At 48.6% G+C, this 284,730-nt stretch overlaps 5 protein-coding genes and 2 long non-coding RNA genes across 17 annotated transcripts; 2 read left to right on the top strand and 5 right to left on the bottom strand.

Annotated features, from left to right (window-relative positions):
* Positions 1-34,418: 34,418 nt before the first annotated feature.
* On the bottom strand, positions 34,419-53,828 carry LOC118986170 (uncharacterized). The gene is made up of 3 exons (XR_005066318.1): positions 53,638-53,828; positions 43,255-43,374; positions 34,419-40,964 (listed from the first exon to the last, which is right to left on the bottom strand). It is a non-coding gene; the product is annotated as an uncharacterized LOC118986170 (long non-coding RNA).
* Positions 53,829-54,241: 413 nt separating this feature from the next.
* Positions 54,242-71,355, top strand: LOC118986171 (uncharacterized). 2 transcript variants are annotated; one of them, XR_005066319.1, is made up of 5 exons: positions 54,242-54,380; positions 55,722-55,948; positions 63,348-63,386; positions 67,833-67,938; positions 70,681-71,355. It is a non-coding gene; the product is annotated as an uncharacterized LOC118986171 (long non-coding RNA). The 2 variants fall into 2 exon arrangements; XR_005066320.1 differs by having other exon boundaries at positions 70,686-71,355.
* Positions 71,356-72,821: 1,466 nt separating this feature from the next.
* On the top strand, positions 72,822-76,982 carry IL17B (interleukin 17B). Its single transcript, XM_037045002.1, has 3 exons — positions 72,822-72,842; positions 75,002-75,291; positions 76,699-76,982. Exons 1-3 carry the CDS (start codon positions 72,822-72,824, stop codon positions 76,928-76,930), a joined length of 543 nt encoding a protein of 180 aa, XP_036900897.1. The 3' UTR covers positions 76,931-76,982.
* Positions 76,983-81,307: 4,325 nt separating this feature from the next.
* Positions 81,308-91,504, bottom strand: PCYOX1L (prenylcysteine oxidase 1 like). The gene is made up of 6 exons (XM_037044950.1): positions 91,360-91,504; positions 87,295-87,501; positions 85,728-85,902; positions 84,984-85,195; positions 82,673-82,813; positions 81,308-82,227 (listed from the first exon to the last, which is right to left on the bottom strand). Exons 1-6 carry the CDS (start codon positions 91,442-91,444, stop codon positions 81,569-81,571), a joined length of 1,479 nt encoding a protein of 492 aa, XP_036900845.1. The 5' UTR covers positions 91,445-91,504; the 3' UTR covers positions 81,308-81,568.
* A 2,372-nt stretch (positions 91,505-93,876) lies between these two features.
* On the bottom strand, positions 93,877-103,719 carry GRPEL2 (GrpE like 2, mitochondrial). Of its 2 annotated transcripts, XM_037044951.1 has the most exons (5): positions 103,622-103,719; positions 102,123-102,179; positions 101,168-101,321; positions 100,261-100,342; positions 93,877-96,764 (listed from the first exon to the last, which is right to left on the bottom strand). In XM_037044951.1, exons 1-5 carry the CDS (start codon positions 103,696-103,698, stop codon positions 96,400-96,402), a joined length of 735 nt encoding a protein of 244 aa, XP_036900846.1. In that variant the 5' UTR covers positions 103,699-103,719; the 3' UTR covers positions 93,877-96,399. The 2 variants fall into 2 exon arrangements, with proteins under 2 accessions (XP_036900846.1, XP_036900848.1); XM_037044953.1 differs by lacking the exon at positions 102,123-102,179.
* Positions 103,720-106,616: 2,897 nt separating this feature from the next.
* Positions 106,617-163,785, bottom strand: AFAP1L1 (actin filament associated protein 1 like 1). 2 transcript variants are annotated; one of them, XM_037044954.1, is made up of 19 exons: positions 163,650-163,785; positions 138,360-138,488; positions 137,246-137,329; positions 136,432-136,529; positions 135,209-135,317; positions 131,463-131,561; positions 130,585-130,796; positions 128,256-128,435; positions 126,092-126,184; positions 124,401-124,494; positions 124,004-124,162; positions 122,693-122,904; positions 121,761-121,906; positions 121,052-121,124; positions 119,018-119,129; positions 113,639-113,803; positions 111,988-112,166; positions 109,848-109,976; positions 106,617-107,889 (listed from the first exon to the last, which is right to left on the bottom strand). In XM_037044954.1, exons 1-19 carry the CDS (start codon positions 163,663-163,665, stop codon positions 107,866-107,868), a joined length of 2,313 nt encoding a protein of 770 aa, XP_036900849.1. In that variant the 5' UTR covers positions 163,666-163,785; the 3' UTR covers positions 106,617-107,865. The 2 variants fall into 2 exon arrangements, with proteins under 2 accessions (XP_036900849.1, XP_036900850.1); XM_037044955.1 differs by lacking the exon at positions 163,650-163,785 and adding an exon at positions 138,817-138,903.
* A 10,345-nt stretch (positions 163,786-174,130) lies between these two features.
* Positions 174,131-277,258, bottom strand: ABLIM3 (actin binding LIM protein family member 3). 8 transcript variants are annotated; one of them, XM_037044957.1, is made up of 24 exons: positions 277,090-277,258; positions 276,597-276,696; positions 237,502-237,639; positions 229,334-229,517; positions 227,435-227,547; positions 221,581-221,707; positions 217,641-217,734; positions 210,879-210,966; positions 199,288-199,346; positions 197,034-197,105; positions 193,209-193,364; positions 191,700-191,729; positions 191,075-191,204; positions 190,274-190,372; positions 188,864-188,911; positions 186,845-186,979; positions 185,187-185,251; positions 183,773-183,920; positions 182,620-182,649; positions 181,969-182,027; positions 180,192-180,252; positions 179,477-179,484; positions 178,862-178,942; positions 174,131-176,243 (listed from the first exon to the last, which is right to left on the bottom strand). In XM_037044957.1, exons 2-24 carry the CDS (start codon positions 276,607-276,609, stop codon positions 176,130-176,132), a joined length of 2,052 nt encoding a protein of 683 aa, XP_036900852.1. In that variant the 5' UTR covers positions 276,610-276,696; positions 277,090-277,258; the 3' UTR covers positions 174,131-176,129. The 8 variants fall into 8 exon arrangements, with proteins under 8 accessions (XP_036900852.1, XP_036900851.1, XP_036900853.1 ...); XM_037044956.1 differs by lacking the exon at positions 277,090-277,258 and having other exon boundaries at positions 276,597-277,083; XM_037044958.1 differs by lacking the exons at positions 191,700-191,729; positions 277,090-277,258 and having other exon boundaries at positions 276,597-277,083.
* Positions 277,259-284,730: the final 7,472 nt, after the last annotated feature.

Consider the following 284,730-nt stretch of genomic DNA (forward strand, 5'->3'; position numbering starts at 1 on the left):
GGTTCTGTGTGGCACTCTTTAATTTGTCTTTCATGACTTCAACATTGTGTGTAGAATGTTTTGTTTCCCAGTTGTATTCACCGAGGGCCTGTATTAACTGCAACAGCACTGAGTACACCCAGTACCCTGATCTTGATTTCTAAATCATGAAAAGAACGAGAACCATGAAAACCATGGTCTTTGGAGACGTGTGGCTTTAGGGCTGGGGCACAGAAAAAAGTTAAACCTGGAACATTTTGTTGTGCCAGGAAGAAAGGAAACCTCAAAAAAATGGGTATATGTCAGAGGGGCATGGGAAGCATTTGAAGGATTCTAACTAGCCAAATCTGTCAAACATCTTATCAAAACGGTAGCAGCATAACTCCCTGAGAGTCCCCAAGTGAAGAATGGGAGGAGGGGAGAGCTCTTAGAATGTCAGCCAATGGAGAGAAAGGTAATACTGCATTAGAAAGCCATTTTGCTGAAAATGGCAAGTGCAACTTTGATGCATAGGATATTTACATTGTCTTAAAAGTATACTTACTGCTGGACTTGCTTGAAAATACTTGGCCTGCACACTTGGAAGGTTTTATTTTTAGAGAAGGGAAAGGAGGGAGGGAAAAGGAAACATTGATCAGTTGTCTAGTAGGCGCTCTGTTGGGGGACTACCCCCCATGACCATGTGCCCTGATGGAGTGGAACCAGCAACCTTTTACTTTGTGGGATGGTGCCCAGCCAACTGAGCCGCAGCTGTCAGGTCAAATACTAACATTTTTTTATTCTCAGTTGGAAAGGTGGTGTGGGTCATACCCATTTTAAAGATTGCAGTAGTGACTTTCATGAAGTATCTTGGAGAATTAAGGACATCGCATTTAACCCACATTACAAGAAACAGTTGGCTGTTCTTCCCATTGGGCAAGTGGGGGCTCCCGGGCTGGTAAACTTCAGAGCCAGAACCTAAACCTAATTTCCTTTAGTTTTCATACAGTTAAAAAGCAATGTCCCTTTTTTATCCTTACCACCATTTTAAATTCAAAGGTTGGTGATACTTCTCACTTTGTGACTGCTGTTTGCCAGGTGCTTATTCACGGTGCTGTATAATTTGCCTAATCAGCTTCTATGAGGTAATCCGATTCCATTTTACATTTTAGGATACCAAAGCACAGGGCCAGAGGAGGTACTGAAGTTCTCTTGGTTTCTTAACTGAAAACAACTTTTGCCTTTTTAAAATAGATTGCATATCAAATGGATATCAAATAGATAATGCGATGGAGGGTTCTTATAAATAAGTCATTCCTTTAACTGATAGGCCGTTAGGGTCTACATTTAGGACCAAGTGGGAAAGCTTGTTTTCTTGGGCCTTTTGGACATGAACTGGTGCAAGTGAAGCCTGAAAAGATGTACAAGTGTCTAAAGGTTCCCATGACCAGCACTGCTGCCTGGGCCAAATAATCTTCACATTTTTAAAAACGTTCTCAGTGGCACCATTAAGCCCGAGCAGTTCTTTTATATATTGCACTTGTCAGCCAACCTTTATACCTAGTTAGCAACAAGTACTACTTATGTATTGATACACCAAAAAAACAAAACAAAAAAAAAAAACCAAAACCAGTTTTGCCACTAAGAAGTTAATAAAAACAAATTAGGGTTTTAAAAAAAATAGCGTAAAACTTGATGGAAACCGTTAGTATTGGCCCTGGCTGGTGTGGCTCAGTGGATTGAGTGCAGCCTGTGTTGGGGGTTTGCCAGTTGGATTCCTAGTCAGAGCACATGCCTGGGCCAGGTCCTCATAAAATCTTTTAAAAAAATTGTTAGTATTGGATGAATGTAAGACATTGTCTTTCAGTATCCTGCATCCTGCTAGGTTGTATGATTAAGTTATTTTTGCTTGTGGTTGTAAATATTTAATTTCCACCTTTGGAGCATTTCTATGTAACCAAGATTTATATAGATTATTCTGATATACTTGTATATTTACCAAAGGGGTTTCTCTTCCCCAGTACTAAAGTACTGTTTTGGCCTGATAATGTTATGGAGTGGAATGTCTAAGTAGAAAAATGTAGCCTTCCTTAACATTACCATATTAAGTCGGCAACGTTACTGATTCAGAGAAGTAAAATAGTTTGAATAACCATTGGAAACAATTTCTGGGATGTCAAGCAGCCAGCCTTTGGTCCTCTGCCAGTGGGCAGTGGCACGAATCTTGGTGGTGATACAGTGCTGTACTAGACGTTTAGAGTTGGGAAAGTGGGGGGAGGTGCATATTTTTAGAAAGGGCCCACAACAGTTGCTAAGTAAATATTTTTAATTGCCAAACTGGTTTTCACTGTGCTAACTGCCACTCGAGTAATATTTTAGTCTGGATTTAGACAAAAACTAATAAATTAGTTTCTCGATTGTATGTCCACTAAAAAAAAAAACACGAAAGTAAGTACTTTGGACAATTTTAACATCCTTTATTCCCCTGCCCCTGCTGAATGATGAAGAATGTGTAAGTTACTGCATCTTCATCTTGAATGTTGTGTGGTAGCATGCACTTTTTCAACCTCTGTACAAAAGTGCAAGTTCTGCACAAACAGTAACAGGAATTAATTTACTCACAAATAGATGAGTAACTAAGGAGCGTTTATTGAATCTTAAATGCCAGGAACTGTGCTTACTCCCTGGGAAGTGAAGAGGTGACAGTTCATGTGAGATTATATGCAATATGGGATGTTACCAGAATGGAGGCAATCCTAGTAGAGCAGATGGACACTAGAAAAGATCATCTCGGAATTGCATCTTGAAGGATGAGTAAGATGTTACCAGGCAAAGAAGACCCACCTTGAAGATAATCTTGGAGGGATGGCACAGCAAGACACCCACATGACTAATCCAGCCGAGTTACCCACTCCTTTCACATGGAGCCAAGATGAATGATGCAGGCGATGAGCACTAGAGGTTCACGTCCATCAGATTGTGAGTTCACCCTGAGTAATATGCGAATGAAACACATTCAGAGAAAGAGGAAAGTCTCATCCAGCCATGTCTCTATTGTAAGACACTTCTCTGTCTACAAGCAGGGAGTTATGAATGATAACGAGGTCAATGGCAGGGGCAGAGGAGGAGGATATGGTGTGCGAAGATCCAAACAAGCATAAGCCCAACGTTTGGGGAATGTGTCAGGAAGGGGGATGGCTTTCAGAGCGCACAGCTGTCCCAGCAATACTGTGTCTTCCTCATCCCCTTGCACCAAGTCCCGCACCCCACAATGTCCTGTGTGCAATACTAACAGTAGCTTTAATGCAACCTCATAAGTTGGTGAGGGTTCCTTGGGCTCAATCACATGTTGAGGCGGATGTCCTGGTTAGATTTTAAGGCTGATTATATCCCCCTACTCACTAAGTATATTCAAGTGTCTTTTTTTAAAGGACACTTGTCTTCATTTCTATCTTTAGAGGAAAGTGTGCTATATTTGTAATGACACCAGGAAGGAAAATTCCAGGCATTAATTTTACTCGTGTGCATTGTCACCAGGAGAAGAGCCTTGATAAAGGGACTTTGCTGCTTGAAAAATCTGGAGATAACCCAATTCTGTTGTGTGTGTGTGTGTCTCCCAGTACTATATATGGAGCTCTAAAACAGGCTAACGTGGACAAGCCAGGAAGTAGCAATGCATGGAAAGCAAACAGATGACTGAGTCTTCAAACTCTGATCTGCCTTTGAAACATCCTGTTCAAGGCCACAGCTGATGAGTGACGGGGCTAGGACAGAACCCAGCTGGCACCTTTTTGTCACTGAACTACTCTAGGCACAGGGCAGGGATTCTCCTAAGGATAGTTCCAGGACCAGCAGCAGCTGAGGAGTTTTTGGGTTTTTTTTTTGCTAGAAGTGCAAATTTCCACACGCAGCTCCAAATCTACAGAATCACCTCTGGGGATGGAGCCCACCAAGCTGTTCTAAGGAGACCCCTCAAGTGATTCCCATGCACACTGAAGTGTGAGAAACCTTGGCAAAAGTCAGTTGGGAAGGGATGATTTCAGTTCCCTCATCTATAAAAGGGGACTAATCACTAGGCTGTCACCCTGCTGATGGTGAGCCTGGAATGGTAAGAAACACCATGTGGTAAAAGGTTAGCCCCAGGTGATGGAAGGCCAAAGCATCCTCTTGGCTCAAAAAAACTGCAGTGGCTCTTCCCAGCCCCACATCTGTGACAGCCATCTAAGACCAGGCCTTCCCTGCCACCCCCAGCACCCCGCTGGCTGGATGATAAAAGCTCATCAAGTTTTTTTGTCCTGGTTTCTAACTCTCAGAACTTGTTTTCAGATAACATTTATTTTTATTTTTTATTTTTTCCTTTTAAAAAATATTATTGATTATACCATTGATTATACAGTTGTTCTATTCCCCCCTTCATTCCCCTCCACCCACACACTCCCTCCCCCACCATTCTCCCCCCCCTTAGTTTATAACCACGTGTCTCAAGTTCTTTAGATTCTATATTTCCCCCACTATTCTTGCCCTCCCCCTTATCTATTTTCTACCTACTGTCTATGCTATTTTCTGTACCTTCTCCCCCCTTCTCCTCCTCCCACTCCCCTGTTGCTAACCCTCCATGTGTTCTTCATTTCTGTGGTTCCACTCCTGATCTAGCTGTCCTCTTGGTTTGCTTTTGTTTTAGGTGTGGTTGTTAAATAACTGTGAGTTTGCTGTCCTTTCACTGTTCATATTTTTCATCTTTTTCTTTAGCATTTCATATAATAAGGGCTTGGTGCTGATGAACCCCTTCAACTTGACTTTATCTGAGAAGCACTTTATCTGTCCTTCCATTCTAAATGAAAGCTTTGCTGGATAAAGCAATCTTGGCTGTAGGTCTTAAGATTTCATGACTTGGAATACTTCTTTCCAGCCCCTTCTTGCCTGTAAGGTCTCTTTTGAGAAATCCGCTGACAGTCTGATGGGTACTCCTTTGTAGGTGACTGTCCCCTTATCTCTTGCTGCTTCTAGGATTCTCTCCTTCATTTTAGTATTGGCTAATGTAATTATGATGTGCCTTGGTGTGTTCCTTCTTGGGTCCAACTTCTTTGGGACTCTGTGAGCTTCCTGGATTTCCTGGAAGTCTATTTCCTTTGCCAGACTGGGGAAGTTCTCCTTTTAAGTTTTCCACACGTGGCTGTTTCTTTCCCCCTTCTGGTACCCCTATAATCCGGATGCTGGAACGTTAAAAGATGTCCTGGAGGTTCCTAAGCCTCTCATTTTTTTGAATTCTCATTTCTCCATTCCTTTCTGGTTGGATGTTTCGTTCTTCCTTCTGGTCCATTCCATTGATTTGAGTCCCAGTTTCCTTTCCATCTCTATTGGTTTCCTGGACATCTCCCTTCATTTCAATTAGTTTAGCCTTCATATGTTCCTCTAATTTGTGACTATAATCAACCAGTTCTGTGAGCATCCTGATAAATAGTGTCTTGAATTGTGCTTCTGAGAGGCTGGCAATTTCTCGGTCGCTGAGAGTTATTGGCTCTGGGACTTTGAGTTCTTCTTGCGCCATCTTTTGGGCTGTTCGTGCCTGTTACGTAGCAGGATCAGAGCCCTAGGTCTTCACCAGAGCAGGGCAACTCAGTCGTTGGGTTGTGACGCTGTATGTGGGGGCGGGGTCAAAGAGGGACTATGGCGTCCCGTCTGCCGTCTCCTGCCGCGGCCCCCACAGGTGCGGCAGCTGCCACCATCACCGGGCTCACGCTTTTCGTCCCACTGCATGTGAGTGTGCCACCGCCTTCAGCCCTCACCCCCTGGGGCCTGCGTGGTCCGTCTCACTGTGCGAGAATGTGTGACCGGGTCAGTCTGCCCCACACCCTGACTGGGTCTGGGCCACTTGTGCGCCTAGGTCGGGGCATCTGTCCTGCCCGACCCTACTCGCTGCTGGCTCCCCCCCTTACCATCCCCGTTGAATGGTTAGTTGTAGTCAGACTTCCGTATAATTCAATTTTCTGTCCTTTGGCTGTGTCTTTGTTCTCCAAACCTTTGTTGTATTCAGACTTGGTTGTGGGAGAAAGCACAGTGTTTCCACCTATGCCTCCATCTTGGTGGAAGTCCTCAGATAACTTTTTAAATGATTAAAAATGATTTAGAATCCCTTTAAGTTACAAACTTTTTTCTTAATTTAGGAGGAAGGTCTGATTTATACATCTTAACAAAATTTCCTTTTCTATCAGATGCAGTTATCCAGGAATTCTGTGACACCTCCTATTTTGAATAGCTTCAGGGCATGGGGTCAGAAGTGCCCTGGGGAAGAGAGGTGAAGATTAGGGCATTGTCACTTGAAGGGCGACAGTTGAAACCCTAGAACTAAGTCTTTCCAGTTTTGGTCCAGATGGGAAGAGGAGTGAACAGAACTCCGAGGCATACAAGGGTAAAGAACGGTGAACTACCGAAGAGCAGGGAGTGGTCACAAAGGAGTACCATGCCATGGAGCAGTCGAGGAGGAAGCTGGACTAGCCAAGGTTCTTCAAGCTCATTGCTGAAATGGACAAACTCCAGAATAGTGACTTTATGCAAATGAATTTCTCCTTACAAAGATATTGGAGGCACACAAGCAATGAACTGCTTCGGCAGGATTGACGTGTGCCCCCCCTTTTTTTCATAGACCATTCACCAGACCTAGCTGGGCCTAAAATCTATCCACAAAGAAGGCTTACCAATGTAGGGGAAAGGATAAGTACTTAGGGAGTTCTAATTCTCTTGGTCACATATTGCTTGCAAAAGTGCTACTGTGGAGAAATCTGGGTGTGTCGGGCACCAGTGGCTGAAACTTGCAGGTGTGCAGACTAGATCCTCCATGAGGTGGGACCTGCAGTCCCTAAACACTGATGGCTCTGCAGCACAGCCTCCGTCAGGGCTTGTCACACAGGAAAACAAGTCGTGCATTCCCGTTGCTAGGAAATGTATAAACACAGCAAGAAATAATTTGCCTATCTGCTGCGGGTCTGGCCTTGCAAGTTTTCCACAAATGACCAGCAGTTGTTTGACCTTGCGGGGGCTGGAGCTCCACATGGGCATAGGAATGAGAAATAAAAGACTATGCATTTCCCCTGCTGGAAGAGAAGTTTCTTTTAGGGCCATTGCTCTTTCTTTTTTTTTTTTTTTTTTTTGCTTGTGTTCATAGAGTCTGGTAGAAAAAGGTGACCAGGAAAACCACTGTTGAATATTAATGCAGACTAAGATAGCATTAGCTTTCTGCCTGCACCACTATGCTGTGGAGTCATTGGGTTTGTGGGCACTTAAGATACTGCATGAACAACAATTTTTTAAAAAAGATACTGCATTATTGCTTTTTCAAGATCTGTTGCCAGGCCATATCTATCTTGGACCTGTGCAAAAAAAAAATCCTACATGCTGATTTATTTATTTTTAGACAGAGGAGTAGGGAGGGAGAGAGGGAGAGAATCATCGATGTGAGAGAGTAATTTGAGTACTACCCCCAAAAAGAGATCAGCAAAAGTTCTCCAGATTCAGCTCTTGAAAACAGAATGTAATCCTCTCCCCCCCGTAAAGGAAATTTTATCAACTTGTGATCCTGGGTGTGTATGTGGTGTTTGAGTACATTTTCAAAAGGTCAGTGTGTTGCAGGCCTAATCTGACAAACTTTCATTCTTTCTCTTTCTCCAAACCATGCTGAACTTTTAAGCTGACATTAAAGTTGGAGTGCTTTTTTATGCTTGCCTGTTGCCAAAGAACCTGCCAGCCCTTCTGCTTTCCAAAAGACCTTAGAAGATGACTTGGAAACTTACTCGTCTATATGTTTAATAGCTGGCTCCAGAGCCCATGCTTAATGTGCACACTTACTTTGGTCCCAATGGCTGCCCCAGTGACAGGCCACCTGTACTGTGTGACAAACTCCGGGTTTTGTGCAACCGTAGCACCAAGCCCCGTGCATTGCAATGGCTAGCTGAGTATCAGGGTTGACTCACCATAACTACAAACCAACGTGCTATTTTGCTTCCCTAACCCTGTTCCCCTCCTATAATTTTCTCTCAATGAATGGGAACTCCCAAGCAGAACACCTGGAAGCCACCCTTGACTCTGCTGTCAGGTCTATGTCCTCACCATCCTCTGGTTTTGCTTCAATTTGGCCTTAATTACCTCCTCTGAACTCTTCCAATGTCCTCATGGAGCCTCAAGTTCACTCTCCACCTCATTCTTCCTGAATGTGTCACCCTCTCCCCTCGCCCCTTGCTTCCAGATAATGGCCACATTCCCTGCTGACCGACCTATCCAGCCTCATCTTTTGGCCTCTGTCCTGAGCCCTGATCTCCATCCCAACACCCTGCACTGCAGATACAGGAGCAGTTCCAAGGACTCACTACCGCCATGCCTCCACAGACTTTTCAGGGTTAGAAATGCCTTCCACTTCCTCCTCCGATCTGCCCACTTGTTCAACTCAAACATCTCTAGGAAGCCTTGCCAACCCCACCAGAAGTGGTGCTCCCTCCTCTGTGCCCTTACTTTCTTAACTTGGTTTGCAATTGTATTTCTGCAATTACTCAGATGTGTGTTTCTCCCTCAAGACTGAAAAACCTCCTCAAGGACTGGAACTCTTATTTCTGTCTGTTCTTTTAATGCTACAGGAATGGCACACAGCAAGGAGGGAGGTGCCAGGTCTTTCTTTACTGATGGGTTCATGGACCACACCAGCTCCGTGAGAGCTAAGGTGATCTGGTGGGAGGGGGAGGGACTTCTAACCAGAAAGGAACTCTTAAACCTATAGGACACACGGTCTCCAGCTGAGCACGTGTTTCATTCTAACATGTGCTCATTCCTCTCCAGCAGGAGCATAGTTAGTAGAGGCAAAAAAAAAAAATACATTTAAGTATTGAAAGATAGCAGAGTCTAAAAATGTTACTGACCAAAGGGACATTCAAGATTGTAAAATTTTAGGACAAGATTATGACTTTTAGCCCTGGCTGCTATAGCTCAGTGGAATGAGCATGGGCTGCGATCCAAAGGGTTGCTGGTTCGATCCCCAGTCACACATGCCTGGGTTGTGGGCCAGGTCCCCAGTGGGGGCCATGTGAGAGGCAACCACACATTGATGTTTTTCTCCCTCTCCCTCCCTCCCTTCCCCTCTCTCTAAAAGTAAGCAAATAAAATCTTTAAAAAAGAAGATTATGACTTTTAAGTGTATGTCTTAAAATATGATTTGATATTCTCTTCAGTTAAGGAAAGTGAGGCCCAGAAAGGAAAGTGACCACCTGGAGGCCACAGAACAAGTTGGTGGTACAGTGGCTTCTTCATTGTTAAACCCAGTCTCTTTTCACACTATTGTTCTCATGTGAATTGGGTTTTGACCAGAAAGTAGGTAAGAAAATGGTTTTCTCACATCTTGCAAGACAAGGGGCTGGAAATTAGGTAAGAATTTCTTGAGAAAAGTGAAGTGCAGACGGTCACCTTGTCTGTGGTCACCACTGGTTTAGGTTTCTGTTTTCACACTCTCTCACGCACATTTCCTACAAGACCTTTGAAAAAGAGTGTATCCCTTTGCACACTTCTATCTAATTTTTAAAAGTCAAAACTTGAAGAAGGTTGCAAAGGATGGGCCTGGGGTGTTTTTACAGGAAGCTGCACACTGATGCCAGTTTTCTGGGCACAGTTGGAATTCAGTATTGAAATTTCTGTCTTCAATTATATCCCTAAGTGGGTGGCAGGGGCAGGTGGCAGCCACAGTGTGGCTGCCTCTTAAGCACGAGTGTCTTGGACTGGTGGCACTTTTTCATGGACTGGAGCCCACACCTTTGGAGGGCAGCTTGTTCACCATCATCCTTTGAAAATGACACATGACACATTCTGGTCAGAAATTTTACATCATTCCTTTTGTTTCCATGAACTTCTATTTCCATTTTACCTCCCCCACAGGGTTTAATCGTACGTGTAATTCATTTGTGCACCTTGCTCTGTCAGTGGCTGCCCTATTGTATTTCTCTGAAACAAAAAATATGCACTTAAATTCCCATTATAATTTTTAAGTTCTTGAGACCACAAACCTTGAAGTGTTATTTCTTCTGGCTAGAGTTGTCATTGCAGGTATTAGACCTAACTGATCAAAGCCACATTAGAGCATTACAAATTTTAGTAGCAATTTAAATACACAGATTTGACACAAGATTTTTATTTTATTTATGGAGATGGATTTTTAAAGTGGCATGTCCACGTATGCATTGATAAATGTATAAATAGCATATCCTAAATATAAATACACATAAATAAATATATAATAAACATCCCAGATCGAGACAGGAATCACTGCCCATACCATCCCTATTTTTTCATTTTAACCCACGACTGTGTGGGTCCAGAAGCCGTGTTCGCACGATGATGTGGAACTTGAAGGTGTTTTTGTCGCTGTAGTGTCCCTCAATTCTTTGAATTTTCCCCAAGATACAGGCAAATCTTGTTTGATGGCACTTGGCTTTATTGCACTTCACATGTTACTTTTTTTTTTAATTGAAGGCAATATCATCCACCAACAAAAAGGTTATGACTCGCTTCACTGCAATACTGCGTTATTGCCATGGCCTGGGACTGATCCTACTGTATCTCCCTGGTGTGTCTGTATGTGCCAAAAATCACTTCCAGCTCTTTGATTGAAAATTAGTGAGCCCTGGCCGGGTAGCTTAATTTTAGAGCATTGTCCCGGTACACCAAGGTTGCAGGTTTGATCCCCAGTCAGGGCGCATATATGATTCAACCAGTGCATCAATATATAAGGAAATCAAGAAATAGATGGTTCCTCTTTCCATTCCTCTCTCTAAAACCAACAAATAGCAAGTAAATAAAAGAAAATCAGTAAACAATTCCATTAGAGTTTTGTTCAATGTTGTACCATGGTGACCTCTTTTCCCCAAAGGAGCTTCTAGAACAGGGTGGAGCAGTTTCACAACATGTGCACTGGTCAGAGGCCCATAGGAGTAGAAGCTTCCAGGGCAGAGCTGCCCACAGGCCTCAGGGCCCCCTGGAGCTCATTCCTTTCCCTCTGCAGGTTTGAATCTCTGGATCTGGTACCCGAAACTCCCTTGAGCTGAAAATCAGGCTGTTTTCTGCCTCCCACTCTAACCGCCTCTCTCTCTGGGCTGACTGTCTCTGCAGGTCAAAGACTCGCCCTGAATAACTAGCCAATCAAATCAGCGATGGAAGATGATGGGGCAGCTCTTAAAAGCAGCATCCTTAAAGAGATGGCCTCTCATCATTCACCTACCACATTCACCTTCTGCATTCAAAGTGATGTGCTTTTAAAAGACAAGCTTGCTGAAAGCTTTCTGTGTCAGCTTTCTGAGCCATTTACAACCAGCTGACACAATGCAGGGAACTAGCAGCTTCTACCCAATTCACCAGAGTACTCTGGAAAATCAGGTGGCGCTCGGCTCCGTTTGCATGCTCGTTCAGGGCATTAACTTTGCTTTTGTATCTGAACCTGCTTGGATTCCTGCCTCTTTCTGACCACATCACTTATCTCAGGTTTCAGCAGGACTCTCTCTCCTTGGCTGGCTCCCATTTCTAATGAAGATGAAGACACAACATCAAAGCTGCTTATATGTAGTAACTTCCTCTTGCATTAACCTTTGATCTGAAACAAAAGCAGACTCCACTGTGCTTCTGGAAGGCAGCTTGACTGACGCCTTGGAAATGGCTCTGAAGCTGGTGGAGACAGGAGGCTAAAGTTATTAGACTCTGTTCTGACAGTGACCCAGATTAGCTGCCTCTCCATTCTGACACTCAGTTCCTGCATCTAAACAGTTGGATACACATCTTTGCTTTGTCTTTTCCTTCTACCTAGATTCAAGGGAAATGCAAAAGGTTTGCTATGTTGAGAACAGTGCCAAGCCTACAGGTAGCTGTTGACCAATAGTAGCAGCCTGTATTAATATCCAAGAGGCAGATGCTGTCCACAAACTGGGGCCTGGTTCCCTAGGAAATCTCTCTCATGACCGCAGGGAACATGGATTTTGATGGAGGAAGGGAGGGTTAAAGTGTTACCATCTTAAGTCTGTTGCACCAGCAGGAACAGCGAAGGCCACACTGCTGAGGTCTGGGCCGGCAGGGGGAGTGGGCAGCTGGGCTGCGCTGACAGCTCGGACCCACCCAACTGGTTTCCGCAGCTCCTCTCAGGGCGGGTGGGGCAGTGCCCCTCCTGTGGGTGAGTCATGGAAGCTGCAGGTCTGGGCAGCAATTACCTTCCCTGCCTAGTGGGGGAAAGGCTGGGGCCACCCCAGGGAGTGGTGGCTCTCCCTCCCAGCCCTGAGGTGCACCGAGGGAGATGCTCCCTGTGGAGCGAGGGGAAGGGCATGTGCTCGACACCCATGGCCCACACCTGGAGGTTGAGAAGGCCCTAGCCCTCGGACAACTCAGGTCCATTGGAGTAGAGAGACCCAAAAGCAGACGGTAGCTGGGAAAAGCCTGTGAGTGGCCCACATCTCAGCCCTGGGGTCGCCAGAGGTCCGGGTGTGGCTCCCAGGCCCACCGCATGCCAGCTGACCAGGCAAATTGCTCAACTCTCAGCTCTAAAGGAGGGGGTGACACTTGTGCCATAGGGTTTTTATGAGAACTCAGTAATGTTTTGTAAAACACAAGTCAGCATAAAGGGTTCTGCAAATGTCTGCAAATGAGCCAGGTCAAGGGCCGAGGCTGGAAAGCGGTGTTCTCGGAGGGTCGAGGAGGCTGGACAGAGGTCTGAAGGGCTGAGTGCAGGTGGGAAAGGGGAAAGAGGGGGACGGTGCCTCCACTGTGGTGCCACAAACACCAGATTATAGAGACAGGCCTTTACATCTTAGGCCACAGGGAGCCTGTCAGTGTGTCTGTGGGGGGGGACTTCAGGGCGCTGGAAGGCAAGGCTATATATACTGTGTCTTCAAATCAAGGCCTGGCGTGTTTCCTTAGGGAGTTGACATGAATTGAGAGGACAAAGCAAAACCTCAGTTTAACTGGGACACACCTGCAAGCAGGTAACTTCCTCCTTACACGTCACCTTCCCAGGAGGAAAGACGCTACTGAGTGACCCAAAGCTTAGCTCTAGGAGGCACCTGGACTGAGCTCCATAAGGCCCAGACCCCAGGGTAGAGCCCAGTGAACAGGGGCTCTCTGGATAGGGCTGCAGAATGAAGGGGAAAGCAGAATCGTCTGGCCTGGACCCATGTTTTGCAGGAGGGAGAACAGCCCAGAATGGGATCTCGGTTACTGGACTGAAGGGGTCTGTTCCCCTTTCAAGGGGTCTTAAAACCTGGCTGCCTCAAAGCCCAACCAGACTTGAACAGGAGTTTGCAGCAATGAAAGGAGTTCATTGGCTGAGGAAATGGTGCCAAGCCTGGAGTCCCAGGTGCTGGGAGACCTGGTCCCTGACAGCTTTTGGGGTGGGTCATACAGTGGAAAGATCACTGGTCGCCATGAACGCGGGACGGGGGGTTGTGGGCGTGCACTGATTGGCTGGGCCAGGTTCGGGAGAAGTGGATCTATAGTTGGGGTCCTGATGCCAGCCAGGGTGCTGTGCATTCTGGTTCTGAGGGTATGGTCCACAGGGTCCTCCCACTTGCCAAGGCCTAGGGCGGAAACACAACTGAAGTCAAGATGCTATTTTCAGCCTGATGGAAACCCTGTCCACTGACTTGAGGCTTGGTTCTTAAGATAGTTTGATGCTGACCAGGATCTGATGTCCTGAGGGCTTAATGATTACAAGGAAGGGAGTGGACAGATGGAAAGGAGAAAAGGTCGTGGTAAAGAAATGGAGTTTTGCCCTGGCCAGGTGGCTTGGCTGGTTGGAGCATCATCCTATGCACCAAAGAGGCTGTGGGTTGGATTCCCGGTCAGGGCCCGTATTTAGGTTCCTGGCTCGACCCCTGTTCGAGGTACACATGGGGGGCAGACAGTTGACATTTCTCTCTGTCTCTCTTCCTTCCTCTCTCTCTAAAATCAGTAAACGTCTCCCTGGGTGAAGGTTTTTTTAAAAAATTTTTAAAGAAAAGAAATGCAGTTTCTGCCCAGTTACAGCCTCATGTCCACAGCCTGCCCAGCAGGCAGTGGGAGAGCCAGGCCTACACAGGCAGGGTCCTCCCTTTGGTACAGATTTCCCCTGTGGGGGAAACAGACACGCAAAGAAAACAAAAACAGACTCCCCCTATAAAAGAGCGCCACCCCACTGGCCCCTTCACTAGCCCCCTCTCCTGCCACTTGGCCCTGTTGTAAGGAGGGACCCCTTTGTCCTGCCCCCACAGGGCTGTCTGTACCTCTCCCACCTTTGAGAGGAGAGGTGAGGTCAGCAGCCCTGCCTGAGATGATCTCACGGTCTCCACCTCATCGAGCAGCTCAGGCTACAGCTAGAGAGACCTTGCCAGGCAAACTTTGCCTCCTTGGAAAGCCTCCAGGCAAGTCACAAGCAAACAGTCCACGCCTGCAGTTTGCATTCTCCACAGGCCTCTGCATGCCCTATCCAGAGGGGCTTGGGGCTGCTCCTTACCCGCTTCCAGCCTGTTCTGGTGGCCTCTCTAGGGGACAGAGCAAGGCCCTTTGCTCTCCTCTCACTGCCCTGGAGGTCAAGGTCCACCTGGAGAACCACAGGTGAGGGAGCCCAGGACTTACAGGACCTCCCCAGGGCAGCAGCCAGCAGTGGGGCCTCCCTTATAAACAGTCAGCCAGATCATGTCAGCCACCCGTTCAAAACCCCACCTCAGACCAGTGGAGCCCAAGTCTGAATGCCCAGTTCTCTCTCTCCCTCCATCACTTCCCATACGCAATCTATGGCTGCCCCTCAATGTCCCTCCAGCCCCCCTGACCCTTCAATGCTTCCCACTTGCCAGGTGCGTGCCCTACTCTCTCAGGCAGTTGTACCTGCGGCCGACCTGCACCACATCCCCTGGGCCTCCCCTGGTCTTTGCTGGGCCGGCTCCATCTCTGCAAACAAACTGCGTACTCCATCCAACAAACATACTGTGTACTTTACTTACTATTTCAAAGTAACAATAATCTCCTAAATCTCTGTGTGGGCTAGGCGAGATGTTTTTGTCGGGTCTATTTTCAGCTGGCGCCCCAGGACAAAGCAGCGCAGCCCCTGGCACCGAGTGAGCCCTCCCCGATGCTGCCGATCGCTGGAAGGATAAGTGAGGAAATGCACAAATGAATGAAGAAGAGACTGAAAAGCAGCTACTTTGCCCTCCTGGGCAGGCAAAGTGCGTTCTCCATATGGAAATCCTGAAAAATGCCAGACGCAAACTTTTATAAAAGGGAAAGGATCAAACTGTGGGTTAAGATCTTGGCTATTGTCCTACATGGGTAGCTCAATTGATTAGAGCATTGTACAGACACACCAAAGTTGTAGGTTCAATCCCCGGTCAGGGCACGTCCAAGAATCAAGCAATGGGTGCGTAAATAAGTGGCACGACAAATTGATGTGGTCTTTTTTCTCTCTCTTTCCCTTCCTTTCTCTCTCTAAAATCAATAAATAAAATAAAAATTAAAAGAAAAAGACACTGGCCATTAAAACCATCAGGTACAACTACCACCTCTACTCTTCCAGACATACTTTTATTATTGAAAGAGAGATTAGCACATCCCTTGGTCCCAGTCATCGCGCTGTACGGAATCTTCTCTGGTTTCTTCACATCTTCTTTTACTTAATTGAGGTACCAGCCAGATGCAGCAGAAGGCACGCATCTGAAGCACGCAGCTTGATGGCCCTTCCATGTATGTCCACCCGATTAGTGACCTCCCAGTTCAAGGTGTGACAAATTTCCATCACAGCAGGAGGCTTCCTGAAGAGTAACCATGCTCCTGATGCTGCCACCACGGGATTGGCTTGTCCCCTATAGAACATTACTTGAATGGAGTCCCACAGGAGGCGTGCTTATGTGTCAGGCCTCTTCTGCCCAGCATTGTGTCTGCGAAATCTCCCTGCATTGTCCTGTGTCACAGGAGTTGGCTCTTTATATTGCCATATACACATATATTCCTCCCCACATCTTCAGGGCTGATAAGGACACGGGGCCCCCTCACTCACTCAGCCAGCCCTCTGGGCTCTGGCTTTTTGTCCAGGCGCAGGCTAGAGGGAGGCTTGGTTGCCTGGATCCAGCCTCAAGGACCTCGTCACAGCCCCGTGTCGAAGGTGCACCAGCACTGTGGAATCAGGCCTGGGCTCAGATGGCTCATCTGCCACTTCTTGGCAGGGTGACTTTGGGCAAGCTGCTAACCCTTCATTTGTTGTCTTCATCCGAAAATGCAGCTGTAATTATACTATGACTATGTGGCATTGCTGTGAAGATTAAAGAAAATGATGCGTGAGGATGGTATCCAGGGATGGTAGATGCTTTATAAATGCTAGTTATTTCTATTATGGCTTAGAGCACCAGACACTTCTGCATAATTGTCTTTACTGGGATCTTTGCCCAACAGGCCAATCCACAGCTATTTCCTGGCTGAGCTGGCCTCCATTTCCCCAACTTTTAAAACATTTTTATAGATGGGCACAGGGAGCAACTGGAATCCAGAAGAAATACAAGGAAGCACACACATATAGGGCCTTTTACAAACAGCATAATGAAACCTTTGTATCCTCCTTTGAGAAGATTCGTTATCAGATCTTCCATTCAGGACTTTGAACTTGAGCTTCACAAAGTGCTGGGTAAAGAAGTAGCTTAACAGCAGAAGGCAGACGCCAATTTCAGACTCGATGTGCGGCCACAGACGGAGAAGGCTGAGCCTACTCACAGTGGTCTGGTGCCTCCCGGCTAGAAAGCTGCTGTTCCCACCGGTGATGCCACGCTTGAAGCAGAGCCCCACTGAGGGAGCCTGGGCACATCCTGAGAATCCCAATGTCCTCCCGTGACTTACCAGCCTGACCACAGTGACATGGCACATGCAATGGCTATGTCAAGGGCAGTGCTTCCTCACCCTACTCACCACACGTGACGACCCTCACCTCCCCTTCGAACCATCACAGGCATTGTAACAACAGCAACAATGCATTTGATGCAGGTGGACAGTTGACACTTTCCGAGTCATACATTAAGGGGGACTCGGGGAGCGTGCTAACTCCCCTCCTCCCCCAAGTTCAGCCTCTCAGTGAAATTCAGGAGCCACCACCACCACGTTCCAGGGATACAGCACACCGTCTCTGTGGCAGTCACCTCACCCTGCAGGACACGCTGGCAGCCGCTCTGCAGTGAAATAACAACATCACGTTAAAGAACATTTGTTGATAACTGTGTGGCAGGCACTTCACCCATGAGCTCCTTTAATCCATTCCATGGTTCTGGGAGGTGACATTATGGGATGAATTGTGCCTCCACCCCCCAAATTTAAAGCCCTAACCCCCAGTACCTGTGACTGTGACCATCTTTGGAAATAGGGTCTTCGTCCACGGTCAAAATTAAGATAAGATTATTAAGGTGGGCACTAATCCAACATGACTGTTGTCCTTATAATAAAAAATAATTTGCACACTGAGACACTCACACTGGGAGAAGGACACGTGACGATGAAGACAGGTATTGGGGTGATTACTCTAAAAACAACAATCACCACAGATTGCCAGCAAAGCCCCCAAATCTAGTAGAAAAGCCTGGGACAGGTTGTCGCTGACAGCCCTCAGAAGGAATCACTGTGACTTTAAATGTCTAGCCTCCAGAACTAGGAGTAGAATTTCTATTGTTCAAGGCTCCCATGCCCCAGTTTGTGGTCCTTTATTAAAATAGCCCTGGCAAGTTATTCTAGGTGGGGACCTTTATTCTCCACATGTTATAGTTGAAGAAACTGAGGCTTGACTCTGCCTCTGCCAGGGCCATAGGCAAGGAGGGATGGGATGATGGAGGAGCTAAGGCGGGAGCAGGAGAGCTTCGGAGGGGCCGTGTGGTCCCCAGGCCGGCATCTTCTCTCTGCTCCCTGTGCTCCCTAGCGGCCTCAGGAGGGGGTCTCGGTCAGTGGTCGGGGAGGAGCTGCAAACCGACCCAGGCCAGAGCCCTCTGTATTGGATGACTCAAGATGGATTACCTGGTCTAATACCTAGGAGTGGTATGTGGGTGAGACCCTGAGGTTGGAGTGCAATGTGGGGGGGCTTCCAGGGCTCGGAGCTCATCTGAGGCTACGTATCAGGCTTCCCTGTGTTTCTCCTGGGTGTTCACGTGTATTCTCCATGTTAGTACCTTTCTGTTCTTAACATCACATACATCTCCTCGAGTCTCTTCTTTGTCTATTCCCTTTCCTCCAGGTGTTCTTCACGGAACTCAAATCCTTAATTTTGTTATAATAAAATGCCTGTTGAGTTCAGTTTAAGGAGTTGTTTCCTGCCTCAGGGTCACAAAGACGTTCCCCTCATTTCATTCTTCTAACCCTGTAGCTCGGCCTCTTCCATGGAGACTAACCCCTCTAAGTCTGCCTTTGTGTGGGGTTGGGTCGGGGCCTGAGGTGGCAGGCGAGTTGTCCACGCTCCTGAAAGCTCTGGTTTCTAACAGGCAGAGAGCCCTGAGCTCCTCCTTCAAGGTCCTTCCAACCTTGGCCATTTCCTTACTCCTGGCCCCCTTCCCGAGAGTCTGTTATCTGCCTCCTTCCACAGGTGGGTGAACTTTTAAAAACTTCTGTGTAGTCCCGCCTGTCAAAACAAATCCAATAATTCAGGGGATCCCTGCCCATTCTGCCCTGCTTGTGCAGCACGGATCACAGGCCTGCGCTCAGGCGCCGAGGAGTCCTGCAGTCTCTCGAAGCACAATGGCCCCCACTGCACACTGTGGGTGCCCTGCAGGCACCCCGGTCCCTGTGCCTTTGGGGCAACCCCCAACAGGGTGATGTTTTGCTACCTTCTCAAAGCCCATGACAGGTCGCAGTGAGCTCACCAGGGAGCCGCTGTGTGGTGTGGGGAGGGCTGCCTGTGTGACTCACGGGAGAGACAGACAAAATGAGATCAGGTGATGAACTTCAAACCCAGAACGTGAGTCAGCGTCTCACCCTCAGCGTCGCTCTTCGCCTGGGCAAACCCTCAACAGCCTGGCCCCTGCCAAGACCCTAAGGGTTATGAACCTGTAGAACCTTCCCTGGGATCACTGACCCCTCCTGGGCTGCGTGCTGTGCTGACACAGAAGTGCTGACTGAGACTCAGGCCACACCAGGGCCTTTGGGCAGCTCTGAGATAGTCCCATCCGGTCTAGTTCTTCCATGTCATCAGGAATCTGGTGTCGACAGCTTCCCCCAGAGCACACAGTTGATTCTAAGTCTGTCTCTTTCTCTGCTCAGCTCAGTGAACTGGGCGAAGTGCTGGGATTGATTTGTAATGCCTGCCACAGTTACAGAGCAAGAAGTGGTGGGTTTGCGCCAAACTGACATCCTGGCTCTAGTATATGGGGCAGTTCAGAGACCCTTCTTGGGGTTTCGGGGAGCCCAGGAGAGGGATCTGAGCTCTACAGTTTATAAGGAGAGTTAAGACACGAAGGAGACAGTTGATGGCATGAGCTTTGGGATGCACCTTGTCCAAGCCGGTCTCAGCCTGCCTGCCACTCCTACATTCTCCTCACAGGCAGTCATGTTGGCGCCATGTGACCCCACCCCCCTGGTGGCAGCCGATTGGACTGCAGGTGGGGACTCAATTCACCAGCCTTTGAGGTGGCCTGGTGGGAAAATTAATTGCACCAAGTAGATCCTTTTGGGGAATGTGAATTCAAGACCAAAAGTAGAACAGTCAATCACAAAAACAGAAGCTATATTACAGAGAAAGAGATGTGGAAAGAGAAAGAGGAGAGAAGCTGAGTGGGTTAATGATACAGCCAGCAGTGGCAACCCCTCAATTCCCGCAGCTGACACACCAGCCCCCTGGGGAGTCCTCTTGGGCAGGGTGTGGGAGGGCAAAACCCACGTCTGCTCTCCTGATTAGGTCTCCCAAACCCACTGAACCTGGCTCTGGCTGAAGGGATTTTTACTGCACCAAGGGCTGAGGGGTGAGGGCCACCCAGCAGGCCTGCTCGGGGGGAGACACCCGGCCTCCAGCTGTGGGTGTCACTGTGGCTCCCACTGTGGGCAGGTAGGTCAGTGAGATCGAGGAGGGAGTGGCGCTGATTGAAGGAACAGCCAACTCCAGTTAGAAGTTGTGCGGTTCTCCGGGCACAGAGGGGAGAGTGTGGCCTCCTCCCTGTGACGCCTGCCCTCAGGTGGGGGTCTGGAGACAGATCTCAGCTGGGGGTGGGGACTAGACCTTAAGACAACAAACGTGCATTTGTTGTGAGCTGCAGTCTGGTTTTAGCCTTTCATTACTCAATAAATATCGAGAGTAAACAGATAAAAGCCAGGGCTCCCGGCCGGACTGCCTGGATTTGAATCCTGGCTCCGCCATTTAACAATAGTGAGCCTTCGGGCAAGTCATGTAGGCTGTCTGCACCTCAGTTATTCAGCTGCAAAATGGGATGACGACGAGGGCACCTCACAAAATTGTTGTGAGGGATAAATACAGGCACTTAGAATGAGGCCCGGCAGTAACTGCTACTAAATGCCAGGCTCCTGCCCGGTGCTGAAGGTGCCAGGCGGATTTGGCCCCTGCCCTTGTGGAACTTACAGTTGTTAAAAGAAACGACAGACCTGAAATGGAGTCACTTCTGCTCAGCACCAGCAGTGGTGTCAGCCTCTGGTGGGGTCAGCCTCCGGCAGGGGTGGGATTCTAAACCAACTCGTCTGGAATGTCCTATCAGCACCGGTGGGGGTGCCTTTCTGTGGGACCTCCCGCCTGCCCCTACCGGGAGCTGACCTTGCCTGAAATAATCCCTCTTTTCCCTGTCTCGTCCCACCCTCTTTCTGCCAGTAAAACCTTTCCAGGTTGTACGACCCCGAAGTGCCCTTCTGCTTGTTACGTAGTAAGCTGCCGGATTCACAAATCGCTTAATAAAGCCAACTAGACTTTCGCATTCACCCAGTTGAACTTTGCCCTGTAACAGAGTCTGGATAGAATTCCGCGGCGGCTGAGGGCCCTGCCCCCTCTGTGTTTCACCCTGTGGGAAACCGGTCTTCACTGGGCCTGAGCTCAGCCAGCCTGGGTGAGACTGACGTCCATCCTCACATGTCTGGCGTCACCCTTCCTGCCCGCCTGGATTGCTCCCTGCCCGCTATCTGGGGAGGCTCCCACAGAACCTGTGCCCATGGGGAGGGAGGCACCCTGGGCTGTGAGTCAGGAAGACCACTGCTGGGGGGTGGGGCAAGGGGGTTGGAGGAGAGAGGCAGGCTAGAAATGAGCACACCAGGGCCAGTTGTGGGGGCGCCCTCTACTGAGGGGCTACTGTGCGCTGAGGCATGCGTGTGGACACCATTGTAGTCTGGGTGCTTAACACAACAGCCACTTAGCCTTGCGCAGCTTTTAAGGCCTAAAGTCCAAAATCAAGGTGCCAGCAGGGCCACGCTCCTTCTGAAGACTGTAGGGGAGAGAACTTCCTTGGCTTTTCCCGTCTCTGGCAGCTTCTGGCATTCCCTGGTCTGTGGCGGTACGACTCGAACCTCTGCCTCTGCCTTCACATGGCGTTCTCTCTGTGGGTGTCTGTTTGTGTCTCTGGGTCCAAATTTCCCATGAAGACATCAGTCACAGCACCTACCTAATCCAGTATGACTTCATCTTAGCTTGAGTACATGTGCCCAGACCTTATTCCCAAGTAAGGTCACCTTCGTAGGTTCTTGGTGAACACGAATTTTGGGGGGACTCTAGTCAGCCCAGTACAATCCCTTAACCTGTCAGGATGAATTTGGTGCTCTTTCCCCATTTCACAGATGGTGCTGGAGGGGGAACCGGAGCCACACTCAGAGGAGAGAAGGGAGTAGCAATAGGAAATCCTTCTCAGGGCAATGGCCAGGGCTGCTTATCATTAGCCCACGGTCTGGACATCAGCCTGCCAGCCCTCCTCTCCTCCCTCTCCCTGACCCCTCTCAGCCCTTCCCAGAAGCAGGCAGGAAGCTGCTTAGCCTAAAGCCCTGCTGAGGTCTGTTCTGTGCTGACCTGGCAGCAATAAGCCAGCAGCAGCAGCAGCAGGCACTCAGGAGGAGAAGCAGAGGCTGGAACAAGCTGGAGAGAATGTTTATCTGGGGCCAACAGACAGGGAAGGGATGATTGCGAAGGGCCCTTATCTCCTGTGAGTGGCTGGTGTGTGCATGCACGCGTGTGTGTGCGAGTGTGGTTGCCAGAGGCTTGGAGGGGTGGGACAGCCTGGTCGCCTGTCCTCAGACCCTGCCCAAGCTCACGGAGCTACTGATTCAGATCATAGGACCCGCAGGGCCTTGAGAGACATCTCAGCCCAGGGCTATTAAATCAATGGTGGGTCTACCTCCAGACTCCCTTCCTCGGAATCCTCCTTAACACAGCGCCCCAGGCAGCCAATCAACTGCACGTGTCCATCAACTGCAGCTGACACACGACTTACAGTCCACCCTGTGGTTCTAACTCCAGACTCCAGAGTCTGAGCCTCCACGATGTCCCCCTGAGGGGCGGACAACTCCCTTCATCCCTGCTCAGGGCCAAGTCTGCAGGTCCAGATCCTAAGCGCTTTTTCATGATCCTCAAACTTTTTACACAGGGCAATAGCCCAGCCCTCCTGCCCCTCCACTCCGAGTGAGTCACTCCTGGCTATGGCCAAGAAGCAGGTTTCGCAGTTGCTGCACCTGCAGCCTGGCTGGCCTCTGGGGACAGAGGACTGCTGCTCCTTGGGACCCACCCCGCTCCCAGGCTGCCTGGTTTCTGTGCGGGGCAAGCTCAGAGAGATGTACACATAAGATGTACACATATGAAGTACACATAAGAGTTTGCCGGGTCAGGCAAGTTCAAGGGGGGAATCGTGGGCAGAAGACTGAGCATGTGCTGAAGGCCAGCAGAGGGGTGAGGTGAGGGTTGAAGGGGCTGGGAGGCAGCCAGGACACAGGAAACCATCGTCTACAAGACCGGGGCTCTGGCCTTGGCTTAGTCACAATCATGCCGTGGCACCTGGGACAAGTCTGCGCCCTTCTGGGGCTTGGTTAGTCCATCTGTACCGCAGGAGGCTGTTCCTGCCTTGTCTGGGTGGGGTGCTCACTGCCTTTTCCCTCTCTGTCCTGGCAAGTGGAGGTGATCAGGTGCTGATCCTCGGAGAGACCCAGGCTGGCTGAGATGTAGCCCAGCTGTCCCTGGGCCTCTGCACAGGTCTCGTGGGGAGAGAGACACTCTGCTCTTAGGGGGCAACCTGGCACAGGGTCCCAGCCACCATACACCACTCTGACCCCGAGTGAATCATGCACCCTCTCTGGGCCCTCCCCTCTGTAGCTCAACAGCTGGTGGGGCTTCCGAGCTGGGGGATTCCTGCACAGCCGCCCAAGGAATGTGTTTACTTCCCCTGTGCAGGGAGGAAACCCAGCAAGGCCCCTGCGGGATGCCCTCCCCGCCTGGCAGGCCTCTCTACCCCCTCCGCTACCTCCTCCTCCCCAGGACGGACCCATTGTTCTAGGCAGCCCCTCCTCCCAGCTGCATGAGGGCTGTCCTGCCTCACTTTGTCTCTCCACAGATGGAGACCTCACCCAGCTGGGGCTGCCCTTGGCCCGGAACCCGGAGCCCGGACCCGCTCTCCCGCAGCTCTGTGTCTAACCCCTGTGGGACCCTGGCAAGTCCCTTGTTCTCTCTGACCTCAGTCACCCCTGTCTGTTAGGCAGGGATGGGATGAAGGGAGCCCGAGGGACCCTTCAGTCCCAGGAGTCAAGCCATTGTGAGCTCTCCCAGGACAGCATGGTACTCCAATGGCTATGAACATCGGCTGCCACTCATTTGCCAAAGCGTCAGCCCCTGAATGTGCCGGGCTCTTTCCGAGGTGCCCATTCAGCCGCAAACGAGGCAGATGCAGCCCCTGGCCTCAGGGAGGGAGGCAGGCATTGAGCCGAGGCCTCATCCTAGACTGTGGGGGGCGCTAAGGAGGAGACCCTACAAACCATCAGAGAGGGAAGAGAAGAGGGGCAGGGAAGGGCACACCCAGGAGGTGACATTTAAACTGGGACGTGGTAGAGAAAATGGTGACAGTGTCTTTGGGAAAGGGGCAGGGAATGGCAACCCCAGCTACGGGGCCAGCCTGCCTGAGGGCTGAGCAGGGGCAGGTGGTCAAGGAGCTGACTGTACCATTAGAGCTGGTGGGAGCGTAGTAAGGGTCCTTATTTCCTGAAGGCTCATTGCCATCATTTGCGGTTGGAGATAATATCTAACTTGCAGGGTACTCATGAAGATTTAATTACATAGCTACCCTTGCTGATTTTGGGGGCCTTGTGGAAAACCAGCATTTGAGAAATGGCAGCAAGGTATCTCGTCACGCTCTGTGCATCTATGATGTGTTTTCATCTGCTGGTCTGACTATGTTTTATGATCCACTTGGCTTTGTTTTTCTTTATTCTTCTGCTCCTGTTTTTAATTTGCACTACCGTGTTGCGCGTCATGTGTTCCTTTACATTTCTGTAAAGGGGCCATTATTTTTTTTGTCATTACTATTATGAAAGTGAAGAATGTGGAGAAAGCTTTCCAGTGTCTAAGTTGCTATGCAAGTGTGAGGAAGTCTTACTGCATATATACCAGGTGTCTCAAGCAGCATCAAGGTGTGATGTATCGCATCACAGAACCAAAAGCTCCTTGCAAACCTGAAGCCCCTGCATGTGCAGGGTAGCTGTGGACACTGGGCTGCCCTAACACCCCAGGTGGAGCGGAACAGGCTGGCAGGGAATAAGGCCTTCTACAGTCCCCTCGGGACAAATCCTGGGGAGAGAGAGGTCCCTGCGGGCCAGAGGACAGTGGGATGGCCAGGAGGTGACGTTGCTGGGCCTGGGGCTCCAACCTCACAGACCGCTGGGTCCTTATGGGTTTTGAAGGCCTGGCCCTGGAGAAACAAGGGTTGTGCTTTTACTGTTTCTACCACCCAGTTTTTCTTTTTTGTTATCCTGTTTTTTACTTGAAATTTACCAGGGGTGTCCAGACTGAGGCCCATGGGCCACAGGCAGCCCAGGGGGGCTGTGAATGTGGCCCCAAATTGTAAATTTACTTAAAACATTCTGAGATGTTTTTCTAATTACGTGTCACAATGCACTTAATGTGTGGTCCAAGACAACTATTCTTCTTCCAGTGTGGCCCAGAGATGCCAAAACGTTGGACATCCCTGTAGACTAAACCATTGTGTCCAATCCTTGTGGGAAGTGGGGGAGGCAGTGAGTCATAGGTACTGAGAGCTGGGTTATCTCCGGAACCCCAGCATGAGGGACCAGAGAGGACAACCTCACCTGGCTCCGGCTGCTCATCTCCAGGGAGGTCCCCTGCGTGTGAGTGTGCGAGTGTGTGAGTGTGCGAGTGTGCGAGTGTGCGAGTATGTGGGTACTCAGCCCTGTGAGTGACCAAACAGATGTAAATGTTTTCTGTGTGAGTACTTATGAGAGCTGTGTGGGAAAATGGGTGTGCATCAGTATGTTTGAGAGTATGGATGTGTATGAGTTGTGTGTGTGCAAGTGTGAGTGTGAGAGTGCTGTGAGTGTGTGGTGTGAAAATGGGTGTGCATTCATGGGTATGGGTATGTTTGTATGAAAGCATGTAAAAATACACTCATGAAATGTGTGTGTGTTAGGACATGACTGTGCTGGTGCATGTGTCTCTGAGTGTGTGGGTACAGCGAGGTTTGTGTGAGAGTGTGTGTTCAAGTGTCTGAGTCTGTACCTGAGTCCAGCCTTCCCACAGCAGCAGTGTGGTCTGTAGAAAACACGCCGGGGCCATGTCAAGACCTGGGCAATGGCTCTGCAGGGGACCAACACCTCTGACTTGGTGACCCCGCCCCGACAGATGGTCCAGGCTGGTCACAGTTGGTTGCTCTCCCCTCACTGTTGGACTGCCCACTGCAGCTTTATGGCTGCCCTGGGAGGGCTCCCCGTGAGACTGGAGAGTGTGTGCGTACTGGCTGGCTGCCAGGGTCCCAGGTGAGAGAATGCTGAGGTACCAGAGGCACTTGTGAAACTTCCTTCTCGTGGCAGTCAGGCCAAAGATCTCCAGGCCTCTGGGGCTCCCTGGACTGCCAAGGTCACAGGCTCCCTGTCCTGCATTCTGCCCTCTGCCGCCCTCTTCTGGGGATCTTCCAGGGTGGATGCAGAGGAAAGCCAAACCCTGCACCCTGGCCATGCCAAGCAGTTTCTCCTCCAGCTTTCCTGCCACAGCGAGTTGCAGGCTCCCCGTGCCAAGCCCCCTCCCCTGACCTGCCGGCTGGACTCTCCCCAAGGCCTGGGAGGGCATTCACTGTGTCCATGATGCTTACTGCCGTTCTGATACTCAGTAGAAGGGACAATGAATCCGTGGATTGGCTCAGTAGGCAAAGGAGAAACTGAAGCCCGGAGAAGCAGTCTCAGAGCTCACCCAGAGCCTCCTTTCAAGAGCCCAGGCTTGCTCTGCCATGGCCTCCCTGGGGAGCAAGTCCTGGCCTTTTCCTGCTTAGCAAGAGACTTGCTCATTTGACTGGGCTGCCTTGGGGGAAATAAGCTGTCCACAAATTGGGGCCACTGGGTGGGCTGGGGAGGCAGGCAGCAGTCAGAACCCAGCCTTTCCTTGCCAGGCGCCCCAGCTGGTCCTGCCTGATTGTGCTGAGTTGGCCCACACCTGGGAGGAAGGTGGGGGACACAGACACGCCTGGGAGCTGGAGGGTAGGGGGTGGAGGGCCAGACACCTCCACTCCACCCACTGCCTCTGCCACAGCATCATTATCCCCTGGACAGATGAGGACACCTCCGTTCCAAGGGGCCAGATTTGCCCAAGGCCAAGGCTCCCCGTGTCTGACCAAGCCTGTTACCCAGGAGTCCAACTCCCACCTATCCGGGAGCTGTTCCTGGGCCCTCAGATAAGGCAGGGCCACCTGATTCCCTTCCCAGAACTTCCGAACAATGACAGCTTGGCCGCCTCTTCTCGTTACCCTGTAAAAGAAAGGAAAACAAAGAAAAGCCAAAAGAAAGCGCAATCACTCCTGCGATCAGCCCCAGTCCCCAAATAGCCCCAGTTAACCCTGCCTGCTACTTTCTCTGGAACTGAACCCCTTCCTGTCTGCTCTGTGGGCCTCACTCAGGCCCCCTACTACCCTCACTGTGGCTGAGACTGTCCCACCCCTGGGGTAGGCATCTGTGTCCTGCCCTCCTGTGCTGCCCCCTCCCTGGCTGTGCCTGCCCCAGTGATGGCTCAGGGGGCCCTCAGACTGCAGGGCTCGAGACTCTATTTTTCTTTCTTTCTTTCTTTCTTTCTTTCTTTCTTTCTTTCTTTCTTTCTTTCTTTCTTTCTTTCTTTCTTTCTTTCTTTCTCTCTTTCTCTCTTTCTCTCTTTCTTTCGCTCTCTCTCTCTCTCTTTCAATTTTGTTTATTTTTAGAGAGAGGAGAGGGAAGGCAGAAAGAGAGGAAGAGAAACATTGATGTGTGAGAGAAATGTCAGTCAGTTACCTCTCACATGCCCCTAACTGGGGACCTGGCCCACAACCCAGGCCTGTGCCTTGGCAGGGAATCAAACAGGTGCCCTCTCACCAGCCCTCCATCCACTGAGCCACACCCGACAGGGCCCGAGATTCTATTTCTATGTGAGATGACTGGGCCAGACATTCCCTGCTCTGAGACCTCCTGTGGTTCCCAGACAGACTAGAAAAGACCCAGACCGCTTAGTGCGGCATTGAAGATCCCACACCGTGTGGCTCAGCGCATCCCGATCATTATTCCTCCACACTGCAGGCCTGCAGGAATGAATGGTCATCTTCCTTCTGGGCTGGCCTTCCCCGATGGCTTGCCAGCCAAGTGAGGGCAGGAGCTGGGTCCACTTTATCTCTGTATCCCCTTGGCTTGTCCCAGGGCCTGGCACAAAGTGGGTCCTTGGCAAATGTTCACCAGAAGGAAAGGAACTGGCTTGAGCAAATCGATTCACTCCTGGCAAGTCCAGGATTGTGCCCCAGCCCACGCCCTGCCCACCACCCAGACTTCAGGGTTTGCCTGCTCCGGCCCTGCGATCGCGATCGCGATGGCTGTCTGCCCCCTTTCCCGTCTTTCCCCCACTCTCCTCAGCCGGGCCCAAAGGCCCTTCTGTTCTGTTCTCTCTCCAGGCTCAGCCCCAGGGCCTGGGCTGTGTGGGGCGAGGCTCCCAGAGTCTCGGGCACCTGGCTGAGCTGAGCGTGCTAGGGCGGTGCAGGGCTGGGTCCTTCAGAGAACAGGAACACAGCTGCTCCTTCATGGGGCTAAACGAGCTTCAACAGGTCAGTTTGAGTTCCTGATGCAGCTTGAACTGACACAGGGGTGGAGAGGCCTGGCCTGGGAATTCGGGCTGGGGCACGGGCACAGTCACAGGCCACAGGCCACGTGAACTTGGGAAAGGAGCTTAGCTTGTCTGAGCCTCAGCTTTGCCGTCGGTACAATGGGCACGAGAGTATCCAGCTCACAGAGTTGCTGGGAGGATTACGGGTGAGCTGGCATGGGAAGGTGTCGGCAAACTACAAAGCTGATGGGGGGAGGGGACACTGTGGTCCTGTGGGGTCTGAGTTGGCAGTGGCCTGGTCTGGGGGCAGGATGGAGGCTGCCTCAGGCCGGGCACAGGTTTTTCTGGTTAGGATGCGTGCAAGGCCAGGCGGGTGGAGGAGGAGCAGGGGGGAAGTCTGGGCAGGACTTCTGTAGGGAGCTGCTGGGAATCCCAGAAGAGTTGCTGAGTCACCCTCCTCCTTCTAGCCTTCTTTTCTTTCTTCTTTTTTTAAAGTCTTAATTACTTTTTCCTGCTTACAAAAGCAGGATGTGCTCACCGTATAAAGCTCGAACAACGCTGAGTTACCCAGTGCACATAGGGTGTAAGGCAGGCAGTCTCCTGTGTTCCCAGGTGTGAGTGTTGTTGACATTTTGGTGGATGTTCTTCCAGAGTTTTCTTTTGATGAATAGAAGCCCAAATTTTAAATTAAAGAAGCATGTTCCTTGCAGACAATTCAAAACAATGCAGATCCGTATAGCCTGTGTATCCCCTGCTCCGGGCAAATCACTGTAACAGCTTTGTGGGCACCTTCTTGAAACTGTTACATGTGGCTACATCCACAAGTGGGCACAAAGGGGGAGGGGAGAGTAGTGCTTATAGACCCAAAGCCAAGAATGCCGGGGTACAAATGCCAGTCCCAACAATTACCAGCTGGGTGACTGTGGACAAGTTACTCAACCTCTCTGAGCTTCATTTTCTTCCTCTGTAAAATGAGAACAATGGTAGCAACTACTTCAAAGTGTGGTTGAGAGGATTAAATGAAATAAAGTATGCATGCTCAGCAGAATGCCTCAGTGAGGATTAGAACTGTTTCATTTATTTTTAAGAGATATTATTTATTTATCTGAGATGGAGGGAAAGGGAGGGAGAAAGAAGGAGAAAAACATCAATGTGTGGTTGCCTCTTGCGAACCCCCTACTAGGGGCCTGACCTGCAATCCAGGCATGTGCCCTGACTAGAAAGTGAACCAGCAACCCTTTGGTTCACAGGACAGTGCTCAATCCACTGAGCCACACCAGCCAGGGCCATTTTTATATGCACGTATGTGCACACACAGACACACACACACACACAGAGGGTCTGGTAGAAGTAACACCTGCTTGAGTGTGGTTGGTAGGGTAATAATATGAGTGTGATAATTTATAGTTTTAATTCGAACATTTCACCTAAAATGTCATATGGTGTGCTTGAGTGTGATATTATGTTACAGAATTACATGCTTATGATTTTGTAATAAAAGATTTTGTAATAAAAAAGGGACGTTATTTGTGGCAGACCCTGCATACTCGTAAGGAGTCATTTTCTCCCCCACAAAAAGAGGATCGCAGGAGGTGTTCCATCCTGTTTCATTTGGAGGCAGAATTAGTCAGGAAGGTTAGTCACAGGGCTCCTGAAATTTACATAGGAGACGGGAAGTCTCTCACGTAAAGTGGAAGAACTGGTTTCGTGAGTGTAGGCCCGGAGAAACCTACATTTCCCAAGCTGAGTCATAGCCACCTCTGCGACTCCACTGCAGCCTGGGCTTGGTCAGCACATGCTGAGCTTTCGAAACGTGGGAGGTGATGGAGTTTCTGTAACTTGGGTCTGTTGGCCACCTGAGACTTCCATTTCCCAAAGGCCTTTGCAGCTCCCACTGCGCATATATCCAACTACCTCCATGGTACTGTCTACCTTGAAACGTCTAAAATCCCCCCCTGCCAGGCCTCCCTTCTTGCCTCCCTCTGGCCCCCTGATCCCTCAGTCTCCCCAGCCTCAGCCATAGCATCAGAGTCTGCCCACGGTTCAAGCTGGGCCCAGGGAGGCTCGTGGTGTGGGGACACTGCTTTCCGATTTTCCCTTCCTTCTCTATCAGATCCCTCTGCAAATCCTGTGGGCCTTTGTTTCCACACACACAACCCTGTTGCCCCCTCCTCTCCTGCTGCCTCTGCCCTGGCACCTCTCATCCTTCTGCACCCCAGATTTTTAAGTTCACTTTGATCTTTCTGAATAGGTATTGTGATGGGCTGAATGGCACTCCAAATCTATGTCTTCATCCTGTTTCCCAGAAACTGGCCCTCTGTAGAAAAAACGGACTTGCTACATGCGACTAAGTATCTTGCAATGAACAGATGCTCCTGGACTGTCTAGGTGGGCCCCAAATCAGTGATAACTGGCTGTACAATAGACACATGGGGGTGTCTGATAGACAGGAGCAGGGAGGCGATGGGGCAGAGATTGGAGGGGCGCAGCTTCCAGCCAGGGAACCCCGGGAGCCACCAGAAGAGGAAGAGGCGGGAACAGGAGCTCCCCAGAGGGAGCATGGCTCAGCCGACACCTTGATTTGGGGCTTCTGGCCTCTGGTCCCTTGAGGGATAAACCTCTCCTGTCCCAGGCCACCCAGTTTGTGGTGATTTGTTACAGCATCCACAAGAAACCAGCACATATACATGTGGTTCAAATGGCAAAACAACACAAAATGTGAATATCGAGGAATATAGCTTTTTTAGGTAACTGCCTTTACTGGTTTCTTTTCCACTCATCCAGGGTTTCTGTACAGAGATAGAAGAAAATAGGATTTCTCCTTGCTGTTTAAGAGTAGTCTTAAAACGTCTGACTGTATCACGCTCGTTTTGCATAGATGCAGTCACTTGGCCGGCGGAGCCCTGACCCACACCCCCCAGTTCTCCAGGCTGCAGCCCCCCGGCTGCTTGCAGGAAGATCCCACACCTCTTCTGCCTCAGGGTCCTGACACCCACCCTTGCTCCTGCCTGACCCTCAGGCCCTTTTCTGTTCCCACCGCCTTCCTGCTGTCAGTTCTCACTCAAATGTCACTCCTCCTGACCCCCAGCAGCCCTCCCTGACCTCCCTAGTTAAAATAACACTTCTGACCCTGTTACTGTAGCTCATGGGTTCATTATCTTTCTTGAATTTGCCACCATCTGACATTATTTTGACCATGTGTTGGTTTCCTGATGCGTGCAGCGTCTGTCTCCCTCCCGACTGCACATTTGAGGAGCTGGGATTTGGTTTGTTCACACCTCCATCCTGGACCCGAAAGAGTGCCTGGCACATAGTAGGCCCTCCATACACATTTGTTGAATACAGAGATTAAACCTAAAGGCCGCCACTTTCCAGAAACTGTGGCACACTAAGGAAAGGTCTGTGGAGCTTCGGGACCCTCTAAAGGAGAGCGCTGCGTGCTGTGTGGTGTGCAGCTCTCTTCATGGAGATGGCCGACAGCTTTTGTCAGCTTTTCAGAGGGGTCCTGGCCCCAAGACGTGAAGGGTCTCAAAATCAGGGTGTGTTTGTGCAGAAAGGAGGTCCGCTGGGAGCTGGGGCATGTGTAGCCTGGAGGAAGGAACCCACAGAAGCCAGGACCACTGTTTGTAAGGCTCATGGGTGGTGAATGAATGGGGGAAATGACAGGGCTTTCACTTCAGCAGGGGAAGAACCTCCAAGCTAAGAACCTGCAGAGGGCTGGTGAGGTTGTGAGGTCCTTGTCACTGGAGGTGTAAGCGCACATACATGCCTCTGTCAGAAATTGTTCTGGGATGAGCAGGCCAAGGAAACACACAGCTCTGGGATGCAGGAGTGCTACACGGTCTGGGGCGGAGGTGGCAGTCTCTCAGTTAATGTAGCTGAGGGTCCTACCGGCCTGCCACAGGCTACAGTACAATTGAGGTGCCTGTCCCTGGAGTGAGTTCGTTTGAGAGCCATTCCCATGTTTCACATAAAAGGGGCAAGTCTGGACTGACCCCCTCCCTCCCTGCTAGGCTGGTTTCCACTTTGCCTGCTCCCACGACTCTGAGAGGGGCAGTCTGGGTCTGAAATGCAAGGATAGACCTGATCCCTTTCTGAGGCCACTGGCCTTTTGCAGCAATGACCTTGGCTTGCACAGGCTGCCAGCCAGGCCCTCAGGACTGCTGAAGCTGTGTGATCTCCCATAGGCTGGACTGTCCTCCTCTGGCTTCCCTTGGGCTTCCTCGCAGTCAGCAGCCTTCTTTCAGGCCTGTTTTTCTGGGACTAGAACATTCCATTTCACAGCCTTTATCTGGATCATCAGACCACATCTGACAACAATTTCAGGGCGCCCTTCCTGCTGTCCCCTCTGAGATAGACAGATCTCCAGGAGCCTAGAAGCCTTTCTCTTTGAAGCAGGAAAAAAATCTCTGGAGGGGCAAGAGATGGCCCCTTCAGAGGGGCTGTTGGCTCTGAGGCTCTGAATGGACGCCACTGGCTCCAAGCTCGTGTGGGAGATGGCTGGCCTGGCTGCAGGCTGTGCTTGCTGCCTGATGCAGCTACTTAGAGAGTTGGGGGACCCCAGGCACATGTCTAAGGCTCTGAACCGTTCTCCATCCGTTTCATGCCACCATGAACCTCACAAATCAGGTCATATGTATAAAACAAATTCAAAGCGCCAGGCACAGAGTAAGGGCCCAATAAATCATAGGTGCTATTATCGCTGCTATTGTTTTAGTAAGTATTGCTTAAACTGTCTGGGCCTCTGAAAACATATGGTGACAATATGAACCTCATCGCAAGAATTAAATGAAGGCATGGGATAGAAAGTGCATTTTGAGATGCACAATCCTATGCAAATGTGTTAGATAATGATTACTGATAACATTAATAATAATAATGGAAAGTCCTTGTAAGCAAGGAAGCATGTTTTTCCAGGATTGGCCACAAGAGGGCACTCTCTCCCCTGCTCAAGCCTTGTACCTGTTGCCACTGTCTCCAGCGGCCACTCTCTCAGGAGGGGTCTGGTGCATGCTTCCCTCACTGCCTGAAGAACCTGGGCGTAGTCCTGCGGATCTGTCACTGGACTTGTCACGAGAGTGGGGGGAGGGTGTCAGTTTTTTCTCCCCACAAGATGAAGCATGTAAGGATGTGTTTGAAACTGTTATTACTTTAGGGCTGTGTTGAGAGATGGTCTCCACACTGAAATTCTGCAAGGGCAGCACAGATGCGCACCCTTGTGCCTATGAAGGAGTCTGTCCTCACAGCGCTACCCTCGTGGGACCTCGGGCTCCTCAGCTGTGACGTGCAGGCTCACAGGCCTTCCTCTGAGTTTGTTCTGGGGTGCAAAGGAGAGATGTGGGGAGCCCCTGTGACCCTGATTATCATTGTATAAGAGGTTGTTGGATTATTGTTTTTTTTTTCTTGAAACTTAGATGGTCATGCCTAAGGTGGGGTACTTGTGTTTCAAATGTCCCTGCGTGTTGGCCATTATGCCTATGGTCCAGCTAAAGTCCAGAGCTCACTCTGAACCCTAATACCTATGTGGGGTGTGATTTAAGATGCTTTCCTATTTAACCTGGTCGGTCACACCTTGGGGATGGAAGGCAAGTGGCTGTGTGGCCAGGCCCCGAGTGCTTCTCAGCTCCTGTCTTGGTCCCACCCTTGTGAGCCTTATCTCCTCCTCTAACCTCCCTTCCCCCACCACAGTGGGACATCCCCAGCCCTGTTGCCACAGCTTCCTGGGGCTTCCGAACGACTTCCCCAGAGTGGGTCCTCATTGCTTCTGTGCTGGCCTCTGGAAGCGTGGGGGCACGTGGAGTCACCTGTGGGTCACCTTGGGGGGGGCTGTGTTACGGGCTGAGCAGTGACTGTGTTTGGAGATGGGGTCTTTAAGGAGATAACTAAGGTGGAATGAGGTTATTAGTGTGGGGCCTAATCCAGTGTGACTGGTGTCCTCACGAAAAGGGGTCAGGACGCAGGCAGACAGGTATAGAGCAAAGACCCAGGGAGAAGACAGCCCCTCTACTAGGCAAAGAGAGTGACCTCAGGAGAATTCAACCCCGAGACACCATCATCGTCCCTTCCAGCCTCCAGGACTATGAGAAAGGAACGCTCGCCTGCCGGAGTGGCCCAGGCTGTGCTCCTTGGTGATCAGCCTAACAGACTGCACGGAGGCCATCAGGTTCTTTCCCTGCTTCCTCCGCACCCTGCGCTGTGTTCCCAGGAAGAAACAGGACACAAGTCAAGGGTCCGGCATTTTATTGTAGTCACAGAACACAGGAGACACCGCATACTTGACCCTTTCCCCCAGAGGAAGTCATGGAGAGGCAGCCCTGCCCACCAGGCCAGTGGGAGGGAGGGGGCAAGGGTGGCTGAAAAGTATAAACACAGACTTGATTTGATTCCAGCTTCATGAGTTAGTTTAGCACACTGTCTGGGAAAATGTAGGTGGTCAGTGAGTGGAAGCTATTATTATTATTGTCATTATTATAAGAACCAAGTCACATTTCTTCATGGTCAGGCTAGCTCTAGGCTCTGTGTGTGAGGTCTGTTAAGAAGACAGCCTGAGACACTTGTGGGAGACACCTGGGAATATGGGGATTGTGCCCTGAAGTGAGTATCCTGGGGCCCCAGCACCGACTGTCTCCATCAACCCCATGACAAAACCAGGGAGAGTTCGTGGAAAGTTCTGGTTCGGGACCTGGACCGCTCTCAGTCTTCCGCACTCGGTCATTAGCCCTGGGTCTGTTCAGAAAGAGTCTTCTTTTTCCGTCTTGTAGCTTTTGCTTTTGGCGAAGGCATTGCCACAGGCTACTGCACTTGGTATGAATCCTAGCTCTCCCTGTTGCTATTGGGGTGACCTTGGGCCAGTCACTCCACCTCTCTGAGTCTCATCAATGACCCTGACCTTCAAGGACCTTTGAAGAGAAGCCAGGGCGTGGAAGTAAAGAGAACTATAAGTGGAGGTGCCCCGCTGGTAATGAGATGATGGACAGTATTAAAGCTTCCACTGGCTCAAAGGTGGTTGGGGCAGAGGGAGTCTCAGTTTGCATGTGTGCGTGTGCACGTGTACGTGTGTGCGTGTGCGCACCCATGCAGGGCTGGGGGTGTAGAGAGCCCATGTCCCTGGAGTGGGTACAGGCAGGCATCCCCTCAAGGGGGTGCTCATCTACTCTACCTTGAGTAGAGCTTCATCTACTCTACCTTGAAACAAATTTTCATTTTCCTGTGCCTGCATTCCAAACTGGAGTAAGAGTTAGAGTTTTTAGTTTACCTACCTGATTTCATAAACTATAATAAATTTGTGTGCATTTGTGAGTTTATCAATCACGTAGATAGGATGCTGTGGCCCCTACCATATGGCATGCTGGGAAGCATGGCGAGAGTTGGTGGAGACTGGAAGAACCGGGTGCTTCCCAGTGTCTTGGTCCAGCCCTGGCTCAGCCGAGTGTCGGGACTAATTTCCCAAGAGGGCAACCGTGGTGAAATTCCCACATCCAGCTTCCCAGGGATGTTACGAAATGGACAAAATGGAAAGAAAAGCAACTTAAAGGTCAGCTCAGTCCCCAAGCCCTCTTACCTCCAGCGCACAGTGGTCCACTTGACCCGAGTACGTGCTGGTGCCGAGCCCCACGGGACAGCTCTGGGGCTGGGAGGAGGCGGATCCAGCTGTGAAGCCATGACCTCAAGAACAGTATTTCCAGGAATCCCCGTCTTAGCATCTAAGGGATTCCTGGGAAAACTGGACCGTGAGGACAAGGTGAGTGTGAGGCCTTCAGCACCAGGGCCCCGGCATGTCCCTGCGGGCCAGCTGGAATTTTCTTCTGCTTGCAGCCCGTCTGCAGAAGCCAGCGTGGGCAAGCCGCAGGTCGCAGGATGTGGCTCCAGGGGGCGTAGTGACTGGAACTTCAAGTGCCCTGGAGGGGACTTTCCTGGTGGTCAAAGGCTACCTCGCTGAGGCGCAACCAGCCGCGACCCAGCCCACCTCCCCAGACAGCCAGGGTTGTGCGCATTCTTGAGTCTCCAGCCACAGGGAGGGTTCACTCTACACCAATGGAGCCCATCCGGGGCCTGCTCTCTGTTGCGCAGCTTCCTTGCAGGTGACCTGCAGCAGCAAGGCATTTAGCCTCAGCTTTCTTCAGTTGTGAAATGGGATAGAGCAGGAGCTACTGGACAGGGTGAGATACATAGAATTGGGGGAGGGGAGGGAGGAAGAAGGCAGTCAGTAGGACGGAGGGAAAGTCTCTGGGTCTGCCTTTGCCAAAAGTGACGCAATGTGTAAGGGCAAGAGCAGAGCAGGACTTATTATGTTCACCAGCTGGTCCCCTGTCCCTAGTTGTGGGCAAGGATACAGATCTGAAAGCAGGGAGATTAGGCTACAACCTTGACTCAACACAATGTGTGTGACCTTGGGTGAGTTCCTTAACTGAGCCTCAGTTTTCTCATTGGTAAATGGGTCAATAACATTGCCACCTCCCAAGCTTACTGGGAGGTCACATAAAACTGTGCTTAGCCCAGTGATCATCCTCGGCCGTTCCCTGCTTGTCTGAAGCCCCTAAGAGACATCAGAGACAACTGGACTGGGTTAGGCCATAGCCTGGAGCCAGGTAGGAGCTCTAGGCGTGAAGAGCCTGACCCAAAGCCCAGGACTTTTATTGAGGATTGAAAGATTTGGTGCAATCCACAAATGGGGAATGGGTTTCAGTGCTGAGTCACTCATAGGACTTAGTGCTGAGGAGGATTCTGAAGCTGTGTCTAAGCGCTTCGCTTCAAGGATGGACTCCTTAGCAGATGAGCAGTGTCTGCCGGAGGTGGAGGCAGGGTGCCTGCCAGGCCCCACTGAAGGCTCCAACACCTTGTCTTACAGGTGGACAAGCCGAAGTGCATGGAAGACTTGGGACTTGCCCAGAAGCGTGAAGCAGATGGTGGCATGGGTAGGACTTGAGTCCAGAGACTTCCTCAGCACAAGCTGCTGACCCTATGGAGAGCCGAATGTCCCGTCCTTCCTGGTGCCCCCAGCACCACCTCTTACCGCTTCCAGGAGTGAGATGGCAGAACAACTTCTCCCTTCCCGAGCTACAGTGCTTCATCTCAGACTCCCAACTGACCAGAGATGCAGCACTGCACCTCAGGCTGGGGGACAGGGCGGCGGCCGCAGCAGGGAGTCGGCCTTGGGGGAGAGGGGAGGGGGAGGGGCATGGGCCCCACACCTACCCTGCCTGTGTGCCCCGTCCTCAGCCAGGCCTGAGAGCTCTCTGGGACCAAGCCTCAACTTCCCTTCTATTTTATTTTTCAAAGAGCTTTATAGCAAGAAGGTCCCCTCACCCCTTTGAAGTGCACAATGAAATGAGGTTTTAATACATTCACAAAGTTGAGCAACCGTCGCTATTGCCGATTTTAAAATATTTCCTCCCTCCAAAAAGAAACCTCTTACTATTTCGCCCTTCCCATCCCCATCAGCCCCAGCCCCGGAATGGCCACATTCCGTCTCTCTAGAGCTGCCTGTTCTAGACATTTCAGTAAATTGAGTCTTCCAGTAGGTTGACCCCACACCCCTCCTTCATGCTCTGTGTATCCCAGCCAAACAGCACAGTCATGGAATCTGACATTTTATACAACTGAACATCTGCTGTGGCCTCCTACCCAGTCTCCCTGCCTCTACTACCCTGAACCCCCAGACTTCCCACCCATCCTTCCCTGACACCCTCCCGGAGTGATTTCTCAACATGCAAATAGGGTCCTCTTGTTCCCCTCCTTGATTCCCGAAGCGCCCCTGCTGCCCGCGGGCTTGATTCTGCAGCCCTCAGCGAAGGTGGGGTGCCCGCCCCATCTGGCCACAGCCACCCTCTCCCTCTTGGACTCTCCTCCAGGGAGGCCGCACCCACCACCTCTGGCTCCCAGGGGCCACGCTGCTCCCCTGCCCCTCTCCTCTTTGTGGGTTTAGTGTCTGCTCAACGGCCACTTCCTCTGGGATGCTTCCTGACCTTCTGGGGCGTCAGGATACCCCGGTCATGTCCTCAAACATCCTGTGCCCTTTTTCTAATTCTTTACCACAGTCGCTTTGTTCAATCTCACTTCCACTCATGGGCCACATGGCCCACCCCTGAGGGAAGGGGCCTTGTCAACAGCACTCCCACCGAAAGCAGGTCCAGGTAGCGCAGACCCCCCCAAAGCATTGTTGGATGGCTGGATGGTCTTCCCCTCTCTCGCTAGTGCCCAGGCTGTTTGCACGTGGCTCTGACTGGGCTGCACCTCCAGTTCCCTGAGGACAGCACCCACATCTTGTTAATTTGGGGGTGTCCCTGGGCCTTGCTGAGGCCTCTGTACATGCTGATGGGCCCAGGGAATGAATGCCATTTGGTGAATAATTGATGTCCCTGTAGGCGATCCCCTCTCCTCTTCAGATCTGGCTTGGGTGAGAGCATCCCGCTGGGCTAGCAGAGCCTGTCTGTGCTCCTCCTGCCCAGCCCCTCACCGTCACAGGGCACACCCCAAGAGCACCCTCCTGCTTTTCTGGTTGCCCACTGTGGTGGCATTGATGTCAGATGACATGCATTTTCAGGGACATCTAAAGGGGGAAAGTGGGTGGACAACCCTTCCTCAGGGCTGGGAGGGAGCAAGAAAAACATAAAGTGTGCCTGATGCTTCTAGCAGGAATTTGAGTCAGGCCCAACCCGAAGAGTGTTTCCCCTTCTTTACCACTAGGGGTAGATCAGTCCCATTGGCCCCCTGAGGCAGCTGCCCCTTCTGAGGCCAAGTTCTGCCTGCCTCTAATACTGGACTCTTCTTGTGGGAACTCCTTCCAGACTGGGTTTGGCTGGGGAGGGATTCCAACATCAGGACGAGCCTTGGGAGGCCTGGGCAGCCCATAGCCCGTGTACACCTCTCTCAGACACCCCCACCAGCCCTGCAGGAGAAAACACCTGCCTGACCCACGTGGAGGTTTCAGTGAGGAGTCAGGAAGGGTTGTTCCCAAACAGTGATCATCTGTTCGCAGGAACCAGGCTGATAAGGTCAGCCCCTGCCTTCTGTGGTGCTCAATTTTCCCCAAAGCCCTTTCATCAGAACCACCTTCGACTTTCCGGGTGCATTGCAGGGAGTGGGCAGTTTGGCGGAGCGTCTGTGGCCTCGGCACTACCTAACTTTGGCAGACAGTGACTCAGGTCTGTCCATTCGCTCGTGGTCCTGTCTCCCAGGGCGGACAAAGCCTCAGCTGGGTGCTTGCTGGTCTCTGACACTTTTCTGGCTCCTGCTCATCAGCCGCCGCCCCAGGGCAAGTGAAGTAACTCTGTTTCCTACCACTGCCTGAGTTCTTCCTTCTCTCCTGAGTAGGGTCTGTTTTCCAGTTTCCCTCTACATAACTCTCTATAGTGAGGTATAAACAATATTCATCTTAAATTTTAAAGTATGATTGTATGCAGATCTGGCAAAAAAATTTTAAAAGGGCATGTGAGCGACAGCAGCCTGGGGAGCCCTGCCCGGCCTGTGCCATCTGCCCACGTGGCAGGCTGGCAAGGTGAGCTCCTTGCCTCTGCGAGGAGAACCAGGAAGGGGAGGAGGCAGCCCAATGGGAACGGAGGGAGGGGGGAGTGCAGAGGGCTATTTCCAGCACGTCCCACGGTCCCACTGGACTCAGAATATTGCAGCCGGAGTAGCGGCTCTCCTGGGTGTAGGAGCAGGAAGTAGACGGGTAGTCCCACGGTCCTGCGGAGTCACTCTGACGCAGGGACAGGGCTTGAGGCACAGCCTCTGATCAGGGGAGGAGTTCACCTCTATTTCCTCTGTGGCTACAGGCTGCCTGTTCTGTTCCTTTGTATCTAGGAAAACCATTCTGGTGCTGCCGCACTAAGAACAGTCATTTATTGAGCATTTTAATTGTGCTGATCCCTGTACATCCCCAAGGCTCTGTGGGAAGGGAATGTTCTGAGGGCAGGGAGCTGGGAGCAGAGCTGGGAGTCCTAACTCAGGACAACCAGCCCCAGGGCCCTCGTTTTTAACTCTAAGCTCAACATCTTCTCCCCTGACCAGTTTACAATCCTTTGCGTTTGGGGTCTAACCCTTGCACCTGTTCATTCTGCAAACTGAGTTTGTCGTCTACGTGCCAAGGAGAAGATGAGAATAAACTCGATGGGACTCCTTGCCCTGGAGGAGTGCATTCAGCCTGAAGTGGAAGGACAATGCCCCCAGCAAGGCAAACAGGGGGCAGACCTGGGTGGCATGAGAGAGCCTGAGAAAGGACTGCCAAGGGCTTAGAGGACAGAGAGGTTCTCACCCCTAGGGAAAACTGGGAGGGCTTCCTGGAGGAGGAGGAGGTATGGTGGGCTAGGAGGACCTAGCTCTCTAGTCCCCGGAACTCTTCCCTAAGGCTTGTATACACCTACCTGGCAGGCAGACAGCACTGGCCCTGACCCCTGTCTCCTTCAAATGAGACCTCGCTGAGAAGGAGCTTGGTAGCTCTCCTATTTTGCTTACCCCGCAAGAGGCTCCTTCTCACTCTGGGTCCCTAGTCAGGAGGCAGGGGCCACGAGGGAAACTCAGGTTCTATCACTAACTGGCTCGGTCATTTATCACAGGTGCATCTCCTCCCTGCAGTTCTGTTTCCCCTTCTATCAAAGGAGGCAGCTGAATAGGTGACCTCAGCATCTTACCTGGTGTCAGCTGTGGGCAGGTTGGGGGGTTGCTCCCAGAGGATGAGCCCTTTTTTTCTGCTCTCTGCTCCCCACAGTCTTCAGAAAATGTAGCCCAGCCTGGGGGAACCTCTGTCTTCTGTCGGGAAGCTCTGGGGAGGCTGGGAAGGAGAAAATAAACAGTGGCCGTCTGGGTTTTCTCGCCTGCTGGAGCCAGGAGGCCTCCCTGGCTCCTTCCCTTATATGGCCAGGCCGCTCTGGGCTGGGAGCCTGTGCTGGCTCCCCCACCCTCCCGCCAGCGAGGACTGGGGGCCACTGCTGGTCACCTGGGGGCTCTGGGGCTGCAGGGGCCAGGGCCCGGCTGAGGGTGGAGGGCGGAGCCCAGGATGTGTCCCCACAGTTACTTATATGACCTGGCTCCTTGTGGCCTCTGGGCTGCTTGCAGTGGCCCAGGTGGGGAGAGTTTTATTGGGACAAGGGGTGGAGAGGAAGGAACCCACCTGGTTCTGGCTTCACCTCCAGCTCACGGTGTGACCCTGGCCAAGCCTTTCCTGCTCCTGTCTCTGTTCCTTTCTGCCAGACAAGGGTGGAGAAGACCCTCACTAACCCTCCCAGTCAGCCCCTTTGGGAGGCAGCGGTGGTGTCCCTCTTTCACTGAAGGGAAAACCGGCTTGGAGAGGCTGCGTGGACCACAGCTATTTAGCAAAAAGGGAGCAAGGCTGATTTGAACTTGGGGCTGTCTGACTCTGGGGTCTGTGCCCTGAATGGGAGGGTTGCTAAGGCTCCTCTGGGTGGCAATATGTAACTACTTGTGTGCACCACATGGAGAAGGGATCCTCCTGTAGCGACGCCCCAGAAGACCAGGGAGGCCCCAGTGCCCAGTGCCCAATTCCCAGCCCAAAGGACACTGTTCCTGGGGTCCCTAACCACCCCCAAGCCAGGGCTTGGTGCAAAGTCAGGGCTCAGGAAGAGAGAACTGTGGAACCACTGACTAAATGACCCTCAGGGGCCCCATCTGTGCTGTGGGCACAGCCACGTAACTGCCAGGAATACTCTAAGGAGTAAATAAAACAAGGGTGAGAAAGCACTGAGATGCCACCTTTATAATGGCATTTTCTTTCTGTGTACAAGTTCCTTGTTCCCTCTGTGTCTCATCCCCCAGGCCATTGCCTCCTGAGCTGGCCAGTCCCTGCTCAGCTCAGCTGTGGGACCAAGATGAGGGTGGTTCTGGTCAGGGCCTGGGCTCCAGCTTCAGAGACCGTGGGAGAAGCGAGAGGGGAGGGCAGGAGGGGAGGTGGGGGTGGGTTGCTGGGAACAGCTCAGAAATGAGCCTCACACAAGCACTAACATCCTGTGTGCTCTTAAGCCAGCCCTGGAGCCTCCCTCAGCCCATCCATCATCGTGGCATCCTTTCGGACCCTGGCCGTCTTCCGGGGGCCTGGGGGTGGGTGGGTGGGGGCTGTGGGCTGGCTGTCAGCTTGGCCGAGACGCTGCAGCTGGCAGCTCTGCAGGCCTGCTCAGTGTCTGAGCCGGAGAAGTCGAGGGAGCAGGCGCCTGTGGCCCTCCTAATCCAATTTGTTTAGATGCAGTCTCAGAGGCTTGCTAGTTAGGGCCGGGTGCATGTGCCGTGCTGGGCTGCACGTTTGCACACACGTGTGGGGTGTCTAGAGGTGAACAGGTGTGCTGCGTTATGTAAGCCAGGCCTGCGCCTGTCACCCGTCCCCAGAGTGTCAGCTTCTGGCCTCCTCTGCTAGCCTCCAAGTCTTTCTCCACTTTTTCCGTTGGCATGACATTTGGTGCCAGAACGCCCATCTGCAACGGACTGTCTGTGCCATTCTGAGTTAGCTCCTTTGTCTCCCTGGGCCTCAGTTTGTCCACCTGTCTTATGGAGCTGGTATACCACCCTGCCTGCTCCTTGCTCAGGGAGCTGAAAACTGGCAAGCATGGGAAGAACAGGATGGGTGGTAAAAACGATTGCTATGGTTTTGCGATGGTCACCGGGACACACACCTGACCTCACAGGCCCTGTCAGAGCCCCGTGCACTGGTTCTGTCATCACCAGGCTCCCCGGCCCATGTCTACATGTTTCCAAAGTCTGGCCCTGTTTATGCCTTTCCTGGGAAGACAGGCATCACCCCCCTCCCCACTAGTCCTGCCTCCTCTGCAGCACCAGGCTTCACCCTGCTTGTTCGGAGGCAGAGTGGATATTTGGCCCCTGGCTGGTTTTTCCTCCGTTGGTCTCATTTGTTTTCTCCTACAACCCAGACCCAACAGCCCCAAACTGCCTACCCTTTACCAATCAGTAGGGGCCTTTCGCCAGCTGTGCCCATCCTGAGGTTTCTTGGTCATTCTGAGGGCTGGGGTTGGGGGAGTACCCGCGGGACCGGAGTTACCACGGGGGCACTGTCAGAGTGGGGTGAGGTGTGGGGCAGGGGGGCAGGAAGCACTCACAGCTGCACTTCCAGGCCCTGCCGCCTGCCCTCCTCTGATCCCCAGGAGCCCCTTCCTTGGGGTGCTTGTTGCTTCACCATCAGGGCGGTAGGGACGGCTCCTGCCTGACCGTGTCCTTTCCTGAAAGGGACAAAGGTACAAACTGTCAGCAGATGCTGGGGTGCCCCGTGCCTTTGGGGGTTCTGACCAGCTGCCAGGCCCCAAGGGGTTGAGGGTGGATCTGGGCCCTTGGAAATGTCCAGCTGAACCTGCTGAGAGTTTCCAGGCCTCCAAGAGCCTGCGTCTCAGGCCCCAGGCAGCTGTTGTTCTGGCTTTGCCTGCCTGGCTTTCAAAAGGGGTCTCCTGAGCAGCTCCAACTCCAGGAGATGGAGCCCCCCCCGCCAACCACTCCAAGCACAGCCAGATCCCATCAGTGAAAGAATGGGGCTGATGGAAATTTCCCAGAGGCCCTTCAGACCCCACCTCTGGCCTCACACATTGGAAAGGAGCCATTTAGGGGTAGATCAAAACTTGGGGTTAACACTGTGGCCAAGACTGAAGGGACAGCCCTGGGCCACCTGTGACAGCTTCCAGCTGCACACAGTTTGCAGCCTGCATAAAACTCCTTCCCATGACTCCAGGACACTCACAACCACCACTGGAGGTAGAAATAACTTCCCTGCTTACTGATCTTCAAAGAACCTCCACCACGTGCCCAGGGCCATCTGCTGGCAAGCACCAGAGGCCAGCCTGAACCCAAAGCTATTCACGCTCAATCCAGCTGTCTCCTGAACTCGGGCAGCGGCCGGCTCAATGGACACCAAACAAAATTCACGTCTCCATGGTCATTGCAGAGGCCCTAATGCCCTTTTCTGGCCTTGGTTATTTCGAAGAAACATGAGGGGCTGGGGCTGGGCCACATCTGTGAGCCAGATGGCATTGCTGTGGGAGAGCTGAGGCTGGGGCTCTGGGCAAATGCATGGACCCACGTGCTCTTTCCCGAGGGGCTTCCTTGCCCACAGTGACCTTCCTTGGCTCCCTGATGCAAATGCACGTACCGGGGGTGATGCGCTTCCTGGGCTCCAGGGCCCTAGGGTTTCCACTGTGTTTGGAAAGAAAAGATTCAGGCCCTGGAGCTAGGCTGACCTGCAGTGGAGCCTTACCCTAACACTCACTAGCTGCTTGATCTTAGAGCTAATGGGGTCACCTCTCTGAGCCTTGGCTTCCAACCTCACAGCTGTGAAAGTAGAATGTCAAGCGCAAGCACAGTTGCTGGTGCATAGTAAGCTCATAATAAATGGCTGCCACCTCCACTGTGTGCACAGGGACAGGGAGAGGAGAGAAGGATGGGGCAAAGGCCCAAAGTGGCACCCAGAGGAGACATGGAAGCTTTTGTGGGAGTCACTGTGTAGGGCCCTTTCCCTGTCCGCTCTGTGCATAGTTCTCTGGGCTTTCTGTTCCCAGAGTGCCCGCCCATCCCCTTGACACCCCAGCTGGGTTCACTAGCCTCACACGCTCCCCATTTCCTCCCCAGGGAAGGTTGCTGCCTGGGGACTTCTGAGCAAGCTCTGGGAATGCAGTTTGAGGTGGAAACAAGAGTGATGAGGGAAAAGGGGAAGAGGAGAAGAGAGGGGCTGACCTGCCTGAACCCTTCAGGTGGGGCCCCGTTTGAAGTAGCCGGGCCTCTGGGAGAGTGAGAATGAGAGTAGGAACCAGTATCCCTATGACCCTGACCTTCAGTGAGAACAAAAACTGGGAAAACGGTGACAGTGATGATAGCTACCACCCATCAGGCTTACCCTGCGTGATCAAGCAACAGCTAACATGCTGGGTGTTACAGTTAACCCCCTGGACGCTCTTATATTCGCCTCGCTCTTTATTCTGTGTCGGTCTTCTCACCTGCTCCTTGCAGTCACCTGTGAGTTAGGTGCCACTCTTATTCCCGGTTACAGATGAGGACACTGAGGCTCCCGGGAGTTACAGCACTCCTTTAAGCTCTCACAGCACGTAAGTGTCAGGGTCAGGAGTGGCCCCAGGTGGCCCACTGTGCATTTTCACAGCTCCCTTGTAAGACCAGACAGTTCATGCGTCATTTTGACAGAGTGACAACCTGAGTCGGTATCTCATGGCACTTTGTCAGGTGTGTGTGAGTCTGTATGCAGAGGGGGTTGTGAGCAGAGAAAATGGAGGCCACTTGAGCCCTGGCAAGGGCTGCATGTGTCCAGGAGTGAGGGGATGTCTCATTTTCATCATTGTTAATGCCTCTTTCCCACAGAATTTCTCCCTTGCATGTTGTCTCTTTGCTTAAAAAACAAAACAAAACCCCACCATAAAGGGGTTAGTTCTCCTTTCTGTCCTGTCCACTTTGCAAAGATCTGGGGACGCCTGGGTCCCCACTGGCTGGGCCTGAGTGATGCCTCTGAATAACACAGATGTTGGTTTCTCCGGGAACATGTTGGATGGGGAGAGCAGCGGCTTTGGACCAGGCCCCCTGCAGCTGTGCTGTGTAATTGTAGACAAGAGTCTTCCCCTCTCTGGGCCTCATCCTTATGGTGGGAGCGGATGGGACTCCAGGTGTCCAGAGTTCTCCCTAGGTCAAATATGGGGGGATGGTTGACCCTACCCCATTCCCCTGCCATGAATGGTCCCCATAGATCTGCTTGGTAAGAGAGAGAGGGAGAGACAGACAGACACGGGGCAGTAGGTGTTGAGGCTGGAGCTCTCCTAGCTGCCTCTCACTTTCTTTGCCCCCATCCCACCCCTACTGCTCAGTGCAAAGCAGCCCGAGTGACCTGGACCAGCAGGACTTGATGTCTCTGAGCATTAGTGCTGACTTCATGCCATTGTTCGGAAGAGGAGACTGAGGCATGGAGAGAAGAAGCAAGGAGCTCAAGGCGATGCTGTCTGTTGGAGGCCCAGCTGGGACTGGCCCCTTCTACTCATTGAGGGATCCTAATGGTTCAGATCTTAGCAAAGGGGCCCCGCAGGAAGGAGGGAGAGAGGAGAGTCTTTAAGTTCCTTTGGCTTTGAACATGGAATAATCATGACTTCCTTTTCCAAATATCTTTTGGCCCTTCCCAGAACCAGATGGCGGATGTTTGGAATTTATGTTGTAAATAGTGTTTAAAAAGAGAGTGGGGGTGCAGATATGTTTCTTTCACCAACCACCAAAAACAAGGTCCAAGGGAGGGAATGGAGGAGGGGAGGGGACTCTGAGAAGATTTGGGCAGAAGGAAGAAGCAGGGGGGAAAGAAGAGAGAGGAGAGAGACAGGACAAAGGAAGAGAGACTGATGGAGTGATGGAGCAAGACAGAGAGGCAGATAGAGGAAGATAAAGGGAAGGAAGAGGGGACTACAGGTGAAAAGGGAAGAAGAGAGAAGGTGGGCAAGGGCAGTGGGGTGGGGGCCTGCCTGGTGCAGGCTCCATCTTGAGTTCTGGAGCAAACCCTTGAGTTTTCTATAAATAGCTCAGCCTTTCCCCCAGTAAGGCTGGCAGCAGGGAAGGAGAGAGGCACACTTGCCCTTTTATGGTACGAAAATTCCAGATCTTCAAGGGGGAGCTGGGCCTGAGCCTGTAGTTCTGGATAAAACCCAGCCCTGGGGTCTGGGGTGGGACAGGGCTGGGTGAGGGTTGTGACTTGGTAGGACTTCCTGGCCTGGGTGGCCTCACCCTTTGTGAAGAAAGGGCTGAGGTAGTGGCACTAGGGGCCCAGTGTTGGGGTGGAAGGGCTCCTAGAGACATCTGGTCTACCCCATTTTTCTGTTTGAGAGGACAAGAAACCTAGTCCCAGAGAGCAGTAAAGACTGTAGGCTCCCCATGTAGAGGCTTGAGGTGTCAGGGTAAATCAGTGCCCAGGTCCACTATTCTGGAGGGCAGGGTGGGCAGTGGAGAGAGCCCTGGTCTGGCCTTCAGGAGACCCACGGCCCACCCCCAGTTGGTGCATGGTTTGCTGTGTGACCTTGAGCAATCTGCCAAACCTCACGGGTCTGAGTCCCTCGCCTGGGTGATCTTAAGGGCCTTCCCAGCTTTTTGCCTTTCTGGGAATTTCAGGGCTGGAGAGCGAAGCTTGGACATAGAGGGTGCTGCTTCCAGGCAGGGAGGCATCTGCAGCCGGTTTTTTTTTTTCTTGCCGTGCCTGGCCTCCTCCTTGTGCAGAGGCAAAAGCTAAGATGGACCAAAACAGAGAGAGAGGAGGTCCAACTGGAGACTGGGATAGATCGTGGATGGAATCCCTGTCCAAGCTGTTTGGGTCCAGGGCCTCACTGGACACCCAGAAGCCAGAGAGGACCTGGCCTCTCTGTTCAAGGTCATATGGAGAGTTGGGGCAGAGCCAGGAGTAGAGCCGAAGCTTTTCCCTCCCAGCCTCCGGCTCCTTCCTCCACAGGAAGCAGCTCGCAACTTTGGGGACCATCTCTGGCCAGGAAAGGGCCTTCCGAGACACAGCGGCCAGAACTCAAGATAGGTCTTCATCTTCTGACTCCCTCTTAAAGACAGTTACATTCTGGCAGGTCACCCATCTCTTCTCTGTCCCCCTCCTGTGGCTGCCAGGACAATACCCTGGTCTCATCTGACTAGAAGCGGGGAAAGGCGAAGAAGGACCCACAGGTCTGGCAGCCCCCTGGCAGGGTGACGGTGTTGGTCATGGGTTCTGCCTCTACAACACAAGGTGTGGCCTTGAAGGTGCTCTTGACAGGACTTCCCTCTCTACCAGGACTGTGGCACTCTGAGTTTAGGACTCAACACCAGGGTGAATGAGAGGGATCGAGTCCTACATGCTGCTTCACAGTCGGCTGAGTGCCCGGGGTCCCTGGGAGCCCCAGTCCTAAGGCCCTCTGTCAATTCTGGGAACCTGGGCTGACTCTCGCACTCCAGTTTGAACCCAGAGCTCAGGAAGCTCTGGTGTTGAGTGTCCAAGAATGACTGTTGGCCAGATCCACGTTCGTGCCCACTGCCCAGGGCCCTGCCCAGGCCTGCCCTGGCTATCCCCTTGACTTTGCCCTTCCCTCCACCCTGTCCCACATAGCTGCCCACCTCCCCAGTCCCTGGGGGGTCTCCTTCCCCATATGCTCTGCACCCCCTCTCTCCACACTTGGTCTTTTTTGTGACTCAGTCCAAAGAGGAAGATTGAGGGACAGGAAAGAAAAGGGACAAAAATAAAGCATCTTGTTCTAAGCTTCCCTGTGACCCTCCTGGAATTTCCATGTAAACTCTCTGGAGCGTGTGAACAGGGCTCTCAGGGACCTTGGTCCCCTCTGCCTCATTCCTGCTGGGTGGAAGGCCATCAGCTGAATGTTCCCCAGGGACCCAGCCTTACAACCAGGCTCCAGATCTCCCTGGTGTTTCCTGGGAAGGGCAGGAGGCAGCAGTGAAGTGAAAGGAAGTTGGAGGGAGTGGGGTCCCTAGAGGCCCCCTGTGTACAGCCAGGGCAGATGCCTCACTGGGAATCTGACATCCAGGCAACAGTGTAGCTCAGCCCCGTACGATTGTCCCAAGGCAGCTAGGGCTGTGATGTGAAGTCCCTGTCTGGTGGTGGAAAAGACCTGAAGCCCAACCTCCTCTAGTGCTTGACTTCTCTCTATAGTCTCTACAGTGTCTGCTGAGCTCGCATACCTCTTGTAATGGGGAGCTCACTGTGTCCCAATCAGCTACCTCTCTTTGGATAGACTCCTGGAGATTCTTTTCTAACATCCCGCTGACGCCTGCCTGCCTCTCCAGGGCTGTACGCCCTGTCCTTTAGGGGTACAAAGAACAAGTTCCTGTTCCCTCGAAAGCTCTTCAGGTGGTAATGCAGCCCATGGGCTCCCTACCCCTCCTGATCCCACCCTAAGGCCTCCTGTTCTACTATGTGACATCTCAGAGTCGCCAATACCTAGGTCTCTGCCCCGCAATGCAGCTCTTGGCCTGATGGTGCTTTGGGGAAGGGGACAATCAGGCTAAACAAAGGGACTCTCTCCCAGAGACAGATGCCACCCCCCCCCAAACAAACCTGTCCCACCCTCTGATTTTTGGATATCCAAGCCACTTCACGTCCAGGCCGGTCCCACCTTGCCCTCCTTGGACCTCATGGAGTTTCTAGACCTGCCCCTTGTTCCAACCGAATGGGCTCTTCTCCTGAAAATGTCTTTCCAGTCCTGCCTCCTCATCTGTGAAAACAGAGCTCTCCACCTGGAATGCCTTCTCCCTTCTTCTCTGATGATCCAAATTATGCCCCTGGACAGGGTGGGCCAGTTGGTTGGGCATCATCCCACAACCCAAAAGGTCACTGGTTCGATTCCTGGTCAGGGCACACGCCTGACTTGCAGGTTTGGTCCCCTGGAGCATGTACGAAAAGTAACCAGTCGATGTTTCTCTCTCACATTGATGTTTTTGATCTTCCCTTTCTCCCTTCCTTCCCCTCTTTCTAAAATTAAAAATAAAATAAATATTTAAAAAAAATACCAGTCCTAGCTGGTGTGGCTCAGTCGGTGGAGTGCCAGCCTGTGAACCAAAGAGTGGCTGGTTCGATTCCCAGTCAGGGCACATGCCTGGGTTGTGGGCCAGGTCCTCAGTTGGGGGCACACAAGAGGCAACCACACATTGACGTTTCTCTCCCTCTCATTCTCCCTTCCTTCCCCTCTCTAAAATACATACATACATACATACATATACACATACATGAAATTCTTAAAATAAATAAAATTTCCTAAAGAACAAAACAAAACTCCAGTGTGCCCCCTGCTACTCCAACCTCTACTAAAACCTCTCTGAGCCTCTAGGTTTCCAGAGGGATAATGATTCTTACCTCCAAGGGTGGGCAAAGGGACCAGACATGTGGGCAGAGTTGATACGTGCTACTTTTTAAAAAAAGATTTTATTTATAGAGAGAAGGAAGGGAGGGAGAGAAGCACCAATGTGTGGTTGCCTCTCCTGCACCCTCTACTAGAGACCTGGCCCACAATCCAGACATGTGCCCTGACTGGGAATCGAACCAGTGACCCTTTGGTTCACAGACCCACACTCAGTCTACTGAGCTACACTAGCCAGGGCCCAGCTGCTATTTTCGAAGGAGCAGTTTATCTCCTCCCCAGGTGGAAAGAAGAATCAGAGCTCAGTATGGCTCACTCCCCACCCCACCAAGAAGCTGCCTTTAATATTCACATTTGTGCAACTACTTATTGAGAACTTACTATGTGTCAGTCACTGTTCTGAGGGCTGGATGAGGTTTTACTCATTTCATCAGACAGCTCAATAACCTAACAAGACAGGTGTGCTTATCCCATCCAAGGTCACACAGTTGCTGAGGCGGATCTGTAACTCAAACCCAAGCAGCCTGACTTCCCTCTGACACCCACAGCCAGCCTCCTGGCGCACCTTAGCCCCGTCCTAGGGGCGCTCTGCTCCCTGCCTGCTCACCCCTCACCTGGGCACGGGGGTTCACCCTGTGTCTGAAGACCCCCGGCTCTGGAGTCTGCCTCCATTTCCTCACCCGAACAAAAATGGGCCTGAGTGAAGTGGTCTCCATAGGCCACGAGAATGGGTGGTTCCTGCTGTCTATTTGGGCATGTTTTGAATTGGAGAAAAGGTTTCTGGTGGTGAAGCATTGCCACCAACAAGCCTCTTTTGCAAGAGGGAAAGGGGCTGGCCCTGGAGATGTGTGGTGAAGCCCCGTGGGGCCTGTCTAGACAGGCCTGTAGGAGGTGGCAGCCACTGTGGGCTCTTTCACCTGAATTCCTGCACATCGTCTTACCAGTGACCACTGACTAGACCGTGGCCACTGCATGCCACTGGGTTAGGAGTGGGGCCCCTGGGCAGTGCCCACTGCCACCTCAGTGCCTGCAGGGCACTCACTTTGCAGCCTGGTCCACACATAGGTCACTTTCTAGAGAGCCAGGTGGATAGGGGTGTGGCAGCATTTTTGTTTCTTCCTTACATTCTTTACACACAGATTTAATGGGTACAAAATGAAGTACTTTACCCACATACTTAAAGAAATTTGACCATTTCAAGTGTTGTCAAGGGGGGGGCTGCCCCCACACTGCTGGAGGCCGTGCAATTTGGCTCAGCCACTTTGGGAAACCAACACACGCTCCTCTGTAACGTTGCCAGGTGTGCACCCCAGAACCTGGTCATCCCTCTCTAGGTATAAACCCCGAGAAGCTGTGGCTCATGTGCACTAGGAGATGCGAATGAAAGTGACCGTAATGGCACTAATCAGAAAGAGGCTTTATCACAGTTCTTTGCATAACTCCACAGCCCTGAGCCCTGGGGGACAGTTTAGCTGGAAATTTGTGATAGAGGCAGGCCCGAGCACAGTCCACAGGTGAGGACTCAGGGACCGTCTCCCCAGGCCCCTCCAGGCTCACACAGTCTGTGGTGCCACTCGGCCTGGAACTTTCTATTCCTTAGGGCTATGTGTGTCAGCTCTTCCCCAGAACTGGCCAGGCAGGGAAAGGGCTGGCTTTGCTCACAGAGCTGCCTGTGGCTCTTAGGGACCAGTGACAAGCAGTCTCTCTCCGGTCCTGGGGAAGTGGCAGTGCAGAAGGCTGGGCTGTCCCCTTGGAACTAGAAGACCTGGGTTTAAGCTTTGCCTCTGGGGGGTGGCATTCCTCCTCACGGCTCTCAGCCGGGCCTTGGGGGGCAGGCTGAGAGTGAGTGTTTCGAGGTTGCAGACTGGGTCCGAATTCATTCTGCCACTTTCTAGCTGTGCCACCTGGGGTAAGCCCCAGGGTTTTCTGCCGTATACGCTGGGGATGATGGAACGATGCTGACTCCTGCCTCCTAGTTGTCCTGGGAGGATTAAACGACAATGCAAGAGATTCAGCCCAGCACCAGGAAAATCTGCCAGACATTCATTGGTGCGTTGAGGTTACCAGGAAGCCTCAGGGGGAGGGGGCCAAGGGGCAGGGCAGGAGGGGGAGACCCATGTGCAGAGAGCGTCTGGGTCAGCCGGAACACATACAGTGTCCAGGCGTAAGAATTCATGAGCTACGTGATCTTAGACAAGCTACTTGACCTGTGTCTCCGTTTCCTCATCTGTACAGTGGACATGAGGATAATAATTGCACCTCCCTCACAGTGCTGTTGTGAGAATTAGACAAGTTAATTCATGTGCAGGCCTTGGGTAGTGCTGGGCCGTCATCATCGCATCTTGTTTTCCTGTCCCTACCACCTCAGGGAGGCCTGGGCTGAGCAGGGAGACTGGCTCCACTCCAGCTCTGCCGCCAGCTCTCTGGGTGATGTAGACCAGGGCTCTCTTTCTGTGCATTCAGTTGCTTTGGCTTTGTTTTTGAGGGTCCCTAGTTGCTTGATGGCATAGTATTCTCAAAACTCCACGTGCATGGGAATTACTCAGGGAGCTTACAGTGCAGATGCTTGGGCCCCATCCCGGATTTCCTGTCAGTAGGTGAATGTGCAGTGGTTTACACACCACACTTTGGGACATATGGCCCAAGCAACGCCCTACTGACGTTCCGAGATGGCAAGTGACTTGCCCAGGGTCACTTGTCTAGGAAGTAAACAAGCCACACTGGACTCAGGCAAATGGATTCCAGAGTCTCCTTTTGGCCATGATGGCCTTGGGCCTTGTGTGACCAGAAGGAGGGAGGTGAGGATGCTGGGCAGGCTGATGCTGGAAGACTAGGTCTATTCTGGGCCCCCGCTGTGGCCAGAGCTTGTTCCCGACACTGGCTGTGATTTAGGCTCAGATGGGGCTCAAACGCCACACTCTGTGTGGATATTTGGTCATCCAGCAGCTTCAAGGTACCAGGAAAAGCTGTAGGTCAGAGAGGATAGGGCACCTGCCCAGGGCCACAGGGCCAGGCAATGAGAGGCAGAGCTGGGGGTGTAGCCCAAGCCCCATCCCTCAGCCATCACGCCTGCCCCATGGCTGCGGCCAGCCAGTCCCTTGGCCTTCCCGCCTGTCTGCCGGTCTGCCAGAGCCGGAGCTGATAAGGGTTTCTCTTCCAGCTTTGCTTCTTGAAGCCATTATTGGAAAACAGTTTTCCTTGCCAGGAGCCCCCAGCTCTTGGAGCTGTGAAATCAACCCTCAAAGAACACGGAAGGAGCACTGTCTACAGAGAAGCCAGGGACATGGGCCCAGCCTTGGCCACAGCAGAGCAGCTCAGACTGGCAAGATGCTAACACTGCCCACTTGCTCTGTTCCCACCCCCACTCAGTCTCAGCCACAAGAAGTCCTCGGAGCCAACGGGACCCCGGATTCTGCCCATCTTGTCAGGGCAGGAAGGGAACTCAGAGATCATCAAGTCCAGCCCCTGTGCAGATGGGGGAACTGAGGCTCAAAGAGGCAGAAGGCACAGAGTGGGTTAGCAAGAGAACAAGGACCAGACCTCCGACACAGTGTCCTCCTGGAAGCCAGAAGCCCTCACCCCCATCTCATACACCCCACATCTACCACTGGTTCTTACCTCTCCTGTGTCTGGTCCAGGTGTGGCTCCTTGTGGCCTGAGATGGGGGCCAGCCCAACTGGGGGATTTGGGGGGGATGTCACTGCTTCCCAACTAACTAGACTGGGACTCTGGTACCCCTCACTGCCACCAGGGCATTTTTAAATGGCTGGCACTGGACCCCCCCCTCGTCTTTGCCCCTTGCTCGCCGCTCTCTGGCCACAGAGGCCCCTCCGCCTTTTACTTTATATGAGCTGAAGAAGCAAGCCTGGTGTTGGGGTGAGGCGGGTGCTGAGTTCTCCCGGGGGCCCCCCATTGGCCCAGGCGCCTGCCACGTGACCGCCTCGCCTTGACCTGCCCCCGGTGCTGAATGTTGCTTTTACCCCCTAAGGAAGGAGTGGTTGACAATTTTCATATTTCTTCTAAATTTGGAGATTTCAGACAATGCTGGGAGGCTTGGCTCCAGCTGCCAGAGGCCCATGTGGAAGTCATTAAGCCCAAGAAGGGGGGCTGGGGGAGAGGGAGGCAGGGAGAGGAGGAGGAGGAGGAGGAGGAAGGGATGGGGGATGGAGTTCTGAGGGTTGCCAGTTGTCAGCCTGGGAACATGAGCAAATCCCTGGGAGCAAGCTGTGTGTGAGAATTTCCTTCCTCTTCTCGGGCCCCTGTGTCCCGGGTCTGGAGCAGAAGCTCTGAGATTTTTCTGGGAACCTCTAGTCAGGAAGACACCAGTCCTGGCTCCTGGGGTCTGGGGGCTGGCTGTGATGGTAAGCAACAGGGGGCCATGAGGAAGCAAATCCTCTCTCCAGAAAGCGAGGACCCTGGAAGGCCAGCCCCATCATTGGGCAAAGGAGACTGAGGAGGGACAAGCTTGTCCGCGTCTCAGGACAGGAGCTCAAACCCGGGGTGCCTGCTGGCACTGTGTGCAACCCCTTACACACCCCTCCTTTCTCGTGCCTCAGCACCACTGGCCTCGAAGGGCACTCAGCATTTCCATGCCTCAGGGCCTTTGCATTCGAGGTTCTCTCTACCAAAAGGGCCCTTTCCCCAGAGCTTTCCAGTGCTGGCTCCTCCTGCTTCTGGTCTCAGCTCAACAGTCACCTCTGGGTGAGGCTGGGTCTGGCTGCTCTGTAATTCCCGGCCACTGCCCTTGTTTGTTGCCCCCTGTGACTGCCCCACATGTACTCATTTTACATGTCTGCTGGTTTCCTTGCTCACTGTCTAGCTCTTCCAGGGAAGTGCGACTCCCCACTCAGGGTCTGTGTCCCCAGACCTCCCACAGTGCCAGTGCAGAGTGGCCAGAAAGACAGGGTTGGCTGAAGGGCAGCCACCAGTGTTGGAACTCAGAGGCTGGAGAAGGGCTCCTCCCAGTGGCCAGCAGTGTCCTGGGTGCAGAGCTGCTGCCCCATTTGGTTCACTGTCCCTCGACTCCTGGCTGCCCCTCCTGCTCCTCCCTTGGGGCCAGGGTTCCTCCAGCACCCGGCTTGTGCCATCCTGTGTGGGGCTGGTGGCTGACCCCAAGGGGTGCAGCATGCTCCACTTGACACAGACCCCACCCTTACAAGAATCCCAATTCACCTCCTCTTCTTTCGCTTGGAGGAAATAATTCTCTGGCTATGGGAGGCCTGTGTGCTTGTTACAGCTCTGCTGCTTGCTGGCTCTGAGGTCTGGCACAGTCACTTCCCTGCTGCTCTGAGCTTCACCTTCCTCCCCTGTGAAATGGGATAATAAGGCCCGCCTTGCAGCGTTGCCTGAGGCACAGGTGGGGCACCTCTTCCTGCCCGTGGCCCCGCCCAGCCCTGGGGATGGGTTAGGCTGGGGCTCTGCTACTGCCAGCAGGGTCGGGTGGGGGGAGCGTGGGGGTAGGGGGCCTTGGGAAAGTTACTTCATGTCTGTGAACCTCACTGTCTTCTGTACAATGGAGTGAGAAATAGCATCCACCTGTAGGATTGCTGTGGAGATGAAGTGAGACCGTGCTTAGGAAGGGGTTAGCCTGGGGTCTGCTCCAGAGTCAGTGCTCCGAGAGCATGAGATACTATTGTGTTCTGACGCTGGAGCTGACACACGACAGGCTGGCCATTCGTGTCATGCCCTTTGTTCCTGAACAGAGAAGACGAATTCCATTCACAACGCCACCTGGGCTATAAGATGAGGGGCAGGAAAGGCCTGTGAACCGACTCCCCGCCCACACGCGGAGGTCCAGCTGAACACTCCCAGCATCGCCATGAGATTCCGGGGCAAAGAGGAAGCTAGCCTGGGGAACCATCAACCTCACAGAAAGAGCGCTCTGGGGACTGTGCAACTCAATTTGTGCTTCTGGTTGCTCTGCTACTGTGTAAGTATCAGGGATTTTCATTGAGATGGAAAAGAAAACCAGAAAACTATCAGTTTAAGTTGTGTTGGGAGCCATTTCAGTACCCAAATTCTGTGCCTGGCTAAGCACCAAGGGGCTCAGTTATCAGAAAGTTCATTATCAGAGGTCAGGGCAAGGAACTGAGGTGACCCAGAGACAGGTCCCTAGGACATGCTAGGAGAGGAGGTATCCTGGCACTAAAATGTCCCAAAAGGCTAACTGAGGGCAGCCATCTGTGACTCAGTCTCCATAAATCTGTCTCAGAAATCTTGAAGCCATTTCTATTTCCTCCCATAGTCCCTACTGGGAGTTATGGTTTATTAATCACTGTGTGAAGTGGCTTTTGCTTCCAGACTGTGGTAAGGAGCCTTGAAATCCCTCCACGCCCAGAGGAAACAGGTCATTGATACTCTTAGCGTTTGCGGGCAAAAGACCTCTTGGGAGGTGAAGGGAGGGCTCTCATTCCGAGCTGGGTGTGAGAGGATATTTGGTGAGTTCTGTGTCTTCAGAGCGTGTGTGCAGTCAAGGGCAAGGGAAACCCCAGCCAAGAGGGTGAGGGGGCTGAGGAACAGGGCACAAGTGGGGCCGGGAGGGATGCCTCGTTGTACAGGTGATCAAGGAGGAGGCTGAGTTGGAACAGTTGGAACCTTTAAGAAGATGGAGTTTGGAGTCGCGTAAGGAGGGCTTCGAGGGTGGCGAGCACACAGAACAATATACACACGTTGTGTCACAGGACTGTGCACTTGGAAGTTACATAATGTTGTTAACCAGTTGCCCCAATTAAATCAAATGAAATTGTAACTCTTAAAAATAATGAAAGCCCTGGCCAGTGTGGCTCAGTTGCTTGGAGTGTCATCCCGTAGCTGAAGGGCTGAGGGTTCAATTCCTGGTCAGGGCACATAGCTGGATTGCAGGTTTGATGCCCCATCTGGGTGCAGGTGCATGTGATCCTCGGCCTGGACATGCACAGTCCCCAGTCCGGGCACTGATCTCCCGTGTGGGCACATATGGGAGGCAACCAGTAGGTGCTTCTCTCTCTCTCATTAATGTTTCTTTCTCTCCCTTCCTCTCTCCTTTCTGTTCTTTCTAAAAGCAATGAAAAAATGTTCTTGGGCAAGGATAAAATAATAATATAATAATTAGCACTACTACTAATAAAAGGACTTTGTAATTACAGTCAATGGAGCTACTGAAGGAGGAAATGGGCTAAAGAGCTTGATGAGGTTGTGAGCCCTCTGTTCCTGGAGGAATGCAAGCAGAGGCCGAAGGACAATTTGCAAGTCCCTTCTAGTTCTGGGATCCTACGAACTTTATCTCACATCTCCTGTTCCCACCCCCAATCTGTCCCTACCCCCAACCTGAACTTCTCGAAGCTCAGAGGTGACCGGTGGGTGGGAGACAACTGTGCATTGGAAAGGGCCATCGGACCCGAGTTAGAAATTAAGCTCCCTGTGTTTTCTTTGATAAGCATAAGACTTTTGTTTCACTGATTTAACTTGATTCTGAGAAGTAATAGTCAAGTAGCAAAAAAAAAGCTTATAATTGTAATCAAAGCAATTTCTCAAAAACATCATTCTGCAGAAAGCTGTCTACAACATATTAATGAGTTTAAAATCATGGTACAGAAGAATATATATGGTATAACCCCATTTAAGTAGAATGATGTGTCTGCAAAATTTCAGTGAGAAGCCACTTCAAACCCATTAGGATGGCAATAATAATAATAAAAGAAGAAGAACCTCCTAGACACTTAAGTACTGTACAATTCCACTTATATGAGGTATCTAGAATAACAAAATCGTAAAGGCAGAAAGGAGAATGGCAGTTGCCAGGAGCTAGGGAGAGGGACATGGGGAGTCACTGTCTAACGGGAGTAAAGTTCCTTTTTGGGGACGGTGAAAAAGTCCTGGGAATGGACAGTGATGATGGTTGCACAACACTGCCATGTACTCAATGCCACTTAAGTGTACGCTTAAAATGATTAAAATAGTCAATTTTATGCCATGTGCCTTCTGCCGTAATTAAAAGAAAAGATGTATCTGCGTGAGGATATAGGGGTGGATGCAGCCAGGTGCCCCGCTGGAGGCTGAGTTTGTCAGACCCTCGTCTACAGACAGGCCAGGACAGACGGCCACTGTGGAGTGCCCGAAGCAAGTATTTCTGGGAAACACGGGGTCGCTGGGGAGAATGGCGGTCTGGGAGGGCACAACAGTGTGCACAGTCCCAATCTCTGTGACTCCCTGGCATTCGAATACTGATGAGGACGGGACAGCTTGTATTAAGGGGCCCTGGGTGGGTGGCTTGGAGCTCTGCGCTGGTCGAGAGAGAATTTTAGCTTCTGCCTCTGTGGCTGCTTTGGGGGTTGTGGACTTAACCCACAACCTGGGGTGTGACTCTCCCAAACCAGCTTCTGCTCAGACATTCATGCCTACCATGGTCAGCGCATCAATGCAGCACTTGGGCACCAGATGGGACTGGACACTACCCCTGCCCCCCACCAAGAGCCCTGAGTGCGTAAGAGGAAGGCGGTCAGAGCCCTGGGGAGGGTGGCTGCACGGCAGGCCTGACCTCCTGCTGCCACCAGCACGGGGCCCTTGAGCAGGTAAACTCTTGGGGCCAGTGGGGCCTCACTAATGGCACTCTGAACATGCAGAGGAACACCCCAGGGACACGTGTGTGTGCCTGTGATTGCACACGTGTGTGGAAATGCAGTTACATATTTGAAAGAGTGTGGGCATTTGGGTAGTTCTAGCTTATGCCATTATTGTTTTCTGTATTTGATTTTTTCCTAACTCATATTGAGCATTTGTTTTTTTCACTGTCAGAAAAAAAAGGTGATTATCACATTGAAAAGGGCATATAACAGTCCTGGACAGCTTACTTTGTGTTAGAATTTATGTATGCCAACTGTATAGAACCGAAAATTTAACGCAGTGCTAAATGTTTGACAAGGTTCAGTGTAGGAAAGCACTCCTGTTATTTTAAGCAGATAGGGATTTACGACAGGGAGTAGGTGCTGACACAATCATTGGAAAGGCTGGAAAGGCCCCCAGCAGGGCCCTGGGTGGGACTAGGCCGACCACCCCACTGAGCTGCCACACTAGGGCGGCTGCTGCCTCTGCTGCTGTTGGAAGGGCTGGAGTCAGAAAGGGCCACTGGGCTGTTGACTTAGAGAACACGTGTCATGCGGCGTGCAAGGGGTCAGGAAGCCACTCACGTCTGCCACAACTGCCCTCTGACGCCCACCAGGCCAGCAGTGGCTATTTTAGCTTCCTAGGGCTGCCGCTCCAAGGTGCCACAGCTCCACGACTTAAACACCAGCCCTGTACTGTTTGCCAGTTCTGGAAGCTATGAGTCCAAGGTCAAGGTGTGGCAGGGCTGGTTCCTTCTGAGGGCTATGAGGGGAATCTGTTCCAGGCCTCACTAGTAGCTCCTGGTGGTTTGCTGGCAGTCTTCGGTGTTCCTTGGCTTGTAGATGCAGCAGCTTGCTGTCTGGCTTTATGTTCACATGGTGTTCTCCCTGTGTGTGTCTGTCTCCAAATTCCCCCCTTTTATAAGAACATCAGTCATATTGGATGAAGGGCCACCCTACTTCAATATGACCTCATGTTAACTAATCATGTCTGCAATAGCCATATTTCCAAATAAGGTCAAATTCTAATGTGTTGGAGGTTAGAACTTTAACATATGAATCTGGGGGAAAGACAGTTCAGCCCATACATGAGTAATGGAACACTGCTCTGGAAAAACCCACATGCTGGTGCTTGATGTCAGCTACAATGAAGAAGCAGGGATCCGACCTCTATTGGGAACCCTGGGAGGCCTGGGAAATGTTTTCAACTTATTAGACTCTGTAGCCACGAAGGCATTCTAGGAGTAGGTCAGAAGGACGCTCTGCCAAGCCACCAAACCACCCTCCTGAAGCCGAAACCGTCTACCCATCACCCTACTCCAGGTCATTTTGCAGCTGGCAACAATTCACAGCTCTGAGCAGATGAACTTGGGGGAGTAGAAACAGCCCTGTCTCAGAAACCAGGGGCTGGGAGCCAGAGGCCTGGCCTTCCCTCAACAGACAGGGCAACAACCACAGCTCACCAAAACCCACTGGCAGGAAGCCCCGCCATCCGGTGCTCACCGTCATTGCCTCGCTCTAGGCCCGAGTGCTGCATGCTAGGAGCTAACAGCATGCATTTTCTCCACCGGCTCACCCACCCAAATTTGTTTCTTTATGTTTTCTTGATACATTGAGATTTTTTAAAAAGATGATTGTCTTCTCTGAACCATGACCAATCGCCAGCCACTACTTACTTGGAGACAGTGGATAGTGGGGTACCCCAGTCCGGGCCCCAGCTTTTTCATTTGTACCAAAGTGGGGTCGGACAACTTGTTACTAAGGACAGGATGGAGACAACAGTCACGCATGCTGGATGCGGCTGCTCCTGCCTCGATGGGGTGAGAGACCTGACTCACTTCTAGGTGACTCTGCTGACTCACGAAGTTAAGGGCTCCTGTGCCCCCCCCCAGAGAAGAGGGAGAGGGAGGGATGAAATGCTCCTCATCATACAGTGACAGGTATTTTTTTAAATTTAAAAATAGTATTTATTATTAGACTAGATAACACTTGCCTATTGTTCCCATCAAAAAGGTATGTAACTGGTGTCCTATGAACAGTAAGTTTCTTCCCTAGCCCACCCCCCCTAGCTACCCACCTCCCCTCCCAGAGGAAATCTTTTTTTAGTATATTTTTGTCATTTTTAAAAATTATTATTTTATTTTTAAATTAAATATATTGAGGCAATAGTGGTTAATAAGATTACACAGTTTCAAATGTACATTTCTTTTTTCCTCCATTTTTTAAAAATTTAATTATTGTTCAAGTACAGTTTTCTGTCTTTTACTCCTATCCCAGCTCACCCCTCCAGTGCTCCCCACCCCTCCCATTTCCACCTCTGTTAGTTTTTGTCCATATGTCCTTTATACTTATTCCTTAAACCCTTCCCCTTTTCCCCTGAAATTCCCTCCCTTCTCCCTTCTGGTCCCTGTCAGCCTGTTCTCTATTTCAGTGTCTTTGGTTATATTTTGCTTGCTTGTTTGTTTTGTTGTTTAGCTTCCTGTTAAAGGTGAGATCATATGGTATTTGTCTTTCAATGCTTATTTCACTCAGCATAATGCTTTCCAGTTCCATCCATGATGTTGCAAAGGGTAGGAGCTCCTTCTTTCTTTCTGCTGCATAGAATTCCATCATGTAAATGTACCATAGTGTTTTGATCCATTCATTTACTGATGGGCACCTAGGTTGCTTCCAGCTCTTGGCTATTGTAAATTGTGCTGCTATGAACATTGGGGTGCATAGGTTCTTTTGGATTTGTGTTTTAGGGTTCTTACAACATAATCCTAGCAGTGGAATTGCCGGGTTAAAAGGCATATTCATTTTTAGCTTTCTTAGAAAATTCCATACTGTTTTCCATAGTGGTTGTACCAGTCTGCAATCCCACCAACAGTGAACTAGGGTCCCCTTTTCCTCACACCCTCTCCAACATTTGTTGTTTGTTGCTTTGTTTATGATGACTATTCTGACTGGTGTGAAGTGGTATCTCACTGTGGTTTTAATTTCCTCTTTCCAGAGGAAATCTTGTTACCAATTTTTGTGTCTATTTCCCGAGGAAGCCGAGGCTCGTGCTAGCACGTCCTCCCACACACAGGCACGAATACACTCCCTGCAACTTTTTTACATATAGAAGCCTATTGTTCACACCTTTCTGAACTTCATTTCCTCCATGACGCCTCTCAGATACCGCAGCCTGTCTTCATAGAGAGGGCCGTGTCCCAGTGGGTGGATGCCACCTGTCCTGTGTGACCGTATGGATGAGCCTGTGCAGGATTTCTAATCCCGTCCTGTCATGAACGATGCTGCAGAGCCGGTCCCAGTGCCTGTGTCCTCTCTACAGGGGGACGCCTTTTTTGGATGAAGGCCTAGAAGAGCAGTCATTGGACCACAGGTCATGTGCATTTGTGATCCTGAGATGCATTGTCCCCTGTCCCCCTACAGAGGTCGTAACCAAAGTGGCCTCTCCCAGCAGTGGAGGAGAGACCTCTTAGCCTCCTTGGGCAGCCCTGGGGGAGGAAGAACAGGGGGGCGAGAGCCTGGGAGTAGCACAGGGTAGGGCAGAGGCAATATATAGATAAAAAAAATAGAAATCAGAAAAGGTAGAAGTAAAAACAGAAGTCCCCAATATTTTTCCTGAGCCTGGAGAGATACCCCGTTTTGGAAACCAGAGGCCTGGCTTCAGGAAAGCATAGAGCCGGCTTGCCCGAGGGACATAGAGGGCTGTGCGTGCGTGTGTGTGTGTGTGTGTGCGCGTGCAAGAGCTCACGTTCTGACTCAGCAATGAATGTGCTGGGACACTGGGGAGACATGGGACCTGGGGAGGTTTTCTTGAGAGGGAGGGAATGGCCTGGGCTGAGCCTGCATTGGAGCCCAACGTGCGGAGTGGGCTGTGGCTGCGTGGTAGGTGGGCTGGACCTTCAGGGTCTTGGCTTGGGGGCAGGTTGGCAAGATCCCTGGAACCCAACTTGGGCTGCATGAGTAGGGGAGCCTTTCAGCTTCATCATGATCGCCTTCCCCACCCCAGAGTCCCCTTAGATAAGTCCCTTGCATCCTTAGATAATGAGCTTAACTATGGGGACTTCAGCGATATATTATAATTACATGTAACATTAGGGACTCCTATTTTTTCCTGTCTTTTCTAATTTCTAATTTTTGTGTTAAGGGAATATAACATATCAGTGTAATAGTACTTTACAGACTTTATAAGGAATTATTTTAAAAAGTAAGTTACTTAAATTTGTTTAAGTAATCATGGAGATGGAGGCAGCCCCCAGCCCCTTTCCCCCGGGGGGGGAGGGGTTGTGCTAATGCAGGGGCCTCCGAGTCATGACAGGAAGCCCAAGGGTAACGTGATCGCTGCTTCACCTGCTTACCATGGAACAGGCTCGTGCTCACTGCCTATGTATGAGAGGGTGGGGGTAACAGAGGGGAGTCCTCGGAGACAATCTCCAGCTATGAGCAACCTGTTTGGTGGGATTAGGGAAAGTTACTTTAAAGTCCCCTTGAGGCCTTGGCTTAAGTTTTGCTTGTCCATCACTCCCTGCTGCTGCTGAGACCCCCTCCCTGCCACCCTGTCCCCACCCGACCACGTCTTCCCATCTGACACTCCTCAGCCAGCCCTCAGGATGGCAGGCTGACTTCAGGCCTTTATAAACCACCCAGGACTGTTAAACAAATTCTATAATTAGAAGCCAGGTTTTCTAAATGAAATGAAAAATGTAACACTACCCTCTGTTTGTTCACTGGGTGCTCAGTGCATGTCCCATGACCCAGAGGATCTGCAACTTCGGGTGTCCAAGAAGCCTTAATAAGGTAATGTTTATAAAGTTCTTAACTTTACATCTCTGCTGGAATACAACCCTGTGAAACAAAGACAAGCCGTAATTCCAAGGAGATACCTCCTACCCCTGTCCCCACCCCACCCTGTCCCAATGGTGAATAATGTTGTCCCCTTGTGGGGTGTGTAGAAAGCCCCAAGACTGGGATTAAAAGAAGTGAGCTCTGACTCCAAAGCTGACCCCAAACTGCTATGTGACATCATCTCTTTCCCTCTCTGGACTAGATTTTTAAAAATAAATCCTTATAAATTCTGTAAGGTACTGAGCCAGTCTCCCCATCTAGAAAAGAGAAGAGATGATGAGACTTGCTTGTCCTAAAAGTCCCTTCAAACTCGGACAGTTTGCAGTTTGATTCTGTGTCTTTCTGCCATTGAATCTGTCTCAGGCAAGGATTCTTCTCCAAATGTGACCTCCCTCCTCCAGACTCCACAGAAGAACTTGAGGTTGGCAAGACACATAGATGTACCTTTGCCTCCCCTGGCTCTGAACCCCTAAAGGCTTCTCTCATGAGATAAAATACATGAAAAACAATGTGCAAATGACTTGCAGGGAAAAATAACGCTTTAAATCTTCGGAGGAATTCAAACTGGTCAACATGAGGAACAGGGCCAAGAACCAGAGTTGTGCCGTCTGGAAATGGCAGCCACTGCCAAGTTAAGTCCACTTTTTAATGTTGTGTTAATGTCATCATAGCTGACATTTATTGAGTTCTTTCTACAAACCAGACTCTGCTGAGGGCTCACACCCATCCTCTCAGTTAACCTTGTAGCAAATCTGCAAGGTAGGTACTTTCTCATCATCCTCATTGTACAGATAAGAAACTGACAGTTAAAAAGATGAAAGAACTTGTCCAAAGGAAATTAGTTGGAACAGAGGTTCCAGAACCTATTCTTGACCTCGGTTGCCTATATGCCTCTGATCCTTTGTGGAAGCTAACATTGTGATAAAGCTTCCATTGTGATTGTGATTCTGTGCCCCCGAGTGATTCTGATGAACAGAGCATATACTTGTAAAAAAGACACCTTCCCTGGGCAAAGTCACTGAAAACTGGGGGCTGTTTGTTACTGCAGCAAAACCTGGCTCCTCTCAACAGATACTCCTGTCATAAGACAGGGAGCAGCTTATTCTGGGTATTTTTAAAGAGCAAATTAGTCATCAGCAGGTGGAAGACGCAAGGAGGTGGACATTTAAAACGAGTAGAGACTGAGAGACTTGGGAGCACTGAATAGGAGTATTATTGAGAATCCAGCAGAGTGACCAGGAAGGTCTCATTGAGCCTGAGACTAATAAATGGTCTAAAAAAATGAGAAGATTTGGAAGTGAATCTGGAATGAGGAAGTCAGAGCTAGCTTGGTGGTTGGGATAATGGGACAGAATGCAAGGGAATCCCAACGTGGAGACAAAAATGACAGACATAGCTATGTGATCACTAGACGGAAGGGCCAAACTGCCCCAGCATTTCCAGGAACACAGCACTGGAGAGAGGAAGATTGGGGTCATCCCAACCCTTGAATTTTCTCTGGAACGGACTGAGAAAACACATCCCCCTGGCACCAAGCCCTCTCACCAGACACTTCTCCCTCTGATGTAGGTTTGTCCATAGAACACAGCTAGGCCGTGTGAGCAACCATTTGGATGGCCTTGGGCACTCTGCGTACACCGCTTAATGACAGGCAGGGGCTCCCCAGCAACGGCTGCCTAGCTCCAAGGCTCATTCCTAAGCTGGGGCAAAGGTTACGGAGGGTGCTGGTCAGAAGTGGCCTCAGGATCCTAAGCTCTGCCCCTTTCCCCATGCTATCTGAAGACAGGCAGGTTATTTCCCATCCCTGGGCCTCGATTTCCTCTTTCGTAAAAATCTTTATATTTTCATGGGGTTGATACAAGGCGTAAGTAAGGGCACAGATATAAAAGTGCTTTGTAAACTGTAGAGTGCTGTACACCTACCAAGGGTATCACTCCTACCTCAGGGGCAATGATCGGCCACATCTGCCTGGGTCCCTGGCTGGACCATCTCTGTCTCCCAGGGCCAGAAACCTTGAAAATGTCTTCTAACATTAGAACAACTACAGATGCTTCTTTCCTGGGAACCAGCCTTTGGAAACGGCCAGATTCCAGAGGAGCCATTTCTTTCTCTTTCCTCACAAATACAATATTTATGAGAACTGACTTTCCAGTGGAAATTTGGCAAGATTTCACCTTCTGGAAACATTGTGCCGTCCTCCACGTGGCCCAGCGGCTGAGGTCAGGGCTTTGCAGGAGATCTGGCAGTTCCCAAGGATGCAGCAGGTCAGGAGGACTGCGAGGAGGGTGCCCAGTAAGAGTCTCTCTACCGTGGCTGGTCCTAAAATATCAATATCGTAATGCCTGCCATCCTCTCTAAGAGCATCGGCTCAGAAACTTTTTAGCCGTTCACTGCTGTGTGCCCATAGTAGATGCTCAATATGCATTTGTCCAATGAAGTGAATGAACCCTCCTCAAGAACTCTCAAGGGTCCTCATTGCCCATATCTTGCAACTTCCAGAATTCCCTAGGCAACGTACTTAAACCCCAACCTGGGCAGGTTCTCAAGATCACCTCTCAACAGTTTCAGGCCACAGAGAGCAGCCTCTGTGTGGAGCCAGGGCTGGGAGGCACTGGAGGCCCAAGAACCTGCACATTTTTGAGGCTGTTTTCTGTGTGGGAGGCAGGTTAGGGGTGGAGACCTTGGCAATGGCCATCAAGGCTCCTTGCTGAAGTGAGACATGATGTGTCTCGGAGTTACTGCCTGTCCTCTGGGTGGTGGGTAGTGAGTAGCTCTCAGGGTTTCTTTGCCTCTTCAGCGAGAACTGCCATGGTCACAGGTCCCCAGAGCAGGCTCTGAGAGGGGTATGTGTCAATAGGTCATGCTGACTGCCTGCGAGAAGCTTCAGTCTGACTCTTCAAAACAAACAAAAAAATTGAGAAAACACACCAAGACACCATCCACAAATTCTCACTCACACAGATATATACCAAAACGAGTGCAATAAAACCAGCACTGCCTGAGGCAGTAACAGAAGCCAATATGTAAGGCAGACTTTGGTGAGTACCATCCATTTTTAGCTTTGTTCTGGGGAGCAGGACTTCCAAGCTGCAAAGGAAGTCCCCTCTCCCCGTGCCGGTCTCCTTGCCTACGACAACCAGAAGACACCAACCCCCTTCTTCTCCCATCCTCCACAGCCCAGGCTTCCTCTTCCACCAGGGTCTACATTCTGGGGGTCTGAAGAGACCATTTCTCATGCCGTACCCACTTCTTGCTTCTGAAGATGGCGCTTCCCACCTGAAATAGATACAGATCCACCCTGCAAAAGGAGGGGCCGACAGCTCCGGGGGAAAAGCCAGAACTCTGGATCTTGTAAGTCCAGACGTCCTGTAAACTCCGACCTGAGTATAAACATCCCCTGGGAATGAGGGGAGGATATGCCGGGGGAGCGAGGGGCCCCGGCGCCTCCGTCTGCCCTGGGGACAGGCTGTTTATTCCATGTCCCTCACAGGCCTTCTTGGGCTCCTTCCTGCCCCAGGTCTGGGCAAGTCAAAGCAGGCAGGACAGCCCCTTCATGGGAGTGGATAGGGGTTGGAGGCCTTGGACATAACACTTACACCTCTCTGAGCTGCAAGGGAACTATTTATTAAAGCTCAACAAGCCCAACCCCTTTCTTGACTCTCCCTCACAACACTCCCAGCTGGTCTTCTGGCTTCTGCTGGAACACCTTGGCTGATGGGGAGTTTGTCCTTCCCGGGGGCGATCCGTTCTATTATTGGAATTGGGAAGTTAGAAAGGTCTAGAACAGAGATAACTAGAATTGTTTTGTGTGACCCGATTGGGCAGGGCTAAAAACAACATGCACAGGTCAACAATAGCCAGGCCATCCATTGGGCACCACTCTGTGACAGGCACTTGTCTGGTGACATCCCCCTTCCTTCTGAGTGGGACATGTGGGCTCAGAGAGGTCAGGCCATTCACCCAAGGCCACCCACCTGTTGCATTCAAAGTTTGTGCTTTAAATCTGCGCCTATACTGTGTCTTTCCAATCAAAAACAAAAATAGCAAATAAACCCACAAAACCCCATACAATAAACAGGGACACACAAAATCAACCAAATGACAATAAAAACAGCCCCTACTTGCCAACCATGAAGCACTAGTTGTGTGTCAGGTAAATCACAATTGTCATGACACATTCATTTTAACAACCCTGTGGGGAAACTGTGGCTCACTGAGGTTAGAATGAGTGGGCATGGTTACGTAAGAAGGGGCAAGCATACAGTCACCCTTTCTGAAGTTTGCAATCTCCCACCACCCCATGGGGTCTCCCAGTGCAGCATGGAGCAGGGGTGGGGGGAAGTGAACTTTAGCATAATGAGAGGAGACGTTTATAATGACAATGATCGTCTTCAACAGCTACAGCTTTAAAACGTGGGATGTGCGTTCTCAGAGAGAAATGGCCTGCCGAGGCTGGAGGCGCCCAGCAGAGGCACTTTGGAAGTGGTCCCTACTCCTCCTACCGGTAGGAGCTATACAAGACAATGCCCAGCTCTGAGGTTCTGTGGGTGGCAAGTGCTAACAAGAAATGAGGTGCAATGCAATGTCAGTATGAAGCCCAGAAACAAACCCAGTGTTTTCAAGGCTGGATGCTGGGCTGAAGGGAGGCCTTGGCCACCCAGTCCCAGAGCACAAGCCCACTTCTTGGCCACCTACCCCGACACACACTTCCTTGTCTGTCCCCTGTGAGGGAGGAGGCACTGGCACTTGGCCTGGGCAGAGGGTCTTGCGGATGTGGCAGCCCCTCTGTATATCTCAGGGGCTGCCTATTCCCTGCGGCTTTTCCCTTTTTTGAGAAGTGGGAGCTTGTTGGGTCTGATCCCACCAACAGCATTCCGTCCAGGGAGCTTAAAATAGTGCCTCTTGGCTCGGGCTCTGGAGTGAGCAGTGAGGCAGGCATTTGTGCAAATATGGGCCTGGGAGAAGGAGCCTTACCAGGAGGGTGGAGGGTGGGGTGGGCAGCATGGCAGGAGAGCCAAGACCTCCTGCGGAGGATGTGCCCTCCTGGCCACAGCCCCTGTCCATCTGGCAGCAAAGGCGCCAGCCAGTCTCCTCCAGCCTCCCCAGCCCCTTACTGGGTCCACTTGGACTGGTCTTTAGACTGAATCCTGTGGTCCTCCTGGCCCGGCCGGTGTTCCAGGGCAGACCCACTGGGCACAAGGGCCTCTGCATTCTTCTGCTGGTTCTGTCCTGGTCCCTACCTGACAATGCCCTTCCTACCTAGGAACACTCCAGAAATATCCTTGAAGGTCCAAGTTAAACCTGTTTTAACAATGACAGCGATCACTAAAGCCGCCGTTCACGAAGTGCTCACTTTTGTCAGGCACTCTGCTAAGTGCTTTACACATAGTATTTTATTCCATCCTTACAACAATCTATTGAGAGCCAAATTATTTTTATCTCCACTGTGCTGTAGCAACTAAGGTTCAGAGAAGTCAAGTAACTTTCCCGAGGTCACACAGATGTGACCTGGTAGAAGCAGGATTAAAACTCCAGTCTGTCACCCTCTGGGGTCTGGACCAGCCCGTGGGCTGCACCTGCTCATCTGGGGCCCAGCTGCTCTGGCCCCCCACATTCCACCCCAGGAGTATCACCCTGCAGGACAGACTGCTGGTTTGATTCAACGTGTGAAATACCAAGGGCCTCCTCTGTGTCAGGGACGTTACTGGGTGCCATGCCCACACCCTGGAGTTCTCAGATCCTCCGGAGGACTTGTTCAGGCATACGCTCAGGGCCTTCCCCAACGTGCAGGGTCTAGATGGTCTGTGGATGTCAGGGTCAGGCTGAAGCAAGCATTGGCACCCCAAGTGACCACATGACCGGCTGGACATCCCCCTCCTGTCCTGGTTGCATTGCTCCTCTGTGCACGAACCAGACAGCTTGCTTTGAAGCCTCTATGACATTGGCTCCCTGAGCCTCAGTTACCCCATTCTACATTCAGGATAATTAAGACCTAACTAGGACCTGATTTTACTACTAGTATAGAAAAATTAGAACATAAAATGTGGCTGGGAGGGTTTAATGAAACAATGCACACAAAGATTTAGCACAAAGTGTGCCAGTCAGTGAGTAGATACTATTATTACTAGCTGTTCTTTTTGGAAATTAAGGTGTCCAGGGGTCACGTGCATAGGGCCCAGCACATTGGAGGTGCTCCAGGTGAAGGGACTCACCCACCAGCAGAGAGAGCCCCCACACTATCCCTCACCCTGCTGCCCCGACTCCTGAGGGCATTCAGCTGTGCCATTCCTGCCCTGAGGAGGAGGGTGTCCTGGGCACTGGTCCTCATTGACAGTAGGGTCACTGGGATAGCTGCCCCAGTGGGGTAGCCACGGGCCGGCACAGGACCGGAACCCGCTCTCCCAGGGTCCTGGTTTGCAGCCCTCAGCCCATTCCAGAGAATAGGTGGCTGGTGCAGAGGGGCCATCAGGGTTTGCAGGGTTCCTCTGGGATGGCTGGTGGTGCCACCTGGCGGTGAGTGCAGCACTGCTCCTGCAGCGGGGACTCCGCTGGCTCGGAGTGCCACGCCTTCTGCCCCTTACTCTCCATCCAGCCCGTCTGACCTTTCCCTCATTCACATGTACTGACCACCTTCCATGTGTAAAGACTTAAGGACCCCGACTCTGCTGTGGGGCAGAAGCCGCTGAAGTCCAAGTCACTATGCCTCCCTCTTCGGCCTGGCTCTGACCTGCGGGGGTGGGTCCCTCTGGGGTCTGCCAGAATTCACTCAGGATATGCCCGAAGGCAGGTGACCCTCCAGTAGTTTCTAGAAACCAAGGATGGAGGAAGGGGCTTCTTTCCTGGCCTTGAGCTGGCCAGGAATGGGAAACCCCATGATGGTCACTCCCTTCGGTGACTGCCTGAGTACCCCGCAGACCTCCCTCTCCACTGGGAGGGCTCTGGGATCCCCAGAGGGACTGACCCTGCTTCTACGCCCCCTCTAGACCAGCACAGAGGCCCAGCCAGGCCCAGAGCTGTGTGTATGAAGTTTCAGGAGGAGCAGTAAGGGTTAGGAGGCTGTGCTGTGCTCTATCCAACCTCACTCACCCCTGGTACTAATGTGCTGTAGGCATGGGGGGAGGGCTTGCCCTGCCCTGGGCCTTGGTTGCCTTGAGGTAAAATGGGGGTGGGGTGGAGGAGTGAGTAGGAGGGCGGTGACAGTCCCTGCGGCTAGCAGACTGCTAGCCGACTTGCTGTTATCCTGAAGTGCAGCTCGCAGGATGGCTACGTCAGAACTCCGGGCCGGGACTGTGGCACCTGCATTCACACACGCCGAGGCTGGAAGCTGAGGATGCTGATCATCACCCCTGCCTGGGAGACAGAAATGACGAGGACAGTGTGGTGGCTTCGGGGGTCCTGAGTAGCAGAGGCACACCCTGCACCCCCATCTCCTTCTTGAATTTTCCTGCCTTTCTGCAGAGGTCTGGAGGGGTCGCCCTGCTGCCAGCCTGTCAGACCCCACTGCCCTCGGCAGCAGAGGGGATGCACGGGACACGGCCAGGCGGCCTTCATCCTTTGCTCAGTCTCTCTGGCTGTTGCACTGGTTCAGAGGACAGTGGCGGTGGGGCTGGGCCAGCCGGGGGTGGGAGTGGGGGCCCTTGCTGCCTGAGGAGGTATTTTCAGAGTCCCCCTCCCTCTGGAGTTTCCAGCGATAGAATGGAGCCCTGTCTAGTATTTGACCAAATATGGTGGTATCTCTCGATGAGCTCAAGCCCCAGCCAGCTTCTCGGCTATGCTGTGGAAACCTGCCCTGGACAGATTAATCTTGTGACACTCAGGAGGGCCTCGTACCCCATGTTCTTCCCTTCGGCTGATTCCTGTAAACGGCTAAGAGTGGCCCCTCAACAAGATGCTGCAGTCCTGGCTGTATGTTCACAGTGTCCCTCCCCTGCCCTCTTCACACTGCCTTCCATCCCCTCCTCCGCCTCCCTGGGTAGACTCACTTGCTCACCATTGGTTGTGCTGTTCACTCGAGTGAGAGACCTCGACCAGTGTCCCGCTGGCCTGGTCAGTTCAGCATGTGATCGCAGGACATGTAGACCTCGGGATCACCTGAGCTCATGAAACTGTCCCCAGAGTCTGTGAAACCCAGAGCTCTCTCAGCCAGGAGGGTGGCCCGACGGGGTAGAAGTTCCCTTAGCAGAGTGGTGGGAACCGTGCTAGTACCAAGGCTAATCAGACAGCTGATGTTTATAAAAAACAATTGTAAAATTATGTTATAATAATCTTCCATAATACACTGTTAAGTGTTTATTGAGCAGTTACTACATGCCAGGCACTGTGCCAGCTGTTTAACATGGGTTATCTCTTTGAGTCATTATAACAGCCCCAAATGGTAAGTGCCTTGATGATTCCCATTCTAGAGACATGGAAACTTAGCCTCGGACGATTTCAGTGGCTAGGCCACTGTTGATTCCTGGGCACAAAACCCATTTTACAGAGAGGGAAACTGAGGCTGAGAGAGAATCAAAGTCACAGACAGTCCCTGGAGTAGAGACCTTCTCTGTACAAGGGGGAATGTGACAGCAGGAAGGCCAGAACAACCGGCCACGCCATCCTCAGGTGTCTGAGACTTGGCCGTGTGAGAGCACAGATTCAGAAACGCATTCCCAGCAGCCCAGAACTGCACAGAAAATATCCCAAGAAAAACAATGTGGGCTGGTGGATAGAGCCCTGCACAGCATCTGTGTAAGGGAGGGAGGGACCCCAGCTCTGGCATCTGTAACTCACTGTGTAATCCAGGACAAGTCCCTTTCTGCTTCGGCTAGCCTCAGTTTCCCCACTTGTGAACTAAGGAAGTGGCACTCTGGTCAAGGGCTGTGGAGCTCACCTGAGACCGGCTGAGGCCAGAGCGCCCGAGTCTGCTGCTTTGGGAGCAGGGGCCTGTGTCCTGCTCCTGGCCAGCATGCTCTGAGCACATTTGCTCTCCTGACCAGTGGACAGCCCATCCCTCCTCTGCCCTCACCCCCTTGCCATCCCCAAAGCAAACGAAGCTGATTGTCTTAGCCGGCCCTGCGGGTGCTGGCCGGTCGGCCGGCCGCAGGCCACAGGCAGAGGTGCCACCCGCCAGAGCCCCACCAGACACACAGGGCATTGTCCCTCAGTCAACAGCCCCTGGGCACCTCTGCGGGTTCCTGGCCTGCCCCCACGCCCCTCACCGCCTGCCACTGCGCCAGGCCCAACCAGCTGGGGGCCTGAGGCTCCCAGCGAGGACAAGCCCACCCACCCCCAGCAGCCCCCTGATGAGCTATAATTGCTTCGCTCATCCTGTCGCTGCCATTCTCTTGGTGGAGGAATCTGGGGTTCCAGGCAGGCGGCAGCTGCAGGCTGACCGCCTGGCTCGTCAGGATGGACTGGCTGTACAACCTGGTACGTGGCGCTTCTCCCCCCACCCCCCCCCTCTCTTCAGGGCCTGAGTGTTTCAGTACTTCTTTCCTATTGATTAATGTCTGCCTCTGTTTGGCTTGGAACCTGCAGAGTTCTCCCCTTGTCCTCTCCCGCAGGACTAGAGAGAAACAGACTGGTCTCACAGACTGCAGCCATGGCCAGTAGCTCAGGCCTCTGAATGGGGCTCGGCCTGTCCACACTGAAGCCCTTTCAGGCCAAAGGCATCTGGGGAGATCCTGGCAAACTCAGTTATCGGGGTTTTTCCAAAGAGTCCGTGGGTCCTGAGAGCCAGGCTGTGTGACCTTGGGCAAGTCCTTCAGTGCCTCTGGTTCCCATCTGCAACATGAGGGAAGGGGGACTTCGATTCCATTCTGGGTTTCTCTGAATGGAGAACTGGAGTGTAAGAACGTCAGGTGAGAAACTCAGATGAGATGAGAAAGTCTATTGTTAGGGAGACAGTTTTCTGCACCAGAATCTAGGACCAAAAAGGAAGACTTTTAGAGTCTTGAATCTCTGTCATGGATTTTGCTCCAGGAAATGGCTCTGCCAAGAAGGACTTCGCTGGAACTTGTTACCAAGGGTCAAGACTTGCTGGGTGGCCTGGATAAGGCAGGCACGGGCCATGCAAACCATGGGGTGAGGGACACAGGGCAGGTAGGAGCATGGCTAGACTCTGGGAAGAGATGAAATCGCCCCCAGAGGTCCCTCCCATCTGGCCAGCCCTGGCCCCACCCGAGTCCAGGCCCTTCTCCCCCTGGTTCCTGAGAAGTCTGGGTCCTCTCTGGAGTGAGCCAGAGGCCTTTCTGACACTCCCGGCTCTGGGGGCAGAAGTGGATAGCACCAGGTGGGGGGTGGACACAAGTGGGTGAGGGGAAGATGAGGGGTGGGCAGGCAGAGGTTTAGGGGCTGCAGGAGGAGAGCACAGGTGTCAGGGAGTCCAACAGAGATTTTTGGCTCTACCTGCCCATCTCCCCAGCTTCATCTCATGCCCCTCCCCCTGCATACTCTACTTCAGCCTCACTGTTTCCTTTCAGCAAAGCTCTTACCCAACTCAAATCTCTCACACTCTTTCCCATCTGCCTCCTTCTCATCCTCTAAACTTCGCCTGACATGCCCGCACCTCAGAAAGGCTTTGCAGGGCCCCTACGCTGCCACCTGGTTACGTGGGTGGCCTTGTTCTTCTCTAACCTGCAATGCATAGTCCCACCATCACTCTCGTCTCTAGTGAGATTTAGGTGTTTGTTTTCATGTTCAGCATCTGTTCTTTCTCCCAGACTCTAAGCTACAGAAGGCAGGGTTGGTGACAGCCAGGCATCCACTTGGACATGAAGGATAAGACGATGTAGAAGCTGACCCCATGCCTGCTCTCATGGAGTCTGTGCTTAGCAGGGGACAGACATAAAGAGAGTCACATATACAGATGTAAGACGGTAGTCTTATGAGGAAAGGCATGAGGCCTTAAGGGTGCAAGAAGGCCCTCCAAGGGACCCCTTAGCAAGTGATCCTGGAGGGCTGAGAGGCACTTAGAAAGTGAGGAGAGGCAGGACTCTGCAGGTCGTGGCCTCTTCCAAGTCCTTGTGGCAGGCAGGAGCACGGTGAGAGGAAGGAACTGAGAAAAGACCAGAGGCTGAAGCACAGGTGTGAGAGGAAGCATGGGCCCAGGAAGGTGACTTGAGTAGATTGGCATTTCAAACAGCTGCTCTTAGCCCTGGTGTGGAGAACGGCTTGGAAGGAGACAGGGGGGTTTGGGGAGACCAGGTAGGAGGCTGCTGAGCTATTCAAGGAAGTGAGGATAGTGGTGCTGATAGAGAAGTGATGGGTGGGGAGATTTTTATTTCAGGGGTGGAAAAAAGACTTTCTTTACAAATAATAGCACTTAGAAAAGATCCATCCTTGGCCCTTAAAAACTTTTTCATCAATTCAAATGGGTGGGGAGAGTGTTCAAAGGTGTACCAGACAGGACTGAACAACGAGTGTGGTGCATGAAAGTGCTGGTACGTGTGTGCAGCGGGCTGGTGGGACCAGGGCAGGGCACTCTCCCATAAGGCCTTTCTTCTTCCCTCTCCCCTCTCTGGGTGCTGAGTCTTGGCCTACAAGGGGTCCTGGCTTTCTCACCTTTGACCTGTCACCTTCCTCCTCAGCTGTTTCTTCTCACCATTTCCATCTTTCTGGGGCTGGGTCAGCCCAGGAACCCCAAAAGCAAGAGGAAGGGTCAAGGGCGGCCTGGGCCCATGGCCCCTGGGCCTCATCAGGTGCCACTGGACCTGGTATCACGGGTGAAGCCATACGCCCGTATGGAGGAGTACGAGAGAAACCTTGGGGAGATGGTGGCCCAGCTGAGGAACAGCTCCGAGCCAGTGAGGAGGAAGTGTGAGGTCAACCTGCAGCTGTGGCTGTCCAACAAGAGAAGCCTGTCACCATGGGGCTATAGGTAGGCCAGCCTGAGCAAGCTGGGTTGCATGTGGAGGGCTGCGGGGGGAGGGGGAAACACCTTGTACAGGGGCCCTGTCATTATTAAGAGTTAAGACCTTGGAGGCAGAGGCCTGAGTGCTTGGGGTGGAATTCTGGCTCTGCTTCTTGCTTGCTGTGTGGATTTGGGCAAGTTGCTTAGTCTCTCTGCAAAGAGACATCCATGCAGAGCACTGCTGTTATTGTTCTCCATTTCCCCCTGAAGTGATATAAGGCCTTGCTCGAATGTTGCATTCTCCAGCTTGGAGTGTCTTGTATGCACATCTCAGTCACTGCACTTCCAGGTGGTCTTGAGTTGACTGTGTCTGTATCAAACTCATGCTGGACCTGGACCTGGACTTTCCGAGTGCCTGCACTGAGTTATCTACGGATCCTCATCTAGTTAAAACCTCCAGGGCTGAGGCCCAGAAAGTGGGACTTTATACATAACCCCATGATTAGGAGGCACAGCTGGGTTTGGGAATCATGACCTGCTGCCTCTAGATGACAGGGAAGGGTCTTACCTTGGTTTGCATGCAGCCCCACATCCCAGCCCAGCACCTGGCACATGGAAGGGGCCACCTGTGTATGTGTTGAATGAATAATGAAGACACAGGCTAACCCTGAAGGATCCTCACTCACAAACCCAGGCTACGCAACTGATGTCCTGAGACTCCAGAATAACATGTTCAGTAGAACTTTCTGTGATGGTGTAAAGTCCAACAGGCATTTCTAACAAGTTCCCAGGTGATCCTGACACTGCAGGTCCACAGGTCAAGTTCATTGCCCACATTTAGCAGCTGAGGAAACTGAGGCACAGTGAAGACAAGGTCACAAATCAAGTCCCTATACTCCCATCTGTAGGAGGGAACTCCTCTGTGTTGACCACCAGTGAACACCCAATGTCAAGGACAGACTCACTCACATGATGGGTGTGTGAAAAATATTTGTTGCATGAATAGAAACTAAGTCAGAATAGACCCCAGGCCTCCTGACTCCTTTGGCAGTGGGAATTAGGCATAAATGTCCTATGTTACTTCCTGTGGATTAAATTTCTCAAGACTACAAACAAGGGGGAGGGGAGAGGGAGATAAGAGGGGCCTTAGCTTCCTTGTGACCCCATAGCACCATGTAGTATTAGGATAGGGATCTTGCTGAATGAAAGAAGAAAACTGGGTGACTGACTGGTGCCCTTGAACCTGGATAACCTTGGGAGACCTGACTTGCCTTCCAAGATTCTTTTTCTCACCTGGAACACGGACTTGCTTTCTGCCCTCCCTATGGCATAGCACGGTCTTGCTGTGGGAAGGAAAACCTGGGTTAGGAAAAGCAGGGGCATGGTGTGTGGGCTCCAATCTGCTCCCTGAGTCCTGTTCTCTCCTTCCTGCAGCATCAACCACGACCCCAGCCGCATCCCCGCCGACCTGCCAGAGGCTCGGTGCCTGTGTCTGGGCTGCGTGAACCCCTTCACCATGCAGGAGGACCGCAGCATGGTGAGCGTGCCGGTGTTCAGCCAGGTGCCTGTGCGCCGCCGCCTCTGCCCGCTGCCACCGCGCACTGGGCCCTGCCGCCAGCGCGCGGTCATGGAGACCATTGCTGTGGGCTGCACCTGCATCTTCTGAACCGCCCAGGCCCAGAGTCTGCAGGCAGCTGGAGACTGTCTGCCGTGCACCCTTATACTCCCCAAGGCCAATGAAAAGTAAACGCTGTCTTTCTAAAGCAAGACCTTGGGTTTGCTCCTTGTGGCTCCGCAGCCCAAACCAGGGTGGGGGTAGGAGGTTCTAGGGAGGTAGATTTCAGATCAATATAAAGGAGGATTTTCCATCACTCAGAGTTCTCCAACACTGAAATAGGGTATTAAAAATTACTGTACTTAATTTCTGCCATTTAGGACGGTCACACACTTCCTTTAAAGCACTTTATGAAGTGCTTTATTTGGGTTTATAAGCCTTACCTCGGCCATGCTGTTGGAGCTTGGTCGGCATTGGCCCATGTAGGAGTGACTGTTAACTCTCCCCTGGTTAAGGTCAGGACTGTTGCTAACAGTCTCTTCAGAAGCAGCGAACTCCCCATCTCTGGGAGGGTCCAGCTAAGGCTGAGCCACAAGAATATTGTGGAGCAGATTCCTGCTCTGGGTGGAATAAGGTCTCTTTCAACTCAGCTTCTCTGCAGGTCAGCCTCACACCAGAGAAGAGCCTCCAGGTTGCCAAAGGGCAGGGGCTTCTACCTGGGCCAGCGAGCCCCTGAAATTTTCACATGGGAATGAATTTTGGGGGGGCTGGGGAATCTCTGGTTTTGCACAAACACTGGAGTTGAGAAGCATCAACACAAATCATTCTTTCATCCAGCCTTACCCACAAGGGGATCTGGTTAGGTGGTTTGCTGATATCAGTGGTTCTCAAACTTCAGATAGCACCAGCATCACCCTGAGGCCTTGTTACAACCCAGATTGCTGGGCCCTCACAGAATGATTCAGAGTCAGTAGGTTCGAGTTGGGGGCTGAGGCTCGCACTTCTACTGCAGTGTTTCCTGCAGCTGGTCTGGAGAACCGCTGGCTTATATCAAGACACTTGGCTCATCAAAAAGGCAGTGCTGATGAATTGGCTCTGAAGCTTCTCGTGGCTCTTTGCCCCCTAGATACTAATTCCCACCCACCCATCAGCCCCTTGCAATTCAATCCTTCCCCTGCCCTCCTAGCCCCTGCAACAAATCCTAAATCAGCTGCTCTTAGATCTAAAAATACTTGCCCTCCCCAAGGACAGCTGAGGGGCTCCGGCTATTTTCCGAGGGTAAGAATAGCTGGCGTGTTAGAGTTAATTTCAATAAGAGGGCCAACAGCCAGTATAGAAATACTTGGCTGGTCTAACTTCAATGCTTAAAGCAGCTTTAGCTGTGAATGTATTAAGGCTCCATAATTCATGAAAGGGCACTGGTTAGGTATGTGTCTGTCTGGGGTGGTAAGTAACTTACCTTTTTTGGTATTGTTCTAGAGTGGATACTGGTTAAAATTACCCCAGGAAGCTTCGGCCTGGCCCCAGACACATGGAAAATAGATTTCTTGTGCCAGCCCAAGCTGATGCCTTCAGCAGCCATGTCTCCTCCTTGGGGGTTGCTTGTCTCTGGGGCCCCCACAACCTGCTCTTCGGGCCTTAAGACTTGAGCCGCACATGAAGGACCCATGGCCCCCAAGGCCCGTTGGTAGAGCGAGGGAAGAGTTAAGTGGCAGAAGTGTGCTCCAGTTTTGGGAGGAGACCCCGGGTGCCCTGGGGCATGGGGATTGGGTGGGGAAACTCCTCACCTGGTGGGGCTCCTGCCAGACCATCAGATGCAGAGAGATTGTCAATAAGCACCAGTGAGCTTATTAGTTTCATATGGAGATTGTCTTTTCCTCTTTCCGGTCCCCAGTTTTCTTATCTATCAAATGAACAAATGGGATTTAGGTGTCTCTCCAGAGTCTTTTTCAGTTTTATCATTCTGTGACTCTGCAGCTTGATCTCGGGAGCCTGGGCTGGCAGCAGGCCCTTCCCAGCACCCTGGTTTGCAGGCAGCAGTAGGGAGCTCAGCACCTATGGAGAATGGGTCTGCACTGTGCCCCTAAACTCCTTTGGTCTGAGTTCAAATGTGTTTCATGCTCTCCCCTCTCTGGTGAGAATCCCCCACTCCATAAGAACAGGCGCCTCATCTGCCAGCTTCAGTGTTGTATCCCCAGCACCTAGCACACTGCCATATGCAAAACAGGGGTGCAGCGCTTTGTGAATGAATGAATGCATGCATTCGCACATAGAGGCCTCAGGGGGAGCCCATGATCTGTCCCTAGCTCCCTCTGTTGCTCCTTCAAATGTGGGTCAGGAGCAAGGCATTCCTCCCTCCCCACTTTTCCTCACCCACCCCCAACTCTACTGTCCACATTCCTCCTCCCCTGAAAGAGTTGAAATCTTGCTTAAGTTACCTGCTTTAGGGGCAAAGTTCCTTCGAGGAGTTCGGACATGTACTACATTGCCCCCAGGACTGCTGAGAATGTGTGGCCTCTTTCCTGTTTTGTTTGGCAGACTGTAGGGCTCACTCTGTCTTTGCAAATGCTCTCTCTCTTCTTCCAGAGAACTGTGGATCCTTGGGGGTTCTGTCTTGGCCTGAAGGGGAGGGTGGGCCTGGGGACAGAGGCTTCCTGCTGGTTCTCATACTCCCGCTGCCTTCAGGAATCTTTGCCCTCTTCTTGCAGGTGGGAAGGTGGTGAGATCCAGCTCTCAGGTTTGGGCTCAGGGAAGCTGCAGCGTAGGCGTTTCGCCCGGTTTGGTTCTGAGTTGTTCAGGCCTGCCTAACCAGACAACGGAAGCTCCTGGAGAAGCAGCCAGCTCCACAGAAGTCAGGCTGGAGCAGGGAGCCCAAGTGGCAGCTTTGGGGATCACATATAAAATGCCCTGTTTTTTTCCCTCTCCGCACATCCTCGGGGATGCAAGGGGTGGTTATCAGAAGCAGTTTGGTATTGGTCTCAGTTGCCCTGTCCAATACCAATGATCATCAGTTACACTGTGATAGCCTGGGGCACCTTCACTTTAGGTACAAACCATGAAAATATGCCATTACACATAGATTTCACCAGACCTGAGAGGAATGAGAGGGCACAGCTCCATTTTACCTGTGGTTGACGTGGTGCTTCTCTTTCCTACCCCTCCGACCTTAGAGTTTGGATGGCCTCTGCTCCTGGGGTGGGTTCTGACTAGTCTAAGCCAATCAGCTTAATCTCATCCCAACTGAGTCCTAAGCCAATCAGCATTTGGCATTCACTTGGCCACAGTAACTGGTTCCACAGGGCCCCACTGGCCCAAAGCCCAGACTGTGGTTCAGAGGTCGTGGGAGAAGACCCTCTCACCCTGGGAGCTGTTGGCAGCCATCCTTGACCATGAGAGAAGAAATGACACTGGAATTGCACAGCGCCCTGAGCCTGGACTGTTGTGATAACGGGTAACACCCTTTTATTGATTAGGCCAGTGTGAGTTTGGCATTTTACCTATGTGCCAGCTTCACAATCCCTGTAATAACCAAGGGCACGCTTCTTGCACTTCAAAGGCCCCTTCTCTTCCACAACCACTACTAATGCCTTGGCATGGAATTCGTGTAATTTTAAGGAGAAGTTGTAGATTTAAGCTCTGTTCTATGAATTCACCAAGAGACCTTGGGCAAGTTATGTAGCCACTTTGGGCTTTTATCTCTATCTTTTTAACAAAAGGGAAGTTAGCCGGATGGCTTCTGGGCTTGTTCCTGTTGGGAAAGCCCCAATACCAGGGTGTTTGGCAGTGTCTATCCTCCGGGCCCGACCCCAGAGCTGGATTTAGCAGGTCTGGGCGGGACTTGGGTGTTGAAACAGGTTAACGCTGAACTCCATCCCAACACCTTTTCTTCCCTTACTCTGCTGGGGTTAATGTTTGGGGGTCAGGTAAGACCCCCAAAGATGCCTTCCACCATCTGGGGCCTTGTCTCCTTGCAAGGCAATGTTACACTCCACTTCCCTGCATAAAAGACAGAGTGGCCAATCCCTCCAAGTGCTAAGGGAGTTTTCCTCTTCCTATGGCCTGGGCCTGGCATGTTTCCCATTTCCCACTGGTTGCCCAGAAGCTTGGAGCTATGCTGATAGCCCTGCTGGGGCGACCACCTCTTCCTTGGGTCCTGCCAGTCCCCTCCCCCTAGTAGGTGGTGTTGCTGAGAGGCTTGGATGGTGTCTAATAATTTAATGAGGCACCTCACATCTAGTAAGTCCTCTGTAAATTGGAGCTAGTATCACATCTTGTTTTCTGATTTCCCCTTCTACTTTACTTGTAACCATCTGGTTACATGTGTTGTTGTTGGTGTTGCCACAGGTATGTTTTGGGAGTAGGCAGTGAAACCCAATAAAGAACTGGATTCCGAGTTCTGTCTTATATTCCCTCCCGCTGTTATCCCTGTTTCCTAGTTAGAAAACCAAGTTAGAAGCAGCTGGAGAAGATGGATTTTTATTTCTTCTTTTAAAAAAATAAATAAAGTGAATACACTGGTTTGAATTTCCTTCCCTTCTTACTCTCTCCCTGGGAACAACCACTCTGAGAATCCTTAAGATAGAGAGGCAGAGAGCAGGCCGCCTGGAGCCATGCTGGAGAGAGGACACTCGACACAGGAGGGGCCAGAAGGAGGCTTGGCGGGCGAGTGTGGCTTGCCCAGCTTTGGCTACCAAGGGGGTGATCCATCTGCAGTGCGGGATGGATGTTACCAGGCGTGCTCCAGAGACCTCACAGTTCAGTCTTCACCTTGTGCATCAGATCCTTTTGGTCAATTTTGTCCAGGTCCTGGTACCAGCGGTTGTAAGCCAGCAGGGCCACATTCTTGGCGGCCACAGCCATGACCTCCACAGAGCTGGCTGCCCACTCCAGGGCATTGAGGTGGAAGAGCTGGTCATGGAGCGCAAACCGAGGGAGGGTGGTGCGGGAGCCGTGGACAGGGTGGGCCTGCCACTCAGCTGTCTGCACTGAATAATAGGAGCGGAAGAGGGTCTTCAGCTGGGACCGAAGGAGGGGTTTGGGGGACTGGACTCGCCAAACGGCTGCCTCCTGAGGCTGCTTCCGCCGGAAGCTAGTCGAGATGTTGACAGGACAGATATTGTCCAGGGCCCAGAAGAAGGTGGGGAAATCTGTGGTAAGGATGTTGGCGAAGGGGAAAAGCTTAGGGTCAGGGAAACCGAAGTAAGAAGAGTTGAGGTAGCCATGGACCAAGGAGACAACGGTGGGCTGGAAAAAGTCCTGGGTGGCGTCAAGGGGCGGGTCGAAGCCTTCGAAGGTGATGGTGCTGCTGTTGTCCAGGTGTAGGGGGGTGGCGATGACCACTATGTCGTAGAAGTCGAAGCCAATGCCCACCTCGTTCTCATACTCTACCAGGTACAAGGGTTTCCCTTCTGGAAGAGAGCACAAAAGTCAACTTATTTCTTGGCTTCTACCTTCTGATTTCCCACCTGGGGCCCAGCACAGAGGGCATGAGACCCTGGGGACAGCTGGGCTGTCCCGATGGTGGGTCCTCGTCTGTCTATGCTGGTGTGGCTGCAGGGCGAGCACTGGACTGGGCGTCAGGAGACTCAAGCTCTGGCTCTGCTTTTGCCCCTGACTGTGGCTCAGAATCCTCCGTGGTCAAACAAACAGAGCCAGATTGAGACAAACCTCAGTGCTCCAGCTCTGACATCTGCATTGGGACAACAGTGCCCTCTGGTGTCACTTGGCAGTGATGGGGCTTCCCAATGGTTTTCTGGAGTCCTCCCAGGCACAGACTGGGGTTTAGGGACTGAAGGGGTGTAACTGTTCACTGTCTAGGAAAGGAGTGGCACACCCCCTGCTCCATCCACTCACCTGTATGCTGCAGGGTCACAGAGGTCACTGTGGCATGGATCACGTTGGCCTTGGACAGCTTGAGCAGACCGGAACAAACCAGCTTGTTGCCTCCCTCCACAGACCACAGGGTACCTTGGGCCCCGGCTAGTGCCATGGCTCCTGGGCAACAGGGGGAGGGGGTTGGTGGGTTCTCAGAACCACTAGGCAGTGGGGCTGAAAAATCCACCACCATACTGCCTGGGTCTCCCTCCCAGGCCAAGACTCCTCCCAACCACAGGCATGGAGAGGCAACACACATGCAGATAAATACAACACGTTTCCAACGCTATGAAGTGAAAACTCTACGTTCAATGCGAGAGCCAGCTACAGAAGAGCACAGGTTGTAGGATGCTATCTATACCGACTACTAGAGCAGGCAGGACCACAGAGACGCAGCAGATGCGTGGTTGCCCAGGGCTGGAGAGCCGGGGTTACTGGAGAGGTGGTGGCTAGAGCTAAAGATATGAGGTTACTTTGGGGGGCGATGGAAATGTGGAGGACACACAACTGTGAATATCCTCAAAACTCAAATGTACACTAAATGGGTAAGTGGTGTGTTATGTAAATTATACCTTGAAGGACACACACAAAATACTAAGGAGTGACAGGGAAGCCCCATGAAGGGACACTTGGTGGGATCTGAAGGCTGGGAAGGAGCCAGAGGAACTGTATCCTGGGCACATGGGAGGTGCCTGTTAATCCCAAATCTTTCCATTCATTCATTCAACACAAATGGGCTGAGTGCCTACAAATGGTCTGTCCAGGGGAGACACAGATTCCTGCCCTCAAGAAGCATCAATTCTAGTGGGAGATAAAATAACTAAATTTAACAGTCCACTGGAAGATGGTACCTGCAGGATAGAGGGACCGGGACTACTGGGGGTGGGGGGTGGGGGTTGAGGTGTAACTTAAAACTGGGAGGTAGGGTGGCTTCAATGAAAAGGTACCATGACTGTGACTCAGGGAAGGATGTTCCAGGTAGAGGGCGGGCCACATGAAAGCACTCAGTGGGGGATGAGGCCGGGGTGGCTGGACTGGGGTGAGTGAATATGGGTGAGGTGGTGGAGCCTAGGCCATGCAGGGCCTTGCAGGCCACTGAAAGGACTTCAGGTTTCTCTCGAAGAAAAGAGGGAGCCGGTATGGAGTTTCACATGCAGGCCCACCATGGTGTCTTTAGTTTTAACAGGATCATCCAGCAGACGTGTTGAGAATAGCCTGTGGGGGATGGTGGGTAAGTGGGTGGACCTGGTGGGAGACCTGCAGTAGTAATCCAGGTGAGGGATGCTGGTGGTTTAGACCAGGGAGGAAGCAGTGGTGGGAAACTCTTGGATTCTGGTATGTGTGGAAGTAAAGCAGATGAGATTTGTTGACATACCAGGTGAAGAATATGACAGAAGGAAATGAATCAAGGTTTCGGCCAGACCAACAGAAAGGAGTAATTACCAACCAAGTTGAGAGGGGCAGGCCTGCAGGGAAGGGTCAAGAGCTCGGGTCTGGACATGTTGAGTTTGAGACGCCCACTAAACCTCCCAGTGGAGACAAAGGGGTGGCGGCTGACACCTGAGACTGCAGTTCTGGAGAGAGGTTGGGGCCGGAGGTCATGTTTGGGAGGCAGGTGGATGACACCCAGTGCCTTGAGACTAGCTGAGCTTGCCGAGGTAGCATGAGAACAGGACCAAGGATTGAGCCTGGGCCTTTCCCTGTTACGAAGCTAATAGAAGAGATGGGCCCAGCCAAGCAGTCTGAGAGGTGAGGCCAGCGAGTGCCGGGGCAATTTCTTGGCCTTAAATGCCCTAGCCCCCCATCCTCCCACTGCCCCAGCAAAAGCCTACATCTTCCAAGGCCCAGCATGGTCACCATGCCTTGGGGGAGATAGGCCCCCCTGACCCTCCAAGGTAGATTTAGTTGTGATCCCTCTGGTGGCCTGTGCTGGAGGACAGGGTTGTGCACATGCCCACTGGCCCCAGTCCTGAGTGGGAAGACGAGGTGGGCTAAGAGAGGAATACCTAGGGCCCAGAGACCCCCACGGGATAGTTCCTGAAACTAACCTAATCAGGAGTAGTAGAAAACCATTAGACCTGAGATCTGAGCCTTGCTTTCACCATCTGTGAAATGGGGTAAATACCATTTCCTGCCAGCTCAGAGGACTGATGCCAGGATCAAGTGGGGTTAGGACAACAGAGTGCTTAGGCAACTGTACTGAGCTGGGTAGATGTGAGGTTATTATAGGGATCCCAGCCATGCTGGGCCAGGGAAGGGCAGGTGGGCAGGCCGAGGGCTGCAGGCTTACCAGCAAAGGCAGGCATCGCTGCTGACTGGCCGTAGCTGGCCCGCAGGACGGCAGAGACGATGTCATCAATAAAGCGCTGAGTGACGCCCACCTGGAGCAGGGACTCAGCCACAGAGCGCTGGGTCATGTTGATGAAGCTGGACTCCCCCAGCGAATAGAGCAGCTCCTCCACGCCCGAGAAGGCGTAACCGTGGGCCTGGTACTTATAGATCCTGGGAGACACGCGGAGCTGGAGCCTTTGTCAGAAAGGTCTTTGGGCTGATCACCCACTACTGGGTCACTACATCTGGGAGGCCCAGCAGGGACCTGCCCTCCTCTCCGTAGAGGTCAGAGAGAGATTGGTCACTTTCCCCTTGGCCTGTTCACTGGCTATGGTGGACCTGTCCCATCTAGATGGACAGTGCAGAGGGAAGGACAAATACCATGGAATCCCACTAGGCCTGGCTTTACATTGGGGCTCTATTGAGTGACAGGTATAAAAGTCACCTGTCCACCCTCCTCTCCTACCCAGCTGCTGCATATCCCAGGCTGGCTCTCCCTGGCACCTGAGTTCACAACCCATGCTTAGTTTAGCAGAGGGAAAGAGACTGCTGTGGCAACAATACCAGAGACCATGCCGGTACCAACTTAGTACGTTTCTCATGCTGGGGGCTTGCTTGGGACCAGGACGGAACGGTACTGGGTTCCTTCTCCATCTCTTTTTTTCTCTCCCTCTGGAAGCCCCCCAGCTCTGCCCAGCCCTACCTCATGAACTTCTCCATGACCTCCTCCACCCACATCTGCAGCCGCAGGAAACTGATGCCATAGTGCCACCAGAGGCGGAAGAGGTTCAGCAGGTACCAGTCAGTCTCCTCCAGCACAAAGTTCTCCCCGCCGAAGATGGCGCTCCTGCCCACTACCTCACGCCGGTGTTTCAGCCCTGCAGAGACAAGGGGGAGCCCCTCAGGTCCCCTTCAGAGGGCCCCCAGGAGAACTAGCGGGGCCTGAAGCCGAAATTCCGGGCCTCCCTGAAGGACGCGGATGCACTGGCTCCACTGACGGGAATATGAACGCTACGGTTTGTTCACTTGTGTGGTTTGCTCACAACAGGAAGCAAATACACTGGGGAAGTGTTGGGCCTGGCTAGTCAATAAAGAGATGCAAATGAAAATAATGTACTGTTTTACATTTTCCCCCCAAAAGGAATCCTCCCAGCTACAAGTGAAATTCAGATAACATTCCGGAATGTCAGGGGTGGGCAGTGCTGGGCACCAAGACCATGTGGGACAAACCACAGCTCCTTGTAACCATCCACCCTCTACAGCTTACAGAGCACAGGAGTACCTCCCTCCTTCCTCTCATGGCCTGCAAAGAGGCAGGGTGGGTGTCAAGTGTGGAAACTGAGGCTTAGAGGTCATAGTGCCTGCCCCACATCACAGGTGTCTGTCTTTCCCCCTCTCATCCCTGTCTCTGAGTCACCAGTAAGTACCTTCCTTTAGCCTCCTTCCAGAGAGATTTTGTGCAAATACCATACATGGTGTATCTCTGTGAGTTATCCCACCCCACCACATTGTATACACTGTTCTGCACCTTACTGACATGCTGTGTCTTGGAGATTGTCTTATACCTAGCCGTAAAGGGCATCCTCATCTGGCTGACCAGTCTGTGTACTTGAAGAATAATTTAATTTCACATCCCAGTGGGTGGGTAGGCAGGGTATTTTCAACCCTTTGCTGTTTTAAACACTGCTGTGATGACTAAGCCTGTGTGTGTGCCTCTTTGTGCGTGTTCAAGTGTCACGGCTTTGCAAAGTGGAATGTCGGTGTCAGACAGTGTATGTATTTGTGGTTTTAAAAGATGCTACTGGGATCAAACCCCAGCTCTCTCACTTTTTAGCTACATGGCCTTAGCCGAGGTGTATACATTTTCTGAGCCTCAATTTCCTCAGGAGGAGATATAACCCACCTCTTGTAGGCTGGTAGGGAGGGTTAGAGGTGATGTCTACATATCACCTGCAAGGATGCCAGGTACCTGGCAAGCACATAGCATGTGCAAGCCATTTCGATTATGATTATTAAGAGGCAGCAAATTAAAAGGGAAAGAAACTGGCCTTCGAGTCAAACCTGAGCTGTAATCCAGGCTCTGCAACTAACTCACTGTGTAACCTCAGGCAAGTTCCTTCCCCTCTCTGGTTTCAGTTGCTCCATCTGTAAAATGAGGAGATTGGGCTACGTGACCTTCTGGCCTTGACCACTGGGGCAATCTGGGAGGGGCCTGATGGCTGCCGCCAGCCCTGGAGGCTGCACGAGGGAGCCCCAGATGGCACACTCACCCAGGTGCTTGACGAAGTCCTGCATGTGCAGGCTCAGTGAGTGGAAGGAGGCGGCTCCGCTCTCATAGTGCTGCTTGTTGACCGAGATGGTGGCTAAGCGGCCACCCACTGTTCCCTTCTCAAACACGTCAATTTGCACCTGGGCGCCAAAATGCTGCTGGAGGAAATGGGTCACTGCAGAGCCCCCAATTCCAGATCCAACCACGGCTGTCAGCAGGCCCGGGAGGCAGGCAGGGAAAGAGACAGAGAATGGGCATGAGACTGCGGGCCACACCTTCTCAGCATCCTGGGCCAGCGATTCCCAGGCACTTGCATAGGATTGTAACGTCTCAAAAAAGGCAATCTGCAGACTAGTTTTTAGTAAAGCTATTAGTAAAGAACAAAAGACAATCTGAAAACTGCCATCTACTGTAACCCTCACTTTGTAAAGAAAATGACACATTAGCAGCAAAAAAGCAGGAACCTCAAAATTCAGGATGATCATCTAAAGAGAATAAATTTTGTTTGATACAAAACTCATTGCATTGTGCCTATTTTTATTTCATTATGAAAACCTAGTCACTGACAGGTACTGTTAGGCAGATCAGTGTTTGGAAACCACTTCTTAATCCAAGGGTTGGCTATAGCTCACAGGCCAAACCTATGCAGATGCTTGTTTTTGCAAACAAAGTTTTACTGGAATGCAGCCAAATACTTTCTTTAGCTTATTGTCTCTGGCTGTGCACATGTGAGGCAGAGCTGAGTAGTTCCAACAGAGACTGTACGGCCTGCAAAAGCTAAAATAGTTACTCTTTGACCCTTTACTGAAGAAGTCAGCCAACCCCTGGTCTAGTCCAACCTTTTACCTGACACATCATTTCTGTATCTGTGTTGGCCAGGATTGGAATGCACCTTGCGACAGGTTACTCATTGCCTTATAGTGCACTTTATTACAGTGTGGATACCTGTTACAAAGTTTTAGCTCTTTGAAGTCTTTGTGGGTCTTATCATCCATTGTCATTTCCACACCTCTTGCTTTCCTGTTATTTGCAAACTTTGTTCATATACCATCCTATTCTTACTCAAGTCACTGGTAAAAAACGTTTGACTGCATAGGCCTGTGAGGTGCTATGGGAAACCACTGGCCAGACAGACACTAATACTAAATAGGACTGAGAGCAGACAGTAAAGCAGCTATGGAGCTACTGAACTGGCCTGACACGCTACCCACTATCTTTGCCCTCCATGGATCTGATCCTCTCATATGACAGTCTAGGAATCCTATCCAAAAAGAAAGTAAGATAGATTTGGTGTGATTTGTTCTTGCCAGACCTATATTGGACGCTAAGACCACAAGTGCCTGCCAAGAAGGCAAAAAACCAACCCTCTACCCCCAGCCAAAAAACAAACAGAGTTCTTGATCATCTGGCCTCCATTTACTTAGTCCATTCCCTGCCTGGCCCTTGCAATATTCCACCTTCTCATCTGTCTGGACTTCTTTTACTGTGGAGCACGTGACTGCTCTCTCTTGCCTGTGCCTTTTTCTGTGTTGCTCACTTTTCCAGGAATGCGCTGTCATTCTCTGCCTTGCTGACTTCTATGGCCCTCACGTTATCACTTGCCTTGGCTGCCAGCCAAGGCAAGTCAGGTGTCCCTCCAGCATATTTCTGCATAACACTCTTCTTACCCATGGCCTGGTCCTTGGCTCATTCTGCTCAAACGGTCTGTTTAAGATTTAAGAGCAGGTACCTGTGCCCCTAGATCCTGGCAGGTGCTAGAGTTCATTAAGTATTTATTGTACCTTGAAAAAACAAACCACTTCCTCTTTCTCGCTGTTTACAAAGACACTTCCAAGAACGCCATTAACCTTTTTAAACCAGTATGTTCACCTCCCCTCCATTTGCAAGAGTCCCAAATTACCCATTTTTCCAGAGAACCTGCTATCACAGGGCCTGGAAGCTGTCCAAGGGTCATAGGGTGGCAAAGACCTTGCTCACTCAATACCCATGAACTGACTTACACCTGCTCTCCGGTCTACGGTAAGATGTGCTGGGGCACAAGTAGAATCAGACAGGGCCTCTGCCCTCCTGAGCCCAGGCTGGAGTGGGCAGACAGACTCATGCACAATCAGCTATGACAACATGTGATTAAGCGAGACAACAGGGTTCCAGGGAATTCTGAGGAGGAAGCAATGAGTTCTGCCCAAGGATGGATGGACAAAAAAGGAAGAAGCATTTGGTTGGGACCTCGGAGGACACTGGCTTTGTCCGTGAGTGGAAACACGTTCTTCACAGGGAGAGGAGCGTGAGGAGGGCAGTGTGGAACTATGGGATTTCAAGGGTCCAATGCCACACTGAGGTGTTCAGATTTGAACATGCAGCAGTCTGAGGGTTAAGGAAGCTCCTCATTCTCAATGGGGCAGAGTCCAGAACACCAAAGGAGGACAGAGGCTCCTGTCAGAGGGCTGAGGACAATTAGGAGACTACAGGGCAGGCTGGCACTGCCAAGTGTCCTGCTCTCGATGCCCCTGGAGCAAGGTAGACAGGGCCGGCAGGAATGAGGCAGGTTGCAAGCTTTGCATTGCCAGAAACAACAGTGCTGGAAGGAGGCCCTGAGCCTTCTGCAGTGGTCTGTGGAGATTGTCCTTCTCTGCTGTCCATTCCCAAGAGATGATGGAGTGCCCAGCACCTCCACACAACACTGCCTGCCTAACTTCCCCATCCTTCAAAGCCTGGCTCAAAATCTACTTTCTCCACGTCGTTGACCACTCTAGCTGTCAAGATTCTCTTTCCTCTGAAAACCATGAACTGTCAGTCTCAAACAGATTTCTGGTAGGGTTCAGTCTGTCTTAACACTCTGCAGCCCTAGCTGTGGTTTCGTAACCTACGAAGCTTTAGCACTGCACTGAGAATAAGTTTGTGGTGTGCCCCTCCCTGCCAAGTGGGGTGCACAGAGGGCAGATAAGTGGAGTAGGGACCCCTACCCCCCCGGCCAGAAGCCCAACATCTCTGCCTACTATGGACATTTTATATGTAAGGGACATGACAATCTTTGAGTCATGTTGAGTTAAATGACAATTGTTAACAGGAAAAAACTATAAATAAATATGGAATGCTAGTGAATGATAAGCACAATGAAGTACTTAGTAAAGTGTCCTGATGCTTGCAATTTATTTTGAAATCCATTAAAACTAAGATGGATCAACGGATGTGTGATGGGTATGTGATAAGACAAGTACAGTAGCAGTGTGTTAATGGCAGAAACCAGGCAGTGCGTATACGGATGATTACTGCATAATTCTTTCAACTTTGGTGTATGTTTGAGATTTTTTGAAATGAAATATTGAGGAAAAAAGCAAAAAACAAACAAAAAAGCAAAAACAAAAAACCCAACCAAACCCCACAAATAAAATGATTGCTGTCAAAAAGTTCCCCACTCTATCACTCAGCAAATCTATTTCTAGCAGACCTACCATGGGTTCTATCTCCCCTAAAGCCTTCTCCTACTCTCACAAGGTTCTGGCTTAGATGTTGCCTCCAGGAAGCCCTCCAGCCCCCCCCCCCCTCAGCCATCGAAGGCTGAGGTGAAGTGCTCTTCCTCTACATCAGGGCACTTACAGCTTTGTATGTACGTACTTTCACGCATTATGTAGTCTTCTCTTGCAGAACTATGGGCACCGTGCGTACCACCCAGGCCTTCAATAAACCTTTGTGTATGACAACCTTCCAGAGTCTGTCCTCTCTGTCATCTAGGCACCTGGCAAAAAGCCAGGTCCATGGCAGATGCTTACTGTTTCTGAATCTTTTGGTGAGATCAGTGGCCAGTCCTGCCCCAAGCCTATTTCCCGCCACAGACAGCCAGGGACAAATGTCCACACCACGCTCCGCATTAGCACCTTCCCTACGGTAGGCAGTTCCCTTCCTTGTCCCGCCGCAGTCCCTTACCTCTTCTCCACCCAGTTCCTCTCCTGAGGACCCTTCCGTCACCCATCTATCTTCCCCACCCCCCACTCAGCTGCTGCCGGCCGAAAACGCTTTTCCCGCGCAGCCCTCCCCACCACAGCACCCCATCGCGTCTTTCCCCCACCGATTTTACTGGGCCGGGAGTCTCCGCCTACGGCGGCGGCGAGGAGTGTGGCCAGCGCAGCGAAGAGACGGGCAGTGCGGGCCATGGCGGCGGCGACAGGGGCAGCACGCGGGGGCTGGGGTGCTAGCGTGTTGGTGCTGTGCTCGCCGCCCCGCCCCGGAGCGCCACTGGCCTTCCAGACTCTCAATTTACAGCCTTTCATTGGACAAGTAGCCATCCCTCTCCAACACAAGGCCCTCATTAGCTGCCTCTCTCTCAGGGAAGGCTCTGTCATTGGCAGCTTCCCCATCCCGCCTCCCAACTGTGGGCTCCTCATTGGCTGGTTCTCCGTGCTCCAAGGCAGGTGTGCATTCTTCGGAGGCTCAGCATCAGGACCAGGATCCTGCTGTGGGGAGATTGGTGGGAGAGAAGGAATTGAAGCGTTGACCTCCTGGGTTCCCAACCCCTGACAGTTACAGACTGTAACGAGCCTTTTCTGTGTCTCATTCAGTTTCGCTGTTCTACCTTTCTCAGTGCTTGAGACAATCACGTGAGGTAAGGAAGGTGAAAACAGTTGGCAGTGTCTGCTAGCGCTGGAAATTGCTGACCAGGCTGAAATAAGGCCAGATGCTTTTGAGGCTGCTGTTAGTTTTTTTGTTGTTGTTTTTTCAGTTTCTACATACAGCTAATATCTCTGCCTTCTACCCAAAACAAAACCAAACAACCCAAAACAAAGCACAAGGCCTTCATCCACTCTCAACTCACAGGGGAGGAAGGGATAAACTCCCATTTTCACCCTGTAACAAAATAAGACCAGTCAGCGTGGCTAGTTTACTACACTGAAAGACAGATTTCTTCTAGTAGAAAATAAAGTTGGGGGTGAGTTTCAGAATAAGTGAACTCCATGTTCATTCAGTTAGATTATGGCTGAGAGAAGAAACTGTCCAGGGGTTCAGAGAATAGTAAAAGTGCATATGGCTGGGGTCCTAAGTCAGCTTTGAGTCTTGATTTAACAGGGCCAAACTGGATTACTAGTAAAATGGTACATGAACATGCATTCCTCATAATCTTGAAAGAAAAATAAAAAACTCTTGACAATATTTGTGTCAGAATGCAAAACCTTTTCACTCCCAAAGCATCGGAAGTATTCCTTAATTTTTTTTAAAACAAAGCATTAACTGATAACTTTGTGTGAAGTTTTTATGTGCTGACTTAATCTAATTGTGTAGGGTCTTTTGGGGGAGGATAGGGTAAATCATATTAAAGTAACTTCTTCACTTTGCTTTTAATTTTAGGGTCCTTTGGGTTGGGTGTGTTATCTGTTGCTGCATAACAAGCTACCCCAAACCTTAGTGGCTAAAAGAAACAATTATTTTTAAAAAGATTTTAGTTTTAGAGAGAAGGGAGAGAGGGAAATGTCAATGTGTGTTACCTCTTCCACCCTGCACTGGGGACCTTGGTCTACAACTCAGGCATGTGCCCTGACTGGGAATTGAACCAGCAACCCTTTGGGCTGCAGGCCAGCGCCCAATCCACTGAGCTACATTAGCCAGGGCTAAAAGCAACAATTATTTATTTGCCTCAAATTCTCTACTTTGAGCAGGTATTTGAGATCAGGTCATCTCTGTTCCACGTGGTGGCAGGTGGCTCCACATTCAAGATGGCTCCCCGAGATGACTGGCAAGGTGGTTCTGGCTGTCAGCTGAAAGCTTAGCTAGGGCCCTCAGTTTCAGCCCACAGGCTGCTTTGATTTGCTCTTGGTTTGATGGCTAGGTTCCAAGTAAGCATCCAGAGATAGGAAGGCTTGTGTCTAGAAACTGGCAGTGCCACTTCTACTATATTCTATTGGTCAATCACAAAGTTCCAGAAATTTGGAGGCATGTTTTAAAATCTCCACAGTGAAATTAAGAATGTGGGTGAACTCTGAGTGCACAGGAACAAGAAGTTACTTACCAATTAAGACTGAGAATATAGGAGACGATAGATTACAGAACCAGGGTGTGCAGACAAGACTGGAAGAATGAAAATGCGAGGCCACACTTCAGGGAAGGCTGGCCCCAAAGAGGGCCACCAAGGAGGCTGGGTATGTAGAAGCCAGCTGAATAGAGGTAAAGACAAGGCCAGGCAGAGGTTGGGAAGGACACGGCAGAACAAGGTCACGTGTTAGTAATCTGGTGTATAGGATGGTCGGAGGTCCAGCAGTTCCAGTGAAGTGGTTAAAGCAGGTGAGACAATTATAACCAAGAAGCAAGCACAAGAAAATAAGGCAATTTCAGAAAGGATGGCAGAAACAGGAGTCCAGATCTAAGTAACACATAGGAATCAGAAAGAAGCAAGTCACGAGGTACAAAACCAGACAGGACTTCAACAACGGGGGAGGGTGTGCAATGTCTACACTGCATCCATTTGGCTGGATTGCCGCAGAATCTCAAGGTGCCTCAACTGAGCATCAAACAAGGTGGGTCAGCAGTCACTATCATGACCAGGGCATGTCAACACACAACATGAATTATGCAAACAAAGGCACTACGCGAGGACTGCAGTTATTTCAAGTCAGGTTTTATTAAAGTTATTTATTTCTGAATGTTTTATATCATCCTTAGTTTCCCCTATTTCATTTTGCTTTAGTGTTTAAGAACCTTGCTTCACTTATCCTTTGCCATGAAAGCACCAAAGAAGTTCCATGGGTATCAAACCAACTGTCCCCTTCATGGCGGTGAGGGAGACCTGTAAGATTTGTAGGATCCAAGCACTAAAGCACCGAGACCCCCTTCCAGTGAGCTGGAGCCTCCTTCCTTGCCCTCCGTGAGCCAACGTCTTTTCACGTTAGCATCAAAATCAAAACAATTCAAAGCACTGAAACAATTTTCTTGCTCCTTCAGCCTAAAAACATGAATTTGTGTTATGGTAAAACAAAACAAAAAAAACCCAACCAAAACAACCAGAAGCTGGAAGGAAAATAAGCCACTCTGATTAGCTTATTAAGTTTCAATAGTTAAACAGTTTTTAACCAGGATCCCCTTTTCCTAGACTTCAAGGCAGGTATAAAAACGTTGGAAAAACAATGCGTACAATAAAAAGCAATTAAAATAAATATCTGAGGGCCTACTACAATAGGCAATTTACACATTTCATTTAATCCTCACAATATTGTGAGAAAATTATAACCATTTTCCTGATAAGAAAGCAGGCTCAGAACAGTAAATGAGTGGGGCCCAAGGTCACACTATGACTGAACCGGGACTTGGCTGAAGTCCATGCACACAAGCTATGCTCAAGCACGTTACCCCAGCTCCCAAAAGCCCTTCCACTTTTTGAGATTCTTACTGCTATGGCTCCATTTTCTAAATTTACACTTTTAGGTCTGCAAAACTACTGAATAAGAATCCAAAATTATTCTCAATCCACTAGCTAAAACAAGAAGTTAGAAGGAATATCAGAAGATTCTTCAAGTAATCAGAACATTCCATACCTAAAATTACGGTTATTTTAATTCAATGGTAATAACAGCTATTAATCCAAGAACGCATGAGTAATTATAATGGGCTCCTTTTCTCACTGTCACCATCTGTCAGTTTCAAAGGAATGCAGGCAAGTAAAGACAAATTCCCATTGTGACCTCTAACTGCTCATTAAATCTACACCATGCACTCAGTGGAATGCCAAGAGGTTCTGGTTTAAAAGTCTTACTGCCAGTGTTCTGTTTGCATTTTTAAAGCATGTATTTTTTTTTAAGTATCTAAATCTTGTGGAGATTGTAGGGCCCGCTGGGGGATGGCTTATTTATACAAGTCTGTGTAGTGTCCTAGAATTATATATGGTGTTTAATTTTTACCACTCCACTGAAATGGGTCACAGAGTTCCAGTAGAAGTGGATTTATTTTGTGGGTAACTAACTTAAACCTAACCCTGTACAATTAAAACATATTAAAGAAAAGAAATAAACAACCCCCAACCCTATGCAGTCTGGACAGCTGACACTTAACTGTCTGCTGGGGACGCCTTCGCTTGCTCATTCAAGACCTACTGCATCCTCGACTGAAGTGGGTACCTAGTTGTTCCTCATTCAAATTCTCACTGAAATGTAGTCCACTAGTTTTAGAGATTTATTTTTTTGAGTCCAATTCTAAAAACACTGTTTTCATACTTCAGAAGACGGGGGAAGGGTGAAATCAGATCATCATTAAAGCCTCTTCTAGCATTAAAATAGCCGTAGGTAACCTCCTTTCTGAAGTCTGATATATCACCCTTCTCTAACTCATATGTCGAACAAACCTGTTACAAAACACCAGGCATAAGAAGCAGGACTGAAAAATCAAAAACAAACACAGGCTCACTGCTCTAGGTCACACACGAAAGGGGAGTGCTATGCCTGCACTCTCTGTGACAGACAGGGAACTGGGTTGTCTTCTTGGTGTTCCCTGCCTTCCAAGTCTTGCCTGGGTCTTCAGCCCTTGTAAATGGGAATCGGAAAAGACAATGAGTGTGAAGATAGAATCTACCTGGCAGGTGCTATAAGGTCAAAAAAAAAAAAATGGCTAAAAGGAAAATAAAATAAGAATAGGTAAACTCCTGAAAATCCATATGTATAAAAACCAACCCAAATGATCTAAATTCATACAACTATAAAGCTTTACCACCTAAATACCCAAATGTTGCGCTATTCCTTTTCCCTACAAACACCAGGTTCTATACAATTCCTGTTACAGACTATTAGAAGGGAATAATCAGTTGAAAACACATAAACATACATATATTCATTTCCACCTTTTGAAAAGATTTTGGATTGAAAGTCATCAGAGCACTAATTTAAATTATCTTAAACGTATTTTGATAAAGGCCACAGGAACACTTGTCACATTGTTCAAATGCCCAATGGCAAGACTTCTGATGAGACCAAAGAGGTCACCGTAAATCGATACGGTATCTTAGAAATAAAGCCAATATGACTAAATCCAAAATAGACCACATGAAGTAGCTCATGTACAACAAACCTAGTTTAATAAATAAAGGAACACGGGCGGCTGCACTCTGAAGAACATCCAGCTCCTCACCGCCCACTCACAGTCTTCTCTGGGACTCCACCGCCACCTCCACCTGGGCAAGTCTAATGGTGCGGCCGTGAAGCTTGTAGCCATCTTGCCTGACTAATGCCACCGTGCCGGGCTGCACCCCCACACCAGCCGGCACGTGACAGATGAGTTCGTGCTCATGAGGGTCGTATTTGTCACCAATGGGGGTCATTTTCTCCAGGCCGTGCTTGGCAAACACACTTTTCAGCTTTGCTTCTAAAAGTGACAAGCCTCGGAAGATCTTCTCCAGAGTGAGCTTCTGGTCTCCAAGCTCTGTTTCTTCAGAAATGCACTCTGTAGTCTTCTCCAAAATGTCTGCCACCTCCACCAGGTCCTTGCAGAAACTCTGAATTCCTACGGAGGAACCAGGAACTATTATTGTTTGAGAGGAAACCACTCTGCCTTTGGGGGCGAGGTCTGAGGAAGGCCCTGGGAGGGCTAGTGTACTGGGCATACCAGAAGTGGGACGACTGAGTGCCCCACAGGACTCAGGGATCACCATCAGCCCAACCAACAAGCCAGTTCCCCTTGGCGGGCATTGGACTAGGAGGCCTCCTAGGAAACGGGGACAAGGGTAGAACCCGAGAACTGACTGTTTACAATAGGCTCAGGGACCGATCCTTTAAACCATCTTTATGCTTCTTGTCTTTTGGTTGCTATTCACTTTTTTAGCATTGAGTTATGTATGTTTTGAAATTCCTGTCTGTCTCAGACATGTTGAGGCAATAGAGATGTTAGCATTTCATGAGAGGCCATAATAAAAAATTAGCTGACAAGACCAGACTAAGGGGAGTCAAAAGGGTGGTTTATTTTGAGGACTAGCTAAGTAGAAACAGGAAAGTAAGACACATAATGAGTCTCCAACTGCTTGCTATAAAGTTCTACATACTTGCTAGAGACAAGCCCAAACTATTTTACCTTTTTAGAGTCACACGAACTGTTATAAAAGCAAACTCAGTTGTTGAGAAATCTCTTTACTCCCATTACTGCATCTTAATTTTTCCCACAAGAAGGATAAGCAAAGTCACCACAACAGCTGTCCATAGGAACACCAATGCCCTGGTAGGGGATGGTAGAGGCAAAGGACTTTGTTAATCCAGCTGTAATCCAGGTCGAGTTTTAACGCCCTGTGTCCAAACAAGAAGCCACCTCAACTGTATTCAGAGGGAATCAGAATACCACCAAGAGGTAAGCAATAAAAAAGACTACAGAGAGAGGAATGACTGACAGAGACGTAGTAATTTTTCTTTAACTTTGGCAAGATAAGAGATCCATTATAGCTTCTTGAACCAAACAAGTAGATTGGGATTCAAATTAGCCTAATAACAACATACATAATAAACTTTGGGGGGCTGGCAGCATAATAGATGGGCAGGCAAGGAAGATATAAAAAAACTAGGGGAGCCAATTGAAGTAATCTTGCTATGATACAGTCTGAAGGAGAGGAGGCAATGGAGAGGAAATAGTGAAAACAGGAGGGACCCAGGGACCCAGACTTGATGTGATCCAAGCTGTGGAAGACACCTCCCTGACCTCCATCAGGGATAGTAGCCAGAGAATATTAATGGCTCTTCATGAGATCAGCTGTGAAAGACCTTGGCCAAAGGCTTGAAAAGCATGCCCATAAGATTAGTACTTCACCTAAGAGAAAAGAATGTCTTAAAAAGATCAATCAGGAACATGAAAAGTATCCCCTGGTTATTCAAAAGAAGACAGATACTTTCACAGCATTTTGAAAGCTGTAAGCTTCTGGGCTTGACTTGTGTGCTGCTGTGGTACAAAGAGCCCCAGCTTCTCATCAGTAAAGCTGTGTAAATCTGGGTAAACAGAAGAAGCCTAGGTTCTTTTCTACTCTTTGATTCTATTCTAATTACTGTGTTATTTCAAAAGTGGTTGGTTCTGCATCATTTCTTAGTGGAAAAAAAAGACCCTTGGTAAACTGTTAGACAATATGGGTTACTGAGACAAAACCATCCCTGGAAGAACAGACTCGTGCTTGTCCTTTAAAAGCATTCTACTTTTTTCACACTTCCATGCTCACTTCAATTTTCTCAGTATTCCTGGTTACAAGAAATGACCTAAGGAAACAACTTATATAGCATGTTTTGCTGGACACATCTTGCTCTGTAAACAAATTAGATTACTTATTAAATTCTTTTGAGTTTAGTTAACATGTACTTGTTTCTGGGGACCTTGTTAATTCTTGAGGAAACTGATACGAGCTAGTTCCTAACTCAAAACTTGTCTTCTGGTAAGCCAACTCACCCTGCTCCCCTCACACAGGTGGGAAGTCTTTCCCAGTCATCACAAGTGGTTTATTTACTACAAAAACTCTCTGTAGCTCAGCGGTCAGCCAACTTTTTCTGTAAAGGGTCATACAGTAAATACACATGTATTTGTAATCCTCACCTAAAGACATGCTTATTGATTGTAGAGAGAAGGGAAGGAGAGGGAGAGAAACATGAATGTGAGAGAGAAACAACCAGTTGCCTCTTGCACATGCCCTGAGCAGGGACTGAACCTGCAACCTAGGCATGTGCCCTGATCCAGAATTGAACCTGTGACCTTTCAGTTTATGGGATGATGCCCAACCAACTGAGCCACATTGGCCAGGGTTGTATAGTAAATATTTTACGTTTTGTGGGACAAGAGTTAAAATCAAGGATTTTATATAGGTGACTATATAACAAAAAATAAATTTTTATGAGTTTTTAATGATGAAACTCAGGACTTCATGGACTAAGAGGTGGCAGGCTTGGATTGCAGGCTGTAGTCTCGTAGTTGGAAATAAGAGACTAGAATTTGGATGAAATATCAGGAATACAATTTGGGGGTCAGTACTTAGCCGGTAACTGAAGCCTTGAAACATGATGTCCACAGCACAGAAAGAAAAGCGGAAGACAATGCCATAGTACTGGGGCCGGATAGGACGGAAGTGAACCTAGGCACAAGCAGATAAAATCCCGAGGGAAGGAAGCAGTGTGACACAGGGGAAAGAATAATCATTGAGGGGCCAGGACACAACGAGCTCATGTCCACATCTATCACAAAATCACTTTTGTCACCTACCTGTAAAAGAAGACTGGACTAGATAGACCCAAGGGTCCCTTTGAGCACTTTCCTTCTATGTGTAGAGGACGTGTAATGTTACATATTAAATTGTGAGCAAGTCACCACGGATTTGCCCTTTACCCTTGAAGCCCTGTTCCTCAGCTAACACCTTCGGGAACACATTTGGAACAGGATGGGGGGGCATGTGTAGAAAAATTGCCGAAACACTTTGAAATGTGTTCATTTGAATAACCAAAAAGGTTATTCAATGTCATCAATGAAAATTAATGTGATCTGCTTCCATGGGGTCCTTCTGTCTCTGAGTTATTTTTATAGCAGGAAGTAGACGAATACTGAGAATACAAGTAATTCTTGTCCACAGTCATAAAAATTGTCTGGTGGAGATACAATGGATTATTGCGCTATAGATACAGACCAATTTGCTTCTACGAAGCAATTTCAGCAGCCCCGATTGCCAATGTGTCTATTTTCTGAATTCTCCATTGAACACCTTGATTGATGACTCACTTGTTTGTTAATGAGTTAAACACAACTGTTTGTATGAGCACTACAATGGTAAGTGTACATGCTTGAAAAAGAAAATAACCAAGGTTTGGTCAAACTAAAGATAAGCAGTATTTAGTGAATGGTTCACTTGGCCACATTCCCTATGAGCAGCAGAGAAAGCCTATGGGCATAAGGGCAGGGTAGGGGTCAGTTAAGGACTCAGATGCATTTCCACTACATTCAGTTTGCAGAACTGTTAGTAAGGGATCTTGAGTAAGAATCAATCTCTCACCAAATATCTTGGCGTCTTCTACACATCTCTGGGTTCGCCTTCTTATGTTTTCACCATCAGCTACAGCTCTCTGGTATCTCACCTGACCATCAAAAGCAAAGTCAATATAAGAAAACAAATGCTTTTTGGTAGAAAAGAATGGTGTTGCTTATTTCACAAATGGTACCCTCATGACAGGGTTTAAAGGGAGGAAAAAAAAAAAGGAGTTGTAGGAATCCCAGATCAGTTATTCCAAATGCCCAGGTGAAGCAGGAATCTACTCTTTACAGCAGCCCTGAAAGGCGGTCATTTAGCCTGCCAGTTTTCAAGCTCATCTTGAGAAAAAGCCTTCTTTTTCACATTCAGCCAACACTACGACGGTCCAACTTTTGTTCACTGACCTGAACTCTAAAACAACCAAGACTATGTTTTAAAAATGTGGCATCTCTTTGAAGGCAGTTAGTTCAGTCTCTTTAGTCTTTTTCTCTGTCATTCTTACAATCCCTGGTTCCTTTAACTGCTCATAAAACATGCTTTCCAGTTGCTTTACCTTTCCAGTCGGTCTTGTTTGTAATTACTTTAATGTCTATCTTCCTCAAAGTGCGTTTGTCAGCCCAGCACTGGGCACAGAATGCCTAAGGTAGTCTGACCAGCAGAATGTAATGATAAATGACTTCATTCAACAAATGACACTCATTCAACAAATATTGTCAACTACCTGCCATGCACTGTAGTTCCTCTGAAACTACCAAATATCAGATACCTAAGGACTGAAACACAACAGGGAACTGAAAGAGATGACTATCCTTAGTCAGTGATACTTTTTAACTACTATGGATTATTTTGCCCAGTAATCTAGCCAGAGTGGAAGTGGGGGAGTAGAGAGCCAAGGAGGGGAAACAATTTTGATCAGATAAAATCTACTCACTGTTAAATCCTGGACTTCCTTTTCCAGTCTCACAGCTTTTAGCTTTAAGGCTCTTTCTGCAAGAGAGGGCCCCAGCTCATCAGGAGGGTCCTCAGAACCACAGTCCTCCCCAGCAGTGCTCTGGGTGGCAGTGCTGAAAGGATGCGGACTTCCCCTAAAGTGGGAGGGAGGGAGTGTGGAATGAAGAAATGCCGCCATTGACAGCCAAAGTTACAGCCAAGTTCAGAGACCCACAAGTTTCCAGACTGAACTCCAGACAAAATGTTTTTGGTCACAGTAAAAATATGAACAATTATAAAGCGCTTACTAAGCACCAGAGACCGTTTTCAGGATTTTACTTAAACCATCTTTTCATTTCATAACAGTGTGTGGGTAAGTACTATTAGCAGCATCCCTATTTTACAGAGAAAACTGAGGCTCAGAGAAGCTTAAGACTTGTTCAGGATCACATAGCTAGTATTCCATGCAGACAGGATACTGAGCACCAGGAAACAGAAATAGCCAGAAATAGGGACACAAAAATTAGCAAGAAAAAACCAAGTTCTGATACTCAGAACCTGTGGGGCATTTATCAATAGCGGGAATTCAAACCAAAAAGCCATACACCTCTGGTTCAATCCATCATTTTATAGCTGGGGTAAATAAAGCCCTGTAAAGGGACTTTTATCAAACTGAAGTTAGGCCTAGAGTTCTAAACCTTCTCAACTGCAAGCTGTAAGTAAGGCTTTTTTAGAGAGGAGAACCTGTGCTGAATAAGACAAAATTCTGAGATGCTAATTTACCTATATGTAAAATCAACTCAAATTAAATATGCATAAAACACTATGTTATGGACTGAATTATAAACAGATGAATCTTTGTATTCCATTATGCTTATAATCTACAATTTTATACAGCTAAAATGTTTGACATTTCATTTAGTTTACATAGGAGAAAATTTAGAGCAGGGACTAACTTGTAGATCTTGGATTGGAGCAGTTCTGCCCCTCCTTCAATGAAGTTTCCAATATACCTGCTGGATAATTTGATGTTAAGTAAAATCATCAAGAAAAGTGGTCTGTGAGTACAAAAGCTCTTTTAAAAAGTTTATTTATATAAACTAGCATATATTGAAGAGTGCTCACTAAGGTGACACTGAGGGAAGAGAGAACAGCCGGCCTAAGGTGTACCGGTGTACCCAGCACAACTTTTCTTCCCAGACTTTCCAGGCCAGTCCCGTGATCTGGTTGCGACCTGACACCTAATTGTGATCCGGTGTCAGATTACACATATGAGATGCCTTCTTCCTCATAAACTACTAACGAGCCTCATTTATTCAAAGTAATAGAAAATAGGTCACAATATCCTCAGGACCAATTTAAAGGGAAAATGGCCAGAACACAAGTCATGAAAGAGAGTGTAGCTGTGGCAGATCCTATCACAGGTTCTACTACTTCTGGAGTGCGGGTTAATTTTATCAGAAGAAGCCATTTTTCTTCTGGTTAGTTCCCAACCTTACAAACTTAAAGACTTTAAACAATTAATCCCCCCCCCCCCCCCGGAAACTCAACCTCTCACCCAGGTGTTAGGATGGGGTGCCAGCTAGGTTAGATGTGTTAGGCCAAAAAGGTGACATAGTTATGCATATAGTAATTCTCGGAATCCCCCGCGGATTTATTTACATTTCAGACGCCCTACTTTATCCATCCGCTGCCTGCTCAGCCCTATTTTATTCTTTCCGAGAAAGTAGTAGTCAATAGGGAATATTGCCGGAAAATAATCAACATTGTTTACTAATTAAAAGCGCCGACTCTGGAGCCCTGACTGGTTTCCAGCCTGGGTTCCACCATTCCCCAGAGGGGAATAACGCTGAGTAACGTTATCGCGGAAAGTTACTCAATTTTCCAAACCTCAGTTTCCTCCGTTAAACAGGGTCTAATAAAAATAATTACCCATAGTTCTGCAATTGGCATGAGTAATCAATAAAAAGTACTGCAGCCCATTGATTTAAAAAGTTACTGGAACTTCACAGACTCCCAGAGCAAGTGCAAGGGCCTCATGGGGAAAGGCCAAATCCAACGCTCTCCTTTCCCGACACGTTAAGTGATGCCCGGGTAATGAGGAGGGACTGGCATAAGGTCACACAGGAGTCAGGGGAGAATACCCCAATTTACCTGCAGACACCACGGCGGCGAAGAAGGGGCCGGGAGAGATACCTCCCCAATTCAATCTACGCTCAGGGATGAAAAGATTTCCCACCTCCGAGAACGTGACCTTAGATCTTCCCACCGTCTCCTCCGGCCAAAGAAGCGCGGTTGTGGGGTTTAGTCTGCACCTCTGTATAATGCGTCTGTGAGCGCCCGATAGGAGCGGCCGAGAGGCTTGATGGGTCCTCTCGCCCGCAACCGGCCCTCCGGTTCGCTCACCCCATATTGTCCTCACTTCCCTGACCCAGGGCTTGCCTCGCTTGCTTACCTGCCTTCGGACGCGGCACTGCAGGCCAAAAGGTGCTGCACCCGCCGCCGCACCGGCCACAAGGACCGCGCGGCCATATTTCCGCTCTAGGCCAACGGAGGAAGTAACGAGACACTCTCGCTCAAAAAAAACCTCGCTTCCCGGCAGCCCTCGCGGGCGAATCCCTCCCAGGGATGCCGGCCTCTAACATTCATTTCCGGTGCGCGGTGCTGTTTCATTTCCCACCCCCTGCAACACTTCCTGTCTTCAAGTGTGTTTCGCGCGTAGTACTTGTTATTGTCACAACGATGTGAGTTCAGTGCTAGCTGTGGAGTCTGCGGCGAACAAAGGGACCCCAGCTGTGCTCTTTTGAAGCTTATGTGAAATTATAAACAACAAACAAATGCAAATGCCATATAAAGTCAAAATAGGACCAAGGTTTAAAGGTGAGGGGCGTGGTGCTGCGGATCCCTAGGACACAATATGGCCGAACATGCAGAGTTTTCCTAATGGAAATAATATTTGAACTGAAAGCTGAAGAATGAGTAGATGAAGCAGCAGGAAAGCAGTTCAGGTAGAAGTAAGCAGCTTCTGCGAAGACCCAGCAAAGAGGGAAGAGTACTGCGAGTAAGGGACTGAAATATTTGAGGAAAGGGAGAGACAACAAAAGATGTATGGTTGGGCATGGCCATACGGTCACCTCAGGGATTTTAAAAAATAGGAGCCTGATACCCCTTCTTCCTCCATCACTCTTCCCCGCTTTTTCCTCTCCAATTTTCTCATTTCCTCTCACTAGAATGTGAGTTCCATTAGGGTAGAGAATTTTTTTGTGTGTTCATTTTCAACAATCAGTCCGCTGATGTAGATCACCATTTTTTCTGAATGCACTTGAGTCCTATTCTGAATGCAATGGGAGCATGCTACGAAGTCTTTACAGGTTTAAAGTAGCCATTTGCTGTAGGGAGGAGATCACAGGATGTGAGGCTGTGAGAATGTAGGGAAACAGCTGTTAGGAACAGCAAGGGTGCTGGATCACCTCAACAGAGACCTTTATAAACACCTTAACTAAAGCAGCTACTATTTTAGGTGTGTCCAGCACATTTTTGTTTCCATATTAGTAATTTATTTGCTTTGTTTTCTTTTTTGCTTGTTCTCCCAGTTAGAGTGTGAGCTTCATGAGGGTATTTGTCTCATTCACATCTGGTACAGTAAGTAGGTGCTCCGTAAATATTTGTGGAATGAATTAATGAAGATGAGTGCAGATAGGAAGAAATGGTTGTATTTTAGAGAGATTTAGTATGGAAAGCTGCCCAGTTGTGAGGATGAACTAATGATTGGGATTGAGGGCATTTGGAGTTTCCAGACTAGTTACTGGATGGTCCCTAAAGTTAAAAAAAAAAAATGAAGGGATGGGAGTTGTGCTTTTATCATTCTGTGTGCATTTGCCATGACATTTACTTGTATTGTAGCTATTTGGGCCAGATTTTCTCCCTGCTTGTCTGTGAGCTCCATGAGGACAGAGCTGTAGTGTTTTGCATATTTATATTCTATCCAAGGCCCCACTCAGATATGTTGAAGCCAACACCTTATGTTTCCTTTTGGCCTTAGGAAAAGAGCACCATGACTTAAGGAGGGATTATAAGTCCCTTTTACATGTAAGAAAATTACTCTCAGAGAGGTTGGTGAACCTGCTCAAGGTACCTCACAGAGGATTAGTGACACTAGAAATCTGATAGTCCAAATATCTGGTAGTGTAGGGAAGGATAGTTTCAAGTTCACCTCAGATCTGTGAGCCTATACTTTGAAAAACAACCAAACAAAGCATTTTACAATCAGGAGCTGGCATCTATGCTTTAGCCATTTTCTTTAAGATTCTCTTAGTTGTCCAACTTATAATGTATTGCATATATGCATCCATTCATTCATCCATTTATTAAGTGCCAGTGTGCTTCAGTGTGCTTCTGAATGCAAGGGGAGGGGGGAAGCAGATGAAATGGGGCCTTGGAACTGAGAGGAAGGCCTCTAGGGTCAGACCTTGTGTTCACATACTGGCTCCCAGTTACCTAACCTCTGGGTTTCCATTTCCTGTACTGTGAAAACTGGGATAACAGTACCTATCTCACAGGATTTTAGTGAAGACTAAAGGGATAATGCCTAGAAAAGTCACTAGCACCAGGACTGCCTACATAAGTTAAAGGGCAAAAGGAATATGTGGAGCCCCTTGTTCTAAGTGTATTAAGAGTACAGCAGCAGAGCAATCAACCAAGCACAGAGTCCTGGCTAAGTGTGACTGCACAGGCTGCATGCTTGTGAAGCAGGCTCTGGCTGACATAGTGCCTGATGCATGGTGAATGTTCAATAAATGTTAATTATTAATTTCCTGGGGTCCCACTTCTCAAGAAGTCTAAGATCTATTGGTGGAAAAAGATACTTAGCTTCAAAATAACTGCATGGGAGACAATGAGGGCACAACTGGGTTGTCAGGTGACATTCCAGATCCACGTTTTTAAAAAGCATATTGACAATACAGATCATGTGAGTGCCTTTGTCACTGAAGATACTCAGGTGAAATCTGGATGAAAACTCAGTTTTAGATTGCTTGCCTTACAGTTTTTGCTGGTTGTAATTACCATGCAAAAGTCATTTCTTCTTCAGTGGAAAGGACACAGGATTTTGAGCCAGACATTTTTTATCCAGTTAATAGTGAGAACCACTAATGACTGGGCATTTAATATTTCTCAGACACTGTGCAATATGCTTCCCATGTATTATCATCTCATTGAATTCCCCCAACAGTCTTGGGAGGAGAGTACTGTTGTTAACCTGATTTCATAGGTAAGGAAGACAAGACAAGAATCAGAGAGGTCAAGTAACATTCTCAAAGTTACAACTATTAAGTGGTAGAGGCAGGGCTCAAACCCAGCCCTGTCCGGACCTGGGCCCTATAAGCCCTAAGCCTTATGCTCTGCCACTGACCAGATGGGTACTTGGGGCCAGGTTATTTTTCTTGCTCTGGTCTCCAGCAACCTCAGAGGATGGAAAAGTTTAGATGAGGCTCAAGTATGTAAAGCCTTAGGCAGGGTGAAGTATGTGAAGCCTCTAGGAAAGTGTCCAGAAGTTATGGTATTTCCCTTCTCTCTCATTGAGCTAACCTCTGAGTGCACACAGCTAAATATTTTTTTCTTTGTTGGAGGGAAATGTGTTAAAGACTTACAAAGTGCCAACAGTGTTGAGTAAGTGATGAGAGGCACCGCAAGGAGACTGCCCAGGACTTGAAGTCCTTGTTCCTCTATAAAAGTATCAAGTGTTTTAAAAGGCACTCATGTAGCAGAAATGAGCCACTTTCCTCTTGGTTCTCCCTGATAGTTTTTCCTGGGAGCAGATAAGGAGGAGCAGACACTTGGGCCTCTGAGTGAAAGATAAGGATAAACAGGTAAAGAGTCACATTTCTAATCATAACTCCTACAGCCAGAGAGTTATGATGAAATAGATAAAGGATTTAAATGACAGCAAATGACCCCACACTACAAAGTTTGCAACATCTTGTGGACATTAAAAATCCACGCTCCTGTCACGGAGTATCACTTAAGATATGTCAGTTACTGAACCTAGCCTTACCTACTGCCTACTCAGATCTCTGATAAGAAAACAGTTCAAATCTGGAGTTCTGGTAGTTGCACCTGTCTAAAGCAGTTGTAGAATGACTGTAGAATTTGCATGTTTTGTGTAGCTTTTGTTCACCTTTATGCAGACGGGATAGTTCTATTAATTTTTCAGCCTATTGATGTTGCTCATAGGCTGTCAGTAATGACAACACAAATCCAACTGACGCAAGTGTGATTGGATGATCAAGTCTTTTCTCTGTATTGCACCACTGATGCTTCAACACTGCCTTCCTTTGCCCTAAGGACTGGAAATGGGATGCTGAGCATAGGATGGAATGGCTTATTCACGTGTGCTTTCATTTTCAGAAGGGAAGGCAAAGACATTTAACAAAACTTTTACAACTGTGCAGATTCTGTCTTCCTCCACCCCCATTTTCCACCCTCTGTAAAGTTATATAGAGATGCCCTTCATTTCCCTCTTTCCTTCTATTTCTTCCCTCCTATACCCCCTATAATCATGCAGACAATAAAGGCCGGTCTTTTGGGTGCCCTGGGGAGTGGGGGCTACTTTCGATCTTCTGATATCGCCTTGTGAGAAAAGCATTTCCGCCTCAGTTGGGCAAGCTCATATTTCCTTTGGATAACACTCTCATCCTCTTTCTAGGTCTTCTTCATTTCCCATTCCTGAGGTACAGAAAGACAAGACAAAGCAGTTTGTTGAATAGTCTAGCATGACTTGTAGGATAAAAACATTTCATTGCACCTAGTTGTATAAAGATCTCCACTGGCCATATTAGAGAGCCATAGGTCCCAGTCCTACTCTTTCTTTGGCTGTGGGTAAGTCATTTCTCCACACTGGGTCTTATTTCTGAGGGGGGCTCAAATATCACAAAGCATCTTTCGCAGACAAGAAAATAGGCTCAGAATGAAGAGTGGAGTGGGGCCTGCCTCTGGCTCCAGTGCTGTTCCACAGGACCCTGCTGGGGGGTGGGGGTAGGAGGCTGATGGGGGAGGAGCCAAAGCAGGTTATTAAGGAACAGTGAGGGCAGGCCTCTCACAGGGCTCCATTCCTCCTCTAGGGCCTGTCTAGGAGTTCATCTGAGGGGATATTAAAATCATGACTAACAGTGGATGGCTGTTTACCTATGTATGACGCATGGAGTTTCTAGTCAGCCCTGGAGGTGATGGTGTAAGCCAGAGTACAATGTGGTAGTTAGAAAATTGTTGGTGGGAGGATTCTCCAATCCTAACCTACTCCTCTCGCAGTCTTTGCCACCCAAACCGCAGTTGCTCAGGACAGTGACCTAAAAGTCATCCTTGATTCCTTTCTTTTCCACACCCTCCACATCCATATCAGCAAATCCTTTGGCTCTGCCTCCAAAGTCAGCCACTTCATATTAACGCCACTGAACCTTTCTCATCTGTTTCTAACTGGCCTCTCTCATCCCCTCATCCATTCTCAATATAGTAGCCAGAATGGTTTTTTAAAAATGTAATTCATATCCAAAAATTCCTTGCTCAAAATTTGCCAGTGACTTCCCATTACGCTAAAGCGAAATCCAAAGCTCTCCCAGCGGCCTACAAGAATCAAGGATCATGGTTATACAAAAACATTTAGTGAGCCAGGTTTGTATGACCTATAAGCTGAGAATGGTTTTCACATTTCTGAATGTTAAAAATAATCATTTCTAATGATGTGAAAATTATATGAGAGTCAAATCTTTGTGTCCATAAATAAGGTTTATTGGGCCACCGCCACATTCATTTTTCAGTTACACATTATCTGTAGCTGCTTTCCTGCTACAATAGCAGGTGAGTGGTCAGGCGACAGAGACCGTGTGGTCCACAGAGCCTCTGATATCTACTGTCTGGTCTTTCTTCACATCACAAATTTGCTGACGTCTGGTTTAGGTGGTCTGGTTTTTGGCTGGTTACTTTAATGCTCGGGTATTTGTTTTTCAGGTCCTTGCTTTCTTGTCTGCAATTCTGAAATCCAGTAAGACCAGAGATAACAATTTTTCTTAAGTGTTTTGGTACAAACTCATGTGGTGGCAAAACTTGTTTATAATCTCTTGATTCCATATGATTGAATATTCATGTATCTTGTTATAGAATTATTAACATATTTGCTTACAGGGTACCTCCTGAGAACTTGTTGGGATTTTTCATCACATATAGTACATGCACCATATTATCTTTCTAAAATCCAAAAATGTTTTGAAATAAGCTGGCCCCAAGAGTTTCAGAGATAGGACTGTGGACCAGTCTCATGGAGTAAGCCCTGAACTTGGAATTGGAAGAAGTGGATCTGCAAGGCAACTCTCACAATGGTGCTCTGTGTGACCCTTTAGTCCCTGATCCTCAGTTTTCTTACCTATGGAACACTCCTTTCCTGTCTCAAAACACACTGTAGGCTCAGAGACCACAGCTTGTTAGAACTATGTGTTAGGAAAAAGTTAAAAAGGTTCTTAATGAGATTTGAGGGTCTTTTCTTCTGAGCAAAGCTCAGGAATTTTGTTGTATTTGTGTATTGGCAATTCTTTGCCTTTCTCATTAGCTGACTGTTTTTGTTTCTTGGTGAGTTCCCATAGAAAGGAGGCTGGCCGATCCCTGAATTTTGATTAGCTGAGCTATGGCTGTACCTTGGCCTTTTGCAGCACCCGTCCTTGGTTGGAGGCTACAATTGATGGGCTTCTTTTCCTCAGCTCAGAAACACAGTTGACAGGGAGAGGTTGCTCTGGGGCATTATTCTGGGATTTATTTGTAGTTTCCTGTAGATAAGAAATAATCACATAGGTGAAATCTAATGCTGGCTATCTACACCCAGCCTGCCCTCAAAAGAATGCAAATAGAAGGCTCTATCCAAACATACCAGCATCAAACAGGGTGAGGGGAGGAAGACACTGGAGGACCTTGGAATGACAGCTACAATTTCTGAACCCTCACTATGTACTAGGCATTGGGACCTGGGAGGATTAGCTTATTTAGCCTTTTCAAGCCTATGAAGTAGGTACTATTAGTTGTCTTATTTTACAGATAAGAAGAATGGGAAAGTCAAAGCACTGCTCAAGGTCACATGGCTGGTGAGTGGGAGAGCTGGGATTTCTAACTCACTGTCCTATCTCTCATTCTCTTCCCCTTCCCATTTTCTATACCGCCCTGACCCCTTAAAATTTCCAGATGATAGCCCTTAATACCTTACTGTATGTCATTCCTGAAATGAGACATATTCATAGCTTAGCCTGCAGGGAATTTAGAGCGGACTTTTCTTTATGTTCAAAGGCATGGAAAGGATTAAAAGTGGAGGGAAAGTCTTCTAGAATGTGAACATCAGGGCATACAGGTGGAAGGAAGCAGCTGGGATGAATGAACCACTTCTGGCTTGTCCACCAGCCCTCTGTGACTCTGTATAGTTGTTTGGTCCATGGCCCTTAATCTCTTCATGTTTCAATGGGGTTAGAAATGCCCCATGGAGTGGAGTGTAGGATGTAAGAAAGAGCCCTAGCTTCCCAGTTATAAGGTATAGTCTGACCAGGCAGCTGTGACCTTAAACAACAATGAGATTAAATGGCAGTGCACACTTATCAGACAAATTACTTCACTTCTCCGAGCCTTAATTTCCTTGTTTAAAAGTAAGTATAACATTTACTCATTTGACAAACATTTATTACATTTCTACTATTTTTCAAACTATTTAAAGGGCTAGGGCTATAATGATAAAAAATATAGTCCAATTCTTAATAAAAAATACTATCTAGTTGAAGAGACAGACACTGGACAAGTAAGGATAGAAATCTCTCTCTCTCTCTCTCTCTCTCTCTATCTATCTATACACACACTATTTGTGGTTAAGTGCTATGAGGAAGAATAACAGATAAGATGGAAATGTTGGTAATTTAGACCAGTGGTTCCCAAAGAGGGGGCCAATTTTTGCCTTCCCAAGGACATTTGGTTATTTTTGGAGACATTTTTGGTTGTCATAACTGGGAATGTGGCACTGTTGGCATCTAGGGGTTAGTGGCTGGGGATGCTGCTAAACATCCTACAATGTACACTGTAGTCCCCTATAAATAGAATTATCATTCCTAAATGTCAATAGTGCTGTGGATGAGACACTGGGACATGAACTTGGGTCAGCAGAGTTCTCCCTGAGGAAGCCTTATTCAAGGTAAGAGTATCTGCCTTGCAGTGTTGCTGGGAAAGTTAGATAAAGGGTGCAAAGCCCTGAGAACATGGCCTGGTACACTGGGGATCCCAGAGGAGGGCATGTGCAAGGTGGCTTACACAGGCTCTGGAGTCTGACTTCCTGGGTTTGGGATCCTGTCTCCCACTTAGCTGGTGACCTTGAACATTTCACACCTCTGAACCTCAGTTCCCTAGTCTGTCAAATGGGGTGAATGCACATAGTGCTTATTTCATAGGACTGCTGTGAAGACTATGTGAGATCATACTGGCTAAGATACTGTACTGGGCTGTGGTAATTGATCACCATGAGTCTGTTATCTTATTCAACCTATAGTAGTTATCAGTATCAGTGAGGCTGCTTCTGAGACTGCATTCAGGATACAAAGTCAACTGGTGATGTGTCAGTGGAAAGAACATAGGCTAGAGAACTTGCTGCAAGAGTCTTCTTCCTAGGTCTGCCACCAAGAGCATGTCCCTTAGGGTCTGTTTTGTCACCTGTAAGTGAGCATAACTCCTAGCTGCTAAGAACGATCAAGAAGAGTGGCATGTGAGGGCATGAAGGAGCGTCTGCCCTGGTGCAGCAGGGGGTGGACTCACTCCGCTCTTGTTCTTGCTGCTCACGGAGAGTCCCAGGGCTGGCCCGCCTGCCAGAGACTGCTGTAAGCGCTCCTTCACAGCCACCAGCCTCAGTTCCAGGTCGATCCGGTGCTCCTCCTTCGCCCGACACTGAGCTTCCAGGGTGGCCACGGCCTCCTCCAGAACCTTTATCTTTGCTCCTGTGTCCAAAGACATTGATGAAAAATAGCTGAGCCTGGCCTGAAGCATCCAGCAGTTTGGCAGGGCCTTGGCCCCTACTCTGACCACTGTCCCCCACCCCCAGGCCAGAGGGCCTTTCCTATCCTCAGTCCTGATTAAGAGATGGACTTTGGGCCTAGGGTTTTACTTTCTCAATACCCATATTCCCATCTTCTGGATACAGAACCCCGATTTTCCACTGGGAAATTACCTCTCCTCTCTCATTTGTTATAATTTGGATGGGGCTGACCTCACTGCTAGTTCAAGGGGTTGGCGCATAAGTCCTGGGCCATAATCATATCTCATTCTCTGGTCACAGTGATGGGTTTAGGGATCAAAGGCGGTCAGAGTGAATCCTGAAGTGTTTGTGCGGGCCGCAGGAAAGAGAAGTTCTGTCTCCTTCGGCGGCTGCGAGGATTAGGTGAGGGCTGGAGCTGCACAGCCATTTGCACCATGAGGGGCAGAGTATGAAACCAGTGTAGAGGGAGGTAGAAGGAAGAGTTAGAGAAATAGGCTTTCCGGTGATATCATTTAAGTCCCTGGACCTCATTAGACCCGATGGTCCAATTTTTCAGTTGCAGTTTTCTTCTTTTAATTTCTAAACCAGGTTAACTTTGGTTTCTGCTGCTTGTAACCAAGAGTCATAACATTGACCAAGGGTTCCTCTAACTAAACACACCTGTATTAGAACATTTCTTTTGCCAAAGAACTATGTTGGGCCTTACCAGGTTTAAAACTTAACTCCATGGTTTGCTCTGAGACAACCACTAGGGGTGTTTCTGGTAGTGATGGGTTCTTTTCATTCATGTAATTGTCCATTCAGTAAACACTTATTGAGAACTTGCTATGTGCCAGGCACTGTCCACCCTTCCAAGCATCTGGACCAACATCTCACACATTACTGAAAGTGAGCTGAAAAGTAGCTATAGAAAGAATTAAGAGGAAACAGCAGAAATTGGGATTCAGAGGAGCCCAGAGCAGGCAGTGCCTATGGAGATCACAGCCCTGGATTTTGGAAGAAGATCCTGGCAAATTGTCACTGTTCATAGTTCCCAGCACCTGGACCAGTGTTTCATACAGTCAGGTGCTCAGCACCTGTGAATGAATGAGTTAATGTGAGGTTCAAAATGGTCTTTTATTTCTTTGATTCTAGGGCACACTCTGTTTTTCACATTTTAACATTTCTAAAATTAGATTCTACCTCACCACATTAAATGTACACATTTTTGTGGTGTGTTTTCACCCCTTTACCCCAAAGCAGTTATTTAATAGATGGCACTTCTGTTAGTCAGGAGGGGCGACGATGATGATGGTGATGGTGGTGCTAGTGGTGGTGACAACTGAGGAAAGGAAGAAGCTCATCTGTCCTGGGTTAGACCCCAGGTGATCCGTGCTAAGGAAGTGTGGAGGCGGAGCCTCCCAAGAGCCCTCAGGGCCATACCCATGCAGGTACCTGGGCTGTTTCGGAGGGCATCTTTCAGCTCCCTCTTTTCCTGCCGCAGTGCCATCAGCTCTGTCCGGATCATCTCTTTCTCTTTCTCCAGCTTCTCTTTTTCTACCAGGTACCTCCGGGCATCCTCCTCAGCTCGGTTCTTACCGTACTTATATTGATTGGCACCTGAGGAGATGTGAGGAAAAGGCTCTCAGTTCTGACCTCTGATAAGGGTGCTTGGGCAGTGTTAGCTTCTCTCTCAGCCTTAACATCTCCATCTACACAATGGGAATGTTTAGATCTAATCCCTTACATATATTTAGTGTGGCTCCTCTGAGGAAACAAGGAACAAAAGGGAAGTAGTAGAGCACAGTGATGAGGAGAAGGGCTTCAGAATTAGACAGACAGAGGTTGTGTCCTCCTTTGCCCTTTACTAGTCATGTGACACCAGGCAAAAGTGAATGGTGGTGTTTTCGTGTCTTCCCCCTTGGCCCTAGTTTCCTCATTTGTAAATGTGGATATTGATCACATTTACTTCTTAGCGTTGTGGGAGGTTTTAAATGAGATAATTCATGAGAAGTACTTGGTGTAATACCTGGAAAATAGTAAGTGCTTAGTAAAGGTTAGATGATGATGATGATGATGATGATGATAATAATAACGTAAAACAAATTTTGTGATGTGTAACACACCTTGGTTTTAAAAGGGTATGTTTTGAAGTTAACTCTCAGGTATGCACAAGACAGAGAGACAGGAATATATAACTCAAATCTGTAGAGAATTGAGACTTTGGGCTAAAGTCAGGCATTGCCCATTTTTTAAAGGTTTATTTTTGTTTACTGATTTTTGAGGGAGGAGAGAGAAAGAAAGAGAGAGAAAGAAACATCAATTTGTGGTTCTACTTATTTATGTATTCATTGGTTGATTCTTTTCTTTTCTTCTTCTTCTCTTTTTTTTTGTTGGTTGATTCTTACATGTGCCCTGACCAGGGATCGCACCTGCAACTTCGGTGAATCAGGATGATGCTCTAACCAACCGAGACACCTGGCAGGGCCAGGCATCACCTGTTTCATTTCTGGGGAATGAACGGGGGAGAGGGGTTTGGTAGTCTACTGTGGGCTCTACACTATAATGATGGACAAAAACAACAAATAATTATAGCACAAATGTATTGAGTGTTTACTATATGCTAGGCCATTTTATGCATTTCCACTTAATTTTCATAAAATCTTACTATTACTGGCTCTATTGTTGAGGAGACAGGTACTGCTGGTGATGGCAGAGCCTACATTTGAACCTGTGTCCACCTAACTCAAGGGTCTGTGCCGTGCAATACTGCTCTAGCTGGGGCAAGGCCATAGTTCAACCTTTCTGGGAAAGTGTTATGTATTTTGTGGCCATAGACAGCTGCACACAGTCCTTTGTAAGCTGGGTGTGTGTGGAGTGATTCCCATGATTTACTGATAGTTGTGTGGATCTTGTCTCTCCAGTTCTTGTAGAGACGGCAGTGGCTAACCAGTGACCCATGCAAAACTCAGTTCCTACTACAACTACCCTGTGGTTCAAGCCAGATTATAAGTGAAGCATGGAGGGGGAGCAGAGAAGGGGACCCATACATCCTCCAACTTCCCAGGTATACATGGCACATCAGGGGAGTTGGCTCCCAGACTTTTGAATTTTATAAACTGGTAAAATTTTAGAAAATGGGTAGACAAATTAAGGGTTGTTAATATGTCAGATAAGGTCCTTAAAAAGCCCAACTACCATCTAATTTATAAAATAAATAATTTTATTATTTATTTTAATAAATAATTTATAATAATAAATTATTATAAATAATAATTTATAATAATAATTATTATAATAATTATAATAATAATTTCCAATAATTATAAAATAATTATAAAATAATTCCCAATAATTTATAAAATAAATAATATTATAACATCCCCAGAGTTGGAAGGGACACAAATGCAGAATAAAGCGGTCATTTACATTGAATAGGTTTAGCTTTAGGAAAACCTTCATGCACTATGCTTATGTTTATCATCCCAGTGCTGGTAAGTGAAAATGTTCTTAGGGTCTGAACCAGTGAGTGGACACACTCTGGGGAGCCACTGCCTTGGTGTGGCGTAATATGTTAGCACCACGGAGAGCAGCTTATCTCACACTCCCACTGTGACACTTGAGTCACTCAGACAGTGGCGAAGAAGGAAATCAGGCTGCAGTAAGGAGCTATAATTCAGTGGGCCTCATAGTGTTAGTGAGAACTGCTCAAGTACCTGCCAGAAAAATCTGGGCTTCCACAGTGGAGGGGAGAAAAAAGAATGTTTAGCGTCCAAGTTACTAATATAACTGTTGCACTAATGTAGTATATATCGGTATTGTGTTCCTTGTTATTGCTGAATAATATTCCAGGTGATCTTAAGAGGAAAGCCTCGGTTGTTTCTGATAAGTCAGCCAATAATTTTATTGGGGATCCTTTGTAAGTGACAAATCAATGTTTTCTTCTGCTTTCAAGGTTTCCTCCTTGTGTTAGGCTTAGTAGTTTGACCATGACATGACTTTCATAGACCTCTTTGCTTTTATTTTACTTGCACTTCACTGGTATACTAGGTATATAAATAATGCTTTTCAATAAGTTTGGCAAGTTTTCAGCCAATATTTAATACTTTTTTACACTCCTCTCTCTCCTCCCTTCCTGGAACTTCCATTATACATATGCTAGTGTGCTGATGACGCCCCACCTTTCTCTGAGGCTCTGTTTGTTCTCTTTCATTCTTTTTTCCCCTCTTTATAGGTCACTCTTTCGTGTTCCTTTGGATGTTTCATATTTCTTATTTGCAAATTAGACATTTTAGATACTGTCTTGTGGCATCTCTGGATACTGACTTCCCTACCCCCAGGTTGCTTGTTCAGCGACTTACATGGCTTGTTCAGAGAAGCCCATTTCCCCTGTAGTGCCTCTGACGTTGCTTCCCAGAGGTACACTGTTGGGCACATGCACAGCCACCCTGTGAGGACAGGGGTCTTGGTGGGCTCTGATTTTCTTCCTGATCTCGCTGTGAAGCTGTCTGTTTCTGTCAGCATCAAACTGAGCTGTGAGGTCCCTGTAATTGTCAGCAGACGGCTCTGTTGTTTTTGATGATTCCCTGTGGTAGCAGTTGCTCCATGGATTGAACTGATTAAATTCAGCCCCTTTGTGTAGTTTTTGGGGCCAGTCTTTTGAGGTTGGTCTTGTTTTGACCCCAGGAGGGCTCTTCTTAGCTCTCTCCTTCCCTGGTTCTCTCTTTCCCAGGATCCCTCTAGCTTGGTTTAGTTTACTAGCTTGGTTTAGTTTACTGTGCTCGTGGGGCTACTCCCACTGTCCCTACCTTTCTTCCTTTGCTGTGTGCCCTGGCAATTGTCCAGGGCCTTCAGATGTTTGTATTAGTAATTTCCCCCAGTTTTGGCAGTTTTGCTGGAGAGTGGTTCTGTGGAGCTTCCCACACTACCACTTTCTTGGCCATCTACTTGGCCCCCATGATTTTTACTTTCTGGTATTTGTGTCCTTTTGCAGTCTCCTCTCACACTGGATAGGGCTGACCTGTGTAACCATTAGGATGTGGCAGACACGACAGAGCGTGACTTTCAAAGCCAGATTATAGAGACATTGCAGCTTCTTCTCTGTTACTCCCACCTGGGTCCCTTGCTCTGGGGGAGGCCAGCTGTCTTGTCATGAGGACAGGCAGTCCCCACAGCAAGCAACTGAAGCCTCCTTCCAACAGCTGGCACAATGTGCCAGGTACGCGAGCGCGCTGCTACCGTGGGAGCAGACCCTCCAGCATGTCAAGCCTCCAGACGACTTCAGAGGACTGGCTAGCCTCCTGACTACAACCTCATCAGAGACCCCAAGCCAGAACTACCTCACGGAGCTGCTCCAGGATTCCTGACCCACAGAAACTGTGACGTAATACATGCTTCATTTTCGAGCTATTAAAGTTTGAGTAATTTGTTATGTAGCAGCAGTAATTAATACACGATCTTGTGCAAGACTTTCTCTTTTATGTTCTTCAGTTTCTTCACCTCAAAAACACGGTTGGACTAGATCTATGGTTTATGCCTGCCCTGAGATTTCACAGGGTGGCCAGTTGGCCCTGTACGGGGCAGAGGCGAGCCAAGTGGGCCTCTGGCTCCAACCAGAGCAGCTCCATCTTTGTATCTCTTATAACCAGGCTTCATAATAAGATTTGATTGGAGATATGAGTCTGTTTTCATTATCTTTTTTGTTAGGTTTTTTAAAAATACATTTTGTGATTTTTTTAATCATACATACTATTTCAGCTAGTTTTCCATTTTAAAATGGGCATTCCAAAAAATCCTATATTTCCAGTGTCCTTGAGCATAGCGTGTAAGGAATGTTTCACAATAACCCTCTAATTGTTCGGAGGAAAAACTCAAACCCAGAGAGGGGAAGGGATTCTCCAGGGTTACTAGTAATTGAGTGATCAAGTGATACCAGGAGTACGGGTATCCTGACCTCCAGAAGGGATCATCCATGCTAATAAAATGGAGCTACAGTAAAAAAAGGTATTTTAAAAAATAAACCTTCAAAAAGGAAAGAACAAAACTTGACTTTGTTTAGGTGTAGGGGGAAGAAATGTAAAGCAACAAATACAAGACTCTTGGAACACATTGTCCTATAGGAAAGTTGGCTTGCTCATAAAGATAAATCACATAAGAGCAGAGATTAGTGTTGGAAATCAAACAGAATTTATTATATAGTTGTCTGGCATACTTAGTCATTATTGTGTAGTGTGGCCATCAGGCAATTAACTGAGTCCCAATGGGGTGCTAGGCAGAGCTCGGGCTGGGACACAGAGGTGAGTCATACCTTGGGCTGCAGCTGCCTCAAGGGTATTTGGAGGAATTCAGTTCTCCACTTAATTACCCCAGATCAGAAATGATAAATTGTTAGCTTCTGTAACAGACACAGTTGAGGAGGAACTTGTTACAAGTACATAAATATGTATGTGTGTGTGTGTGCATATATGTATGTATGTATATTTGGCATTATTTGATGTTAAAATTTAAAAAATTAGTTGCTAGTAGTGAAAAATAAGTAGATTTCATATAGGGTCTGGATTTCTGATCTCTTTTGAATAATTGGCAGTGTTGCGTGGGGGCCATCGGCTAGAGGTGTGGCCGGTCTCCTGCAGTCTCCCTCACCCCACTCTTTGTTTCTCCTCTGATACCACTCCCTGGCTACCCTCGATCTCTGTCCTTGTGATGTTATTTTCTTTACATCTCACCAAGCTCATTTATTTACCTGCCTGGTCCCTGGTGGAATATGATATTGAGACCCCCTCCACTCATGGACTGCTTCCCTCCCTCCCTCCCTCCCTCCTACACAGAACTCACTGGAGGCGTGGCGTTTGACTTGGACTTGCGGATCCACACGATGGGACTTCTCACTGCAGGAGGAGGCGTGGCGCTTCACCTGGGCCCCAGTGGGCCGTACCAGCTCGTCGTCCTGGGTGGGAGATGGAGGAAGATGATGAAGTGCAGGTAGGCTCAGAGTCATCCACATGGATGTGCTCTGGTCGTGCTCGGTGGGTGAGGGTGGGGGACCTCTGCGATCCTGGCCTTACATGTTTAAACTGGTGCAGCACACAGTAGCTTATAAACCACTTTCACTGGCAGCATACCATTGGGTCCTCACACGAGCCTTTGGAGGTAGGGTGGGGGCAGCCAAAGATATCCCTAAATTGTAACGTCTGCTGAGAGGAAAGTTAAGAAGTCTGAAAAGATTGTGGGCAATCATGTATGATTTCTCTTAGATAGTTTGTCCTCACCTCATTTCAAAGCATCCTTAAAATCTCCTGAATTGTTAAAAAAAAAGGTCGTGGATGGGATCAGCCAACTGTAGAAGTTATACAACAGACTGACAATACATTTGTGCCTGAAGAGTATTAGGAACACTCAAAATTCTGTCAAAGTTCAGGAACCATGAGCAGAATATGATATTTATATAACATAATAATGATATTAATAACAGCAGTATGATTTATTTTTGTGTATAAGACCTTCCTGTCCAGGCACTGTGCTAAGTTCTTTCCTTAAAGCATTTCACTTAGTTCTTGCAATAGTCCAATTAGGTAGATTTTATCATATCCATTTGAAGCCTGAAAGTGAGCACCAGAGACTGAAGCCAAAGGTAACCCAGACTGAGCCATGAGTCCAAAGTCTGCATCCTTAAGCATGAAGCTGTCTTGCTACTAAACTCTGCAGCTGAGAAAGATCTCAAGCTGCCTCTGGTGCATTGGTGTCTGAAGAAAGACCGTGTAAAGGGAGTCCTAGAGGCCTGCGCTCAGAGTATCATCTAGCACTGTCCGAGGCAGGGGTCCTGCCATAGCTGCTTTCCCGGCAGCTTCATTTTCCCCTTCCCTATCTGCCTGTCGGGTCTGATCACCCACCAGCATCTGATCAGCTGCTGGTTAAATCAAAACAATTTCTCTGAGCAAAGGGAAAGAGGAGTTTGGTGATGTGCTGCGTACTGATGCTTCTGTCGGGGCATATACAACAGTGGTCCTGTAAGATTATACTGGAGCTGAAAAGTCCCTGTTGCCTGGTGACATTGTAGCTGTCTTAACATTGCAGTGCGATGCATTGCTCACGTGTTTGTGGTACAGCTGGTGTAAATAAACCTGCTTTGCCGCCAGTCTTAAAAACGTATAGCACATACAGTTATGTCTGCTACATAGTACTGGATAGTTACAAATTACTAGGTTACTGGTTTTGTATTTACTGTACTTTTAATTCTTGTTTTAGGGCATTCTCTTTCTACTTATAAGAAAAAGTGTGCCATAAAGTAGTATACCATGTGACATCTGCAGCATCATACATACATCTCATGTTTGCCTCGTCTCTTGATTACACCATTTTCTCTTGTGCTTCATCTGATTTCCCTTTGTTTTGTACAGTAACATGCTACACAGGCTTGCAGCCTAGGAACAGTAGCCTGCACTGTGTGGCCTTGGCATGTAGTTGCTAGACCACCCAGGTTTGTGTAAGTGTACTGTGTGGTGCTCACACAAGGGACATTGCCCAAAGATACATTTCTTTTTTTTTTTTTTAAGATTTTATTTATTTATCTTTAGAGGGGAAGGGAAGGAGAGAAGGAGAGAAGCATCAATGTGTGGTTGCCTCTCATGAGTCCCTTGACGGGAACTGGCCTGCAACCCAGGCATGTGCCCTGACTAGGAATCAAACCGCGACCGTGTGGTTTGCAGGCCCGCTCTCAATCCACTGAGCTATGCCAGCCAGGGCCCAAAGATACATTTCTCAGAATGTGCCCCTGGCATTAAGTGGCGCATGACTGTAGTGAGGGAAAGAGACAGGGAGAACTAAGAAGTGGGCTTTGCCATGTTCCTGAGCAGCCCCAAGGGATCATACCTGCATCTTTTCATAAGGGACATCATCATAGACACGGGGCTCGGGCCATTGGTCCTGGCAAGATCTTGCATATCTAGAAAATACAAGGTATGATGTTGATGACACCTTGTGGCTTGCAGTGCTTGCCTGTCTATTCTCTCATTTGATTCTGGCAGCTGCTCACAACGGATATTGGAAGGTCAGTCATAGCAACCACTGCCAGTAGCACTGGGCCATTGCAGTGTTAAGGGCTTTATGGGAAGGGATCCATATGATTCTCACAACAACCCAGGAAACAGGTAATGGGCATTCCAAAAGGAATGCCTCCACTATAGAAGTGAGAAACAGAGGATCCAAGCTGGCACGCAACCAGCCAAACTGTTGATTGTGATAGAGATGACTTGGCTCTTCTAGTACCAAACTCTACATACCAGCCCAGTGCCTGCCCACCCAGATGCTCAAGAGTGTGAGAACCTAAGGCTTTGTGGCATCAAAGCAGAGTCCATGTCATCACAAAAAAGGCCTTCTCCACTTTTGCTCATTCCATCCACAGCTTTCCCTGACCCTGGGCTCCCTCCTTTAGCCAGCTCACTCCTGTCAACTTCTCAAGGCAGTAGAGCCCTCTTCAGACTCCCCTCCCATTGCCCCAGGTTGGACTCAGAGCCTCTGAGAGGGAGTCGAGACAGGAAATGTCCCTGGCTGATGTGAGCCTTGGGATGCTGACTCTTACAGGAAGGAGTTGCGCCCTGCACTGACAATGCTGGTCAAGGTCTCCACGTCCACGTAGTCGTAGTGCAGCGCCTCGGGAGTGACTCTGGAGCCTGTCTCCACCAGCAGCAGCCCAAGCCAGCGGCCCATGTCCTCTGAGCAGCTTGCCTGAGGGAGACAGGCACAAGTTGAGTTCACTTTGGCACTGTGGGGGCCTCTGGCTACCTCACTTCAGCCAAACCCATATCTATGTGGTGCCTGTTATGTGCCCAATACTCAGGGATCCAAGGAGAACAAGTTTGCAACACACATCCAGAAGTTCAAGCGGCTCCCACTGTCTCTCTTCGTCTCTGCTCACTATCCTCAGAGCCTTTGACCATTTCGATGTGAAGACAATGTTCGGGTGTTCCCTGAATTGTCTTTAAACACATTTACTTTTTATTAGAGGAGACTACTTCTCACGTAACACAATTGCATTTTTCTTGTATTATAATTGCCAGTTATTTACAGGAAGATCTTCAAGAAATTGCTGGCCAACTAAATGCATATTTATGTTAGTTCTCACTTGAAGTCTGGGTTCAGACTTGGGATTTTAGGATAAGGGAGCAAAAAGAAACCTTGGTTCTAGGGTGGCTAGATTTTGCAAATAAAAAGTAGAACATTAAATCTGAAGTTCAGAGACAGTCAATAATGTTTTAGCTGTTATGTCCCAAATGTTGCATGGCTTATCATATTAAAAACATCTGTTGTTTATCTGAAATTCAGACGTAAGTGGGTGTCCTACACTTTAACTGGCAACGCTGCTTGATCACTTGGCAGCAGTTAGCTTCCTTTCCTTGCTTCCTCAGCCCCCACATGGTCAGTAGCAAGGCCCTCAGGGCAGAAGCCAACACCCAGGCCAGTGATCCCTTCAGCTCCCCACTACCCAGGGCTGCCTGGATTCTCCCCTCTCACCTCCAAGATGGTAACCTCCTGCCGGTTTCGCAGGATCCTGAAGGCAAATGGGTGTCTGGGCCCAAAGCCCGGGACTACCTCACAGCCACGGAGGGCAATGGCATTCACGTGGGTCCGAAGGTCTGTGCGGTCCTTGTGGAAATACAGAGTGTTTTGCTTCAGGCGGCACCAGCGCTCCTTCCAGCCGTGGTTCACCAGCACGTTCAGATACCCTGGGACAGGAGACCAGCAGTGTGACCTCCCCACAGCCCAGCCACGAGGAAGCCCATGGTGGGGCATGCATGGGTGTAGACCCCAGGCACACAGCGCCTGGACGGCCCTTGTTCTCTAGCTAGAAGGCCTCCTAGAGCAGCTTTCTCTCGGCCTGTGATCTCAGGCACCCTCTTCTCTCTCTGAGTTCCAGTTTCTCTCTGTGAAACAGGGCTCATCATTACACTTGTACATTTCCATGCAACCCTGGGGTCGTGCCAAGTTGATGAAAAGGGCAGGGGCTGCTATGTGCAATACACAAAGACACAACTCTCCCTTTCTACAAGTTATCAAAACTATTAGTGAGGACAGAAAATAGTGGGCGATGCTGACACCTGGTGGCAGCATGTGGGAATAAAAACATCTGATCAAGGGAAGAACTGTTTAATGGGGTAGGTACAGTCTGATGACTAATGGGTTTGGAATTCCCTGTTAACATTTTAGATTTAAATTTATTTTTACCATAATATGACCTAATTTTCTGCTTACAAAATATTTCTGTATAGCCTTGTGCCTTTATAATATTCTTTCAGGGTTAGAATGCTACTGTATATCTAAAATATATGATTTTCTATTGAATGCCAGCATATGGGACACTGCATTTAAATGAACAAAATAATATGCTTTCCCTCTCAAACCCCTTTTAACTCAGATTGAATGCATTTATAATAAAAAGTACTTAAATATCTTTATCCAAGAAATTTCCTTATAAGTCTGGGTGGTAACTTACACATCTGGCATGTTCTGTGCTGGGAAATAAGATACTTTCATCAGAGTGGAGGAAACTGAGGCTCAGAAACAGGTAATGATGGGAATTAGGGTCACAGGTAGCACAGAAAATGGGAGTCAGCTGGCTTTTCTTTTTGCTGGGCATCAGGGCCTCTTGGGGAGAGAAGTGGTAGAAGGACATGGATTGTCGATGGGGTGGAGGTTAGCTCTCTGGGGGGAGCATTCTCTCCTCTGTCCTGGGGCAAGGCAGATGAGGGCTGGAGGTGTCCTGGCCTGTGCTTGGTGGCCCGTTTTCCCAGGTGCTGAATTCTCCTTGGCACGCCTGGTACCCACCACAGCAGGGAACCTCCTCTTCCATGGAGGATGCCTGCAGGTCATCGGCCAGTGCCTTCCTCTTGGAGAAGCTGATGATGCGGGTGATCTTGCGACCTGCAGCCCTGCTCATTGAACCCTTCAGCTCTGCCAGGCTGCTCTTCTTCCCTTTGCCTGTGGCTGCAGACATGTGTCAGAGGGGGGAGGGAGCCCTAAGTCCCAGGCCTACCAACCCCTAGCCTTCCCAGAGTCCCTTTCAGCCTGTACACAAGGGCCTGGCCCACAGCTCCAGATGTGGACAGGTCAGGCCACCTCACCCAGGTCTCCAGAGTGGTCAGGACCTGCTCTGCACTGCATGCCTGGGGCAAGACCCCTCCCAGCTCTGGCATCGTCTGCTCAATCGCACACAGGCTCCTACCGTGTTCGCAAGCCTCTCGGCGGCCAAGGGTGGAACAGTTGTCACCCATGCCCAGGCTGTCGCAGTCTGAGGTCTGTTTCTCTTGGGACAACCTCTGGGAAGGAACACAAACAGCCCCACATCAGAGGTCCCCTTTATTAGTTCAGTCTCCCCGCAACCCCTGCATGTGAGGATTAGTTAATAAATATTCGTTAGCAACTATCTTGTACTTCATATCATACCAGGTATGGGGTTGGGGAACAATGATGACTTAAGATGTATCTTGGAGATGTTCACAGTCTATCTGGGGAGCAAGGCAATGAATTATAACATTGAGATAAGTGTCCTAGGTGTTTGGACCAGGTAACAGGGAGCTGGGATGATATTTAAGTGGGATACTAATATAATGCAACTAGATTAGCAAGTTGGTTCCAGTGGCATCATGGGGGATGGACAAGAGTGAGCAAGATTAGAAGCTAAAGAGCTACTTAACAGAGGGTCATGCTGGGCAAGATGAGACTGGGCAACAGGATGAACCAAAATGACAGTGGGGATGGAGAAAAAGAGATGAAGTGGCATTTTAAAAAGTCACGACAGGTCAATTAAGTGCCTGCTAGGTACAGTGGGATGTGGTGCAGAGTAATTAGATGGACCTTGGAGAAAGTGATGTTTCTAGTGCCACCTATTAGCTGTGGGAATGTGGAGACATCCTTTCACCTTCCAAGTCTCAGTTTTCCCACCCGAGTTATACTCTTGACTGGGCTGCTGTGAGGCACCAGGAGCCCCAGTGACACTGTTAGGTCGGCAGACTGCCATTTCTAACACCTGCTTGGTGTGCTGCCATCTCACTTAGGAAACTAAACTGTGCCAACGAGACGCAGGACAGAATGAAAGGACACCCACCCACAAGGTGGGCTTACAGAACTCTGCAGCCCCTCTGCCTTTCCTGCCAAGGACCCTGCAGACCAGGCTCAGGGCTGCTTCCCTGTAAACATAGTACTGGGGTGTTGGGAGGATAGGAGAGGCCATGTGCTCCCCTCAATTTCCAAAGGCTGGAAACCTGGCAACTGCCAAATATGGGGTAGATGGGCAAAGGTATAAAGAACCAGTCCCGTAAACTGAAACAGAAGTTATGGTTCTGTTTGTTCTGTAATAGATGGCAAGGTTTTCATCAAGAGAAAAACACTGTGAGCCCTTTGGAATTGACTTCATGATTTTGGTGGGACTTCAGTCTCATGACTCCATGGAGACACAGACCTACCAGCACCACATCCCCACCCTCACTGTCCTCCAAAAGTGCCACCCTAAACACTTTAGCTGTCCTCTCCTGTACACACAACCATAGGAGAGCTCATCTCTACAAGCTTGCCTCTTTACTCTCTCCATGTACCCCTCTGAACTGCACCACAGTAGTATGTAGCTGCAGGTGCATACACACATGCTTTCTCTCACACCATCAATGGCTAAGGGTAACAGCAAAGGCTAAGTGAGGATGGGATTGCGCTTCTTCTCCAGCACATGGGACACAATCCCCACCCCTCCTATCCTTTGCTTCCGCTTACTGTTTGCCAGCTCTGTGCTGGGCACTCATGGCTTGTACAACACCACTGTGGGTGCCTGGTTCACCACAAGTGCCAGAGGGCCCCCACAGGAGAGCCTGTGCTAAGTCCCCACTGCCTGCCCCAGAGAAGACCTTGTTGAGATAGATGTACCTTGTCCAGGTCCAGTCTGCACGGGAGGACTGGGGATCTGGGCACGTCTGCCCCGTCGGCCCTAGCGATGGGCTTGCTCACCTCTCGGATGACCTGTGAAGAGGACGCACAGCTGTGGTCAGGGGGCAGGGGTGCTGCAGAAGCGGAAGGAAGAAGCATTCTGTGCGGCCGGCCGCTGAGCTGAGGTGTGGGACCACTGGATGGAAGAGGAGGCTGATGGAGCCTGCTGTCACCCATGTGGGACACATCAGGGTTTGCAGAGGCTTTCTCCTCTCTTTGTCCCTTGAATTGAAGAGATGTGGGGCTGGGAACCAAGAGGCTTGGCTTCTAGACCTCGCTCCATTGCTAATTATTTGTGCGGCCTTGAGGAAAGCCACTTGTCCGCTCTGGGCCTCAATTTCCCATCTGTAACGGGTTAAAACCTCATTGGGTTGTCTGGAGACCAGTGAGAAGCAGGGCCGTAGGAACCGGGATGCCCTGCTTCCTATGGCTTCCAAGGTGAGGGATTTGCTCCTGTTGACTGTGTTGGACATTTATAACAGCTCGTGGGGCAGCCAGGGCTACTGCTTCCATTTCAAAGATATGGAAACTGGGACACCAAGGCATGTACTGGATTTTGCTATGTATAGCACATACCCACATTTTGTACACACTGTATTCAGGATTATTAGACCCATTACTATAACCCTGGTATGTAATATTATATACATATATAGTGTACATCCTTATTTTTCCCTAAAAAATTTGGACAAAAAAGTATGCACTATACATGGCAAAATACAGTACGTACTCATCTAAAGCCACACAGAATCAGCACCCAAATCAAGAAATAACGATGGTTACCTTTGTATCCCTACAGCAGCCCTGTGGGGCAGGGACAACTGTGGTCCCTAAGTTACTGATTAGGATGAGGAGGCTCCAAGAGAAGGAGCTGTAGTTGCCTCCCTTAACCTTTGGGCCAGTGGCCTCCCGGAACCAGATGTTAAGACAGCCTTTTAACTGTGTTTCCAGGGCGTCTTCCTCTGACGCGCCCTGCCCCTTGAGGGCAGTCAGGTTCTCTCCGTTCCTTCCCTTGCGGAGACAAAGGCAGTCCCGGGAGACACTCAGCATTCCAGTGGGAGAGCTGGTTATCACAGGAAGGAAGGGAGGGTGGGGAGGGACGGACTTGGTTTCTTGGTCCCAGCAGGAATATCAGAGTTGGAGAGAGGAAGGTGTCACAATGAATGGAGGCAGTGTGTAGGGCTGGAGGGCCAGGGGAAAGGGACTGGGGGTGTGGCCTTCCCCATTATTGCACAGTAATCCCTGACAAGTACTAAGCATTTACTGCCTGGCAGACACTATATTGAATGCTCTCTAGAATTCTTACAAGAACCAGTAGATGGAGGAGGAGACAGAGGTGAAGTCATCTGTAGAAGATTAATTGCATAGCCACTTAGGCCTGCTACTTGAACTCAAGTTTGTGTCACCCAAGACCTCCCTTATCATCACTTACACCTGGCCCACGGGCTTTGGTGTGGATTTCCTGGTAGCTTCTAATCTTGGCCCCAGCCACTTGGTTGAGTGGCCTTTGGCATGTCATGTTAGTTCTCTGTGCCTCAGTTTCCTCATCTGTAAAATGGAAACAATAATAGTCCCACTGGGGACTATTACTGGGGACTGTCACACATAGTCACAATGTGTGACTCAAAGTAAGTGGCCAATGCATGATACCTCTAATAGTCCTGTGTAGCTGCAAGATGCAGAAGCTGGACCACAGGGGATGTTATAAGGATGCACATTTCACATAAGACAAAAGAAGGATTTTTCCTTTTTTTAAAAGAAGAAAGAGGATTAGCTTATCTAATGATAAGATCAGCTTCCTTTATAGATACTAAGCTCCCTATTCCAGGAAATATATAATAAGTGTAGGCTGGAGAACCCCACAGTAGGGATGTTAGGGAGGGGATTCAAATTATAAGAAACACAAGCCTCCACCCTGAGGCCTGTCTTCTGGGGCTGTTCGAGGCCTATTTGCACATGTAAGCCCTGGTTGTGCATAGGCATTGACCCTTCAGTTGAGCAAAGCCTGTTCTTCCAGGGACTGCAGCCCACCCCACTGAAGGCTGTCCCCCAGAAAGAGAGGAAGGAAGAAAGGGCAGGTGGGTGGAGGGCAAAGGCTTCGTACCTTCAGCCACTCCTCGGCCTGCTCCCGGCTCTGCAGCGCAAGCACTAAGACCTCGGTAGCCCCCTGGGAAAAGCGCAGCTCGTGCCTCTTGTGCCGGCTGTCCTTGGGCACATAGATGACATTGCAGGTGTCCAGTGTTAGCCTCAGATGTGGCTGCCGGTCCTTGGAGCTTTTATAGCACTAGACAGGAAGAGAAGAGGTCAGCACTTCCTGTCAGTGCTTCCCTCCCTAGTGGAGGGTGGAGGAGGAAGACATCCTTGCACAAAGGCTCGGAGGAGCTCTGCCCCACAGAGACCTCCCCTACCCAGCCCACCTGTGGGCACTGCATGAAAACAGGGGCCGTGGCTGTTCATCCCAGAGGAGAGGGGGTGTCTTTGGGCAATCTTCAGATTTAGGGGGCTACTGAGGGACCCCAGGGGGCACAGCCACCTGTTAGGAAGTGATATTCTACTCTAGGAAGACCACTTCTGGTCCAAAGAACTTTTCTAAAGAGAACAAATAGGCTGGCTTTCGAGGAAGTCGGCTCCCTGCTACTAATGGGCTACATGGTAGGAGTGTGGGAGGAGAATTCCAGCAGAGACAGAGGGTTGGATTGGGGGAGTCAATAGTTTATCAAAAATGATTCTCACTTCCCAATTCTTATTATGAGGCCAGCATTACCTGGGTACCAGAACCTGACAATGCCTTTACTGTGGGAAATTTATAGGCTAATTTCTCTCATAAACAGTAGCAAAGCCCTAAGCAAAATATTAGCAAATGAAATTCATATACATACAAAAAGCATACTGTATCAAGACCAAGGTTTATTCAGAGGAATGTACAGCTGGTTAACATTAAAAAACCAACCATATCATTCATCATACTAACAGAAAAAAGGAGACAAACTATCTCAATACAAGGAGGAATAGTATTTGATCAAATTCTGCACCTACTTGTAACATAAATTCCTAAACTAAGACTGGAAGGGCACTTCCTTTATGTGATAATAAGAAACATCCACAAACAACCTGCAACAAACACCAGTCTTGGTGGTAAATTACTGAAACTTTCCTTTGAGACCTGGACTGAGACAAGGATGCCCACTCTCACCACTTGTTTTTACATTGTGCTAGAATTCCTAGGCAGTGCAATAAGTCAAGAAAAATAGAGGGTGTACAGAATGGAAAGAGTAAGTCATGACCCTGGACTGATTCTGGACTAGAATTAGCTTTTTACTGCTCCAGGATGAGAAAGGTCAGGTTTCAAAAGAATATATGTGAGTCAAAGCTTGTCAACAGACTTTTGGGTAAAGAACTATTTTTTTTCTGAAGGTATGCCCATTCTACTTTGCAATTAAGGGTATACGTTCTTTTTTTAAAAAAAATTATTTATTTATCTTTAGAGAGAAAGGGAAAGAGATAGGGAGAGAAATATCAATGAATGGTTGCCTCTTGTGCATCCCCTGCTGAGAAATGGCCTGCAACCCAGGCATGTGCCCTGACTGGGAATCGAACCTCGATCCTTTGGTTCGCAGGCCTGTGCTCAATCCACTGAGCTACACCAGCCAGGAAGGATACACTTTCTTTTATGAAATAATAGTGTGAGAGATGGTGAGCTAAAAAGAACTTTTAAGAAAGTAAGGGCTGCTTCAGGCTGTTTTGGGAAAGACTGATGTATGTGAAAATGCGGGTAGAAATATGTTTATTGAAACTTAACAGGCATACCCTCCTTGGGGCATCCCCAGTTGAATTACTTTTTTGGGTGAATTTTCTTTCTCTTAAACTCTTAAGGGCCCCACAAGACTTGTACCCAGGGGAGCTGTCGGCGGTAGCAGCTCGTCCTGGGCTGACCCCCTGAGCCTGTCCCCAAAGCCCCCTTTCCTCTGACTCCAGTGAGCTGACAGCAGCCCTCGACAGCCAGAGCGGGGCCCACCCAGGCTCTCTCCTGATGCTTTTCCATCCTAGGCCCTTTCTTGTTTCACTGTCCGCAGCTTTACTAAACATATTCTCAAAAAAAAAACTTATCAGTGGTTAGCTCTTGGTCAATGGGATTATAAGAGGTGTTTTAAAAAATAATGTCTTCATTTTGTTTTGCTCTATTTTATAAATAAACACTTTACTTGCATAATGAAAAACAATAGCCATTATTTTAAAGTGTAAAAAAAATGTGTCTCTGGCAAAACAAATTCTTGGTAAAGTCCATGGCAGGTCTTCTGAGGTTTTTGGTTTTTAAAAAAAATTCTACTCCAATTTTCAAAGCCCAGAGTAACCGTGGCAGACACACCCACACACACAGATACACACGCGCGCGAGTACACGAGGTGGAGAGGAACACGTCCGCGCCCACTCACCAGGAGCTGGTCATCCCTGATGACGGTCAGCTGCTTGGCCCACTGCCCAAAGCGCTTTTTCCGCAGCAGGAAGGCACATATCCTGCAGTCCCTCACCAGGTGCATGGAGGCCTCCTCGGAGGGCCACTGGTGCGTGGGCTGCAGCCCCTTTCCTTCCTCCTCCTCCTCGTCGTAGGACTCGTAAGAGCTGCTCATTGCGTCAGAGTCATTGTCTGCAGGTGCCATGGGAAAGGACCTGCCACTGTGCCATCAGCTGGGAGGCCCCTTCTGGCCCCTCCACAGGCATCCCTGCTCTAGGGCCCTGGGACTGTGAGGGGTGGATGTGAGCTGTGATCACGATAACGACTAAACCCCACACGGGCACTGGGTTTTGCATTCACCACTAGCTTTGTGACCTTGGTGACTTTACTCCTCAGAGCTGCAGTTTCCTCCTCAGTAAAATGGCCCTCATGAGCAATAGCAGCATAGTATCCACCAGATTGGGCTGTTGTGAGATTCATTGAAGGTGGAGAGTTTAGCTGAGGGCCTAGCACTCAGCAAGTGCTCAGTGACCATCAGCGATGGTCACTACCCTGACATCTCCGCATCCATTGTCTCAGGTCATTCTCGTGGCACTCCAGCAAGTCCCTATTGTAGACATGAGGAGACCAGAGGCTCAAAGAGAACAGGTGGTTTGTCTAAGGACAGTCACCAAGAATCAGGGCAGGGGCCTCTGACTCCTGTGCCAGTGATCTTTCTCCTGAATCTTGAGGTCACCGAGAGCAAGGGCTTTGGGGCCTCCCTGGTGGCCCTAGGGAGGTCCAGGGGTGGTAGGCACATGGACATCAAGGGTCAGGTCAAGGGGACAGAACCTCACTGAAGGCCTGCCTGGAACTTACAGGAGTTTTTCAGCTCTCCGTTCATCCTGGTCGAGGGGTAGCTGCTGTCTGCGTCCTCGTAGTACGCGTCCACGGTGGACTGGGCTGGGCTGCAGCCATCTGTGGGGTTGGCAGAAAGAGCGAAACTTCAGCGAACTGCAGGCAGAGTGCAGGGGCCAGGGCTGGAGCAGACCCTGGATGCCAGTCCCCTCAGGGAAGGGAGAGCGGCGCACCCTGCAGCTCTCCGGGGCGGGCTGTGGGGCCTCCTGAGTGTACCTCGTCTGTTGTTGCCCCCCGCATGTCCTCTGTGCTCCTGTCACAGGCACTGCCCTGGTGGGCCCTGTCACACCTTCCGGCCTTGTTCATAATACTCCCTATGCCCTTTTATTTTCTCCCAGAGAACTCATACTCACCTTTCAAGACCCAGCTCAGAGATTTTTTTCTCTGACCTTTGCTGGCAGAGAGTGGTCAGCTCCTCTTCAAGGACCCCAGAACACTGGTGCGTGTGACTGCGTGTCTTGGTCACAGCTGGGTCCCTGTGCAGAGAGTGGTATCCCAGACCCCTCCCTGTTTTGCCTCTGCCTCCTCCTCTGCCACTGCAGCCCTTCTGCTCACTCCCTAACACACCTGCTTCTTTTGTCACAGCAGTTCTCCTCCTGAGCCCCTGCGACTACAGAGGGGCTGATGGACTGGAGGTAGTAATGAAGCACATAAAGTGAGTGCAGCAGCTGCCTGGGCCAAGTTTCCACGACACAGTCCCACTCAGGGGCTGCAGCACTGTAAAGGGTTGGGCCACCTCAAATGTGTTGTTTCAGAGTTACCAGGCATCTTTTTAAAATGCAGATCCTTGGGCCCTGTCCCTAGAAATGCTGATTCACTGGTGTGGATTCAGCTGAGGAATCTGCATTTAAAGAAATTCTAACTATTTAATAGGACAATCCTATAGATTCTCCTATTCTAACTATTTAATAGGATTCTTCACCTTAAGGTGACATGAACAGTCCCATCTTGGCTTAGTGATACAATGCATGTCGACTCTCAGCACAGGGCATGACACAGTGTGCTCGAAAAAGACCAACTATCATTATTGTTGTCTCCACCAGTTCCCACAACACAGCTCACCCATGCCCATTTTACAGATGCGGAAACTGAGCTATACACTTTTGCTAGTGACAGACCCTGGATGAGAACGGGAGTTGCCAGCCTAAGGGATAGAGGCACTCCCTCCTTCAGGAAGCCTTCCTTCATGCAGTCCACTCGCTCTCACGTCCACTGTTCTTCAGAGCACTGCTCTGGGCTCCCGGACCCTGCTGCCCATCTGTTTCTGGAGGGTGGAAGTGCTCAAATTCTCAGCACCTGGGACATCCAGTTGATCTCCCAAGTGAGGCTCAGGGCCTGCCTTTCCCAGCTGGCACTCTGAGGCTTCAGAGTGACATGCGCTGTGAGGTGGCCTGGGGGAGTCAGGACAGGAGGTGTGAGGGTGGAGGAGGTGTGAAGGTGGGGGAGGAGGAGGCGTGATGGAGAAGAGGGAGGGAACACCCTGGCCAAAGTGCTTGGACACCTGGCAGGGCTGGACACTGTGTGTGAGAGGAAGGATACTCCCTAATGGGCGTGGTGCCTTCTCCTCGGACAAGGTCTCTGGCCCTTCCTGAGGCCCTCCCTTCCCTGCTGCCCCACTATCCCCACTGCTTGCAGAGGCGGCTTCTCTGTCCCAGCGGGAGGGGTGTGAGCTCTCTGGGAGGCAGAGCAGACTCGCCCAGCTTCGGGCTGACCCGGGAGTCAGGGCCCAGCAGCACTTTGCTCCCTTCTTCCTCCCCTATTCTCCAGTGGATAAAATAAAGTCACCTGTTCCACATACAAACAGCTGCTCACAGTGACGAGAGACCCAAGACTATGAAGGCTGAAGAGAGCCACTGGTCAACAGGTCCAACCTCACCATTTTACTCTTTTAACTAGTTTAGTAATTATAAAAATAGTATGCCACAGCAGCCAAAGGCAGAAACAACCCAAATGCCCACCAGTTGATGAATGGACAAACCAAATGTGGAATATTATTTGGCCACGCAAAGGAAAGAGTACTGATACATGCAATGACATGGATGGACCTTGAACACATGCTGAGTGAAATAAGCCACAATCAAAAGGCCACATATTGTATGATTCTCTTATGTGAAATTTCCAGAAAGGCAAAACCATGGAGACAGAAAGCAGATTGGTGATTGGCAGGGACTCAGGGGAGAGGGGAATAGGGAGTGACTGCTTAATGGGTACAGTTACTTTTACAGGGTCTTCTTCTGGGGTGATGGGAACGTTTGGGAGCTAGATAGTGCTAATGGCTGCGCAGCACTGTGAGTGTACCGAATGCCACTGGGCGGACACTTACAGTGGCCGAAATGGTCAATGTTATGTTACCTGTATTTTACTACAAATATATATATACACACACACACACACACATACCCATAAAGTACAATCAGCACAAAAGAATTTGGGAATATATGTTCCCCCATCTAGATTTGTCTTCATTCCACACAGTATAGTATGGTTAAGAGTTTCTTGCGTATCCTAGAAAAATTGTTAAAATGAGTGTATTGCATGTGTCCTGTTAAAAAATAAGTGGAGTCATATGTGGTATTCTGCGTTTGATTCTTTCCGGTGAATGTATCCTGGAATTCACTTCTGATCAGCACGGAGGACCTATTTCTTTCCCTTTCTGTGTTGGGAGGTATTCCAGTGTGCTGATGAATGATAGGACAGCAGCACTCAAACGTCACCACATACAAGTCAGTCACTGGGCTGGGCCACCCTGAACCGACATGTGCATTCTCCGGAACCTTGAGTCCCACACCCACGCCGGTGCCTGATTTGATCCTCCAAGGGACAGCCACCTCTTCCAACACTGGAGGGGACCAACTGAGGGACCAGTCAGAACTAGACACTCTCCTTTGTGGCCGGTTTAAGAGAGTTTTCAGAGATAATTTGTACTAGTGCTCTCTAAATTATTTTACTGTGCTCATCTGTCAGTAAAAATATAATAATGAAATACACTTGTGTTACTTACGTGTGTAAATTACATATGTATATATAATATGTATTTTTGTATTATATATACATGATTATATATAAAGCAATTACAAGCATCATATTATTATTATATTACAAATACTATAAACATTCACACAGAAATTTTAAAAGGATGTGTCACTCTAGATATAAATAGAGCATCTACTACATCTGCCTGCATCATCTCATAAACCCCCTGGGGTGCCCACACTCTACTCTGAAGACTTCTGATTTCGACCACGTGCTTTTTTACCATATGCCTTGACTTGACAATCTGATCCACCTGTGAGATGTAACTCTGCTGAAACATACATTATTTCCCCAGTCTATGGAGGAGGAGTACTTAGGTTAGTACCAGCTTCAGTGCTAGGAACCATGTTCTAGTGGCGATCTGTGTACCTCCATCTTGGTGCATTTATACGTGTGTTATCTAGTCCCTCTTTCCTACTTCAGGGCAGGGGGAAAAGAGGCCCAGGGAGATGAAGGGGCTTGTCCAAGGCGCATGGAACTGGTACTGGAGCCTGAACTCCTGACCTCCAGGGTCGCACACACTGATTCTCCACCCAGGACGTCACTAAAGAGGCCTCATGCTCAGGCAGCCCCTCTTCAGGAGGTGGGCATGGTTGGGTGAGGGCCAGGCTTGGAGCTTCAGGAGAGGAGCCTCCTACTCCTTACCATCGACTCCCAGGGGGACCAGAACTTACCGTGAGAGCTGATGTACTCAGGGCACTTGCCCGGCCCCAGGGGAAGGGCCTCCTCGTAGTAGTCCTCAGGTGGAGGCCTGTTTGGGAGTGGTGGAGGCAGGTCCGCTGCCTGGAGGGCAAAGAGGAGTGTATGTGAGACTAAGGAGGCCAGGAGAGCAGAGGGGAGCAGTGAAGTGACAGGAAGGAGGCTGGGGACAGGGAGGCAATAGCTGCTAGAAGGCAGGATCTGACTGAAGCCATAATGTACAATAGACTTGTAGAAGGGCAGAGCTGGGGAACCTCGAGTTTATTTGGTTGGTCCTGTGTTTCTTATGTAAATTAGTTAAGCCTCAGGGCTCCTCTGTAATGTCTAAAAGTTTTTAGACTGCCACAGAGGGGTAGTTAAGCACTTGAATGAGCACATGCAGAATTATTAAAAGCTACTTCGAGTTCTGCAAAATCCTACAACTGCCTTTGTATACATAGGAGGAATAGCAGGACAAATGTGAGACATGTAATTTAGTGGTATCACCTCGTGGTCAAGAGCTTAGGCTCCCAGACCAGAGAACCCTGGCTTACAACTACACTGTATTTACCTTCCAGTGGCGGGACATTGACATGTCACTCACTCTCTGAGCCTCAGTTTCCTTACCTGTAAAATGAGGATAATGATACTGCCAACCTCAGTTGCTGCAAGCATGGAAAGGACATAACAAGTGGCCAACAGTTGGTACTCTTGGTGCTGATGACAGTGAATTACACAGTTAAGAGACAATGCTTGATGTGATTATGGGTACCTTCCCCCTAATTCTGTGGCCCCAAGGCTGGGAACCCAAGATATGGTCTAAACCTTCATTTTGTAGGTTAAGAAAAACCCAGGCTCAGAGAGAACAGGCGATTTGCCTAAGGCCACATAGCAGTAGGGAAGAGGGCAGAGGCCACCAGACTTCTGGTCCAGAGCTTTCCCTAGGACTCCACCTGTACTACTACAAACACAAGTTTGGGAGGGGATGTCCTTTGGGTGGGGACAGGTCGGTTCACCATTATGCCTGCTCTGCAGGGGCACAATGAGCATGAGTCACTGGAATGTTCCATGGTGCAGTTTCTGCCCTTAATTACCACACAGAAGAGAGAACAGGGTCCCGTCCACATAGGAGCACCCCAGCATCAGGGGGAGAGCTTTCTTCACCCCCTCCAGAGGAACAAAGGGCCTGAAGGGTGGGGGAAGCCCATCCATGACTCACATGTTTCAGAGATGGGCTCTTGGCTGGCTCAGGGCTATTTCCTTTGCTGGGTTCACCATCATCCTCTGGCATGTCCCGAAGGTCACTCAGGTCGCAGTCTATGAAGTGTCAGGCCATTGGCAGAGAAAGCCGAGGATGAGCATGGCAGAGCAGGAAGAGGGCAGGATTGGGGTCAGAAGGCCCCCACCACCCACTCCAGTAGTAGCCCTAATGAGTGAATGGCTTCCTTCCTCTGAGACCAGGTCTTCTCAGCTGTAACCTGGCCTTGTCTATCTTGCAGGGTTATGGAGAGGATCCGATGAAATTACTTTTGGCACAGTGCTCTGGGAATGTGTAAGGGTTATGTCATGAAAGCACAGTGTCTTCCCTAAGTCTGTCAGCCCCTGACAGTCTCTCACCTGACCCACAGCTCTCTCCTTGTGTTGAATAGTGCTGTCTTCCCTGGAGATGGAACTGGCATTGCACACACCCTGCACACAGCCTGGCTCAGCTGTGCCCATGCCTGTGGTGCCACTGAGTGGCTCAACCCAGGTCCCAGGCGGTCACTGCTGGTGAATGTGAAGAGGCAGGCAAGAAAGCACCCTACGTGCCGTACCTTCTTGGGCCTGCATACCTTCCTTTCCTCAAATTTTAGGGATGATTTCCCATAACTGTACAAATTTGACTAGACTTTCAAACCTGGCAGGGCCCAGAGAGGCCCAGGAACTTGCTTAATTGATCACTTTTGTAAGGTTGGAGCCAGGCCCAGGTGCCGGTATTTCCCTGCATAGTCTGGGACCCTTTCACAGCCTGAGGTTGGGAGATGGTCACTCACCAAATTCTTCAAAGAGGGACTCCACGAAGCTGGGCCCGGAGTGGAGGTCGGCTGTGTTCACATACAGGTAGGAGACTTCCTTTGCTGCGAGGAAGGAGAACACTTTTGCCACATCTCTGTGGTGAGAAGGGAGGGGACTGGAGGCTGCTGACTATGAAGAGGGGCCTGGTCTCCCCTGCCTCACTTGGACTTCTGTCCCACACAGGGCACAGCACTCAGTTTGCAAAGCACGTGCATGACCGAAATGATTTCCTAGGTTTTCAAACTTTGTCTTCATTTTTACGTCGTTACTGAGGATCTCCTTCTCCCAGTGAAAGGGTGCCCAGAGCCCAGTGCAGAAAACAGAACCCAGGGGCTACTCTGGAGTTGGCCAGCGGACAGGGGCTCTGGCAAGCTCAGCAAACCACTGTGCCTTTCCTCCTCCCAGTCCTGTGAGGGCAGCCAAGGACATTGACCTGCTTTGTCACTGGGAAGTGAGGCTCAGCGAGTCATCTGGTAGAGACTTCCCACGATGTCACTCAGACCCTCCAATAGTGTGAGACATGGGTGCAGAGACAGGGTGGGGCGGGGGAGGGGGCCTTGCTGCCGGGAGACAGTGAGGCGGAGGAGCTGGGGGAAGTAGAGGGAGGGGAATAGATATGACGTGGGGCCATGGGTGTGTGTGAGAGTGTGTGTCTGTGTATAGGAGTGAGGGATGTGCTCCGCGTTTATGTGCGTTGTGTGTGACAGCATGTGGAGTGTGAGAGATGTGTTGTGTGTCATGAGTTCTGTACATGTGAGTGTGTGCTGTTGGTGAGAGTGTGTGTCCTATGTAGTGCATGTTTGTTATGGGCATGCTATGCATGCGAGGTGTATATGAGAATGTGGTGTGCATGTGGTATATACATATATGTGGCATGTGCTTTGTGTGGGGATTTGTAGTGGGTTGAGGGTGGAGAGGCATCAAGAGCACAGGCAGGGTTCTGTGGAGAAGGGCCGAGTGGATGAGGACATTGGCCAGACCACTCAGAGTACTGAATTCTATGCCCCAAGGCTTGGGCTTCCTCTTGCCAGTAGGCCCTGAGAAGTTACCAAAGGTTCTGGAGGAGGTCTGGGCAGAGTGCTGATGTCTGACCTGGGATAGGTTGCAGGCTCTGCAGGATGGATGCCACGGCCATCTTCTTCTCCATGGTTTTGTCGCTGAGGTACTCATGGTCCAGGAGGCTGAGCAGCCCCGTGAGCTCGGGGAGCAGCTGCTCCAGTGCTGAGGAGGAAGCATGATCACGGCTCTGCGTCTGGGATGCCAGCCCTGCTCCCACCCCTGAGAGGTCAGGGAAGCAGGGGACAGAGGATAGGGCTGGGAGCAACGGGGAGGCCTCAGAGGCTTCACACAGCTGTCCCAGTGCTGGCTTCCCAGCCTTCCTTGGGAGAACCCTGCTCAGTTAACTGTGACATTCCTCTGGGCTCCTCCACTCTGCCTCAGACCTCATATGGCCTTAGCCTGAGGACTAATGTAGCCTGAGAAGAGGCACTCAGGCCTCCCTTTGTCCCAGCATGCCCTCTGCTTTCCAGGCCCAGGGGTCCTTCCTCACCACAGTTCAGGGCTCAGTGCAGGTCCCAGGCTAGAGCCCCTGGCCATCCTGGACACAGGCAGGAAGGGAGCCTTCCTGTCCCATCAGTTCATACACTTCAATCTCTGAAAACTTCTGTTTCCGGTGCCTTGGCAGGCGCCAAACTGCACATTAACCCTTCCCATCCCAGGCCCACAACTGTCATTCCCATTCCTTCTTTCCATGCTAAACCGGTGCTTTTCAAACTTGAGTGTATGTATATGGGAGTTAGCTGGGGGATCTTGTCAAAGTGCAGGCTCTGACTCAGGAGGTCTGGGGTGGAACCTGAAAGTGCATTTCCGACAGGCTCCCAGCTGCTGCGGCTGCTGGTTGAGACCACATGGGGTTGCAGAATCCTAGAGCACAGGACCCTTTAAAGGCTGGCGTGTGCCAAGGCCATGATGTCATTGATGTCTCCCTGTCCTGAACAGTCACAGGAACTTGGTTTGCCTTAGAGCTGAAGAACCAGCCTCATTACAGTAGTAATATTGTCCTGATTTGCAACTTGCCCAACCCTTGTGCAAAATAATAAAAGCTAACCCTAAGCCCTTTCATACTTGTATGAAATCTCATACATATTTAAATCTCATATGAAGCATTTTATTATCTCCATTAGCTGGAGGATGAAACTAAGGCTCAGAGAGCAGTTAAATAACTTCCCCAGGGTCACTCGGCCAGCACAGCCTTGACCTGGTACCTCTCTGTCCCTTTGCCCATAGTGCCATGTTGCCTGGCAGTATTTTATACAGTCCTACCAATGAGTCTTGGGGCAGGCCTCACTTTTCAGATGAAGGAAGCTCAGGGAAGATGAAGTAACCTGCTTGAATCACACAGATGCAAGCAGAAGGGACAGGACTTTCATTCTAGGCTCTTGACTCTCAGCCCCATGGGCTTCTCCCCACCCTGGGCCCTCCTGCCCTCCTGCTTTCCCGAGGAGATGGTGAGACTCTGACTCGCTGCCACAGGGTCCGATGGGTAAGAGGGGCTATAACATCCTGCACAAGAGAACTGGCCTGGGAGCCAGACTACCTAGGTTCAAGTCCAGGCTCCATCATTCATTAGCTGAGGGACCTTGGGCAAGTTACTTAGCCTGTGACTCAGTTTCCTCCTCCGTAAATGGGGGTAATAACAGCACCTGCCTTTTACGGTCAATGTGAAGATGAATTATGCCATGCATGAAAAGTGCCTTGCCCCATACGTAGTAAATGCTCATGCCAACTCAGCCGTTTTTACGGTCAACATAGTGTTTAGTGTGCTGGTCTGTGCTGTGCGGATCTCTGTGAGCGCCTGTCTCCCTCTGCAGCCTACAAGGCTCTAACAAGTGTGGACAGTACGGTGAATCTCAGCTTCCTTAGCATCTAGTCTGGGGCCTGCTTGGTGGGGGTTGCTCTCTATTAGTTTGAGAAAAAAGGGAACAAGCAGGCGACCACAGAAGGACTTTTTTAAAAAATAGAAATCTTAAGTATAGAGAGTGCTGCTTGTTGGAAAAATGTGACGTTGCCTCTCTCTGCCTGTCTGTCATCGCCTCGAATTTGCTGGAAATGAGCTGAAGGCTGACAGCTATCGCCTCATGAGCTCTCTCTGCCTCGGGGCACTGAGGTCAGGACTTCCTGCGCAATGTGTCTCATTTTATCCCCACACTTGTGAGCAGGTCCTTTCAGGAGACCTACATTCTAGAAGACAGAGTAGCTGTGGGATGGTTGCACAGCTTGAAAGAGGAGGAGCCAGGCTGAGTTCAAGTCTGTGTGATTCCTAGAGCTGCTGAGTCACGTAACTGCAAGGGGCACCCGCACCTCAGCTCCTGAGTGAAAGGGGCCTGAGGCCCTGCTGCCTCCAGGGCCTGTGTCCTTTCCATGCCACGGGGTATGGCATGTGACAGAGGCTTCTGGGGTGGGTGGGAGTCTCTCTTTGAAGTAGGAAATGGTTTAAAATCATCTCAGCTTTTGTGAAGGAAATGTTTTCAAATGGAATCACGAACCTCTCCAGCACCCTCAACAGATACACCAAAAGTCAGTTACTGGTTTGTTTTTTGGATTATAAGACAACCCCCCCCCCAAATTTGGAGGAAAATGGGGGTGTGTCTTATAGTCTGAATGTAGCTTACCTGGCTTGCTCTTGGGGGAGGGAGGTGGCAGCCTATGTTATTTATGTTATTCAATATATGACCACATTTTTTTCTTCAAATTTCCCCCTTTATTTTCCTCCTCTAAAATGTAGGTGCATCTTATTGTCTAGTGCATCTTATAGTCTGAAAAATGCGGTGACTGAATTCCAAAATACTTCCTGAGCACTAATTATATGCCCCTTGGAGAATTAGAGATTGAATAAAATATTGTTCCAGTGGGTGTTCTCTGACTTCCTGCGTACACACACATAATCGCTCACAGAGGAGGCACTGCAGGCCACCACAGAGCTCTCTTGGGGCCTGCAGGCAGGGTTCATCTTTGGAAATCCAGGACATGGCTCCGCTGTCATGCAGGAATGTCAGGGCTGTGGGGGCAGCGGCTCTTCATCCTTCTACCAGTGGTTTCCAAACTTCTTAGCCTCAGGAGTCCTTCACACTTTTAAAAATTATCAGGGACCCCAAAGAGCTTTTTTTTTATGTGGATTATATCTATCAACATAACTGTGTTAAGAATTAAGATAGAGAAAATTTTAAAGCACAACAATGCACAGGCACATGGCTCATGAGCCCTCAGAACTACCATGTCATCACGTGGCACAGAGCCTCTGGAAGATGCCATTGGACGCTAGTGAGACCACAAGGGCGGACAGCCACCTAAGGCCTCAGTACTACATGACAGTAGTTTCGACCTATGGACCCTCTGAAAGCATCTTGGAGACCTCCTGGGCATCCCCTACCTCAATCACACCTTCCTGAGAATTACTGTCCTTCAAAGAATGAGCTCAAACTTTTTGGACTTTTAAAAAAATAGTGTCCATACACTGATTCTCATTCTATTTTCAGAGTTGTGAGACCATTGCGACAATCAGCTTTAGAACAATTTCATTACTACTCCCAACTCCCATTTTGTCCCTAGCCCTAACAGCCACTCACCTATCTGTTGAATGTATGAATTTGTCTGTTCTGACCATTTCATGTCAATTAAAGAAGAAAATATGATGTGGCCTTCTGTGACTGGTTTCTGTCAGGTGGCATAAAGTTTTCAAGGTTCACCTATATTGCAGTGTGAAGCAGTACTTTATTCCTTTTAACTGGTGAATAGCATTCATATCAGCCATCCCCTCTGTCCCTCCCTTCTTCTCCTCCCTGCCACCCCCACCTCTGTCTTCCCTCCTTCCCTTTGCTGTGACAGAGGTCCTGGAGAGCTAGCCTCGCTGCTATCAGCAAGGGCCTGTGCGGGGCAGCAGTCCTGCTTCCAGTGTAAGCTTTGTTATAACGGTCTGTAAAGTGGTAACTGTTAGGTTGGGAGTGAGTTCTCTGCATTAAGAAACATGAGCTGTCAGGGCACATACAAGGGTCAACAAATAAGTGGAGCAACAAATTGCTCTCTCTCTCTCAATAAATAAAAACTTAAAAAATACAAACATGAGCTATAGCAGATAAGCTTTGTTACACTTTTTGTTTGTTTGTTTCCTGTTGCTTGACAGGTTTCCTGATGTGGGACGCCGACTCTGAGTGTTTTTTGTTTAACTGAGATGTGGTCATAAAGTCCAGATTGTGTGAAGGAGCATGAGGGAGGCAAGTGGCTCTGGGAGATGCGGAGGACACAAAGGACTGCCCAGGGCTAGCAGTGGTTCCTGCCGCCTGGAAGGAGCTGGTGGCAGCAGGTGGCAGAGGGAGCATGAGCCCTGGGGGAAGGCTCAGCTTGTAGACAGTAACAGGCAAGCACCCTTCCCTAAAACTGGACCATTACTGTATGCTGGGCAGTTAGCACGCATCATCTCATTCAGTCCTCATAAGCCTCACGAGGGTTACGTTTTATTGCTGTCTGTGCCCTACAAGGCAGGAAACAGAGTCTAGGAGAAATGAGGTCACCCAGCCAGTAAATGGTAAGGCCCGGCCTTGAGCCCAGGTCTGTCTGACTTCCAAGCTTGCCCCTGCTCCCGAATCCTCCATCAGAAGACTGGCTCTGAGCAAGCAGAGGTCAGCCTGGGGTGGGGAGCAGGCAGGCAGCCCCTCAAAGCCCTCCTGCTGAGGGCTCTGGTCTATGACTTCACTGGGGCCCCTGACCTGGGGCTGCCCTCAGTGGGTGGGTAAGAGACCCTTGTTGTGGGTCTGAAATTCCTGCTCAGTGGGCCTCTCCCTATTGGCCCCTATGAACATCAGAATCTTAACAATATGAATACCTTCTATGAATATCTCATAGAAGAAGAACAAGCTCAAAGTCATGTAACTCAAAGCATACACCTGACTTAAGAGTGGGATCTCATCCCAGAGAGAACCTTATACTTCATACAGGAAAGCTTCCAGCCAGGGCTGGGTTTCTCAAGGGTAATACAGAACTCCCCCAAAAAGCTCTCAGGTGCAGTGCACGCAGAGGAGCCTTTGATGGCAGCTGTGTCTTTAAGGCCAGATACTTCACAGGGATTTAAACCATCAGAGAATTTAATTTGTAGAAAAATCATATAATGCAGATAGGCATGTACTGGGACTGGGAATTGAACCCACAACGCTTTGGTGCCTGGGATGACAGCGAACCAACCAAGACACACCGACCAGGCATGCAGGTCATTCTGATGCAGGCAGTCCAAGGTTCAATCTGTAAAAATACTCCATCAGCAAAGACATACTACCGGGCATGTCTGTGACCATAAGGAATGTGGGAGGACCTCCTCATTCCTTCAAAACTTATCATTAGATGCCCTTCTGAAATGACTGATCATTGAGGTGAGAATAAGAGTCCCTACAGAAAGTTATAACTAGCCGGAGCATGAAGGTTTACTTAGAAGAGCATGATGTGAATCAGAACTCTGGTGCTGCCATCTCCAAGCCATACAAGTGGGCCTGTTAGAGGACTCCTAGCCCTTGTTTCCTCATCTGTAAAATGCGAATCGTCGCGCCCCGCCTCCAAGGCGGGAGAACTAGGCTAGCTCCTGCTCCTGAAGCGCTTACCGTGGTGTTGTGCTTGGAGGCAGCACTCACTGTGTGAGGGTCATTGTATTGTTGCTGCTGCTATTTTCAATACTCCCCAGGACTATGCAGACTCCAGAATATTGATCAGATAGTAGTGACAGATTTGCTACAGTTGTTGTGACAAGCTCCATGAGGACAGGGACTGTGCCTCAATCTTAGTAGATGCTTAATGAGCATTTATTTAATAAACATGATTTTAACTCTCTCAATCTATTTTTTTGTTTTATTTTTTAAAAGATTTTATTTATCTTTAGAGGGGAAGGGAAGGAGAGAAGGAGAGAAGTATCAATGTATGGTTGCCTCTCATGGGTCCCGTTGGGAACTGGCCTGCAACCCAGGCATGTGCCCTGACTGGGAATCGAACCGCAATTGTCTGGTTTGCAGGCCCACACTCAATCCACTGAGCTACACCAGCCTGGGCTAACTCTCTCAATTTAAAGATGAGGGACATGTGGGTCAAGGAGGTCATCTGACTTAGGGATGGCCACACAACCAGTCGAAACTAAAAGTACCTTGTGTTAAACTCACACAAAGCTTGATGCTTAGAGGAGTCACAGAGGAGCTCGGGCTGTGCCGAGCTTTGCTAGGCTTTCAGTTCTTCACCTGCCAATAGTGTGGGTAGTAACAGTGGCTGCCTCACATGGCCACTGTGAAGACAGGATGAAGTGATGTGTGCAGCGCTCAGTGCACTCGACAGGCACGTTGTTCATTCATACGTGACTCCCAGCAGCTGCCGGTGCAGCCGTCGGCATAAGGGAGGCTGGTATTTGGGGGCAAGGGGACGTCATGGGACTGTGCAGCCCTACCATGTGGACTGGTCATGGCTCTGGGCCTGACACTGAGCTTGGGGTGCTTACAGCAGAGGGAGGCAGTGGGTCCACTTCCCTCAGGGTGCTTCCATTCTGAGGACCCCCTCCATGGCAGGTGAGAGGACAGCATCTTCCAGCTGGAGGGACTGTAATGCAACCCAGAAACCCTGTTCCTGCCATCCCCAGTCAGGAAGGGTCTCTTTCACCAATTACTGACCTGCCCCTCCGGTCTCACTCCTGGTTTAGATCATTTCTGCTTTCTGAGGACAGACGAGGGCACCAAGGACAGACCTGTCTTTTATGCCTCAAGTTTATTTAGAACCACGAATACATTTCATTGATCTTGTTTGGGTTAGTTAAGCCTTAGGGAGGTACAGTGAATTCCAGTGAGGAAAAAACACAGGAAGAAATGGTTTAATCATTGTTTATAAGTCTTCAATCCTTCACTCTGTGGGGCGGGCAGGCACAGAAACCCAAGATGGGCTGCAACTGTTCTCTGGGATGCGAAAAGTTTGCCAAATAAAATTAGAAACCTATTCTAAATATATATCTAAGATTAGACTACAACATGCTTATTGTTGCTGGTGAACACCCAACTAAGATAAAATTTCTCTTTGCTTCTCTACCCTTGCTACAATTGGTTGCTACCAGTTGAAATCAAAAGGTATAGAGCAGAAATTAAGCTCTATGCTTGCTCCCAGGACCTCATCCTGGTCTATAACCCTGATGCATCCTGAGTGAACCTTTCAGGCAAAAGGTGTTTAGCACTGCCAGTCCAGTTCCAGTGCAGGGAAGGCTGGGTTTGCTCAGAAGTGTCAGACACTGAGTCTAATTTCCACGACAAAAGAGAAGTGAGTAAATTAAACTTCAGCAAACCACAGGAATAACTACCTATGTTCTGGCTCTAGCCAGGAAGGCTCAGTGAGTACTCTGACTTCTGACCTCAATCCTGGTCACCTTTTAGACTCTGTAATTTACAAAAATGCTTGGAAACAGCTTACAAATTAGAATTTTAGTGACTGCAAAACAGTAAATGGAATCACATTTCTCCTTTCCCCACCTCACTACTTGACAAGCATCTTTGGGACAAAGACAACTCATGCTTCTTTGTTTCCAAAGTCAGAGGAAACTGACAGCCATGATTTAAAGATGCAAAATAGGATGAGTTGTCAGAACATGGTTTTATAGAGGGCCTACAATTTTTCTTTTGGTTTACTCAGATTTCCTGTCTCATTTCCAAACAGCAAAATAACCCACTTTTCATCTCACAAAGGCTCCTGGCCTAGAGAGAGAACCAGTGCATAATTTTGAAAGTTTTGATCATGATTTTAGAGATGACTCTGCATGTTGGGTTTTAACAAGCTAGTACATCAATGAAGCATGACCCACGGCAGCAGTGGGGAACCAAGTCACCTGGAAAGGAAAGCTGTACATGTAACAGGTGAGACCTCTGTGTTTGGGAGGCAAGGAGGCGGGGTGAATGAAAGGAGGAGGAGCCTTTCTTGTGGCCTTCCACCCCTTCAGGCCCTGCCAAAGAGAGCTCCTCCCTCCAGGCTGCCTCAGGCTCTGTTCCTCAGCCTCCTAACTAGCGCACGTGCACTCGCTATTCCCTTTGCCCAGCAGAGCTCCCTTCTCCTGAGACCAGTCCTGCCCCCTTGCAGCTCTAATTCCCTTGGGACTTCCCAAGGGGAATGTTCTCTGTCCTCTGGACCACAACCTTTCCCCCAGTTAAGCTATCACAGTGCCGTTCTCCCCGTGGTGCTTTTCATGGTGAGATGTTACATTTACTGATATATTTCTTTGATTAATATCCAATTCCCCCACACGAGCCTGAACTCGCTGAGGGCAGGAACAGTGCCTGCTTTTGCCAGTGCCTGACACAGATGAGTGCTTGCATACTTGTGGAATGAATTAATCTGTGAAGCAAATTTTTCTTCAGAGTTAATAAAGTACAGGGGTCTGGCACAAATAATGCCCCTCTTTCATTTAAAAAAATCTTCTATTACAGAGCATGATGTAATTCTGTAACAATGCCACATGAAAGCACATCATATGACATTTTAGGTGAAATGTTCGAATTAAAACTATAAATTATCACACCCATATTATTACCCTACCAACCACACTCAAGCAGGCCTTACTTCTGCTGGACCCTGTATACTGGCTAGTTAATGTGATTTTAAAATAATGTCTGTCCTCATAGTGGCTTAGCATAGTAAAAAGATGCTTAAAAAAAGAAAAAAGAGGACACAAAAAGCCATGGGGACCAAAAGGAACCAGAATTCCATTGGCTCAGCTCTCCAAGCCCCGTTTGGTTGAACTTGTATCCCTGCGTGGATATGGCTGCCCATTATTTAGTGATGCCCATTTTGTAGTTGGTGGATTTTAACCTTGACGCATGTTAGGAAATGAAAACTAACATGTATTGAGCAATCCGAACTACTTGAGTTCTGTCCTGTTTCCCTGTTCCCTACTGCACACCTTTGGGACACTTACACAGCTGCCCCATCCTCATGCACATCATCGGTGACCTCCGAGTACACCCATCTAGCGCATCAGTGGGAATGGGCCCCCATACATGAGGACGTGTCTAGAACAGTGTACTCAGTAAATGTTAGCCGTCTGTATCATTCTTCCATTATTATTATGTAAGAGATTTACATGTATTAGTTACATAATTTCACTCTTACAACGAGGTGGGCTAGCCCAGTTTTGCAGGTGTGGGAACTGAGGATTGCAGAATGGGAAGGACACTGAGGAGCCCCCCTGTGGTGCCTCTCCCAGGGCTCCTTTAGGATGCTACTTTTGTCTATGTGCAGCTCTGGGTTAGCCAGCAGAGAAGTCTCTAGCAATACAGGTGAGGCCAATAGCATTGCCCCTTTACTTCAGGGGTGTAGAGATCTCTTTCTCCTGGGTCTTTTCCAAGTTGCTGCAAATCTGGGGCTATGGGGACGGCCCACTTCCTTTCTTTGAATTTACAAGCACTTCTCTAAATCCAAGCAAAGGCCAACAGTGGCGTTACATCGGAGGGGACCACACTGGTTGGACTGGCATTGCTGATCACTAAAACAAACACTTCCTGTTGTCCCAGGGTGTGCAGGGAAGATGATGGTTCATGCGGGCTGGAAAAAAAGTGAAAAGAGAGGAGCAAAAAAATCCCAGCCGCAAAGTTGATGCTTTAGTGCGGACTGCTTTCCAGGAGTTAAATATAGTGCTGGTGTGAGGGAAAGCAAGGGGAGCGAGGTCACCTTGGAAGACTTTTGTGTGTGTTAATTAAAGCTCTGGCAGGAAACCGAATATTCTTTATGCCAAAGAGAATAGTAGGAGTTTGACCCCATGGGACAGAAACATGGAATCCCGAAGAAGGGAGGAGGTAAAGAAAAGTGGAAGATCTGGGATTTGGCATAAGAGGATCTGGTTTGGGGTCTAACTCCTACTTACTAGTGTAAAACGTGGGGTAAGTCAGTTTTCTGACTCAGACTCCTCTGAGTCTCACTGTTCTCTTCTGTATTCCCACATGTTGGCTGGTGCCAGGGCATAATAGGGAATGGCTGGGAGAGGGTTTGTAAACTGTGGGGATTGTTGTTAGGGATGGAAGAGCAGTACAATTCTCTGATCGACTGTTACTTCAGGAAGACAGGAGGCCACAGGTCAGTAGGGTTGTTTCTGGGTGACTCTCTTCCCAGGAGCCAGGCCAGGGTGACAAGGTCAGGAAAGCCCTTCATCTGAATGGTCTTTCTAGTCCTGCCTGGGACCTGTCCTCCACCAGCCTTGTTCTGGGCACCTTGTTTCTCAGTTGTGGGCACCAGGGAAGCCATGGCTCCCTCTCACCTAGCCATTTCCAGACAGGAGGGCAGGGCGAGCCACCAACTTCTAAGGAAATAACTTTAGGCTGTGGGATGGGGCTCTCCCAGAATTGTTTCTTTGTCTGCGGATACCTCCCTGTTTAGCTCACAAAGGAAATGGTTCCAGGAGGAAGTGGAAAACCGTGACACACACATTTGCGACCCCCACCCCTGTAAGATGGCAGCTGCTTCCATTTTCTGTAGTCTGCACCATCTCCTTCACCCAAAGCTGGGGAAACAGAAGCAGTCCTGGGAGGGGGGCGGGTGCTGGGCTATCCAGTGATAAAGCAGGTAGTATTTTTGAGCTCATAAGTGATGTTCCGGATGTTGTGCTAAGCATTTTGTGTTGATCATCTCGTTTAATCCTCATAATGACCTTGTGAGGTAAATACTGTTTTTGCTCTAAACCAAGCGAGGCTCAGTCACAGAACCAAGATTCAAACGCAGGCCCAGCCCTGGAGCCTAATGGCCTACTGCTGCATTACGGTACCTTCGCTCTCTCTTCTGCCGGGGATGCCCAGCCCCCACAGCTTCCTGGAACCGTCAGTGAGCGTCTCAGGACTGTCCCCCAGCAGTGTCCATTCACAGGATGAGCACTGCCCTGAGGCCTGGCTGGGACTGGGCTTTCTGCTTCTGAGAAGTTTGAATCCCAGGACCTGTCTCACCAATAGCCTAGGGCAGACAGAAGGAACAGCCAGCCGGCTGGGGGTAGGCAGGTAGTACAGATAACAATGACAGGGAATGTTCTCTCAGAGAACATTTATTGAATACTTCCTACAAGCAGGGCACTGTGCTAATACTTTTATTTCTTTTTATAAATAGGACTTCAAATAGAAAAAATTGGGTTAATCCTAATCCTAAATTAGTCCATGCATACTCCATATAGTTTCATATATAGTTACTTATTTATATAGTCATTAGTTTTGCTAATGTGGTCAGTACCCATGAACCTACCATTCAAAGCAAAAGCCGAGATCTGGACAGTACCTTATGTCCCTCTGTGACCCACACGTCTGCCTTCCCCACCTGACCTAGCTGCCGTCTTAAATGCTACATTCTTCACACTCTTGCCCTCCCTTGTAGATGGTGTCATAGCAAGTAGATGTACCTATAAACATTTAAACATGTTTAAGTTGCTTTTAACTTTATTAAATGGGTATTATAATGCTAGAGGTAATCTTTTGTGACTTTTTTCTTTGCTATTATTGTATTACTAAGATTCATCTAATTGTTTCTTGTCACTGTGTTTATTCACTGTTTTGTGTGATACTCCATTGTGGGAACCTTCTCCGTGCCTAATACGCTGTGCCTACTACTCCATTTAATCCGCACAGCAACCCTACAAGGCAGGAGCTCCTTTTATCCCAGCTTTACTGACAAAACACTGAGGCCTAGAGAGGTTCGGGGACTTTCGGGTGGTTGCAGGTGCCATGTGTACATCTTTCCACCCTCCCATGGGACGCTGATTTGGTACAAAGGGGAAAACCAAGGCACTCCAGTCGAAAGCCCAGGCTCCACACTTACTGGCTGTGTGGTCTTGGGCAAATTACTTCACGCCTCTGTGTCTCAATTTTCTGAACCCTGAAATGGGGTGATGAAAACTGCCTCTCAGGCAGGTCTGTGAAAATTGAGAACATGCGACCTTGAAGTTTTGTCAACTGGTAAAGTGTGGCTAATAGTACATGTGCCATCTGCTCCCCCTCTCCCGAAACAACAGAATCTGTGTAGGATTCAGGAGATGAGAATGAACATAATCTCTATTCTGAAGGGCAAAGGTTAGGTTGACAGTCTGTCCATAGAAACCTCAGTGTGATAAAAGAACCAGGGAATCCTCAATAGATGCTTCAAGTTGCACTAATAGGAACATACTGTGAATTCATCATTGTTATGTTCGATGGGTCTTTTAAAAATTATTGTTTTTTATCTATTTTCAATATCTGGGACCCCGCCCACCCCAGTCCTCTTTGCACATGGTATTTTCTCTGCACGGCTTCCCACTGCTACGCACTCCCGGATGTGCGCCTTGGACACGTTACTTCACTTCTTTGTGTCTCATCTGCAGAATGGGGATGATAACAATAATACTTCATAGGGTTGTCATGTTGACCCAGTAAGGTGTTGTAGGGAGTGCTTAGAGCAGTTTCTGATACATGCCAAGTTGACTATTATAGTTACTTAAAATTTCTCCTACTCCCCATGTACTCTTTGAGAGTTGATTATTCAGATACCACTTCCTCCCAAGGGCCCATCCTGCTGTCCTGGACAGGTGAGATCATCTTGTTACACCCTTTGAAGTAGATGACTTGTTCAGTGTTCTCCATTAAACCATGAGTCCAGGAGGGCAGAGATAATGTCTGATTTGGTACCTGCCACTGGCGCCCAGTGCCCAGTGCAGTGATGGGTACATAGCAAGCAACTGGGAATGGAATAAACGGACAACTCAGAATTCAGAGGAAGGACCACAGACTAGGGAGAGGGCTGTCAACCCTGCCTGTGACAACTGTCTCCCAGAGCAGAAGGGCTCATGTTGGGGGGCGGGCACTGGGCCACTGGGGGCACTGGAGGGCAGAAATCTGAACTGAGAAGCAGATGTCCCTTTCAAAAGTTTAACCAGTACAGTGGGTAGTTGAGACACTGGGTTACTGGGGCAAAAAATACCCGGAGTCAAACCCTAGCCCAATGTCCCCAGGCAGGTGACGTCAGCCCAGCTGTCTCATTTGTGAAAAGGGGAACTGTGGCCATGGAGTGCCCCCTGGGAAGGCTGTGGTGAGCAGAGAGGGGATGAGGTGTGCAGTGCTGCGCAGTGTGCTGAGCACACAGGAGTCTGTCAAGCTTGGTTGTTACTACTGATGTCGTTGGCAGTCACAGGGGAGTCAAGCATCTCCTGGGGATTAGCCTCAATGTTTCAGATGGGAGGCAAAGGTCAGGCTCCGAGTGGCTGCCTTGACTGCTGTTCTGGCAGAAAGTCTTTCCTTTCCTTCATTCCCCTCACTTGCTAAAGCCTCCCAGTGCTAACCTTGGATTTGGTTCTGGACCAGGTGCCCAGGAATCCAGCTCCAAGGGAGCCCGCCATCCTGGGGCAGACTTTGGAAGACCCTGGGGTGATTTCTGCCTCTAGGACTAGGGATAGGAATCAAGAAAATGATGGTTAAAGATGCTGGGAATTAATTTCCTGAGAATTGACAAGCCCCAGACAAATGTCTCCTCTGCTATTCCATTAGACCAACAATTCTACAGAATTGATGCACTTGAAAATGGACAGTTTGAAGTTGTATCTCTCCTTGTTCTTAACTGAAACGTGCTAATCTTACACAGTCTGCTGCCCACCAGCAATATTTGCTGTAGCTCCTAACTGGTCACCTCTTTTCAATACTCCTGTTCTGCCCTAATGTGAGCTCACTGCTGGCTTTAGTAAATTCCCTAAATGGCAACACTTAGCACCACTCTCCTGCCCACACCTCCTCGGGAACCCCCCAGGGCAAAACACCAGTTTCCTCTGTGACACAGATGATGAAAGCACTCCACATGCTCCCTGTGGCTGTTGCCCAATTCCTCCGTAATTCCATCCTTTGGATGGGCAGGCGAGAAGAGCAAAGCCCAGGGAAAGTGTTACAGAGAGAACTTGGATTCCATTCTAATTCATTAAGAAAGGCGATCATTTATAAACCTGTATTTTAAGCTTTAGCGTTTTTTAAAAAATTGAGTACTTCCTAGTGCTGAGTGCTTTCCTTGCATGTGTCCAGTGATCCCCTATAGGTAGGCAGGAGATTGTTATCTCCATTTTTAGTGGAAGAAACTCAAAACTGTGGGGGGTTAAGTGGAAGGAGCAGAGCTGTGATTCAAACCCCGCAACTCGACACCATAGGCAGTGCACTCAGCTCCCCCAGTGCCCTGTCTCTATCATTAGTTACAGATCAAGCAACAAAGCCCCTCGGGGACTGGGGCACACTTAGTTAAAAGGCCCTAGAGGATAAGTCCCCTCTCTTAGAAAGGACTCTAGAGGTTCCATTTAACTTCTACCCGCTCCTCTGGGCTGTAGGGATGCTGACCCGATTTGCACCCTCAGCGAGTTTCTGTGCCCTTCTTCCCCTGCTGTTTTCTCCACCTACAGTGTCATCTCCTCAGTGCTTCTGAGGTTTCTGGCTAAAAAGTGTCCTATGAGCCCTCTGGTCTCTTTATATTCTCTTTGAAGGACAATGACCAGGCATGACCTCATGGCATAGGCACTGGTGACCTAGTCTTACTTTCTCTGCCTCACTAGGAGATTGTAGGGTACAGGGACCCTGAGTTTCTTCTCTGTGATCTCTTAGAGCTGCACCTGGTTGCTGGCTAGGGTGAGGAAACGTGACCCATCTCCCTGGCTTCCCAGCACACTCCTGGATCAGTTTTCTTCTTGGTTCAAGTGGAGCTAAAAAAAGATTCCCCCTTGCTTTCATATCAGCTGGATCTGCTCTTAGCAAACCCTCCAACAAGAATGGGCAGGAAGAATAAATATTTATTCTACAAATGAATAAATCTGATTCTATCTTCAAAAGAAAGCTTTGGTATAAATTAGCATAATTTATTCTAAGATGCCGCCGATTTTAAGATGTTTTCAACTATTAAAAACCCAGCTTTATGAAAAAAGTGCAGAAAAAGGACCAGATTAATATATCAGTTATAAGATATGTTCTGATTCATTTTTCAAATTGTAAGAGAAAGTTTATTTAGAAAGTTGTGGAGGTAGTAAGAGTAAATCAGCTCTGCTGTGTAGGCTCAGGCAACAAGTTACAGAAGCAAAAGAAGGTCCCTTGGAGCTTAGGAGAGAGCAAGGCAAAGGTAATGCACCTGGGGCGGGGGGGAGACGAGGGGGAAGGGAAAAGCACAGGTGTGCTGAGAGGGACAGCTCCAAATGTGTTCTGCTTTTTAAAAAGTATGGTCCAATTCCATTTTTATTTTCTTCTTTTGTCTCTGCTGGTCTCAGATCAAAGGCTCCCAAGGCTTGACCAAGTCATTGTGAAGCCTGGACGGGCATCAGCAGTGCGTCCTGGCCAAGTCCTAGCCCTGCATCCCTGTGGGCTCCTGGGTCAGTGAGGGCATGTCATGGCCACCAGCACTGATGGTAGCTCAGAAGCCCCCAAAGCCAGTGGATGGTTTTTCTCCCCAGCAGAGCTGTGTCTGTGCTCTGTTGATACTTTGTGACCACATTATTGGTTCTGTGGAAAGCCACCTGGGAGATGGTCATGTGACCTTAGGCAAGATCAAGATGCCACCCACTGAGCCTCAGTTTCCCCAGTTGTAAAACGAGGGGCCTAGGATTAGATAGGTGGTTTTCAAATGCTGTGCTGATGAAGCTGCGGGATTGGTGTAGCTTCCCTAGGGGCTGCCTTGGGAGTAGAAGGGATGGAGTAGGCTGTACCCAGTGTTTTCATTTCTGCTTTGCCCAAAGCAAGCAGCACTATTGCTTAAGATTTTGTTTGCAAAAAGATTCTGGGGCTAAATGTAGTTCAAAAACCACCGTAAGTGATATTCCTCCAACACTATTCTTGAATACAAACTCGTGTATGGTCCGAGGACAGGGCCTCATTCCTCACTCTGGACATATCCTCATAATCTTACTCACCACAGTTCTGCAGGCAGATGTTCCCAGCCCCCTGCATTCTGACCCAGTGGTTGACAGACTTTGTCTTTAAAGGACCAGATAGTGCATGCTTTAGGCTTTGCCGGCCATGCGTGACCTCTGTCGCAACTGTTCAACTCTGCCATTGCAGTCAGAAGGCAGCCATAGACAACGCATAGTGAATGGGTGTGGCTGGGTTCCAGTAAAACTTTATTTACGAAAAGAGGAGGTGGGCTGGATTTGGTTCATGGGCTGAGGTGTGCAGACCCCTGCACTGTAATACTTCGACCTGACAGGTAAAAAAATTGAAGCCCAAGGAGAGGATTCAAAGAACTAGATTTGGTTGTGATTCCATTTCCCGACGATGAGTACAGTTCACCTCCCTGCACTGCTCACTTAGCAATGACTCTGACCCTGGGACTACAGTTGAGGGAATGGTGCCTGGAATAGACATGTGCCCTACTTCTCCCTCTCAAGAGATCAGTTTTCTCCTCAGTTCTTAGAGGGCTATAAAAAGCCAGGCTTGTCTCCTGCTGTCAGTCAATCCCCCAGAGCTGGAATGACTGCGATGTGTCGCCCCATTCTGCCCCCACTGCAGCCTGACAACTGCATCAGGGAGAAGAATCTTGTCTGGCTGGCTCTGCGCCTCCTCTCTGACCTGGGGTGTGGCCGGGATGCCCACGTGGAGTTTCACATGGAGGACAAGCCCTGTCTGGGTGCTTTTGGGGCAGCCTCTGTTAATTCCAGGAGGATCAGAGCTTCTTGAATTCTAAATACCAGAACTCCTGGGGCCACAGCCGGAGTGTGAAGGGTAAGAAATCAAATCTCCCTGGCAGCTGCCTTGGCCCTATTGTTCACATTCCTTTTTCCTCCTGTTTCTTGGCAGACTCCCTACCCTCTCCTTGAAATCTTTACCTGGTAAGTCCCTGTGGCTTATCTAACAAGTCCTTCATAGAAGTGACCTGGGAGTGACTCTCTAGAATTCATGGAGAAGTGGTAGAAAGCAATGGCAAAGAACTTGGATTTGGAGGTTGGTGGGTTTGGTAAATAAAACTTTCTAACCCTCAGTTTCTTCATCTGTAAAATATGGAAATTTAAATACATGTAATTAAATATATAACTATATATGTAACAAATTTGTAATTACGTAATGAAAATAAATAACAGTAAATAACTTTTGAATGTAACGGGACAAAGTCACGATAAACCTTCCCACTTGATTTCCTTTGGCTGGATGGGACTGTAGTGCTGGAGGAAGATGAATATCACAAATATATTAATATCAAAAACTTCAAATAGTCTGTGCATTCATATACTGCTGCAAACATTCCTCCACCAGGGCTGTCCTTGTTAGCCCACCGCAGAAACAGATTTTGCCAAAAACTACAGAATTTTTAATATAAAAGTATGTCTATACATTTGTAATTCACATGTATGCCATCTGTGATTTTAGAAAATAGAAGCAACACACTGTATAGACACTCTGAACTCATAGCTGCAGGCAATATATTTGGATAGGCTTTCTCCCCCAGTGAAGTCAGTGACATATTCTGTGAACACAAAAGCTAAACTACTTCAACTTCCTGCTTGTGGGGAGGATTAAATGGCTCGGTGCACACACGTGCACTGCCTGTATCATGGCGAGCACTCATGGCTATTGTATTAAACATATGCTACGTGTTAGACACTGGCAATGAGATGAAAAGACAGCCTCAGACCACAGGATGCACACATACATAGACGAAACATTTAAGTTAGTGCAGTGAAATCTCCTAAATGAGGGTGGAGGGGACCTGAAGTCAGGGAGGAGGCTGAAGAGGAATTGTGGCCGGGGAGTTTTCCCAGGGAGCTGATGCTGAGTGGTCTCTCTCAGTGAAGGGGAACAGCAGTCTTTTTTTTTTTTTGAATTTCATTTTTTACATCCTGTCCAATGGGAAGAATATCTCAGCTGTCCACTTCACATGGCTTCTGCCAGAGTTGAGAAAAGCCACATAAGAGAAGTGCAGGGTGGAAGGGTCCCCAGAGAAACGATTTTAGTGGTCAATTCTCAGTCTGAATATTCTTACATTACCTGGGTTCCTTCTAAGACAGTGCTAGAGTGAGCAACAGGGAATCCCAGAATGTGTTTGAGCAGGGTCAAGGGTCATGACAAAAGCAGTGCATTACGACAGTGAGCACATCAGACTCGCTTGGGAGCTCTGCAAAAAATACACATTCAAAAACCTCACTCCAGGCCCACTGATCAGATCCATTGTGGGATATGTTTCCAGTAGGTTCCACAGGAGATGATTCTGAGCCCAGCTGGGTTTGAGAACCACTGCTGTAGACAGATTAGGAGTGGTCCTTAAGGCAGGCTGGACAAGGTGAGAGTACAGGAGCAAGCTCCTGTAGGAGATGACAGGGTATAGGAGAAGAAGCCATCCGAGGTAGATTTTCCAATGAAAGTCCGTACGACGTGGAGTCTTATTGTATAAAGAATGAAGGCAAAAGAAATAATGGATAATCACAAAGTCTCCGTTTCTGTCCCTAAAATGTGAATCATCAGTGGAGAATCCTGGAGCTGAAAGTGTCCACATCCAATTTCCATCCTGTGAATTTTTTCTTTCATTTATTCATCATCTCAACAAATATTTTTGAGCACCTACTATGTGCCAGGTATTAAACTGAGTGCTGGGGAAAGAGCTGTGGGCAGGTGAGAAGGGCCCTGTGCTCACAGAGCTCACATTAACAGCTAATTCAATCCCACAACTAATTATAATTGTGAAAATGGCAACCAATGAGACATACAGGGCGCTACGAGCACTTTAAAAGGGATGGAGCTTAGGAGACTGGGAAAGATTGCCTTGAGGAAGGGATGCTTGAGCAGATTGCTAAGGATGAGTAGGAGCTAAACAGGTGTGTATACAAAGGCCAGTGTGGGGAGAGCCCACAGTAAGAGATGGACAGGGGCCCAAAGTAAGTTTGTGACAGACAGGGCCAGACCTTGAGGGCCACCAGAAAGATTGTAGTCTATTTCTTAAGAACACTGGGAAACTTCTGAAGGGTTTAAGCATGATCAGATCTATAGTTTTAAATAACTGTCAGTTATTTAAGATCAGTGATGCAGGCTGAAGTATACATTCCTAGAAGTCCTGTTCTTTATAATGTGGAAAAGGGCCACGTCTATGGAAACAACGTGAATATCAAGTGACGGTTGTCTTTAACCTATATATTCCTTTGGTCCCCACAGGAGCCATCCTGTGACTTCTCTGATTTGTGGCCACTTAATCTCCACTTCATGATGTCCCCGGGCAACTCCAATACTATCATTGAATGCCTCTTTTTTATTTGTTCTCTTCTCCTAGACTGAGCCCAACTAATCCTCTGTTTAACCTCCTGTCTAGCTTTCTGAAGGCTCTATGACCTCTTCTGCAGGACTAATCCAATGTCCCCCCTTCAAATTCAGTCTCGTTCACAAACAGACCCATTTCCTTCAGTAGTTCCTCACATGGTTGTGTTAACAGGAAAAGAGAAACAGGACGGGTCATCTGATTTGGTGGTGAATTAAATGAGTTCAAAATTGGGTCACTCAGAGGTTGAGTTGACCTCTGAATGGAAATGTACCACAGTCTGGAGGTAATGGAGGAATAACCCACAGCTAAAGATAGACATTGAGAGTCCCCCTCCTAGAAGGGCTTGGTTCTCTACAGGAGTGAGTGTGGAGAGGGGGCTGAGCTGGTGAGGAGATAAGGGAGGAGAGAGAGGGCAAGAGACATCAAAGAAGAAAGAGCAAGTGAGTCAGAGGGAAATACGGAACACAATTAGTTAGCGCTCACTATGGGCCAGGCACTGGGTGCTGGGAAAATATGACCACATGTCAGCCCCTCACTGCTAGGTGTCCTTCTTGCTGCTTTACAGACTGATAGAACAAGGCTTACTTGGGTCACTTGCCATAGGGCAGGAGAAGCAGGGGGTATGAGCAAGTGTAAGTGCGGGGTTGGGGCATGGGAGAGGCAGAAGAGGCTTTCTGAGGGATGGAGTGGTGGTTATTTAACCTAGACTTATTTGACTCCAAAACCCATGCTTTTCCCATCTCTGCAAAGTTGGAGAATGCATTTAGAAAAAAGTAGAAGGTCAACAGAACTACAGAGAAGTCCATGAGATGGGACTTTGAATAGGCCAAGATTAGACAAAACGGAAACCATTTGTAACCTTTAAAAGCGGGCTTTCAGCAGAAGGTGTGACTGGAAGTGAGACTGCAGGCAGTGAAAGAGTGTGTGGGAAGGAACAGGAAGCTGTGAGTGCTGACCATTTATTTGAGAAATTTGGCTGGGAAAGGAAGGAGGAAAGTGCTTAGGGTGGCAGGGGTATGTGTGTGCACAGGGGATTAATTTTTTTGTTCCGTTGCACTTTTTGTTTTAGAGGGTAAGACAGGTATGAGAAGCTGATGATATCCAAAAACAGGATTATTTTCCAAACCAAAGATCAGAATGAAATAACAATAATGCTTTTGGTAGAGGGCGGCGGGGGTGAGAAACTTAATTGGCAGGGTGCTCACCCACATTGAGAAGTGGGGCCTGAAACTGATATTTGAGGAGGAGGCAGAAAAAAACCCCCTGACTATAATGGAGAAGCCACACAAAGGAGGCTGACTGGGTCAAGGAAATGGAAGTGGTGCCCAGTGACCAGCAGAAACCTCTGCAGGGACGAGCGTGAGGTTAAATAGCATGGCCCTGTATGACCACACACGCCCACTGCAGGGCATGGCTAAGATCCAAGTAATTATATTTGATAAATATAACATCTATCACTTATTGAACACTTCCTAAGTGCTAGCTTTTCCATGACACCCAAGACGAAATGGAACTGGAGTTCAGAGAAATTCAGTAATTCACCCAATTCATACAAGATTATACAGCTAGAAAGTCGCAGTCAAACTCAAACCCCAGTTTGTTCATTCTCTGAACTGAACCACTCAGTTCTGCTGAGTTGCCAAGCTGTTGAAGGTGACCTCATGGAACACGTTTGGATGAAAAAGATGAGTATGGATGAGTATTCCTTTTGGAAGGACAGTAACTGATTGAAATGGTGGAGACAGTGAACTCGGATGTCAGGGGAGAGGTATGGGGATTCACAGCAATGGGGCCGGCTTCTCATGGGAGCGGCTACTGGCTGCTTGGTCAGTGCAAGGTATGCATAAGCGAAGATGTGGCTTTAATCATCGTCATCATCATCGTCATCTCAAAGCTGGTCTCATGGAGGGCAAGACACAGAATGGGTTCTTTTATCATCTCTTGAACAATAAAAATTCCATTTAATGAAAAGCAGAGCTTCAAATTATTTCTTGAGTCGCCCAGTAGGCAATATGATTTTCCAAAGAATATAGAATGTAGCAAAAGAAACTCCTGTCTTGGGTTGAATTTGATGTTAGTTGAGAAAGACTAATTGTAAAGTAGAAAGGAAAGGAATCTTGGGGCAATTGATGACTGCATATGAGCCAGGCAGATCAGACATAACCTTGGACATTAAGAAGACATATTAAAAAATTAAAAAATTAAACGAAAGACTTTAAGGTGAAGATGCCTTGAGAAGACTGGAAAGTTTGCAAAAGCAAAATTATGAAGACACAACCATGGTCAGTAGGCACGAATACGTAGAATAAATAAGAGCAAATGGACTCTCAGAAATGTGTCGGATGGCGGTCCAGTTATTGAACTTGTATTTCCAAGAGACAAGCACCATAAAGGAACTCGAGGATGCAGAGAAGACTGGGACATGGGCCCTGCCACTGCCTTGTCTGACAGCTGACCAGCTCATTATTTAAAGTAGGGACTCGAGAGTGTCCTGAGAGTAGATCAGCGTGTGAAGGGACCAAGCAGAGCTCTATAAAGCAATTTTATTATGTTAAACCTGATTTTAAAAGATTGTAATTACTACAATAGCAAGCATTTATTGAGTGGGTTCCATGTACTAGGCATTGTATGAAGTGTTTTCCATGCACTTAATATTTACAACCCTAGGAAATAGGTATTACCAGTATCCATATCTTATCCTCATAAGACAATAGGTTAATTACTTGCCCTGTAAAAGGTGGTGTATTATTAGTTTATAGTGAAGGTGTTGCTTTCACCAATGGCTGATTCTCTTTGTATGATATTCATGAATCAGGAAATTCCACTGGAACAAATTTCATTATAATACGAGGTGCGGCACTACTAATGCCCCTCATTTATGACAAAATCATAAGCATATAATTCTGTGACATAACAATATCACACTCAAGCATGCCATATGACATTTTAGGTGAAATGTTCAAATTAAAATGATAAATCACTACGCCCGTATTGTTACCCTCCCAACCACACTCACGCAGGCCTTAGTTCTGTAAGTGGTTTCAAAGTCCATTACTGCATCCCATGAATCCTGCTCTACTTATGGGAAGACACATATACTGTCAGAAGAGAAATTCTACTTCCCAGGTTTGTTTCCATTCTCCAGTCCGTTGACTTTGATGCTGTAATTGCTACTGAAGATCTGAACAGCGCACCCCTGGCACGATGGAGGCACGGGGTTGGGGGGGGCGGATACTTCTTGCAGGAATATTTGGCGTCCAAGCCCTGGTCTAGGACTTGGGCAGGTCAGCTGCCACCATGGAGGCAGTCAGAAGCAAGCTTACCATGTGGACTTCAGTTCTAACCCAGCTCTCTTTCTGTCATGGTGCCTGACAATGTCAGTGACCTGCCGTTATGGACTGAATTGTCTCCCCTTCCCCCAATTCATATGTTGAAGCCTTAACTCTCAGTGTGTCTGTTTTTGGAGATAGCACCTTTAGGTGCTAGGATTAGGTGCTATTCAGGTGAATTACATGCTTATGATTTTAGGGATATAGTTAAGGTTAAACGAAGTCATAAAGGTGGGGCCCTAATCCTCTAAAACTGGTGTTCTTTTAAGAAGAGACACCCGAGCTCTTTCTCTCTGTTTGTTGCAGAGGAGAGGCCATGTGAGGACACAGTGAGAAGGAGGCTATCTACGAGCTCAGAACAAAGGTTTCACCTTTGTCTTGGACTTCTAGCCTCCTGAACTGTGAGAAAAATAAGTTTTTGCTGTTTAAGCCATCCAGCCGATGGCATTTCGTTAGTCAGCCCTAGCTGTCTGATATACCTGCCACACCCGCTTTCCTGTGACGTGGGCATTACTGATAGCACCTGATCATGGTCCCCATCCCATCGCTTGTTCCAAGAGAAGCCATGTAAAAAGCTGAGCATGGTGCCTGGTGCCTGGTGTATGGAAAGAGTTTGATTTCAGTTGTCATTGTTACTGACTCCAAAGTGTGGTTTCCTCCACAGTTCCCCGGGCATGGCTGTCCCACTCCCCACATGGTAGGCTTGGGGTTGAAACAAGGCCTGCACTTCTGAAACCCTCCTCGCCAACAGAAAGTAGGCACACACACTCACCCGGGGACAGGGGCACAAGAAGTTCTGCTGGAATGATTTTTCAAGTCTCATGTTTCAAACACATAGATTTTTGTATTCTAATTAATACTTAGTCATGTTTGCTTTCATTCATAAAGTGCTTACAGTAATTTATCAGGGCCGACAACTACAACCAAGGATCGACAACCCAGTCCTGTGTGCCTGTCCACTTTGCTCACGTTTTGGGAAAGCCTTGGTGAGTGAGTCACAAAGAACTGTTCTGATGAAAGGACATAGTAACGTTCTTCTTTTTAAAAAATCGGCATTACAGTTACCATGACATGCACTACAAAGTGTGCTTCACATCACTACTACTGAGCCACGGTCAGTGAGTGAGCTCCTTGGTGTGCCGGGCACCCCATCAGCACACTGACCCCAGTGCTCTGGAAGCTGCAGGGGGGCAGCGGAGGGAGACACTCACAGGTAGTCGGATAAGTAACTGTCAGTTAGGGCGCACTGTGAGGAGAGCTGTGAAGGAAGAGAAAGTGGCTCTGGAAAGCCTGCAGTTGGGAGGGGGCCGGGCCCTCTACATTCAGAGTCCTGACAGATTGCAGGGAAGTCCAGCTTCCTAGGAAGAGCCCTCTGGAGGCAGCCTTCTGAAGTGAAGCACCGGTTATTAAATGTGTGAAACTAGGTGAATCATCATCACCCCTGGTGTGCCCCAGGGGGACATAGCCTGCTTTCCATAATTTGGGGCGGGCCAGTTGTGGATTTTTGTGCTGGGGACCAGACAGGGTGGAACCTGACAACTTGTGGGAGTTAACGGGGTGGAGGCTGGTGCTGTGCTTTAGATGAGTGATGTGGGAGGTGGGGACAGAGGACTGAGGGACATGAGTGCCTCTTGTCTCTTTCTCCTCCCTGAGGAGTGTGCAAACTCTTTGCAGACTTGTCTAGGAGTCAGTGAATAGTGAGAACTGCTTTATAAATCCTAAACTGGGAGCCAGGGATCCCCTCCAGCCCTCCGAACTCCAGCTTCATCTGTACTGGGAGTGCAGGGGTGGTCGGTGCCCATGTCCCTGACCCCAGTGCCCTCCTAATTGCTTCCGCAGCCTTGGTCACTCCTTTCCCACCTGGTGGCCTCAGCACAGTGAACAGGCAGATGGAGAAAGTGCGTGAGATTATTGTAGGGATGGGGAAGAATTTTCCATTAATAACAATAACAAGAATAATCATGCTTCTTTTGTTGGCACCACACTCACTAGTGTACCAAGTATATTCACACCTGTAATCTTTGGATTCCAGAGGTGGGCAGTTAGGAGCCTGGTGTCCCAGCCTTAGCGACAGCCCCCATTTCCGGGCAGGCCACTTGTTTCCAGACCATGCTCTTTGAGGTGGCTGGGCCTTTTCTTAAGCACAGCCCCCTAGAAACACAGCCCACTTTTTTCTTGTCACTTCCAATTTCTGCAAGCCCCCACCACTTCTGTGATATTCCCATCAAATACAGTCATCTCCTGAGAGTTCAAGGAGGAAGGGGCCCGGAGAAGATCTACTCCAACATTGTCAGCACCCCAGAGAGCAGAAGGGGCTGGCCTAAGGTCACTGAGCTTGTCAGGAACAGAGCCAGGACACCGGTGCGCCTGCTCTTCCTCCTCCCAGCGCCCTAGGCGGCTGCAGACTTCGCTTTCCTGGGGCTTCTCCCTAGGCGCACACGGGGGTCTTCAGAAGTTGGGTGTTTCTGGACTGTAACATATCAGCCTTTTTGTACCCTTCCTGAGGGGACTGGAGCGAGAAAGCTCGCCCGACTCAGAAATCTTGTGGGGGGATTGTTTTATGAGGTCAGGAGTCTGAGTGTATGAAACTTCGGTTTTACACTCAGAGGGCCACCCGTCCCCAGGACTAACAGACACTGGGCTGCCAGGGGCTGCAGGAGGCATCTGCACACACAGCGCGGGCCTCCACTCCCCCTACCCGGCTCCACCGTCCCTCACTCCCTCCTCTCTGGTCTCTAGATCTCTCGGTTCTCCCTTCCCAGCTCGGCGCAGCAACAAGTGCGGCCGCTGCCGCTCCTCTTACCCCGGCCTCGGTCCATGGCGCCGGCCGATCCTCAGGGCTCGCGGCGCAGGTTGCGGTGGCTCCGGCGGGCCTGCTGGTGGCGGGCGCAGGGAGCTCTCCAGTTGGCCCCGCGGGAGCGCCCTCCGCTCGTCCCCTCCCCCAGACAGGATGCTAGCCCGGCACCCCCGCCCGCCCCTCCACGCCTCTCCCGGAATAGACTCGGAGCTCGCCTCGCCCCCTGGGCCGCTGGCGGCCGGTGTCGCTTGTCCCGCACTCGCCTGTGCCACGCCCTGCCTTCCGCACTCGCTCCACGCCCCTCCCGCTGAGGTCCAAAGGACTCACTTCCCGGTTGCCGCGCTTTGAGTCCCGCGCTGCGCATCCCACTCCAAACCCGAACCAAGGCCGTGTTCAGCTCTGCTTGCTCTCCGCTAGAGATGGGGAGCTCACTATCGAATCTCCCAGCCCACCGGTGTTCAGATTACCAAGACTGCTAGGACCTGCCCTCTCCATTCCCCACCGTGGTATCATAACCTCTATCCCTGCAGCTGCCATCTATTTCCTGGCTTTGGGTTTATGGTCTCCAGCCAACAGGTCCTGAGCACCTGATGGTGAGTGGATGGGGTTCAATGGTGGTGTCAACAACGGTATGAAAGAGGGGCGAAGTAATAATGATTAAGAAACCGAACACCTCATGCAGAGGCAGAGAGACAAGGAAGGTCCTGAAAGGGTACCCTGCTCCTTCCTGGACTGGGGAGTTCTTTCTCCATTGCTTTTATGGGCAGGTCGAAATTAATGCTGGCTTTGCAAATTGCACGGGTAGTGTGCTTGTGTGTGAGCATTTAGAGGAAATGTGGTGTAGGGAAAAAAACCCCGATGGAATTTAAGTCTGAAATGTGTGTGAGCCCTTGCTCTACTCCTTTGTAAATGTGTAATATTTAGCCTGTGAGGCTTGCTTGCTCACTGTGCTGGAGGCGATAACCTTGCACTGACCCCACAAGGCTGTGCTCAGGGCAAGTGAAGTAATGATACAAACCCACTTCATAAACCATAAATAGCTATACAGATGTAAGCCATTATTATTTTCCAAGTTCCTTTTTGTTCCTGCCACTTTTCCAATTTGAAAAGGTCAGTTTGAATTTTGATGTAGACAACCAACAATTCACAGTGAACAAAGTTCCAGAAGTTCACTGTTTGAGTTCTCAGACACTTGGAGTTAAGTCTGAGACTTGGAGTCTCAGACACTGGGCACCTAGTTAGGTTCCCAGCCTAGCCTGTTAATACTTTTAAAAACATAATATCTCATCTAAAATAATCTTAAAAGTAGAGAACATAATTATTGCAAAAACAGAGGATTGGGTAGATTAATTTCCAGAAACTTTCAGGAAAACTGGAGGTTTATCAGAGAATTGGAAGAGTCAAAAGGACCGAGAAGCACTTTATACAAGAGTATGTATCTGTAGGAGAACTTGTGGAGTGGGTTCACCAAGCCGTGGTCTGGAAAGATGCAAAAACGGGAGAGCGCAGTTTGCATACAGTTCTAAGGATTAACAACGCTGGGTGTCCAAACTTTTGGCATCTCTGGGCCACACTGGAAGAAGAAGAGCTGTCTTGAGCCACACATTAAATATACAAACACTAACTAAAACAAAAAACAAATCTCACATTTGAAGTAAATTGACTCCTTTGTGTTGGGTAGCATCTGGTTGGACACCCCTGGGTGTAGTGGTGCTTCTTTAGATAATTACCCATAACGTACACTGGGTGGCACTGTTGACTGAGTTCGCTGCAGCTTGGTTGCCGGGGACACTGAAAGAGATGAAGGAGGCTACTTGTGGGTTTTGGATAAGGAATAATTGTATATATGTTTTTGTACTTTGCCTTGAATGAGGTCTATAGTTACCCTAAAAGATACACTTTTTCATTAGTTCACTTAGGAATATTTACTGTACTCTGTAAGTTCCTACTGGGAGAACTAAGTGGGAGTAATCTCTTCAAGAAATCCACAATGTAGTAGAGGAAATAAATACACACAAAGCAATATAGGTACAAATTATTGTGGGAAGAAAACCAGAGTAGAGATAAAGTACTTTTTGGAGTTCACCAAGACCAAGCAAAAACGTCTCACTGGTCACAGCGACAAACTGGATGACGGACAATTGGTGAGCTAGCTGCAAGGAGGAGATGACATCACAGGTAGAGAAAACAGTGAGAGCAAAGACACAGAGATAGAGAACTGCGGTGTGTCTGCCACACCATTTGGGTTAGCTGGACTGCTGGCCGGGTGGGAAGCACAGGGCAGAGGATGGAGGGGGAGGCTGTGGAGGCCTGGTTTTCTCCTCCCCTTCCAATTTCCCTGTAAGAGTGCAGTTCTCTGGGAAGGACTGTTAGCATCTGCCTCATATCTTCCCTTTCCTTTTTGCTCCATACCAAGGAAAGCCTGGTGCTTGTCTAAAGAATTCTGTGTGAAGAGCTTCAGCCCTGCCCAGAGATACCAGATTCAGTCACAGTGAACAATACCAGGAAGAACGCTTTCAACCCCTCATGCTCCCGGTCTTGTGAAAACAAACGGTACTCTTCAGTCTCATTCTTAGCTTATCAGGTGGAACTTGGAAGCCCTGAGAAAGGAAAATCTGGAGGCCAAAGGTTATTTGTCCCAGTGACAGAAATATACCCTAGCTTTCTAACTTGTCACCTTGCCCCAGGTCTGCTTCTACCCTGGCCACCAGAGTGACCATTCCACAGTCCTGATGAAATGCCCTCTAAAATATGTGATGGCTCCCGCTTGCCCATCCTCATTACTATGGTACTTCGGGTGCCTTCTTTATGGAGCCCCAACCTGCCATTTCTCAGAGGAGACAGGCATTGATCTCAGGAGACCTTGGGAAGAGGAAGAAAAACCACAGACTGGGGGCTCGAATCTGGATGCTTGAGCTGACTCTGTGACTCTGTGACCCTCCGTTCTTCCATTGGGTCACCAGTGTGTAGAATTTCCTACTCACTCCTCTCCTTGCCTCTCCGCGTTCCCCTGGACTGCAAGCACTGTGGAGTGGGTGCTGCGTCTTCCTCACTGCTAGATCCTTAGTGTATTCCTGGTGAGTGCTAATGGCTCGTGGGGTGAGTGCTAATGGCTCGTGGGGTGAGTCAGAGAATAAATGCTCAACTCTCAGGAGGCTTCTATGGATGCATGTGTCATGGGGGCGAGCATTTGGCCTATGGGATTGTGTATTTGCTTATTTACTTGCAAAGGGAAGTGACATCGCAATGAGGTGTTGTGCGAGTGATGCCTCGGTGCATCCACCCCCACTGCCTCATGCTATAGACATGCATCTCAGTTTATGGGGCTTCTCCTCTGCTCTTGGAGGGGCCCCCTCCCGAGCTCCTTTGTGCAGGGCAAGCCTTAGAGCCCCCTGCTCGAATGTCTGCTCAGTGCTGCTCGCTGGATGAAGACCGCTCTTGTTTCCCTCAGCACAATGTTGCCATTATAGCCCCTGTCTAGAAAAGTGGCACATGCCTGCTGATCTGCTCTGGGCCCCGAAAGCAGATAGAGATCTGGGTGGCAGCTGCTGGGAGAGAGAGTTTCACGGGCCTTTTGTAGCACCTTCACTTTCTGTTCCTGGGCAGGGGCTCCTGCCTGCACTCAGGCTGCAGGGTGTGGTGTCAGAGGCCAGCAGAGCCCTGTGCCCTGGTCGTGTCTGGAGGAAAAGGAGCTTTTGTTTTTAAGTTCAACTGCTGCATTGAGCCCACCCTCCTTTTAGGTCCTCCCTCCAGAAAAGAGCACCCTTGGCTCCTTGAATGAGGCTCACAGACTGAAGTGCCTGCGGGGCCAGGCAGGGGGCTGTGTGTGAACTGGCCATGGGAGCAGTGGCAAAGCAGGGCAGCTTGTCCCAGCCGAAAGGCCAGAAGCCAGCAACCTGGGCCAGTGTGGCCAGATGTTCAGACTTTTCAGGAGAATCCATAAATTCAGATTTTAGGTAATACCTCTTTTGATGTAAAAATATTGGTAATACCTGCTGTTTTAAAACACTGTGAGAGCCAACTAAAACACCCCTGTGGGCTTAATCTGGACTCCAGCCTCCCCATGTGGAACCCTGAGGGAAGTCGTGGACCTCTGAAGACTTCTGGCAAGTCTGTCCAGCTGGGGCCCTCCACCCTGAGGGCCCAGGGGAAGCCAAGCCCTTAACAGTGCAGCACGGACCCCCTCTCTTCTGAAAGGCTGGGCTGCACGCCCCATTCTCACCCCTAGGCTTCAGGCTGATGCCAGGCTACAGGGGTCCAAAGTGAATTTCTTAAATCTGAAACTAGGAAAACTTTAGGGCTGAGAGGAGGAGCTTGAGAGATTAGGCAGTATGGTGCCATCATTTGCAGACGAACAAACGGAGGCCATGAGAGGAAGGAGTCTTGCCTGAAATCACACAAGGCCTTAGGGGCAGAACCAGGAGTGGTACCTGGAGCTCCAGACCTGGTGACATCAGGACCACACTCCTTCTGCCCCCACAAGTGTCACACTCTTCAGTCCGTGGGACACAAAGACCATGACTTTGCTATGAAGTAGATCTGAGTCTGATACCCAGTGAAGAGCACGATCTTCAACCTCTCTGAACCCCAGATGCCTCATCTAAAAATTGGGGCTGATAACACCTCCCTCACATGGTGGTTGTGAGGCTCAAATTCAACCCCCTACTAACGCAGAGTGCTGGGCGCCTTGCCTGGCACAGAGGCGCGCTCTCCAACTTCCTCTCTTCAGGGAGGCATTATTGTGCAGCGGCCAAAGTGCGTGGGCTTTGGGGTGAGACATCCCTGAGTTCAAGTTCAGGCTGTGCCACATACAGCTGTGAAACCTTGAGTGAGCTACTTTTCAAAGGCGCAATTCCCTCCCTGTAAAATGAGGATAAAAGTAGTGTCCAGAGGATCGAATGAGGCATGAGGAGCACCACCGTCAGAAGTGTGAGTTATTATTGTGATCACTGCGGGTTTCCTCTGAAGACATCAGATGCGTGTGAAAATGTGAGTGGGGTTCCCCCCAAGCTGGAATTATTTTATAAGAAATTGTGTATTTATTTGTACATGTTTAAGCTTCGGTCACCTTTAAAGTACTCTCCATTTGAGGCAATACACCTATAGAGATGTTTTTCCCACTGCTCAAAACAGTGCTTGAGCTCGTTGATTTTGGTGTCTTTTAGTGCTTCTCTTATTTTTTGTTTCACCTCTTACACATCAAACAACAAAAAAATTGCTCAAGGTGAGATCAGGTGGGGCAGGGGGCCATGTTGTTTCTGGTTGAAACTGCTGAACACTCAGTGTGGTGTGGGCAGGTGCGCTCCTAAATCACCCGTCATGAAATGTGCAAGTGTGTTGAGTCTTCAAAAAAATTCCCTGAAGTTGAACTCAGCCTCTCAAAACAACACAAACTGGTGCACTGATACAGGTGGGTTCCTAGAACACTCACCTAGTGGGGGAAGCCTGTACTGCAAGGGGCCTGCCCTCCAGAAGATAATTCCAGTTTTGTTTTGTTTTTGCATCCCAGCCACATACCCAGGCTACCTGCTGCAGGGCACTTTTTGTAAATCAAACCATTAGCTTCTGCCAGGTTCTGCCTTCTCTGCAGGAACACCTGATATGCTTAGATATGAGGACTAACCAGTTTCCAGCTCCTGTAATCCAGAGCCTGTTAAGGGATGACATTTTGCGTGTGTGTGTGTGTGTGTGTGTGTACACACGTGCATGCTGTTACTGTCAGAAGGACACATTGCTTAGGGCAATTTCTCCTGACAGGTGGGCAAAATGGTGTGAGAGGCAGTCACAGTTCTTCTGTGTGACAATAAATCCTTTACCACAAGAGGGCTTTGGGAATAAAAAGGTCCTTGAGTGCAGGCCCATACCAGCACTTCTCAGTGACTGAGGCAGATCTGGACCCCTCATATGCGTTTGCTTGGCTGCCCTGGGGAGTCTGACCTCGCTCCCCATGATCCTTCGGGGGCACTGTCACCACTCTCCCTCACACGGACTGTAAAGGCATGTGGGTAAAGGCTCCACTGTCAATGTTAATTCACTCTGGAAGCCAGTGTGATTTTCATGACTCCTTTGGTGGCAAGTGACAGAATCACAATTCAAAGCAATGCAAATAAAAATGAAGTTTATTTGCTCCAAAGGTTAACAGGGGAATGGAAGGGGTGAAGTTGGTTTCAAGGCAAGCTCAGATCCCTAGGAATGCAAACTGAGCAGTCGCTACTTTCTCGCAATCTCCTGCCTTTCTCTGTTGAGTCTTCACCTTCACATGGTCTCTTCCTATCCGGCAGAGAAGGCCTTTGCTGCTCCAGGCCTGCACACCTTTGTAGCAGAGATTCCAGATGACAAAGGCAGACTTCTCTTCCTGTGGTTCCTGCGAGCCCAGAGTGGGCACTGACAGCCTGGGTAACTACTCGGTCTAAGAATGAGGAAGATGCTGAGGGGTCAAGTGCATAACGCCTCTGCAGCTGGGTGCTGTCCCTGAGGCATATCATTTCTTCCTTGCCACCCTATGAAATGAGTGCTCTTATTTCCATTTTGTAAGTCTAATTTTGTATAGTGTGTTAATTTGCTAGGGTTGTATAACAGAATGCCACAGTCTAGGTGGCTTAAACAACGGACATTTATTTTCTGACAGTTCTGGAGGTTGGAAGTCCAAGAGCAAGGGGTGAGCAGGGTTGGTTTTCTTCGAGGCCCTTCTCGTTGGCTTGCAGATGGCTGCCCTCTTGCTGCCTCTTCATGTGGTCTTTCCTCTGTGCATGCATTCCTGGTGTCACTCCCTGTATCCTAACCTCCCGCTTTTACAAGGACACCAATCAGATTGGGCTATGGCTCACCTGAGCAGCCACATTTTAACTTAGTCATATCTTTAAAGACCCTACTTCCAAGGACAGCCACATTCTGAAGGAGTGGGGGTTAGGGCTTAAACATAGGGATTTTTGAGGGGTGGCACAATTCAGCCTATAACCTGTGCCTGGTAAAGGGTGAGGCTGAGTCTGGCTGTGGTGCTGTAATGTCCCTGGGAAAGCTCATGGAGGTGCCCACAAAGGCAAAGGCTTTATAACCCAGAGCAGCAAGGGAAAGCATGGTGGCCAGTGCACACCTTAGGAAGGTCCAGGGACTTCCTGTTGCATGGTGCCGGGAACCAACTGGTGGTGCGGGGCAGTACAGGCTCCCTGAGGTGGGTGGGGGTGAACCCGGCCCTGATGGATCATCAGAGTGGCTTGTGTTTTCTCTCTGGGGCATCTTCTGCTACTTTCCTCTTGGGCTCCCCAAAGACCAGTCGTCAGGAGGAAATTGAGGGAATCCATGTCTTCTCCTTCTCCACTTCGGTCAAAGACATTAATGTTTCCCGAAGTGTGGCATTCAGACTACTGGTGAAGATGTGAGCTGCACCGAGATGTTACATAGGCCAAAATATTTAAAGATTTGATGAATTTGTCTGAATTTATATTTAAAACATATAACCAGTCCTTATAAACTTATACTTTTAATGATGTTACTTAAAATAGAAACATTAAGTATAAGTTAATTGAAAGAAAAATATTCTCTAAGTAGCACTGAATGAATAAATGACCTTATGAAAATTGTGAGGGTGGTATTTGAAGTACTGAAATTTGGGAAACACCGGGATAGCTCCCCCCTGAGAAGGAAATACTTTTGGTCGTGGGCATAGATGTCGCTTGACTTTTGTGGCCTGGTCTGTCTGCATACTTGGCCCTAATTTGCCTCGGGGGCCAGTCATGGGGGTGACTGCAGGCCTTTGGTTCCTCCTGCCTGTGTCCCTCCATGTTAGTTGGACCAAACCCAGTGAAGAGGCAGGTGGGCTCTTGGATGGTAAAGAGAGTCTGGCCCTTCTCTTCAAGGGTTCTGTATTTTATTTATTTTAAAAAAGAGTCTCACTCCAGGGCTCTGAATGGCTTGGAAGCAGCTCATCACTGTGTCTATAAAAGCAGTATTTATCACTGCGCAGTCAAAGTTTTTAGCAACTCAGAGTCTGATGTGGAATGGAGCATTTAAAACTTAATTCCACATGGAGGATTAGCAGAGTTGGCATAGTTTTGCCATGTTAATTGCTATGAACTTTAGCAGTGCTTTGTTCTCCTTAAACTGCCCTTCTGCTTCATGCTTGGCTCTGTTCAGTGACTAGCTGCAGCTGCTGACACCTTTCACAGGTGGTCCCCATGTTTTGCACCAGGTGCCTGATAAGGATGAGCATTTCCAGGTGCAGTGGCACTGGCTGCTGTTCGAATGCTCAGTGGGCCTGTTTCCTTGGCTGCAAAATGTGGCTGTTGTATTGACATTATGCTCTAACCTCCTATGATTTCTGTCCACCCCCATGTATTTTGCTTTATTAATGTAAGATTGCCCCCCGGTGTCCAAAGGGGTTATGTGCATGAGGAAAGGTATGTTTCTTTACCCTTCTAGAACTTCAGAAAGCCTGACACAAAATGGTGTTGTGTTTGGCCATGAAAGGATGGTGGTTTGGAGCAGTGCTTCTCAAACTTCACTGGGTGTGTGAATCATTAAAGAATTAATGATTATTATCTTATTAAAATACAGAGGCGAGGCAGACTGAATAGGTTGGGAAGGGGACAAAGCACTTCTGACAAGCGCCCTGGCGACTCCAGTGCTGCGGGCTGGGGAGCACACTTCAGTAGCGAGGCTCGGAGTGCTCCTCTCCGTACGTATCTGTGTCCAGTATGTTACAACCACAGTGCAAGCCCGGCGACCTTCACAAAGTCTGAATGCATAAGAGGTGTCATTCTAGACCCTCTGTACATTCTGGCCCCTGCTCGCCTTCCCACCTCTTCTAATCTCACTCCCCTCTTCACTTGCTTCCCTTGCTTCCCTTGCTTCCCTTGTTCTACTCTGTCCTCACGGGCACTTTCCGATTCCCTAACACACCAAACTCATCCCACCCCGGTGCCATTGCAGATGCTGTTCTCGGTGCCTAGGGTGCTTCTCACCCCACCTTCCCCTCTTCATCCTTCAGTAAATATGCCGAGTGAGGTCCTTTCTGCTCCTCTCTCTAGCACCCTGTCTGTTGTCTCTGGACAGTTACCTTCACGTACTATCTCTTGTTTTGTTTACTTCTATATGGCCTGTGTTCTCCTCTGGACCAGAGCTACATGAGAGCTCACACTGCCTTACATGTTGCGGCATCCTCAGTGCTTCTGCCTGGCAGCTGCAGCCCATAAGTAAACATGTGTTGAGTGCGGGCGTAGGCGGGGAGCGGAGGAACATCCCTGAGCACCTTTCGCACATTTGAGTTGGCTGTCTGGAGGCGCTGGGGTCGGGCGATACTTAGAGCACTCATGGGATGAGAGGTCAGGCAAAGAGCCACTTTTGAGCCACATGTCTTCTTCAGAGATGTCAAAGTATGAAAAGGTGTCTCTCTTAGACGAAATACAGTAAGTCTAACATTTCTTAAGCAGAGTTTTGTCAAAGTAGTATATGAATCACTGAATTAAACAAAGGAATGCAGGACTTTTGTTGGTGTGCATTGTGAGTCTGTAAGGGGAGATGGCTGTGGCAGAGACTCCGTGATGCACTCACCCACAGGCTATTCCTTGTCTGCCCTGTTTCTCTTCTTTGTCAGCAGGATGCCTCCCTCCCACTAGAGAGGCTGGGAATGCCCAATGCTCAGTTTCCCAGCCTTCTCTGCAGCAAGGTCACAGGTCTATGTCCTAGTTCTGGCCAGTGGGAGCTACGGAGAAGTCTACTGAGGATTTCTGGGAAAGTAAAATTTCTTTCCTGTTTTTTTGATGTGGCTCTGTGAGGACATGATGGCTGGAGTACAGCAGCTTTTTGTAAACATGAGGGGTCACACCGGGGGACACAGTGAAGAGATGCAAAAGAAAAGTTGGGCTCCTGATGGAATCACTAAGCTACTTAATCCACTAGCTCTGCACCTTGGGCTTCTGTTTGTGCAAGACAATCTATTTTCTCATTGTTTAAGCCATTTTTGAAGGCATTCTTTACTTGGAGCTGAAGACATCCTGACTGATAAGAGTGGATAAGCTGGTCCCTCCAGCTGGGCAGACTGGTCTTGGTTCCTGGCTTTACCATGGTAGTTATGTATCCTCAGCAAAACTGTTTCCTCACCTGTGAGCTAGAGCGGAGTAATGATTACCTCCTGGGCTGCTACAGAGGCTTAAATGAGATGGTGGGTGTAAATCCCTCCACACAGAGCTTGGCTCACTGTTGGTGCTTAATAATGAGGAACTATTACTATTATTGTTATTGTTTTTTGATTATAGACTCTTATTTGTCATTGGAGCATCCTCTACCATCCCGCAGGACCCCATGTTCTGTAGGAATCAATTTGGGTGATGCTAACCTTGTTGAGTTTTCTTATTCTACAGAAGGAGAAACTAAGGCCAAGGGAGAGCCGCTCTCTGGACTCTCTTATTTTGGAAAAATGTACATGGTTCAGCCTCATCCCTTGTCACTTATTTCCACTCCCACTACAAACAACAGAAGGACACAGGTCTGGGTTGAAATCATGTGCCTTTATGGGAAACAGAAATACCCAACAACAATAACAAAAGCCCTTCAAATCGTGCCAAGTTCTCAACCAGTGATAATGAGGCAGTTTCAGTGATTGCGTCTGGCTGGGGCCGTTTCTAAAGGGTCAAGAGAGTTGAAAGACATTGGCCATAAAGAGAAGTAACGGAGAGGGTTGATATTTTAAATGAGAGCATATTAGACCTCCTTTCTGGCTCGGCATCCTTTCACCCTTTTGTTATGGTCTCCTCCCAGCTTACAAAGACATTTCCTGAACTTTGCTCAAATGCAGTCTCTTCCAGAAAGCTCTCCTCATCTGCACCAAATGCATATGCCTATTTAGTAATGTCACAACCATTTTCTCATGCCATCTTCTATCACTTCCACCTCACATCCATCGTGTTTGAGTACATGCCTTACGATACCCATTGTTGGTAGGCATATCCCCCAGACCAGGGCCCATGTTGACCATCTCAGGGCTTCCACCTCCCTCTCCCACTCAGAGCTCAGTATACAAGTGCTCAGCATCAGCAGATGCGCAGTGAGGGTTTGTTGAAGTCAGTTCTACCTTTGCCATGTTATATCACCAGCCTCTTGAGAGTCCTTATTGCCATTTCCACTTAGTCTTCCTTCCTCCAAGACCTCAAAACTGCCTGACTCGAGGCATCTCCAGGAAGGTACAGACCTCACTGAACATCACCAACTCAGGGCAGAAGGTCTGGAAAGGGGAGGAGAGAAGGCTAAGCATTTACCCTGTTCCAGGAGGCAAAGAGGCAAAAGGAAAAGCAGCCCCTGGGGAAATCCAGGATGATCATAAGTGGTGTTGACCAATGCTTCATTTTGGAATCTCATTAAGCAGTCATTTTTCAGAAAGTTTCTGCAGTGAAACTTGGCCACCTTGCAGTGGGTGTCGGGGACTGGTTGGGTTACCTTGCCAGCCCCAGGACCAGCAGGCACAGACCAGGAACCTCTCTTTGGAACATGACCTATGTTGCCTTGAGAGGGTTGTTAGAGGTTGTCTGTCTAGTTGTTCGGTTAGAGCTATGGGGGGAACGTTAGCCCTGCGGTGTGTTGAGTTGTCAGGCACGTAGATTGTAGTAAGGCTGAAGAATACAGCGGCAGTGTGGACCTGCCCTCCAAAGTGGGAAGGGTTTGGAGGTGCTAGGAGCAGTGAGGGAGAGGAGGGTCCCAAGAGGTCCTGCAGCTCCAGTTCTAACAGGTGCCTGCTCTGTCTTCTGCTCCTGGATCCCACTCCTTCCCTCTGGTTCTCCATGTCAGGGGCAGGCAAAGGGGCCGGTTGGAAGTGGTGGAAGAAAAGGAAGTGACTTTTCTTTTCCTACCGTGAGTCATAGACTTGGACCAGGGAGAGGTTAGGATCAAGGGCAGAAGAAGGATTGAAGAGCTGAGGCCCCGCCCACTTCTGTTTACTGCTGTGAGGAGTTGATGTGAGCCCCATACTTCTAACTCCATCCCCCTCAGAGAGCACTGAGCTCCGAATTGTGCGTGACGAGAAACTTCTACGAGGGCTCTGAAAGGTGCTCACTGTCTTTGGGAGGGGGCTGTGGACCCTCCCATGGGAGGGCCCCTCTGGGGCCAATAAGATGTGAAAACCACAAGGTCAACATCCACCCTGGAGACTGGGGAATAGAGCCAAATAACAGACAGAAGAGACTTCTTCAGGCACCTCCGTTAGGAAAGAGGGTTGGACCTTGGGGGACTCAAGTTGGATGTTAGATGTTTCAGTATAAAAAGGATCCTCAGTAAAAGGATGGGCATCCCCTCAAATCCCTTCCCAAACCCCATTGCATTAGAAAAGAGAAAGTAAGGAGCATAAAAATATCTTGATGATGCGGGCTTGCCTGACAGTCCAGAAAAGCGAGTCTCATGGCAGGCAGTGTGTCCCATACACAGGGGATTATACCGAGCTTCAGTATAGAGATTTTACATATATCTTTATATAAACACATATATATTTATAGAGCCTGTCTAGAACAGCCGGGCTTGCTTCTTCAGTTCATTCCTCTTCCAGAGGGCTAGACGGTCAAACTCAGAGATGGTCATGCCAAAGACTTGGTAGAACTCTTCCTGGGATAGGTGGCGCTAAAATGAAGTGGGAGGGGACAGAGGAAAAAACAGCTTCAGGATGTGAGGTGCAGGCGGGGGGGGGGGGGGCAAGTGAGGCAGGAGGGGTCGTGGTGCTTGGCATAGTGTCTGACCCGCAGCAGGTGTGTGATGAATATTTGTTGAATGGATGAATGCATGAATGAATGTTTCATCAGAGGGACCTCTGGAGCTGGTCTGGCTGCAGAGGCTGCTCCTGCTCAAGATTCAGGTGCGACTTATGCTTCACCTAAGTGCCCTAGCTGCATCCTGGTTGACCTCACTCTTCTGCATCCCTACTCCATGCATTCATTCTGTGTTCAGGAGTGTGTATGGATTAATGCAACACCTTTGTCCTTTGGAAGAAAAAGGAGGTGTAGCCAAGATTTTAGGGTGAATTTCCTCTTATTAATGTTTTTACAAATGATCTGGATGGCTGTTCCTCAGGCTGGTCAATGAAACAACACTACTGTTCATATTTCTCCACCCACTGAAATGGCCTTTCATCTCTTTCATATGTGAAAACAAACAGGCCATAAAACGAAACAATGTTCTGAATTCCAGGCCAGTTCCCCCACCCCCACCTCCTCACTGCTCTGCCTATTCTCTCCCACTTCCCAGCAGTCTAGAAGGTTGGTCTATTGTCAAAAGCTTTGAGATCTAGAAATACATGGCACTTGAAATTTGGCAAAATGTTAACAATTGGTGCATTTAGGTGAAGGGTAGATGGATGTTCATTTTACTATTGCAACTTTTTGGGAGTTCTGAAATTTTTCAAAATAAAATCTAAAATTATGTTTCAGGAGAGAAATAGATGGCATATATCCTGCCTGAAAACTTGCTGGAATTGCTGAGATGACCTGTGGGTAGCAATTATATTAGCTAATTGACTCAGTGCAGTCCACTGGTGCTGGGTCCAGGGCAGTGTCCTTCACCCAGTGGTCTCAGCTCAGGCAACATGCTAGACATTCCTGTGAGCATCTGAAAAACACTGATGCCTGAGCTCCTTCCCCAGGCTGCAGTTTAATTGGTCTAGGGTGGAGCCCTGTATTGGTATTTTTAAAAGCACCAGAATTGGTGATTCTGAAGCTTAGGGAAGTTGTGCTTCCCAGGTCTGAGCTTCTGGATGTCCTGGAGGGTGTAGGAGAACAATTGGTCTTCCAGGATGAACATTTCCATCCCTTAATGCTGCCGCTCCCCTGAGCTGCCACGGGAGCTGTCCCCTTCAGCACTGCCAGACACTGGCTCTCACTGCCAGACCCTGGAAGGAGGCCCCAGTTCCACATGTGGGGTGAATTGTCTGCTTCCTTGCTGTTACCCCAGCACGCTAGAGCAGGAAGGACTCATGCAGCTTCCTGAGCCACTGACATCCCTCTCCTCCTGCCCCAACCCTCCCTCTAGGCTGGCTGAATTCCTCGGCTGTCAGGTTAAGGTGGTGCTTGTCCTGCCCCAAGGAGCTCTGAACCTCCTCTCAGAACTAAGCCTGCATTTGATTTTGCAAACACTTCCTGACACCTCTCCCAGTCCAGGCCATGTGGTAGATGACAGACGATCTTTGGCAGGCAGAGGAAATGGATCTGCACACTAGACGGAAGGCTGGGGGTGGCTGGAAGAAGAGGTGAGTGACACATCCTGGGGAAGGCACGGGGAGGTTTGGGGCACAAGCATCACTAACTAGAAGGCAGCCCTGAGGAGGGAGGAGGCTGGCGAGATGGGAAGGGCATTTTGGGGAGAGGCGGGGAGAGGCCCTGGTGTGGAAAGGACAGAGTGTGCTCCTGAGTCAGAAGTGACCAGGCACTGGAACTACACACCAAATATACTGGGTGGTTCAAAAGCCCAGTGCTCCCACTGTGCCTTTATGTATGCTGTTCCCACTGGCATGTCTCTCCATGCCAACCAAACCTTCCCACCTGCAAGTCCAGCTAAATCCTTTCTCTTGGCAGAAGCTGGTCATCTGGCCCAGCCTTAGTGGTCTTCCCTGAATCAGAGTGATCACACATTGGCAGGGTGTTTACTCCCTAAGACACTGCCTGACTCAATGCCAAGGGCTCTTTGCATATTGTTTCATTATGTTACTAGGCTATTGAGGGAAGCATGACAACCACCCCACTTTGTAGAGGAGAGAACTAAGGTTTAGAGAGGTCGTCACTTGGCCAAGCTGCCCACCTAGAGATGGCAGGATCAGGGTGGGAAGTGAGGGTGTCTGACTCAAGACCTCATATTTTTACCTCTGCACAGTGCTGCCACCCACCCTCCTCATTGCAGCACTGGTTTTCTACACAATGCTGCCTAAAACCAGTGCTGAATTTCTTATCAATCAGACTACAGGCCTCTGAGCAGGGACCAAATCTAGCTCTCTTCCTATGTCTGCAGAAGAGTCCCCTCAGGTGGGACACACTGAACCTGTGTAGCACAGATGCTGACTGAATTGAGGAGGCAGCACAGAGCAGCATGGGGCAGCCCTGGGCTAAGTATACTGGGGTGGAGCCTCTGCTTTTTCAACCAGCTGTGTGACCTTAAAGCCATTCATGTCACTGGCCCCTCCTGAGCTGGGTTAGACCAGGCAAGGGCTGGAGTCCCTTTGGACCCAAAGGCTCCTGATCAGTTTCTCCACTGACCTCCAAACGTGTCCGGTCCACATCTTTGGGTAGTCGGTTTCTTCCTCTCGTGGTCACCAGCAGTAGTTCGTAAGGGTAGATCTAGGGAGAAAGGGAGCGGTGGGGTTTGCCGGTTGGGCGAGGGCGGTGGGCTCATCCCTTTGGCCAAATTTTATGTCTGGCCTCCCTCCTCTACCCAAAAAGGGCCGGTGGTTAAAAACTGGAGGGATGGCTGGGTTTGCCTTCCTTGGGGTTGCCTGGCATCCTCAAGCTGCCTTTTCCCAAAGGGCAAGGCCCTAGAGTCCCTTGATCTGCTAGGGATAAGCTTGGTGGCATTTGGTATGAATGTGAGTACAAGGCCTCCTGAATGCAAGTATCTTAAATCTGGTGATTTGGAAGCCTCCAGAAAGTCTCTGAGGTCTATGGGGAACTGTCTGATTTTAGGAGGCAAGAGTCATAGAGAAGGACTTAGGGGAAGTGGGCCTGGGAACTGGATATGCTGCCTTGAGAGGAACCCTGGGGCTGTGTATCGATGTCCCCATTCCCGAATGGATAGTGCTGTTATTCTCCTGCGGGTCCCCAGTGCGGTGGCTCCTAGTGTCTCAGAGACCTCCTGGGTCTGTGGGTCTCCTTTACCTTGTACTCTGTAAAGAGAAAAGACACACAATGGAAACACATTGGTCTTTGCTTTGCATCACTGTACTGGCCTCTGTCTTAGAGACTCTGTCCTTGCTGAATTTGTCCCAAATCAAGTCTGGTAGGAGTACCATGGGTGGCTGGAGAGAGGGGTTGGGCTGATCTAGAGATATGGTTTTAGGGGAAAAATGACCTTTGAGATATTTAGAGGATAAATACGATGAGTCTAAACCACATGATCAATACCCTCCATCTTCTGGGGGGATCCTCCAAAGTTTTAGATGGGCTGCCCTACCCCCCCAGCCTGCTTGTTGGACCTGGGGAAGGCTGGCAGGAGACTGTCCCTGGCAGACAGCCCAAAGCTCATGGAATGTTTGCTGGGAACAGTGTGCATTTGGCTCTGAGTGTTTCCCCGCACCCAAGGCAGACAGGCAACTCTAGCTCAGCAGTACTGGGACAGCAGTGCTCTGGATGGTTCTCGGAACCCAGATGGGGCAGCTGGCCTGGAGATCACCCAAGGCCAGGGATTTGAAAGGATGAGGGGTGAAGAGTGGAAAAGGGAGGGGCTGGGAACTGAAAGGGAGTGGGAACTTGGGATTTGGACGAAGCCCAGCATAGGGCCTGAATGTGTAGCAGTCATTTGTTGAGGGTCATGCTGCAGCCATGAGCAGGGCACTCGTCCCTATGAGTTCCGGGGGGACCCCCCTGCACTCACCTCGCACACCCCAGTTGACGGCATTCATGCTGTCATAGTGGAAGAGGTCTGCACTGGGCGTCTGCAGGGGAGACAGAGCCAGGGCTGGCCTGAGGCAGGCTTGCCGCTGCCTCCTGGGAATACTCGCCTATCCCCAGAAAACAGACCAGGGCCCTTGGGACGGGGCCCCTCGCAGAAGCCTGTCTCAAGTTGGGGTGATTTACCTCACTGCCAAATCTCTAGTGCCCAGGACCGGCACATAATAAGCACTCAGTAAATGTTCACTTATTGGCAAATTACACCCATGCTTTCTTTCATGAGACCTGCTCCGGCAACCCTGTTTAAAAATGCAGGTTGCCCTCTCCTCAAATTCCCAGTTTCCTTTATCTGGCTCAACATTTTCCTCCTTGTCCCCATAGCACTTATTACTTTCTACATCCCATTGAATTTGACTTGTTTGCTATTTACCACCTGTTTTCTGTTTTCTCTACAAAAGTAGAAGCTCTAAGGGGCAGGGGTTTTTGTCTTGCTTGGTCACCAATGTATTCCAGGCACCTGGAGTGCTGCCTGGGGTGTATAAAATACTGATAGTAAGTAACTGCTGTGTGAATGCGTGTTCAGGCTCAGAGTGTGCAGAGGGCCTGTGTGTCCTTCAGCAGGGCAGGCTTATTAACACCAGCTGCCTTTCTCCAGTGGTGCTCACATCCCTTTTGTGTGCTTGACACTGCCACAGAATAACGGGTCTCCGGCTTCCACTTCTGTCCTTCTGTAGTCTCTAGTCTATACAGCGGTGGACAGACCCATTACACATCTGAGTCAGGTCACACGGCACAGTTACTGGAAACCCTCAGAAGTCCTTATGGGCATGCAGGGCCCCACTGACCCTCTGGTCAGGCTTCATCCCCACACTTACTCCATGCCAGCCATGCGTCCTCCCCATCCAGGGCCCTTGACATTGTCCTACCCTCTATCTGGATGGCTCTTGCTGGTATTCAAGCAGTGAGGTCCCTCTGAGTCCTCAGAACTTGCTTAGATCCACCCCCTGCAGACTGCCTTCTTTCCCTGCCCTGAGGCTTTGAGTTCCATCTCAGCACTTATGATTACCTGACTGCAAATCACACCCTTTCTTGCTGGTTGCCTGTCTCCGCAACTAGAACTGAAGCTCCCTGGGAACAGCAACTTTATTCACTGCAAGACCCCCAGCACCCAGGACAGTGCCTGGCACTTAGTAGGTGCTCAGTTAATAAACATCTACCTCAATGTTTCTGCTTTCTCCCATCATCTGTCCAGTCACGCAGCTCTTCTTCTTGCTAATATTTTTTTATTCTTTTTTGGTCCCGAAACCAGCTCACAGTTTCTGTGAAGGTTTTGTACAGCCGGCCACTGAAGGGCTCAGAGGGCTCCAAGCCATGTCAGGCAAGTGGAGCAGGCAGCCGGGTGTGGCTGTGGGCTTGGGTCCTGGCTCTTTACTTACTGGGTGTGAGACTGAGCAACCCTCCCCCTCCCCACTCCGCTCCAGGCCTCCATAGTAACTGCCTCGCAGGGTAAATGCGTTAGCACTTGTACAGTGCTTAGCACAGTGCTAGGCATCTGCCAGCCCCTCCCATGGGGGCGGGCACCTTAACACTACAGGGAGGACAGCCATCATTGCCTTGGGTTCCTTCAGTTAGTCCACCTCTAGCCCCAAGGCCTTTGCCAGGGTTCCACCCCTTAGTAATCACCGTAATCGCCACAGTAGGGAACTAATGCTGGAATTGCCAACACTGTGGGGGCAATGGCCCTGCATGGCCTCTCTTACCCTGTGAAGCCCATTTCTTCTGTAGGCAGGCAGGGAGGCAGACTTGGAGATGAGGGGATCTGAAGAGAAGGAGCCAAACAGTCACTAGGGGCCCCAGGCCGGGGGACCCTCTCCCTAAGCTCATCTGGCTGCAAATGGCCAATATTGCCCCCTAACTCCAAGGTGAAGTGGCCGTAGTGGGGGGCCTCTAGATCCTTCCACTGCTCTCTAGGTTTATAACTGATCGTCTTAGAGGCACCTCCCCCGGCAGAATTCTAGCCCCACCCCAAGCACCCGTTCACAGGGTCTTCTGCCTTGTCTTGCACATATCTAGCCTTTTATGAGGCACTCCTCTCCTGGCCACAGGGTGGCTCTGGACAAAGGCTCTGGAATTGGACTTGAGCTTGAAACCCAGATGGGCAAGCTCTCACATGGGTGGAAGAGGCGCACACTCTTTCTTTCCTGCTGGGACCTATTGGGCGTGTCAACCCTGGTTCTAGAACCAAAAGTTGAGGCCTACCAACTGACAAACACAATGGGTGGACTGTTTGAGAAGAGGACTGTGCTGGGATATCCACACTATCTGCTTATCATAACTACAGGAGACCTGCGCAGGCTCAGTTTGTCCTTCACAGGACATCCTGGGCTGAAGGTGGGGCAGGCAGAACATACCACTGTCAGCCAGGTAGTGGGACCGAGGGGCTGCAAGAGAGAAGAGCCAGAGATCAGTGTTCATAGGGACAGACAGACATGTGGATAGTTAATGGAGCAAACAGGCATGACTCCCATACCCGGGCCACCCTGGCTGGAGGGGCGGAGGGGCCTCTTTCATTACCTCCTTTCCCACTGGTCAGTTTCCAATCATTGTACTTGCACCTAATCCTCATGCCCCCTCCCAGCTCCTAGCCCAGCAACTGGCGCACAGCAGGAGCTCTGCGGTATCTGCTGCACCGATGCGGCCGGGTGGAGCTGTGTTTTGAGCAGTTCAGGTGGCACACTGCACAGAGCCCAGAGGAGGGGTTGAATACTGTGCCTCACTGTTCAAACAGGGAACTAGGCCCCTCAGTTCATCCTGGCTCTGCTTTAGGTAGTTACCTAACTTCTACAAGTTTCTTAATCATGCTTCCGTTTCCTTATCTGTAAAGTGGGGAGGGAAGATGTCTCCTTTATAAGGTGATTGTGAAGAATATATGACAGTACAGAAAGGTACTAGCACAGTGTCTGGCACATAGGAGACACTGAATAAAACTGGACGTATCATCATTACAGCCCCATCATCTTTAATCTCACCCAGAGTCAAGGTGATTATCCTTGATTAAGTTACTATCCATCAACTATTGGTCTGCATCCATCAAGTATTGACAAGTGTGTCAAGGTGATTTTATTCTTGACCAGGTTATTATCCCCCAAGTATTGACTTGAGACAGGATTTCCTGGCGGGACTGGCTCCCACAGGGGTAGTAAGGACAGGAGGGAGATGGCACATGCATGTGCCCAGGGACAGGGAGGAGATTAGAGTGAGAGACTCTCAGGGCAAAGTGCTTGACCCAATGCCCTGCTTGTGTATCTCCAAGTGATGGGAGGCTCACTACCTCAAGAGGTAGTACCTTATATCCTCAAGCCATTCAAATGATTAGAAGATCATTGGAAGTCACTGCTTCAGATACCCAAGAAGCAGAATCAACTGCTCAGGGCAGAGCATGGTCTTACTTAGTGTTCCACACAGCCCCTTGCCAAGTCTGTATTCTAGAACCAGGTGAGACTGTAGGAGTTCAGATTCATTGACGGAGCAGGGAGGTAAAAGCCCACATCCAGAGGCACTTACAGCCATTGAGGGACATGTCATAGCCAGCCGTGTGCAGGGCCTCCCGGCTGCTGGTGGAGCTCCTGGGCGGGGTCCAGGGATCTGCGTAGGAGCTGGACCGGGCCTTCATCTCCTCTTTCAGAATCAGCCGGCCAATTCCACTCTGCAACTGGGCGATGGAGGAGCAGCAAGATGAAGTTAGAAGGAAGAAGAGAGCACTGAGGTGGAACAGGCTTAGGAAAGGATGAGTGAAGGGACTCTCTCTGGTGACCCTCTGTCTTTTTGCTTCCCAGTGTCCCTCCCTCCTTGCAGCACCCATGTTTCTTTTTGGGAGTTCATCTTTCTTTCACAAGTGGCCCTCTGGCCTGGCTGGGACTCTGACAGTGGCACAAAAAGCAGGTCTGGCCAGCGACAGGACTGCATTGCCTTGGCCACAGTGATTGGTGGAGTGATGGGCAGGCGGCTCCAGCTGGGCTGGGAGCACCTTCCCTGGGACTCTGGTTGGAGTCCCTAGCACCCATCTTTCAAAAGAAGTTTTTTTAGAGAGGTGAAATTCATATAATATAAACTTAACTATTTTAAAATGAACAATCCAGTGGCATTTAGTATAACTATCATCTCTCTAGTTCCAAAACTTTTTTATCACCTGCAAAAAGACCCTGTACCCAGTAAGCAGTCACTTATTTCCCTCTCTTCCTGGTCCCTGGTCATCACCAATTTAAATTCTGTCTTTACAGATTTATCTATTCTGGATATTTCATATGAATGAGATTATACAATATGTAGGCTTTTGTGTCTGGGTTCTTTCACTAAGCATAATGTTTTTGAGGTTTATCCACATTGTGGTACATATCAGGACTTCATTCCTTTTTATGGCTGAATAATATTCCACTATATGGATATACCACACTTAAAATCCATTTGTGAGCTGATGGACATTCAGGTTACTCCCAGCTTTTGGCTGGTGTGAGTAGTGCTGTTATGAACAGGTGTGCACATATGTTGGAGAACCAGTTTTCAGTTCTTCTGGGTATATACCTCTAGGTGAAGTTGCTGGATCACATGGTAACTCTACATTTAACTTTTTGAGGAGCCACCAAGTTTTCCCCAGCAGTGGTACTGCCTTCCACTCCCGCTGGCCATGCACGAGAGCCGCAGGCACCCACTTGCCATGATGTGAAAAGAACCTGCCTGAGCATGAGGCCAGTGCAGAGGCAAACCTGCACAAGTGCAGAGAGAGACAATGTCCCTATGGCAGTTTGAGCAGCTGGATCTAGTTAGACCTGAAGATAATCTGACCATTTGACTTTTCAGTTCTGCCATTTCTTCTTTCCATCAAAGAGTGAGTTTGAATTTGATTTCTGTCACTTGCAAATGACAATGTCCTCAGTAATGAACCCTTTAAGCATCTCATTCAGAGGTATGGCTGGCTCACCTTGTGCATGCTGCGGTCAAAGTCGTCCTCCTCTCCTCCAGATGAGAACCTTCGGGCTCGGGGCACTGCCAAAAGACAGTTAGGTGCCAAAAGACAGTTAGGTGCCAAAAGACACATGCACCTCTGCTGCATGTGTGCCCCTGTCAGGCTGCTCTGGAGGGAGGCCACAAGGGGCAGCAGAGGAGCTGGGACAGGTAGGGGTTTCCTCCATGCACCACCACTTTCTAGCTGAGTGACACTGCACAGGTGTACTTGGTGAGTGACCTGCCACTCCCTAACCACAGGCCTCCCTGAATGGAGGTGCCCAGCACCCCTTTCCATTCTTGGCCCATGAGGTGCACGTGAAGCTGCTGCCCAGAGCTAACCAGCCACCATGCTGGGATTCTGCCTGATGCTGGTGGGAGAGAGAAGTCCTTCTTCTGCCCAGTAGGAAGTAAGCCTGGACCTGATGGAGCTCACTTTGCTGTGATGAGGGCAAAGTCAGCCTGAGAATGGAGCAACCCAATACAGGGAGCAGGACAAGCCCTGAAGATGTCCACTCACCTCTAGATCCTGTTGTGCCACAAAAACTTTGAGTCACATGATCAAGAAAATCCCTAATTTGGCCTCAGTCATTCGGAATTGGTTTTTCTTTCTTTCTTTTGTTTGTATGTTTGTGATTGAAACAGTGTCATCTATGATCGCCCTCTCCCCCCATGCCTGCTGGGTGTGGTCTTTCCTGCCTGTGCAGCCTCTGAACACTTAACACTTATGGACACTTGTCACTGTCCACTTTGCGTTACCGTCAGGCTGGTGTCTCATCTCCTTTCTAAATGGAGACTTCCTTGAGGGTAGGGAAGGGGTAGTGTCATCTCAACTCCTCAGAAGCTTTGCTTAGAAAGCACAGTCTATTAGTAAAGGTATGTATTGAATCAAATGGCACTTGATAAAAATTCCTTGCCATACCGGAAAGAAATAGCTTGGGATGCCTGATTGGTGGGAGTTGCACCTTGAGGACCACTAGAACCTCTTGTCAGGGTTCCCACAAGCACCTCCCATCTGCTACACCCTCCCCTTTCAGTCCTCTAAACCAGTGTCCACCCCACGGCCCAAGCAGCATCTTACAAACACAAGTCTGATCGTGCCATCACTTTGAATGGCTTCTTGCTGTTTAGGGTGAGGACCAAACCCACATTGCCTGGTGGGATCTGGCCCCTCATCACCTTCCCCACCCCACTCTAAGCTCAAAGTTAAGGTGACAGCCTTTTCTTTCCTTGGTGGCACTCACCCTCCCATCCTGGGTCTTTGCAGGTGCGTTTCTACACTCAGTGGGCTTGCCTCCTCCTTACTCTTCCTGTAGCAGCAGAGGCTGCATCTGACCAGGCTTTGTCATCTCTAGGCCGAAGTGCAGGCCCCTGTCATCAGCTCTCCTGCCTCCTGTTTATCTCCTCCTGTATATCTCCTTCCTCTCTAGTTAGGACCCAGTTTTCTCCACAAGGGCAAGGACATGGCCTAGTCTGTTTGTCAGTGCTTACTTAGGGTCCATGGCTGGCCCTCAAAACATGTTTGCTGAATGAATAAATGACTGATCAAGTGAAGGAGTGGGTGACTGTCCTGGCCCCTTGCATCCCTGGTGTAGGTGACAGGGCTCTGGCCTTGTCTCCCGTGAGGCACACTACCTTTTGGGGAGCCATGGTAGGTCCAATACTCAGACTCTGTAGCATAGTAGGGGTCTGGAGAGTAGGCTGGACTATACTTAGAGGCCTGGCTGATGTCTTCACTTGTTTTGCTCTTAGTTGCTGTTGACAAATCACCTGCAAAGGACCAAAAAGAGAGAGTTTCAGGGAGGCAGAGCGTTCTAGATTAGTGTCCTCTACACTCTTTCCCATGTCTCAGCCAGCCTGCAGCCCAGGAGGGTGGGGCCACTTTAAGGCCAGGGTCTGGGGTATGGAGAGCACTGGACTGGGAAAGTACTGAGTCCGAGGCTCGCATTTGCCTCTTGGCTGAACAGCAGAGAGGGGAAGGCACTTGCTCAGGACCACAGAGCAAGTGAGCCCAGAACTGGATCAGGCCCTAGCTTAGGACTCCTACCACATTCTATGGACTCCCCAGGGTGCTCCTAAGTGAACACATACTAAGGCCATGGCTTCTTCAAGTAAGACTAGATGTGTCTCAGCTGAGCCCTTGCCCTAGGCTTCCTTCCCCTCCAGAAGCCTGCCTTGTTGTGGACAGGAGCCACATCTATGGTGGGAGTTGGCCAGCGGGGCCATGCGGCATGTTGAGTAAGATCAGCCTTCTCACCCTGAAATGCCAAATCTTTCCTGGGGAGATTATGTGGCTTGAAGGAGGGAGCACTGGACAGGGAGTCAGCAACACTGGGTTCTGCTCCCAGCTCTGCCACTTAACTCACTTGTAAATGCTGGGAAAATCCTGCCCCTCTCTGCCTCAGTTTCCCCTTTTGTGAGCATTAGAATTGGTCTGTTGGCTCAGGTGCCATCCAGCTTCAAGATTTCACGTGAATTCCACAGCATGGGGTGAACATCCAACCTACTGCAGCCATAAAACCTTCTGGACGGTGACTTTAGCATGTGCCAGACTGGCTAGAGGCTGACCTGGGCAGAGAGAGGCCTGGGGAAATGAGCTTGGCTTCAGGGTAATTTCTCAGGGGAGAAGCCATAGGGACAAAGTCAACACTCTGGGCAGTCAGGCACTCTGGGCAGCCAGGGCTGCAGAGGTCCTGGGATCGCCCTCAACCAGCTCTAGGCTTCGAGCTGAGCGCCTCCCTCCCCCCCACCCCCCACTGCCCCAGCAGCACTTGCTCCCAAAGCTCCAATTCTCTTTGATATGGGTCCCACCCCAGTTAATCTCATTCAGCTCTTTCATCTGCCCTCTAATCCACTCAAACCACCTCCACCCCAGACTCCCGCTTTGGTGCTGCCCTTCAGGGTCATCTGGGAAGTCCCACGCAGTCCTGAGGGTTTTGGATCTGGGAGCCTTTTCTGGATATAAAGTCAAATTAACTTTTTCAGGGTTGGTGACTCTCTGTGTCCACTTGGGGCACATGGTATGACCTCTACACCCACACATAGACATGTACACGCTCACAGACCCCCCTCGATCCCTGCCCAGCCCCTCCAAAATCGAGGACATTTGTCTAAATTATTAGTACTCAGAGCCACTATTAATACTTGTATTTCCCCTTCCACCAGCTTGGTGAGTTCAGATCTAAACACAGCTGCTTCTGATGGCTCATGCTCCACTAACCCCGTCACCCAGTAGACCCATAGGCACATAAAAGTGACAGGGTGGCAGCTGTGCCTCTGCACCCTCCACTAAGAGATACACTTATTCAAATTAGGCGCAATAAATGCTTCTGTAAGAGCCATCAGTTCTCAGTGCCGAGTGACTGGGTGTCGCTGTCCTGGGTGCACCTCTCCCAGGGGTATGCTGATGAGGGATTTAGGACGCCCTGTATCTCATGCCATGGGACTTAGGGAAGGGTTGGGGGTTGGGGAGATGGTAGCAAAGGATTTAGGGGGTATGAGGCCTTCCTTGACCTTTTAAAATGTCACCAAATTTTTCTCCAATATCACCTGAAGTGATGGGGGGCAGTCAACACAGCCTTGAGAGCCATCTGCACAGACGTTAACTGCCCCACATCCCTTGCCTGGCCATGCCCTCTCTGCCTCCAACCGTACCATGCCGTTTGTAGATCGGGGGTTTCCGGTAGATGTTACTTTCTCCAGCTGCCAGACAGACCCAGAAGAGACAGTAGGGAGGAGAGAGAGAGAGAGAGACAGGAAAAAAAGGAGACAGCAGTTGGTCAGTTGATCTCAGAAGAGAGAGATGGTCAGCAAGTTTTCCCAAGTGTTCACCATCTTTTCCCTGGTGGACTTCCTCTTCCAAAGCTGAACTTCCAACCTCATACCATTGGGTTCCAAAAAGGGTGAGGGGAAATGGGTGGATTCAAATGGTCCTGAGGAAGGGACTTGGGGCTTGAATGGTGGGCATGCAGGCAAAAGGTAGGCATGTGCTCAGCAGAACCCCATGCAGGAAGGTGTCCACTGCCTCCACCCAGCGACCAGGCCTCATTCCATGTGAAAGTGCCCAGAATGCTGCAGCCATGGTTCAACACGACCCCTCTCACTTCCTCAAAAACAGACAGGATGGGCCCTCTCTGGGGCATCTGAGAAAGGTGTAGGTGAAACAGCAGGATGAGCTCCTGAGGAAAAGTGGGACAGGAGGGAAAACCTGGGCCCAGAGTCGGGAGACTAGTCTAGGCCCAGCTGTGCCATAATTCAGAATGAGATCTTGTCTAAATCACTCCTGCAGGGTCACCTGTCACTGTCCCTCATGCCCACTACCTCTAGCCACACTGGCCTGCAGCCGGTTCAGTGTTTCAGGGCCTTTGTCCTTGCCGTTTTTCCCTAGAATCTTCACAAAAATGTTTCTTCCTCATCTTTTGGCTTCAATGTCACTGCCTCCAAGAAGCCCTTCCTGACTACCTCACCTAGCCCAGCCTCCCCCACCCTAGTCTCTCTGTCACACACCCTGTTTTCTTATGTTTCCAGCACCTGCCACTGCCTGAAATCACCCTTTTACTCATTTGTTTACTCATTGATGACCTCCCTCCCCACACTGGGACATAAACACCATGAAGGCAGGATCTGGGCTGGTTTAAGCACGACTGCAGACTCAGGAGCCAGAGGAGAGCCTGGCTGTAGAGAAGAAGTAACAGGCTCACAGAAACTGAGTAACTGGCCTGAGATCATCAGCTTACACATAAGAAGCAGGATGGAGATTTGGTCCCAAGAGTTTTGATGCAGAAGTCCCTTATTTTCAGTCTGATCACAGCTGTGTCCCACCATGGCCCCTAGACATCTCAGGCACTTCCCTGGGATGCTGCCTGGCAGCTTCCTGACCAAGGCCGATTCTATCAAGTGAGTGGACTGAAAACTGTGGGTATGTTGGGGCCGGAGGGTGGATTACTTAGAGTGACTGGTTAGGGAGGGTCCCTAGGAACCAGATTCTCCTTGGTGCCAGTGCAGGGTGCCTGGCGATCCCGTGAAGCATGCATCCATGCTGGGCATTCTGGGCTGGCAGCCTACCTGGGATGTGAAAGTGCTTGGGAGCCTGGTAAGAGGTTGGAGTGGAGGACCTCACATCTAACTGGCTATGGTATGGAGAGCTCCGGCCGCTCTCAGGCCCTGGAGCACGCAGGCAGCGGTCCCCAGAGAGAAGAGAGGCAGAGAAAACAGGCATTAACGTGGCGATGGTTCAGGCAGCAGTAAGGTGATGACGGCCAGGACAGTGGGGAGGCGGCTGTGCGCTCATGCACTATTGGCAGGAACAGGTGTAGCACTGTTTTCTAGCTCCACCCCAAAGTCAGAATTTGTGGGTTGTAAGAGTCAACTCCACCAAGCTTCAGGAAGGCATTTTTACCCCACCCTTCCCACCTACCTCCTCCCTTAATTGCTCTACTTGCTTTACCTGCAACCTCAGGGCTGGCTGTGGAAAACCTGACTGGCTTGGGTGGGACTGGGCTGTTGAGTGAAGGCCAGGGCACAACCCCATTTCTGGTCCTCTGGTTCCATCCTCTGGATGGACAGGCCTAAGGATGAGGGCTGAAGTGTCTTCTTCCAGATAGGGCCATGGGGCTGCCTGCCACTCTCCTCTCCTAGAAGCTCACCACCCGTTTTCCCACAGCCTGTCTTCCTCTCCCCTGCCAAGGGCATCTGCAGGGACTCAGTGAGGCCCAGCTGGTCACCAGGGTGGCCATAGGCCTGTGGAGGCCATTCTGTGATGGAGATCTCAAGGAAGCCCTGTTCTATCTCTGCAGCTGGGGACATCAAGTGATTGTGTTGTCCCCCTGGCTCTTCCTGTCCCTTTGGGGGTTCCCCCTTCCTTACCAGAGCGGTAGTAGTGGTGAGGTGAGCGGGAAAAGGTGGGGGACATGCCCTGGCGGCTGTAGGTGGGGGAATCGATGTATCCTGGGCTGGAAGCCCGTCTCTGCCGGAGGTCCAGGTTCTCGTAGATGTCCTGGGGGAGGAAGTGGGGCTGTGAGCAAGGCCACCAATGAGGGGGGCCTACGGCCCAAGGGTCTATTAGGCAGATGGGGGAGTGACAGGGAATCCAGGATTCTAGGTGCTGCCCTTCTGAATACAGAGGCCCCCAGCCTGGGTTACAAGCACAGCCCAAGGAAGGGTGCAGAGAATTTTCAGGGCCTTCACCCATCGCTCAGAGGCTTTGAATGGAACCTGTGGGTCAGGTCCCTGGAATCCTGGCCAAGGTTCTCAGAAGCATTGGGGGTCATCTCCGGGTAGAAAGGGCACATCAGGTTTGCTCCCAATTGTTTCTGCCCTTTATGCCACCACCACTTCCTCCAGGTTGTGCTCCCGTCTGCCTATCACTGCCCTGGTTGGGTCAAGGGCTCATGTCCCTTGGGAGGGTTAAGGAAGGGTGAATCAGGGGCCTGTTTGGTCAGCATAAAGGGACACCATTACATAAAAGGTCTCCCCATACTGGCTTAATTACCTGGGAGTAGGGAGATAATGATCCCAGCGACTTAGAAGCGAAAAGTTTGAAGGCAGTCGTGAAAGAAGAGAGAAGAGGGTGGGAGAGAGGGACAGACAGCAGTTAAATGGTTCAGCAAAGAGAGGTCCTCTGCCACCCCTCGGCCTCCCTCTCCAGGTAACGCCCTCACTTAGAGTTCCAGGACATGGGCAGTGCTGACAGGTAGCAGGAAACCTTGAGATTGTGCCTTCCTTTGGCAAATGGGAAACCCACGGCCCAGAGGGGAATGGAATAGCTCAGGGCCCTCAGGGAGGAAGTGGCACAGTCTTTTCCCAGACCTAGGCTTCTCCACTGCAAGCTCAGAGTCATTGCACAACATTTCATCTCTTTACCAGTTCATGCCCCCTCTGTGGTTCATGAGGGCAGTGCCCAGGGTAGGGGATACAAAGGTAGGGCCAATCAAGAGCCAGCATGGTGCCATTGACATGGGAGCTGGGCCAGTGGGTAGTGTGGCAAGCTGGAGATGGAACATCCCATCTATAGAGGGCAGCTCAGCCCCAGCACCTCAGGGCCAGGCTGGGATGCCAGCCCTATGTTAACAAAGCTTCTTAAGTTTCCAAGACAAGTTGGAAAGGCAAATTCTTATGTGAAATCTCCCAATGTTTAAAGGTTGGAAACCAATTTACATTTTTAAAAGGTATTTTGTGAGTGAAACAAAACAAATTTCAGGGCTGGGTGGGGCTTGGGGGCCTAATTCTCTGCCTTCAGGAGAATCAGCATCTACCAAATTCGTGGTCCCCTTTCCTGGTCCATTTTAGGGGCTAGAACCCAGAGAGTCTTGGTACTGGCTCTCAAACCAGATGCAAGCCATTTCCTTTAGAGAGGAAGGGGACAGTGGGGAGACAGCGGTGGCACAGGGACAGGAACCCGGGTCTGTGCCCCCCAAGCCTGGGATCCTTCTGAACATTCTTTCATTCAGCAACCACTTATTTATTTCAAAAGCCAGCTGATGCTGAGATTTTATGAGTTTCTCTTGTTTTCTGAGCACAGGGACTTAAGGCCAGGTGCAAAAACCAGAGAACCTACTAACCAGGGATCACCAACCCAAATAATCACTAAGTGTGGCAGAGGATAAGAGCCATGGGCTGTGTGTAAAATTTCTCCAGTGTAAGAAAACAATTGTTCCAATGATAAGTAGTCACAGGTTCTCGGCTTCAAAGCCAGGGCTCCCAGGAAGTGGTGGGGACTTGGGAGAACTGGGAGCCCATCTCCAGTCTATATAGCAGGGCACTGCCTCCCACCTCTGGATGGTGGAAATACTCGTGTGGTGTCATCACCTCTAGTTTTTCAAGAAAAGCCCCATTTTTGGATGAAATCACCTGACTTTTAAATGTTGACTGTACATTCCAGCTTAAAAGAGTCTCAGGAGCAACATTGTGGAAGGCAAGGTGTCTGTGATGGAGGGGACTGGGGACCCCACAGGCCCTCCTCTCCTCCGACGGCCCCAGAGAGAGGGGCAAGATGCCATACCTCTCCATAGCCACATCTCTCCAGCATCTCATCAGACGTGTATCTGGAATGAGGTTCGTAGGAAATGAGGTCGGGGCGTTGTACCTCGTAGATGGATTTAACCTTGGGGAGAGCTGCCAGGTCTTTGTAATTAAGGATCTCATTATCCACTTTAGCCTGGGGAAGAAGGAAATGGACAGGAAAGAAGCAGAAAGATAAGAGGGAAAGGAGAGAGGAAACAAAACCCAGGCACAGAGAGAAGGAGCTTCTCCAGTTTCCAGTAAAAACAAAGCTTTAGAATGGAAGACTCACAGGATGTTAGAATGAGATAGGTCTGAGAGGCCATCCATCCCAACACTGCTTGTGCGCATATGATATGCATATCAGTAGGTACTAATATTAGCTGCACTTTTGAACAAGGAAACAGGCACAGAGAAATCAATGAACTTGCTAATAACTAGGGTTACATAGGTCACATAGGTAATAACTAGCCAAACCAGAATTCAAACCCAGCCAGTCTAACCTTAGAACCTGCCCTCTTTGGTTCTCCATAGTGGGGAGTTCACTGGCTTACAGCTGTCAAGGGGCTGCGCCCAGAAAGCTGCTCCTTACGCTGAACTGAACTGAGCCTCTAACTACTTCCTGACTTCGCCTGAGCTCAGTTCTCTAGAACTTCATGGATGAGGAGACCACTTCCTCTTGCCTGGGTCAGCCTGTGTCTTGTGGTTCCTAAAGCTGTGTTCTTTCCACGTCTGCATCCTCCAGTGGTTCCTTCTGTGGCCTGGTTTCCTCTGTGGTAAACCAGGGTCTGTTCCCCCACAACTACTGTGGCTCCTAAGGTCCTGAGGTGAGGAAAGTTAAGAGAGGCCATGCCACAGGGAATCCAAGGGGACTATTTTATCCTTATAATGTTCTCCTGATGCTTTGAGGGACAGGTAAGTCTCAGGGCCAAGACTACTGTAGAGAGTAGTTTTTATAAAGACCTTAGAAGCATTGGTATTTCAAACACTTCCTAAAGCTCTTCACTATTGCATCCCTGTCCCACCCCACTGCTGTTTGGGCCATTCACTCCCTTTTGCCCCAGGCTTCCTCCTTGCCCCGATCTAGGAGGCCCTGTGGATTGTATCACAGGCTCCTTTCTTTCAGTTGCGTTTGGCCAAAATGGGGCATCTGCAGAGCGGGAGGTGAGTGAAGAGGCTGCATACCTGTCCCCTTTGCACCTGCTCTGCCTGGTGGTGACTGGCCACAACTCCTGTCCGGGACTGCTCTTCCACAACTCCAGCTGTTACCCACCTTTCCCTCTGTGCTGAGGGTGGTGACAGCTCCCCACTCCTGCAATCCCTGATGCCGCCCTCTGTGGGCATCCTCTGCAAATGCATCTGTGCCAGTTTGGGGTGTGGGTGTAGAGGGCACCTTATTAGGAGAGTCTACTGGCTGAAGTAGCCGCTGCCTTTCATTCTGGGATGTTAGATCTTGACCTTGAGAGCTCTTGGCATCTTGCAAACTTGTTTCAACCCATCAATATTCATCTGAGCACTTTACTACAAACCTCAGAACCACCAAATTTATATTTCCTTCTACAGCTGCCTTGCTGACAGGTTATAAATGAGCTTACAGTGATTGGACAGAGGCATCCTAACATAATTGGCCAGAAAGGAAGGAAGAGACCAGTGGAGCTGGTCCAAGTCTAGTCACCTGGAGATGATTCTAGTAGTCAGTGGGGTATGGAGCCAAGTTTGAAAGAACCTGTGCCCTCCAGATACATTAATAATCCTATTTTAACACAAAACCTCAGTATCTGTAAAAGTTAAACCAATACTCTATCTTTCTGCCTGTTATTACCTGTCCCAAAAGTGGTTGGATGGCTTCTTCCCTAAATTTGGAAGCCATATTTGGAATGGTCTGACTTAAAACACGGCTCACATGACATGCGCACCCATTCCCCAGGGTAGCTGAAGGTGAGGTGCCCTTAGGGGAGAGCAAAAGAATACAGAAGGGCAGACACATGCCTATGCTCGGGTGTGGGGGCGACTGATCTCAATGTATAAGCCCCCAGCTGGAGGGCACAGTGGCAGGTGTCCCCGTTGCTGTTGTTCATCTGGAGTGGAGCCGCTTCTCTCAGGGGCAGCCCTACAAGCTCTCTCCAGGCTGCCAGGGTGAACAGCATCAATGCTGAAGTTACTTCACAAAGGTTAGCAAGGTTCCTCAGCAGCCAGGGGAGACCAGCCAGGGATGCAAGGCATTATAGTGCAGCCTCGGCATTTCCTGAGCTCCCATACCTTGGTAACTCTCTCCTGGAGATAGCCCCACTTTGGTCAATAACCTTCTCATGGTGGAGGCCCTGAAACTAAGCCCATCAATTCCGCTGTGGTCTGGCCCCATTCATAGCACCAGGGGGGATGATCGTCTTTCCTGTTCTGGACAGGACTCTTCAGTGAGGACAGCCCATGATCAAAATCACTTGTCTTTGGGGGAGCTGCATGGCAGCATTGACCCATATTGAAGTTACAGTCAGTGATCACTGTTACATCTTTTTCTTTCTTTCATTTGAACAGAGGAAGAAAGGAAAGGAAACAGTTCCATCAGTGGTATTATCCAGTGATGAAGGAGGACACTGGATGTGCATTTGGAGTAAAACAATGATCTTCCAATGATGGGCAGGGCCCATCTGGGACTGGCTGGGTTGAAGACTGTCTCCAGAGCTGCTCATTAGGGCTTCCTGCTCTAGGTACCTCCCTCTCCACATTCTGGTCTTCTTGGTTCCTTTGGTTTGAGAAGGGCTGAAACAGTCAGCCAGTCTGGCAACAGTGAAACAGTTCGGAGTCAGCCATACTGAGGTTCGTTTACTATCAGGACCCTCCTCTGCTCTTCGTGGTCCTCTGGCTCTGCCTCCCCCACCTCCTTTATCTTACTTCTGCTTATCCCTTAGGTTTGAGCTTAAATGTTTCTTCTTCCAGTTCTTCTCCCAACTGGTCCTAGATTGTCAGGTCTCCCTGCTCATCTGCAGCATCGTCAGAGCACCCTGCACTTTTTCTTCCTAGCACTTTATCAGAACTGCCCCTGATTATCCTTGGAATTATGAACTCAGTTGTTACGCTGCGGGTTGGTGCAGAGCACAGCATGTGGGGGAGATGCTCACTCAGCATACATTTGCTGAGTAAATGGAGGAAAAGTGAGTGAACAACTTACATATCCAAGGGACCTCTAAGGTCCTCTGACCCAACTCTTGCCCCTTTTGCCACATATGTGGTAATTAAGAGTGTCTCTGTGTTTGACTGCCTCTAGGGATGACAGCTCAGACTCATGGCTGAGGCTGACTCCATCCCTGGACTTCTTACATATTAGGAAGCTCTTCTTTATGTTTGTAAATCCTTCCCAGCTACGTTTCCACATTCATGTGGCTTCTTCCTCCTTTCTGTCTCTTTATCACACACCACTGTCTCCACATTGACATCCCATGTAATCCCCACGCTGGATAGAGCTCTGATCCCAAATTTTCCTCTTGCCCTTCTGTCAGGCAAGTAATGGGGAAAGATGCGCTGTTTCAGAGCTTGCCAAGGGCTCCTGCTGTTGCTGCAGTTATTCATGTTCCTACTGATCCCAACATTATCCCTGTAAGTCTGTCTTTACTAAGCTGCATGCTCCCTAAAGGCAGGAGTCATGTCTCTCCCTGTCCCCCCCCACTGTATCCTCAGGACCCAGCACAGAGCCCAGCATGTGACAGTCCATACTAGATAGCAGTAGATATCATTTGGATGAAAACTTGACAGCTGCCCTGGGAACCTCTTTTGGATTCCAGGCTGAGGGTTAAGGAAGTCCTTTCAGTGGCTGCAAAGTGATACATACACAGATGACTCGGTTGGGTGACCCAATGCTGGATCCAGGGGGTGAGATGGAAGTTTCAGACGTCCGTCGGTGCTGTGGGAGAGAAGGGGGGTGAGAAGCTGTGCTCTGACTTGGTGGGAAGGGGGAGGCAGGGTATACGCGTGTAGCTTTTCAGGGGACGTTAGCAATACTATTGAAAGCACTCTCTGGCTATTTCTGCACCTTTTCTTTCTTTTCTGCCTTTTAAAGTGATGTCTGTGTCAATATAATCAGAAGTGCACAAGATTTTAGGCTGTTGGACTGAATATGAATTTGTTTATATATATATGTCATTGGCCTCTTAGATAGTAAGTTACTCATAAAACTTTTTATATGGGTTAACCCCAGTCAATAATGTATTTACTTTAAATGAATAAAATTGGTTAGTTCTCATTCCTTAACAGTTTGCTTATATTGTACAAAATATAAAAGTAGGTTAAACTTCATGTAATTGCATAATATACTGATTGTTTATGGTATATTCACTGCAAATTTACATCGACCTAAGTGATAAGCTTAAAAAACCTCTCTCTAAACAATGGAAATGAGGGACTGGTGGCTTCTTTAACAGAGCAACGCTATGTCAATCTTAGTGCATCTCAGAGAGTGGCAGCACATTGTGGTTAAACAGTAAACAGATTGGACAGCGAGGACCGATAATGTACTGTGTGATTTTAGGAGTCTCGAATTCCTGACCTGTCCACTGAAGGGGATGGTCTCGGATTGCTAACCTCCTTTTCAGATCTCTTGTCTGAAGAGATGGCTATACAGCAATGTTTCCCAAAGTGTGGATTGTGAATAAATGTGTCTCTCTGGGGAGACACATTTAGGTGGCACATTTGATAATACAGAGTCCTAGAGTGAGAGAGTAAAATTTAAAATTCTATTCAATCCCCTCAGATCAAGAAGGCAGTCTTAGTTTGATGCTAATACATTTTAGAACTGCCTTGACAATTGCTAACTCCCCAGCATGCCACCCTTTTCTTTTTTAAACAGAGATAGCAGGCAACTTGATGTAGCCAGACTTTCCAAGATGTACTCTTAAGAACTGTTTCATTTTCATTGAATTTATTTTATGGTTACCTTCTGTTTAACACCAAGTAATACTGGTTTTCCACTTGGTGATATAAAGTTGTGTTTTAAAATAAATTTAGTTAAGTAAAAAGTAGTGAGTTGATTTAAAGAACAAGAAAAATATTAAGTATATAATGATACAAATGGCATATAGATATGGCAAAAAGCATCAGGGCTGTAGAAGGATGACTGAAATTTGAGAAATGTCACCAAAAAGGAGGACATTGAGGAAGAAAGGGATAATTAGGACTTCTTACACCTTAAAAGGGAGAGAAGCCTTGGAAGAAACAAGAAAAAAACCCTCATGGTTTGAAAAATTATCTTTCAGTTAACTGGCTCTTTCCCAAAACTCACGTTAGATGGATGAGATGGCAAAAGAGACGACATTGTACGCATGTGGTTTTAGCTGAGACTCTAGCAGGGAACTTTTAATGCAGTCCCGAGGGACCAAGTTGATATCTGGCGGCCAGAGTGTAGGGACATCTTAGAGTGGCCTCCAAGCCACACCCCAGGTGTCTCTTCCACAGCACCAAGGACCAGTAACTCAGTGAGCCCCTCTTTGCAGTTATTGAATCAAGCATCCGAAGTCACAGGACCCTCTGGTGCTTGTCACAACAGAGTAATTCCGAGGGATGCGGGACCTCCGCTGGCTCAGCGTGTGCCTGGAGACCCTGGCTGTGTTTCTGCCTGGTTGCATTACTATGGGCAAATCACTGCCTTCCTTAGACCTTGGTTTTCTCAAGTAAAGCAAAGATAAAATTCCTTGCCCCACCTGTCCCACAGGGTTAAAGAAATCAAATCAGACAGTGACTGTGAAGCTCGTTTGCAGACTCTCAATCCCTGAGACAATATATTAACTATTATTGTTAATAAATGACCTTAGGTTAGGGTATATTGGGGAGGCTGCCATCTTGGGAAGCCATGGTGAGGGTATAGGCTTGCCCCAGGAATACTTAAAAACTCACATTAAGACGTTGCTGTATAGTTTTCATAGTGTTATCATGTCCATATTAACCCCTCCAAAGCCCCCTGAGGTGGATGTTACCATTAAGGAAATCCAAGGATACAGGCACACATTTTGGGAGTGTGCACACAAAAGAATGAGTTCCTATTAAAGCACAGTGCCCCCAAACCATCGCAAAAAGTAGGCAGGCTTGCTTACCTTTAACTTCTTCTCTGCTCGGGCTGCCTGTTTGCAGATTGGGTGCCAAACCTCAGAACCTAGGGGCCAGGAAAATAACAAAGGCTCAGACCTGTCATGCCTATCAGCACTGAAGTCTCTCCTCACCTCCCCCACCTCTGTTTAGTCCCTCAACAGCCTGTGTGCCACACAGCAACCAGGAGGGTCCCTGGTTTTCCTGGCTCTCTGTGGCTGCATGGATTCAACCACCCATGCAGTCTTTCTGCCCTTGAAAATCCTACTCATTCCTTAGGGGTCAAGTCTCACATGACATCTTCTTGCAAACTTTCTTACCTGCCAGCTGAGAGTGACTTCTCTCTCTTCTGTGATCCATAGTTCTTTTGTATCTCTCTCAACACATCTGTCCTTAAATCATAGTAGCCTGTGGATTTATCACCCCTACTAAATTAAGAGCTCCTTCTAGGCAGGAGCTGGGCTTTATTCATTAAAACTATCCAGCTGCTGGATCTCCCACAGCATCCAGCACAGGACATCGCTGATAGAGGAGTCTGTGTAACTGTTTGTGGGTGAATAGATGGGTGGAAGATTGGCAGTGAGTGACACATAGCAGGTGGTCAATAGATGTATGCTGAATAAATGAATGGCAGTGGAGGTGAAATAAAGTGACAGACTGTGGTGAATTCCAGCCTGCTTTCCTCTTCAAAGACTTATGACGGTCTCCCAGAACTACCATATTTAAGGGGAAGACGTGTCAGGATGCATATTCTGCTTAAGAGCATTGTCTTGACCTTCTAATTCCTGAGAGACTCCAGACTCTTCGAATTTAGTATATTGCATTTTATTGTGGGTGAGAAGCCAGTTGGCCAGCCCCAAACTGAGAGGCCAATTTGGGAAGGCATGAACAACAGGTGGCCAGTCACATGTTGGGAAGGAGCCCCAGATATTGCACATTCCCCAAAGAAGGAACAGGTGTTCTGGGTTAGAAGAAAAAATAGGAACATATTATCCCACTGGTGCCATTCCTTTGTAACCAGCCATAGAAGGAAAGGAGCCAGCAAATGGCTAGATTCCTGAGCACCCAGATGGCATGTGTTTGTCTGACTTTTTAGGATGTACTCACCATTGTGGTTTGTTGCCTGGAGCCCCAGGGCCGGAGTACTGGCTGAGTGACAGGGGGTGGTTTAAGGTTGAACAGTCAGACCCCAGAGTGCAGTGCAGGGAAGATGGGCCTGGAGTCGGGAGCCCTGGGTTCTTGTTTCTGCTCTACCCCAACACCTCCTCCTTATGGGTCCCTGGTTTTTCATTTGAATAACAACGAGGTGGGGTTTGGATGGTCTTGGAGATTATCTTTATCTCCAAAATTCTAATTTTAGGGACATTTTGTTATTTGTGGGATAGGGATCTTAGATTCCTGTTTGTTGATGTTCTTGGGTGTTCCCTAATGATTCAACATGAGCTTAATTCCTTCTATGTGAAATGCAGTGGCTCTCAGAGCCCAGCAGGGGGACTCCGAGTCTGCAGCTCCATCCAGAACCCCAGGGTGTGTCTACTACAAAGCGGTGGGTGGGGACTCTTGCTTGGGGAGTTATTAGAGAGAGCATTTCCGGGCCTCTTTGAGTTGGGGCTGAAGCCAGGAGGAGCTGTTTACACTGGGGCTCTGGCAGGAAGCACATGCTTCAGGTCACTGTAGGAAGAGGATGAGGTGGACACAGAAGTCCAAGGTCATGCGATTCAGTGAAAGAGGCATAGGAAAGGTAAAGGGGCAGGCACAAGTCCTCATGGGGGAAATCGTGTGGAAAGGGAGGGGGTCAGACGAAATGGTCTCTCTGTGTCACTGGTATATCTGTTCTGAAATAAAGCTGAGCCACAAATGGCTTCAGCTCTCCGCACACAGGAAAGCAGGTTTATAAGATGTGAGGGCTGAGAATTGAAAGGGAGAAAGAAAATATAATCGGCCCTGACTGGTGTAGCTCAGTCAGTTGAACGCGGGCCTGTGAACCAGAGCATCACGGTTTGATTCCCTGTCTCAGGGCACATGCCTGGGTTGCAGGCCAATTCCCAGTAGGGGATGCACGAGAGGCAACCATACATTGATATTTCTCTCCCCCCCTTCCCTTCCCCTCTAAAGATAAATAAATAAAATCTTAAAAAAAGAAAATATAATCAAATACAAAAAAAAAGAAGTTTGCGAGTTAAGTTTGGCAGACTATCATTTAAATTAAAGAGGGGAGAAATTTGTTGGTAGTTAACAATAAACTTTAGTAAGTGAAGGTAAGAGAAGATGATTTGTTCACGAAGACTCCTATGAATTGTAGTCTGCTGACTTCTGCCTTTGGTTAATAGCTCTCCAGTGTGGCACTGACAGAAAGGGAACACCCAGGGTGAAGGGGAGGTTATTCTATTCTATGTGCTTTATCCCCACAGCCTAAAATAGTGTCTGGCTCACATGGGTTTAATGAAGAAACAGAGGAATGACTGATTGGTTCCCACCTTTAAAAAAAGACAGTGAAATGTACCCAGAAGATGATGTAACCATAACAGAAGAGTTAAAAGAATTTTTAAAATATTTTTATTTATTTATCTTTAGAAGGGAAGGGAAGGAGAAAGGGAGAGAAATATCAATGTATGGTCGACTCTCATGCATCCCCTGCTGGGAACTGGCCTGCAACCCAGGCCATGTGCCCTGACTGGGAATTGAACCACGATCCTCTGCTTCACAGGCCCACGCTCAATCCACTGAGCTACACCAGCTAGCACAAGTTAAAAGAATTTTTAAGAAATATTTTAATGCTTCTCTGTGGGAAGAGGGATGAATTCATTCACCATGTCTTGTAAAGGAGAACAAGGAGCAAAGGCAAAAGTTTCGGGGAAAGAAAATTTAACATCTGAAGTTTGAATGGGCTCATGCTACAAGTGGGCTTCCTGCCCCTGGAAGTACTTAAGCTCACATTGGGTGTGTGAATGCTCAGCAGGGATGTTGTTGAAGAGATGCACCACGTGGTGCTCACACTCACAGACGTTTACAATCCCTCCCAACCATGGATATTTTATGTTTCCATCTTAACAGGCTTCTCTGTATAGAAAGATAATTACCCCTATCCCATGACCTTGACTAGAATATAAATTCTATAAGCAGCAGGATTCACATCTGTCTCATCTACAGATGTTCCTGCAGGGACAGCAGATCCTTAATTAACAGACACTGAGTGAATGAATACACAAAAGAAATGTGCTATGCTGTTTTAGGCCAGTTGAATTCTCTAAGCTGGGCTCAGAGATTTGGACAAGTAGTAGAATCTGGACTCTGCTTCGACAGCTACGATTTCAGACCGGGTATCTACAAGAATATTCACTAGCTTGGGGTGTGTTGCAGTGTGACTCATGGACCTCCTGTCCGGCAGCCTGGAAAAATGTAGATCCCTGGGTCTGCAGAGGTGCCCCTATAGCCAGTTTCCTGAAGGTGGGCCCTGGAAATCTGTGATTTTGAACAAGCTCCCCAGATGATTTATGATCGTAAATTGGAGAACTGCAGGGTTACATAGTGGTTAACACTCCAGATTTGTTCCCTTGGAATGTCATGGGATAAAGAAATCAATTTTACAAGATAGGACTCTTGAACTTCCTATAAAAACTCAACACTTTGCTTGTCCAACTTCTGGTTCCATGAGTCACTGAGACTGTCACCCACATTTCCAGGGTCTGCAGTTAAAACCTTCTGTAAAAGTTATGGATGAGAAGCATTAGCCATTTCTGCATCAGCTGAATCGAAGATAGAGATCTCATTCCCTAAAGCCACCCCTGTGCCAGGAACTCAGGCTGTTCGTGATCCCCAGCAGCATCAGCACGCAGTCTTATCTGACTGGCTATGGCGCCTGTGACATTGGGACTTGATTCATGTTTGGTAACCCACTCATTTCTCTGTTGGACGCTGAAATTCCATTTGCCAACTCTTTCATTTTTTTGCATTAGTGGATATTTCATGACCAAACTGAAGCTGGGTGCCATAGTTTCCCAGAATGCCTCTCTGGGGTTATGCACAGAACAGCGACTGAAGCTGGCCCACTGAGGGTTCTGTTTGGGCCACACAGTGTTTCTTAAGTAATTTTTAGTGTAAATGCTCTGAGATCCTGCAGGTGGCCAGGGACCCTCTCTGCTGGCTGCCTCCCCGCTCTGCTCCCTCACTTAAGTAGTTTAAAGCAGGTGGTTGAATTTTCAACCCCTGATCCATGTCAGCTTGTTCTCTCACAGCAGGTTTCTTCTCTGGATTTCTCTTGGCCATAGTAGGGTGAAATTTCTGAGTTCTGCCTTATGTGGGCAGCACTACCTTGGTGCACAGACTTGCTAGGACTTTGGGACTGCTCCTTTAAAATCCCTGCCTCTAGATAAACAAATGTGGTATATCCATAGATTGAAATATTATTCCACCATAAAACGGAATGAAACATTGAGACATGCTACAGTGTGGACGAACTTAGAAAACATCATGCGAAGTAAAAGACACCAGATATGAAAGGCCACGTATTATATGATTCCATCGATATGAAATAACCAAAATAGGTAAATCTATAGAAGCAGAAAGCAGATTGGTGGTTGCCGGGCATTAGGGTGAAAGGATATGAGGAGCAATTGCATAATGGGTATGGGTTTCCTGTTGGGGTGAGGAAAATGTTTTTGGGACTAGCTAATGGTGGTAGTTCACAGCACTGTGGATGTACTAAATGTCACTGACCTGTACACTTTAAAATGGTTAATTGTATGCTATGTGAATTTTTCACAGGTATGTATGCACAGGAAAAATAGCATATATAGGTTTCCACACTATCCGTGGTTTCAGACATCCACAGGGGTCTGGAACATGCGCCTGGCAGATAAGAGTGGACCATTGTACATGCAGAGCACTTAGAATGGTGGCTGCCTTTGGGTGGGCATGATGGAAGAGTTAGTTGTTTTTGTTCGTATTACTTTCTCTCCCCTACCGAAAATCTGTTTGCCAGGATCCAGTGTGGGTAAGGGGAAAACAGTAAGGAAAGGTTGTGTTCCTGGTGGTGGGTAGTGTTTATTCTCCGACTCCCAGAGCTGGGGCCTGGGTGAGCGAGGGGCTTGCAGCAAGCTGTGCAGGTGGCGTCACTAAGCAGAAGCCTGACTTGGCTGCCAACATGCCCTTCTGGGAGGTTGGGCTTGTGCCCAGGGATGAGGGCACCTCAGGAGAAGTGGAGAAGACCAGCTTGCCTGCAGCTGACATGATCAGGAGGGCTCGAAGCTTAATGAAGGGGTTGAGGGGCAAACCTGCTTAGCTACAATGAAGCTGGTTACCCCGGAAGATAGGAAGTGGGATGAGGAAAGGAGAATGGCAGTACTGAGTAATTCACAGGAAATAGTAATTGCTGAAAATACCCATTAGGACAGTCAATAAAATGTATTGAGTGTTTAGTATGGTCAGGCACTCAGTATTTTTATTATTCTTATTGTTACTATTATAATTAATATTTAGAGAGAGCCTATGCCAGCCCTTATGCTATACACTTTATAACAACAGTACTTAATTAAAAAATAATAATGTTAACTAACATGATAATAATGATAGAAATCTTGAAAAAAAATAACATTTATGAGCACATAAGCTTAGCATTATTAATAATGGTGATACTATTAAAAAGCCGGCAATTATTAGTACATGGCACCATGGGGAATCAATCACCATTTTGGCATTCCTGGGTGTTGATCATGAGCTCAGACTGGCAGGTCTGGTGGGGCCGGACCCTGTGCTAAGCCTCCACTGTGCATTCACTGTATTCACTCCTTTAACCCTCGCAACAGTTCGGTGACATGGGGCCTGGGATTACTCCTGTTCTCAGATGGGCAAATTGGGGTTCAGGGAGCTTAGATGCCTGGCCACCCTGTCCCTTGCTTTTTCCCTGCCTTGCCTGAGTGTGCATGTATGACTGAAGTCAGGCTTCTTGGAGTCTCTCTGGTGTGTCTCCATTGAAGCTTGCAGGGAACGCTGCCCCTCTGTACCCACTGTGGCTGGGGCTGGCCATGCCATTCATCCCCCGCATGGAGGCAGCGTGTCTGGGGCAGGAGACTGTGAGGCCACACACGAAAAGCAGCAGGGAGAGCCACCACCTGCTGGCACCATGGGCCTCTGGACCCAGCTGTGCCACTGCTTGGGCTCCTCAGTTCTGTGAGCTGTTCAGTCCTCTGTTTCCTCATGTTGATTGCGTTGGGTTTCTGCCACCTAAGAAGCCCAGACTAATAAAACATCTCATTGAGCCCAAATGCCAGTAGCTGACAGGCTCTTGACTTGCCCAGCAGGCAATTTTGTTTCCCAGAAAATAGAGGAAGCAACCAGGGAAATTGCTCCTCTGGACCTAATTTTGATCAACATGGACAAGCTGGCTGGTGAAGTGGATGTGACATGTAACTGGTGAGAAAACGGTCACATCATCCTGAGTCAGTGGCAACTCGGGAGGGGCAAGGTGGAAACAGACTTTAAAATAAAACTTAAAACTACTGTGCTATAATATTATAGGATTCAAGATGTTTGGTAACCCTAAAAATAAAAAATGCAGCTCATTAAAAATTAAAATATACCCTGTTTAAAATGAAATATGCTTGATTAGTAGAGTCAGACTTTAGGAAATATCACTTCAGCATAGTAGCAGGATATATTTGAATAATCTTAAATTATAGCAGGATTGGGAAAACAAAAGATTTAAAGGTTTTTTTTTTTAGATTTTATTTATTTATTTATCTTTAGAGGGGAAGGAGAGGGAGAGAAACATCAATGTATGGTTGTCTTTCGTGCGTCCCCTGCTGGGAGTTGGCCTGCAGGGAACCAGCCTGCAACCCAGGCATGTGCCCTGACTGGGAATTGAACCACGATCCTCTGGTTCGCAGGCCCGTGCTCAATCCACTGAGCTACACCAGCCAGGAAATATCAGCTGATGGCATTTTACCTATTATTATTCTTAGCAGGACCTATAATTTGTTATAACACTTTCCTTAGCAGAGCACAGTTTGTCCTTGGATTTCATAAATCACTTTCTGGCTGGTGTGATGAATGAACTACACAAATGGTAACAGGGACCTGTTCAAATGGGCAGCTGACTGTGCGTTTCCAGTGTTACTCTCTCCTCAGGTCCCTAGAACAGGGGCATTTAGTGTAGACAGGAGGAGAGAAAAAAATTCTACCTTCCCTTTCTCCTGTGTATCGGCACATTTAGAACAGGAGCAAAGTCTCTCATGAACCACGCTTTGGGTTTAGAGAAACTGCCACTGGCCTAGCCACTGTAAGCTTCGTGACTTCCATGTAAGCGTTGCCCTGAACCTGCAGCACTCGGCTGTTATTTTGCTGCACCAAATCAGGGACCTAATTCCCTGGTAAAGCCTAAATGAAGGGTTTGGACAACAAACAGATTAGAAATTTGGCATCTTTACAAAAACAGTGAAAAGACTGAATAAACAACCTAATTTAAATAAGGGAAAACTTGCTCTTGTCTCCTGGGTCCTTGGAGGTTCTCACCCAGACAGATGTGAGACTTTTCCCAATTAGAGTCCTTCAGAAAGCCATTGAACATCAAGCAGAGCACAAATAAAGTGGCCAAGAGAATCTTGCTAGTGCCGTGCATTCGGTGTCTGGCTGTAGAACCAACCGATGCACCCTGCACACTTCCTCACTCGGCCTCTCCCATACTAGCGCTCTCATAGTCATCTCCCTGAACATTCACGAGGACTTTGTGGAGTGTTCTTATTCTCGGAGCACTGGGCCTGCCTCAGTTCCTCCACTATGTAATACTTCCTCCCACCGTGGGCCTTTGCACCTGCTATTCTCTGTCTCTACAATCTTCCTTCCCCTCTTCACCATTCCACCTCCTACTCACTTTCAAGATCTTGACTGGATTAGGAGCCTTAAAACATGCTCCATTGTTCCCAAATTGCTCCTTCATAGCACTTGTCACAGCTTGTCACTGAATATTTGCACTTCTGTTTGAGTCAAGTCTGTCTCCCCTTCCTGACAGTACACTTCGCTCTGGAAGCAAGCACACCTGCCTTGTTCACCTCTCAGCACCCAGCATGTCATGGAGAGCTTGTCACATAGCAGGGCCTCAGTATGAATGAAAGACAGTGTAATTATCCTCATTTTATAGGTGAAGGAAGGGACCCAGAGAAAGAAGTTAGTTCTTACGGTCACAGGCCATTAGCAAAAGTGCTGACCCTTGAACCCAAGAATCGTTGCTCTAAGCCAGTTCGCACCACTCCTGTGCTGCCTAGGAGGGCAGTTTTCTTGCTATTTCTGGGGAATATCATTTCAGGTTTCAGTGCCCCCATCAAGGGAGAGTGTCCAAGCCAATCACAGGCCCAGCTATCAGGAGCAGCAGAACCTGCCCTTCCCACTCCTCTGCCTGTGGCTGACACCCCTCCCCCAAACGCCCACAGCCCAAGTAGCATGATTCTAGCATTGGACAGCCTTGCCCCCCTCATTCCAGGACCACTCAGCATCTCTCAAATCAGGTCCTTGAAGGCCCTGCAATTACTCCCACTCTCCCCAGAGCCAGGAGGGTAGGGATGGAGATAATTAAGGGGGAGGGTGACAGGCCTTCTTCCTCACCAAGAATATCTCCTGCTTCCTGGAGACATTTATGCCCAAGGCTTGACTGTACATTCTCTCTCATGATCACAAAGCTGCTCACTGCACCACTTAACCCTTTCAGCACTCTGTGAAGCTCTGGTCAAAAGCAGGGCTTGGAAGAACCTGATTCGTGAAGCTGGGAGCTCAGGAGCGCAGGGAACTCCTGACTTGCTCACTACTGCAGTGCTGGGCACTCAGGCGATGCTCCATAGATATTTGTTCCATGAATGAACTGAGAGGTTACCACGTGTCAGGAACTTAGCAAACCTCTATATGCAGGGACTGTTAAAAGCTGATTTGACAGGCTAGGAGGTCTAGGTTCAATGAGTTAAGAGACTTGCTGAAGGTCAAGACTTAGGAAGCAGTGGAACTGGGATTGAAAGCACCAAATGGGGAAAGATTAGGATTGGAAATTAAGGCAGGAAGGTGAGAGAGCAGATGATGTTAATTGCTCTGCAGATGTGAATGTGGAGGCAGTCTCAACCCTAGGAAATGTGTTCACCAGGGAAGGGGGGAGGAATATCACACAACAAATTTTTGAGCCAAGTGCAAAGTCCAGATTCCCAAGGTGGTCAGGGTCCATAAAGATATCATGCTGTTTGTGGAGACTCAGGTGGGCTTCCTAGCACATAGTACAGGGTCCTGCTGCAGAAACCATTCAGGGACCCAGGCACTGAGGGATCAATGCTAATGGGAAGGGGGAGGTCTAGTCCTTGCAGGGACCTGAGAGAGCAGACAGGACCTGGGGCCCAGGCAGGGGAGTTATAAGGCCAATCCTGTTCAGCCCCTGCGTGCTCTGGTTCTCACACAGCTGTCTTCCTCCCTTGGGGCCTCACTTTCCCATCTAAATAATGGGGGTTGTTACCTTACAGTCTCGAGTGACCTCTGGGGTCCTCCCACATCTATCACCTGTGTGACTATACGTACAAGTGCTGGTAAGTTGTAGAGTCACAGCATCTTAGGGATGGCACCTAGCTCAATTCAACACAGGAATTTCTGCTCCAGCCTTTGAGCAGGTGGTAAGAGATTCTGCTGAACAGCTCTAGGCCTACAGTTCATAACAGGACAATTTTTCTCTGGGGAGACTTAGCAATATGATGATGTTGGTTCTCACAGTGGGAAGGAGGTACATTATTGGCATCTCATCGGTAGAGGCCAGGGGTGCTACAAAATACCCTGCAATGCATGAGACAGTCCTCATACCAAAGAATTATCTGGCCCAAAATGTCAACCATGCCATGGTTGAGAAACCCTGCCCTAGGCAAAGGGACTGTCATTCCATCTTGCAGGAACTCCTGGACCTGGGTGCTTGCGGCTACAAGTGGCTTGGTAGGAAGACACACTCTGCAATTGCCTGCCTGGCCTTAGAGCTGCACTGTAGGGAAACGGGAAGGAAGGGCCCTCACTCCGTCCCAAGATGGCTACTCACACATCTGGAGATGGCTAATCATAGCGGTTCAGCCACCCGTGAACACCTGAAGAGCTTGTGGGGCCTATGTCAGGAGCAAGGACTCTGGGGGAGCAGGTCAAGACTCTAATGCAAGCTGGAGGGGACCAGGTGTGAACAAAGGGGTGTGGGGAGTCAGGAAGGAGGGAGTGTGTTAGGTTATGGGTGAGGTCGGGTGCACCTGGGGGTTTATGAAGTACATGGTGACTAAACTGGGTCTAGAATGGTAGGGTGCTCAAAAGGGGCATGGAGAGACAATTGTTCTATTGAAGACAAGGCATGCAAGCAAAGCCCAGAGGCATGCAGGCTGTGAGTTCATTGAGGGGCTGAACTCCAGGCCAGCCACAGAGACAGGTCTGGTGCACCCCCGCCCACCTACCTCTGCACCCCAGCCACACTGGCTCTCCTAGGTCTCCAACACTTGCCATTTCTTTACCCACGTCAGAGCCTGGTGGATTCTGTCCCTGCAGGTTGGCGCACCCCATCCTTCCCCTCTTTGCCCAGTTACTACCCACTCATCCTTCAGGTCCTGGCTCTTCCTCTGGCAGCCTTTCCTGACACCCCTCCTCACCCCCGTGCTGTGCTCTCATTGTCTCATACTTCTCACCTTCATAACACTTTTCCAGGTGACACTTACTTGTGTGATGATGGACTGTGACCCACCCCCACCAGACTATAGGGCAGTGGGTGCAGGGCTGTGGTTAGAACTCACTATGCACCTAGCACAGAGCCTGCACAGGGTGGGGGCTCAGGAAATAGTTGTTGAATGGATGAAGAAACTACTGAAATTGGCAGCTTAAGTTCTGGGTTAGTTCAAGGCTAGACAGGCATTTCGAGACCTCATAAGAGAGTCCTAAATGCTAGGTTAAACTGGTGGGTAAGGAGGGGCCCCACAGACCTTTGAACAGGGCAGGGCAAATAACACTCTGATGTCCCCAATGATAGACTGGGCAGAGGATAGAGGACTGACCAGAGTCTGGAGACTCGTTAGGAGACTATTGCAAGAATCCTGGAGCCAGAGGGCTGGACCCTGGGAAGGGTGGAGGGAAAGCAGCCCCAATTTACTTCTAAGAGACTGCTTTTTTCTTCCATTCCATTTTGTACGTCCTGAGAGTCCATGGGAAGAGCAGGCTGCAGCCTGGTGTGAGGTACTCAGAGGTGTGGGGAGAAGGGAGGGGAGCTGCTGCAGATGCTCTGCAGCTCAGGCATCCCTCTGAGGTTTTCTGACCCCTTGGCCTTATTCAGTACAACCTCCCACTCCCAGGCAGAGCCAGGGGAGCCTGCTCAGAGCGCTCGCTGCCAGGGAAGCAGGCCAGCCAAGCAGCTGGTGGAGGCACACAGCGATGGAAGGCAGATTACATGTCACTTCATATTAGCCACACCGGCAACTTTCCCGAACCACCCAGAGAGGGGCGAGTTAATCGCAAATCTGAGGATAAGCCAAAAGCAAAGGTAACACTGAAATAAAAGGAGATTGTATCTCCTTTCCAGTCATGTGTGGATTGGAACGGCTTACAGAGTGTCAGGTTTGCTTACCCGTGAGGTACATCTCCTCCCCTTCAGTGAACATTTGGTGGCAGCGTACGCATCTGGCACAGGTTGGGTGGTAGTGCTTCCCTCCTGCCTGTGGAAGTGAAAAGGAGAAACAGGAGGTCAGACCTGGGGCTGTTGCCCGCTGGGCCAGGTTGGGTTTGAACATTTCCTGGGCACGTTAGTGTGGTGTCTTCATGGCCCTGCGATTGGACGGGAGTCTGCCCAGGGGAGTCCAGCACCATCTAAAAGTCCACCCTGGAAACTTAGTAATTCTACCCTACGGTCCCTTATGACAGTTCAGGGGACTTTCCTGGACGCCCACAGTACTGATCTTGTAGTAGAAAGGCCCTTGGAGGCCACTGGTCCCACCTCCTTTCCAGATAAGGAAACAATCTTGCTTTGAGGACATCCCAGAATGGGCCCCTTCTTGGGGCCCTTACCACTAGCGGGACTGGAGATGATTTTAGACAGTACACAAACCCAGGATTTAATAACATTGGATCAGTGGGAAAAAACCAGCTCTTTTTTCCCCCCCAAGGAGAAAGTACCAGTTTGGTACAGTATGCCTATAACATCCATCCCAAATTTACTAATCTACCTTTTTAAAAATGAGAACAGGTGTGAGACTTGCAGTCTCCATAGCAACAGAAACTTGCTAGAACTACATTTGTTTTGTTTTGGTTTTTTTTTTTTTGGTTACAAGCAATATGGTAAGTGATCCTGGTTTTCCTGTCATGCTATATAAGTTCAAGTTTTCTTACATGTAAAGAGCCAACTTAAAGACAAGTTGAAGTGTTAGTTAAGCAAGAGTACCTGAGGTTCACAGGCATGACATAAATTGTGACAGTGGCGTGAGAACGACAGACTTTTAGCATGCAGTGGACAAATAAAGGGACCTGCAAAGTCAGGGCCTGCTGGGAGCCTCTGACCCACAGGCCACTCCCATGATCCTTGTGCCTGGGCGCCTCCACCCCCATCCTCCACACACCTCAGGCCAGCCTTGGGCGAGCTCTCTTCCCTATTCCCACTTTCCTTCTCTGCTATTATTTAAAGCAAAAATGAAAATGATTTGCAGGTGCAGATTCTCCTATAGGAGAAGGAATAGCTTCAGAGCAAGTTGTGACTCGAGGTCTCCCTGAAGCCAGTAGCAGTGTTGGAGCTGGACTCCAGTCGCCAGCTCAGCCCTCACTTCTGGCTGACAGTTGTGACACTGCTGTCCCAGCCAAGAGGGCTGGGTGGCCCAGGGCCCCTCAGGGGCAGCTCCAGGATTTCCACACGGGAGGGGCTTGGTGCTGTGGTTGGGTTAGAAGGTGGGGCTTGTTTTGAAGGTATGTTTTACATGTTGGGGCAAAGGTTTTTTGGGGGAGTATGCCTGGGGGAAATTGATGGATACTGGGGGAGGTGGTTAAGTCACCTCCCTAACACCCAAGACATCACTTGGTCTGATAATGAGTTCTTCCAATTAAAAAGTTATAATTGCATAAGGCTGAATTGAAGGCCTATTTCCAAACCTTTTTTTGGTGGGGCGCTTGGGCATAGGCTTGCCTATTTTGGAAATGTTCGGTTTAGTCTAAATACTTAGCAAGAATGTGAAAAGGGCAGATTTTTTAAAAACAAAAAAACTCCCTCTAATATTCCTTGTTTTAGTTTTGATGCTTTGTGTGGCTCTGCCAATGATAGAATGTCTCTGTTATCATCACAGCAGACTGAGTGCAAACTCTGGAAGGAGCCTGCTGCCTCCCTAAGCTGAGACGTCACTGCACTGGTTCCCCCTGCCACGACAGGGTAATCGGCTTAATTAGTGGTCTCTTCCTACTCTGTGTCTCTTTTTCACTTGAATAATAGACCTGTTTCTCCAGGGTGGCAAGAGCACATTGGCAAAACTGAAGTTTGGCATCTTAAATATCACGCCCTGCCACCCAGCCCCCGCTGAAAGAGGCTTTGCGCCCATCTCAGCACCCTGGCTGTGGATGGCATGAAAACAACTTGAGGTGGGGGGCGGTGGGGGGGGGCTTTGGTGTGAGGAAAGGGAGGCTGCCAGAGCAGCTGGCACCAGCACAGGGAGACCAAGCTGGTGAGACAAGATGAGATATTTTGTCTGTTAACAGCCTGAAGTCATGAAAACAGTGAAGAAATAGGGCGAAGATCTAGTACCTGAAAAATGGGGCCATGTCAGAGAGGATGAAGAACCACATATGAAGTTAGGAAAAGCAGTGCAAGGGCACAGGTGTGTGGTTCTCCTTGGCGAGGGCACAGACTAGGAAGGAATGAGTGTGACAGGTGCTCAGCACACGCGGCTCTGTAACTGAGGAAGGGATTGTGGGGGTGGACTGGGGAGGGAATGGGAAGGGGAAATGGAATTTAATTAAGTGTCTATTGTGTACCTGGCAATGTGCTGGGCCCTGTAGTGGGCAACTGTTGTTTCTTCCTGGCCAACATCTTTCCTCCTTCCAGAAATAGCATCAGGCCTTTCCTGGATGGGACTTCCCATTCTCCATGTTGGCCCCTGTGGTTAAGTAGGGCTGACCCCAACCAAGAGTCTATTCCAACTCTGGTCCCAGATACTGGTTCAGGGATGAGCCTGGGATTATCTAGTAAGAGTCAGTCCCAGGGTGTTTGTCGAGCTATTAGGAAAGAGAAGCTCTCCTCCCACTGGGGATGCTGGCTAATAGGAAGGATGTAAGCCTGAGTGACTGGTGTTCCAACTTCCCCATCATGAAGGAGAGCCTTCCTGAGAATAAAGCCAACATGGAAGAAAGTGGAGCCAAGATGGGGAGATAGTTCAAATGCATTGGTTTGAGCCCAGGATCCACCTGTGCCTGAAGCCAGAACTACTCCTGGGCTCTTTATTATGGGAGCTGATACATTTTCTTTTTGGCCTGAGCCATTTGAGTATAATTTCTGCACTTGCAACCAAAAAAGTTCTGACTATCTACACAGGAAAACACTGTGTGTGTCTCCTTTACTCTCCTACTATGACCACACTCTTAGATGTGTGAGGTATTTTTTCCCTCCACTGAGCAATTCTTTGTGACATCAGCTGGGTGCCCTACAATTAAACTCAATTCTGACACTATCTATCAGAGAGAGAATGAGACCCCACAGGTTAAGGGCTCAGTCCCACAAGCCTGCCCCCCTGCCCCTGACACATACTTCTGATACCATTCTCAAGTCCCAGGTTATCCCCTGTACTTTGACTATAAATAGGGGTGCTCACAACCCCTGACTTGGGTTTTGTAATTTGCTGGTATGGCTCACAGAACTCATGTTTATGTTCACCAATCTATTATATGCTTATGTTTACCAATCTATCATAAAAGGGTAGGATAAAGGATGCAGGTGAACATCCAGATGGAAGAGATAGATGGGGCAAGGTCTGTGAAAGAGCTTCAGTGCCCTCTGCGGGCCCCACTCTCCCAGCACCTCCACATGCTCACTGCCTTTGGGACACTGGAGGCTCCATTGCTTAGGCAAGGCTGAGTTAAGGATGATTAACTCCACCTCCAGACCCTCTCCCCTTCTGGGAGGAGGTGGGGTGGAGCTGAAAGTTCCAACTGTCAAATCATGGCTTAGTCTTTCTGGTGACTGGACCCGGTCCAGGGGCCCACCGAGAGTCACCTCATTAGAACAAAGGCCCTCCTATCTCCCAGGAAATTACAAGGAAGTTAGGAGCTTGGTGTCAGGAATCAAAGATCAAATATTAGAACCAAAGCTGCTCCTAGTGTTCTTAGCGCTCTTAGCGCTTAGGTAATAACAAGGGTTTTAGGTATTTAGTGTCAGGAACCAGAAGCAGAGGCACATATATTTTCTGTGATTTCACACTAGCATATCCATTATGTTAATGTGAAATAAATATATATATATATATATAGACATATNGAACAAAGGCCCTCCTATCTCCCAGGAAATTACAAGGAAGTTAGGAGCTTGGTGTCAGGAATCAAAGATCAAATATTAGAACCAAAGCTGCTCCTAGTGTTCTTAGTGCTCTTAGCGCTTAGGTAATAACAAGGGTTTTAGGTATTCAGTGTCAGGAACCAGAAGCAGAGGCACATATATTTTCTGTGATTTCACACTAGCATATCCATTATGTTAATGTGAAATAAATATATATATATATATATAGCCATTAAGAATTAAATAACGGTAGTATTCTCCATTGATAGATGAAGGCTCTAAGACTCAGAGAGAGAATGACTTGCTGAAGGTTTCATGGATGTACGTGGTAAAATTGGGACCTCACTCTGTTTTACTCCAGCAATGTATGTTTCATGACATAACGTTACTTCAGAGACCCCCAAGAGGCTGAGAACTGTGGGCAGCGGGTGGGATATAGGAGCCTGGGGGCCAGATTTTGCTCTCTCTCTACTGGAAATATGCCTACGACCTTGGAAAAGCATCACGTGTCTTGGGGCTCACTTTTTTCATCTGTAAAATGAAGAGGGTGAACTGTTGATTGCTAAAAGTCTCTTCCAGCTCTAAGAAAAGAAATCAATACGTCCAAGATGCTAATGGAGCCTCGGACAAGTGGAATCAATGGAAGCGCAGTCACAGCCGCTTCCTGAGAAGAGGAGACTGCCATGATGCTGAAAGACAGCAACAGACAGGGAAGGAGCCACTGCTGACAGTTTCAGAGCAGCTTGGAAATGCTGGGACAAACTCCCATGTGTGGCCCTGCGTGTAATCAAAGTTTCCTTCCTCCTTGAAAGGAAAGTCTGCTTTGATGGTCTCCCATCCCACTGACCCTTGACCCCACTACCATCTGGATGCCTCTCCTCCACCACCCTGCACACCCAGCACATGGTGCTCCCACAGGCAGCTTTCCCCACAGCCACAGCTTTTCTCAGCCTGCACAGCCCTTCACTGATCTGTAGAATCTGACCACCATGCAGAATGACCTCCAGTAGCCCCTCACTGTCCCTGCCCAGTTCTCCGCCCCCAACCCCTGACCGCTCTCCCTCTTTGTCTGATAACTCCTCAGTCTCCTTCTTCCACCTGTAAGCTGCTAACCCCCAAGGCTACCTTCAGCACCCTCCCTCTCTCTCCAAAATCCTGATGACTCCCATGGTGCAAACCCAAGCCTGGCCTGAACTTTGTCTCTGAGCTCTGATCCCCATTTCTGACTGTCCTCTTGAAACCCTCCTGGAATTTCGATCACAACCTGTCCCAAATGAACTCACTGTGTTTCTGCCCAGATCGGCTTCCTTCCCTGCTGCTCCCCCAGTTCTGCAGAGGGTAAACCATACTTCCTCTCATCCAGGCTTGATGCTTCGGTGCAACTACTGGCCTCTTCTCTTTCAATCTTCATGTCTACCAATTGCCTCACAGTTGCAAAGTTATTGGAATTCAACTTCCGTCATCTTGGAGGCAGGGTGGTTGGCCTTTCCACCGTCACTATACCTCCTGAGTCTTTCCTGTGGGGTCATGGCCTCCTCACTGGTCTCCCACATCCAGTGGGATGACTTAGCACATGTCCCTCCTCTCTAAGGTGCAGCTCTAAGTAGGTCACTTCTGCTAGGTCTTTCCACAGTCCCCTGTTGCCAAGTGAATTACCCACAAACTCCCTACCCTGGTACTGAGCCCTCAGACACCTGTGCTCCTGTTTCATGGCTTATCTTCCATGTTGCGCTCCTATGCCCCTTGGAAATGCTTAATAGTTTATTAGCTCTGTGCATTTGTATATCTCATGCTGACTCCCTAAAATCTTTTAAAAACATAATCTTACCATGTTGCTCCTCCATTTAAAACTCTCCCAGTGGCTTTCCATAGCACACTGTCCTTTCTCCCTGTCCTCTGAATGGGCCAAGCTCATCCTCCCTCTAGTTTTTCACATGGCAGCCCCTCATCCTTGGGGCTCAGCTCCAGTGCGTCTCTTCAAAGAGTCCTGTCCTGGTCATCTCTCCTGCGGAGCCCAGATGAGGCTGCAGAGTCTTCTATCACACAATGCTGACTCCACATAACCACAACAGCTGGCCACATCTATCAGAATGTTCACAAGGGCTGGCCCAGTGTGCTGTCCCCTAGCCACTGTCAGATGAGAAAACTGAGGCCTAAAAAAACAAAGATGTTCACCCACAACCTGAGCATGAGCTGGCAGTTGAATGAATATTAGAACCCAACTGTTTCTGCTATTAGGCTGTTGTTTTTCCTTTACACCAAACTCTTTCCTGTTTCTAATTCATTAAGGTAGGTAGTCCTGAAGCATAGATGGTATCCTGTGCCCACACGTGTGTGGAGAAAGGCCAGGGAGGTCAGTGGACAGGGAGCTCAGACAGGGGCTCAGCAAGGGTGATGCAGGTTGTCTCTCACTGGCAGAGCAAGCTGTGCATTGGAGGCAGAGGAGAGCTGTTGCCATGGTGATGGACCGGCCAGAGAAGGGCTTAAGGAGCAGGCTGCTAGACAAACTGGCTCTTAAATCAGCACATTTACCAAATACTTAAAAAAATGCTCCCATCCTTTAGCAAAATTGGGAAGAAAATAGTAATTTTTGCTCCGTAGTAATCTATCTGTGTCTCATAGATTACTCATATTCTCATCAAAGTATTTTTGAACCAGGAATAATTTTGTCCAGCTTCTCATTTTGGGGATGCCCGGAGAGGTAAAGTTATGTGTTCAAGGTCAAGTAGCAAGCTAACCTGGGGCAGAGGAAGTGGGGGAGGGGGAAGAAGGGCGTGGACTAACTTTCTTTATCCTCAGTGAGGACTTTTTTTGGAGCCACAGGCCATCCTGCTCAGACATCTTCACAGTTTACTCGTACCCACTCACCTCTAAGACCCTGCCGCTGATGTATCGGTCACATGTCTCACATTTAATTCCAAACTGGGAGTGGTAGTCGGACTCGCAGTATGGAACGCCATCCCTGCAAGAGGAAATCCACAGAAGAAGAGGAAGTTGGTCTGGGGGTGATGTGGAGATTCCAAGACCTGTAGCTGATGGGGACTGGGCTGAGATTAGAAGCACTGGAGAGCTCGTTGAGGGTGCGAACTCCCCAGGCGCCCCTCAGATCTATGGAATCAGATAACCATGGGACCCAAGAATCTGCGTTTTGACAACCCCCCTGAGCGTGCCTGAGAACCACTGGGCTGCTGCTGGCCAGGTGTTCCTTTTTCACTCTCCTTCCTCCCCCTCCCCATTGGTTCTCCAGAGCCATTCTCTTCCCTTGACCCCAAAGGGCTCTTCTAAAAATTATTTAAAAATTTATTAAGAATTATTTTATTTACCATAGATAATACTTGTATTTGCCTTTGGTACATTACAAAGGCATAAAAGAAAAAGTCTTGACCCTCCTTCTAGCTCCTCCCAGTTTCTCTTCCAGGAAAACCAGGAGGTAATCAATGTGATCAATATTTTGCCTATCCTTAAGGGCTCCTCTTCTAATTAAGAATTTTACCTGTGATGAAAGAACTATCTGATTGCATTCCTGGGTTAGTAGGTAACGGGAACCTCTCCCAACCCTCTCCTCTGCACTCTGTTTTTGCCCTGTGCTTATAACTTGTCATGCTGTAACAAGATTGTTGTTAATTATTCTTATACTACCCCTACAACTAATAGCCACTGACGTGTATCTCTTGGTGTGTGGCAGGCCCTCTGATGGTGTTTTACAGAGGTTATTTCATGTAATGCTTAAGGCAGCCCTGTGAGGTCGGAACTGTCAGTCCCTCCATCGTGTGGAGGAGAAGAGCAAACTCGTTGGACCTAGAGCTGGATTCATACCCAGGCAGTCTGGTTTCTCAGCCAGATTTTTGTGAGGCTCAAAGTACACAACTCCAGTGTGTCCTGGGGCTCAGCACAATGCCAGCCTGTAGTGAGCACTTGGCAAGTGGCAGGCAGAGGAAACCCCATGGGGATAACAGAAAGGGGTCTTCAAGGAGGATGTGTGGGGGGCTCAGCTCTCAAGGGCCAACATGGAGGTGGTTGGGCACATCTGGGCATTCAGTTCAGTTCTGGGCCCTCCCGAGCTCCAAGGACTGGATCTGCTGACATCTCTGAAGTGCTATGAGAAGAGAGGGACACTCCTCACTTTGGGTGTAACAGTACTGGCTCACACACAGAAACACCTAAGGGACAAGTGTGCCATTGTTTCATCTCTAAGTTGTTGCCCCATCAGGATGGCTGGAAGCCTGCCCTCGGCAGCAGGGGCAGCTGGGGTTTTCCGGAAAGAGACGCAGCAGTGAGGACTGATGCACAGCAAGGCCTAGAGGTGAGAGGCTGTTGTTTGTGGATCTTTGAGGAAAGCCTCCCCCTGCCCCTTCCAGCCCTCTACCCTCTGTGGGCGTGGGAGGTGACTCTGCAGGGGATAAAGTCACTTGTCAGGAGGTAGGAACAATACGTCAGCAAACTTTGAGTGTAAATGCCAGCACCATCTCATGAGGGTTGGGAAAGCTTTGGGGAATTTGAAATACACATCATTCTAAAAAGAAGCAGAAAACAAAATTAATATTACTAGGTACTTATTAGGTGTGAAGCACAGATCTCTGAGCCTTTGCACAACACCACCCTGTGAGGTGGGTCATCTTCTTATCTCCATTTTTCATAAATGAGGAAACTGAGACTCAGATTAAGTGTCTTGCTGAGGTCATACAGGATGGGCTTCTAAGCTGGGCATCAATGCCAGAGTCAGTGCCTCCAACTACCTGCCACTCTGCTGGCAGATGGATGAAGAGCCGGAGCTAGGCTGCAGAGGCCTGAGGTGTGGTGGGCAGTCCAGGCTGGGCCTCCTTGGGGGGAACTCTGAGCAAACCTTTACTCCCCCAGAGAATTCTGACTTCGGCTCCCGGAGTCAAGAACTACTTACTCGCTAGAGACTTACCAAGGGCACTCCTTACTTGGCAAGCACAGAGGGGAATGCTAAAATCCTACTAACATGGCATTCAATATGGTCTCAGCGATGCAACCTCAGTTCACCTCTGCAGCCTTGAACCTTGCTGCACCTGAGCACTTGCCTGAGCTCCAGCAAACAGAATGGATGTGTCCCCCACCTCTCTACCCTTGCCTGGGATGGGCTTCCTGCCTACAAGCTTGCCTTCTTTGCATTTTGCAAATTTTATCCTCCTTTCCAAGGTTCAGCTCAGATACCACCATCTTTCATGAAGCTCTCACAGATTCTCAATTCTGCTTCCTGCTAGTTAGAAGTGATCCCTCCTCTCCCTGAACATTCCCAGCCCTTCCCTTGGCGCTCTGACGCAGACCAGTGCTGTCTGGCAGCGTCCGTCTCCCCTTCTGCCAGTAGCAGTGCCTTGCCAACCCTCTCCACTTGCAGCTACTGGGGGCACAGGGGGGCTGCTCTCTGGCTCTAGGGGTCACGTCCTCCTGGACAGTGATTGGTCAGAAATGGGAGTGTGACCCACGGGTGGCCTTGTAAGAGGCAGCTGTGAGACTTTTGCTGGAGTTCTTGTAAAAGAGGGCTTTCTCTCTGCTGGGCTTGCAGAACTGATAGAAAGAAAGCTTAGAATTGTTGCTGGTCATCTTATCACTTGGGGAGGGCCTGCTTGAGAGTAAATTCAACACAGAGGAAAGCAGAGAAGAGAGAGAGAGAGAATGAATGAGCGCTAAAGTGCTGATGAGGTCTCATAAGTCCCTGGATTCAGCCATGCTGGAAGCTAGTATGCCTCTGGCCTTCCCATTGCTATGAGTCAGTGACCTTCAATTTTTGCTTTTTAAGTGAATGAGTTTTTGCTTTTTAAGTGAATGAGTTTGGTTTCCTGTCACTTTTGAGCAAAAAGGTCACCAAGAACACAAGTTCTCTTGAGTGCTCCCTACTACATATCCCCTGGGGTCATAGTTCTTTACGTATGTATCTCATCTCCCCCATTAGACTCCAGCTCTCTCGACCTCAGAGACCGGGTATGCATCGGGCCAGAGACTGGTATCTAAGAAGTGTCTGGGCCGTAAAGTACCAAAGCTGTGAGTGTCTGTGGCCATAATTTCTTTTAGGTACTTGAGTGTATAAATGTGGTCACTAGGCCTCACAGGGAGGGGGGCTTGTCCAGCGCTGCAGGTCACTAGGAGCTGGGCCCTCTCTCCCGAAAACCTGGTGTGCCCATCATCTCTCATCTTGATTCAATCCTTTCCACAGCTACATTATTGACTGTGGATTGGGCATCATGCTAAAAGCGGCAGTGAACAAAACAAAGTCCCTCCCTGGTGAGCACACACGTTAAATATTATCACTGGGGTCAGTTACTCCCCTGAGCCTCAGTTTCCACAGCTTTTAAATGAGTATAAGTACCTCATAAGGGTAGATAATGGGGTTTAATTTGATAATTCATCTATAGCAGTGAGTTCCCAGTACATAATAAAAACTCCACAAATGGTAGTATTATCACCATTGAGAAGTTAATGTGGATAAAAATATAATTGTGAATGGTGTTAGCCTGGATGAAGGAAACAAACAGGGTACTATGAGGGCCAGTACGCGGGGGGCCGGAGGTGGTAAGAGGCAGTAAGAGGCCACCTCTGAGGAGAAGGTGGGTCCTGAGACCAGAGGGAAGGAAGGAACGTGTGAAGAAGGGAGAAGAGCATCTCAGGCAGAGGAAATGTGGTGGGAGGGCCCAAAGGTGGGTGAGATGCTGTTGGTGGCTGAAATGCGGTAGCTGGATGGAAATGAAGGGGGTCACTACTGGAGATTCAGGCGAGGGCCAGATGGGGCAGCCTGGTGGGCTGTGGAGGCCCAGGAAACCAGGTGGGGTGGGGGAGAGAGACCCACTTGCTGATGTACTCCCCGGTGAGGATCACGCTGCAGGTCTGGCATTTGAAACAGCTGACGTGCCACTGCTTATCCAGTGCCAGGAGTGACTGGCCGTGCTTGATCTCCTCCTTGCATCCAGCACAGTCTGCAAACACAAGAGGACGCTGCTGAGCAAAGCATCCCAGGCTCCTTGACCATTGCCATCATCTAAGCCCAAGTCTAGGGCACCTCTCCATGAACACGTTTTCCCATGACACTCCCACCCTGGCACCAGCACCTGTCCATAGCTCCCCTGGGGGAGAGAAAAGGCCTCTGGAGCCCTGGTCTGTCTACAGTAGTAAGAGAGTTCCTCCAGAAAGTTCCCTGCTTGTCATCCTGACCTCTGTTCATCCAAAGAGGACCCTGTGCTGCTTCTGGCCTGCTCTTATGGTAGCTAACTGAGCTCCTGCTGCTGCCCAGGACCCGGGGCCCTGGAGCACCTGCAGCACCTGGGAGCTTGCACACGTGCAGCAGCGAAGGCCCACCCAGACTTGCTGCCTCTCGTCAAGATCTCAGTTCACAATAAAGTCTGAGAAGCACTGCTCCAGGAGACAAGCTTAGCATCTATTTTTTCTTCTTCTTTAGGTTGGATGCTCAGTGGCAAGGACTCTAAGTTTTGTAGTTGAATCTATTCTCTTGCCTAGCACCATTCTCAGCATGAGGATAAATGAGCAGGGCTTACAGTACCCAGGATAAGATTTACCGTGCCTGCCCCTCTCCCATGTACCTCCAAATACCATACATTTGTCTCCCCAAGTAGCAAAGATGAAAAAGTCTGATGAGACGGTCTCAAAACAGGTGTTCTTACCCTTCATTCCCATCACCCTGGAATGTGTACTGGGGCCAAAGAATGTGGGGAGCCCAGTGGCTGCCTGTTGATCAACCAATGTCTGGGGAGGGGCAGGAAATGGAGCTAGCATCTAGGGTACTTAGGAGATGCTGGGAATTGGGGCCTAGCCAATTAGACGGCTCACTCTGGAGGAGGAAAGGGTCATGGGGCAAAGTTTACTGGAGGACAAGCCTCCCTTTTGGTGCCACAAGACAAGAGCACACTTCGGAGGAGTGAGGAGAAGGACTGCACACACGTTGGGAGAGCCTGGCTGGAAGCCTCACATCCAGCTGGGAGCCAGTCCTGGGAGAGAGGGTGATGAGTCAGCGTGTCCAGGAAGGGGGGTGTGCCACTGCGGGCTGTGCGTAGGTCTGGACCCTGATGAAGTGGTGGGTGAGGCAGCTCCCACAGTACCAGCCTTTTGGCTACTTAGCCCCTACATTTCTTAGCCAGACCATCTTCAATTGCAAAAGGCTTCAAGTCCCAGGCTTTCAGAGGGGGCTAGGAAAATATTTGGGGGTTTCTTTGTTTCTCTTCCTTTTCTCCTGGGATAAATATACCCCTCAACCCCCATTCTAGTAATTACAGGTTTCGGAATGTAAGAGTTTAAAGAGGTTAGGCATCCCTTCCCCTCCTAAAGACACACAGGAGTCTAAAGTGACTTGCCCACAATTGGCGTAGAAGAACCTGAGGGTTCAGGTGTCTGGTCTAGCTTTCCAGGCCCCAAATTCTGTACTTGTGTCTCCAGAGGGTCCTCATTAGGGTAAATAATTCCATAGGGGCTCAGAGTTCACAGTCATTTGGTCACAGTTTCACCCAATGCAGGAATCTACAGAATTCTTGACAGGTGGCTACCATCCTCTGCTTAGTCACCTCCAGGGGAGGGCAGCTCAGCCCTTTTGAGAAAGGCTACTTTGCCTCTGGACAAGCAAGATGGTCAGGACCACCTTCTTCATATGGAGCTGAGACCAACTCCTTGTGACACCCTCTATTTCATGCAACCAAGAGTAAGCTACTTCTTTTCCCACATGACATTTCCTTCAAATATTTAAAGAAAACAATAATTCCTCTCTTATTCTTCATTTCTTACACTTCACTTTTCCTTGCTTGAAATGACCATCCACTGATCAGTTCACTGGTGCATCCCATGGATGTAGGCATATTATTGGCTGATAAGAAAATTCTTTCCCTCTCCAAGAAAAACAACAACCCTTATTTGAAGAGCTCCATCATTTCATGGCCACACTCTAGCAACGAGTCTCATCTCTCTAAGATGTAGAGATCTATCTGGGATGAACGGAGCACCTCCAGTTAAAATTTAGGAGGAAGCATAGTGTGGTGGTTGGAAGTTGGGTTGAGAGTTTAGACTGATAGGTTCAACCAGCAGAGGGGGGAATCCCAGCTCCCGCACTTACTAATAGTTGTATGACTAGTTGTGTGCTAGGCCCAGCTTCCTCATCTGAATGTTTTCCTTGTAACATTGGTGTGAAGGTGAGTTGAAATTAGGGTTGTAAGGACTGAGCACAGTGCGTGGACAAATGTGCCCAGTGTGTGGTTGTTCTCATTATCATTCCATGTCCGTATGTTTGTAAGCCATAGTGTCTGCCTTCTCCAACCTCTGGCCTGAGGCCAGGATCCCTGCTTCAGAGAAGGCCTGCAGACCCTGCCGAGAACTCTGGGGCAGCTTTTCCACAGTTTTTCTTTTCATGTTAAACTACTTGTTCTCCACTGTCTGGCTTCCTATTTATCAGAACCTCCCCCACTCCTTTCTTTTTCCTTTCACTCTTGGCCATGGGTGGAGCCTCAGGCACCCCCTCCAGGAGCCCACAGTCTTGTGTAATCACCACACCCTCCCCCTGGCTGGTTTCTGCAGAATTGGCTGTCCACCCCTCACATGTTAACTCCAAAATCACAGCCTCCAGCCGGCAGGAGGTGTGATGTCACCACCTGTTCTTCCCAAATCCCTCAGTTTATTGAGGTCTCTAAAGACCCCAGATGGCTATTTTTAGTTTTTATTACTTCATTCATTTCACTTATATCAGCAAAAATGAATGAGTTATATGAATCATAGCAAGCTCCCCACCTCATTTGAGGCATTGGATCCAGGGACAGACCCCTACCCAGTTACAAATCTTGTCTTTGGTAGAGGGTGTTAAGGGAACAGGCTCCAGGGCCAGACTGCCTGGACTCCCACCTCCCAGTTTCATTACTTAGTGTCTGTGTAACTTTGGGCAAGTTACTAATGCTCTTTGAGTCTCATTTTTGTCATCTATAAAACAATTACTCTTATTTCCCTCATAGAGTTGTAATGATTAAATGAGATATGTAGAAAACTTAGTGCATTGTCTGACAATAGTAACAGTCAATTAACGTTAACAGTGGGGATAGTGGTGTTGGTGGTGAAGGTGGTAATGGTATTGGTGGTGATGTTGGTGGTTGTGCTGGTGGTGGTGATGTTGGCAGTGGTGGTGGTGATGGTTGTGGTGGTGATGAGGGTGATGCTGCTATTGCTGCTGGTTCTTCTCAGTGAGATCTGTGCAGGGCCTGACAAATAACAGCCCACTGATGTGATGACCATCATGAACGTCAGGTGATGATGTTCATGATGGTGTTGGTGATGGTGGTGATGGTATTGATGGTTACAGTGGTGATGGTGGTTGTGGTGGATCATGATGGCTGTGATGGTGGTGATGTTGGTGGTGATGCTGCTACCATTGCTCCTTCTTGTCAGTGAAGTCTGTGGAAAATTACATGATTTTTTTCTCGTAATAGTTCCAGAGTATTCTCCTTAACAACTTTTGAGTAGACACTGTTCCTGCTTTCCCAGAAAGTCTTTATTCACTTTCCAGAGAGACTTCACATTCCTGTACATAAAAAATATACCATGTTTTTTCCTCCTTCTTTTTCCTTTCCTGTGATACATTCCTTATGTTAGCACTATCTAGAATCTGATTTTTTTCCCCCTCTATCCTTTGGGAACTCAGCAGCCCTCCCAACATGCCCTCTAGTCATTTGCAGCATGGACAGTGACAACTTTCAGGCAGAAAATATTTCTGTGAAGTATGTGCTCAGTAGATCCACAAGTTGATGTCTTGACTTCGTGAGTAACAGGATGAGCCAGAGTCCTGGGTACTCCTCCCAGGGTAGTGCCCATAGGCTCCCTTGTTTCCCACTATTCATTCTTCTTCACCTTCCTCTACCGCCTGATTTGCAGAACTATGGTGGAGGCATTGAGTAGCCCGCCTCTCCTTGAGGACACTCTCACATACAAGACTCCCACACTCAGCTGAGGCACCTCCCACCTGCCTGGAATCTGATGCACACAGTAACACACAACACAAGCTGAGAGAAATAATGACAAACTCAGGAATCTTCTTCTCAGTTCTCCTTTGACGTGTTTCTAGATTAAACCTCTAACTCAACAGCATACCTCACTTTTATTTAGAGAGCATTTTATACATTATGATGTATGTTAGTCTGATTCCTATGTACTAATACATTTGCTTTCTACAAAGCTGGGTAAATTGAGCCTCAGGGAGGCTATGTAACTGCTTTGCATCACCAAGGTCGGCAGGCCCCTAACTCCCAGCTTCTCTCTCTCTACTGCCTCACAAGTGGTTTCATTGGTCTCTAGGCACCTCAGCAGCATCAGCCACGGGCTGTGGTCCTGCCTCCCAGCTTTGCTGTCATTCTGCATGATGCTTTCAAGTAGTTAAGAAACATCACAGTGTGTGCACTCAGCCACCTTGAAATGAAAACCTGCTCAGAGCAGCACTTGCTTTGAATGTCAGCAAGGACATCAGAGGAAGGGCCAGCCATAGGGATTCGATCTGACTGAGAAGAAGGAAGGGTGGGGCGGGGGCCTTCCCATGGTCTTTCTCCCCAGCTCACGACACTGGGAGGATTCCAGTGGAGTCCCCAGGGGCCAGCCCTGCTGCCACAGGGTGTTCCATGCCCACCCACCGCAGTAGGAGGTGGCCCCAGCATGTTGACTCTGCTGCTACCGTGCCCGACAGCCCCCTGCACCGACACAGTGATGCAGCACAGGAGGCTAATGGGTTTTCATTGATTCTGCTGACAAGGTCAGTGAATGTCATGCAACGTGGAAGAACACCGGAGCCGAGTGTGGTTTACTGAGACTGGGGGCCAGGCTGCATGTGTGTGTGTGTGTGTGTGTGTGTGTGTGTATGCACAGGTGCACACCGTCAGCAGCCTGACAAATATCTGGGAACAGTGATTTAGACATCTTACCACCAGACACACTTGAGTGGAATAGACATTCCACAAATTAGAATGACTGTTCCAAGGTACACTCCTGATCCCCAGTTTTCCCCGGAATCTCTTGGTTCAGTGACAAAACAGAAAGTTTACCATAGCATGGCAGATGTCCCCCTCATCCCAATATGGTGACTCTGAATCTTAGGAACAGTGAATGAATCATCCGGGAAGCATATTAAGAATGAAGATTTCTAGGTTCTTTCCTATAAGTTCAAAGTGGGCCTGGAAATCTGTCTTCTTACCAGTTCTGCAGTGAAGCTGTGCAGTGGTCCACGGAACACACTCTGAAGAGACACTAGCACAGCCCTCATGGTTTGCTCGCATATTCTCTCTTTCGTAAGACATGTCTGAGTAGTCTTTTACAGTGGATTTTATAAAAATAGAGAATGACTGGCGGCAAAACACGTGGTCAGCTCTGTTGGGTGCCCTTGAGCACATGGATCCAAAGGGGAGATAGGGTCATGGGCCCACCCTGTTGCAGAAAAGCCCCACCCAGTGGCATAGGCCATCGCTGTTTATAGTCAGGCAGCTGCTCTCCCTGCATTTGTGCTTAGGGAAGCTTGTCAGTCTGGGCCGCATGCCAACTGGGTCATGATTCAGAAGTCCTCCAGGGTGGGAACCTCCCCCACTTCCCTCCAGGCCTGCAGGAGCCATGAACGGAGCTGAGACAGGGAACCCTGGGAAGCAATGCCCGCAGACAGAGAGGTGTGCAGGGGGAGGACTCACGGCTTGGTCCACGGATCTTGATGGGCTTACTGCTGGTCATGGACTGGGAGCACGTCTGACACACACATTCCTTCCCGCTGAAGGTTACTTTGTCTCCGATGGGGAAAGGCTTCCTGCCAGGGGACAGGAGACAAATTTAATACCTCTTCTCAGGAGGGGTTCTGTGCCTACCACTGGTGACCTGATGACACACGTGCTCACTGCACCAGATAAGGTCAAGTGCCGTCATAGGCCAGGCTGCCTGGCCACCCAGTTAGGGCCAGGACCAGGACCAGAAGCCCTCCTGGGCTGTTTGCATGGTTTTAACACTGGGAGAATCATGGCACTTAGTCAAGCTTACATTTTTCCTCAGTAGAACAAAGTGGTTAGTGGTTCCTCCTAGAGCCTTTCCTTCTCCCTAGAAGGACTTTTTCTATTCCAACCTGATTTATCCATGTATGTCTAAGACAACTCATTCAACGTCTGAACTTCACACCATCCAGGAAGTTTAGAAGTCGTCAGATAACCTCTTAGGTCAGAGGTCTCAAGCTCATACATGGCCTGCCTCCCTAACTAAGTAGAACTGCGTTCAGAATCCCCACACTGTCAGTCCCATCACTCAGCTACTCTTGCACATGAAGTTTGGGATGCCTGTGAAACAGACTCTGAGCATAACCCCTGATATGAGCTGCCAGTAGCCCCACTGCCCCTGTGTTAGCAGCATGGGCCAGCACAGGGTGTGCCGGGGGGCAGGAGTCGGGGCAGTGTTTGCATCACAGTTCAGACACCGATTCATGGTAAAAGGACATGGCATGACCTTGGGGAGGCACTGAATCTCTACAGGGCTTGACAGAATTTTATACTGTATGGACCCTACTGTGCTAACCTCCAGTAGGTCTGCGAATCCAGGACGCAGGGCCCAGGAGGACGCAGTTTTAGGAGGTGGATGGATGAATGAATGAATGAATTCTGCTTCTTACACACTGTGCTGTTGGGCTCAGCCAGAAACTCTAATTGATAACTAGCAGGTGGTTATTTTATGGGGAGAATAATTAATCTACAAATTCCCTTCCCATTTAAAAATACATATTATATATATTCCAATCATGTTTTACTTAGGACTTATCACTTAACCAGAGCAGTACATTAAATTTTAACATATTTGTGGGTAGGGTTGAGGTTTTGTTTATTTTTTTATCTCCTTAGTGTGGTACTTGGAATACGGTGGACCCTTAATGTACATTAGGTAAGTTAACAAGTGATTGGGATGCTGGGGGTGGGAAGGAGAGAAGGGTTGAGCTGCCCTTCACCTATCAGATACTTTGAGAGGCTAGGTGATTAGCACTATGATAATGAAAAGAATAATAAAAGCAGATGCAATCATGTACCAGTCATTGAGCTAAGACCTTTGCATGCATCATCTCATTGATCTTCATGAAAATCCAATGAGGTCAGGGTGGTTTTGATGCCCATTTTACTGATGAAAAAGCTGAGGCTTAGGGAGGCAGGGTCACTTGCCAGGGTCATGGAGGAAGGTTATAAATAGATATTTGTTTAGCACACATGGCTGAGGTATGGAAGCCTGGGCCAGAGGCATGGTTTCCCGACTGAGTACTGAGAGGCCAGGCTTCTCAATGGGCCTTTTGCTGGGAGATGGGAGGCTGAGTGTGGGGGCTCAGGTCCTCACTATGCCTGCAGGACAAACTAGTGTTTTACATTAGATCACATTTGACAGAAAGGGTTCAGCTGTTACAATGTTTGAGAACCCCTGGCCTGCTGGATCCTTCTGCCCCTGAGATTCTAGAAATCCAAGTGTTTAGTATAAAGCCCTGGAAGCCCCAGAACTGCCTGGGAAAGATGATTTCTTCCCTCCCCTGGGGGCTTAGGCAGAGGACCTGGCTTGGCTGCCCACCCACTCACCTGCACAAGCTGCACACGAAGCACTTGGGGTGGTAGGTACGGCCCAGGGCAGAGATGACCTCACCCGTGATGAAATCTCGGCAGCTATCACAGCGGGTGCCATAGAGTTGCTGGTAGTCCTGGGTGCAGATGTATTCCTGGTTCTTAAAGAAGAAGCCAGACTGGGCCAGGCCACAGCCACACACTGGAGGAAACAAGGAGGGAAACGAGAGCAGGCTGAGTCCAGGGACAGTCTGCAAGCTTGAGGTACTTGTTAGATCAAGGTCAGTGTCTCACTTGGACATGAGTGGCCAGAGAATGGTGGCATATCAGATTCATGGGTCTTTGGGGCTAATGCTCCTTAAAGTATGGCCTGAAGACCACTTGTATCGTTATCACTTGGTGGGCTTCTTAGAATGCAGGTGCCTGGGCCTGAATCAGACCCCTGGGGGCTGGGGCCTGTGCATCTGCATTTTAACATACTCCCCAGCTTATTCTGATACACACCGACTGAGACCACTGATGTTGTACAGTTCTCTCAATACATGGATAAAAATTTAAGGCCAGGTGGCTCACTCAGTGTGACATGGCTGGTGGTATTATGAATTGGATAAAGAATCATTCAGTTAAAAATTCCCTGGGCACTTCTTATATGCATGACTCTGCTAGGTGACGGGCAGTATGGGGACCACGTACTCCAAATCCTGAAATGGACCCAATTTGAAATGGCAATGGGATGGATGATTTGAAGATTATAATCTTTACTTGTCATAGCTACAAAGGGCACATGTGGTCCCAAACACGAATGATAAAACACAATCCCCAAACTGAGAAGAGCTAATAATGTACGTAGAGAGAAGACCTTGTTGAACAGAAATCAGTGGATGACAGGCCATGGGCCGGTGCAGGCGGCAAACTCGGTGAGTGGGGAGAAGCACTGTCCGTGGGGGAGGAACCACGAGAGCATTCTTGGAGGCGGCAGCATTTGAGTTGAACTTTGGAAGAATAGAATAAGCTAAAGCAGAGAGGCAGGAAGTTACAAGTGATATTTGTGTAGAGACAAGGCTGGGGAAAGGGTGGTGATTTTAGGGATTGGAGGGCAGTAATATATGAAAATATTGCCTGGCCAGTTGAAGGGGGGCCCAGGTCTAGCTGAAGAAGTTTAGGCTTTGTGGGATACTGGGAAGCCATGAATGGTTTTCCACTCAGGTTTTAAAAACTTTAAAAAATCACTTAAAAATTTAGATGTATACAAAAGTAGAGAGAAGGGTATAATGATTCTTCACCATTTAGTTGCAAAAATGATCAATTGCCTTGACAGTTTTTGAATAGAGGCAATGTGATTTTATGAGGTATTTCACTAGGTCTTTGGGATATCCTCGGTGGACAATGTGAGGATGTACAGGACAGATAACAGAAGAGCAGGTGGATATAATCATAGGTGTTTGAAGAACTGAACCATGTGCCACTCTCTTCCCTGAAAGGACTTAGAAGTGTGGGAAATGTGATTTCCTCCTGAGAGTGGAGTGATAATTCAACACATCAGGAGCAGAGCAGAGAGAGGCAAAGTTTTTTTCAAGAGATTGAATGGCCCTCGGGGCCACCAGAACCACTGAGGGTATTGATCCAGCAGCTAAAGTGAGGAGGGGCCAGCCAGGAAGGAGCTGGCCAACAGTCAAAGGAAGGCCACTGGATAGCCCGTTGGAATCTGTGACCAGCTCTCTTTTCTGAGGGCACTCACCAAGCGGCTGTCTGATAGTTTGACTTTCTACATGGATTGCCTTTGGGAGAGAAGCAGCGGGTTAGAGCAATGTGAACTAGTATAATGGAGAGTTACAGCTCTTGTTTCCATTAATAAACAGGCACTGTGGTTTTCTACATTGGTTTCCTGATGACTTTGTTAGCACGAGTCAGCTTTCTTGAGCGTGATTAATGGTGGGGAAACCAATGAGACAGAGTTTCCAAGCCTGTAACTGTGAGGATCTGGCCTGGAAAGGGTGACATCATGCCAGTAAATACCACCTCATCTTGACTAAGGAAAGTCGTTCTGCAAAAGCAGCCAGGTTAAAATAGAAGGGACTCCCAGGTGGTTGCCAGAAATCTTTCATAAGTGTTTGTTCACCTTGTAGGCTAGAGGAAGGCTTAAAGGGCCAAGGTGAGTGAGGAGGAGGGCAGCCCCAGATGTCACAGCACTGGGGGACCATGCAGCCCAGCAGGACACATGGTTGTCTAGGAGTCAGCCCTTCTGGGCTTTGGTCTTGTCACTGCCACTAACTCTCTGGTGACAATGAACTTGGCCTTCTCTTGTCTGGGGCCTCTGATTACTTATATGTAAAATGACCTGAGCTCTTTGACATTACATCCCGTGAGTCTAGAGGGAAGGAGAGCTTCCTTCAGGGAGTACCATCTGCCTCAACATTTTAAACTCAATGTGAGGTAGCGCTGAAGGCCCCTGGTGCCCGCCCACCGCCCCCCCCCCCCCGCCGGCACAGAAGCAAGGCAAATGGGTGTAAGTAGTGGTAGAGGTGGGAGGTGGGGAAGGGTTCTTCTCCCATCAGTTTCATGAAAATTCCTCACATCAAACAATGCCGAGTCTGGAGGCAGGCAAGGCCAGGGTACAGGCTGTTCTGAGGTGTGCAGGTGGTGGATCGATTGACTTCATGGCTGTGGAATTAGTTAGGTCATGGCCTACAACCTCATTGGAAACAGCGCCTGTTTTTTCCCTTCTTTTCTCTCCTTTGTTTCCCCTGCCAACTCCACCCCCAAAGCCACCTTTCCTGGTGGAAACTGGGAGGCCACAAGAAAACCTGGAACAGTCAGTTCCTCCTTTTCCCCCAAGGAGCTGAAGGAGGAAGTTTTTGGTAGAAAGGATGTTAAGATTGATAAGAATCTCAGGGGCTCCTGGACATACTTTATAGTGGGGACCATTGGGATAGAAGGCAAGCTGGCCCCCTGACAGATGTCTCTGAGGCTGAACAGAGCCCTATATCCAAGTAATAGGAAAGGCCACAAAAGAGTCTGCCATGTGGAAATTAGGTGGAACCCAGGAAAGCACACCCAGGAAAGTCACTGTTATTCTGTGAGTCAAAAACATAAAGTATACTAATTTGAAAAAAAAGGAGGCCATATGGTTTGACAATGGGACAGAGTATGAAAAGTGCTCTGAGGAAATCCAGAATGAGTGCTCACTGTAAATACAGTGCCTACAAGGGAGACCTGCACACAGCCCTAGTGTGTTTCAGTGGAAAGCAGACTGTTCCGCGGGTCACTGGGCTGCCCACGTTCCTATCCTACCACTCAGGTGCCATGTGACTTGGAAAGAGCTGCCTCACTGCTCTGGCGCTCAGTTGCCTCATTTGTAAAATGAGGGGGCTGTATGGTAACCGAGGACACATCCAGATCTGAGAGTCCAGGATCGTTATATAATTCTGTTGATTTTCAACTTTGCAAACAAGACTGAGTTTTATGAAATTTCAAAATGTAAGCATTAGAAGGGCACCTGAGGGTGATCTAGCTAGTATTTTAAATATTTAAATTGTGAACTATGTTATGCATGCAGAAAATACATAAAATATGTATGTGTAGTTTAAAGAGAATAATAAAATATACTCCCAGGTATCCACTGTCAAGTTTACAGAACTGAACATTACTAGCCCCTTGGAAACCTGTTTGCCTCTCCCTAAAGCAGCCCCTTCCCACATGGTCCCAAACTGTGAGTTGTTATTCCTTTGCTTTTCTTTAGACTTTTACCACCTGTGATATATCTATAAACAATATAGGGTAGATTATGAATAAACATTTTGATACAAGTTTTATTCTCCTCTACCCAGTGCCAGAGTTGGTACAGGCGTGTTTCAGTGCCAACTCCTTCTCCAGAGCCAGTTTATTTCTCATTTATCTATACTTTGAGAGTGAGGCTTTTTAAGGGGAAATCTCAGGCCTCCTGTTAGAGTCCCACTTTGGCCGGGATCTCCATGATCCATATAGCCACTAAGGTAAAAGCTCAAGGTCTTCGAGATTTAGCATAAACCGTCAGAATTAAAGCTGGCATTGGCAGTCACAGTAGGATTTCTGCTTTTACTTTTGATTTTCACCTCTTCAGATTTCTTCCTTTCATTTCAGCACAGTAGTACATATTAGAAGAGTTGTAAAAGACATTCATAGAGATTTTGGATTTTTCAAATGAGCAGGTTATTTAGGGTAACTAATCTCTGGAACAAAATCCTCTCATTTGTTTCATCTCTAACTAAGCAAGTTGACATTGAAAATAATAATCTCTTTTTCTCTCCTTAAAATCCTCATTAAGAGAGATTCTACCACCTCCCTGTGATAGGCTGTAAAAATGACCAAATTCTCCCCTTTTCTGTACTCGCATCCTTGAAATCCGGGACTGCAGATCTTCCCAGAAAAGACAGTTTATTTCTCTGTGATTATGAATCTGGGTTGGCCACTTGACTTGTTTTGGCCAATGGGATGTGAACAAGCTGAGTCTTGAAAAGGTCTTGCTTATGCACTTGAATTCTGAGACCACCACGCAAAGGAGTCCAGGCAGCCTGCTGGAGGGTGAAAAGCCATCTGGAGCCACTCAGGTCAACAGCCTGCCAGCCACAGCCAGCTGGCCCGCCATGTCCTCATAATGAGGCAGAGAGAGGCAAGCGGAGCCAGCTCTGACAAGAACTGCCCAGTTATCCCAGAGAATCATGAGCTCAAAGATTGTTTTGAATTACTGAATCCTGGCATAAATAAAAGGTAGTAAAGACACTCCCTTAAAACTAAAATTGCAGATTTCTGGCCAAGATGGAGGTGTAGGTAGACACACTGTGCCTCCTTGCACAACCAAAATAAGGATAACAACAATTTAAAAACAGAAAACAACCAGAACTGACAGAAACTTGAACTGTATGGAAGTCCGACAACCAAGGAGTTAAAAGAAGAAACATTCATCCAGACCAGTAGGAGGGGCAGAGATGGGTGTGCAGAGAGGACTTGCAGCAAGGTGTGGCTGACAGACCCAGTGCTGGATTGTGGAGCTGGACATGCAAGGCTGCAGCTGGCTGGCAAGGCTATGGCGGTGGCTGGTGGAGCAGGTGGTCCCACATTCACATGCAGATAAGCCAGGGGGAATAATAGGGGAGCAAGACAGACCACGAAACCCAGAGCTCTAGCAAGGAGAAATAAAACCTCAAACCGCTGGTTGAATACCTGTGGGGGTTGAGCCGGCAGCGGGAGAAACTCCCAATCTCACAGGAGAGTTCACTGGAGAGACCCACAGGGTCCTAGAATGTACACAGCTGGGAGTCAGCACCAGAAGGGCCCAATTTGCTTGTGGGAAGCAGGGGAAGTTACTGAAAGTTGGTAGAGAGTGGAGCAAGTGCCATTGTTCCCTCTCAGACCCGTTCCCCACACACAGCGTCACAAAACAGTGATGTGGGTTGTCCTGCCCTGGTGAATACCTAAGGCTCTGCCCCTCACTATGTCCAGGCACGTCAAGACAAAAACAATGGCCCAAACAACATAACAGATCAAAGCTCCAGAAAAAATGCAACTAAGTGATGAAGGGATAACCAACCTACCAGATGCACTGGTAATCAGGATGCTCACAGAATTGGTTGAATTTGGTTGCAAATTAGATGAAAAAATAAAGGCTATGCTAAGTGAAATAAAGGAAAATGTACAGGGAACCAACAGTGATGGGAAGGAAACTGGGACTCAAATCAATGGAGTGGACCAGAAGGAAGAAAGAAACATCCAACCAGAAAAGAATGAAGAAACAAGAATTCGAAAAAATGAGGAGAGGCTTAGGAACCTTCGGGACATCTTTAAACGTTCCAACATCCGGATTATAGGGGGACCAGAACGAGAAGAGAAAGAGCAACAAGTGCAAAAGTTATTTGAACAAATTATAAAGGAGAACTTCCCAAATCTGGCAAAGGAAATAGACTTTCAGGGAGTCCAGGAAGCTTGGAGAGTCCCAAAGAAGTTGGACCCAAGGAGGAACACACCAAGGCACATCATAATTACATTAGCCAAGATTAAAATGAAGGAGAGAATTCTAGAAGCAGCAAGAGAAAAGGAGTTAGTTACCTACAAAGTAGGTAGTTACCTACAAAGGAGTTCCCATCAGACTGTCAGCTGATTTCTCAAAAGAGACCTTACAGGCAAGAAGGAGCTGGAAAGAAGTATTCCAAGTCATGAAAGTCAAGGACCTACATCCAAGATTGCTCCATCCAGCAAAACTTTCATTTAAAATGGAAGGGCAGATAAAGCGCTTCTCAGATAAGGTCAAGTTGAAGAAGTTCATCATCACCAAGCCCTTATTATATGAAATGTTACAGGGACTTATCTAAGAAAAAGAAGATAAAAATATGAACAGTAAAATGACAACAAACTCACAATTATTAACAACCACACCTAAAACAAAAACAAAAACAAACTTAGCAAACAACTAGAACAGGAACAGAACCACAAAAATGGAGATCACATGGAGGGTTATCAACAGGGGAGTGGGAGGGGGAGAGAGGGAGAAAAGGTACAGAGAATAAGTAGCACAGATGGTAGGTACAAAACAGACAGGGGGGAGGGCAAGAATAGTACGGGAAATGTAAAAGCCAAAGAACTGACATGTTAGAAGCCATGTCATGACCCATGGACATGAACTAAAGAGGGGAATGTGGGTGGGAGGGGGTGTGCAGGGTGGAGGGGAGTGAAGGGGAGAAAATGGAACAACTGTAATTGCATAATCAATGAAATATATTTAAAAAGACTAAAATTGCAGTCATACCTCAAACCTCCTTGTAACAATTCTACTGCCTTTACCTTTAGTCCGACCTCAATTCTGGGTGATGTAAAAATGGTCACTTACCAAGATACTTTTATAGGTCAACTTGCATTAAAGGGGTTTGCAAATTCTCAATGTAAAATTTAAATCACAGCAATTAAAATATGTCCCATATTCGCTTCCACAAAAAAATTAGGGGAGCTCAGTGCTGAGTCCAGTTAGATCCCAAGGAAAGAAATTTTTCTCAATGGCAGAGGAAGCCAATCTCAAATTGGATTTTGCTCAATGGCAAAGGAAGTCAATCTCAGATACATGAAGCATGGCTGGGAGCAGTCACTAAAATGAAAAGACTTGGGTATCTTAATTGACCCTAAATTCAATATACATCAGTGGTGCAGAGTGATTCCTCAGGAAGTATCAGTCACATCAGTGCAGTGCTTGCTGTACTGGCAGACCCTGAGTGCTGGGGTCTGAATGGATCAAGGAAGACTGTGGAATGATGATACAAACTGGAATCATTTCAAATGAGCACTGATTTAAGGACATGCAACGTAATGGGGCATGAGGAAGATCTCGCTACCAGTATGTGAAGGGCAGTGACAAGGAAAGCACACACAAAGTGCTCATCAGACTTCATGAAGACAGAACTAGAACCATCAGGTGCAAATTACAGATTTTGGGTCAAACCCACAGGACAATCCAAAATCAGAATGGCTGCTCTGTGGAATAAGAAGCTTGGAAATGAATTCAAGACAGGGAGGTGGAGAGTCATTTGTCACGGACACTGAGGAAGGGCCAGAGGTGTCTCTGGGCTCTTTCAGCTGAGTCTCTTACTTCCTGCTACTAGCTAACCCTCTTCTTTAGGAATTGTTAGCTCAGTCATGTCTAGGATTCTAGAAATCAGCCACAGGTAAGCCATAAAGATTAGAGGTAACACAACCTCCATCCACTCCCAAATTTCAAACCTTACTGAAGTCAAGATGTACCCTCTCTCCTGTTAACGTTAATCTTTGAGGACTGTCACACTTTCATAGAGCAGATGTTCACCTCAGAGCCATGTCAGATTTTAGGCAGAACAGCTTGCTCCTTCATTCACTCTCAAACTGATTTTTAGGCACGGGGCAGGATTCTTCTAAGAGGCGTTAGGTAAGCTTGCAGGATTGCCATTTCCACCCTGGGATCACCAGGCTCCCTCTTTCTTCCACATCCCAACACTTTCTGTCCACTTCCCTCCCTCTTCTCACCACACCACTTAAGGGAGAATTATCAAAATAGGCTCAAGGAAAGTCTCTTTCAGTCTTTACAAATAACTCAATTGCCTCTGTTTGTTCTGCCTATCTCCATGGCATGTCCCTGGGGTGGAAGCATGGTCAGGAATCTGAGAAGGGGGCTAGGAAATTGGGCCTCTTACCTTGACAGGTGAAGCATCTGATGTGGAAGTGGTTATTGTGGACACGAACCACTTCCCCTTTGCAGGTGTCTCCACATCGGTAGCACTGGATGACGTTGGAGCTGCCCCGGGGATTGTAAGGACTCTGCTGATAAGGAACTGCAGAAAGAAATAAAGAGATTTACCATCCAGAAGGCCCCCATTCTTTAAAAAGTCTTCCTTAAGACATTATTATAATCTTAACTTGAAGGAAAATTGGAAATGGTGCAAAGGATTAGCAAAGTACCTTCACTATACCAGGCTGAATACACCAATCTAAGGCACCATGAGAAGGAGGGTGGCATTAAGATGTGAGCACGTAAATCTCTTTAGGCAGGCAGAGACTTATGAGTGAGCACACACTTTCCTTGCAATGATAGAGGCCAAATTCAAAAGTGAAGAAAAAACAGGCAGTAGAGTACTTCAAGGGAAATAATCCAGAAACACCATTTCTTGGGTGATCTCTGGATCAAGGCCAGGGGTTTGGGTCCTGCAATTGACTTGTGGGTCTCAAAGAACTGGGTTGCTGATGCTACCTCCAGTGGGCCTTTTTGTTAGGCAAGTTACACCCCCTCCCCATACCCCAGTTTTCACATCTAGGAAAAGAGTGTGGTCAATGGTGGTACCAGCTTCCTATGAAAGGTACAAAGGGAGGTACTCTGGTTGGAAGAAGGTTGGCAAGGGGACTCATCTTAAAGGTGCCTTTGAACAGCATTCTCCAAAACATGGAGAAAATGTCAACAAGGGAAAAGGTGGCAGAGATGTGAAGGGGCTGAAGCCACAAGGGGCAGAGCTCAGTGGGCGGCATCTCACTGCATATAAGAGCTCTTCTGGCCCATCAAGTCTGTTGTGCTCTTGCTTTGACCTTCTCGTGGCTGCTTTTCTAACTCTCCCTTCCCTGAGGTAATACTTTGCTTGACCATTCTAAAATCTGGTCATCTGGGATTTAATCACTGTAGGCACCTCTCTAGAGCTCAAAAACCTTAGCTTTGGGAGGGACAATGGCAGCTGTGTGGTTCAACGTCACCATGTGTAAGCTGTTGGGACAGCCATGCCAGTGAGGAATCAAGTTTTCTCTCTTGCAGGCAGACCCCAGTGGCACCACGGAGAGAATGCCTCCGTGACTGCATTCTCACGCAGAGTGGAAGTAACAGTCTCAGAACTTCTGCTCGTACTCTATTAGGGGAAGGCTCACTATTGTCCTGGCTATAAAGATGACCACCTGATCACAGGGGAATTGCTGTTTGTTTGTTTGTTTGTTTATAGAAGAGCAAAGGCTATTTATTGAGAGCTCTCAATAGCTGGGAGCTGGCCTCCACTACTGGCATTTTGGTAGAGACTGAAAGGCAGGCGGAGGAGCGGCAAGCTTTCCGGTGGGAAGAGGGAAGGACCCAGTTTTCCCTATGGGCCTGGGGCGTTCTAGGTGGCCAGATACAAGTGGGGTGTCCTGTGTGACTGGTTAGGGGTACACATTTGACTCTCTCTAGTTGGTTTTAAGTTGCAGCAGAGACAAAATTTAAGAATGAGACCTGGGTGTTACACTGATTTTTTTGACATTCAATATTATTGTATATTAGTTTCAGATGTACAGCATAGCGATTAGGCATTTATACGATTTGCAAAGTGATCCTCCTGATGATTCTAGTTAGTACCCACCTGGCAATACAAAGTTTACAATATTATTGACTATATTCCCTATGCTGTACTTTATAGTCCCATGACTATTTTGTAACTACTAATCTTTCCTTCTTAATCCCTTCATAGTGTCTACCATTTAGACATGTAGACTTACTGGCTAAACTCTCATATTATAAGTTACTCTGGACTCATGAGAACCTTGAACTGCAAAGGAACTTAGAGATCACCTGGTTCAGGGGCTCTTGGCCTGGTGTGGTAGTTATGTCTGTTCACTGAAATTTGAATTTGTTATTCTAGGCACGTGGAGCATTGCACATGGTGACTTGCTTGGCAATGAAATCTAAACAGCAGTTGTGTGTCACGTCCAACTAAAAGCCCTATGTACCAGTGTGCAATCTGTCGTATCACCTTCCCCATAGCGTGGCATCCAGTGATATCCAAGGTGGTGTGCAGGATGCATCAGCTTAGATCCCTGACTAAGGAATCAGAGTCTAATCCATGATGAACATCTATCATGAGCAAGGAAAAATTTCTAAGATTTTTTTTTTTATTGCAGCATATCCTGACCAATACACCTGGGGTTTAATACTTCTCTTTAATTAAATAGAAAATTTGGTGTTATGTACATTTTCCTATAGCTTTCTTCAGGTTTCCAAAGATGACCTCTGTGACCAACTTAATCCATTCTCATTTTTTAAAAGACAAGAAACAGGAAAGTAGGACTCTCCATTATCTTCCACTCACAGGGATCCTGAATCGCACATGCTCTGTAGGGCGGAGAGCCACTTTCTTGGCCCTGACTGCTGCTTCTGATGCTTCTGACCAATGTGCTGTCTGAACTGGGAGAATAATACCCACACAATCTTTCTCTAACGGCATTCATGCCCCTTAGCTAACTCGGTTTTCCTGTTTCAAACTTAAGACAAAAGTTAAATGAGTCATCGAGTTAACTAAATTGAGTTAACTTATTAAATGGATTAATACACATAAAGCATTCCAAAACATGCTTTAAGTGGCCCACAGGTACCCTGACCATCCTGTCCTCCCCATACCTCAGAGCAATCTTTCCTGACTCCCCAGAATGTCCACTTTAGTTCTCTTTAGTCCTATTTCCTTTTCTTCTTTTTCTGATTCCTGCTCAACATCCTTGGAAAATATTTCATTCTCCCCTCTCCCTAATTTGTGAGAAAAATATGACCCTGTTTATGTGGGCAGTGCGGCAGTCTTCCTACCGCGGAGGGCGACTAAGCTGCCGGTCTTAAAATAAAATAAGAACAAATAGTACAATCACCATTGGTGATCAGAGCTCTCGAAAGTATCCAAAAGTCCCCCCAGAATCACTCCACAAATTTTCATCTACCTCTTCTAACTCAACTGTTTTATTGCTCAAGAACCAACTTCCAAGATCAGTTAGATTTCTTCCTGATTTGATTTTCTGGGGAAATGAATTGTGATCATGGTCTTCAGTGAAAACTGAGCCTCTGAACCACACAGATAAAAAGGCAAAAGACTAGAGGGGGGGGATGGATTGGGAAGGTGGGCTTTCTGGGGCCATTTACTGATGCCCGGCCTCGACTTTCTTGCGTCCTCCAGGATGAGGGTACTGCTTTGGTGATGCTGACTGTGACAAGAAACCCACGAGTGTCTGATGTGTGTGAAAAGTTCCATGGATAGAAATGCATGCATCGTTGGTGTGAGCTCTTTCGGATTGCTGATGTAAGCGGTGATTATACAAGGGCAGTCACGTAGCAGCGTGAGCTCTCAGCCGTGTGAAGCCTTTCTCTCTCCAGACAGTACGGGCAGGAACTGTGGGGGTCAAGAGGAGCCATGCGGAAGTATATCACATCTGCTCCTGCCTGAAGCCACTTCATTTCCAGTAAAATTCTGTATCCTTGGCTAATTAAATCAGCCACTTAATTCTGTGTGTGTAGGTATATATGGAGGATGTCTTTCTTCTCACCAATTGATAACCTTCCCCTACCCCAAAACACTAAAATTTTATTGTTGACTTTCTGCTGGCTATTATTTCTACTAATTTTTAATCTCAGAAGACATTAAGTGATTCATCTCAGAAAGTCATGTAATTTATGACATTTGTCTTATGATTCAAACATCTTTTGAATTCTAAGTTGACTTACACATGAATTTTCAAACTGCCTTATGTGTTAGGATCTGCCCATCCTTGAGAGCAACACCTGAGGGCAGCCACAGCCTCAAAGGACATAAGCTCTGCTCACCTGTGAAATAATCCATGAAGTTCAACAGTTTAGACACCCGGATCCTGTGGTATATTTCTAATATGTGTGCAGGGAATCCCTGGCTTCTGTTCCGTGGCCAATAAAGAGCAGCCAGGAGAGACACCGGTTACTGGTCTGTAAGCAGTGCTGTCCTCAGGACTTGCTGAGTCATGGGAATGTGCTCCATCTATGCTGTCCAGTGCAACAATCACTGTGACCACTGTGGCCATTGGGCACTTGAAATTTGTGTAGTGTGACTGAGGCACATAATTGTACATTTTATTTAATTTTAATGAATGTAAATTTACACTTAAGAAGCAGCGCGTGGCCAGGGGCTGCCATAGTGAACAACAAAGCCTTAGAGTTTCGCAGGTGGAACACCAGGCACCGAGAACAGGCAAAAAAATTAAACCTGCTTGAATTCTATTTGTAGAAAAATAACAAGTGCCTATTAATTCAGGAATTTTTCCTCAGACGTAAGTATTTTTTTAACCCCTGAAGAGTTTAAAAAAATAATTTGCAGTGGGAACCATTACACAGACATTCCCCCATCCTGAATTTGATCTGGAAACAAAAGATTCTGAGCAGTGAAATAAATACTGATTTTTTTAAATAGCGAAATTTTAGGCACTTCAGGACTGAACATTCTTAATCTTTCCAAGAATAAAAGCAAGAGAACCAGTCAGCAATGGCTGTCAGTATAATTTTTTAAGACAGAATATCAGCTGGTCAATGCCTGAGATTAAAAATTAAAGGTCTGAAACAGAGTTCCGGTTTATGCGCCTATCAAATCTTTAGCATTCTAAAAGCAAATACAGTTTAATTCCATAACTGATTTGCAAGCAGACCTCTCCCCAAATGCTACAAAGGTGATTTCAAATTGCTGCAGCACAACCACATATTGGAAGGGGAGGGCTGACGGGCCTCCTGGTGAGTGGAGAGGCACACAGGAGGCCCGTGCAGCATCCAGCTCCTCCACCGCCTCTTCCTCCCTCACTCGGTCCTTCATCTCCTGTGTCTCTCTCATGGGTAGAGCTGAGGGTGACCTGGGTTCCAATTCTCTCTCTGCTGTCACCTAGTTTTATAATCCCGGGCAAATCATCAAACTTCTCCTGGCCTCAATTTCCTCTGCAGTCACTGAGGGGCTTGGAGACAATGATTTATAAAATTCCTTCCAATTAAAAATTGGTTTGGGCTCCCTGAGTCCTTTTCCTGTGCTTCTTTCCCTCCTTCCATGCTCTCTTCTCTCCACTAACTAATCTCACTTTTAAACTAACTGTGTTGTGTGTTATCAGATTTATTAGTCACCTTTAAAGGCAGATAATGGCGTACTTTCTCTCTTCTAAACAATATGACCTAAGTTACATTCCCTTTACTGATGTGGTGCCTGCACAATACTTTTTCCTCCCCTGAGGGTCACTTGACCTTGAGATAAAAACGTTCCCACATTCTAATAGAGCTTTCTCTAAACTAGTCTTTAAAAGGTAGAAGCATCTACACTATGCGGGGGTATAATTAAAAGAGTGACGAAACTGACTTGGAGACAGTTTAAAAACTGTGAATAATTGGCTCAAAGTGTAATAAAAACAGTGGGGCTTCTGGTTGAACCGTGAAAGTCAAGCAGAGAATGAACTGATTCAGCAAGGAGTGCACGACAGCCTGGGGCCCAGGTAAACACGCATGTGTGGCAGCTGCCACGCGTCAGCTTCCCACCGCTTCATTAGAGCCCCAAGTAGCCTGGGTGTGTTCATAGGGATTTGGTAAACACAGAGGAGGAGACTGCAGTGTGGACCCAGGCATCTCACAGGTAGAAAGGTGCCGGCCAGGAAGGTTAGGGTGGGGTCTGTATATACAAGTAGTTACCCACAGTGATCTGGGAATAGCTCAGGTCATTTGTGAGTATTACACTAAATTATATAAAAGTGCTTGGTACACTGCCTGGCATGAGCTTGGCCTTAAATATTAGCAATAATTACATAAAGGACCTCTGAAGCTGTGCATTCCTACCTCCAATGCAGTGTAGGAATTCTTTCCAAATTACCCCCACCACTTGCTACTGAGCTTGGCTCGAACACTGTCAAATCCATTTTTGGACCAGTCCATCTTGGGCAAAGGTTTTCTGGTTTTCTCTCCTTGATGACCGCCAAGAAAACACCCCTTGGCCCCTTCTTGTTCACCGCCCTAAGCCACTTCTCCTCCCCCTTTCTCTGAGCGCTCTCTGTTTATAGGTTTCTGTGGGCCGCAGAGGTGGGTGGCTGACATGCTGCTGATATTCCTGCAGAGGAATGTGTGATGTGGTGTTTCCTGTTGTGGGGATGACAGGCTATGATTTATGTCGTCCAGGGTGGTGTATTTTGGGCACATCTGCTGTTTCCAGAGAGACATGCTCAAGTGTTTGTTGTGTGTGCTTAGTTATACTAAGTGAGTAATCTTTTCTGAAAACTCTGATAGGGAGACACTGAAAGCCGCTTTTGGTGACCTCTAAGGGTCATGCACATGTCATCATGTGTCATTACATCTATGTTCATCCTGTGCATACCTAGAACCAGGCTTTTAGAGCAGTAAGGGACTGGGAGGTTCCCTATACACTGGATCGTGGTCGGCAGGCTGGCAGGAACCATGTTTGTCGTGTTTGCAGCTGCACCCGCTGTACCAGGCATATAATAAGTGCTCAGTAAGTACTTGATGAGTAAACTAAAAAATAAATTAAAGGAGTCCAGTGGTTTCACTTAACAAATGAGAAAGCTGAGGCCCAGGAGGGAGAAGGGGTTCATCTGACACACCTAGAAATTTCTGTTTGCATCAGTGCAAGAGGGCATCTGTTCTAGAACCACAGGATGAAAGACAGGGCAACCTAGAGGGGCAGCTGGGCTGGTACAGGGTCTCAAGGCCATGGAAGAGTGGAGAGAGAATCCATGAAAGACTACATCGCCATAGATCTGGAGTCACGTAAGGTTTAGCATTAGAGTAGGTGGTCTGGGGAGTCAGCATTCCAAGGTGCAAAAACGGAGTAGGGTTTAATGAAGCCATGCATGAAGAAGTAGGAGGGGTACATGCTTAAGGAAAGGTCTGGAAGGATAAGACATAGTATTTAGAGAGTGGTTACTGTCAGGAACTGTGCCAAGCTATTTGCATATGTTATCTCACTGAGTGCTCATAACTCCTGAGGGGATATTATTATTATCCTTATTTCACAGAGGAAACCGAGGCCCAGAGAGCTGAGGTCACTTGGGCAAGGCCCCAGTCAGTGAATGGCAGAGGTGGGATCCGAGCCCAGGCAGTCTTACTCTAGAACCTGAGTTCTCACTGCTAAGCTCCACTGTCTGCCACACAAAAGTGCCTCTGGGGAGGAAGTAGGCATGGGGGAGGCTCAAGAGGGTATCTAATTTTTCTGCCAACAGTAATCCTCCATCCATTATCCAGATGATTAAAAATGGGTGTGTATATACTTCACAAAGATATAGGATAATGAAGGAGGGCACTACAGTGCAGACCAGGAAACTGGGAATGGCCGTTTGGCATCTATGGCAGAGGAAGAGGCTGTGGTTGCCACCCCGAGGCCCTGCCTCCAGCAGCTTCCCTGGCACCAGCAGGTATAGCCTGATAGGCATGCATGCTGGGTCCCTGGGAGGGGTGGGCTCTGCAGGTGCTGGCAGCTGCAGCGAAGCAGAGGTAGGGGCACCCTGGGAATTCCCTGGTCTTTGCACAGATGGCCCTGGCCTGGCCATAGTTTCCTGTGTTAGCAAGTCACTAACACAGTCTGTCACCCCAAGACAACATTGTGAAACCTCTGCTGCAACAGAAACTCCTCCACAGCCGCTGTCTGACAGGCTCCTCAGCCTGTTCCATGGCATGGTGTGCAGTTGGCAACATGGCTTACGCTCCCTTCTCCAGAAGTGTGTTGTCAGGACATGTGTCAGAACGGCATGCTCTTGGCCAGACAGACTGCTGTTGCTTGACAGCCAGCTGCCATGCTGTGGCTCCAGCAAGAAAGATCTGGGCTGGACCCAAACGGCCCTTCACCACGGCGGGCGTCACAGGCAAGGAAGCCGAGCTGCCTTCCATGATAGGAGTGATGCAGTCTTCGCTTGTGTGAAGTCACTTGGTAAAAGGAGAACTGCATTTTGCTGTACAGATATAATGCCATAGAACTAATTTTTCATTTATTTCTGTTTCAATCTTATGACTATAAAAAAAGAAAGGTATATATGTCTGATTGCACTCAATGAAAGACTTTAAGGTGAAAAAACCCCATTTCTTTCATATAACTTAACTAGATCCTACTTCATGACCAGCAGAAAGTAAGTTTCAGCCGGTCTGCCCCCGCCCCACCCTGCTGTGGCTCCCTGGGGGTGCGCCTGGCACAGCGCAGGGCCTCTTTCTAAGAACTCACACAGACCCGTGTTCTCATTTCTTCCCCGAGGCTCCCCTCCCCATCTCTGGGCCAGGGAATCGTTTTTGTTAGCAGGGGTCAAGGAGCCCTTTCTGCCTTCTCTAATTAAGGCCTTCTCTAGAATATTAGCTTTGTAATAAATCCTTCCTGTTCTCAGGGCGCAGACTACTGAAACTGAAAAGCCAGGAAGCGACCCCTCTTGTCTCTATCCTCTGCTGCCCATCCTGGCCCTGAGGCCTCACTCACTGAATAGAGGGAAGGCGGCAAGAAGGGCGGGTAAAGGAAATACCAGCTAATATTTCAAAAATACCATCTTGCTACACTTCATCATGGGGCTTAAGAATCTGATATACAGAACTGTATATCAAGAATGACTGTAAGAATGACTGTAAGAATGACGGAGAAATAGGCAAGATTTGACGGGGCAGCCCCCAGGGTACTCTCTTGCCTCTGTTCTGTCCTATACAACCTTTATAAAGCCCTGGGGCAGGGGCACTGAGGAGCTGTAAAAGCAGCTACTCAGCTAACGTGGGCAGCGCAGCGACTACATGCCAGGCCCTGTGCTAAGTGCTTCCTACCTATCATCTCATTTCACTCTTACAACGACTCCAGGGGACAGACACCAACCAAGTGACCCCTATTAGAGATGGGGAATCTGAGTCACAGAGAGGTAATCTATTTTCCTGGAGCCATGTTTCACGCCCCTGTTAGAATTAGGGTTCAGATGGGCACCAGTGGTCCTAGGAGAGGATCACTTTCCTCCCTTTCTTCTCCTGAGGGGCCTTCCCAGCAGGTCTTCCTCTTGCCCAGCAGGTCACGAGGTCACAAAGGGGAGCTGCCCAAGCACCCCAGCAGCGAGAACAGGGCTGCCTCGCATGGGGCTTGTGGCACCCTTTCCAACATCTCTGTAGCTTATTTGAAAACACTCTTTGGGTTTCGTCTGGGGTCCTGGAAACCGTGCTGGAAATAGAGGAACTTCAGGAAACCAGCAATTGTCTTCGTGCTGTGAGTGACTCAGTCCCTTGGCCTCTGCGCCAGAAGTTTTAATACTTATACAATGTTTGCTTCCTGAGACACTGATAGGCAATCAAGCCCTGATATATCGTGGAGAAATCCAAGGCCATCAGCTGTCACCTGGGCTCCCCTTGACCTACAGGTTTTCAGTATCAGAGTGGGGGGCATAGAGCAAACATCTAGTCTAGAGGTTTCCACTTTTTTCTTATAAAGCTACGAACTCTTCATTGAAATGATGAAATGGCCTCCAGGTTACATTGATTCCACTGTGAACCAACCGTGCATGGAATGCGAACGCATGATGACATTCAGGGAAAGCCCCTAGACCGGCTGCTTCCACTGGATGTGGCTCCCAGTCATTCTTTATTTGGGTGGCCTGGTGTTTGTTTTTAAATCCTTCCAGATCACCATGGTTCCTGCCTCTTCCTTCGGCTTCTCTCCTGCACTGCCAGGTGCTTGCAGGCGCTGGAGTTGTGATCCTGGCATCTAGAGCCCAAAGAGCTACAGTGGGTAGGGCCTGGCATGTCACCTACTTGTGACCCCCCCTTTCCACAAAGTAAGGATCAAGCACCTTCTGCCCCATGTCCCCACATTCCCACCTTTACAGATACAGCCCTGAGGCTTGCTGAGGGGAGGAACTCGCCCAGGGTCCCCTTGATGCTTGCCACACCAGGACCAGGAGGAAGCCACCTTCTTTTCACAATAGGAACAGTTTGCTTGAGGGCAGCCTGAAGTGAGGGGTAGGTGACACAAGTCAGGGAATCCTCAAAGCCATCCCAAGCAGCCTGAGTCCTCGGGGGCAGAGGTTTTCTGGAAGCCTCCTCTTTGGTGTCTAAAGTACTTGTCCCACTGCTCCAAGTTCTACAGGGCTCTCCTTGATGGCCTCTCCTGTCACCCACTCCCTGGAAGCTCCTACAGCATGACTACAGCATTATAGAGGCCCCTCTCCCAGCAATCTGACCTGACAGCCAGGCCCAGGCCTGAGAGGGTAGCTTACCATCATTCTGCTACATCCTGTCATCCTCCTCTCCTCCCCACCGCCTGCCTCCCTCCCTCTTGCCTTTGCCTGCCTGCCTTCCTTCCTTCCTTCCTTCCCCCTCTCTCCTACTAAGATTTCTATTAATATCTGGTTCTTCCTTGTTCCCCAAGAGGGAACCAGTTTCTTCTTGTCTTTACTCTGCTATCAGCTTCTTGGGAGGCCTCAGGCAGGACACTCCCTATGTTGGGGCCACTGTTTTCTTATCTATAAAGTAAAAGGGTTACATTCTGTGATCTTTCAATTTCCTTTCAAATCCAATAGTCTATGCATCTTAAACATGGTTGCAACACAAAATACTTTCAGGGGCCAGGCAGATAACGTCAATGGAAAATTGAGCCCAGAGGACCAAACTGGTAAGACTGGCCTACTTAAAGGAGAACCTACTGTGCCCCAGCAGATTATTGTCTCGCAAAAACATGTCAAGGTCCCCAAGAGGCCCATCTGTGGGGGCTAGATTCTGCCTGTGGGCCAGCAGTGTGGGATCTCTGCATCCAGACAGATAGATGACCACACGGTCACTTCCAATTACCATCAGAGAGAAGTCACGTGTTCACCACATGCCTGTAGGTTCTGGAAGAACAGGAGACTCCTGAAATGAGGTCTTCAGAGCCCCAGGCTGGATAAGAGAGCACCATGTAAGAATGTCACTCTTAAGGCTTCAGTGACATTACTCAGGGAGAGTGTTTTAAACTTGTTTTTGGACCATGACCCACTGGAAGAAATTAATTTTGCCAAATGGCCCTGCACACAAGCATGGAAATAAAAGTTTTACAAACAAAACTTACTCTAGGTAAGTAAGATGATATGATATGTCATCTTACACATGATATGTCCTGATATTTTTTCTATTCTACTCCATTGCAATACTTTATGCCATATCATTAAAAATGTTCATAACCCAGAGGTGAAAAGAATGATAACAATCATTTCAAGTTTATACCGTCCAATGGTACCCACTAGTTATATGTGGCCATTCAAATTAAAATTAATTCATGTTAAATAAAATTTAAAATCCAGTTCCTCAGTCATACTAGCCACACTTCAAGTACTCAGTAGCCACATGTGGCTAGTGGCAGCTGTACTGGGTAGCACAGAAACGGAACGTTTTCATCAATGTAGACAGTGCTAGTAGACAGCCCAAATTCACAATTTGCTAAGGAAGAAAGCAAGGCCCCAAATCCCTCAAAAAGATGTGTCTGAAATTGTGAATGCATGGTTGGGAACAAAGGGATGGAGCCTCAAAGGTGTCTACCAGTGTCCCCAACAGGAATAAGAATAGAGAATGGGCTCTTGCAGCTTTATCCTCGCTACAGGATTCACAGCTCAAAGTCTGTGTCCTGCATTCCGTACGTAAGGTGGTGGGTCAACCCCCACAGAAAAACAGAAGCAAATTTTAATTGCGCTATGGGGTATGTTATGGAGTAGTTTCTGTGGGCCGGTGGGGGAATAGTATATGAAACCTGTTAGATCCTGGCTTTATGGGATTGGGCAAGAAGCTATGTCACTGAGCTTTAGTTTCCCCACATGTAAAATGGGGATAATAGTATTTACCTTCCAGAATTTCTGAAAGGATCAGAAGTTATATTCTTAAAGCACCCAGCACATAGTCTGGTATATTGTCAGTGCTATGCCAAAGATTGCTATAGTAATGATAACAACAGCAACAACAATAATAAAATGAATCAAACATCACAGAGATATAAAGAAAAACATATCTCCTACTTCAAAGGAATTCCAGGACGAAGTAGGGAGATTTTTTTAATTGTATATTTAATGCAGAGCCCATTACAGGGTACTGGCAGGCAATCAATTCATACTTTCCAATAGAATGAACGATGAATATATATCCCTAAATGCAATAATCTAAGGCAGAGTTTGGTAAAGGAACCAAAGCAGTCAAAACATGGACTGCTAAGATTTTTGTGAATTATTCCTGATTAGGAAGGGGGAAGAGAGAAAGAAAAAAAAATAGAGGAAAGCACAGTGGAGAGATGGTATTTTAATATTTTTAATAGGTTGTTGATACACAAGAAGTCAGGACATGATGTCACCAAGAAAAAGGAAAAAAAGATTGAACAACAATAAGAAGAAAGATGAAAAATACTTCTTTTGAAATAAAAGATTTTAGAAAAACAATGGTTCTCCTCCCAAAAATCAAAGGACAAAAGTTGTTATTTTTTTTATCTTTAGGAAACAAAGCATCATTCAGTTTCAGATTGAATTTGTATAGTCTGGGGGAGCAGGGAAAAATATTTACTTTCTTGTTTGGCCCATGTATGAGGCCCTGCAAACAGCTTTTTTTCATCCATAAATGCAGTAGACATCTGTTGTTTTGCTTGTTCAGCATCTGCTTTCTGCTTCTTCTGGCAAAAGAACTTCTCTTTCCCGTGGGGAACCCATTCCATGGGGTTTGGGTGGGCTGACTTTGTTTCAACACAGCACTGGAAAGCAGCCCATGCCTAGCCAATCAGAGAACCCCAACCCTGATGTGATTGGCAGGCACATGACCTAGTCTTCTGTCGGGTTTTTCTGCCGGAGCTTTTGGAGAAGCCTTCTGGGTTGCTAAGCCAGAAGAAGGTAGTCTGGGGTGCCCAGTGCCATATTGTCCCCCATGATGAGAGAGCCTGCTACAGACGGAAAGAATGAACAGGTCCCTGAGTGCAATACTTCAGTCTGTGGATCCTGACTGGCCTGAAGCCCTTGTGCTTATGAACTTCCCAATTATACTAATCGGTATAGTGTAGTCTCTTTCTAAAAAAATGAGTTAGTTTGACTTAGGGCTTTGTCACTTGCAACCAACTACTTACATCATAATTAATCACAGTTTTTTATCTAAATCACACTCTTATCAATTTAAATTAAACAAATATTCATGGACCACTTTATGCTGGACCTTATGTATCTAACATGACCCAGAGCATCTGGGTGGGAACAAAGCCATAGATGAGGTGCATAGGTCCCTGCCTTCAAGTGACTCACACTCCAGCAGTGGAGAGGGTGGGAAAAGTGCTAGGAGAGAGGAAGAGGAGAAAGGCAGGGGACGCTATTGCTTCCTCTTCAGCAGACATTCATCTCTTCATCTGCTGACCTTTCTCTCCTGTGGGGAGACCACTCTTATTTATCCTCCTCTGAGAAACCATATCTCCTGGGAAAGGCTGTGATCTCTCCCAGACTTGAGGAGGGCATCTTGATTGGTGAAACAGATTCTAATAGTCTCATTCTTTGACAACTGTTGACTTAGGCAAAGGCGTGTGATATACTCCTGGTCAATGAGGCACAAGGAAGGGAATGGAAGGTTTTCTTTAGTTTTCTTGGCTTCTGGAGGTTGCTGTTCACCTGGAGTGCTATAACTGCAGCCTACTGCAGGTCTCTAAGGGAAGCCACCTGAACTGGAAAGAATCCAGGTGCTTGAGGATGACACTGAGCCTCTGAATTAACCTTCCTTGGATCTGCCCCTCTTTGGACTTTCTGATCTGTAAACTAGACATGTCTAGGTTGTTTAAGCCACCCTTGGTCCATTGTTGCTGCAGGCACTCCATAGAACCAAGGGTACTATGCTATGGGAGCATCCCAGAAGTTAGGGAAAGCTTCCTGGAGCCACTCTGGAGATGAGCAAGGTCAGACAAGCTGAGGTGGGTGAGATGGAGTAGTCCATTAGCAGAAGTTGGTGGTGGAAGTGAAATGGGAATAAACTCCATAGGGGCACTTTTTGCTGCATGAATGTTTCTCAAAGTCATTAGCTAACTATCTATTTAGCTGGGAGGAGGTGCGGATGGTCAATGTGCAGGTTTTTGGGCCCCACCCCAGACCTATCAAATTGGACTTTAAATTATAAACAAGCTCCTACGGAGGGTCTTTTGTTCACTAAAGGCTGGGAACCCTTGGGTGAGTGATCCACAAACTCACATAATCTTTGGCACTGAGATGAGAATTTTAGAAATCTTGATATCTTATACTAATGTGTGTTAAAGTGCTGTTGGAAAACATGCCAAAATCCTGAATATTAAAGTATATTTTCACTGATGTCTTTGCCAGCCTTCAGAAATGTTTAAAAAAGTCTCCTGGCACTGAAATAATGTACTAATAAGGTAATTAAACACACATTTAATTCATTCAACCCTGACAGATGGTTTTTGTTTTCTAAAAGTTAGTCTTTTTCTTCATCACCACCAGCCTGGTCCCAGCCACAAGCATCTCTCACTGGGTCTACCACAGTGGCCTTCCTACCACATGGCATTTCTAGCTCTCAGCAAGGGTCAATTTCCCAATCCCCTCTGGCCCCACCCACCATTTGGCAATGGCTGAAGACGTTTTGGTTGTCACAAGCAAGGTGTGTGTGTTACTGGCACTAGTGGGTAGAGGCCAGGGGTGCTACCAAACATCTTAAAATGCACAAAATAGCCCCTCCCCACTCCCCAGAAAGAACAATCTGCTCCAAGATGTCAGTGGTGCCAAGGCTGAGAATTCCTGCTTTAAATGGGCCCCTGCCTCCCATAGATCTCAGGCCAAAGGCCCTTCACAGGCTCCCCCACTCTGTCTGGTTCACACAGTCCTGAGCACCATTCCTTGGTTGCATTTTTCAGTACGTACTGATGACATCAGTTGTGATTATTTGCTGAGTCTCTATTTCCTTCATTAGACTCTAAGCTCGATGAAGGCAGCGATAGCATCTTTGAGCTCACTTCTCTAGTCCTAATGCCAAGCATGATGTCTGGCCCATAGCAGGTCTACAATAAACATTTTTAATAAATAAAACTGCGTTGTATAAATTCCGATGCAATCATAAAACATGTTAGCATAACTCCTGTCTATAAGGAAATTACAGACTTGCAGGGAATATGAGAAAAATTCATATTACAACAGAAGCATTCTGTAGGACAAGAAAAGTACAGTAGCAGCAGTTCAGAAACTGTCTGGTCTTAGGACTCCTCTACACACTTAACATTTATTGTGAACCTCAAAGAACTTTTATTTGAGTGAGTTGCATCTATTGATATTTACCCTATTAGAAATCATATCTGAGAATTTAAAAAAAAAACAAGATGCAGACATTCCATTGGCTGTCAGAATGATGACTTCGCCATCTATCAGCTCCGGCAGACCCTGCTCTAGCCTCATGAAAGAATGGGAGTAAAAGAAGCAAAAAGTTGTTAGGATTGTTATAAAAATAGCACTGATCCTGTGGACCACTCAAAGGATCTCAGGGATTCTCAGAGGTCCCTGGAACAACTTTGAAAACTTTGTACTAAAAGAATCCTAATGACACAGAGATAACTTCCTAGAGAAGTATCAGGCCAAGATGGGTGGCATCGGGACACCCAGCTCACACACACTCCTGCTGGCCCACTGCAGGGCTCCACAGCAGGAGTGGACAAACTATGGCTCCAGAATCAATTCTGGTCCACTGCTTGTCTTTTTAAATAAAGCTTTATTAGAAAACAGCCATGGCCATTCATTAATGTATTATCTATGGCTACTTTTCTGCTAAAATTACAGAGTTAAGTAGTTGGCCTGCAAAGCCTAAGGTATTCTATCTGGCCCTTTCCAGAAGTTTGTTAACTCCTATTCTTTAGAATATGTATAAATATAAATATTTCAGTAAAAAAGAAACTTGATTTCAAATGACTTTTTAAAAAGTGCACCTCCCCACTCTTCCATCAGGTGGGGTAAAAGATCATTTAGCTTGGTGAGCCATACTGACACCTTTGATTCCTAACCCTGCAACATAATGGGAGACTTAGGGCAGGCCACTTACCCATTCTGGGATGCTAAGGAGGATGGATTACACAGGGAAAACTTTCCCTATGGTCAGGGTTACCCAGAGATGAAATGGACTGCCTTCCTAGGTAGCAAGCTTCCCATATGTGAGAAGCTGGCTGGGGCTACATGATTGCCAGGCTCGCCAGAGAGGAACCAGATCCTTAGGAATCAGATGGAAACTGTATTAAACTAGGGAGTGCAAACTCAGTGCTTAAGAGGGTAGGTAGGTCATGCAAATGAGCGAGTGGGCTGGCAAAAGATGAAAAAAGTGGGAGATGTGACCAAACAGGCAGGGACAGCCCCAACTTGGTTTCAACTGGTTCTTGTCACATGGGGATGTGAACTCAGCAAAACCAGAAATCTGGATTTTACAGTAAAATCTCCCAGTTTTTATAGCATGGCTCAAATATTAAACAAAAAACAAAGAACACCATGTGAGTCAAATAAAACACATTTATAGATCATTTTGTCACCCAGACCAGCAGGATGAGATGAACTTTTGTGCCTGTGCCAGCTTAAATGTGCTTTGATTCTAAAATAAAAGCAATTCCCTACATTTACATTTATTGAGGGTTTTTTGATTGTCAGTGTCTTGACATCTTACCTCATATTTTTGTATTTAATTGCACAGTAAGGACTAGAACCCAGGACTTCTGATGCCTAGTCTAGTGTTCATGTTATGGGTACAGGATCCACCACACCAGAACAAAGACCTGAACTCAGCAGAGTGGACTGGGTGGAGTGAAATGGAAATGGGCAGTGAAGGCCGAAGAGATGATCTGACTGCGTGAGCAGGAAGAGAGCTCAGAAACACCAGGTGCGGTGGACGTGACGAGAGCAGCGTGCTCAGGCAGCGTGCTCAGAGAGAAGACAGCCCATTGGATCTCAGGAGCAGCTGCTCCACCCAGACTTTCCCTCGACTTCAAAGGTCCAGAAGCCAATAGATTCCTGTTTAACTTGAGTAATTTGAGCTGAGTTTTGGTCACTTGCAATTTAAGAGTTCTTTTTTTAAAAGATTTTTTATTTATTTATCTTTAGAGGGGGAAAGGGAAGGAGAGAGGGAGAGAAATATCAATGTATGGTTGCCTCTTGTGCATTCCCTGCTGGCAACTGGCCTGCAACCCAGGCATGTGCCCTGACTGGGAATCGAACCTTGATCCTTTGATTCGTAGGCCCACACTCAATCCACTGAGCTACACCAGCCAGGGCCTAAGAGTTCTTATAAACACAAAATATTAAGGTGGGGATTAAAATTTTATAGTTTTGTTAGTACAAGCACAGCCATAGATGATATGTAAGTGAATGTGCATGACTGTGTTCCAATAAAACTTTACTTACAAAGACAGGCAGTGGCCAGAATTGACCTTTGAGACATAGTTTGCCCATCTGTGCCATAGAATTATTCACTGGGCTGGAAAAGAAGTGTGTGTCTATGCAAAGTGTCCTGATGCCACCCAGATTTCAAGGCCAGCTCAGAGGTTATGTGGCAGAGGTTATTAGACTAGATGATCCCTTCCTACCAGGAGCTTTCAAGATGCTTTGGCCTGATTTGTCTCAGGATATAGAGGCAGAATCTCCACCTCCAATTCAAGCAATGTTTTGAATGGAACACACCCTCCAACAAAATGCCTCCAACCGTAATTGCCAGTTCTATAACTGAGCATATGTTGGTGGAAGCCTCAACTCACACTGAGCCAGTTAAAATGCAAGAAGGACAGCTAGCAGATCTTTCAAGTTAGAGTCCAGGCTGTTAATTACTTTTGCAAAGAAATACATAAACACACAGATGGCAATTCTAGTAAATATAATCATCTACATATAAATATGAAAATCTAACCCAGTTCTCAAGGCCTATCTTCTATGAAACATACTTCTAGAAATATTTCCAGATCCCCCTCTCCTCACTTCCCTCCAAATATGACTTTTCTTTCTTTAAAACCTCTGGGCATCATGTACTTCTTACGCCTAAGCAGTGGTTCTCAAACTTGGGCATGCATCTGAATCCTGGGATACCTCATCAAAACAGGTTGCTGGGCCCCACCCCCAGAGTTCCTGATTCAGTAGGTTTGAGTGGTGGCTGAGCTCTCAGGTGATCCTAATGCAGCCACTGGCTTAGAGCATAGAGTACCCTTTAATATTGTCACTTTTGTGCTTGCTTTATTGCCCAGGCAGATTGTAAATTACTTCAGGAGGGATGCTACCCATGTCTATATACTCTGGAGTGTTCTTGTGGGCATTAAACAAACATTTAGACACGCCATGAGATGAAATGAAGAGTAAAGTTTTGGTCAGGATGAACTTGACAGCTGTTTCCTACAACAAGTATTTCTTGAGCCTACAAGGAAGGCAAATGCAACAGACTTGTTCCTAAGACTTGTAAACAGTAACCAGTATGGGAAATTTCTGTGGCTAACCCACACTGTAATAGATATCACAACATAGTCAAGTTCAACAATCTGGTGGAAGACCAAGACCCAAATGAAATCCGTCAAGTGGTTATGTAGCTTTTCCTATCCATAATGTGGTTACTGGGTATATGTGAGTGTGTGTATGGGGAAATAACAGAAAATAGAAATGCTAAAGGTTATCCAAATGCCCTTTGTAGGGAATCCAAGAAAAAAAGTGTGCTGGGAACCGGAATGTCACTGTATTTGGAGACAAAGTCTTTTAAGAGATGACTAAGTTAAAGCAAGGGCATCAGGGTGAGCTCCAATCCCATACGACTTCTGTCTTTATAAGAAGAGGAGACGAGACATGCACAGAGGGAAAACCCTGTAAAGACACAGGGAGAAGATGACCATCTATTCTACAAACCAAGGAGAGAGGCCTCAGAAAAAATCCAGCCCTGCTGACACCTTGTTCTCAGGCTTCCAGCCTCAAGAACTATCATAAAGCAAATTGCCCTTGTTTAAGCCACCCTTGGGTGGAATTTTGTTATGGTAGTCCTAGTAAACTGATACAGATGCCAGATTATTATTTTAAATAGTACAAAGGGTACAAAGGCTACCAGAGGATCAAGACCACGGCATACCTATGGAGCAGAAGATGTGCTGTATGTACCATCTACTCCTGGCCTCAGCCCTATCATGTTATGCCTGGAGGATCCAAACAGGTCCTAACTGGCCTCTTTCCCCACCCGTTCTCCACATGGGAGCCAGAGTGATGCTTTCAAATGCAGATCTGATGACGCAAATGTGAGATGATGCTTAATCCTACTCCCACCTCCTCCAGCAGCATATAACATTCTTCAGTGCCTTCCCTTTGGTCTTGAGGCAAAGCCAGAATCCTTGTTAAGGTCTGTGAGGCCCTGCAAGGCCTCTCCCTGCCAGCCTCCACCATCTTATCTCAGACCCACCTCCCCTTCAGCAAGATGACAGCCACACTGGCTTATTTTCTTCTCCCTTGAACACATCCTGCTCCCTCTCAACGCTGGGAGATTCCCACTTCAAAATGTACACACGTGTTACACCTGGAAAATGCACGTTGAGGCAGATGGCTTTGGCAGGAAGGAGTCCTGGGGGCTCCTGTCCCACTGCCTCTGCCACATTAGTCACTGGTAGAAACTGTCTAAGGGGCAGCTGAAGTGTCAGAGCATTGAACTGGGGGAACAGTAAGGAGTGAGGCCCACCACGCTGTGCGCAGGCTGTTCTCCCCAAACTAGAGCTGGCGGGTCCTGGTGACAGGCACCATTCACCTGGGAATTGTAAAAGGAGCTGAGGGGTGAAATTCTGGGCCTGTCGGCCAGAACGAGTCACCTGCTCTGATGGGCATGATGAAAGGGCCCTTTCTTTCTGTCTGGGTTGCTCACTGTCCTTCCAGACTCGAAGGGAGGAGAAAAGCCTCTACCCTGTGCTCACTGTCCTACATGTCTTTTACCATCACTTAATTATAGAAACTACACTTTCTGGGTGAGATAATGAAATACTTGGTTGAACACAGGACCTAACAATGGGATGAAATACTTGAAATGAGGACAACTATATGTAAGGGTACTCGATTCACAATGAACTGACACTTTTTACCTCGCCCCACTGACCTATAACCCAAATAAAGCTGGATTTGCCTTGTGCTCAATTTTTTTGCCTAGAGTTATATTAACATTTAATGAAGAAACATAACCAGCAACCAAAAGCAATGAATAAAAACAATTCAAATACATGCTGTCTTCTCTTTCAAAGAGTAACTGAGTGAAGAAGACAGCTACTTAATAACTAGCAAAACAGAGGCTAACTCAAAGGCTTTTTCACTTATTGCCTCATTCAATTATCATTAAACACAGGAGTCAGACAAGAGGACATTCTTCCTGTTTTACAGATGAGAAAACTGAGCCTTAGGGAAGAGGAGAGAAGCATCCAGACTCCAGCCCATGCCTTCTAACACTGAGGTCAGAGCGCTTTCCTTCCTACACTCACACACACATGCCCCACGAGACTTCCCACCATTCTGCATCCTAAAATGTTGTGTCTATTTCCTGGAATGAATGTCAGCCAAAAAAAATAATTATTGCCAATATAAGTTCACAAAGTCCTAAGAGAGTCATTAACATTTTGATTTTCAAGCCCTAGTTAAGAGCTCAGAAAAGAAGGGACAAACATCAATGAAGCATATAAGCATTTTCACTCTCTCAGCCTCTCTAAACTAGATTAATGCTTCAAAAAAAAAAAACCCTACCAGAATACTACCCCCCTAGCCAAAGAGGCGTTTTGTCCCTATTTGACTCCTGGAACCCTGGTATAATAATTAACGTGGGCCAGAGGCCCACACTCATTGGCACAGGGCAGATTCTCAGATGAGAAACAGAGTAGCCCCAAATCCCACTCACATAAAGGGCTTATTGACATTATCTATTGAAAAGAATACCGATTTCAAGGGAGACAGCAAGGCAGAGAAAAAACAGAAGTTTGGCTATGGAGGAAGTAGGAGGAGGAAGGGGTGCCTGTCTCACCTGTCTCAAAGCCCCTACCAGAGCATTTTCACCAGAGCATTCCCTAAGTTCATACCCTCAAGTGGACTTTGCTGCCACCAAAGAACATTTCCCCATAGCACTGACGTCACGGAAGCCAAAATGATCCAGGTCAGCCAGCACATTCCAGGTTTAAAACAGAAGGTTTCAGAGAGTCCCTGCAGGCAGATTAGCTGTGGGTGATGCCCAGGAGCCCTGAACTCAGGGACAGCTGCTTGGCCTAGGGCTGACTCCATCGAGAGAAGCGGCCTCAGTGAGGGCAATGGCTTTCAGATCCAGAACCTCCTCCCCAAAAGGTGGTATGATTAGAGGAAGAGAGAGGGAGGGGATTAGGCCAAAAAGCTCCCCAAGGTGTGTCAGAGGTCTGCAAAGTGCTGAATAAGAAGGTGGATGTGGACACGGGCATTCATTCCATTTGCTCCTGGGTCCATGCTGGGCATGGGTGTGGAGGGCCCTAGAGATGGAGCAGACTCTTATATGTTAGATAGCCAGCCTGTTTGTGCTACAGATTCTTCTTGACCTAGAGAAAGATGAAGAACCCCAGAGGGGCCGTACAGGGTAGCTATACAAGGTGTCCCTGCCTTTCTAAGGACAAGGTACCCTAAAGTTTCCCCGAGTCCCTGACACAAAGGCTCCTCCTGAGTGAGCCTATTACCTGAAACTAGCAGTACCCGGTGTCACTTTTCTGGCACCCACCAGCCCAGGCGAGACCTGGCTGCAGGCAGAAAGTACCAAGTCAGCACAAACAGGTAAAATCCACGCACTAAAGCTTATGCCTGGTGGCACAGTTATTTATTCCGCAATGTTTACTGGCTAATTTCTAAGTGCTAAGGACTGGGGATGTGTATTATTTGTTGAAAAGAATATGGATTTCAAGGGAGACAGCAAGGCAGAGAGGAAGCAGAAGTTTGGCTATGGAGGAAGTAGGTCGGAGAAGAGGTGCACATCTCTCTATTTCAAATAAAACAAGCATGTTTCCCTTCTGGGAGTTTACAGTTCTGTGGGAAAGATCCATAGTAACTGTATAAACAAATAAATAGGTAATTACAAACTGTGACAAATACAATGAAGGAACAGAGTATGTGCTGGGGACAGGCAATCTGAAAGTAAAACATTTCAGCTGAAATGTTAGTTTTGCAAGGAAGCTATGGAAGACCAGGGGCAAGAACAGTGTAGGCACGTGCAAGGGCCCTGAGGCTAGAAGGCACAGGGTGAATTCAAGGAGGCCAGGGCAGCTGGAGTTTCAGGGACTGGGAGACACCGGAACAAAATAGGTTGAAGAGAAATCTCTTGAACAATGATTAAATGTTTACCAAGGACTTCCCCAGGTGTTAGTATAGTTGAAATAGCCATTTGAGGTAAGCAAGGTGAATCAGATGGGCCCCTAGAATTGATGAGGTTACTAGCAGATGTCACAGAGCTAGTAGGAGAGCTGAGACTTAAGTGGAGTCAGTTCTTCTGTGTCTAAGCCTAGGAGTCTCCTAAAGGCCTCCCTCCCCACCATCTTTGTGTATGTGTGTATTTAATTTATGAATAATGAAATATATAGATTATAATTACAATGAGTTTTGATAAATATATAAACCCATGTAAACGGCATCTCAATCAAGATAGGATACATTTCCATCACTGCAGATAATTTGCTGCCATCTTTTGCAATCAATCACTCCTGCCTCAACCAGATTGGGTGTCTATCCACAGATTAGTTTTGTCTGTTCTTGAACTTCATACAGTGGAATCATACAGTATGTGCTCTTTTATGTCTGGCTCCTTTCACTCAGCATGTTCTTGTGACTCATTCACGCTGTGGCGAGTACCAACAGTTGGTTTGTAGTATTCCATTGTGTAAATGCATCACAATTGATTTATCCATTTGTCTATAGAGGAACATCTGGGTTGTTTCCAGCTGTGGGATGTTATGAGTTAAGCTGCCAGGGACATTCTTGCACAGATCTTTTTGCAGGATCTATATTTTCATTTCTCATGGGTAAATAGCCTAAGAGGACAGTCGCTGGATCATAGGCAGGTCTGTGCTGCGTTGTGAAGAGACTCATGGTTTCCCACAGTTGTGCCACTTTCCATTCCCAACACAGTGTAGGAGGGGTTTTCGCCCTTTTGGTGGGTGTAAATGGTGCATTTAATTGGCATTTCCCCAGTGACCAATGACATTGAGCACTTTCTGTGTGCTTATTGAGTATTTGCTTGTGTTCTTTTGTGAAGTAGCCATTAGAATTTCTCACCCATTTTTGATGCTTTAAGTGGGCTAAGAAGTCATTGCCTCCCTTAAGGTCCTAAGATATCCTGTAGTTTTTTCTAGAAGCGGTATAGTTTTGCTTTAGTCGACTTAGGTCTATGATTTGTCTCAAATTAATGTTTGTGCATTGACATAAGGGACAAACTTGTCAAGGATGAGGACTCCTTTATTTTTATTTTAGTTTTTACTTTTTATTTTGGCATAACTTGCATAGAGTCAAGTATGCAAATCTTAAGGGTAAAATTCAAAATTTTTTACATAGGCATATATCCACACAGCCACATTTGTGTCATTTGAGGACTCCTTTTTAATGTCATAGATTTTGGTAACCTCTCTATATTGTTGTTACATTTAAGTCATAGTTATGGCAGCTTTTTGTGGTGTTGAATTTTCTCAAACCCATGCCTTTGACAGAATATTATGCATTTGAACTTGGTGCACATGTGGACTTGTAAGCTCCAGCAATAATTCTCTGGCTCTCTAGTGGTCTGTGGCTTGTAGGTGGGGAGCAAATACAGTATACCTTGTGCTATGAAAGCACAAGAATAAAGCATATTGACTTACAGCAAATGACCTTAACCATAAGAATGTTTTCAATGAGGGCCAGGGACTGCAGAAGAGGAAATAAAATGATTTCAGGAGTGGATATGAGAAAGCTGGAGTAGAAGGGTCTTTTAGCCTGAAGATGGCTAGGACTTTGATAAATGGGGGTGACTGTAGGAGGTAATTGCGTATAGGAAGAATAGCCTTACTTAGATCCAGCTGAAACCAGTTTAAACAAAAAGGGATTTTTTTTAGTCCTTGCAGCCAGGAGGTCTTAGGGTGGGATGTGGTGGGTAGTGTCTGGCCTCAGGTCTGGCTGGTTGCAGGGGCTTTACTGTTGTGGACCGCTCTGCCTGGTTTCAGGAATTGTAACTCTACCTCCTGTGGCTAAGGATGAGTGAGCAACCTCCGGAATGTGAGCCACAGGATACAAAGCTTCTCTCTGGTAGCAAATGCTGCCTCAGTTTCCCCTCCCTGCCCCCAAAGCTTGGTCTATGTTGTTGATGGGTAAGTCTCCTCACAGTGGGGAGCAACCTAAGCCAGACATGATCACTTGGGAGGCCTTCATGGAAGGACTCAGGGGCTGCTACAAAGAGCAAGCAATAAACGCTTGCCCCCAAGATATGTGACATAGCCCGAGTCCCCATGTCCTCTGGGAGAAGCGCTTCCTGGCTCTAATCACCTTAAGCCTGAATACCTGATGGGGAGGGGTGCAGCTCCTTGCCTTGCCAGAGCAGATCCAGGGGAAAAATCTGGCATCACAAAGAATTCCTCAAAAACCTGTGAAATCTGCTCTGCTAAGAGTGCTTTCATTCATATGTTAAGGATCTGAGCAGGAAACCCTAAACATTTCTGCAAAACTCCCTTCCTGACAGACACTGACTCAGACTAAGCCCTCAAATTTCTTTGAAGTGTTATCTACTGTTTGATCCTTGCTGCCCTGTATTCCTGTGTATTACAACCCAATAAAAGCCCCTGGAGGAGGGGGCTTGAGGCCTTTTTATCCTGAGAAACTGGCCACTGCTCACGGTGGCTCACGATCCCCCTTTGAGGGATCGGCCACCTTTCCTCCCCAAGCAGATCATATCATGTCTTGTTTATTTTCATTTATGGTGGATGGGGGGACTTGCGGGAAGAGTCACCCCCACATTTTACTATATCATCAGAGATATGATGTTCTCTACTTTGAGACAGTTTCTCCTCACATATTGGACAGGTATGGTCACTAGTATCCCCTGACCCTCATCTTCTCAGCTCAACAACCTTAATTGAATGAATACTACTCCTTCCCAGTATCTCCCCATCCAATTTCAGGACATGCTCTGGCGGGTCTTTCTTGGGCCAAATGTCCACTGATGAACAAATCCTTGTGGCTAAGGTAAATAGGAAGCATGGACTGGCTAGTCTAGGTCATATGCTACCCCTTGGGGGAGGAGCAGAACACCCCAAGTGACAGTGCATTAGTATTACATGGAATTTGGCGGGGGGAGCATGTTCTTGCAAAGAACCAGAAGGAGGGTTGATAAAACATGCTGGACAGACAATATGGCTCCTGTCTTTCATTACAAGGGAATGCGAGCTTCAAGTCGGAAATGTGAATGGGGAGCAAAGCAGGAGGAGGCTTTGCTCTGGACATTGAGGCACTAGCTTGGAATGTCTGTACTTTCCCAGCTGGGAGAGTTTTAGGCCTGAGTATCATTCTCTGCAACCCAAGCGCTGCCTACTGAACAGATCAATCCCAGGGCAGCCTGCATAGCCTGGCATTTAGTGACAGCTTGAGAAGAGTCATGTAACACCAGAGTGTGAATTATGGGTGTGCCGAACATGAGGGCAGAGGACACAGAAACAGAGACAGCTCTGTACAGGCCTTTCTGTGTCTGTATTTCCAGCATACCTTCTCTAACATATTTGAGGTAGACTCCCCTTGTAGTTACAAAGATGGACTAAATAAGAATTGGGCATTTCTGTGTCATCACTTTGGACTGGAATGTCAAAGCTGCGAGAGATCTCAGGGGTCATCTAGCATAGAGCTCAGCAAATTTGGGCTCATGGGCCAAATCATTCTCCATCTTTATTTTTGTAAGTAAATTCTGTTAAGATTGCAGCTTCCTCCATTTGAGGACACACTGTCTAGGGCTGCTTTCATTCTATGGAGACTGTATGGCCTACAAAGCTAAAAATACTTACTACCTGGCCNGGCCAAATGTCCACTGATGAACAAATCCTTGTGGCTAAAGTAAATAGGAAGCATGGACTGGCTAGTCTAGGTCATATGCTACCCCTTGGGGGAGGAGCAGAACACCCCAAGTGACAGTGCATTAGTATTACATGGAATTTGGCGGGGGGAGCATGTTCTTGCAAAGAACCAGAAGGAGGGTTGATAAAACATGCTGGACAGACAATATGGCTCCTGTCTTTCATTACAAGGGAATGCGAGCTTCAAGTCGGAAATGTGAATGGGGAGCAAAGCAGGAGGAGGCTTTGCTCTGGACATTGAGGCACTAGCTTGGAATGTCTGTACTTTCCCAGCTGGGAGAGTTTTAGGCCTGAGTATCATTCTCTGCAACCCAAGCGCTGCCTACTGAACAGATCAATCCCAGGGCAGCCTGCATAGCCTGGCATTTAGTGACAGCTTGAGAAGAGTCATGTAACACCAGAGTGTGAATTATGGGTGTGCCGAACATGAGGGCAGAGGACACAGAAACAGAGACAGCTCTGTACAGGCCTTTCTGTGTCTGTATTTCCAGCATACCTTCTCTATCATATTTGAGGTAGACTCCCCTTGTAGTTACAAAGATGGACTAAATAAGAATTGGGCATTTCTGTGTCATCACTTTGGACTGGAATGTCAAAGCTGCGAGAGATCTCAGGGGTCATCTAGCATAGAGCTCAGCAAATTTGGGCTCATGGGCCAAATCATTCTCCATCTTTATTTTTGTAAGTAAATTCTGTTAAGATTGCAGCTTCCTCCATTTGAGGACACACTGTCTAGGGCTGCTTTCATTCTATGGAGACTGTATGGCCTACAAAGCTAAAAATACTTACTACCTGGCCCTTTACTGAAAAAGCATGTCAGCTCTGGTCTAGTATAACATGCTTCCTATTCTATTAAAAATGTCCTCTACAACATTAATTTCACCTCTTACTCATTCCTAGTACCAAAAGGGGCAATTCATGGAAAGTTTAGAAGATAGTCTGATATATAATAATTACTTAATACATATCTCTGTTCCCTTCTCCCAATGGAATGCTTAAGAAGTGACTGTTTCCTATGTGCCAAGTATTGAGCTAAGCATTTTATGTCCAGCCCCTCCCTGAGGGGCCCCTAATAATACCCCCTTGAGAAGAAACTCAAGCTCTGGGGGTACAGCGAGTCTCTGAAGGCTGCACAGCTTGTATGTGGCTGAGCTGGAATTTGAACCCAGGCAGTCTGACTCCACAGCTCTAGGGCTTATCAAACACACTATGCAGGCATCTCTATTTGGTCAGTAACCTATTTTTCAAAGTATCAGTTCGCACAGTCCCAGAAATCAGAATCAGATAACAGGCCCACCTGGGGGCATGCGCGGTAGTACAGACACTAATGCACAGTGGGCTTCGGAACCACTGCCATCCTCTCTGCAGGCCACGCCTTCCCCTCTTCCACTCACACCTGCACCACTGCACTTAGCCCGCCTTTCCCTGCCTCTGGGTTCTCTCATCCATCAGGTATGTGTTGCCGGGGAGATGGTCCTAAATAATGCACAGCTCTGGTCGGGTCACTGCTCAGCTCAAAACCTCTCATGGCTCCTCATTGGCCATAGACTGTAACAAATACTCTCTAGCCTGGCATTTAAAACTCTCAACGATTTGATCCTCCCCACCTCCCCAGCCTTATTTTCTCACTCTCCAGCTACTCATACCCCATAGAGTGTAGGCAAGCTGGGCTTCCTGACATTTCCCCAAACACTCTGTGTCTGTTTATTTCACCTTCTACCCAAGCCAAGAGCCCAGGCTATAGAAGTTGTGCAACAAGGGGTTGTGGAATGTTTGTTGGGAGAACAAGTGAGTAAACCCATCTGGAATGCCCCTTCCTGCCTTTCTACTCCACCTACTGGGAGTTTATTCTCTTCCCAAGGTCTTCTCCATGCAGCACCCCCCAGGCTTCCCAAAGGCATCTGGCTTGTCTTCTTCACTGTCCCCTTACAACACCCATGACGGTTCCCTCTGTCCCTCGGGGATGCTGGAAGGAGGTAGTCTGAGGTCACGCCCCCTTTCCTGGGCATCTCCCATCCTACAGTGCCTGGCACATTGCCATACATGGGGCAGGGATTTGTGTCATCGCACCAGTGAATGGGAGAGCAGTGCTGGGACATCCAAGAGGCACCTCTATTCACAGCAAAATGGGGAAAGACAGTGAAAAGGAGACAGCAGGACGGTATGAAAGGAGGCCTCAGAGTCAGATCCACACTGTTGTGGTCACCTGCCTCACCACTTGCCTCACCCTGGCTCATGTGACCAGGGCCAGGTGACTTCATCTTTGAATCTCATTTCCCTTTTATGCAAAATGGGGATATAAATATTCCTCATTAAATTTATCTAGTCACATATTCATTCAGGGCTTCATTAAATGTGAGATTTAGGGCCAATGATCTCTTCTCTGAGCCTCAGTTTCTTCTTTTGTAAAATGAGGTTAATATTAGTGTCTACCCCCTAGGACTTTCGTGAGGGTTAAGTGAGTTTATGTCTGTGAAAAGATTAGCAGGGCATTGGATACACAGTAAATGCTCAACAAACATAAACTCTTATTAGCAATCATTACTGTGTCAAGTGCTGTAATGCATTTGGAGGACTCAGCAACGAACAAAAATGATAGGCCTGTCACAGAGTCATTATGTGGCTTATTACAGAATGGGGATAATAGACAGAAATGAATAAAACAAGCTATTGGATAAAACAGTTACTGACTGTGGAAGATTCTTCGAAGGATGGTGCAAAACAACGTAACATAGGGACCTTCCTTAGGTACGGAATGCGGGCAATGCCTAGGTAAGATTGTTGGAGGCATTTAAAAAATATGTCAAACATTTACACTCAGACAGGTTATAGCTGGAAAAGAATGTCTCCTGATTAGGAGGAGGAGAAAGAATTGATCTGAGGCTAAGGCAGCCCGGATGTGGGTTGGGCTTCTCTTTGTTCCTCAAATGCTCCCTCCCATGTCTCTTCTCTCTACACGTAATGGGCCCAGGCTCTGTCTCTGCCTTTGAAACAGGGATTTATGGCCACTTGAGGTTCTTGTACCATATAATCCTGGCATCACAGGCAATTCTCCTTCCAGAACAGCACACACTGACTGTGAAAATATCTATTTTTATGGTTGCCTTACATTGTCCTTGGACAGGCAGGGTCTAGATCCCTGGGCTGTTTCCCCAGATTTCAAAATGTAGACAGGCCTCTGGCGGCCCCTGCTCTTGCATGCTGTGAGTAGCCTGCCGGGGGAAGACTGGCACTCAATGGAGGGTGCTTCAGGTGCCTAAAATAGATCAACTGCGTCATTTGACTATTGGAATGCAGTTGTTTCATTGGTGCTGCTGGTGCTGGTGAGGGCAAGAGATGACAGCCCATGAAGAAAGACCTGTGCTTTGCAAAAAATTAAACAGACGCGAGGAAGAAGCTTTGGAAATGATACAGGCAGTAGCGTGTGGAATTCTGCCAGGAGAGGGGGTAGGGAGGTTGCAGGAGCACACGGCACTAACCACAGCACTGGGAGCAACAGGGCAGCCAAGTGGAGCCAGTCTGGACCCCTTGTCTGCCTGGTGATACACTTACAAAGGAGGCTAGAGACTTCGGGGTTGCAGGGCCAGTCCAATGGCATCACGTGAAATTGTCATGATGCTATTGGACTTTCAGGCAAACACAAAACCAATGTGAGGGGATGACTCTGGCAACTCCCTACTGCTCCTTCAATGCCTTATGCCTGCCATGTTCAAGTCCTTCCACCACCCTGGCCACTCTTTCCTGGGCATGCTCCACTTGATCACTGTCTGCTCTGAACATAATGCTTCAGATGCACCCTAATCAGGGTTCTGTGGAGCAGTGCTATAGCCCTTTCCTGTCCACACAGCCTGGAATCACATTGTACAGCAGCCCACACGGCTCTGTTCCTTCCTCCTGAACTTGAGATCAACCCACCCCTCCCCCACCCACACTTTTACTCTAAAGGCCGCCATGCCTGTTCTCACAGGCATGTGACAGTGAAAGTCACAGCAGCTGGGGGAGGGAAGAGTTCAGGTAACGTCTGAGAGGTATGACCAGATGTGGACACATACTGAACGCAGGAGAGTGAAGGAAAGGAAATTTAGACAAGGGTTATTTTCTAATTACTAACTTAGATGACTGGGTAGATGGAGGTTCTAGCAATCAAGTGGAATCAGAAAGTTGAAGCAGTTTCTTCCCCCTGTATTCTCTTTAAAGAGAATGAGTTTATTAAATTGTAGGTTTGTTTAAGTTTATTACAATTTAGGGTGAAATGCCTTGGAATATCCAGGTGGGAGACTTAGCAGGTGGTCTGGAAAACAAACCTAGAGCTTAGTAGGAAGGTCTGATTGTGAAGGAAAAGAGAGCAAGCTTTTCATGAATAAATTAACTCCTAAAACATCTTTTGAGCACCTACTATATGCCAGACACTTTCTATGAATATTTGCTACCCTGATTTCGTCCAGAGGAGTGAAGAAAATCTGCCCTCCACTGAAGTAATGATGTTGGCATTATTCACCTTCTCACCTTTCTTTCTCAACAGGAGAATGCCATGTTGACAGAGAAGAGGTCTTGAGTAGCTGTACGAGGTCAATACGTGGTCTTTCAGTAACCACTCCTTAGCTGGGTGGGTATAGAGACTGACTTCACTGTTATGGAGCTCGTGCTGCTGACTAGATGTCCTCAACTGAACTAGGCTGTCTTATACCAGAACAATCTCTGGAACAGTTCAGCCTCCCACGTTACCTTCCTTTGGGCTAGAAAAGGAGTCCAGAGCTAGAATCAGTTATCCAGAATTTCCTTCCTTTGGTCTGTGCCTAACCCCACCTCCCACCAGCTTCCCCTGGAAATAAAACTGACCTCTAGGACATGGGGTGGGACATTGTTTGCCCAACTGTATCCAACAGGATATGATATCTCTCTTCTGAGAATAGCTCAGCTGGGGAAATACGGACATGCAGTATAGCTTTGCACGGTTCAAGAGGACCTTAGTAACATGACAGTGTTAATCAATTGCTAACTCCAGGCAGGACTTCCTTTCATAATAATTAACAGATATGCTGCAGTTTCCACTTCTCTGTGTGAAGAATCACTTCTCCATGTTTGATGTTATATGGATCACCTACTAGACAGGGGTTTAAACATTCAAATGCTTAAAGTAGCAAGGTAACATAAAAATATGAAGCTGTTCTTATGCAACTTAATAGGAAGTGGTGGCAACTATGGCACACTAGAGACCAGTACAAGCCCCGCTGAGAACAGGCAATCCTATTGACTTCTGTCACACAGCAAAGCAGAGCCAGGGATGCGAGATCCTCCAGCTGTTTCTTTATGAGAAGCTATAAATCCTAGGTTTGGCTTCCCAATATTCCATTGTTGGCAAATGATTCAAATTCATTGAAAACCTGAANAATAGGAAGTGGTGGCAACTATGGCACACTAGAGACCAGTACAAGCCCCGCTGAGAACAGGCAATCAATCCTATTGACTTCTGTCACACAGCAAAGCAGAGCCAGGGATGCGAGATCCTCCAGCTGTTTCTTTATGAGAAGCTATAAATCCTAGGTTTGGCTTCCCAATATTCCATTGTTGGCAAATGATTCAAATTCATTGAAAACCTGAAAACCTGGTGTGGGGCAGATAAAATATGTCTTGTCATGCTCTTCACCAGCTGGCCTGTTTAATCCATGAAGGCAAGAGCCATGTCTGCTACCTTCACTGCTGTGTGCCCAGCATCAGGTCCTGGCTAGAGTCTGGGGGCAGTAAACACTTGTTGGGGGAACACATGAGCAATCCAATTCTTACTCCACGTGTTGAACTGGGCAGACTGAAAACCAATGCCATGACTGTAAATTCTGTTACACTATTGAAAAGTGGCAGTTGTGTATAATGACCTGAATGGGGGGGGGTCAGATGGGGAGTGTAGATGACTAAGCCATTGCACTCCTGCCTTCTGGGGACCTCCTGCATGTGAACTCTTCCCCCCAGGCTCTCAGAGGTGGTGAAATTAGGGTTTAAACATCAAAATGAGGCAGATAACCTTTGTGACTTGCATGCTTAATAATCAACTATCGGTACCCTACACTGGCTCTGGGGAATGGCTGAAATTCAGGGGGAACCAATCCACAGCGAAGTCTTCTCCTGGGAAAAGATGTCTCCTGGGGTCATTTACTTAAGAAATGCTATGTTATAGATTGAATTGTGTTCCTCCAAATTTGTATGTTGGAGTCCTGACCCCAGGTGCTCCAGAATGTGACCTCATTTGGAAGTTGGGTCTTTACAGAAGCGAGTTAAAACAAGTTCATTAGAGTGGGCCCTACTCCAGGACCATTGGTACCCTACTCTAAAGGGGAAATGTGGACACAGACACACACTTAGAGGGAAGGCAGTGTGAACAGACAAGGGGGCAAGACTGAGGAAGGGGCCTGAGGGCCAGAGGGAGCTGATGGAATGAGGGAGGATGGATCTTGGCACCACTGTATGTTGTGTGTGATGTCCCTAACCTCGAGGATGAGCCAGCGCTGGGGTTTGTGCCTACGAAAGCCATAGCCTTCTAGAGCTCTGGGAGTTCCCACCCAAGTGAGGAACCCAGCATTTATGGGACACAGAACTGACTTTGGTGCTCAGGACCTCTGGCACTCTGGGGTCAACTGAGTCTCCCATGGACCAGGGAGAAAGGCCTGGAACAGATGTTTCCTCATGGCCCTCAGAGGGAACTGATCCTACTGAAACCTGGATTTTGGACTTTTAGTTTTCAGAACTGTGAGACAGTACATTTCTGTTACTTAAGCCACCCAGTTTGCGGTACCTTGTTATGGCGGCTCTAGCAAACTAATACACACTATTTTATTCGTTTTATAGATACTTGCTATATGCCAGGCACTGTTTAGCAATTCACAACTATTAACTTATTTATTCTCTGTAACAACTCTATGAGAGAGCCACTATTATTACACCCTCTGTGATTATTATTAGCACTGAGGAGCTGAGGTACAGACAGAGAAGGTAAATGACTTGCCCAAGGACACACAGCAAGTAAAGGACAGAGCTGGAATTTGAGTCCAGCTACTTGGTCCCACTCTGTGCCCTTAAGAACCACAGGAGAACAATTTAATTGGCAAAGGTGCTCTCATACTTCTGGTTGTTTTCTGTTCTTTTACAATGATATCTGGCTAATGTTGGGTATCAGCCAGGTGCTGGCCATTCACCACAGCAGATGTTATCTGAGCGTGATAAAGCTTTGGCCAGACAGGAAAGTTGGAGTTCAGAATTGATATCACTTCCTCTATGTGACATGAGCACCCTCGAAATCACATTGTGATTTGCAGAGCTGCGTTATATTCATCATACTGTTACATGGTTTTTCAGTTGTTCTTTACATTATTCCTCTAGCCCCCCTTTAGCCTCAAGTAATCATTAGTCAGCAACTGCTTCATTTAGGAAGCACTGTTTTTTTTTTTAAACCTCTGTCCTTATAAAGTATACAATCATCTCTGTTTTATCAGTTTTGCAAATTTAGAATTTCTTTAGAGGGCATCGTCCTGTGCTTGTGTTTGTAATAGCACCTTTCCTCAAATGGCAATGACATTAGCAGCGGAAGGTCATCGTGCTCCGTGAGCTGCTGTGTGTCTTCAGTTCTTAACTCCCTGCCTCTCCAGACCCACTCTGCTCCCTTCCCTGCCCTGCAGGGTCCCATAGGAGGCTGACCACGATGGACCCACCAACTGCCTTCCTTGCTCTCTAGCTCTTGGTTGGATTGAGCCAATGGGGAGCACTGTATGAGATCCAAGAGGCCAAGGTATTGATTCCTCTGCCTCCTTCCTTGGGGTTGCCATTGTCTGGTTGCCTTTCTGGGGCCAGGGGCCATAACCCCTATCAGGCAGTCCTTGTACTACAGCTCGTTGGGTCTCTGGGGTTTTTGTGTTATGTTTTACCCATCAGTCCTGAGGATAATTGTGGTATGAATAGTAATGGCTGCTTTACTAGCCTCTTAGTATTGGTCCATCCTTGCTTCTCCCTGTTTGCTTCTCTACACCCTTCTCACACACTTGCAAAGACTCCTTCTACTGAGCTCCCCTCAAATTGCCCATCTGTTCCCTGCCAGGACCCTAACTGATAGACTCCTCTTTTCCTTCACCCTACAACTCAGTCAGGTGCTAGACCACTGGGCTTTATTTTCCATAGGATTTTTCCCCTTATGTCTACTTTTACAACCATCAAAATCCTGGCCCTCAGACTTTTTCTCAACTAAGGCAGTTGTGTATCCTAGGATCCTACCTTCCTGTATTGCCTTTTCAACCCATGACAGATACAACACCAGGTTAATAGTCTTCCCCAAAGCTATGACTTTTCTATGTACAGAACCTGGTGCTGGCTACAATGACAGCAAAACAGGCTAATTTTCAACTGGAGGGTTTGGCCTTTACAATACTGTCACTACAGAACTTTGCTCTACTCAGTGGCCAGGTCAACTTCGGGCTCAATTCCATTCCCTGAGATCCAATGCTAGTGAGTTTCTCATGTTATTTCACTTAATCCTCACAACAACCCCATACATTGGCATTGCTGCTCACATTTTATATATGATAAAATCCAGGCTCAGAGACGTGATCTATCCTGTCCAAGATCACAGCGTACACCATGGGTGTTGCATTTGAACTCAGGAATCCATACCCCAAAGCTCAGGTTTTTACTGGCCCAGTATGGTGTTGCTTATCCCATGACATCTTTTGGGGGTTGTATGACCCCCCGGTACTCTCTCCAACAAAGCTTGCTGGCATGCCCGTCCATGGTAGAGACTCAGGAAGGGGTCCAAGGGCAGGAGGAAGCTGATGAGTTGAGGGAGGATGGCTCTAGGCATCATTATACATGGTATGCACGATGCTTTAACCGTAAGAATAAGCAGCACTGGGTCTTGTACCAAGAAAAGCCATAGCTTTCAGAGCTCTGGGAGGTCCAACCCAAGTAAGGAACATAGCAGTTTATGGGACACAGAATTGACTGTTGCTCAATGCCTCTGGCACTGTGGGTCAACAGTCTCCCCTGGCTTTGGATCTGGAGGCTTGGGAAATCCTGGGGCCAACACAGGAATGGGAGACACAGGAAGTAACTGAAAATGTACTGTTGCCTGAAAACGTGCACTTCAGGTGGTGGTGTCCCCATGGCTCTGGGGATTGTGGGAGAGCAAGTGGTCTGGGGGAAGCTCCTTGCTATGTGGGTTCAGGGAAATGACATGTGGTCACATGGATGAGTGTGTGATGACAGAGATGAGGCTCTGAAGGAACAGGGTCAAGGTGCATGGAGAGCATACATCAGGGGCATGTTTGCTGGGCTGGAGAACTGAGATGCATCTGCTGCTCTGGCGGGAGAGGAGGCCAGCCCGGTTGCCAGGGGTGGGAGTGGGCAAAGGGGCCGGTGCTGGAGGGGGAGGACTTTCCAGGTGGAAGGAACAGCACATGCCAAGTTGGCGGGAGCAGGCGCTTAGAGGGGATGGAACGAGGCAAATGGGATGGGCACATGGAGAATGGTGCGGTGTGAATGAGACAGGGCTGTGAGCAAGGTCAGGCCAGGCCAGGCCACACCACTTGGGACCCTGCAGGTCTCATTGAGGGGTTTCCTCCCACATCTGAGGAGCAATAGGGTCTGCATGTTAAGCAGAGTGTGATGCAGAGAGTGGATGGGGAGAAGGGAGAGGGCTGGAGTGGGGTGATGGGAAACCAGTCGGCAGGCTGCCTCAGTTGGCCAGGAGACAAATGCCAGATCCTTAGAATTAAGTTGGGCACAGGCCAGGGGAGGAAAAGCTGGACAGGAGACCCTCCCAACAGAGGTGGAGGTAGAGACAGCTGCTCTTTTCCCTGCCATTCCCTGAAGCTCTTTGCCAGTGGGAGAGTGTCGTCTCAGTGTTAGCCCGGGGTTCCTGAGCCCGGCATCCTGCTCATGCCTCTGGTGTCTTGTTCTCCCCACAAGGAGCCCTCTTTCCCCTCCCTTATTGGCTCCGAGGGCCAAACACCACCTGCTACATTCCACCGAGTCTGAACCACCAGCCCATTCCGTCATCTCCAAAATTACCCCTTTCTCCCAAATTCCTGCTCTGTGGTGTCCTGGAGCTCAGCTAGATTTCAGAGGGAAGGATTCTGATGAAACAAATATGTGCACTGAGGTGTCTCTGACCAAGAACTCTGCTGTTTTTGCCATCTGAGACCTGTGTTTCTTATTAATAAAAACAATATACATATGTTTGTAAAGCACTTTCCCATAATCCAGTTTAATCCTGAAAATCACACTTCGGGAATTCCTCTCAATTTATGATGAAGGCATGACATTCAAGAGGTTGAGTGGTGTCCTAATCCCATAAGCTTGCTGGTGTCATAAAGTCAACAGCCAAACAATAATTGCAGCGAAGACGATGGTCTGACTGCCATCGGCGACACGATGCCAGCTCTATTCAAGGTGCCACATGTTGAATTTTACTCAGCACATCACATGTATCTCCCTCCCACGCTGAGGGAGGCCCCATCATTCCCATTTTGCAGATGGGACAACTGTGCTGGAGACCACACGGCTAATAAATGGGAAAAGGAGAACCAGAACCCAGGACCACCTAATTCCAGGGACCAAGCTCTGTCTACTCTTACATGCTGTCCCAAGACTTCAGCCCCTTGCTCCTCTCCTCCAGAGGAAGTGATTAGTAACTCAGTAATAAGCTCAGGCTTTGCCCCCACTTCAAAGGTGACATTTGAACCATGGTCTAGGAATGGTATGCACTATCAAAATGTTACACATCCAAGAACCTTTCATAATTCAACTATTAATTCCATGCCTCGAAGAAGTTATTGTAAACCTTTAGACAATTTTGCCTCTAAAACTGGAGTATTTAACACCTGTCTCCCAGGTTGGGTGTGAGAGTTTGGGGTGATCGTGCAAGTGGAAGGCTTAGCACAGTGGCTGGTGGAGAGTGAGGACTCAGTCAAGGAAAGTAAAAGAAAAACTAAGTAAGAGTTTCTCTTAGGCTCAATTTCAGGCATGAGGATTAAGTTAAGAAATTTACATCCCAAAGGGGAGAGCAGTTTTGCTTAGATCAGGTCACCTCAGAGATGTCCCGCCAACACCCTGTTCCCACACCCTTCCGGCCTGTCACACCCTCACTGCAGTGGGGTCTGATTTGCACTCCGTCTGTCTGCAGGGACTCAGGGTCTAGAGCAGCCTCAGTGATGATGGAGCCCACCCCTGAGCCCCAAGACAGCCTCTCTGATGTTACCCCAGGCAGCCCTTCCTCTAATGGGGACCACAGGGACCCCCATTCTATTCTACTTATTTCCCACCATTCCTGGAAAATAAACACATTCCCCCTCCTTAGAAAAAGTATATGAGGCTGGGACGCTTCATCTTTTGTCGTGCATTTTTGTCAGAGCCCAACTTCTGCAGTATTCAATTCTATTGGTTGTTATTTCTTAAAAAAAAAAGGGAAAAATCTATCTTGTCCTTTCAAGAATACCCAGTGTTGCTAACAGGATGAGCATTCCGTACAAGTCCAGAGAGAGAAAAGGGCAGGGCAGTGGCTTGTTACCTTATTTCTTAGCTCCTTGGAAAAAAGATAAACCACCCTTCTTTTCTGTCATTTAGTAAGAAAGGACTCCAATAAATACAGTTTTTGCTAGAGATAGTGAGAAGTGGTAGGCTGCTCCCACCTTTATTTGTCTGAAAGCACCAGATGCAAACATGTGGCCCACTAAGCAATCGGGTTGGCAGAATTTTGCTCTTTGCCTGAGCCTGGTGTGGAGCCAAAGCACTGTGCCAGACTGGCAAAACCAAGAGGCAAATTCTTTGGCTAAAAGAGGCAAAGGGAGTCCAGCTTGCTTAGCAGAGCTGTGTACTACACAAAGGAAGACAACGAGAGAAGTCACACAAATACGTAGTGAATAAATACAGTTCATTGCCATGTCAGTGGCTTTCATTCTGTTTCCTGTCCTCCATGCCTTGAAATGGAGGGAAGGTGAGGAAAGGGTGGGTTTGGCCTGGACACAGCCTCAGCAGGTGCTGATTTTTCTGGTCTTGCTGCTCAGCTCTAGCTCCCCCCACCCTGGAAGAAACTTGTAGATTCTTAGATTAGAAAGGTCTCTAATCAATCCCTCTCATTTTACAGAGGAGCAATCTGGGATCCAGAAAGGAGACTGATAGGAAAGTCATAGACCCAAGGAAGTGATGTTCCTAGAGCCCCCCCCCCCCTTCAGTGACCCCACCTGCTCCCGAATGACCCAGATGAGCTCAGCTGATGAGAAACAGGAGGGGGCACTTGACCCAGACCTCCTGTTCAGGGTGATGCCACGGCAGGTGCCCACGGTCAAAGGGACTACATTGACAAGAAATGGATGGGGCCTCCTTGTATTTCTGACTGCCTTTCTCCACATCTGGGGCCCAGCCCAGTAGCAAAATGTCTGGTCCCGGCTCTGGAAAGCAGTAGTTGTTTCTGGCATGTTAGAGATCTTGGCCAAAGGGCTAGTCTCTTTTTCTCTCCTTCTGGGGATGGCTGAACAGCCTATAGCTATGTTGCTAAATTAGCTCAGGCCCACGGGGCTGCGAGAACTCAGGAGGGGACATATTACAGTCCCCAGATCCACTCGCCGAGGGCCAGTCTCCAGGACAAGTGGAGCTCTCTTTGGCTTTCCAGCTGTGTGCAGGGAGGTCTCCTCAGAGGCCCTGCAGCCAGACAATGGCCACACTACTGCTTCTGAGGCCTTCCCAGGCATTGCTGGAAGGAGACAGGCAGCCTTTCCTTACAGAGGCAAGTGGCGCTGCCGATAAAACATTAGCAAAATTATCATGAAAACCCAGACCCCCTAGTCCTCTGCCGGTGAGCACAGAAAGGACCGAGCAGGAGTCTGGGGGCCATGTGTCCACGCAGATGCCAGGTTTCCTTCCTCCTTCCAGGCAGCCCGGCGCAGGCTCCTGCACCTCCCGCCCCCACCCTGTTCCCATGGCAAAGGAGAAGAGGACCCACTTACTGCTCGTGTTCATGGTGATGTCTTTGCACTGGGTCTTTCATTCAATACGGAGGCTCTGGTTGCTTGTAAAATCTTCCGATCTTCCGACCTCACTCATCACCTGGGGGGTGAAAAGGAAGTCCAGCGCCAGCTCTGTATCCTCAGGTGCTCGCGCTCTCTCTCTCTCTCTGCATTCCCCTCTGAGTCTGGGCTGTAGCTACTGGCCTTGAAGGCGAGTGGACTAATAAGCGCAGGTGAGAGCAAGGAGGAGGAGGAGGAGGGGAGAACACGGGCGCCCGGGTCTTGCTCCCCTCGGACTTGAATCAGAGGCAGAAGCGGGGCTGGCAGCGCCTGCTCGCGCGCACCCCGAGCTACTCCAGCCCAGCGGCTCTGGAGCCCAAAGGGGGTGTGGACCACAGGGAGGCAGGGCGGGGGCAGCGCGCAGGGCGCCAGCTCCTCTGGGCAGCGCGTCCCCGCCCGGCTTCGTAGAGCAGTGACCCGCCCTGGGACCCACCTCTCGGCCAGCGTCGGGAGCCAGAGGCCCCTGCCCGGGCCCCTGCGACCGGTTCATGAATCCTGGTCCTCGTCTGGAGACTCGACTACCAATGCGAGCAAAGCGAAATAGGAGAGCTCGACATCCATGATGCGGGCTCGCTGGGTAGCAGCGCGAGGGGGCGCGGCTGCTCCCTGCTGCCACCTGCTGGACGCGGCGGCGGGTGTCCAGGCCCCCCCCCACCCCTGACTTCTCCCTGGGGTCCTAAGGTGTGATGCGGGGGTTGGTGAGGGGCACCGTTGTGCGTTGGGGCCAACAAGCGGGTGTTTGGGCTCTAGTTTCCGTCCCTTGGTCTTAGGGTTTAAGGGATAGACGATGACAGGGAAATAAAGTAATACTGGGAGAGGCTGTGAGGAAAGGATTGGCTTTGTAGGAAGACCATTTTCACTTCCAACTCTGCTTCTAACCAGCTTGGTCTTGAGCAGGTCGCTGCTGTCTCTGGCTCGTCTTCCTCGTGTTTAGGAGGGGGCAGCTGGGCAAGTTGGTGAGACACTGGGGGATTCTCCCAGCCTCCTAACTTATGGTCCTGTCTCCCCTTGGGCCCCGCACTATCGATTCATTTGTTACAATTGTATATTATCTATCTTCCCTACTTGAAGTGGGGAAGTATGGGTCTTGTCACATAGTAGGGTTCACTATGGGAGCCCCCAATACCTAGAACAGTGCCTGGCACACAGTAGGTATCAATAAATATTTGTTGACAGAACGCTCTAGGTCTTTTCTAGATCTAATATTGTGCAGCCCTCAGAGCAGAAGGTCAAGGAATCCCTACCTTGAAACACTTCCCTGTCTGAGGAAAACAGCAGGCACGTCGCCTCGTGACTCAGTCTCACAGGTCCACCCAGTTTTTGTATGGCTGACTAGCTCTTGTCCAAAGTGTTTTGTTTTCGAAATTAGTTCTCCTGGGTGTGTATTATAGAAACCTATGATCTGATTTTTAGGGTTGTGATTAGTTCAGTGGGGTGGGGTTCCTTGCATTCCCCTGACTACTTACCTTATCCTCAGAACCTAATTTATGATCACAGAGGCATGACTGTTGAGTCCAGAAAAACAAGACTGAGAAGACCCATGATCACTGTCTGTAGAATGACTCTGGTAAGAGCATGTATCTATTCACAAAGCTGTGAACATCCCCTACCCCCACCCCACCCCACTTAGAAGGCAACGGTACGTCAGAGAGGCTGAGATACCTGCCCTAGGACGCACAGCAACTTGCGGTAGAATTGGACTAGGTCTTCTCATTTCTAGCTTGGTCCTGTGAGAGAGTGACTCCGTGTGAACCAGAGTCTAGGATGACAGGGTAGGGTGGGTAACTACCCTAAACTTGGAAAGAACACCTTTTAGGTAAATATAAGGTTTCTGACTTCCATAGGGTAAAAAACCCAAAAAACCAAAAAAACCTCATGTGGCCATGACCCCAAGATATGATTACGATTAAATACTCTTCATTGAAATTGAAATGTCAGTGGATTTGAAATACTCTCATAGCTCAACAGGATTTGTTTCCAGCGGAGGGGGAATAAGCCCGAACTTCCTCACCGTGGTTCTAAAAATTTCATTTGTGCAACAACCCCTGAGATATCTGCAAAAATGCAGATTCCCCAGTTTGGATTACTTGCTCTGCGTTTTAAGCAAGCATCTGAGGTGATTCACAGACCACTGTTTGCTGCTAGAGAGGGCAGAGGCCTAGAATAGTTTTGAGAACAGAGTAAGTAATTAATAATTATTAAATCACTCCAAACGATTTCTTCAGAGACCCCATACATTTGCAGATTGGGATTCTTCATTTGATTCTCCTGTTGAATGCAACTTGCTAGGTTCTAATACTTGGAAAAAGATATATTTTTTTTTTGTCTGGGAGAAAGTTTAGGTAAGTTGTACATAAATATGTAAAATTAACAAGACTGTTCAGTGAACATGTTTAGTTGTCACCCAAAGCTTCAGGGCCCAGAAATTTTCCAGTCATAGTTAGATAAGAGCATGGTATTCATTTATTAATTCATTCACTCAACAATCATTTACTGAAGATCTACTTTGTGCTAAGCCCTTGGTAGCTACTGGGGATATAGTGGTGAATGGGACAGCCAAGAACCATGCCCTCCTGGAGCATAAGTTCTATTTTGGTTGGGGGTAGACATTAGCTAACTTAGTGAAGCATGAGTATTAGGCAAACACAATAATGGTTTGGTTGAGGTCAGGCACTGATTTTCAGTCCCAACTACATCACTTACTAGCTCTGTGACCCTGGATGAGATACTCAGCCTCTGTGAGCCTCAGATTCTTCATCTTTAACATGGGTCAAAATGATACCTACCTCATGAGTTGTTGGGTGTATTAAAATTTTGGGGTGTCATGGTGAATGACAATGTGGATGGTAACTGTAAGTATCATTCCTCAGAGATGTCCTGTCATTCTCCACTATGTACACCCATGGGTCTTTCCATAGAGTGCAGGCCATGAAAATATGCCTCAGGGTTTTCCAACTATAGGGAGCATAACTGACTAGTTCTTTCTGTCTAGCGTGCTTTTTAAATGAGAAATCCATCTGGCTGCTGATGAATTCAGCTCTTTGGAGAGACCTTTGAGCCTTGGACCACTCTAAATGCCCCCAATAGCTTCTGTTGGGGAAACTCTCTGCATAATTATCAGGTAGAAAGAAAAGGGTTAAAAGAAGCTAAAAAAGCTATACCGGTGAGGATGTGCCTAACAATGGGAGGCAGGGGGGAAAGACGCATGAGGAAGCTGAGGGTGGGAATCTCGGTGCAATGGCCTGTGAAAGTCATCAGGACAGCAGAACCCTGGCTCTGTCCTTGCAGGAGAACAGTGCTCAGAGCTCAGAGCAGCAGGGCCCTTTGTTTGGAAGTTTGTTTTGAACTTCAAGACACCAGAGTGCAGATAAACAAGTCTCACTTGGAAACAGGCAAATAGACCAGGTGGCCAAACCACCTGGAGGCAAATCTTCCACCTTCTTCAAGGGGAAAGGGGGAAGCTTTGAGGGCCAGCTTTACCCCGGGGCTGACTTCATGATGCTTCTCTTCTTCTCAAAGGGCCCCCGTCTTTCCTGACTTCTTGTCCCTGCCTGGGTCATCTCTAGAGCCCCTCCCCACATTGTGCCCCTCATTGCTGTGATTTGCTCACACAGGCCTAGGTGCCCAGCTTTTCTTTCTATTTGCCTTTCTCTGGGTCCCACACAGCGCCATTCTGCGCTCCGTTTCCCACACTGCCTGCCCCCCACGCAGCCTGCTCTGCACTGCCCCCGCCCATTTGTGAGCCTGCTTTCTTTTCCCCTCACCTTCAGCACAGAAGCCCCGGGCCCAGGAAGTGTGGGCATGGTGGAAGAGGTACTCATGTCCCTGCGTTTCTACGGCCATCCCTAGACTGCTGAGTATGCTATCAAGACTGAGTACTTTTACTTCTGAAAAATGATATGTAGTTGCTAACATGAGACAGAACTACCTGTGGTAGTTAGGGGAGATTTTCATGGCATGTGATTAAATAAAAAAGAAAATTCCAGAAAAATATGTATAGTATGTTCTTCTTCAGGATCGTGTATGTTTGTGGGATTACATATTTATGCAACATAATCCATTTAATATATGATATGTAGAACCTATAGAATGTACACAATGTAATATATAAAATAGTTACATTGTTTTTCATAAAGGGGACCCCCATATATAGATACACAGGTACCACACCTACAGAGAACTGTAATGTATAGAAGGAGGTCTGGTAGGGCACACTTCTGACTACCTGGGATTAGGATAAACTTTTGGATTATGTAGGTTTAACAAAATCGCTTGGACAAGGTCAAGATGTGAGAGATTTTGGCAGACATTTATTTGAAGAAAATTAAAGTTTTTAGATCATTCTTTCATTGATCCGTTTATTGAAAGACTTTTAATTGGATGTTTATTCCCTGCCAAATGCGATGTCTTGCAGAAACATGGGGGAGGAGGCCATACAGAAATAAACACGTAGTTAGATGTATGATTACAATCTGGAAAGTTAGTGAAAAGAGAGCAGTAATAGACACTAAAAGGGGGATGTCTCACTGAACAGGTGACCCATGAGTTAAGGCTGAAGAAGAAGGAACAGCCAGCCTGAGCTGGTGCAGGATCAGAGAGTGGGGGTGGAGGGAGCATGGGACTAAGTGGCGAAAGGGAGAACCACAGCCGCAGGTGTGAGGCAAGCAAGACTGGCTGCCGCGTGGGCGTCGTGGTTTCTTTGTGGGGGAGCTCAGTGGGGTCCAGATGGCCGCCGGGGTGGGGGAAGTGGTGCTCTGGGCTGGGAGGCCGTACTGCTCACAGTCTTGCTGCTGCAGGATGTGAAGTAGCCCCGGGGCTCTGGGGTACAATGGTCTTGATCAGAGACCTGGCTCTGCTCTTCATAGTTGTGTGACCTTAGGCAAGAGACTTAACCTTTCTGGGCCATAGGTTTCTGATGTACAGCAGGAACCATAGCAGTACCCACCTCTCTATGAGTGTCAGCAGCAATGACAGAGACAGCAGCTTAGCACAGTGCCTAGTAAGTTTTCATACCTTTTTGCTGTTACATGCTTTGGAACAACCTGACTGACTTGCAGGGCTAGCCTCTCTGGGCCTGAGTTTCCACCCTCACAGGGAGGATTAGACTGGATGACTCTCGAAGTTCCTTTCACTTTAATGCTCTTGGTTCTGAGTGTCCTGAGGTTGGAATTTGGTGGAAGGTCAAATTGTCTGACCACCAGCTGGGCTGGTATGGGGTCTTTGATTCCTTAGGGGCACCACTGGTTTGTGCTGAGATCCAGGTCCTGGGCAAGGAGTGGACTTCCCACCAGGAGATGGAGTTTCACGTGACACTCCCTAACCCCAGGCCTGCGCCCATGCCCTCCCGGGAGAGCCCTGATACCTAGATGGAGTTAGCAGGACACACTCCTGTTTTTCTCACTGCAGTGGCTTTGTGATGGGGCCGTGCTTTTCCTCCTGTTCCTCACATTGTTCTGTGGAGAAAGGCTTTTTTTTTTTTTTTTTTTTTTTTTAAAATCAAAGGGGTTCCTGAGGTCTTTGGGACGCTTCTGGGGAAACAGGAAGTGGCTTTAAGATCAGAGTGCTGGGGGCTGCATGGGAGCTCCGGGCAGGCGGGGCCACCACCAGGTTCTGCTGGGGCCTTGCACTCACACCCCACCCGCAGTCCCAGCCTCCTTCCTGACAGTAAGCAGGGAAGGGGGTGGGGTGGAGGGTGGGGGGCTTGGACCCAGCTCCGGCTGGAAATCTGGGAAGTCTGGGAGCCTTCCATTGGCCAAGACAGGCTGCTCCTGGCAGGGTTTCCGTATTGGTATCTAAACAGGACCTCAGGGAGCCAGCTTTCCTGTTCCTCCATTTTGCAGATGAGGAGACTGAGTCTTACTCATCAAGTGCCAATAATTTCCCTTCTGCCTACAGTTCTGCTGGTAGCGCCCTTGTTTGCTGTGCTTCTGAGTAAAGCCAGTCTCTTCCGAGGCTTCCTCGAGGTCACCTCCAGTCCTGGCCTCTCCTGGGGGCCATCCTCTGAGCTCCTCTAAGGCCCGCCCAGGCCACTCATTAGGGGCCACCTTTTCTCATGCCCCCTTTCCTGCTGGCTCCCTGCACACAGGGATTCCCTGGCCTCCCAGTGAGTTTGCCCCTCTTGGGAATTCTACACACTCTGCTCCCCACACCGGTTGCTCTTCTCTGTAAAGCTGGGATGGCCTCGTCCTCCAGGTGTAGCTTGATTGCCCCCTCCCTGGAGAGGCCTCCTATGCCTCGCTGACTGAAGTGTCCAAAGAGTATATTTAATTGGTGGCTGGAGGGCCGCCACAAAAGACACCATGGGTTTCTTCCTCTCCTCTTAGAGGGCAGTTAAATGAGCCCCCATGCCCTCTTCCCCCAAACTTGGCTCTCTTCCCTCTTTATTCATTGGCTCTTTCAGACCTAAGTTTTATCTCTGGATCTTTTCCTCCACCAGATGCTTTAGAATCAGCTGAGAATTCATGTCTCTCTCAGTCGTTACGCCACACAGCTGGGAAGCCCAGTGTTGCTGTGTGCAAGAGGGAAGGACTGGGGATCTGAAGACCTGGGTTCCAGGTTTGACCTCACTTCCTCGCTATGTGACCTTGGGCAGTCAATCAGTTCTTGTGTCTCAGTCTCCTCAGCTGTAATGAATAACAGTGTCTATTAAGCATCATTATAATATGTTTTACAATTACCCTTTTTCTGTCTGTATCTTGAGGTTGTTCCAGGAATGAAATGAGAAACTGTGTGCTCTGTAAAACTAAAGTCTTTGCAAAGTAGGAGGTAATTATTTTCTCTCGTCTCATTATAAGCTAGAGATCCAAACTCAGGCATTTGCATAGCATTTACAGAAGGCAACATCATATCCCCCGATATCCAGGAAGGCCATGGAGAAGGGCAGACAGAGGGCAGCAGTGGTTACAGGATGGGGGGCCTGCACAGCACAGTTGACACAGAGTCTTAAACACTGTGAGCCTGGGGCCCCAGTCTGAACCTCAGCCCTGCTTCCACCTTCCAGGGGCCCCGGGCAAGTGCCTGCAGCCCCAGCCTGTAGCCCTGGCCCTGGCTACAACCTCCTCTCTTTGCGTCTCCCCCTTGCCTGCTCTGGTCTGGCCACGCAGCCTTCCTTTCTCTTCGATGCGCCTCCCGCACTTGCCTTGGGTGTTCGTGGTTGCTGTTCCTTCTGACTTGAACCCTCTTTCATTGATGTCCATGGGACTGGCTACTTTGCAGTGTTCAGATCTCATCTCTAGTGAGTGTTGCCTCCTAGCGAGGCCTTCGAAGTGGTCCTTCCCCCATCAGTCCCTCTTTGTCACAGGGACTGTTTTATCCCACCCAAAGCAGGGGGCACCTCCAGAAGTTAAGTTGTACAATTTGTTTACTTTTGTGGCCTGTGTGGCCCGCTGGGCGGTACGTGCATTACTAGTGAACATGGGTACACTTGGAAAAGGACTCCAGGTTTCCTGCCAGCTCCTTACAGTCAGGGCTTAAATCCTGGGGTCAGGCAGGATAGGTCAGAGAAACGAGCCCCAAGGCGCCTCTTTCCGAGTTGGGCACCCTGAGGCCGAAGGTGTGTGCCCTGTCCAGGTGCCCACTCAACGCCCAGCTGCCCCAGTTTGCTCATCTCAGAAGTGAAAGGATTGGACTAGAGGCTTCTTTTCAGCTCCAAGCTTTCACTGTATTTTAAATATAAATGGCTTGGGTCCACGTGCACAAGTCACGATACTTGCTTGAATACACTTTCTTTCCTATGCTCCTCATATCAGCTCTCCCCTCCCCCCGTTTTCCTCTCTTTCATAAAAAAATGGAGTGAGGAGGGTGAGGCACTTTGTTCTCCGGCACACTGTGACACAGCGCCTTTATGCAAAATTCATGACTGAATCAAAGGCTGTGCTTTCCTCCCCTCATTCGTCTTTGCTCTCCAAACAGCTTTCAGCTTTGACATCTTTATTGGAGTCTTTTGGCCCTTTAGTGGGATGAGAATGCTGTGTACCTAGTCACTGGGGCTGGACTCTGGATGGGACTGAGCGAACACGTGGGAGAGTGGGGAACACTCATCCCAGCTCTTCTCGTTCAGGCACATAGAGTGGGA

Source organism: Sturnira hondurensis, unplaced genomic scaffold (assembly GCF_014824575.4).
Source record: "Sturnira hondurensis isolate 20B ecotype Veracruz unplaced genomic scaffold, ASM1482457v3 Scaffold0004152, whole genome shotgun sequence".
NCBI classification, from domain to species: Eukaryota; Metazoa; Chordata; class Mammalia; order Chiroptera; family Phyllostomidae; genus Sturnira; species Sturnira hondurensis.

Excerpts from the sequence above, each read along its gene's own strand:
- IL17B (XM_037045002.1), top strand. The coding sequence starts at position 72,822 with ATGGACTGGCTGTACAACCTG. Across the intron at positions 72,843-75,001 it reads TGGACTGGCTGTACAACCTG|CTGTTTCTTCTCACCATTTC; the intron begins GTACGTGGCGCT and ends CTTCCTCCTCAG. Across the intron at positions 75,292-76,698 it reads CTGTCACCATGGGGCTATAG|CATCAACCACGACCCCAGCC; the intron begins GTAGGCCAGCCT and ends TCCTTCCTGCAG.
- PCYOX1L (XM_037044950.1), bottom strand. The coding sequence starts at position 91,444 with ATGGCCCGCACTGCCCGTCTCTTCGCTGCGCTGGCCACACTCCTCGCC. Across the intron at positions 87,502-91,359 it reads CTCCCGGCCCAGTAAAATCG|CCGTGGTTGGATCTGGAATT; the intron begins GTGGGGGAAAGA and ends GCCTGCTGACAG. Across the intron at positions 82,228-82,672 it reads TGTGACCCTGCAGCATACAG|AAGGGAAACCCTTGTACCTG; the intron begins GTGAGTGGATGG and ends GCTCTCTTCCAG.
- GRPEL2 (XM_037044951.1), bottom strand. The coding sequence starts at position 103,698 with ATGGCCGCGCGGTCCTTGTGGCCGGTGCGGCGGCGGGTGCAGCACCTT. Across the intron at positions 101,322-102,122 it reads CTCCAATCCAAGATCTACAA|GGGAAGTCCGCATCCTTTCA; the intron begins GTTAGTCCCTGC and ends CTCCCACTTTAG. Across the intron at positions 96,765-100,260 it reads AGAAGACGCCAAGATATTTG|GAATTCAGAGTTTCTGCAAG; the intron begins GTGAGAGATTGA and ends GTTCCTCCGTAG.
- AFAP1L1 (XM_037044954.1), bottom strand. Across the intron at positions 128,436-130,584 it reads TCAGGGATGACCAGCTCCTG|TGCTATAAAAGCTCCAAGGA; the intron begins GTGAGTGGGCGC and ends CTTCCTGTCTAG. Across the intron at positions 109,977-111,987 it reads GCAGCAAGAACAAGAGCGGA|GAAACTACAAATAAATCCCA; the intron begins GTGAGTCCACCC and ends TCTTATCTACAG.
- ABLIM3 (XM_037044957.1), bottom strand. Across the intron at positions 210,967-217,640 it reads TCAGCGGCAGGGTCTTAGAG|GCAGGAGGGAAGCACTACCA; the intron begins GTGAGTGGGTAC and ends TCACTTCCACAG. Across the intron at positions 190,373-191,074 it reads TCACCACTACTACCGCTCTG|GGCCTGAGAGCGGCCGGAGC; the intron begins GTAAGGAAGGGG and ends TGCGTGCTCCAG.